A 288,358-nucleotide genomic window follows, 5' to 3' on the forward strand; every position below is an offset into this window, starting at 1 on the left:
GCCATGTTAAGAAACATTCTTATTTGAAGCCCTGGAACATTATATAAATATTTTAAACTGTTCAGGTAAGCGGCCTTTTAGCTTCTTAGTCTAAAGTTTTGTCAATTAAGAAAATAGCAATACATGCTGGGGAAACTGGAATAGTAAGCAGGACTTTAGAGTATTTTTATTATTATTTTATTGTTTTGTGTATTTAGATGTGAAGCTTAAAACTTGACCTTGAACCTTCTGATGATACCAATGTAAGGAGAAATTTCATTTGTTGTGAGAAACTGCATGTTAATATCAACATGCTCTGCCACCAGTGTGTGTGTGTCCCACTTGGGTGAGAGAAGGGCAAAGCTGATTATAAAATACCAGAGAGTCCATTCCTACCTGCTGTATCAGCTGCAGTTTTTAAACTGCCAAAGAGTTCTCTATCTCTTGCTCTTTATACCCTTGCCTTTCTTGAGAAAACACAAACTAAAGGAAAGAAAGACACCTGGGAGTCGAATGTGGTCACCAGTATCTTATTACTTCCGGTTAAACTAAATGAAGATTTAAAACACCCAGGTTGTATGATTCTGTTTATTGCTCTTTATGTGCTGTGTCACACACATGCTTATGGGAGGCAGCTAAAGGGCTTGAGTAAGGACAGTTCCAAGACATACCGGGATGTGGCAGAGTGCACTGACTTTTTTTCTCACTTGCCTGCAGACCATTCACGGGAGATTCCACCTGGTCCTCTTGACGTCACTTCCGGGACCGAGCCAATGGAAGGAGACCTTGGCGGCTACGGCCCTGTGATGTCACGTCCGGGCTCGCACCAATGACAGAAGACCTCCATGAGCCCGACCTCTTTGATTTCACTTCCTGTCTTCCCCTTTAAAAGCCTCCACCTTTTCCCTATTCCCTCAGTTCTGTATTGGACTTGGTTTTGAGCACAGTAGTGCTATCATTTAAAAGACGATTTGCAGTCAGGGTTAGGGTAGCTGCCCCAAACTTTGCTATGTCTCATTGTGAGTTTTGTGACAGCTGTTATTGCTTTTAATGCAAATACCGTATATACTTGCAGATAAGTTCACCGTATAATTTCTGGTATTTTATAATGTTAGTTGTATAAGTAAAATACTTAAAACTCATGCTATTGGTCCAAGAGATTATGATATGCTAAGGCCCACCTGAGAGAGTAACCACGGAGCACACTGCCTTCACGGTAATACCAGATCTATTCCGAAGCAATGTTTGCACTGATTTGTGTTTTTTGTATCTTACACCCTCATACGCCTTTATCGTAAGAGCATCCATTATCTACGATGGAGCATTCGATCAGAAGAAAATATGAAGGTGGTTTTAAATTAAACGTCGTTGAAGTAGAGAAAGAAATTAGTAACTGTGCTGCTTCAACAAAATTCGATGTGTCTGAGAAACTGATGCGAGATTGGAGGAGGCAAGAAAATGTTAAAAAAAATAATTTAAGTGTCACATTTTTGAATGGGCGTATAAGCTGGGGTATGATTTTATGTTTGATTTTTTTTGGGTTTCAAGACCCAACTTTTACGTGAGTATATATGGTACATATAATTTACAAGTAAAAGGTTAACTGTAAATGCCTTATTATTATTATTTAGTGTAGCTGAGTGCAGGACAGTCCATTCTTTGCCCTGCAGTAGTCACGTGAGAATGCCTGAGTGTCTGATAATTATTTATTTTTTAATTTTTTTTACATCTTATTGAATTTATTAAAATCAGCATTCCATACAAGCAAGTCAAGTTTTATTAAACTAGGTTATTAATTATTATTATTATTTAGTGTAGCTAAGTTCAGGAGAGTCCATTCCTTGTCCTGTTCTGGTCCCTTAAGGGCACATGAGAATGCTTGAGTGTAGTACTCTATTGGTTTGAAGTAAAAGACGGACTCACTGAGCAAGCAGCCTGCTAATTAGAGGCCCAAAGTGTTGAATATAGGGGTTACAATACAGATAGTGATACAGGTAAGAGGTTAAAGGCAACATATATAATTGATCTTGACATTTCTTCCCATCTCCCATTAAGAAAAGAACCTAAGTTGATACCTTTTGTCTTAAGTAATCTAAACACATGGTAAAATAAATATACTTCATGTTCACTTGTTCACCTACTTTTCTGATGCCAAGAAACTTGTCCATACTTTTATTATATCCCTGTTTGGCTGCTCTAACACCCCACTGGCATGTGCCCATTCTAATCTTTTATCACAGCTCCAGAGTCACAGATATGCAGCAGCAAGCATATGTCACCGACTCTGCTCTGCCATAACTGGCTCATTGTGTCTTATAGGATTAAATAAAAAATTCTGTAACTAATCTATAAAACTTAAAAATGACATGCTGTGGTCTATGGCTGGCCAGTTATCCCGGCCAATACCCCCAGACCGCCAGGTAGAGCCCTCCCTGCAGCGTCGAGGTGCCCCAAATACCAGCAGGGAGTTATGGACAATGTAGTTTTCATCCTCAGCCCTGCTGGATACCACAGGGGCTGCTAGATGGAGCTGCAGGGAGGAACAAAGATTATTTGCCCTACGCCCCAGAAGTACGTCCGAGTCACATGGACAGGAGGAATGATGTACAGTACTTCTGGGGTGAAGAAAAGGATTTTTTATCTGACCCGGAAGTGATACGGAATCATGGACTGGGGATTGGAAACATTTCCAGGTAAGGGAATATAAAAGGACTCTGGGAACTCCCAGACGACGAGCTAAGCTGGGTGGAAGGGTGGCAATGCATCTGGGAGTAGAGGATTGGTTTATTGATTATGTATTGGTTAATATTATGAGTATTGTGAAGAGGAGGGTGCTTTGTGCACTGCTTTGTATTAATAAAGTCTTGGACTTTTACCTTGTGTCTGACGTCTTGGACAAGGGTCCAGGGGAGCGATAGCGCCCCCTATCTGTCACACATGCATAGGATACCATGTCAGTAAACTCCTGTTACTCCTGCCCCCCCACTATGGTCCGCTGATGTTGGCAATTCTTATTGTGCTTCATCCTATAAGTGACAGAGTCTTCAGCTCTAATGTGCCAGTGCTTTTGAATGACCTCCCAAATTTTATTAGATCAGCTAACTCAATTTTTTAATAAATAACTTAAAACTGATTTGTTCAGGAATGCATTTAATTTACCCTTTAATTTCTGACCCTTCCTTCAGTTAACCTGCTCTGTCCAAAAGTTCAGAATGATATGTGATTGTATGCCAAATTATGTTATTTGTTCAGGGGTTTCTTGTAGTATTTTGTGTATTATTCTGGTTTATTGTAATTCAGATTCAGAGAGTTGTGTTTCCTGTATTTATCGTTATTTAGTATTTTATGCTAATATAAAGTTGTATCCAGTGTTGTGTATTTCATCTATTTTTCTTCCTACTGTTTATTTTGAATTTTTGCGAAGTGCTTTGACCAGGGGAAATATGCTATGTAAAGAAAGTGTATTATTATTATTATTGTTGTTCTGGTTTATGCAACATATTGTCTATAATGTATTAATATGTAATAATCATGTAATCTGTGTGGTTATATGGTACCCCTCTCCACTCATATGATGCTGTTGTATATGTGAGTAGTGCTCAATTGGTTGAAAGATTTAGGTATGGGTTTCAATATCAGAATTAAAGCAGACAATTTAGAAATATGAAAAAAATGTAATGAATGTGTCAGTCATTAAAAGACACCAAATTAAGCAACACCCCTCATCCTGTGTTGGTTCTTTGAGAATCTTGCTGTCTTGCAAAGAAGTTAACCAAGCACAGCAAGGGATTAGAATGCCATTAAATTGATTTTTAAACATTTTTAAGTTGATGCTCTCTGCTAAAATTGTTCATTTTCTACAGAATACCAGATGACACATTATAGAAAAATGACGAGTAGCAACAAGCAATGCCAGGACACTAGGACAAATATGAAGGAAATGCACCCTAGTCATAAAGAATCTTCGCTCTTGCTGAGTGGTAGTAGTAGGATGTATCAAATCAGATAGACTCTGTCTCTTGCTTTAATTTACTAATGGATATTGGAGGAAGAAGCACTGCTTACCTATTGTCACTAATGATGAGCCTACAATAGACATATGGAATTCCAAATATTCTTAAAAGCTTAAAATTAAGTTATGCATTACCCATGTACAGTGGGGAAGATTGTTAAGCTAATTGCTAGGTTTTTGCCAAATTGCATAGTGCCTGAAAAAGGTGTCACAGACTGAAATGTGGACCTTTTAGAAGCATATGGTACTGAATAATGGAAGATCTATATAAGAAAGAAAGAAAGATTTTTTTATTTTGAATTGAACTTTATTAATCAATACTTAACAAGTCATTTATATTAAGAAAAGTAAAGCAAACGAAGAAAAACCCAACTCACCCCAAAACAACAACACTTAATTCTGATGCTCAAGAAGATTCCAAGCTCTGAGCAAACTGCTGTAGAAAGGCAGAAGGGCAGAAGTTGACAGCTGAATATTCTATTGTTTATTAAAAAAAAGTGCCTTGTCAATATTTAGGTTTCCTACTTGTCGTAAAAAAACACAGGCAAGTGACCTCCAGGACAGGTCTGTCGGATAATATAACAGATTTTGCCAAGCTTGCAGCCGGAAAGCATTTCTTTGGCTGCAAATATCAACAAGTCCTTGTCCTCCTTCAGAAACAGGTAAATAGAACACACACTGTTTCAGCCAATGCCTTCAATTCAGGAGTTCTCTGTGAATACTAAATAAAAGTGCAGGAGGGGGTTCAAGACACATCAATTTATACCACATGGCTGAGGCTTCCTCTGTATGTGAGCTGCAGTAAAAGCCGTTTCCAACCCTTCAAGCAACTTTTCACATTGTCTAGCACTTCTTCCCAGGTCTTTTCCTCAAAAGCCACATCCCCAAGGTTAACACCAACATATTTCAGGCCTCCTTTCGTCTATTGGAGTCCTGAAGGCAATTTAGGTGGGATCTTACTCCATATCTACACTCGGGTCCCAATCTGGGATCCTGAGTTGGTTCGTTATATGGTGGGTGCAGCAATGCGCTGTATCAGCGTTTGCTCCTAACCTCTCTCTCTCTCTCTCTCTCTCTCACTCCATTCCCTCATCAATACTGCTGAGCTCTTCTTCCAATTTAACCTTGCTGACGCCACCGTCTGAAAGTTTTATAAAGCAGACACAACACCATCAACATCTGTTTGGCTGTCAATGAGCACCATGATGTCATCTGCATATGCAACTGTCTGAAATGGCAAGGGGCACTCCAGGAACAGATAAACCTCCCACTATTCTGTGATTGGAAAAGGATGTAGGGGTTAAAAAAACAGGAAGTAAAATGACGTTTAAAAGTATACAGCCTGTCCAGAGAAAGACAGAGCCACCCCTCACCTGTGCCCATGTATACTGTCTAATGCCCCCATTCATCGCCCTCCACATGTCCTGCAGCTTGTACTGTTCACACAGAAGGCACAGTGCCCAAGCAGACGACAGGTGAGGCTCCGGGTGAGGTTCCTGTCTAATTCATCATTTAATGTACAGAAAGAAAGATCACTGAGTCTGTCTGAGCTCTAACAAAAGATATATAGAATAGAACTCTACAAGTACCTACTCTAGCTCCCTGTCAACAAAGAAGGACAGAAGTTCTGAGGTAATATGATTAGACTCATTAATTATGGTGCTGCAGTGTGGCAATGTGTTGCCTGTTGATTAGTACGTGCAAGTTACAATTACATATCTCGACAAGGTAACACAGGAGCCCCATTGTTAGTAAACAATTAGGTAAAGAAAATGGCTTTGCTTTTGACTGAGAATGTTTGAAAACCAGATCTTCACCAAAGTTGGGAATTGTTTATAGTTTCCTTTGTTGACATGGTATTTCAAGAATTAAGCCTTGAATTTTGAATCAGTGTGTATTAAACCTGTGAAGATGTTCCTTCTCAATAATTATATTCTTTCTAATCAAAACAATTTATAATGTACTGTATACTTTGTTCCATCCAACTTCTATACCACATTCTGAATTCTTCCCTCATTCATCAGTATTGTGAAATAAAGTGACAGGGGAACTCATGCTTGTAAATTTCATGACTTTTTGATTTTCTGATCACCAGCACCATAATGTCATCATCGATTGTTTTAGAGATTTAACACTGTACTGGTCACTGATATGTCTTTATTTAAACAGATTGTTATTAAAACAGATGATTGACGTGTTAATGTTTTAATGTGTTCTGTTGTTTTTTTCTTTTGCATCATCTAGCAATAATAAAAAGATGTTAGTTTATTTAACTATTTTTATGAGTCATACTGTGTATTGAATTTTAAAAAGAGCTTATACAAAATTATCATTTTATCTTAAAAATGTGTTCTGCTGGGATAGGTTCAACTTTTATAAAGTTAACAGTAAATTAAGTGGGCTCAGAAAATAGATGGATGGTCAGCTTCCAAGACAAGCCTCATTTACCTGTATCTATGATATATATTATAATCAACATGAAAAAGACACCTGCTGTACAGATTATATACGGTGCCATGAACACTGCCATACAAAAAAAAAACCTAGTAAATATTTAAAACAAATCGGGTCAAAATACATACAATTGTATTGTAACACTATTTTATCATGTAATCAAACAGTAGTATGGGTCCTGATTTGGATTAATACCAGACTAGGCTTAATTTGTTGGGAGTCTAAAAGAGATTAATTTCACAGCACCCTGTACACGTGACAACAATGACCCTACACACCCTACAAAGCAATAACTGGAACTTCAAGAAAATACAGAATTATTGTGACTTTAATGTGTATTAAAATGTATTAAGATGTAAATATTTTTTCAGCAAATAATGCAAAAAACAAAACTATTGGGCCAGAAGCATTTGCTTGTGAAGAATATCATATGCATTCTTTTGTCTTAAAATATTTTCAACAGTGAAGTTGACCAAAAATTATTCAGACTGGCTGCAAAAACAAACCTAAATTGCATTTGTGTTGCTTCTTAACAGCTAAAGTTAGATTAAATAAAATGTATTAATCCCAAGGGGAAATTAAGATGCATATAGCAGCAGAAACATAAAAAACATAGATAGAGAGTCTCATGGAAAATAATACAATCAATTAATAGATAGATATATAAACAAACATACTGTATATTTTGCCGAAATAGCCAAGTGAACTTAAAGATTATCGGCATTTAGTTTGAGGTGTGGGAGGAAGCACTGAATTTCCTGATAGCAGCAGACAGAAACAACCCCCAGAAGCACTTCTTAGTACACCGCAGTGGAGTAAGCCTGTGGCTAAAAGTGCTCCAAGACAGCACCTCCTGATTTGGATGAAAGGCATTTTTCATGATGGCATCCAATTTTTGCCACCATTCAAGTTGAAAAATATGCAGACTTTATAGTTAAAATGAAGCTTGTTTGCGGACCACCTATGCTTGTAAATTTGTAATCTGTCACTACTTTTAGCTGCTTTCAAAATGCCCATTTTATTGCTAAAAAATGCTGCTGTCTCCTCATGCACAAGTGATTTCTCATGTGAAAACATAATTAGTATTTCAAGTGTCCTTGATGTAAACTGCGAAAACTATGCAAGTATCTAATTAATCATTAAACTCCTCATATACAATAAATAATTCACAATGTTCAGATAAAAGCTCACTCAACTTTGGGCTTGTCTGATAACTTTATAAAAAATGTGATACAACTGTAAATACAGTATTAGCATGTAAGAATACATTAATTTTCCTATTGACGAATGCCCCATCTAAAATTGGTTGTCTGTACTACTGAGATAAGCTCTAAATACAGCATTAAGTTGGTTCAGTATACAGACAGATGGTGAATTTGTACACATCTCCAAGAAAAGAGTTTTTAAAAGGTTAAAAAGGTCAAGTAATTACCTTTAGAATAAAGATGGTTGTGATGAAGCTTATTATTACATAATTTTAGGTTTGTTTGCACCTTCATGTTACGTTAGTCAGTTATGTTATAACAAGAATATTACTTAGTCATAACTGGTAACACAGTACAAAATTTTCCAGGTAGGTTGGGCATGCAGTGGGTGTCAAAAAGAAGGGGGTCAATACAATATAATACACAGAACAGAACAAAACCTCAAGAATATATGTCTGGGGACAACCTGCTAAAACATGTGAAGTGAAGAGCGGTGAAATTTGGTACTGCAAAGGCTATACTTACAGGGCTTCTTCCTAAAAACCCACCAACGATACTTCCAGTCCGTAAAGTTTAAATTGTCAGGATTTCAGGGAGAGAGCCAAAGAATCTGAACAAAAGACTTCATGCTGAGAGAAAATAAAAAGCTAAACTGATCAATTTGGGAGCTCAGGAGCACAAGGTAACTGAAACTTAATGAATAATTCTTATGTTGTAATGAGCGCCGCGACAGCGGAACCACACGGACACCCTCATATAGACTGATGCAGCTACTTGACTTAACTGAGACACATTTCTCTTGATATTACAGGTTTAGTATAAGACCAGTGATTATTTCATATTACCGTCATTTTACCATCATGTGAATAGGCCACATTGAACAGAGATGAATGACCAATCTACTGATGTTTTATAAGTGTTATGAAGACCAAAAGAAACCTTTGTTAAGGTCTGGTTACATCAGAGTAAATGAGTAATAGATGCATTTTTGCAGTACCTAAACTACTGTTTAGCATATCCTGCCTAGAGCTGCTGATTAACTGTACAGACTGCATCTATGTTGTTAGTCATTAGCACTAAAACATAAGTAACATGACAGTTATAATTTGATACTAACTCTCACCTATTCTGTTTCTCTTCTCGGTACTCAAAAGTGGCACTTGGTGCCATGGCCCACCTTCCAAGTTGTTGTGCCTGCTTATGGTAAAGTCATCCCTGATGGAGGATCGCTGGAATCATGGGAAAGAGAGGTCCTTTCATCGGATTGAAGTGTTGTTGATAGGTCATACTGCAGAGATAAATAAACACTTGACTGATGCTTTGTAAGTATTATGAAGATCCAAAGAAGTGCTTGCTACATAATAGTAAATGGGTAGTAATAAAAGCATTTTTGCAGTACCAGAACTTAAGTGTTACACAGTAACAATCTGAAGTATATTTGAATAGGCTGCATTAAATAAAATAAATAAATACAAATAAGAGAACAACTTGATTTTTCATATACATGAGAAATATAACTGTATGAAATTCAGTAACTGGTAAAAGGTAATCAAAACATGGCTATTCAGGCCATATTTTCTATTCATTATTCTGCTTATTTCTTAGTGGCAAAACTAAACTAAATTAAGTATGCACTCAAATATTTTGTGGCATTTGTACTGCATACCTTAATAATCATAATTATAACTTAATTAATTCTATACTGTACATTATATTAAACTGTGAGGCTCTCAGTTAAACTCCTAGCTCTGTTGACGCTCTAAATACAGTGTATATCTGAAAATCTAAATACAGGAACAAAACCACTGAATGAAGCACTTTGAAAAATTATGGGTCTGAGTGGCGTTAAAACATAAAATAATAAATTATGTGGAAAAAACTCATATTAGTAAATGATAAAAAAAGATGAAAGTGTTATTTTTGTACTTTTTATGCATGAATATGTGAAGGGTTCCAGGGTTTATTTTGATATTGGTCATGAATGGTCATTTGAAACTGAATTTTTATTTTACGAGCACAGTGTTGAAAAAATATTTAAAAAAGTTAATTCAGTTCTTTGTGCTACACACAGTACTAATGTTTTGTCTTAGTACAAAAATAACTTTATGAATGAAATTCATTTTAATAAAGTTTATATATACAATATATTGTACATGTGTAATGAACTGGAAAGGGGTGTTTTAGAGAAAAGGACATTTCTGTGTGCTGCTTTTAGGAAAAACATCCATCCATCCATTGTCTAACCCGCTGAATCCGAATACAGGGTCACGGGAGCCAACCCCAGCCAACACAGGGCACAAGGCAGGAACCAATCCTGGGCAGGGTGCCAACCCACCGCAGGACACACACAAACACCAAGCACACACTAGGGCCAATTTAGAATCGCCAATCCACCTAACCTGCATGTCTTTGGATTGTGGGAGGAAACCAGAGTGCCCGGAGGAAACCCACGCAGACACGGGGAGAACATGCAAACTCCACGCAGGGAGGTCCCGGGAAGCGAACCCGGGTCTCCTAACTGCGAGGCAGCAACGCTACCACTGCGCCACCGTGCCGCCCTAGGAAAAACATATGTTAATAAATACAAAGTAAATAAATCGTAAAAGCCAAGAGATGAGGGGGCAATAGGCACTCTTTGTTTGATACTGGGATGATAGGTGAAAAGGCAAATTTCCTGAATAATTGTTACATATTATTGTTGATGGCTGTCTACAGGACATAGATACGTAGCTGTCTTGCAAAATTGACACCTGCTTTTAAAATTAACAGGTTCTGGAGACATTGGTTTCTAATTATCATGCAATGCTATATGTACTTCTTGACAGCTGACAACAATGCTATTGTTTAATAAAAGATTGATATGTACATTGTTTAACTCATAATCATGTTGATCTAGGCCGAGACTGAAGTAGATATATACCTCTGAGTAAATCAGAATAATAAAAAAAAGTATGGTCAGAAACTCCAGACTGCTGCCTTCTTTTATGCTTTTGGCACCATATCGCTGTGGGTACCCCCTATAGCAACAGTGGCTTTAACTGGCCCAGGTTCCCCTAGGCCTGAGGCCAGTAACACATGCCTTTATTTAACTTTTGCATGAAATCCTTCTTATTAAAAAAATGGTTGGTGTAACTATTAATGCTAAACACTTCCATACTTATGTGTTTTGAATTATCTGTTATCTGTTTAAATTATTTTACCTGTCATTTCATGAACACCATGAAACTGTGATTGCAGAAAGCCTAATATATTTTAAAGAATAAATGAGAAGAAGGATAGAATGGTTATTTTTTCTTATTCATTAAGGGTATTATTGCCACCAGACAAAAAAATGAGTGGAAAAAAATGTGTGCAACCAATATGTCTTATGGAAAAAACCTGTGGGTGTTCAATGACTAACAGATCTTCCTTTTGTGGGGCCAAGCACAAAGCAAAAGTTCAGACTTCTGCAATCTGTCCAAGCATTCTGCTTTCACTTTGTTTACCAATAGTAATTTCCACTGGTTAAAGGCACTCAGTTTGGAAAATACACAGATACGTATGTGTTCTAAATCTCCCTTTTTGTAAAATGTTTTTCTGTGTGGAATTTAACTTAAAAAAAATCTAGCTTTCACGACAGTACATGGCAATATAATCCAAAGCAGCAAGATAAACTGTTCTATATGATTACTGAAATATGTGATGAAGCATAGGGAAGCAAACACGAAGTAGAGGGCACAGAACAAAATATGAAAAGGTATGTTTTCTGAACCTGCTTAGTCCAATGTAAGGTCACAGGAAACTTGAGCCACTGGTTGAGTAGGCAGCACAGCGCAAGGAGCACTCACACACACTGCCATAATAATTTACCCCAGTAGATACTGGGTACCTGAGAAAAGGGTATGACAAATTGACATAGACAGTAGCCAAATATAGCATATTCCAGTACAGTTTAGTTATTCTGGTGTATTGTGTCATTGTTATATTGAATAAACCTTAATGCAGTAGTGATATCAAGTAAAAGCAACACATAAACAAACTCTGCACCAAAGCACAGAAAGGAGAGCCATTACCAGTGTGACCAAGAGCTATGCTATGGTGGAGCTAGAATAGAGAATCCAAGCACTAGGAACATAGTCTCAAGATAGAATGGGCAGAATAATTTTGTGTAATATAAGCAGAGTGAGGCTTGAGAAGGTTGGTGGGCAGGAAGACAGCAAGCAGATGAATAGCCTACAGCAGCGTTTGTCAACCGTTTTGCCTTTACGGAACCCTTGAAATAATATTCATGTTCTAGGGAACTCCTACATAATATTTATATCATTATTAGTTTTTTTTTCATTTATAAATTTAAAGATCATAAGGAAAACATATATAATGTAACAATAATAAGTGCTATACTCAAATCGTTTATTTGCAATTTTTATAAAGAATAAGATAAATCAAAGTAAATTATAACGCATGCTTATTTGCTCGAACTATATTTAGAAACGCTAATTTTTAAGTTTGAATACTCAAACTGTTGTTCGAGTAATTTAAAAACACGGCCTAAATAAAAACGAACAAAAAAATACATTGCAAAACGGGGAGAGAGGGAAAACATATAAACATTTCATATTAATGAGTGAATACATACCTGCAAGCTAGAAAACACATAGGATTGATAAGAACTTACGGTTTCTTGCTTGCACTACTTTGCACTAACCAGCACCAGTTAACTCATAAGCGACACTAGCGCTAGTTGCTGTAAGATAAGTGAAGCACGGACAGCATTGCCGCGCATTCTAGTGGCTGTTAATACAACTAATGTGAAATCGAATTTATTGATTTTAGAGAAGGTTTATTATTTTTCTCCACTGTTCAACTTTATTTTTTTGCCACTGCTATTCATTACCATTTCTCACAGAACCCCTAGCGATGTCTCATGGAACCCTAAGGTTCCACAGAACCCCAGCTGAGAAAAGCTGAGAGAAGATAATATGAGGATGCTCATGGCTTTTAAGAGCTTGCTGGGTTTGAGAATGTTATCAGCATGACACAAAACCTCCAGGGAAGATAATGGGCCACACTGGGACCAGGAGAGGTCCTACATATACCAGTTTGAGAACAAAGGGGCTTCTATCAGAAGTGGGTTCTACAGAAGGTAAAGGGTGTGTGTGTGCGTGTCTGTGTGCGTGTGCCTGTACGTGTGTGTGTGCGTGTGTGTGTGTGTGAGAAAGAGAGAGAGAGAGATGCCCCCTGTACTTAATTAAGCCTATTTCCTCAGGATGGTAAAGGGCAAGTGGTTCAACACTCTCTCATTGTCTCATTAGAGAGACATAGACGTAGATCGAAAGAGACTGAGAGAGAGTACAAAGAGGAAAGACAAGAAGTTGAAAGACATCCTGGTCAGTAATGGGTATGTGGTTCCAGGAGTAAACTTACATGACAATGCTGTTGCATTTTTCACATAAATATTCTTATTAGGGCATGAATTATGTCTGAGAACTGTTTTTATCAATTTTAACTAACCAAACTAGCTTGACAGACGGAATGGTCTACATAAGTCCTGATGGCCACTATAAATCTCCGCTTTACCATTCAACATGTCCTGTGTTTACAAATGCTGAGATTTTTGAATACCCCTGAATGTGTAGTCATCCCCTACAGCGTAAGAATAAGCAATCTGAAGAAGAAAATACACAATCAGTTGCCTCCTGAGAAGGAATAAATATACCTGTTAGCATGGTATTCCATCCTGTCCCCCATGGGTTATATTGAACATGACTTCTGTCTGGACCACTCGCAACAATCAATTGTGTATCCATTACAACAGAATGAAAGGCGACAGAAAAAGAATCGCAGCATGTTTGCAGTCAGTGGACTGAACCACAACATTTAATGGGAAATTGTGTAGCACATATAACTTATTAACTGTGGTGAAGAAATGTACTTTAGAAAAGACAGCATGTGGAATTCTCACTTAAGGGCTCAAGGCAGGCAATCTTTGCATTAGCTTAGTGGCCTAATGCACCGGAGTAATGCAGGAGCAATAAGCAATGAATGAGGCTCGAGAATGACGAAGACCTGCTGTTATCTACAGCAGAATGAAACTGTGCAAGTGCTACATTTCAAACACCATAAACAGCCAGAATCTGAAAGGCCAGAAAAAAAAAATTGCATATAACCTGTAGAAAAATTTAAAAGATTTAATAAACCATGTAAAGAGATAAAGTTTAATTTTGCATAATTTTTTAGTATAACACAAAACAAAAGTTTACACACACTCTAGGTCCAAAGATTTATAATTAATAAATCAAAAATCAATAAACATGCAACTGAAAGCTCCCTGAAATATGTAAAGTGTTTAAAAATGGTAGTGTGATTTTCTTTCTTTTACATACTTCTTATATTTTAAGGAAATTATAAATGAGCTGTAGTACTAGGGTGCTGTACCATGTTAGCCATTGTGAATGTAGTGAGAAGTCAAGCAAAATTACACCTTTTATTGGCTAACTAAAAAGATTACAATATGCAAGCTTTCGAGGCAACTCAGGCCCCTTCTTTTTTAGTTAGCCAATAAAAGGTGTCATTTTACTTGAGTTCTCACTAAATGAGCTGTATGAAGGCAAAAACTCTTCTCAAAAAATGGAGCTGGATTCAGGTTTCATCAGTTTAACAGTTTCATTCAGTACACAAGCTAGGAGACAAAGCTCACCATTCAGTAGATGGCATTTGTCTAAACATTCCTCCTAAAAGAGCAATATTAAATCTCTGAGCTAAGTTTGCAAAAAAGAATACAATTGGTATATTGGTTAACACTTTTTCTAAAAGTAGAAAGAAGCATCAACTTGATTGTCCTGTATGTGTAGCTAAGCAGCATGTAAGCAAGCATTCAAGCAAGCCCATCATGCTTTGCATTGTACGTCCCATGTAACAGGCCCATGCTAATGAGAGCAGCAGTTAACAGTTTCTAAAAAAATCAGCTGCTTTTAAAGCCAACAGTATCTTAAGAGTTATTATTTTATCTTTACTATTTAACCTATCCACTTTATGAACCTGCTTTTTTTAAAAGATGCCCAAATCCCACACTGACATTCCCAATAGTGTGCTTGTCAACACTAAGATGATTTGGTAAGTAGTAGCAGCTTATTTTAAGGTGGTTGAATGTTACACTTTTACAATTTCCAAAATATTAATAAATAATCAGTATTCTGGAAGACAGGGTGGCATGATGACATGTAGCTGGGTCCAAATTTCAGCCCAGATTCTTTTTGTAATTTGCATATTCTACACTGGGACAATGACAACTAGAGCCAATTTTGAGCAGACCAGCCCATTGTAAGGCACAAACATTCATACTCCATTATCCTGAGTAACTTAGATTTAAAGGAAAGACAATATGGAGAACTTGTAGATTCGATGAGCCAAAAAAAAATTTCACAGGTGAGATAGTGAAATATGGGTAAGACTGCATAGTGGTACCAGCTTGGTTCATCAAATAGTTAATTACTGTTATGCAGCAAGCCTTTGATAAAAAAAATTTGGTTTGTGTTATGTAGCAATATGTGAGTAAATAAATCCACTCTACCCGGAATCAAGAATCTTTATTGCCATTTGCACTTTACAGTGCATTGGAAATCTTACGCGGTTTCTCTCAGTCAGAACAGCTGAGTAATTCTGCACATGATATAGACATACAGAATCCCATATACAGTATGCTGCCCCTATGTGCCCCACACTAAGTAAATAATCCATATACGATTACACAGACTGGAAGCCACTATTCTTGTCAAGCTTTACACATACCACAGCTACACAAATTATAAATAGATATAAACACCAATACAAGTTATGCAAAATAGGATCAGATTGCAAATATCATCTATGGAGAAATATATACCTAACTTTAAAGCCCCATCTTCAAGTGTTAAAAAATGTACATATGAACAAAAATAACAGTTTTAAGAGGAAGTGGTAATGAATGCAATGATTTAATGTTTTGGTCATGGTTGTCATAGTGGCAAAATAATTAGTGTAGTTGCATCACAGCTCCAAGACCCTGGTTCACTGAGTGCACATACAGTATCCTTCTGTGGACTGGCATTTCCTTCCACATCCAAAATGCATGTATATAATTTAAACTGGTTGGAAACTGTACATTTTCTAAGTGTGAATGTATGTTTGACTGTGCTCGGTGATAAACTGATGTCCCACTCAGTGCTAATTCCTGCCTTGTGCCTAGTGATGCTAGAATATGTTCTTGCTCCCTTTGAGCCTGTTATTAGGTTAGGGTAATTGATGAGAGATGTGTGCTTTGCTCCTCAAACTATTCTAACATAGAATGCCACCACTAATTATGCCTCTCCATAGTCCTGTCTGATTAAAGTAATACATCAGCTGCTCTGTGCCACTGTGTAATAGTTACTAAAGCACATATAAGATATTTTTTTTCAATTACACCTAGCTCAGCAGCATTAATGCAAATTCCCTGTAATAAAAACCTCATCACAAAATTCTCAGTTAAAGAAATGTTATCACCGTTTAAAGAAAACGTGTTCAATTAAAATATTCTCGTCATTTTAAAATGAGCTCTTTATCCATTAGTTTAACCTTAAGAGATAACAATACTTTTCATTCACAACATTCATGCTTTTATGACCAAAGCAGGCAATTTATTTTCCACATGTTCACTAATTATAATGCTAAAACATATCACAGTTGATCCTTTCAATAAAAAACAATGTAACAATAAAAATACATTGTTGTTCAGTCTGATGTAAATGAACAAAAACCAATTCTGATCTGTGACACATTGGTTGAGTAGAACACTCCTGAAAAAACAAATTTTACAGCATGGACAAGCTAACTGAACAAACATATTACAGATTTAGAAGAGCTTACTCTTACATGTGGAATGTATTTGAAATTTAAACACACTCATAACAGAGAGTGATGTAACCCTTGCTGGTGGAGTGTTAAACATGGGAGCAGAAAGGGCATTAGGCAGGTGAAAAGCAATTAGCAGCCTGTCAGTACTCCTTTTTTTTTTTTTTTTTGTTACAGAAAAAAAATGTTTTCATTTGGTTTTGCTTTTGTATTGTGGGGCTAATTACTAAAATATAACAATGGCAGGGCCCCCTGCAACCCTGTTCAGGAATTAGAGGGTTAGAAAATGACTGACTGATTGCCTGACTAATAATGTCACCATAATCAAATGTAGGTGATCACTGAGAGTGTGAACATATTGTACATATTCATGCTTTTTTATTGTATAACTAGACATTAAGCCTGTTACAGTAACGGGCGCTAGAACAGTAGTGCAGAAACATTAGTAGGAACAGTCTATATTAAATGGCAAGGGACCTTGTATGTGGCTGTAATATGCGTCACTGTATTGTGTGCCTGTAATTTTCTCTCTCAGTAATACTGGTTTGTATTTCCGTGAAATGTCTGTAATTTTGTCTGACAGTAATACAGTGGAACCTCAGTTCATGACCATAATTCGTTCCAAAACTCTGGTTGTAACCTGATTTGGTCGTGAACCGAAGTTATTTCCCCCATAGGATTGTATGTAAATACAATTAATCCGTTCCAGATCATATGAACTGTATGTAAATATATATCTTTTTTAAGTTTTTAAGCACAAACATAGTTAATTATACCATTGAATGCACAGCGTAATAGTAAACTAAATGTAAAAACATTGAATAACACTAAGAAAACCTTGAACAACAGAGAAAACTAACACTGCAAAATTAACATTTGAAAAATCCGTAATTTAATAAACAACCAAGAAAAGTAACATTGCAACAATGCACGCGCGCGCCTGTGTGTGTATGTCTCTCACGAGCGCCTGTGTGTGTGTGTCTGTCTCGCGTGCGCCTGTGTGTGTGTCTGTTTGTCTCGCGCATGCCTGTGTATGTGTCTGTCTGTCTGTCTCGCGCACGCCCGTGTGTGTATCTCGTGCGCGCGCCTGTGTGTGTGTGTGTATGTCTGTCTCGCACGCGCCTGTGTGTGTGTGTCTGTCTCAAGCGTGCCTGTGTGTCTGTCTTTGTGTGTGTGTCTGTCTCTCGCGCGCCTGTGTGGCCCCGCGTATGTGCACTTCACCAGAAGACACACACACTGACACCTGGACGCACACAGGGGTTTTATTAAAGAGGATGATGCCACCACAGTTAGCATTTCCATTGTGAAATTAAAAATTGTATAAGGGCATCATGAGAAAAAATATACACAACACTTTTAACCAAAACTCATCTTGATAATGACAAGATATATCCACATACACTGGAGTGGTTTTGTATTGTAACAGTCATGTCAGTCAGTCATTCTCCAACTCGCTATATCCTAACACAGGGTCACAAGGGGCTGCTGGAGCCAATCCCAGCCAGCACAACATTTGTTATTGAAAGATTTTCACTGTGAAACATGTAAATGTTGGTATTTTAACTTTGTTTTGAGGTCTTTTTGCAGACCTACATTTTTCTTTAAATACAAAATAATTAATCTCTGTTTTTTGCCTTTCGTCCACGGTACCCCTGAAAGCAGAAACTTTCAATGCACTCTCTAGTGCTGCCTACTTCTAAAAACACCGTCTCAGCATTGTAATGTGGATGGACAAAAACTTTTTAAAGACACAGTCTCTAATTGTGCTCTGATTTGTTCATGCTTGTTATGTAGCTCTTCCAGATTGGATTCCACTCATTACGACATCTCATTTCCTGACTGGTCACCCTTCACAGAAGAAAATCATATTCCCACATAGCGAACATGTTTTGTTGCTTAACTATATGCATCTAAATTGATTTTTGCACAGTTTTAATGCTGCATACATACTCAAATGGAAAATACAAGTAAAAACGCAAATAATTTAACAGTCGCTACTGTTTTGTGATAAATACCCTTCCCAGTGGCATCACCATCTCATCAACAATTTTTCTGCTGATGCAGTGTAGGAGAACGTCTAGACCATTTGCATATTCAGTCATTTTAATGTGAATGGAGATACTTTTGTAAATGATGTGAAGACGCTCATGTGGATGGAGATCAGTTTAGTTGAAAAATGCTGTCTTTACATGAAACTGTGTTATTATATACATAGCTTAAAAATACAATTGATTTACGACCAGTTTCTTCACTGATACATACAGCTATATAGAAGCAGTTTGGCAAGGTTTGTGGTTGAAGCCAACCTTAAAGAAATCTTGTCAGTTAAACATACGCATATGGATGTTATTATATAATTTTCCACGGTTTTAGATGCAATACCACTTCCAACCTCCAGAAACATGTATAGCATAACATTCTCAAATATACTTAGTCCAAATCCAGATTATTGGTAGGAGTTTATCCCTTCATCATCAGATGAAGGGGCAAGAATCAATCCTAGAAATGGCACCAGTCGATCCCAGGGCCAAAGTAAACAGATACTCTCAGATTCACACAGGGCTAATCGGCCTAATGCGCCTCAGAATACAAAAAGAAAAGCCTCTGCAGATATGGGGAGAATGTACAAACCAAATACAGACAATTTGGCAGGCATGAGGTTAGAAACCAGGATTCAGGATCTGGCAGAAGGACTAAACAATACACCAGTTCAGGTGAGGTGTTATATGTATGTTCAGATTGAGAGTTGGATTTTTAAGTGTAAAACTAATTGAAGACAGATATTCATCTGTCTACTCAGGTTTGTATTGTAAACATCTTCTTGATTTTTGTTTCAAATGGTATTTAAAGTTTAACTCAAAGCAATCTATACTGGCTAACACCTTGACTTTTTCTAGATGTTAGTGTTATTGTAGATCAAATCCATCACAGATTGAGGCCAATTAACAGTACAAAAAGACAAACAATTAAAATGGTTAGTAATATTGGCTACTTACTGTTCAAACAATTATTACAACATATTGCTAGGCTGTGTGTGACTAAAGAATTAGAATGATTGCATATTGAGAACTTAGAAGCTGAAGGCGGTGTTAATGAATAGCAATTTAATTCTTAATTTATTTGTCACATACATAGTTATACAGGACAACACACAGTAAAATGCATCTTTTCACATACCCCTTGGGGTCAGAGCGCAGGGTCAGTCATTGTACAGCCTTCCTGGAGCAATTGAAGGCTAAGGGCCTTGCTCAAGGGCACAGCAGAGTAGCATCTCTTTTGGCAGTGACGGTGATCCGAACTGGCAACCTTCGGGATGCCAGCGCAGATTCTTAGCCTTAGAGCCAACACGTTCATCCATGTTCAATCGCAAAGCCTTTGAGTTAGGCCTACGGAAAACAACTCTTAAAAATGTCAGAGAGAGACCATGAGACGCGCCACGTCTCACTTTCTTACTATTAATAACTGTTCCTCTGCTGGATGGACTAGGCCACTTGTCCAATGTTTTATGACTACAGAATGGATTGAGAAGAAGCCGACCAACAGGCCTAACAACACACACAAATGTGGCCATTCAGGTTATAACCAAGGCGAAGGTAAACATTACAGCTAGGATATAATGACATAGATTTGTTTTTAAGGTGAAGAGAAACATTTCGTTTGCTACAAGTCAAATGTTTTGCATACATAAATATTTAGAAATGTTAAAGAACTGGCCTACTCTTTGTTAGGTTTCTTTACAAGTCCACCAATAGCATATCTTATTTAAAGTAAATACCCACTCCTCTACTCTTCTAGAGGGTAAAGTAAGAAAAAGTCTTAATAAAAGGTAATCAGACAAATATACTGAAATATACAAAAGGTTAGCAAGGGTTTAGCATGTTGATTGATTAACATTTGCAGGACTCTAGACAATTTCTGGAATATATCTCATAAAGTAAACACATTTTATGCAAAAAAGGGAATGTTTTCACCCATTTTCCATGATAGAAAGATTTTGATCCAGTTAAGTGAAACTCGTGTAGGGTCTGTTTAGAATTGCCCATTAACTTTACACACACATCTTTGGGTATGTGGAAGGAAAATCAGCAAACTCAGAGAGAAATCCCACACAGGTTTAATGGTAATATGCAAACTGCACAAAGACAGGGCACCAGATAAACATGGTGACTCTCCCTAGCTCAAACAAATTATAGAAATATTAGATTTCTTATTATAACACAAAAAGTCTTAATATTTTATAAAATAGTTAATGCTTAATTGAATAATGGCATTGTGCTTTGTTATGTACTCAGTACTTGTTTTGGGGTAGGGTGCCCCAATATTTGTATCTTACTTGGTGTCCACCATTTTTTTTTTATTATTATTTATTTACTTCTTTTAATTTACTAGCTTCCTCTTCACTGGCTCATGCAATTTTCTACTTTAGTGAAAAAATGCCACATATGTTAACCTCCTTCCTCCCCATATTTCTTGTACCTAAAATAAGAAATGGCTTGCACATTTTGCATGCTTTCTTCCACCAGTTATATTATGTTCACTTGTGAATTTCACTCCTTTAAAGAAGAATGCTGATTTGCAATTTGTTCTACCAGAAAAAGAAAAAAAAAACACTCCATTGAAAGAAAAAGAGTTCAGGAAATGAAGTGCTGTCAGTTACTCAGATACAATGGTGCCTCTTCTAGATCTCTAATCCTTCTGATACTGAAGCCCCAGGCTACATTTTAGACGACCGAACCTTCAGGGATTTCCTTATTTCAGCCCCACTTGAATCAATAAGATTAAATAATTGAGAAGAATTAATTTAATGCCATTGGGACTCCTGCTACTCTGATCAGGTACAGAAGCACAATACTTTTTTTGCTGCTCTACTTTTATAATTCTCTTATAGTGTGATTTCAGTGGATTGTCCTTTTTTTCCAGCAGGGCTTCAGATATTTGGAATTCTTGTTTTTGTAAGTATGGTCCCATTTTTTCCAGCATTCAGATTCAACTTAGAATCCTACAAATTTAGCATTGTGCATTCTCATTTGAGCTGATTGTTCATGTGTTTGTATTCTGGGATCTCCATGTCTGCAAAAAAAAAGTCACACGGTTACACTTACATGTTTTTCAGACAATGTGGCATGTGTTTAATACATGAGAGAAGACTGCAACCCAGTTAGGAAATATATGGAAATTGAACATTTTTGAAAATCCAGATAAAAGGCATTCCAAGAATTAATTAAGAGCTATCAATTCAATGTTCTGTAGGTAAGGTAAAGTGACCTTGGAATGTAAGTTGAAGCCCCTGCCTGCTAACCGTCTGCCTATTGTTTGCATGTTCTTTCCTTGTCCCCATGGATTTTCTTCTGGTCCTCCAGTTTCTTCTTAAACCTGTTTTTGTTAAGTAATATATTGATTAAAAAAGTGGTCGCAGTTAGTGTTTTCTATATTAAGGTTGGTTTTGCAGTATAAGAGCCTGCAATGGAAAATGGTGTGTGTGTTTATGGATGCCAACTTTTATGATATGCGCCAAGCTGTATTCCAATTCATAGCTGTAAAAATAGTGGCACTCTTCCTTTACAGGGTTTCCTTAATGACCAAGTTTGCGATTTAGTGTACCTTGCAATGGACTGGTGTTTGACTGGAAACCCCTTTCATGTTTTAGTTAAACTGCTATGTAAGAAAATTTAGTATCTGTCCTTGGGTCTCTTGCTGTTTTAACATGAAAACTGGCTTTGTCAGTACAGATTAAAAAGTCCTTCTTTGTCTTTTAATAGAGCATCCAAATTTATGTAAATATTTTTTAAAACTTTTATATGTGTGAGGTAAATATATACAGTACATGCATGTAAATGTGGAGATATATAAAAATAATCAGTAAAAAAGTCATTAAAACCATAAATCAGAGTGACAGACTGATTACTGATTACTTTTACTGATTACTACAACTACCTCCTAATGAAATATCCCATATTCATGCAAGCAAAACCCTTAAAGTTATATTATTGAACTTTTTGAACTTTTCATCCCTTGAGGAAGAGATGTGGCTAATTATTTAAGGAAAATTGGCTTGTGGCACATACAGTGTACACCTGAATTACTCTGACATGTTTTTGTTTTTGGTATTTGATAACCAAAATACTGTATACAAATTGTTCACTATTAGAATCTTTTTCTGACAGGAGAAAAATTGCTGAAACAACAAATTTTCTTTACACAGTACTGCCAAGGATACTAAACTATGTTTATGATTAGTTGATTACTTCAAAGGAAATAGTTTGAATAGTAACAGATTTGTTATTGTTATTGTTGGAAGTGTTTTTTCTGCAACTATTCCTATTCAAAATTACTTATTTTTGTCATTTTTCAGCCTTTATATTTCTGTGATTTAGAAAAGCCAATTCTAGCTGAGGAAATGTATCGAATGTGTAATTTCAAAAATGGGAAACTCAAACAATACTGATAGTTCAGTGTCATCTTTGGAAGCAATCATGACAGTTCCATAAAAATCTTTATTTTTTCTTTTTTTTTAATTAGATTCATCAGGCTATGTTGGTAAGCCATATTGTTTTATTGCCCTCCAAATGTGGTGTCAAACTCTGAGATGACACATCGACTATTACACAATACTGCTTTTAACATTGGAGGATGTCCCAAGTCTTAAACCCCTACAGTGCACACACTAGGGGATGGAGAGATTGAGACATTTCACTCTCTCAGGTCCACATATTGTATTTTATTCCTTCCCTGTTCTTTTTCCTTCAGGTAAGGTTGGTCTTTAACCTCTGCTCTTCCCCTTCATCCTCCTTTCTGTGTTGCTACGTCCCTCTCTTCTAAATCCAAACTCGTATCCTCTTTTAAATTTGCTACTTATTACAGCTTCTCTCAAATCCCTCCCTGCTGTTTCAATTGGCTTTGTGATCTCCTAGCCAATCACAGGGCAAGACTTCCATTTCCCAAAACATAAAGGATTCTTCATAAATCCAGACAGCGCATGCAGTTTAAAATTGTACATTAACTAAACACTGTCCTTAAGGACAATTAATAGATCTATCCCGTGACTCCATTTGAATTTTTTGTTCATTCATTTCTAATGGAACTCTCACTGTTCTCAGACTTTTTCTGTGTGACATCTGTTTAGTCCTATACTACTGGAATCCTTTCTCCAGATCTTTCTCTCCATCTGCCACTGTCCCTTACACATAGATGGATAGATAGTACTTTACTTGTACCAGGAGGAAATTTAGCTTTAACAGATGCTTCTTTCTCTGTAATGTTGACTTCTGTGGCTGCAAAGTTGTTCTTAGTCTTTAGATTGAAACATCCTGAGATTCTTCCCTCACTTTTTCTGTTTTTCATTTTTTATCGAAGAGCTTAACAGGGCTTAAAGGGGATCTCTCATTGTCTGAGAACATGAATGAGGCTAACTTTCCTCCAATAAAGAACTAGATTTAAAATGATGTTGGTGTGTCTGACTAATGAGAGCCACAAAGTTCTTTCAGATTTTTTAGCCACATATCCATGGTCCTGTGGGATAAGTGCTCTCTTGGCGTCAACCCGACACAAACTGATACGTCAAAAAGATAACAAAAAGATTTTATTTTATTCTGCCGTGGGGCACGTCTTCCCTGTGTCCCACAGGCCCTACACAGTCCCCAAAACACACAAAATAAAAACACCAATAAAGTTTCTTCCAGCACTCCTCCCAGGCAGCTTTTTCGTCCTCCACCTGACTGTGGCGCGCCGAGTAGTGGTTGCAGGCTCCTTTTATAGCCCACCTGGAAGTGCTCCAGGTGATAATTAACCTAATTAAGGCTGCACTTCCGGGTGTGGCTGTATTACAGTCCACATGGGCTCAGGAAGCTGTGCAGCTACCCCTGGCGGTGGCCACGGAGCCCAACAGGGATGAGCTCCGGTGTTTCACAATTGTGGCCCCGATACAACACTTGGGGGCTGCCACCAAGTGTTCCGGGGGACGTAGTGTGCATCCCATGGCTATTACCCCTGATCTAGTGTCAAAGGGGTATCCTGGCCATCCACCACAGTCCAAATCTCTTATTTCACCTCATCCTAAAGGTGCAATATCACTGGATTGAAATCTAGGCTTTGTGCAGGCCATTAGAGTAAACTCAAGAAGAAAACTAATGAAAGAAGAGAAATAGCGGGCCGCTAAGGTGGAAAAAAGAAGAGCTGCTCAAGAAGCAGCAAGGGCTTCAGCCTCTGAGCAAATGAATGATAAACGTACAGAGAAAGGTGATGAAAACTGTGAATGCTCAAGTCAAGTGTATTCACTGCACGTTATTGTGTAGAGTGTGCAGTTACTGGTATGTGTATATATATATATACAGTATATATGTGTGTGTGTGTGTATGTATATATATATATATATACTCTTTGAACTAAGAAGCATTTTGTAAGAGTCTTTGTCACTGGAATGATTTTGTATATATATATATATATATATATATATATATATATATATATATATATATATATATATATATATATATATATATAAAAATCATTCCAGTGACAAAGACTCTTACAAAATGCTTCTTATTCAAAGAGTATATACATATATATACAGTATATATATATATATATACACACACATATATACTGTATATATATATATATATATATATATATATATATATATATATATACACGATACAATACAATTTATTTTTGTATAGCCCAAAATCACACAAGAAGTGCCGCAATGGGCTTTAACAGGCCCTGCCTCTTGACAGCCCCCCAGCCTCGACTCTCTAAGAAGACAAGGAAAAACTCCCAAAAAAAACCTTTGTTGGGAAAAAATGGAAGAAACCTTTGGAAAGGCAGTTCAAAGAGAGACCCCTTACCAGGTAGGTTGGGCATGTAATGGGTGTTAAAAAGAAGATGGTCAATGCAATACAATACACAGAGCAGAACCCAAGTAATCCTCAATACAGTATAAAAATAAAAATATTACAAGTACAGAGAAGAATTTAACAGTAGATGACACAACATAATATGATTTGGATTTGTTTAGATATGTTTATATATACGTATATAAGAAATCTTATACAGGGTAGCTGTAAAAGAAAATATAGAAAAGAAATATCAGCACTCTTCAAATAAAATGAAAAGGTTCCCTGGATTATTTTAAGTAAAAGAAGATAAGCACCATTACAATTTTAATTCATTTTTTAAGTACATCTTTGTATATAATTCCTGTTTTTATTTTTGTGCCTTTAATTTAAAATGTATTGTACATTATTTCACATTTAAGAGATATCTTATGTAACTCCATGAGCACTGAAGTTATATTGTTAGGCAATAGATACTGTTTGTTGATTTAACTGGATTTGTCAGTCAGATATGCAATGTCAACCAATGACAGTGCAGGTTATGCTTCATTTGTAATTTTGTTTAAAGCTGAGTATTTGTCTTCTTTGGTGCGTAATTGAAAATCTTGAAGCAACTAAGCCCGGCAATGCACCACTCGCATAGATAATCCAGCTGTGAGGCTGAAAATGAGAGAGACATAGAGAGCGAGAGAGAGGGAAGGGAGAGAGAGAGAGAGAGAGAGGGAGAGTGCAAGCGTTCAGTATGATAAGGAGACACAGCAGCTTTCATTGATAAACTGGAGGTATTTACAGATGGCTTATAAATATTGCCCCTAATACTACTCTCTGTTCACATGGAGGAAAATCAAAGCTGACACACTGGTAGGCAGGGCTGACTTTAGAGGCAAACCTGCAGGGAATCAGGAATGTACCTGGGTTACCAAATGATGTCAAAAGGAGCAAGTTTGTGCTGAACAGAATATATATGATTCAGTGATACTCTCTCCTCCTCCAGAAATTATTTTGAGATAGGAGTGCAGGGAACATGCAGAGAAAAGGCATGTAGAGAAGGCAACACTGACAACCACAGAGAAAACCAATAGTTACATAAATAATCAGAGTCAAGCCACAAAGAGTTTTATTTTTATTTTATTTACTTCTTTATTTTTGCTGGGGAGAAGGCTATAGTAGTGATGAAAATGGTCAACAGAGACATGAATGGATTTTCTTTAAAACGATGCTCAGCCTTTCAGTTTGTGAAAAGAAAGGTAAGTGCTATTTCTTCTTTTGATCCAATTTCACTTAGTAAGTTGACAAACAGCAAGATACTGGTGTGCATTGTTTGTAACTGTCTTGACTAAGGCAATGAGGTGGAGGGCAGAGGTCAGGGTTATGGCAATGATTATTACGTCTCTGTCATCTGCATCTTTAAAATAATGAGAATCTTTACATATGCCTGCCTATCAAGAAATTGTCAGGAAATTGATTGCCTTCTTATCTTAATCTGTGTGAAATAAGTATGATGAAAATACAGTATCTCCTGTCATGCTGAAAGTATAACTTAAATAAATTATTGGTTACTTCAGATTTAAAAGACTGGATGCCTTGTGAATAACAGATGGACTGAAATGTGTATGATTCTTAATGCCCACTACTGACTTCTTTGTTTGTATTTTATTACTGGATATTGGCAACAATGTTCTGGTCTTACAAGAAAAGTTGCCTTCATAAACATATCATTTTATACTATTTTATTTCATTGAATATGTCTGGTAAAATTTATATGGTTTTATAGTATGTAAATTTATAATGAAGCAATGATCGTTTTTTTTTTATTTTTATTACTTTGATAATTTCTATATTTTAGATACTGCATACCATACAGCAAATGTAAAAATATATGTAGCATTTTAATTACCACACTTTCTTTTAATACTGAAACATATATGATAACACTTCCTGCACTCTTTCTTATTAAGTCATTCACTCTTTGAGTCAGTACTTATACTGGCTTGTTTTAATATTATTCTGTGTCTGTAATTAATGTTTATCTATAAAGAAAAAGGAATTATAACAACTATTCAGACTTACATGTGAGTGGGTGTCTTACCTCTTCACAGAAATAATCTTCCATGTATATAACTGTTTACAAGTTTTCAGCATTGGTTCTTTTAATAAAAAATAATATTTAGAAAAAAACCTGTAAAACTTGTACAACACATTTGTAAAATGTTGCAAGAAAAAAGATTTTTGAGTAACTATTAAGATAATTCAACATTTTATCATTTCTGCCCTAAATTTCAGTGTTGATTACATTTTGCATAAAACTTAGTTTAAAAATACAGGTTTATATTGTTAGAGTGTTGACAAAAGTAAGAAATACTACAGTACACCACCGAGGTAACTTTTCTTGTTTTATACCACATAAACATTAATTTTATGATAATAAATTCTTAGTGTATTCTATAGGATGGCCAAAAAATGACTTCCATCTCAATATTTTAAAATGTGTTTCTAAATCATTGCTCAGTAACTAGCAGTGTGGATTTTCCATGTTCTCCCATTGTCTCTGTGTATCTCTTGTATCCTGAAGATGTTAGATTGAACAAGGGCAGTACAGTAGGAATGACTGCTGTTATGTGCATGTGGCTTACAATATACAGTCGTCTGGTCCGGGGTTGGTTCCTGCCTTTCATCTATCTATCTATCTATCTATCTATCTATCTATCTATCTATCTATCTATCTATCTATCTATCTATCTATCTATCTATCTATCTATCTATCTATCTATCTATCTGTTTAGAGAGCTTCTATAAAATGCCAAATTTCCCCCTGGGGACAAATAAATTTCTATCTATCTATCTATCTATCTATCTATCTATCTATCTATCTATCTATCTATCTATCAAATGTCTTTTATTTATTTAGAGCAAAAATTCATTTTAGTGTATTATGCTAATATTAAAAAACCTAATCTAATTCAATTTTCATGTATTATTATTATTATTATGCTTTTGTGTAATTTGCAATAAGGGGAGAAGATTTGTACATCTCACTCATTTATTCAGATCAGTGGTTGAATTTACTGGAAGTTATTTACAGAAACCTTAGCAGTCCAAATCAGTCCACAAGGGCATCTAATCCTGTGATACAGTAAATCTCTAAAGAAAATCATTTATTCATGGCAGATCAAATAAACAGCACAGGGTTACATTTTCAAATAACTTTCAAGCCAATACATAGATGCTTAAACATGATTGATTGGAATGTAACACTAAAATACTTAATCATGGCACATGGTTTTTAGTAGAAGTACCTGAAAAGTGATGTACTTAAAGATCATTGCTCTTTCAATTCATCAAGTCCCTTAAGTAGGTACAGTATGTCTACACTTTAGCGACTGACTTATGTCAGTTCCAAGTCGCTGTTTCAGCTTCATCTCACAAACTCTTGACTGAACTAAAATCAGAATTCTATCCACTGTCAGGCTCCTGGAGGCAGGACTTTATTAGCCTCTGGCATGCAATATAATCCTTCTGAAAGGGCAGATTTGTGATGAGTACACTTGCATTTAGTTAGATCAGATCAGATATCTCATGTCATTTTCACACTGCACTACTTCTTCAGGGGCCCATGTATTGTCACTGAAACAACCCCTTCTGTATACAACTTCCACCAACAGCATTACTGACCTCTGACTTTTGCTATATCTGGGTTCTTTCCTACTGTATATGTTATCTAGCACAAGATGTATTAACTTCTCTTGGTCTTTTTTGATAACATTTCTGACCACAAATTGCATGAATGTTTGGAGCTATTTGGTAGCAGCCCGTTCTTAAAACTGCCATGATACTTCAGCATTTCAAGGCTATAGGAGGGTGGTTGTTCTTAAAAATGACACTATGCTGCTCTGGTGACCACTATTATGTTACGTTCAAACTTACTTAATGCTGTAGTGTTTCCTTTTATATCTCAAAACTAAACACACATATACAACCAGTATGATCCCTGAATAACCATCTCTAGATATATAAAATCCAATGCTTGTCTGTCTGTATGTCTGTTCACGAGAGAACTACTTAATGGATTTAGATCAGGGTTTTCTCTATAATTTGCTTGAACATTCCAGTTGATTTTGTGACCTCTCTCATCTCACTAAGTATCATAGTTCACTTATGGTACCAATTTATTTGCACGAATCTAAAAGAGACACAGCAGGCCAAGGGTCCTCCTCACTCATGCGCCAGCCTTGGGCGTAACTTACATCCGCTTAAAAAGAACTGCTTAACAGATTTAGATCTGTTTTTTTCTAGAATTTGCTTGAACATTCCGGTTGATTTTGAGACTTCTCTCATCGCATTAAGAATCATAATTCGCTTGCAGGAGCGAAAATTCACGCTAATTCGAGACAGAGGCTGAACGAAGGGGGAAGCCTGATGTCAGGAGTGGAGAGTCGGTCTACCTCTGTGTTTGGGAGCGTACATTGCCTCCGTTTAGCTAGCAATACCTTTTTGTATATTGATTGGAAGTTTGTCCTGTTTCACTCCTACACGTTGTGGCAAGCGGCTGGGGGTGGTACCCAGCTGGGATGCCTGGAAGGACCGAAGGAGGGATTATGCCTCCTCCGGACTACAACAACAACATTTATTTATATAGCACATTTTCATACAAACAGTAGCTCAAAGTGCTTTACATATTAAAGAATAGAAAAATGAAAGACACAATTATAAAACAAAATAAATCAACATTAACATCGAATAAGAGTAAGGTTCAATGGCCAGGGGGGACAGAAAAAAAAAAACTCCAGATGGCTGGAGAAAAATAAAATCTGTAGGGATTCCAGACCATGAGACCGCCCAGTCCCCTCTGGGCATTCTACCTAACATAAATTAAACAGTCCTCTTTGGATTTAGGATTCTCACGGAAGGGCTTGATGATGATGATGGTCACGTAGACTTCTACCTTTTAATCCGTCCATCATTGTTAGAGCATCATGAAGCTTTGAGTAGGTGGTGGTGGCGCAGGCCGGAAAAAGAAACAGAAAAGAGAGTAGGGGTCAGTACCGATTTTAGAGCCACCATGAATAGTTATTTTGAGGAGATTGAACATATAGAGTATCAGGATTAAGTTAAATTACGATTAAAATGAAGGGGGCGACCACCCTGGTGGCTATGGGGCCACGGGAAAGGAGCATGGAAGCTCAACCCTATAGTGGCCCGTGGTCACCACCAGGGGGCTGCCAGGAGGCTGGAGAGCCCTGGTCCTCAGCACTTCCACCACACCCAGCACGTCCGGGTGAGGATAAAAGGTGCCACCTCCCTACATTCAGTCGGGTGGAAGAAGGACGAAGCCTGGAGGAGAGGAGAGGAGGCAGCAAAGGAAAGGCATTTTTGAGGAAGGCCAGAACTTTAGGGTGATTGGGTACAGGAGTACTGGGGTTGTGTGCACTTGTAAATATGGAAACTGTAAATAAACGTGTGTTGGTTGGTGAACCATCGGTGTCCACCTTTCTGTGTTCGGGCAGTTCCCCACAATGGCATCCCAGACTCTCTGCCTGATACAAGGCGGGGACCCATCTTTACAAATAATTTTGTGGGTAGTCCGGTGCAGCAGGTGAGCCCACACATGCACCATGGGAGTGTTATGCACACAACCTCGCAGGAGCGACTCACCCTACGGACCGCCACTGTTTTGCAGAAGGGCCATTCCCACCTGTTGCAGGAAGACAATAACAGGCGTAGCAGGAGTGCAGCGGGCTCCTACGAGCATGCCGTCACTGAGGACGCCTGGGACAGCATCGCGTCTACTAAGGCCATGCCGAGGAAATCGCCTTGGACAGACAGGACCCGGGAGGTAAGTTCCCTGCCCACTGGCGGTCGGCCCAGCAGGGCCAGACTTGAGTTTTCTATTGCAGGCAGGGACTGCCTGGATCCATGTCAATGGTGGACGCGTGCCAATCCGCGGGTCTTCGTCAGCACAGTGGCTGCAGGATGAGTTGTTGAAGACAAGTCGCTGCAGCTCGGACAGCCACAGCAGCAACAGAGCTGCCCGGAGGCTCGGCACCATACCAGGAGCATGGGAAGCAAGATGGCCGAGGACCGGAAATCCCTCCCCAAGGCAGGCAAGGGATTGGACGGTGTGTGTTGTGTGCCCGCCAATGATTGGTCAAAGGCGGGACTAACGAATGTCCATCCCTAGCTGGGGAAGGACCTGATTAGGCTGCGGAGGAGGCCCCACAAAACACAGTCAGCGGGTGTGGCTGAGCAACAGGTAAGTCCACTACTGGCTGATGGATTGTGCTTAGTGACGGCTCTGCGCGAGCTGGAAGAGTGCCTTCAGCCCACAGTGTCGCTTTTTCAGTTGAAACGTGCTCTCGGTAATGGATTAAATAGGCTGGAGGTGAAGGCGGCCGCGTGCGTGACGACACTGATACAGTGGGTGGATTGGAGCAACGCTGGAATCTTCGGCCGGAGTGGCGCAGCAGTGCGGGTAAGTAATAACGGCATCATAAAGTAATGGGGAGGCCCCAGCGAAAAGAACTACAACGAAAGTGATTGGATTCAAGTAGCAGGGACTCCGATAGTGGATGCAGTGGTGGTGACCAATCGCATGGTGAGGGGGGAGAGTGCGAGAGGGCAGGCAGGACACCAGCTAATGAGTGCCGTGGGTCCTACTGCCCAATGCCCTGAGCCAGCGTCGGTCTCACGTTGCTCTACAGGAACGCAGACGGCACGGGGTCTCTTCCTTTCCCATAGGGAGACCCAAACTGTCATGGCGTTCCAGAAAAAGAGGAGGACCCGGAGGAAGAGAGCTCATCCGATAAGGAAGGATGTGAGGCAGGCTGCTCACGTCTGAAGAAGGGCCACCCTTTGCAGAGGCAGAGGGAAACCCTGAAGTCGGCTGAGGTGACGGGGGTGTGAGTGGTCCCGTGTGATATTCCAACTCGGGGGGCACTGAGATTTCGGAAGGGGGGCCAAAGTGTCAAATGCCAGGGTGCCGGTCAAAGGGTGGAGCATTGCCTGTATTTGAGACAGAGAGACGCCGAGTGGCGGCGTCATGGCAACGTCTCCTCCGCCCCTTGTTCCAACTTATGTTTTGCAGGACCGGGCTCTGGACTGGAGTGTGTCGGCTCCGCACTGTGGGAGACCTGCCCTCGCGGGGCAAGTTGCTGCGCCCCTATGGGTCTCAGCTGGCAATGGGGCACTGTGGCAAGCGGCTGGGGGTGGTACCCAGCTGGGATGCCCGGAAGGACTGAAGGAGGGATTACGCCTCCTCCGGACCACGAGGGGGCGACTGCCCTGGTGGCTATGGGGACCACAATAAAAGGATCATGGAAGCTTAACCCTGTAGGAGCCAGTGGTCACCACCAGGGGGCACCCAGATGCCTGGAGAGCCCTGGTCCTCAGCACTTCTGCAACACCCGGAAGTGCTGGGGGGAAGAAGACCAGGGACACCCGGAGTGCTTCCGGGTGCACGGCCGGCACTTCCGCCAAACCAGGGAATATCAGTAGAAGCTCATTGGGAGGCACCTGGAGCACGTCCGGGTGAGGATAAGAGGGGCTGCCTCCCTCCATTCAGAAGCTAGAGTCGGGTGGAAGAAGGACGAAGCCTGGAGGAGAGGAGAGGACACGGAGAAGGAAAGGCATTGTTGAGGAAGGCCTGGACTTTAGGGTGGTTGGGTACGTGAGTACTGGGGTTGTGTGCACTTGTAAATATGGAAACTGTAAATAAACGTGTGTTGGTTGGTAAACCATCGGTGTCTGCCTGTCTGTGTCCGGGCTGTTCACCACAGAGGGCAGAGCTGCAGGGAACAGCTAGTATTAAATATGATGTGGTAACTGAATTAACTAGCTAGTTCTGGAAGAAGGACAGTTGTTCCTAATAAAGTTGCCATTCAGTGTTTGTATTCATTAATGACACATCTTTTACTATTGAATATCATCATCCTTCGCTGAAGTTTGTCATATGTGGCAATGCATACTTGAAGCAAGAGGATTGCACTCACTAGTGAAGCAAATGTGGCTTTCTGATGTACAGTAAAGAGGAACAAACATAGCATAACAATAAACATTAGAGGTTGACAGATGTAAGTGACCTGTTTATTTATGAAAGTTGCTATTCATTTTTGGCACTGTATGATAAAGAGGTGTATGCACAGGACATGAATTGCCAATTATAGTCAGTTTTACTGAGGTGTACCTTGAAAAGACATAGGAATGCCTTTTACTTTGGTCAAGTTATGGTGTACCAATTTCTTACTGGGGAAAAACTCAAAATTTGTTAGTTAGAGATCATGAGATGCCTTATGATGAATCAGGTGGCTCTCAAGCTAGGCAATTTGATAGGTTTATAAATGATGCCTAAAAAACTCAAGCGCTGTCTCATGGAGTGGGCACTTTGGATTTGAATCTCACATCTTTTTGTTGTCTGTGGGTAGTTTGCTTGTTCTCAATGTCTGCATTTGTCCTTCTCTAGGTTCTCTGGATTTTCCTGCCACATTCTCACCAACATGCATGTTAGGTTAACTGGTGATCCCAAACTGGTTATGTGTGAATTTGAACGTGGATGCATGTATAAGTGTGCCCTGTGATGGACTGGACATGGCTGGTTCCTGCCTTGCCCACACTACTGCTTAAAAAGTGCCTGCCCCCCACCCGACAATAAATTAGATTAAACAAATTTGAGAATATTATGCTATATTGTAAACAATTAAAAAAGTAACCAAATTACCACCATTCAGTAAAAAAGTGAAAATTAAACTATCCTTCATCACTATAACAGATAAATCAACTTATCAGTTAGCCACTTTTTCATTCATTAAATATTTGTATTTTCATTTAAAATGATAAGACATGTTGAAGCTGTCATTCTCACACCAACTAATCAATCCTGCTACGGTGGTCGTTCACTCAGCAAGACCTTGCAACCTTCCAGTTCTTTAGTGCTATAGAAAGAACAATGCTCTATAATACTTGACAAGTCGGAAGGACTGCAGATTAGGTCAAACAACTGCATAGAGAGGTGCCATGACAAAACAGATACAAAAAATATTTTTTAATAAAGTCCAAGGGATATAAACTAAAGAACAAACCAAAGGTCAGAACACAAGAAGGCAATCAGAGAACAGCACAGATTAAAGTATTAAAAAATAGAAAGAAAAGCGAAACGTCTAAAATGCTGAACATTAGAAAACAGATCACATGGCTTTCTGAAAGATTAGGAGGACAATGTTTGAGCTCTACCCAGACCTTTTTTATTTCATGTCTCATTTCCATCATATGAGTACAGGTTGAATGTCCTTGAATAAAAAAACACATTTAGGTGAGTGGAATCAAAGCTAAGCAGTGTTAAGGACAAATAAAGGTGACCAAGGATTATTGTGACTATAATAAAAAAGGTGATAATTAAAGGTGTAATTGTCAAGGTCAGTACAATAAGGCTTATAATATCATGGAAGCTAAACAAAACAGAGAAACCAGTAACCGAAGGGACAAGGTGAAAATTTAAGTAAAATACAGAAAAGAACTCTTAACTACATCATAAATCCTACCACTAGTGCATAATTGTTTGAATTTTAACTATCACTAAGAAAAATCAATAGTTTTAAATCCACTGAGGGATAAGGCAGTGTGTAATATTTACATTGTCACTTCGAACGATATCAACAGCATGATGATCATGGTCACATGATTAACTAACCAGGCATTGCTTAAACAAAAAAAAAAAACAAGATGGTAATGAAGATCAATCATAAATTCATCATGTGTCAAAACTCCAAAACAAACAAAAACACACATAAACCAGACTGCCATTTTGTAGGCTAATTGTATACTGTTGCTAGGTTGGCTGCCATCACTAGATGGCTAGAGGTTGTGACCTGTATTGTCAATTGATCAACATTATATACCACTTGGTTGTCCAAGATTGAGGATAACAAACAGTTTTGACTAGTGCTTCTGAGTCTTAAATATAAGGGAAAGACATTTTTTGCAACAGAAGTTTGGCTAGTGTTAGGGCTTTGGTACACAGCTAAGAACTTTTCATCAATTTAAAGGGTGTAAATTGGCAGTTCAAAATGCTTTTAGTTTTAATCTTGTAGTTTTGTTTCCATTCACAATTGTGTTTCTCCCAGCTATTGGTCCATAAAGAATGATTTTTTCACAACCATTTTTCTCCTGTGGCTTTAGAACATTTTGGTTCTCTTTTAGCTTTGCAAATAATGATGACAGTCAAGGTGTTTGAAGTCCTAAACCTGTGTTGGTGTTGAGATGATACTGGAGTGAGAGCTCTAAGCTGATACGTCTGTACAGCTTGGGACACTCTACCTGTGTTATGCAATTCTTGAAGAAAAGCCACATTAATGTGCATGATGGTGCCCCTTTATTAATCTCCATGTAGATAATATGTAACCTCATTTTTTAAAAATGTGCTATAGCCCACCACAGTTGTGTGAATGAGGGCTATAGAAATTTAATTGATTTTATTAATGTGCTGTGGATTTCCTGCATTATCCAGCTGCAGAAAAATGTAGGGGTGAACAAGCCCTAATACTAGCCTTATAGGCTAAATGAAGATTCTGTTATCTCTGCATGGCACATTGTTCATTTTTGTGTTCTTCATGAGGGCTGGTTAGTGCTAGATCTTACAAGGACACATTTATGCATCTTCAGATCTGGTTAATCCAATTCTGAGTCACAGGGACATGAAGTCTGTAATGGCAGCACTAGGTGCAAGGAATTAGATAGACCGGTAGATATTGTATTAATCCCAAAGGGAAATTCACATACTCCAGCAGCAACATACTGATAAAAAAAACAATATTAAATTAAAGAGTGATAAAAAAGCAGGTAAAAAAGACAATAACATTGTATAATGTTAACGTTTACTCCCCCGGGTGGTATTGAAGAGTCACATAGTGTGGGGAAGTGCCTAAATCCTTCACATGGCACACACCCCCACAATCATATGAGGGAAAATTTGAGTCACCAGTTAATTTAAAGTGCACCTTTTTGGGAATTTGAAAGGAAAAATCAACCAGATCTTTTACCAAACTAAAGAAAATGTACAGGCAACAATTAGATAATTGACTGAAGTAAAATGTCCTCACATTGAATCATATTGTATTCTTCTTCTTCCTCCTCTTCTTTCGGCTGCTCCTGTTAGGGGTTGCCACAGTGCATCATCTTCTTCCATATCTTTCTGTCCTCTGCATCTTGCTCTGTTACACCCATCACCTGCATATCCTCTCCCTGCACATCCATAAATCATCTCTTAGGTCTTCCTCTTTTCCTTTTGCCAGGCAGCTCCATCCTTAGTATCCTTTTCCCAGATTACATGACCAAACCATCACAATCTTGCCTCTCTGACTTTATCTCCCAACCATCTGACTTGAGCTGACCCTCTAATGTACTCATTTCTAATCCTGTCCATCCTCGTCACATACGCGGTGCAAATGTTATTGGATCATATTGTATGTATAGGCATTATGTACTGTAACCTTTTTTTAAATGACAGCATTAGATAATAATTACTTTCCTTGCTGTTGCAGAGGAAGATGTTTTTAACTGTGTGTAAAAGCGTATAGACTTAACGCAACAGTCTGACAAGTAGATGATAGATGAGTTTAAGCAGTGTGATGCGCTCAACCAGAAAACGTCATCAGCTATGGTATGTAATGAAACCTAACATGAAAGACAGTCAGCAAGAAAAAACAACAAAGGGCAAGATGAGTGTCTTTTTTATGAATGGTCCACTTTGTGCCATCAATTCATCTGTCAAGAGCAATCATGCATGATCACAACCTTGAAAAAAAGCACATGGCAGTGAACACTAATAATATGTGTAAGAGTTCTGACATGGCAAAAGAAGGACATATTTATTTAAAAAATACTATAGTCACAAGATTCTGTTTAAAATCCAGCTGTCTGCAAATGCTCTGATGATTTGTGACTCTTTGACACACAACACTGCTTCCCAAGTGAAGTCTCTCTTCTAGCATGCTAAAACAATTCAGGAGGCAAATCAATTAAGACACACTCATGGCCAGCGGTAATCTTTTTATTATTGAGGTTTTGTAGATTAACCACTGGGCTCAAATCTTTGCAGTGCCTTTACCAGGGTACTGAGTTCCTTTAATTTCTGTGCCACACTTAATGATCTCTATAACCTGAGCAGATGCCTTATGAGGCTTTTTTCTCACACAGATAGCGTAAAGTCATTAATTCGAAGTGAAATTAACAAAAGGCAGGATGTAATTTTCCTGCTTGGTTAATGTCCTAAAAAGCAGACATTCAGTGACTCTCTACAGTATGGTACAGACTCCTTCACTGCAGGCAGTGAAGCCATTGATCCCCAAAGTATACAAAAATGAAATGCATTTGATTAAATTGATATCAATCACAATGACTGAAGAGAACAGCGGTTACTAATAAAATATTCCTCTCAACCGTCAACTTTGCCTTTACGGCAGACGTGGCAGCAACTGTAGTTTATCCTGCATATACAGTAAGTACCAACTTTGATTGACTGCGTTCAGATTTGCAGTTGAACTCATCAGTGCGGCAGCTTGTCGGCTTAGCTTGTCAGCCCGTAAGCCCTTTAACAATATGGATTAAAAATACACTGTTGAACTAGTAGTGCTGCTTCCATGTGCATGTCAAACTAAATATAGAATGCATATAACTACTATATAGATACAATTAAATCATACTGCAGTATATTAGGGGTCAACAAATAAGTTACTGTTACCGATGGGTGCAGTCCCCGAAGCCAAGAGCTGACGTCAGTACCATCATCTAAATTAACTAATACTATTAAGAACACAGCTTCATTTGCACAAAAGCACAGTTTACTATATTTCCATACTAAATCAGTTGCATGAAATTTGATTTAGTGCAGCTGATAGAAAGAAAACACCATCAATACAAACGTGCAACATGAGGACAACTGTAATCATCATCTCCCGACAGCTGGCATCTAAACAATTAACAGAAGCATCCTTTGACATATTCCTATCATTATTACTGACGTCGCTAAAGGACAAGATGTTAAGTTTATATATCTCACAGCCTGTGGATAAGTACTAATATAAAATCTTATACACCATGACCTGATTGACATAAGACATTTACCAGACAGAGAGTGAATAGAGAGTATATGGAATGTAACGGTTTGGAAAAGCACTTAGGGAATTTATGTTTCAGTCAGGAAAAGTATATTTATGTTTCAGTCAGGAAAAGTATAGTAAAGTCACAGGGGATGTCAGGCTTGATGACTGCTGTTGCTGATCTCGTTGTCCGAGGATCTCATATTACATAACTAGGAATCACAGGAGAAGACAAATCAGACGAATCCGTGATGACTTTTCAGGATAGTTTTACATTTCCATAATATTGGAGGCTTGCTCCTTTTTCTGACAGTCAATAATGTAGATGACAGGACCAGTGCTGTACAAATGCTTCCTAGGATGATGAATTCAGACGCAATCTCTGTACTTTTTTTCTTTTTTCCCATTCCATTGTGGTACATAAAACCCAAGACATTACAGACAAGCCTCTTTTCTGTTTGTGTGGTCCAAAACACCTGCATTCCTTACTCCTAATTATATGCATTGTTCTTCTGGCTGAGCACTCATTGGTTCTCAGTTCTTGTACACAAATAAGCCAATCCCTACAACTTAAGACAAATTAAAACCTCTAATTGTACACCACGCTTATTTGATCGTGTCAGGGTGAGTTCAGACTCGTTACACTTAGTTGCTGGGTATGTCGAACTACATGAGTGACGGTTATAGGAGCATGCACTTCCTCTGACTTGCTAAGAAGCGTTGCATACCAATCCAGTTGCATCTTATATACAGCAGGGACTTTGCCATACCAAACTGTGATGGAGAAAATGTCAAAATACATATCTTCTTTAATGGTTTCAGAAAGTACAACTTCTAGTTAGGTTTCTTGATGTGCTGAAAATGGATATATCTTGTAATAATTTTCTTTATAAAAAAGGATTTTTCATTTATTTCACAAAAGTACAGAGTTGTAATTAGAATGGTAGTTTTATGTGGTGTAATGTCATGAGAAACAGGTGCAGTGCATTTTCTAAAATAACATTGTAAAGAATGGCAACCATGGGCTTTTGACCCAGCCTGGATGGTTCAAGGTCTCCTGTTAAGCCTGGTAGCCAAACCAATACTGGGGCAAGAATAAAGGTAGGATATTCTCTGCTTTAACCAAGTGATGGGCAGAAGGTACTAATGACGCAGCAGAAATAGTGAAGTCCTGGAAGGGCTCAGTTGAGGACCCCTGGTGTAAGGAGTAATTTGTGACAGACGAGTATCAGCAAGAGTGAAAGGGAAGGTCTACACTGGAGAAGAACAAGGAAAGATAAAATAAATGAACTATTTGCTCCCTCAAGACACAAGATGGCAGCATCCCTGACCTACAGTACCTGTACGGTCACTTGCAGGGCATGCTGGGATCTGTAGTCCAGCAGGGTGACCCTGTAGGATTCCATCGGTGCCACTAGGCGGTGCTGCAGTGAACTGTGAACCTTACATTGTGAGACTTCTGCATGACCGGGAAGTGATTCCAAAGGACCATGTCCTAACACCGGACGTACTCCCAGGTCCTAGATAAAAGGAGTCACTCCAGCTCAGACCAGTAAGTTGGAGTCGGGAGTTAGAAGATATCACTTTGTTGGAGGAATAGGAATAGAACAGAGAAGAAGAATTTTATTCTTATTGTTGTGGTGTCTGCGGTGGGCTGGCGCACTGCCCAGGGTTTGCACCCTGTGTTGGCTGGGATTGGCACCAGCAGACCACCGTGACCCTGTAGTTAGGATATAGCGGGTTGGATAATGGATGGACGGATGGATGTTGTAGTGTGTTGCGTGGGATAGTTCTACAAAAACCCATAATGGTACAGGAAACAATAAACACGATTATATTTGAACCCATGATTGTTATCATGTTAGTTGTGTCGAATTTTTGGTGTGCTGCTACACCCCTGCAGGTCACAATAGTAATATCAAATAACTAGATTTGTATCTGACATGCAGAAGTTTGTCAAATGTTGTTGTAGTTTGAAGAGTAAATAACTTGGCAAGAGGAACATTCCTTAAACTTACTAGATAATGTATGTAGCCAAAAGTGGTAAAGATAATCTATGAAATAATATCAATAAAATATTCAATACCTAGGTTTATAGCAACAATCAAATATAATGGTGTTACAATACAAAAACAGTTTATTTCTGTTTATTTTAACTATTACTGTCTGCATTATACAGTGTGACAGATAGAGGCTGTATCACTCCCTTTAACCCTTGTCCAATATGCCAGACACCAGATGAAAGTCCAAAAGTTGACTTTATTTAAATGCAACAGTGCACAAAGCACTCTCTCCTCCATTATACTCATACAATATACCAATAAAATCACAATAAACAATCCACCACTCCCAGACACGTTGCCCTCCTACCACCCAGCTCAGCTCGCCGTCTGGGAGCTCCCACAGTCTTTTTATACACCCTGACCCGGAAGTGTTCCCAATCCCCAGTACATGTGATTCTTTATCACTTCCGGGTCAGGCACAAGTCCTTTTCTTCACCCCGGAAGTACGTCACTTCTGTTGTCGCTCTTCCTATGACGCACTTCCAGGTTATAGGGCACAAATGATTCTTCGGTCCTCCCTGCAGCTCCCTCTTGCGGTCCCTGTGGTATCCAGCAGGGTCCTGTATAAAAACTACATAGTCCATGATTCCCTGCTGGTCTTCGGGGCACCTCCATACTGCAGGTAGGGCTCCATCTGGCGACCTGGGGGTATTGGTCGAGATGACAAGCCGGCCATATACCACAACGGAAAGATAACATTAGTCAGGGTTTGAATTATACTTTGTTTTTTAGAGGAACTAATCTCTAACCATTGAGAATGGAGCAAGGAAATCAAAGGTATAAGGAATATCTGAAAGAAACTGTGGTTTGCAGAGGTACAGCAAATTAGTGAATATTCCAAGTTGGCAGAATCTCCATTTACTTCATATCTGTGTAATCTCAAATAGTTTTTAATGTGAAATACTGCAAAGCTAATAAAGTCAGTAGACACAGTATACTGGATAGGCTCAGCTGGCAGGTTAATAACTCCTAAAATGCGAGAAATGCACAAATTCTGGAGAATGAGTGCTGGTGCAAGGTTAACAGTGTTAGATTGCTCAGTTTAATTTGTTTTGCAAAAGCAATATTATGTAAGGCTTTCTGCTTTGTTTCTGACTGTTGCTGTTCCTAGCTTTGTGTCATTTACTGGAAAAGAAGAAGGATAAAAGTGACTGTACAGGATGGTTGAGGTTTTTTTAATAATAGTTTTTGCCTTTCTAAGGCACCTTAGGCAAGGTCTTGAATAGATTGCAGCCATGTGCAGATGATATTCTATGCTACCTTCACCACCGTCTGTAGATTCAAGGACAATTTTTCTGGAGATCATAAGGTTATTCAACAGCCATTTATACTGTAGAAATGCATGATTGTTTTCCTTGTGTATATGCAGCATATTTTGCATTCAAAGTATGGTGATGTAGTTGTTATCTTTTTTGTCTGTTGTTGGTATTTTACTATTGTCATTAGTTTTTTGGAGATATGAAAGCATGTGCATATGACAATAAGCTTGAAATTTCTTTAAATGCATAAAGAAAAGAAACAGTAGTCGAATGTGACTTTGTGCTTTTTCACTGAACCAGAAACATATGACTAAGAATGACTTGCAATCTTGTGCACTTTAACCTGGAAATCTTTAACAAAAACGCATGCCCATTTGTAATTGGACCATTGCTACACTGGTTTGATTGCCAAAGCATGCAGGCATAACTGAAGTGGAAGTGTCACCTACACTAAAAATGTATGACAAAAAGTTTGTATTATACTTTAATTTTGACACCAATCTTTAGAAACTTTATTAAAGAGCAGCATGTTAGGCCAATGGGTATCACTGCCACCACATGGGTCCAGCTTCTTGCATTCTTATTCGACACGCAGGCATTGATTATGGGGTGGTCTGCACTGAGGCATGCAAGTATTGAAATTTTGCGTCATACATTTTAAATGCATATTTTCAATAGTGATCATTTATTAAATTGAATTATGGTGTGCATAAAATTACTTAGTTTGCCAGGTATAAGCACTTAACAGCTGGAAAAGAACTACAGGTGTTTAGAAATTGTATGTACTTTCTTATAAGTTTTTGCAGAGCAGTATCTCAACACAGAGTGTTTGTACTATTAAGAATGATTAATGTCCTAAATGGGCCCAGTGAGCTTTTTCCTGATCTATTCATTGAATTGTTTAAAGTGACGTTCTTTGCTGGGTGTTTCTGAAGATACTGTATGTTTGCAGTTGCTTGTCCCTCCTGCTTGTGCTTTGCTTTCCAGTTGTGCTGTTTTGTTTCAAATATGTTCTTTTAAATCTTATTAACTGCTTAATTGCTTATATAGATATGTAGCACTTTGTGAATAACTGTTTCTGGAAGTATCACATTTTTTACATTAATTGTGGCCTCATTTCTGTTTAATTATAGATTTCAAACACTAGTTAGATTTTATATTGTCAATATTCTCCATCGCATTTCACAATACAACAATAAGGCTATAGATGGATAGATAGATAGATACTTTATTAATCCCAAGGGGAAATTCACATACTTCAGCAGCAGCATACTGATAAAGATAAAGGCTATTTTGCAATGAAACTCTTAAAATGCTGTCTATATATTTATCATTACTAAATAGAATTGCTTCAGACATTGCTTCAGACATGGATATTAATGGAAGAATAGTAAAGATGGGAAGGTTTCAAATTTGTAAAAGTGAAGTGTTACTAGCATATTGTATTTAGTTGTTCAACAGATACTGTATGTATTTAAACAATAGTACTTTGGGGACCTTCAAAACTTAAGTTAATGTTATTTTGGAGAAATTATGTCAATAGATTCGACCATCTTTGTCAGGCTGAATGCCCTGATATTGTCAAAATGGTGCTAATGTTCTAATACTATCAATACAGAAATCTCTAAAGGATTGGAATACCAAGTAACTTACATGAATTGAGTACTGAATAGGTTAAAGATGCCTGAAATACTGTATATGATTATGATTACCATGCATAGAAGCAGTTGAGTAACATCTCAGACTTAAAATAATATAAATTGGTACCATATTTTTGAGCAAGTGGGGACCCAATCGGTGACTGGCTAATTGAAGCATTGTAATTAAGACTCCGAACATTTCCTTTCCATGGCTAACCAAGCAGGAACAGTTTCATTACTTCCTCCTCCCTTTCATCTTCTTAAAGCATATAATATTTGCGAGTCATTAATAAAACTCGAAATCAGCAGTACCTACTTAGGTCTCTGTTCAGGTCTCTGCAACCTTTCTTTTCCTTCTGCCTGAACAACCTCACAATAGTGTTTGCTTTAAACTGATATTCCTCAAAGCCCTAGTGTCAGGTTTATTTGAGGTTCCCTTTTCACATAATGACTATATGTATGCTTCCCTATAACAGCAAGATCAGTTGAACTGATGTCAGTCAACAAAATTCCACGGTCTTACCACCATGCTTTGTTTTTTTTTTTTTTTTTTTTTTTTTTTCTCAGTTCAGTACATACTTACATCTGTAAATATCTTACACCAAGTAAAAATAATGCTTTTTTTACAGACTCACAAATATGTAGTAAATGTTTGTGGCAGAAGTGCTGTTCACTCTACTTCTGCAGGAAAGAGGACACTTAATATAACTCTATAAAACAAAAAATAAGAATGATTTTTAGAAAGTATTTTGTGTCAGAAATGCATTGCTATCCTTTGTGAGTAGCTTTTCCAATCTCTTTGAATCTTTTAGCAATGATTTGCTTATTTAGATTGGGTAAAAATGTGATTATAATGGTGAGGCTTGAAAGAAAGATGCTAAAATCCGAACTCATGATATTAAAGTTACATACAGTATTAGACTGAGCTTAAAACAACATACCTTAAAATATTGTATGATTGAGTAGTTTATTTTTAATGTTTAAAATATTCTAACCATTCTAAACTCACACATGCACTGACTACATAGTCTAACCCCCCAACCCCTGGACTTCCTTCTGTCCATCAGCTGTGCAATATCCAATATCTAAATAGTACTGATAATAACTGTGTAATATCTGTATACTGTACAATATTATTACTCTCAGGGTCCAACATCCACTACTCACTGCACATGATCATCATTATTGTGCAATATTTAAATTATGTGCAATAACCCAATAGTGTAATAGTTATTATTGTTTCCATATATATAGTGTCGCAGAACTTTTTTGCAACTTTTTGCACCATTTGTTTATTTACTTGTTGTGTTCTACATATATGTCTGCACTGAAGGAGCTGCTTTTAATCTCATTGTACATGTGTATAGTGACAATAAAAAGGCATTCTATTCATTCTATTCTGTTTCTGAAAAAATAATGAGCTGGACTGAGGTGTTTTGGGTAATATAATGTTCATTGTTCATGTTCAGCTTATTGTTGACGTCGCCCGTTTAGGTCATTTTCATGTGGACAGGTGTTGCACAGTGGGACCTTCTCTATGCCTTTAGTTCCATTCTGGGTCTGTTTTTGGACTAGGCATAAGGATATACAGTACATGGTGTGAAAGAAACACTTTGAACCAGAAAAGTATTCCATATGATATATCAGCATGGTACAACATGTATACTATTTGAAGTAAAAGGCAAATTAAGATCCGGAGGCTTAACAGAGATGCCAGACATTCACAATCAAAAGCAAAATATCTTCACAGTGTGAGGCATTTCACAGCTAAAGTGATATACTGTGTAACACAGACGGATGGTACAAGACATTCATAGCTATTTAACCCTCCACCTCCACACTTCCATAACTACCATCATAATTTCCGTCACAGAGAATACTTGAGAAGTCTCACACATACTGCAACACTCTGAAACTTTAAAATACTTAAAAAAAAAAAGAATGAAAATGTGCAGATTTGACTCTGTTTATAAAGTAGAAGCTTCATGCTGTTTTCCTCTTCTCTAGCAGCCCCAGTTTACATAATTCCCTGCAGCTCGGTGTCCTGCATCCATGTCTAGAGTTACTGTAAATTTTGCAGCTTCTATGAGTCACAGAACACTATGTATTTCCAAAACAATCCTTTGGTGTGATGGTTGCTAGGGTCTTTTCAACAGTCTTTGAAGAAAAGTGCGCAGTGCTTGTCATACTGCTTGAGGAAAATGCAGCACAGTCAATAACAGAAGATGGAGAGCTTTTATGCATCATGTTTTTCATTTGATCAGAAACTGAGCAGCTTTTTGAATAAATTACAAAGTGGTCTTTTATTTAGCTAGCACACGGAAAATAAATGAACCTTTTCTTAGCTTTGCTACTTTTTTCAAGGCAGCAAAAATAAAATTATTCCAAAATGAATATCCTAATAGGTAACAGTTTGAAGATGTATTGTATTATGATCAAAGCACTTTTTTTAGAAATACTAATTTATCTCATGGAGAGTCTGATGGAATGTTGTGCTTGCAAATAATGAACTGTTTTTATATCATGAAACCTAGTGAAATATCATCATCAGAAGTTAGTCTGTCTTTACGAAGGGATGCCTCTAGGCTGTTACAAATTTTAAAGGAGTTAAATAATTCTATTTTCTGCCCGTAGGAGCACTAACACTGAAGAACTGTCATCATATAATCTTCTTTCGGCTGCTCTTATTATGGGTTGCCACAGCGGATCATCTTCTTCCATATCTTTCTGTCCTCTGCATCTTGTTCTTTTACACCCATCACCTACATGTCCTCTCTCACCACATCCATAAACCTTCGCTTAGGCCTTCCTCTTTTCCTCTTCCCTGGCAGCTCTATCCTTAACATCCTTCTCCCAATATACTCAACATCTGTCCGCTGCACATGTCCAGACCAACGCAATCTCATCTCTCTGACTTTGTCTCCCAATCATTCAACTGGAGCTGACCCTCTAATGTACTCATTTCTAGTCCTATCCATCCTCGTCACACCCAGTGCAATTCTTAACATTTTTAACTTTGCCACCTCCAGCTCTGTCTTCTGCTTTCTGGTCACTGCCACCGTCTCCAACCCATATAACATAGCTGGTCTCACTACCATCCTGTAGACCTTCCCTTTCACTCTTGCTGATACCTGTCTGTCACAAATTACTCCTGACACTCTTTTCCACCCATTCCACCCTCCCTGCCCTCTCTTTTTTTTCCTCTCTTCCATCATCATATAATAAATATTAAATAATTTTAAATTTCAAGGGTGCAAGGGCTGGAGCCTGTCCAAGTAGCATGAGGCATAAGGCAAGAACAACCTGTGAACGGAACATCATCAGTTCATCACCGGGCATATTCACCTAGACATTGACGACTATGCCAGTTTAGAGTCAGGCATTAAACTTACAGTGTTTGCGATATGGAAAAAAATCTGACAGAACCTTAGAGAAAGTCACATAAACATAGCGAGGATAGGCAGACTCCATAAAGGAAGTAACTGGATTTGAACCCGGCAATCTTGGAGCTATGAAGAAATGGAAGATAACCACTGTGCCATTATAATGGTCATGTTACACATTATAATTAATTTACAATATCTATCAGTACCATGAGTTGATATTTTTGAGATCAGAGTGCTGAGGTTGGCTGTGTTTCTGCTGTAGTCTCTACTATTAAACATATGGATAATTGATTTTAATAAAAAATAGTGGATGATTGTTTTTATTATACTACGATTTTACATTTAATTAAAGTTGATAATAGCTTTTACTTAATAAATAGTTTACATGAAAAGTCTATTGCAGTACTGTGCCCCTAGCAGGGTGAAATCTACCTGTTTGAGTATGGATGTTTACAGTGTACAAAGGTGTAGCCAAATAATTAGGTGAATAAGCACACAGACAGAATATAATTATCATGCTTTACACAACATACTGTTATTTAATTGAAAACAGCAATCTTCCTTTACTATAGACAGAATCACCTCTATAGCCCAACATATTATCTTTGAAAACCTTGATAGTCGTGACACTTGCTGCATTCCAGGACATTATTTTGTTCATTTTACAGTAGCTCTGCCTTCAAAACAATGTATTTCTAAAATGTAAGGGACTAGGACCTGTGACACTTCGTTTTGATATTTTAACAAGTAGACCACAGATGGCGAAGGCAAGCAAGAATATCTCAGACCAGCTGATTTTTAACACTGCAGCCCTAGACTATAAAACTCATTATTCAGTCATGGCTGTACAGCCAAATATAGTAACGCCTTGCACCATCAAATTAGCTATTGACATCACAGTGATTGGGCTTATAAGGAATGGTCATGATACTGTGCATATTACGGAAGGAAGGAAGTGGTAGATCTGACATTGTTGTATAAAGATAACATCCTGGCCTAAATTCAGAAAGACAAAGAAGACTCATTGTGAACTTCAGAAGACATAATCAGAACCATATCCTGGCCTTTTAAAAGAGCACCAGTGGAACCTGTTAGCTTTCTTTCAAATTCCCCAGATTAAAGATATCTGATAATTAGGATTGCATAAACAATGATGAGATCATACAGAAATGGCAACAAGTGCGCCTTCTCTTTCTGACACATTTCAGGAGACGCAGAATCAATAAGAGCATATTTTTGAAATTTTACTTCAATACACCATAGAAAACATCACCACACTATTTAAACATAACTAAGAAAGACAGGAACATTTGGCAGCAAGAATGGGAGCACAGAGTATAAGCTACGGCAGTAGACTTAAAGCCACAAGGCAGCAGGTTTAGTCTCAGCCTCTGTCACGTTTCTGTGAATCTGTGCAAGTCTCTCAATGTACTTATGCTCTATCTATAAAAACTATATATATATATATATATATATATATATATATATATATATATATATATATATATATATATATAATAGAGGCCTAGGATAAAGGTGTCTACTAAATACATAATAGCACATAAATCATAAGTGCCAACTTACTTTAGAGATAACAAAGGCTGCTTTAATTAGGCCTACAGAGTAAATCACTAAATTACAGACTTATTTTGAGGCCCACTGCCCCTTCCTCAGGGCACAGGCACTACTTTGACAACCATTTCTATAATCCTGGAAATGTATTTTTTTAAACATTTTTCAAAGATACACTAACTCTAATTTGCAGTAATTACACTCTTAAAAATAATGGTTCTTTACTGAGTTGTGTGGTTCTTTATAGAACCATTGCTTGACAAAGAACCATTTCACTATCAGAAGGGTCTTTTCATATGAAGTTGGATTTTTAGAAAAGTTCCCAATATGCAGAAAAAAAATCTCTAATGAATTATAGGCAACATAGCAGGACACTAGCAGATCAAGAAAACCCAAATTTACCCTGTGTGATCATCTGCAGTAAGAGTCCTTTAAAAATAATGACCCATAGGTATCTCATAACCACTCCATTCATGGTTATTTACTGTATGGAGCCTATTACAGACTTAAATAAATAAAGTTTTTTTTTCTGGATCCTTCATGTGGGCAAGTCTTTTGGGAAACCAGAAATGGTTCCCCTATGGCATCACTCTGAAGAACCATTCTGGCACCTTTATTTTTAACTCTTTGAGGGCAGATGTTGACTTTTCTCAAAATCAGAGGTAGAGGAAGGTAATCAGCTATAAACAGTGACAAAACTCACCATTGTGTTTTAGTTCGACTCTCTTTGCTAGAAGGAAAATTAGCTTTGTTGATTTGACTTTAATTCCCTGTGCATGTATGAGTAGCAAAGAGTAAACAACCTTTAAAATGGCACTGACATCTAACTAGAGACCAAAGTGTATACACAAAGTAAAATACTCCAAGGATGATGTTTTGCATATTATCGTTGAATCGGACTCTGACTTGTCAGACTCCGATTTTGATGCAAGTGATCTGGAAATGGAGATTGGAAGTGAAAGTGATGTACTATCATCAGTTTATCGTGGAGCTGAACACATTTGTGTAGCCAATGCGTCTAAAGCAAAGTTCACCTGGGAGGACTGCCACTTAATGATGACAAAAGGTTCAAACCAGATTGTGTCACACTCTGACTGCCACTGCTGCACAAAGATAGCCAGGCAGTAGGCCCGCTGGGCATTCCTGCTGGCCAACAAGCCCCACCCCTAAGCCCCCCACCACCATCGCACACAGCATTTGCTGCCAGAAATGTCAAACAGGCGCCAAAACAGGCCACAGCACAGAATGTATATTGATTTCTGTCTGAAACAATTGTTTTGTGTGCTTTTCACAGTTTTTTGGAAAAAATATTTAGCCCTCAAAGAGTTGAGTGTACTGTAATGTTACCCTCCAATGATTGTGATCTTGATTTGGTGGAAAGGCTTGTGAGGATAAATGATTCTTACAGCTACAGTATGTTTCCTGGAAATACAACTCATCTCATCTAATTTCATTCTCTAACTCTCTTAATCCTTTTCAAGGTCACACCATACAGTAGCATATCCCAGCAGCACGAGACTTTCCTTCAATTAGTCCAAATGTCCTTCACTTTTTTCTTGTTTTTTAAGATAAAAGAATATTAGAAAACACCATTTGATTTTCTTCTAAGCAAAGATTGCAAATGCTTCATGCCATCAGAGAATGATTATTACTGTCAGACAGGGCCGTTAAAAAAGAAAAAAAGTTCATTAGCATGTTGAAGTACTGCCAGAGTGACTGTTGTGTTGGCCAGCCATATTAAGGCATGTCCATGATAGCTTTGCTTGGCCTTTCTGAGGACATGAGTTTCTTATGTAAGCAGCAGTTGATCCAAATACATTTTTGGCAGCTTTGAAGTGTTCTTCATTCATTTATTTTTATGTCACAACAGCTCATCTCATCACACACCTCCCATTCAAGGCTACTTGCTCAAGCACTGGGAAGTGGATTGCTCTGTAGTGCTGTAGTAACAAGTGGGACTTTTCAGATTAACCACAGATGTTGCAGATATGTCCTGTTAACATTGACTAAAGTATGACAATGTTGTAGATTTTTTATACTGTGTAATCTCCAAAAAAAGGAAAGGTACTTCAAGTGCTACAGAAAGTGCGGCCATGGTCCTTGAGTGGTGACATTGTATATATTTTTAACATCGGTTTGTTCCAAACAATTACTTTGCAGGAATGTATTTCATTAGCTGCAAATTAATTTTAAACATGACATTCTGAAACCTCCTTACCCAAAATTTGTTACCAGACTTGTTGGGTTTGCCTTGCTTGCATTGAATGAATGGGCATCAACATTTCATTGGGAATCACTCATCAATGGTTATGTTCTGCTCTTTCTTATAATACATGATGTGGTTCTGCAGGAAGTGTACCAAGCATCTGATATAACAACAAAGCTGGTAGTTTATGAAGCACACAGCCAGCATCAAATTGAAGTTGGTAATGGCAAACACATTGTGGAACGAGCAAGGTGCATGTGAAGAGTACAGAGCTGGAAGGCAATTTGCTCACAATGTTTTCACAGACACAGCAGACCTGATAATGAATGCAAATGTCATACTAAACTGTCAACTTTCTTTACTTGCACTTCATGTCAAAGATAGGAAACTGGAAAAACCTATCAAATGTGGTACTTGGCATCGGATGAGACATCAATTAGGATTGTGTGTGTATGTGATTCAATACTTTACTCAAATGAAATGATTTTTGTTTTCTCAGATGTGTGTCAGCATCATCACATAGCCGATGGGTTACTCCCTCACCATAACACCAATCCTGCCCTAGGTCCCTATCACCACTAAAAATGACTCTGTCCTACATACACGTACAACATCCCAAATTATGATGGTTTTAAACATTTCCTTAATAAGTGTTTTTTTATTTAACAGAAAACCTAATTTAGCTTCAAGTATGAAATGTAGCAGACAAATGTAATTGAGTATCTAGTTAATGTATTAATCTCATGAATCAGAAACTATATCATATAGCATTTGCCAGTTATTGTAAAATAAACATTAACAAATTAGTATAAAACTCATCAAAGCATCTATATATATAGATTCACTAAGCTGCCGACAAGTAAGACTCCTATGGCGCACGCAGGGAGGAGCCACACCCACCAACTCCAAGACCATTGGATATGACGACAACTCGCAGAGCCACGCCCTCGAATTCGGACGCGACGACACGGAAAGAACAGTGTCATTTATATACGTCTGTCGTGGAGGCCTCATGTACTTCCGAGCTACCTTGACTGTTCATAGAAGCATGTTTCGCGCAGAGGTGAGTCGCCATATGCAGCGTGTGAAAGGGTATGCGAGGGCTTTCCCATGGAATCCTTAAAACAACCCTTTACAACTGAGGTTAAAACACAATGAAGTAAGCAGTCTTTAAAAACCGACTTTTCGGTTATGACGCATGACCTCGTGCACCATAGCAAACTGTTTTACATGCTACATACAGCAATTCGCATTCGCGACAAACATGGGTCTTCTTCACTCACGGACAATTATATGTTGCTCTCTCCAGAGTTCCATCTTTTCATTCACTTTCTGTTGTATCCTCAAACCCTCCCTTTTTAGACAACTGTATCTTTCCAGAAGTGTTCAACTATCAATAAATAATTATGTGGCGTTTGTTATGCTGCGGGTTCACTATTGTGTTGTATTTTGCTCTCTCCAGAGTTCCATCTTTTCATTCACTTACTGTTGTATTCTCACACCAACCCGTTTTAGACAACCGTGTCTTTCCAGAAGTGTTTAGCATTCAATACATAATTATGCATGAGATTGAGCGTGTGTCTAGGTGATTGTGTGTTGGTTCGTTCCGTGCATTGTTACAATGTTGCTTTTCTTGATGATTACCGATTTTTCAAATGTTAATTTTCTCCCTGTGCTTAAAAATCATTAAAAAACCTGGCCTGATTATGCGGCATATGGTACGCCGTGGGTTGGCTATTTGATAAATTTCAACAACTGACATTTTTTATTTTATTATTTCTTTCAATTCAATTTCAATAATGAATGGATATTAAACTTCAAGTAAGGTAATTATTCATTACATAATTGTACAGAAAACAACTAGTGAAATGGAAATTTGTTGTTTTGTTTTTGTTTAGGTCAGACGATGGATCCGAAACCCGAAAGTTAATGTGGAGAAGAGTCACAGCACAAATATGAAGTATTCCAATTCAACCAGTATGCTTCACAAGTCTCCCTTGGATCAGGAACTTCGATATAAGCAGTACCCTGCTTACAGCTGCGGTCATCTCAACTACACAAGAAATATGAGTCAGACTGAAACAGTCAGTGTCGTAGACAAAGGCAGCAACTGTAATGTAAGTGCAGCAACAGGTTCCACCTTGCAGGAGCTATTCGTCACGACTGTGAATTCTTGCTTCCCAATATAGGTTTAGATAGACCCCTTCTTATTTTGCCTATATGCCAGCCAAACTGTCATATATATGTGTGTATTCAGCAACTATACAAATTATTCACCCCCTTGAGAATTTTGACATTTTATGGTTATACATCATTGCATCACAGTGAATTTAATTTAGCTTGTTTGACATTGATCAACAGAAAAAGACACTTTAATGTCAAAGTGAAAACAGATCTCTGTATAATGGTCTAAATGAATTGAAAATATAAAACACAAAATAATTCATCACATAAGTAACATGACACACCTAAATCATCACTGACGTAGCCAATTGGTTAAATTAAGAATTAGTTAAATGGAGACCACATATCTGGGTTTTCATCTGCTTTTAGTATAAATGCCCCTGAATGTGGAAGGTGAGTCAGTACTGCGGCCTAAGAAGAAGACAAAACACAATCCAGGCAACTCTGCAAAAAGCTGATTTCAAAGCACATGTTAGGGGGAGGCCACAAGAAAATGTCAAAGTCACTGAATATCACTTGGAGTCCAGTTAAAATAATCATTAAGAAATGGAAAGGGTAGAGCAGAGCTGTAAATCTGCCTGAGTGATCATGCAAGATGAAGATGTCTAGTGAGGGAGGCCACCAACAGCCCTTGGTTAGAAGCTATAAGGGCTGTTACCTGGGTGCTTCACCAGTCGCAGCTTTATGGGAAAGTTGCAATGAAAAAAAATGGGCATGACATCTTGGCTAGACCTTGTCAGAAGGCACATGAGATGCTCTAAAATCAGTTGGAAGATGGTTTTATGGTCATATGAGACCAAAATTGAATTTTTGGCCATCAGAATGAACATGTTTGGTGTAAGTCTAACACTGCGCATTATCAAAACACATCATCCCCACTATGACATATGGTGGTGGCATCATTAGGCTCTGATAATGCTTCAGTGCAGCAGGTCCTGGCAGGCTTGTGAAAATAGAAGATAAAATGAATGTAAAATAATACAGAGAAATTCCTGAGGTTTGGAAGAACCTGCACCTTAAGAAAAGATGTGTTTTCTAGCAAGAAAATTAACCCCAAGCATCAAGGACATGACTTAAAAATAACAATGTTAATGCCCAGGAGTAGTCAAGTCAGAGTCCAGATCTCAATCAAATTAAGTATTTGTTAATAGCTTAAGCAGTTTTGGAAAGAAGAATGGGAAAAAAACTGCAGTGTCCAGATGTGCAAAGCTGACAGAGGCCTGTGCACACAGACTCAGAGCTGTCATGGCCACCAAAAGTGCATCTACTAAATACTAACTTGAAGGGGTGAATACTTATTCAATCAATCATTAGGTGCTATATATATATATATAACATTTTCAAATAGACCTTTTACTGGGCCTGAAAGTGAAGTCAGCTAGCTAGTGCTGAGACAGAGATAGACAGAGAAAGACAGACAGTAGTCCTTCTAAAGGGTTCCTTGTTCATCATTAATGAATCAGAGTGAATTAACTTGTGTGAAAAGTTGGTGTACAAATGCTATCTTTAAAGTTAAGTAACAGACAGTTGTTTTTCTTTTTGACTGCAAGTTTTGCTTGATCTACTGTATATCTTCCAGTACTTAAACAAAAGACTTTTAGAGTTGTGTTTTAAAATACATTAAATGAGTTAATTCTCTGATCAATTAGTTTCACCTCTCGGGAATTTAATGTTTACTTTGACTCGACCAGTAATAAAACCAAAGTTGTAATTTGAATAGGCAATGTAATTATTGTTTTAATGCCACTTATTCTATGCTTTTGTTTTGAAAGTCTGAAACTGAAATATATGTGAAGTTTTAAGTTAAAAAAACACAACCATAACTAGAATCTCTGAGTGAAATGCTAACTACCTAAAGTCAAAATGACAGCAATATAAGTGATTAGACCAATTTAGCAATGCAGCCAAAGGTAGGATAATAAGGAATACAGTGAAGGCCACCTGGGTAGCACTCTATTTAGCAACTGCATATAAATTACTATTTGATGTGCATTTGGAAAATGTACTGTGCCAGATGAACAGAGCAAATAATATGAGAAAAGGCTGCAAATTGAAAGCGAAACATTTTAGCCTTAGTTATTTTAAACAATTCAGTTAAATCTTCACTGAACAATGAAGATATTTAGAGATTTTACACCATTGGTGGTAATATGATCCTGACTGTGTGTGTTACTGTATATATACAGTAACTGCATCCTAATCTTTGAATTGTTTAAAATTGTGGTGCCCGCTGTATTTATGTTAAAATTCCAGTAAAACCTTTGAATGTGAATCCATGACAGGGAGTGAAAGAGTTTCAACCATCGAAACGTCCAATTTTTTAAGTCATTTTCTACATTAAGACTTTCACAATTACCTGGCCCCTATCCTGGCTGCAACTGGTGAAAGAAATAAGAAATATAAATAGACCATCACAGGCAAACTATGACACTCCTTAGAGCCATCACTGAAGTTCAATTAACTTTACAATAAACACAGAAGTATAAAAATAAACTATGATACATAAGTAGTAAGGATCGGAGTGATATTCAGGTTGCAGGCTTGTGTTATGTGCATGGAGAGGACAGGGCAGCTGGCATGAATAAATTATAGTAAGAGATTGCCATACTGGCACCCAACATTGGGGCTCTGTGCCATTTTCTATTAAGCAGGTGGAAGAATGGGGGTGAGTGCTTGGCGCATGGCCTGGGTAGCTGTGAAAGATATGACAATGTCACCAAACAAATACTGTAGAGCAAAAATAGACACCAGGTATAAAATAAGGTTAATTTAACTTAACTGCATTACTCCAAAGGGAAAGAATGAAAGGTAGCTGGAGCAAATAGGTAAAGAAAGGAATATACAGTATAACAGGTATTTCAACACCACAAGACATGATATTATATAAAATCAGAACATAGCATAATATACATGTTCAGGGTTTGATGGGTGATGTCTATCCTGGTGATGCAATAATTTTCAGAGGAACACTAAAGAACAAGAAGAAATTATATTATGATAAATTTATGCAGAGATATAATTGCCCTTTGATACAATTATTTGCAGACGCCTGATAAGATTAATACTGTTTTTGCCATTCCATTTACATCTTTTGTTTAAAACAGTGTAGCGAATAATGGCAGTAGACAAGTAATTAAAAATGTATAACATTTCTTGGGGAGCTCGGGGAGTGCAGATGAACAAGGCTTAAATTCAAGTGCGTCATTTACCTGATTGGTTATTCCGAGTCTTGTCAAACTGTGGTAATGCTGAAAAACATAATTACTAGCTAGACCCTAGCAACATTCAATGATGATTCCATGGGTTAAGAGGACATGTAAACACAAGAAAATATTTGGGGTCCTACATGGGAATACCCCAGATAAACACCGATGTTCTTTTTTGCAAGATGTGTTCATTCAGTCTGTTGATGAGATAGTGAGCATCTGCTGGTGTTTTATTCGCTATTGGTTGAAAGAGGTGTGTCAATGGGTGGAGCTTTGTCAGGGGTCATTATTATTCCTGACTGTGGAAAGAAAATGGGCTTATGATTTCCTTTGTAGCCATAAACTTAGTCTCCCAGTAAATTTGATCCCTTTTATGGCTGAAGAATGATTACAGGCTGGACACAAGGTTCAAGTGAGTCCATCAACAATTTTCAGCGGAGCAAAAAAAATTCTCTTTCAGCTGAACTGGCAAAAAATGTTTTATGTAGTAGTTTTATATTTTAGCTTTCCTCCATACCCTATGTCTTCCGCTTACTTTGTCATAAGTATAGTCTTAGTTCTGCTAAGGCTTATGGTCTGTGTGTACTTTCATAATTGACTAGCATAATCCCTTATGGTAAATGTTTATTTTTACTTTCAATACGAATGGTACAATAAATAAAATTTGTCAGAAAATAAGCAACACAGATGCTCCTAAGGAACTATGTTTGATTCTTGGTCTGACACAGTCTGAATGGAACCTGCATGCTATTGTTGTGTGCTTTTTTCTGAATATTTTACTTCCTCTCTACATGTCTAAAGTTATGCAGTTAGGTTCACTGACAAGTACTAATTTTACAAGTTTACATTACTGAGCCCCATTTGCAAATAGAATCCGGTATAGGAGTGATTTTAACAAATTAAAATTTAATGTTATGGTCAGTGTTAATCTATTAGATAATAAAACACTGAGATCTGTGTTTGTGTGTGTCCAGTCTCTCCAAGCAATTTAATTGGCTAGTTTGGTTTTGGTAAGTGTGAGACACAGAAGGAGGAGTAAAGACATAGGAGCCATGTTGAGAGTCACTTTCAAAGACAGGAAATATAAAAGCAGATATGAGGTGATTAAGGTGCCTCAAATGACAGAGTCTGAGAAGCAGGCTTTATAGGAACACACTTGAGAGAGGAAGTGCCAGGCCAGAATAGTTTGGACACACAAAGATACTGAAGGAAGATAGCTAATATTTTGAATTGTGCAGTCTTTTGGTGCAGAAACAATTGTTTGCAATTTAACATCAGCAAAACCAAGGAACTGGTTATTGACTTTTGTCGCACCAAAGAGCCTTTGTGTCCAGTCACTTTTCAGAGAGTGAATATAGAAGTGGTGCATTCCTACAAGTATTTGGGGATCACATCAATGACAGATTGTACTGGTCACAAACTAACTATTTAAAAGAAAGGGCAAATTGACTCTTTTTCTTATGACACTGCTTTCCTTTAATGTGGATAATGGAATCCTTCAGATCCTCAACAACTCTGTGATGGCCAGTTTGATTTTCTGTGCTGGACCAGTAACATCAATTCAAGAGAGGCCCACTGAATAAACAAACTAATTAAAAAGGCAGTTATGGGATGCCCTCTGAACCCCCTGGAGGTCGTAGCAAAGGAAAGAATTAAAACAAAACTGAGTGCCATTCTGAACAATGTTGCACATCCTCTCTCTGACACACTAACACTGAGTACTTTCAGCTAGCAAATCATTCATGAGCAGTGTGTCAAGAAACACTACTGGGGCTCCTTTATACCAACAGCAATATGTCTGCATAATGTCTTACTGTAATTGTGAATGCCATGTCAGAAATTTTCTTTCTTTTTATTTTTCTTTATATTTCCACTCCATTGTTGTGGGGCCCTGCAGCCAAAAAGTTTGACCTCCTATGGTAGTTTTATTAATCCTTGGAACCTTTACAGGTATGAATATCTTGAATTGTCATGTACATTACACTATATATACATGAATAAACTCTTTTAAGTAAGTAGAACCTTGGCCATTTATTACTTTATATGTAAGAATCCATTTTGAAGTCAGCCCTAAACTTATCTGGAAGCCAATGTGAAGGCTTGAGAACAGGAGTTATGTGCTAGTATTTCCTTTAGTTCAGGCAGTGATCCTAACAGTGAGCGTTTTGAAATACCTGAAATCAGCAAGCAGAATGATTTGAACAGCCTATGAATAAAATGTTATAGTAGTTAATACTATATACAGAGAACTACATTCTCTGCTGAATCAGTAATCAGAATCAGAATGGAAAGATAAAACCAAAAATGAGAGTCAAAGCCAAAACCTGGCACTATGGCCTACTTTGAAATAAAGCTAACTACACTAGAGAATTGTAAGACATTGTTCATGCACTAAGGGACAGCACATACTGAACCCACAGCTCTATTTATAGTGTCAATTTTTTTAATATTATTACAACTTAACGATTGCAGACACATGACGTATCCATAACAAGTCACACAAAGAATAAAAAACAGGATGGGACAAAATTTTCGGGAGAAGAATAAAACACTGTGAAAACAGTTTGAAACTTAAAGTAAGCCTTAGAAATGGGATACTGATAACAAACAACATGTTCCATATATCACACATCACACTCTGACAAGGGTTAATTGGGTATTGGTAATCAATCTATCCAGAACACCATGGAGGATATGAGCAGAAAACGCAAAGAGAAAAGGAAATAATGTGCAAACTCAATATGGCTAATGACCAGGTACAGGTTTCAGAACCATTATACTGAATATTTGGGGTGGCAGCTCTACTTACTGCACTGCTGTGCTAACAATACAAAAACAATGAATTGCAGTTATATAGACTTTTTTATCATTATACCATATTTAGCAGTTTAGCTCTATATTCCCACACAAATATTTACTCATTCTGTGCCAGTTGAGGGTTACCAGTTCAACCCTGCCATGGTTGCCAAGTCAGTTTCTACCTTTGACTTATGCAGTGTTTATATGTATATACTGTACAGTATATATATATTTTTTCTCTTAATTCCTGTATAGATGGCTATGATTTTCTCAAAATTACAGAGTAGGTCAATAGTGGGAACTGAGCCAGCAGCCTTCTGATTTAAAGTTCAGTACCCTACCTACAACAACACAAAACACTACCTAAATGCATTTTAACTATATAATGAAATTACATTGAAACATGGCATGTTAATAAAGCAAGAGTGTCTGCTATTCATGCTTGCCAAAGAGAGTTCTCTTGAATTCTGAAGTTTTTAAAATCTTAGTCAGCAATTCTGTTGTTTTCAGTCGCATGTCAAAATGAAAGGAAAAACACATTCTTCCAGAAGATACCAGTGACCCCTTGGAGTGCAAAAGAATGTGAACAGCATGCCAATATACAAATTGTACAAGTCTGAACAACGTGTTTGTTCTTCATTGTTTGAGCTTTAGATTGTTATTTGCCTCATGATAAATGCATGTTCTGTGATATTGTTACGCAAATTAAATAAATGTTAGATTTCCTATTGAACCGTAAAGGTATTTGAAAAAGTCAGTAGGCTTTAGCAGACACTATGAAACGAATAGAAATTTGTTAGAATTGATGATATTTGCACAAACCCAAACATATTATAACACTCTGAATTTTTTACACCAATAAACTATATCACTGATTTAATTAAAGCAGGAAGTGAAACACTGAAAAGATAATAAAGCAAGGCAAATAGACAAATTTTAAAATGTATTATGTTGGAAAATATTTGCTATGAAATTAAAGTACACTGAAGGACATGGAATCATTCTGAAAACAGCACAATGGGGAACTTTCCTGATTTATTAACATGCTCTAATGGAGCGTGTTAACATAGACATGTAGAGAAAAGGAAGAAAGAAGCTAGCAGACTGGAGACTGACATTTTAAATTAATCACTTCACTTTTTCAACAGCAATACAATTTTGCCTAGGATGCATGAAAATGTGCTTTTCATTTCGGACACTTAACCTGTAGAACATGCAGTCCCCTGGACGATCAGCCCTTCTGAACAGGAATACTCCCATATGTTTCTTTTCAGTGTAAACATTTGTAAAACAAATATTTTACATTCTGAAACATATATTTACCACAGTTAAATAGAAAGGAGCAATACTTTTGATAAAGCTAATGTGGTGTAGAGATTACATGTGCACCTACACATTTCGTAAACGCACATAAAAATAATTCTACTGAAGACAGGTCTACCTACAGGCAAAAACTAATCCTCAGCATCTCAGCTAGGAGGTTTACAGCTACTGTATTTCCACCTTAAGCACTGTTCCCTGTTCCAGCCTCCACGATTGGCCTGCCAATTTTTGGTTGTCTAATCACTAACATAAATTGAGTCTTTATTTAGGTTGCTACTATTATACCTTATTGGTGCAAACTTTAAAAATGTATTTCCTGAGTTAGCTTAGGTTTAGTCATGGAAATAGTAGTTTTATTGCACGAAGAACACCTGTTTTTCTCTATTATTTATAAATTCTGTATTTGGTTTATTCAAGTGCACCACCATTTTGTGAGCTCTGTTGCAAGAATGCTGTTTATAGTTGTCGGTGTGGGTGCGAATCCATGCACCTGTACATCCACTCCTTGAACAGTGACCAGATATAGAGGCTCTTTGATGTGGTGCAATTCAATAACCAGTTCCTTGGTTTTGCTGATGTTAAAAAAACAGAGAAACAAAATTCTCCACCTGGTTGAAATACTAACGTGAAACTTCAGTCATCACCTGTTATTTGAATAACAAACATCTAATAACTTACAAGCGAGTCTTTTTTAGTGTTTCTGATTACGAACCTTTGCTCACATTTTTGACTTCAGTTCCTGGGTAATGTACCAGTTTTGGTGTGAGTATACTTTTTGAGTTTTGGTTAAAACCCCACAATGAAAAAAACCTCAGTTTTCCCTTATTTCCAATGACATGACTCATTATCCCAAATTACAGAGAATGCTTTATTCAATTAAGGTCAGAGTAATATTTAATATAAGGTAGGAAGTAACCCTGAATGGGACACTGTTTAATTGTGGGGTTCACATATCCTCACATCTGCCCTCACTCATACCAGGCGACGTTTTGGATTGAATCCAATGGACATATATTTGAAAGAATCAGAACACCAAGGGTTAGAGCCACAAACAAATGAACATTCAACACAGACAGGGTTCTGGCTGTGATTAAATTCAAGCTTTAGGAACTATGTCCTAGTTACTATTACACTTTACAGTACTATTCAAGTTACAAGTACAAAAGTTGGCATTACTAGTAATGATGACAATAGATGAGAAGCTTCAACTATCAACCTTGGAGTTAAGGGTAGAGCGGGCTAACACACTGTCCCCTCAAAAAAAAAAACAAAAACTATGTTTTCCTGCTCAGCTCAAAGTTACTGAAAATTCAAATTCTCCTACTCCATCTCATAACATTAACTGTGTCCTGCACATGGAGCTTACTATATTATTACCTGACTCTTGATCCATAGCTAATGTCTTGAGTCCCCAGAATGCAATGTGTAATTATAAAAAGTCAGAGAAGTGGGTGCAATTTTAGAATTATGCTCTTCCTAACAAGTCCTACATCTACAGTATATTAATAAAAGGCAAAGCCCTCACTGATTCACTGACTCACTCATCACTAATTCTCCAACTTGCCGTGTAGGTAGAAGGCTGAAATTTGGCAGGCTCATTCCTTACAGCTTACTTACAAAAGTTAAGCAGGTTTCATTTCGAAATTCTACAAGTAACGGTCATAACAGTCGACAACGTCCACAATGTTGAACTTTCTTATTTATGGCCCCATCTTCATGAAATTTGGTAGGCGGCTTCCCTGCGCTAACCGAAACCAATGTACGTACTTATTTCGGTGGTATGATGCCACTGTCGGCCGGCATATTGAACTTTCCAACGTCACTAATTCTCCAACTTCCCGTGTAGGTAGAAGGCTGACCCCATCTTCACGAAATTTGTTATAGGCGGCTTCCCTGCACTAACTGAAACTGATGTACATACTTATTTCGGTGGCATGACGCCACTGTCGGCCGCCATATTGAAATTTCCAATGGTCTTTGTTACTTATGGGCCTATCTTCAAGAAATTTGGTACGCAAGTTCCCAACGCTAACTGAATCCTACTTACGTACATATATACATCCATAGCCTGCAGCTCAGTCACCATGTGAGGCGGCGTTGGGTCCCCCATCCCAACGCCTCCCATGTTGTTGGCTGCCTGCTTATATAAGGCCGCTCCGGTCTCTTCATTCCCTTCCTTGCTTCGCCACGGGATTCACGTCTCCCTGCTGATAACTGCAGCCTTTTTATTTAATCCATGGCTTCTCCACTGTTTTATTGTTCGTTTATTATGATTATAGTTATTGTGTAGGTATTTTAGACTTACTTTACATTGTTCAGGTACCCATTTCCTTTATCATTCCAACCGTACCCCCATTAACATGTCTATCGAGGTGATCACCATCGATCAAAGAACTGTCACTTACCGAGTGGTTTCCATGCCCGGAGATGGCACCTGCCTTTTCCATTCTCTTTGTTACATATTTCACGGCTATATCAAGCTCACTCTTGATATCCGGTGGATGCCGCTGAATTGTTCAGTTGTTGCTTTCAAGTGTACCGAAATGGCCAAATATTTTACACCTTTCGACAACCGCCAATGCCTCTTAAACATTTTAGATTCACAGGTGACAATTTCAGTAGTGGACACTTTAATGTTTATGAATGTTTAAACTCTTAAAAGCTGGAGGTGAAGTTGTCGATGAAACCGGTTGTATGCTTACAACACTTGACAGATGCCGAATGTCACTTCAACACAAGTTCTGCAAATACTGTCATAATTGAAACAAACCATGAAACTCAAACTGATTATGACAGCAGCAATTCAAGCTGTGAGATTTGAAACAAGATTACTGTTCACATGGCCAACTGTACGTTGCATGCTCAAGAGTAAGCTCAGCGCACAGCTTTGTCATATTACAACCGGAGGGCCAAACTGACAATGTGGTATACAAAGAGATCCTTAACAAATAATTATTGGTATATTTTCCCTCAGTTTAAAAAGGTTTAATTTTCTTCTTAATAAAAATTTTAAGGCAGTACTTCGCCACTGCGAAGGGCGGGTATTTTGCTAGTTCCTCATAAAATCAGTATGTCATTGACCTTTCAAAATTTCATTTGGTATTATTTTAAGGTCCAAGAGCAGTCATGTAATATTACAATTTGCTTTATTTATATATCTTTTAGTATTGTAAGAAGTCTTGTTCAAAACATTATGAAATATTCTGTAAGCTGACTTATTATTAAATTGCTTTTTTGCTTACTTTTAATAAGTCAGAATTTACCTAACAAATTTCTTAGGAAATCTGTATCATTTCATTTTAAATTGCTGCCTGTGCTGTTCTTCAGCACTTCCACTGCAGCCCGAAGAATACATTATTGCAAGTTTTCCTGAGTTATCATTCCCTTCATAAAAAATAAATCAACAAATCATCTACATATTTCATGTATAAGCTAAAATCAGAGACTGATAGAATGCAAGGCACCAAATGTGCTTTGCATTCCTTTCTCAGCTTACATCTCACCTCCCACTGCGGTATAAAGGTTACCTGGCAATCACAGAACGATTTATGGACATCTGCCAAATGACAGCATTCTTACAAAAGGCAAAAGGTTTCTGAGTCTAAGAATGTATGATGAAAGAGAATCTGCTTCGCTATTATGTTTATAGGAGGGCTATTCTCTGGACACCCCATTTTGTTACCATATCCATAAGATGTGCATGTTAGAATTATAGATACAGCTAAACTGGTCCTGAACATGTGGGTGCTGTGACTTAGGCTTCTCTCCTATGTAATGTACCTCAATAAAATGCAAGAATTTATTGCATTTATAAGTGTTCACTGTTTTTGTAAGTTTGGAATACTGAAGTGGAGCCTATTCTTTTTGTGATTATTATACTGTATTTAATTATTAGTTTTAATATGTGCATGTTGATTAGCACATGCAAGCAACAATTTCACTATATTCTGTACACGTGACAATTATGACCCTATAAACATATAATCAATGTTGGGGAACATTACTTTTAAAAGTAACTTAGTTCCATGACTCATTATTTACCAAACAAAAAGTACCAAATATGTCACATAGCTACTTATTATAAAATGTCACGCGTTAAAGTTGCGGTGTAACTTTTTCTTATTTTCTATGAAAAACTGCATATTTCATTGGGTAATATTTGTTATTAAACCCTAAACCCCTGAACATTCATGAAACTGACCAGAAACTCAGCCAAATGTGATCATTTTCTTATGTTTTATAAATACTACAGTGCCCTTGGGTGGAGACCTAATAGGGACACGCTCCTCAGATGGTATGGACCTGTCAGAGGGAGTGGAATTACCTGGAGAAGCCTACTATAAAAAGCAGCCCTCTGAGAAATTCATTAGCACTGACACAGGACTTTGCCAGCACTTCAATGATCTCACCTAAGAGCTAAAGCCCATTGGCTTTTTACCTTACACCCAATGCTGCTGCGATGATCACTGGCTCTCTGTGACCCTAAACGCGGGCAATTAAATGTATACATTTGCTCAGTTCTTTTCATTTGACTGCATGCAACACGCATGTTGAACCTTTTGCTCACTAACTGTCACCAGATGGCTGGAGTGCGCACATGTACAATGTTACTTCAACAGCGGCAGGCAACTGCTTTGCTCAAACAGGCACCGCTTCTGCATAATAACGTTGTAATTTTTTTTTTATTGGAGTGCTTCTGTATCTGACTATGATCTGACTACGCAACACCCATTACTTTTAATGCGTTACTACCTACACTGATAATAATGTACATTAGACTATATGCGAGGCATAATGAATCTGCCTAATCTGTACAAAGATCTCAATAATCATATATCTAGGGTGCATTTGATATGTAAGGTAAATTATTGGAGAATAATGAAACTGAGAGATGGCTCCTCTAAATTGGTGCAAATTTCAGACTGTAGGGAATCGTGATAAAGTTTTCAAAATGCATTACCTACACAGTTCCATTTTCACTTAGACTTCATAACAATACAATGTGATGTGTTATGTGAGAAGATGATAAATGAATATACTGAAGTGCACATTGTAAAGCTCTCAAAATAAAGAAATGGGAATATCAGAACCTTTCTACTTGAACTATATTATATACAATTCAAGACAAGATTTTGTGAGGATTGTATCTAGTAGTAGGGTGTTGTACCGTGTTAGCCATTATGGATGTAGTGAGAAGTTCATCAAGATGCCACCTTTTATTGTCTAACTAAAAAGATTACAATATTCAAGCTTTCGATGCAACTCAGGCCTGATTACATTTTGGCTGAAGAAGGGGCCTGAGTTGCCTTGAAAGGTTGCATATTGTAATCTTTCTAGTTAGCCAATAAAAGGCGTCATCTTGCTTAACTTCTCACTAAATAAGGGCTATAAAAACCTAAAGTTTATGTTCAATATTTAATGACACCAGTCAGCCCTGTTACTTTATCATACACAGGAGGAGGAGAGTGTAAAGGAAAAAGAATGTTCTTCTTTGACCATATTATTTACAAATTTAGCATAAATATCAGCTTTACGTGAATGTTTACATTTTTCTTAGAACAAAATAGAATGACGGATTATTCAGTTGTATTAATTTGCAATGAGTAGGTTTGTGATTATCATGTAAAAAAGCGAACGGGATTTGGTTTTGAAGGTCTACAGCTTGAGTTCCTCATATGCAATTTGTATTTGTAGTTTATCAATTACTTTAAAACTCTGTCAATGATATTCCTCTCAAACTGAATTACAGTCTATTGTATGTTGAAGTCAGGGAGCTTTTGCATAAGGTAAAAACACTAATAAATAAATTCACAAACACATCCCTACCAGAATCCATCACTTCATTATTTTAAAGCTTCAGTAGTTGCAAGTGAGCTGTAGTAATAATTTATACTTCTGCAGCTAGAAATAAAACTAGCTCACATCACTCAAAATTATAATAATTGAGGGTGTTTGAGACATAAAAGGTTTGTTACTAGATAGTATGACTGGAGATACAGGAAGTAGTGAGATTTCTTTTCAACTATTTTATGTTTACTGTTTAAATAAACAGAAATTGTGTAATTGGTTATGAATACTTTGTCTTTTTATCAATTACTGATATATATCGCAATGTCCTAAAAATATCAGAATGAGCCACACAGAGAAGCCAGCCATAAAAGCAGTCTGTGCTGAGCATGGAAGGGAGAGAGGAAGGCGTGGATAAGGAGCACTTATCTACAAGCACTTCAAAGGCACATCTGTGGTGTTAAAACCAGTTGGCCTGGTTGCATGGTCACCAGCAAGAATTGTGTAGGATCCAGGCATTGGATCAGCTCACAGTGTTCAGTAAAGAGTGGCAGGTGGTGTTGTGACTGACCCCAGGTGAGCATTGCGACACAGAACTGACAGCGTAAATATTCATGTAGTGACCATTTTTGTTTGTGCCTTCCACTGACATGTTGGATATTTCATATCACAGCAAAACAGTAAGTACAGTAATTAGCTGAGTATTTTCTAACAGCATACAGCTAATTTAATATATTTTAAATTTATTGCCACATATTGAAATTATTTTTGTGATGTACTCATGTTTAATAAATACATTTTTTAATTTAACATAATAAAGAAAAAGAAACAAAAACTGGAATTGCCGATAATGAATCATGGATTATTGGACAGTGTGAAAAATAAATGCATGTGTAAAACACTTTAAACAATAAGGTTGCCAAAGCTTGCAATAAATTAAATGAGCCACAAGGAAATGGACTTCAGTGTGGAGGAGAGATGAAGGAACTGATGAACAGAAATTTTTACCAATACCACACCCATGTACCAAGGGAGTGTTTTGAGCTCAGAGCAAGATCACGAAGCAAGGATGGGTTGTGAGACAGCACATATACTTGGAACACTTTTATTTAGTTATTGCAAAAATGCATCTATTACCCATTTATTATTATGTAACAAGACCTTAAGAAAGGCTACTTTGGGTCTTCTTAACACTTACAAAGCATCAGTAAAGTGTTTACTCATCTCTGTAATGTGACCTGCTAACAAAACTTCACTTTGAAGTTGTTTGAGGTGACTTAAGTGAGACACTTTTCTCTTCATATTGCATACTAGCCTTCCCCCGTGGCTCGTCCCGCATAGTTCCAGACAGTGAGGGGGGTCCCTGCTCGGCTCCCCACTCCTGATGTCACGCTTGCCCCTTCCCTCAGCTTGCAGCCTCTGTCTCGGATTGTCGCGAATATATCGCTCCTGCAAGTCAACTATGATTCTTAGCGCGATGTGAGAATTTGCAAAATAAACTGGAATGGTGAAGCAAATTACAGAAAAAAATCTGATCTAAATCTATTAAGTAGTTCTCTCGTGAAAAGTGGACAGACATACAGACAGACAGACATTGGATTTTCTACATTTAGTGATTTACTATAAGACCTGTGAATCCCTCAAGTTATTTTAACATCATGTCAATAGGCCACCCTGCACAGAGATGAATAACCTATCTACTGTTGTTTTATAAGTGTTATCAAAACCAAAAGAAGTCTTTGCTAAGGTCTTGCTACATGCAAGTGAGTAAATGAGTACGAACTGCTCTTCTTCTTCCAGCCTGAGAGTGTAGGAGGAATCCTACAAGGAGTAATGATGACACCTACGTTTTCTGGGAGTCTAGTCTCTTTCATCTCCAGATCCATACTGCAATGGCCAGAGTTTGGCATTTAATATCGGACTTGCAACTTCTAGAGGCACATCAGTCCACAGAGGTGTTAAAGAATCTAGCAATGGTTGGCTAAAACTGTTACTTTGTTTTCTTCTTTTTTTTTTCATTGTTTTATTAGCTTGCAGCTAATAAACAGGGATCTTGAGGAGACCCTGACACTTCACAGTGTCTTGTCTCATTTTCTCAACACCAGTTATATCTGAAATACAATAAGTTATGTGAAGTCCATCCTGATAAAATATAGGTATTGTAGAACTGGATGGTGTAATAACGTGATATGTGAATTTCCTCTAAAGAAACTTGTCACATTGGCCAGCTGCTCCATCAAGGTATGTAGTTTGGTCATTGCAGTATCATACAGTGGCATGTTAGGAGCAAATTTGGTGATATAATTTTAGCAACAGAATTAATGAAAGACAATGTCAAAAAAGATTGAATAGAAAATAATAATATTTTACAGTAGACAAGACAGAATAAAGGTACTGTTATAAGGTTTAAAACAGAATAGAGGTATTGACTGGCTTTATAAAAGAAAACAAAAGTCTTTTCTTAGTCAAAAGTTAAATGACAACTAAACCCCTAGCATAATTGGGTTCTGCCTTGTGTTGCCAGACAGCAAGATGTTTGGATTTCAAAGGAATAGCTATCCTCTTTCTTGCCAGCTGTTACAGTTGTATGGCACGCCTCAAAAACAATGAATCATGACTGCCTGCCTGCGAAGCTTCTCCTCTCCTCAGTCAGTCTGGTTAGATAAGATGTACTGTGGTTATTCTCTAAGAAGTATATTCCACATCTTCTTTCTCACATCACCTTTTCCAAAATGTGTGTATCTCTTTGTGTTTACCTTCCTTGTACAATCCCTGGAACTAATTTGCTTCTCATTTAACAGACCATTCTATTTCCCTCTCTGTTTCCAACTTGCCTAATATCATGTCTTAAATCCTTAGCTTATAGCAATTAAATACTTAACACTTTTAATGCTCATAATTTGTCTTAGGCAAAAAAGTTCTGATGACTAATAAACATCTGTCAACCAGACTGACCATAGTATTACACACCAAAGCTGAAATTGTGCAACGTTTTTTGAAAAGTTCACTCTAATTCTCAGTCTACAGGTTTTGTTAATTTATTGGTCTGTCAGTGAGAGTTCTTTTCACTTTTATTTATGGTTCACATATTCTAGAAATCTCTTCCACAATTCAAAAAGCAAAGAAACACTTGACATTTTTTTTTATCAGCCCCCTTTACTCTTGTTTTATCAACCACTTTATAGGTATCATGAGTACCATATGTAGAAGTTGCTAACATTTGTTTTCCTATAACTGTAACTCCTTGGAACAGCAATGTACAATCATTAGGACTAAACAGAATGTATGCAAGTGTAACATAACACCGATGAACAGGCACTACTAGATCATAAAAATAATTATAATAACCACACTAGCAGAGTGATTAGAGCAGCGGTTTCATGCATCCAAAACACAAAAACTGATGGCAAAGTTAAAAACAAAACTAAAATGGTCCTAACGTTACTGAAAAAACAATTAAAAAATAACCTAAGATGCCAGAAACATTGTTCTTCCACAGTACATAAGCAAGACCTGACAACAAAATGTGTCACATGACTGGCATGCCACATGACCAGCAACACGTATAGCATAAATAAACAATATGGCTGCAGCCAGAAAATGAGTATGACAAATAAGAATAATTTACACAAAATCAATTGAAATTACAAAAATATCATGTGACAAGCTAGAATATACCAAAATAGTAAGATCACAACAAATTCAAATGGAACTATTATTATAATCTAATATTGAGAATTCAAACTTTTAAAAAAAGCCAGGTTTCCATAGATTTACAATGATCAATAATTAATTCATAATAAAATTTAATCACTTTATGAAATATTCTAATTGAGAACCACATCAATGATGGGCCACTTAATTGTTTCTCATCAAGTAAATTTAACTTTTTCTAAATTTAATAATATGGAAAATCATTTTGCTATTATAACAGAGTAGGCAGGAAAGGCCTTCTTCAGATAAGAAGAAAAAGAAAGTGAGCTGGTAGTGCTGCAAGGGTTCCCATAATAAATAGCCCATTAGGCGTTAATACTCTATCCATTATTACCAAACATAGGACTGTTATGGGAATGAAATTAAAAGTAACCCTTTGATTTTAAGTAAGTAAATATTGTTGTCAAGGAAGGTTTAAACTTACGGTAAAACCAAATATGTGTTTCAATCCATCCCTCTGTTTTCAAATAATTTAATCATTTAAATTGGTATACAGGGGGTCCTCGGGTTATGACACAGTTCCGTTCCTACAACAGTGATGTAACCCGAATTTTGGTGTAAGTCGAAACACATTCTAGCCTAAGTCACTTACCTATCTTAGCACATTTGCAAAATCGTAATCTAGAACATAAAAACACAAAATCTAAGCCTGAGAAAAAAGAAAAGGACATAAATATACCGTACTGTACACTGTACTGTAGTAAAAGAAAAAATTAGTGTAAGAAAATGCTTACCTTTATTCCTTCTCATGTCTTCATTTTTTTAAGTTTTTATGGGAGTGAGTGTTGTAAACTCGAAACGTTGTATGTCGAGACGTTGTAACCCGAGGACCCCCTGTATTTTTCAGTATTTAGATGCTCAGATGTGCAATTAATGACAAGATATGCTAATCTATGTTGTACTGTGACCAATGGTTTTAGTACAGGCTATAATGTTCACTATGGCTACACTAGGAAAAAAGTAAATAATCAAAACCCAAATATATTTTTATATTTTGCATTAATTACATTAAATAAATATTATTAAATTAGTAATATTAGTCTAACACAGTGTTTAATTCTACAACCTTGCAGTCCCAGAGACTCAGATTTAGCCTCTAGTTGTTTAACTGCCTAGGTTATCTTTACGGTTTTTTTAATTCCGTGTTCAGGTGGACTTTCACTGGGTATTCGAGAGTTAATTGTGCACTTTAAACTGACCCGATAACACTGAGTGTTGGTGTGTGTTTGTGTGTGTGTGATATACTGACATCCTGTTGTAAGGTTTATTCCTGTCTTCAATCTGATAGCTGCCTGGACAGGTTATAGTATGTAATTACACAATGGCTAACCAAGGATCATGAATGAATAGTCACCGATATGTTTTTCAAAATCTAAAGGAATGCATGTTGGTTTAAATGGCAACTCTAAATTGAGAGTAAGTGTACACAGCCCCGAGAGACATAATTCCTCAGATCTGGTTGAAGATGCCCCATGAGCAAAGCTCTGCCTTTGCAGCCATGTAATGGCAACATACATCCAGAAATTTCATGAATGAATTATGTTAGGCTCTTCAGGAAATTTAGATCTATGTATAAATGTATAAGGCAATGACCTTTAAATTTTAAAACATAAGGTGCCTATGTCTGATTTAGTATATGACCCTGATCAAGACATCTGCCTGTGCTCAATTTGTAATATAATTGTAATATTTATAAATTTACTAGGTACACATAACATTATTCTTGACTTTGACCCATAATATTACATTCTTAGCTTTGTTGAAATCCATTCAGGGTCACTGCTCATCCCTACAGCACTTGGCACAGTGCAGTACCTTGACAAGGCATCAATCCATTGAGGTCCAGCAATTGTAACACAAATTTATGTAAACTGTGTGAGTCCTGATCTTGCTAAGTGCTTTGAGTGAGGGGAAAGCACTCTATCAATTAAGATATTCATTTTGTTGCACTTGAAATCCTACATTCAAATGGAGACTGCGTTGTTTTCACCATGTGTGTATGTGAAGTGGACTGTAATTCTATTCAGTTCAAATTGTGCCACAAAATGGTGGTGTTTTTCAACAGTGAGTTCAATGTGAGTTTCTAATGAAGATAGTATTTTGAGAGAGCAATATGGGTATCTCATATCTGAAACCTTAAACTTATAAAGAACTACACGTGGGCTTTTAAAATGTTTACTACAATAGTCTGACTACCACAGACTCTGAAACTGACAACACAGATTCAGTATCCTTGTCAGTAGTTCTTGCTGTTATTAGAAGCCCTCACCTAAGGAAAAGAAAGCATACTGCATGCATCCTAAAGAGCTGCTTACTTGACTGTTGAATCATTGTCCAACTTTGTAGAGGAGAATGTTCTTGTAGTTATTGGTAAGATACTCTTTGAATATTTAATTTCAGTTTCATTTGTAGGTGTGTTGTGTGCAGGTATCACCTTTTCTTTCCTGAGATAAGAAATACACATGACCTTGCTATTATTCTCCTTGGGTGTCCACTCCCACGAGACCTTAGTAAAGGATACACTGTGACATTAAGAGACACTGAGAAGTTTAGTTTACATAAGAAAGACTTGCACTTTCAGGTATAAGCCTAGCTAGATACAGGTTTTTCTAACTTACTATTGGGGTAGTTCATCTGTGTTGATCTGTCTGGTGGTTGTGTCAAGCTGCTTCCCATTCAAGGCATAAGGTCCCGTCTTAGTAGTCCAGTTCAGGATACAGTGTCTCGATGTAACTTTTGTGTATATAATTTTACCAAAGCCGCTTTACAAGGAGTGACTTTCCTAAAACTATATTTTGGAAGTGTGGTATGATGCTTCACAATTCAATCATCCCTGAAATCAAGGTCAAGATGCAAAGGTACACCATCTGTGTTTTATTTGTACATAGCTGGTTCATGCACACAGTTTAAATGGAAAACAGTTTAGCAAAATAACTGTCTGTATGGGCCTATCTTGTCTATTGTTTTTCAAAACAGTCTATTGTTCATCTATACAATGATCAATTCCAAATCTTTCATTTTCTCTTTTCCTCAAGTCACCCTTCAGTGTTCATTCTGAACTACTAAAAAAATCCACATTTGTTTACAACGTGGCAAATACCAGTTCATTGATGACTTGGCAATAGTAGGGTGTATTGATAAGAAGGATGAGGTAGAGGAAAGGAGTTGGGGGAGAACTTTGTTTCTTGGTGCAAAGAAGGTTACAAGTCCAAGAAGATTATGCTCAAGCTTTATAATGCACTGGTGAGGCCTCATCATGGAGTTCTGTGTGCAGTTTTGATCACCAGGCTACTAAAAGGACATAGCAGTGCTAGAAAGGGTGCGGAGAAGAGCAACTAGGCTGATTCCAGGGCTACAGGGGATGAATTATGAAGACAAATTAAAAGCTGAGTCTTTTCAGTTTAAGCAAAAACAAAGATTAAGAGTTGACACTGTTAAAGTGTTAAATTAAAAATTTATTTTAATTTATGTTAAAATTATAAAGGGAATTAGTACAGTGGATCGAGACTGTTATTTTAAAATGAGTTCATCAAGAACACGGGGACACCGTTGGAAACTTGTTAAGGGTAAATTTTGCACAAACATTAGGAACTTTTTCTTTACACAAAAAACGATAGACACTTGGAATAAGCTACCAAGTAGTGTGGTAGACAGTAAGACTTTGGCGACTTTCAAAACTAGACTTGATGTTGTTTTAGAAGAATAAAATGGATTGGACTGGTGAGCTTTGTTGGGATGAATGGCCTGTTCTCATCTAGATTGTTATAATGTTCAAAGAGAATTGCCTGAAACTTCACATAGCCGCACCAAAGATCCTCTTTGTCCAGTCACTATTCAGGGAGTAGATGTGGAGATGGTGCAATGCTATAAGTACCTGAATGGTTCACATCAATGACAGGGTGAGCTGGTCTCACAACACAGAGGATGTACTGTATATAAGAAAGGAAAGAGCAAACCCTTTTTTCTTAGATGACCGTGCTTGTTTAACTAGAGCAGTGACATCCATTACATGTTCTACAACTCTGTGATGGCCAGTGCGATTTTTTACACTTGGCCAGCAATACCACTTCAGAAGAGGCCTACTGAATCAACTAACTAATTAGAAACGCAGGCTGTGTTATGGGACACACACTCAACCCCCTGGAGGTAGTTGCAAAGAAGAGAATGAAAGCAAAACTGAGTGTCATGTGAGTGCACATCCTCTCTCTGACACATTTATGTTGAGTACCTTCAGCCAGAGTGTTTCAGCAGAAGTGTGTCAGGAAACACTACTAGGGCTCCTTTATGCCAACAACAATCCGTCTTAATAATGCCTTACTGTGACTGCTCATTTTATCTTTAGCCAAGTTAGATGTTTTCTTTCTTTTTAGTTTTCTATCATTTTAGTCATTCTGGAATGTATTTGAGAGGGGTTTGTTGTTTTGTATTATTTATTTATTTTTTGAACTTCTCTGAAAAGCCAAATCCCCTGCTGGGGACAAATAACGTTTTATCTGTCTATTCTAAAATAAGTCTGCTGGGCTCCTGCTTACATTTCTGTTTAACTGTTGGTGTTTAAATTAACGTTATGGAGTGTAATATAGTATCAAATATCTCTCTGCTCTAGGCAACGGTAAAGGAAAATTCAAAGGAAATCAAAATATTTTATTAAATGATATACAAAATGAGAAATGGATTGACTATTATGAACATGATATGAAGTGTTAAACCTGATTATTGCATGCTTTTTTACAAAATTATAACAATTCTTTAATAATTCTTTAAAAATATTCTAATAAGTGGAACAAAGTTCAATGTCCTTTTCATTGCAAATATTAATAAGGAATAGTTTTACTTAATAAATAATTTTAATACGGTTAGTTACTTCCTAAAATATCTATATTAATTCTTTGTAAACTGTGTTAGCTGCATGTTGTAGAAGAATGCACAACTGATTTTTTATCTTTGCTTTCACTTATGCAGTGTTGATAATTATTCTTCTGTATGTTTGTATCTATATATATAAAAATCTTTTCGCGTTTGAAATGGAAATGACGTATGACCACACAAAACTGAAATTACGTATGACCGCAGAACATATTATAATACAGGAACTAATCACTTTGTTTGTGGATGTCACTGTCGTGGAAAATCTCCTCCTGCTAAAAGGGGGGACCCCGTTTAAAAAAATTATTTTGTGGAGGCAGCCCGCACAGCAGACGAAGGCGCACTTCTACTGCGGCACGCATTCCTGGGCCAACGCCTCGAGAAACGCTCGCCGAGGACCACGCCTAACGGACATTCAGTATAATAGGGAAGAAGAAGGTCAAACTCGCCCTGAAGGTAGCGACGCCTCTACCCAGCGTCGTCTTCGTGGATGCACGGGTTGGCGGGGCAGCATAAGAGGCCACCCAGCAGCAACATGCTTAAGAAGATGGGTTCTGGGAGGTAGGTCTCGTGTATGACGGTGAGACATTTGGGGGGGCTTACCCTGCTTTTTATCAGGGGACTGCCCGAATCCGCGTCTGTGGCTGAAGCACGCTGACCCATGGAGTGATGGTGAGATGGTGACAGGAGACAAAGAGCAGCCACTGCTGACAGCAGAAGGGCTGCGGGGCGGAAGCTGCCCAGAAGACTATTCTCCGACCAAGTCTGTTCATAGGGTGGAGAGAGCATCAGAAGACCGGAAGTCCCTCCCAGAGACAAGCACAAGATTGGATGGAGTGTGTTGTGTACCCGCCGGTGAGTGGTCGAAGGCGGGACTAACGATTGTCAATCCTGGGACGGTCAAAGACCCAACAGAGCATGGGCATGAGCTCCATGGCTCCCAGCCGGCAGGTGAGTGTGAGAAAGACATGAATCCACCGCCGGCTGGCTTAAGTGACTTGTTGTTGGCTGTACAAGAGTTGGAGAAAGTCTTTCGTCCTGTACAGCCTCTTTTACAGGTTATGCGCGATTTGAAGAGCACAATCAAGACTCTGGAGGAGACTGCAGACATGCCCCTGAGAGCAGTACTCGGGTGGTTGAGGCGGCATGATGTGGGATTCTCCAGCCAGTCTGATGCCTGGGTACAGGTGAGTGATACCAGTACCGGACATAATAACGGAAACCCTAGCAAAAAGAACCAGGATGTAACGGAACAGATTCAAGTAGCAGGGATTCCGACAATAGATCAGGGGACGAGTACTGAGCATGCAGTCAGAGCAAAGACAGAGGGAAGGTGCCGGCTTGTATGTGTCGGCACCCAGACCACCCCATGCCAAGAAGCTGAGGCGGTCGTAATCCAATCGAGAGGAGTGCAAACAGCACAGGGTCCCTCTTTGTTTCATAAGGGGATCCAGGCTGTTGCAGCACCCCAGAGTAACGGGAGGCCCCGGAGAAAGGGGGGGTCTTCCGACAGGAGGAAACGTGACACAAAGAGTTTGCGTGTGGTGAGAGAGCCCTCTCCAGGGCGATGGAGAGCAGCCCCAAACCAGGCTGAGGAGATATAGGCACGGGCATTCCTGTCCTGTTTTCAGGTTCAGAGGGCACTGGAAAGACAGCAGGTTCGCCGGTGTTACAAGTGCCATGGAGCCGGTTATTTGTCGAGACGTTGTCAGTACACCCTGACTGAAGATGCCATTAGGCTGCATCGGGACGACGTCTCCGCACCTGTTGCTTCTTATTTTGCAGGACAGGACCATGGACGATGGTATGCCAGCACCCCGCCGTGACGGGCCGCTTTGCCTCACGGGCTTCAGCTGGTGAGGGGGCAGTGTCACAGATGAATGGAGACCCTGCCCAGCCAGGATGCCTGAACAGTCCCCGAGTTGGATGATACCTCACCTGGGCCACGAGAGGGCAGCCCGGGTCTGTTTGGGGGCCATGGGAATGGAGCTGGGACCTTCACCGCTACGGGAGGACATGGTCACCGCCAGGGGGCGCCCAGACAGTTAGGGAATCCTGGAAGTGACGTCAGGTGGAGCACCTGGGGCTCATCCGGGTCATGATAAAAGGGGCCGCCTCCCTCAAGTAAGGGAGCCAGAGTTGGGAGGAAGGAGACGAAGATTGTGAGGAGGGGAGAGGAGGTCAAGAGAGGAAGAGAAAGAAGAGGAGAACGAGAAAGGAAGAGAGTTGGTGGATGAAGGCATTGTGGTGCTGTAAGAAAAAAATAAAGAAGTGTGTTTTGGACATTCTGGTGTTGGTCTGTCTGTGTCTGGGGGTATGCTTTCCACAACTTTTTAAATGTTAATGTTTTACTGTTTAATAATTTATATACTACATTTTATTTTTTTCCCTTGCACTCAATGAGCGAAGCCACTGGGTAATCAGCTAGTATGAAATATAAATAAGATCCAGATAATAAAGAGGATGCATGCAGGACTCAAAAAATGATGCCACTGACTAGCAGTCGGACATACTTTGATTCGCGCTGTTCTGCAGCCATCACAAACTGAAACTACGATGACTGTTAGTGTGAAACATAATTGTGATTTTCTCCTCCACTAAATTAACTTTTTGATGTAATTGGATTTTTCTGGACCTTGAGGGCCATGTGGCTGACCCAACATTGAAACATGTTTTTCCTTAGGTTGTCTGCAAATACCTAGAAATTCTTTTATCAGTCAGTCATTGAGTCAATTGGGGACATGCAGCTCTACATATACAGTGTGTGATCTTGGCCCGGACACAGACAGGCGGACATGTTGTTTCAACCACCACACGTTTATTTACAACTATTTACAATAAATGAACTGGTCACACAGACCCCAGCCAATGGTCACTAAGACCCAGTTACGTGCACAAAACCCCCCAAATACTCAGTCCTGGCCACAATGGCTCTCTTTGGGCCGCCTCCACACCTCGTCTGTGCTTCGTCCTTCCTCCTCCCGACTCCAGCCCTGAATGAATGGAGACGGCCCCTTTTATACAGTTCCCGGATGAGCACCAGGTGTTCCCGGCATTCCTCCCTTGGCCACGCCCCAGTGTGGCGGAAGTGCCAGCTGTCCTCCCGGCAGCTCTCCGGGTGTCTCCCAAAGTCTTCCCCCCAGCACTTCCTGGTGTGGCGGAAGTGCTGGGGCAACAGGTCCCCAAGGCATTGGGGCGCCTCCTGGCGGTGACCACGGGCCCCTACAGGGTAGGGCTTCCATGCCCTCAACCCGTGGCCCCCAGAACAACCAGGAAGGCAGCCCCCACGTGATCCAGGGTGGGCTCACGTCGTCCCGGCCGGGTCGTTGCCCCTGGCATCCCTGACAAGTGGCTATAACTACTTTGTCGTTAAAGCAAAAAAAGAAAAAGCTAAGCAGTTTTAATTTCATCAGGCCTATATGATAAATAAAAATAAATGAATCGATGTTATCATTAAGTGAGCTTTATGTTATGATTCTTTATTTAGCAAAATGGAAAATTAATATGACTCAGAATGACAAGGCATGGGTGAGCTGCTGTTGTATTATTATTGAATCTTATCTGTAACCGTGGTTACATAATTACAGAGTTTTTTTGCATACTTTGCTACCATATATCAATATCTGCCCTGTTGCTGGGAAGCTGACGAAAGAGGCCAAATGTTAGTTGACTCTGTCTGCAGCACGCCTGTCCTCACTTGGAATGTGGGTCAGTTCATTTACAGCAAGGTCAGGCTCGGTTAATTATGCCGAGTTCATACATGTATTCTGAAAGATAATACACTGCCTTGTTTCTGTGTTGCTTTCCAGACCTGGTTGTTCCTCTCTTGACTTTCAAGTAACATAAGAATTCTTATTTATGTATATAAAGCCTATAATAAACTCCAGCTAGCTTACTTTCTAATTTCTCAATCATCATTCTTTCATTCTGTTTAGTTTAATGAAGTGGCAGCTGGGAAGGCAACATTAATTATCTATAATAGAAATGTTGTTATCTTGTGCTACATAGTGAAACAAGTAATTGGAAAAGCATTTATACCTATTTAAACATATTCTCTGTGTAGTAAGCCTGTTGCCTTAGCCCAAGATCACAGCCATATATTCATCTTCTTAATGTGCTTTCAAAGTCTCATTAAGGGAATTAAGTGCTCCAGTTCAGTTCTCAGTGTGGATGCCTTCTGCATTGAGCTGAAAAAGTTTGCCTCATGCTATTATTACTTTTCCTTCCTAGGTTCAAAGCTTTGCTTTGTGGTTGATTGGCAATGCTATATTTGTTCAGAATAGGACTCTCTCAGTATCACTGTCTACTGCTGCATCTTGATTTTGCTTCAACTCAAAAATCAAATAAAAAAATGGACCAACCAATTCAGACCTGGCACTGCTGGAAAGCTTTGTGATGTTGCATAAGAGAAAGCACGCACCGACGTGTATTATCTGTATAAGAGCCAATGTTCTTAGTTACGCCACACAGCAGAGCTCAGTCACAAGGTACATTGCTGCCCAACAACCATTCAATGGTTTCTATGCGTGTTGTAGCAATATTTCTGCTACAACATGACAGCCTGAACAATGAAGAGCTCCACTAGAGTATCAGCACCTTTGTTGTCTGCAAGTTTTTTACTCTGTACTAAAAAATTCTCTAAAATGCTCTAAAAAGCTCCTAATCACCAAATGCCAGATGCATAAGGTTACCATTGCTGAAACTGAAGAAAATTACACCACTTTAAATGAAGAATAATACTGTATATGCAAAAATGTGTATAATTTAAATTTTCATTGATATAAAGCTTTTACTGCATTAATGCAAGCTCAAAAGCAGAATAATCATTTTAAAAAAGTAAGAACAGAACAAATTCACAACAGACTCTTTCTAAACACTGTCATAATTTGAAAAAGCAGTACTGTCTACCATACTGGTTGGGAACTGTCTAGGGCAAATGTGAAATTTACATTCCACCAGCTTCCCTTTGTGCCACCTTGTCTTCGTGAACAACTCATTATATATTAACAGCTGGCATCTTCCGTATTAATTTTGTTCATAATTTTAATAAAGTGAGAAGTTCTGATTTTATCAATAATTTCATGTAGCTCATACCCAGTGGTAACTAGGTCAATGTAGTAGTTCATCTATGAACTTCCTTTATTGTTGATATGAAATTGAAAGAATATGAAATATAAAAAAAAGCAAGTGGTGTCATAGTCTGAAATTAAGAAGGGTTTGAATTATCCAATGGCATAACTCAATTAAAGGAAAGGATCACAGAACATACCGTGTATAATGGCCTGTGAAAAGTTTTAATGAAGTATTAATGGGACATCCAGCCAAACACAGATTTCCCATTCCAGATTTATCTAGTATTACCCCATTATTGATAACTTTAGATGTGAAGATATTTAAGATGCTGCTACTTGGCAATGTATTGCATACAATAAGTACATGAGAAGAAATACTTCCTAAAAGTAATTATTGTTTGGATTTGTTTTTGTGAAAAACACATTTTTGGATGACATCCACTCTAATGTTTCCTTTCTTTATATTAAATCCTTCTGTTATGTCACTTGTAACTCCCATTTGCTTAAGATCAATGATTCAGCTCCTTAAGTTTTTTCAAACAGTTCAGAACTTAAGTTAAATCAGCACCACATTACCCAACTTTTCCAGTAATTTTTAGTCATATCCTTAATTTACTTAGTCTTTGTGAATTACGGAGAGTTGCAGTATGCACCCATGACTACTAGTGATGTGACATCCCAGGTGACTCAGTCATTGTGGTCTGCAGGGGTGGGTTCTTGTGTGTGCAAAGGCTAGCAACAAATATAAACAGGTCAGGTCATCCTGGGGAGAATGCACTGATACAGTGTATTGCTGCACCCACCAGACGATGAAATACCTCGGGATTTCAGTTGGCAACATCCCAGGCCGACACAGGGTCCAGTCCCACCCCCCAGAAAACACACTCTATCTGCCGCAGCCAGGTGTTATGTGGGAGTCCCCTTGGCCTGGGGCAGCCACTCAGATCCTCAACAATGAGGATCTTGCAAACCAGATCACCCTTGGGGGCGTAGTTTCATAACTGATGCTCCGTCACAATGCAGGTAATGTGCCTTATTTGGGACTCTGTGAGCAACCACTCATTTGACACAAACTCAAACCAGCAGTACCTAAGTATTCTCCAAAGAGACACAGTACCAAAGGAGTCCAGTCTACATCTCAGGTCACTAGATAGTGTCCATATAGGAAAACAGGGAGCACCAGGACTCTAAAGACTTGGACCTTCCTCTTTTGGCAAAGATATCAGAAGTGTCACACACCCTTTTCCAGGAACCTTATTACCCCTCATGCTCTCCAAATCCATCAGCTCAATCAACTGAGTCAAGTGCTTTGCGAAAATTGACAAAGGCTGCAAAGAAACTCTGACAATGTTTGGACTTGTGCTCAGTGCCAGGATACGGTCAATGGTAGACTTCTTTGGCATATAGACTTGGATGCGGTCGATGGTAAACTTCATAAAAGCAGACTGCTCTGCTCGCTGGTAGGTAAGTAAATGATCATGCATCCAATTGAGGATGACCCTAGCAAGCACCTTACCCGGCTCCAAGAGCAGTGGTATCCACTTATAGCGCTTTTCCACTGCATAGTACGGCACAGCACAGTTCAGTACAGCTCACCTTGGTTCGGCTCAGTTCGGCTCGGTTTGCGTTTCGACTGCAGTTTAGTACCGCTTTAGAGTGGGCGGGATTATTCACGTGTCGTTATAGTTGCGCCGCCTCTACTGCCATGACATCATCGTAAACGCACCACAAACAAACACAACAATGGAGCCGTGTGCGCCCAAGAGCTTAGCGACCTCCTGAAAAACTTTTTCATTCCGCGTCGCCCCATCCAGCTTTCGCTGGATCCGCTCCTCGGCTACCAACGAGCAACGTCTGTACTTCCTCAATAGACCACGAAACAGCCATTTTTGGTTAAAACAAAATGGTGCGTCCAAACCTTCGCTGGCTGTGCTAAAAATCTAGCGGGTCTGTTGTGTCTCGTCGCAAGTTCAGTGACGCAGTAATGACGATTTTCTCCGGCCAACCAGTGACCAGCAGAGTTTACACATCACGTTTTGGTAACGGTTCGGCGCGCTTGGAACCTCGGCTGAGGTGGTACTAAAAAAAGGACCAGGTACCAGGTACTGTTCCCAGTGGAAAACCCCCCAAAAGTGAGCTGAACTGAACCGTGTCATGCAGTACTATGCAGTGGAAAAGTGCCTCTATAGTTATCGCAATCCAGGTAATCACCCTTTCTTTTCCAGATAGGTATGACAAGTCCCATTTTCCAGTCAGTTGGGATGATGCCAGTCTCGCAAATGGAAGCAAAGATTGCTTGCAATGCCAGGAAGACAGCTTAACCACTATCCTACAGAAGTTCACCCCATATATCACAGATCCCTGCAGCCTTCCCTACCCTCAGCTGGTTCACCACCTGTGCAATCTTAGTGAGATTGGGTGGTTCACAGCTAATTGGAGGATCAGCCTCAAGAACTGTGGACTCAGAGATGTCCAGTGTCCTAGCTGCTCAAAGTAGCCAGACCAGCAGGTCACAACTGCAACATCATCCATCCACCGTTCAATCACCCAAATCACTGTGACTCTCAGATGAACAGATTTGGATGAGCGTAATGCTTCGATTCTTCTGCAAGTAGGACGTTGGTCACTAGACCATAGATGGTGTGTCACTTGCTCACAGATTCCGCTAAGAAACACTTCCTTATCTGCTCTCAGAGCCTTGGTAGCCTTCTTTCTTAGTTCCTGGTACAGAACAGAATTGCCACCAAGCCATCCGCTGCATCTCCTCTCGATGATATCCAGGGTGCCCTGTGAGATGAAACATCTCCTTTTGGGAACACTGGGAACACCAACACAACCTTTAGCAATGTTCCGCATCGTGTCATAGAAGGTCTCCCTCATCACATTAAAGCAACAAATATTAACATCAGCTTGAAATACAATGTACACAATGTTGATGTAAGAAAAGAAGAAAAACAAGTTTTAAACTACACAAACAGAAGAGAAGTTTGTCTATCCAATATCTCATTTTGTCATACCACAACAGAATGGAAAAAAAGGCAAAGGACTGGCCAAGATTGCAGCTGAATTCACCATACATATTTGTTTAGCCACCAGTGCTGTCAGATGGCTTGTTAATTGGATGTCAAAATGTAGCAAGCTCAACAATACTTTTGAAATTTGAAACTGTGCTCAAAAGTCACGAGGCAGTCATGTCTTCCATCATCTCCTGCAATTCCTGGTGTAATCTGTCATCCTATAGTCAACGAAATGTAGCAACTACAGTCACTAAGTTTGACAAACTCTCCCATTCAAAGTGATGTAATGTGACACCAGTCTTAGCAATTTCTCTCTTGACTTTCTGAAGTGATGTTATATTCTCTTTTTATAATAGAAGGCTACAACTGCACACAGTATTTTATATGTACTACACAATTAAAGCATAATCTCCCTTGACTTGTACTCCATGCAGCACAGTGTGCCTTATAATCCATATATTCTATTAGTATTTTTAATTGTTTCTCAAAGAGATGAGCCCACTGGAAAAACTTCAAAGTTTGCAACAGTCCAGATCATTTGCAACATATTCATCCAGTTCACAGTTTCTTTTTGGTTCATCTATAATAGTTTTATAGTTTTGTGGGTATCTGCTAATCTAGTTTAGCATAATTTTCAAAATAAATGAAAATAGATTAGATAAATATTACAGAAATGAAACAAAATATCCAATTCCATGTACAGTGAGACCTAAATATAAGTGGCTGGGTGGACACAAGAAAGCATTAAGCATCAGAATGTCACTTTGACAGAATGAAAGTTAAAAAGAGAAAGCAATCTTAGTAATAGATAGGAATCTAGTGAGAGTGCTTGAACCTTAAGGTCAGCACTTGAACACGTATGTCAGAACACTGTATTTTTCCATTCCCATCATCAGACTGACAGAGCTATTAGATTGCAGATGTGTGAATATACAGCAGCGGTAGAAGACTTTTGCATAGCACATTTATTTGAGATGTAAGATCATACAAGGAAAGATACAGCACTCGTTAACCATAACCATTCAGGAGAATGGACATGCATCGCTTGCTTTGTGCCATTACATTTTTTCTTGATTATTACAAAATGCAATTGTGATGTTTTCCAATCAGTTGATGTCAGTCAGAACCACTGCAGAGCTACATCTTTGGAGATTTCATCAATGAAAACATCAGCAGAGTATTGACCTTCTTCAAAGAAACCAAGTTAAAAAAGCTCTGGCTGCCAAAAATACTTTAAGCCTGGAGGAAAACATGCAAATTTAATTAGCTATTCACACAGCGACTATTGCCTAATAACTTGGTCGCTAGTAATATTGAACTTCATGAGACAGATATAAATGTAAATGTTGTCCCATACTAGGCTCCTTGTGTTATGGATCAAGGTCAACAAAACCCATCCTGCGGTATTGATGGAAGCCACCCCTTATTCTCTTGCTCATATCACATGCAACTTCCTTACACAGAGACTCGTCATTAAATTTGCTTAATGCATTTCGGGGTTGTAAGAGGCTATAGTTTATAAAAGCAACATTATGTCAAGGATACCTATTTTTGTTATCTCCTGTTGTTTAATTTTTGTGCTATATTTGTTGTTGTTAGTGTTACTAATAATTTTTACTATTTTCCCGATGTTGTTTCTCAATGGGCACTGTCATTTTGGGAATTGCTTATCATGATTGCCACTCTAAAGTGACAGTGCACATTGAGAGACACATGAACTGATATTGTTTGGAATGTAATGCCATCATGTTGCTACTATAAAAATGTCAAATTCTCATTCGTGTTTCATTGCTGGTGCCTCCTTATTCCCTATTTTGTTTCCCTTTGCTCCTGTTTTTTGGTAACCAAAGAACAAGCCAAGATATGGAGCTTTGTATTATATTAGGGCCCTCTTGTACTACAGCAGTCAGGCTGGAGGAACCTAACTAAATTATAAAATATCTTCTTATCTTATATATATAATATAAAATATGTCTGCTTCTTCACCTAACTGGGGAATTTCCCGTGGCCCTTTCTCTTTCTTACCCAGAGTATGTCTTTAAAGATTTTCTTTGGATTCTTGACCATTACTAGTTATATTGTTTGGTTTATTGTTTCAGCTTTGATACACTTTGAGTGTGCTTACTCTGAGTTAAAAGAATATGTAATGATGTTTCTGGGGTATGGATTTGAATTTTTTGTTTAAGGTTTGGTTCTTGGGGTTTAATTTTGTTTGCTTTCTTGTTCTGTGTTTGTTTGTTCCTGTGTATAGTTATTTTTGGTTTCTATCTTTTCTTGTGGTTTTTAAAAAATTACCTGCTCTTGTTTTTGGCCTTCTTTATTTGATTAAGTCTCATTATTACTCTTAAGTTAGTGTTAAACAGATCAGGTTGGGGAGCATGCATTGGTACAGTGTGTTGCTTTACACACCACATGATGAAATAGCTCCCCAGTTGGCATCACACGGTCCAGTCCCACCCACCAGAAATGACCATGTATCTGCCTTAGCCAGGTGTTACGTGGGTGTCTACTTGGCCTGGTCCAGCAGTTTGGGTCTTCAACAATGAAAGGATCTGTGAGCCGCATCACCCATTAGGAATTGTGCCATATCTGACTCATTCAGACTCCATGAACAACCTCTCATTTGACACAAAGTTAAACCAGCATTGCCCAAGGATTCTCCAAAGAAACACACACTACCAAAGGAGTCCAGTCTTGGTCTCAGGTCACTGGATATCGTCCATGTCTCGCAACCATATAGAAAAACAGGAAGCACCAGGACCCTAAGGATCCTGACCTTTGACATTTTGCAAAGATATCAGGAGGGCCACACACCCCTTTCCAGTGACCTCATGACCCCCCATGCTCTCCCAATCCGTCTACTGACTTCATATAAAGAGTCACCAGAGACGTGAATGTCAATGCCGAGGTAAGTAAACCTCTCGACGAGGTCTACATTCACTTTACAAGCAGACACACTGCTGATGGCTGTGCCTAAGAGTTTCATTAAAGGCCTGGATCTTGGTTTTTATCCAGGACACTCACAAGTCCAGACACTCAGACTCCTTGCTCAGTCTCTCGAGAGCCCCGATCAGAACCTCCACTGACTCCATGAAGATCACAGCATTGTCGGCAAAGTATTAAATAAATCAAATTCATTTGTACTTAGTTTTTCCTGGTTTTGGAAAGGTAGTTTTGGGATAATACCACAACAACAGGTTGTAAGTTATTTATTTATCTATTATAGTATGGTATAGTTATTTACTTGTCTTGCACATATTTTTGCATAATTTGCACTGCAGTCCTGCAGAACGATATTTCATGCTGCTGTGTGCTGCACTGTATGACAATAAAACCGTGTTCAGAACTTTTGTTAATAAAGAAAGAACTCACAATAGACTAGGTTTAAATCAGATTAAAAAACTAACAAAGGGTTACTTTGGTTATGGCAAAATTCTGATTTTTTTTACTTAAATCTGGATAACATGCTTGTATAAGTGTTTGCTGTTGGACTGTTCTTTTGAATATCCCCTTAAAGAAAATGTCATTTCTCTGTTGCTCACTTTATTCTCCAGTATTTGTTTTCACTTTTCCAAAATTAACTTAATAAATTAGAGACAAATAATGAACCAAGCCTTGATGGGCTGCTAGCCCATTCCACAACATATTAACTTATACTGAGTGACATTAGAGCCACATATTCACCTTTAACAAGCATATGCAGGAGGGTGTGGACGGAAAAAAGAGAATAAATGAAAAAACAGCACACACATAGAAAGAACATGCAGTACTACACACACTCAGTGTCCAGACCTGGTATTTGAACCCAGTACTCTGGAGCCGTAGAACAACAGAGCTAAGCACTGTGTCTCCAAAAGACCTTTCACAGTTATGAGCAATTAATTTGTTTTTCAGCACAATCTTGTGATACAAGAGTGTTTGCACAAAACAGTTAACAGACAAATAGCATAAAGCAATTTACTGCCATACATAAAGGAAAAAAAGCATTTGCAAAAAAAAAAAATATATACTGTATACTAAAATATATATAGTTCCAATTCAGAAATATTTGCTGCAATCAAATTAAGTCTGTATCTTTGTGAAGTACATTTTTTCTTGTTTTTCATTTCATTTCATAGCAATTTACCTCTATAAATTTATAAAGCTGAAGCAATATTGTACCCAATAAAGTTAAGTAGGTTCTCCACATCAATGCATTGAAAAAGATAATTTGCTTTTACATTGTAAAACACAGCCTGTAGCAGCTTTGTAAAATAAACAATTTGACTAAAAATAACCAAAAAAGTCCTAAGGATGACCCTTAAAAGACTATTTCAAAATGTTGGACAATTGGCAGTGTGCATCTGTTTTATTGACTTTAATAACAAAATGCAAATTTGCAATCCACTCTGAGAATGCAGATACCCATGTTCCAAAAATGAACCTGATAGTTGTACATTTAGAACAGTTGGAAATCATTACAAATCAGCATTTTCTTCAAACTACTCTGTTATCATCATTGTTAATGGCACAATTCTAGCAAAAGTCTAGCGCAAGTACTTTAATGCCTGAATAATATATTTTATTGTATTTTTATGCAAGTATATATATTTAGGGGGACATTTGCCAAATTGTTCCTAATATGATGGTTACATTTCAGAGCATACACCACCTTTTGAGATAGACTTGCCAAAGCGTTTCCAGAAATAATGCTTACATTCGAGCCCCAAGAGGGTTAGTCAGTTGGTCTGAATCACACAATGAGCCAACAGCATGCGGAGTTATGGTTTCAATTGCAGCCTTTTGGCCACCTGACTGCACTGTCTGGAGCCAATATAAACCAGATGTGGAGCACAAAGCAGCATTCCTACCACCACAGCTAATTTAAACAAAGACTGAAAAATTACTAAAGCCGACGCTTCTTCGTAACAGTTACCATGATAAAATGGGCTCTTTAAGGCTTTTTCACTGTATGATTCATGTGCTTAGTACACTTTCTAATTATTAACTGAATTAAAATATTTTTTTCTTTACTATGTTTCTGCCTTGGAATATCTGAGTTTGATGCAAATCTCTTCTACAACAGTGATGATGGGAAGGGATTTTGTAACTTACTGATCCTTATATCACTTGTAATAAATCTGAATTAGGCATTGATTGACAATCAATTCATTCATTTCTGGAAATTTTATATGTGTTTCTTTCTGCTACTTATTAATTTTTCTGAGGGGAGAGTGGCATCACTGCAACGCTATATTTTAAAGTCTTCTTCCATAATCGCCACCATATTGTCATATTTTTAGACAGCCAAGGATATGTTGTTTATAAGGATTAAGTTCATTGAAACCACATACTTAGTCATTATCTTGACTTGTGATGTCCTCACTCAGCGACTTCACACAATATTATTTGTTTTCCCTGCGCCCAGTTCTTTCAAGAAAACATGTTAGTCTTAATCAGATGTCATATTACGCGGCTTCTAGTTAAGAGGTATTTCAGATTTGCAGCTTCTAATATCATCATTGGACCATGTCAATTTAAACAATGGAAAATCACATTTAGTGATTGCATGCTAAATGTTTAGAACAGTCATGCTCGTCTCTTTTTCTGACCACCAACAGCTGGTGCTGTAGGAAGGGTTAATAGGTGCATTCCCATTCTACATTAGTGCATACAAACTCAAGACATCAGAGAGACGAGTCAATCTTCTGTTTGTGAGGTTCAAAATACCTGAGTTCTTTATTCCTCTGCACTGCATTCTATGCATTACACTTCTGGATGAACATTCACTGGTTGTCCACTCCAAGCCCACAAAGCCCACCCCACGAATAAAGACAAATGCAGAATTACTTGATTTTAATGGAGTGAGTCTCAGACAAGTTGAATTTGCTAGGTATGTCCCATTAGGTGATCAGCTTAATGCCATCAATTGCCAAAGACATGATAAGATTATGGAAATGAAGGCTACAACTAAAAATCATTAAAGAGTTGTGTAATGTGACAGACCTTTTAGTTAGGTATAATTAACATTTTTTAGAATAGAATTTATTTTTGCTTAGCTTAGGTTATTGGCTACAATTCTGCTTCTTGCTCTTGTTTTGAATCACTCAGTTTGCTGTCCTTCTGGTTTATAAACTCTACAAATTAGTCCGTGCTTTATGGTGCTTGCTATGTCCCAATTTATCTTCTACTCTATAAAAATTGGCAATGAACATCTACATCTTCTTGGTGTTCATAGGATCTGTGTTGTTGGGGATCTTGTGTGGCTGGAAGGTTAAATCCCTGGCAAGACATTATTGGCACCCAAAGGCCGCTATCTTCATCATTATTAGTGCCATTCTGAGAAATCTGTCATTCAAAATTGTATGTGGTGTCACGCCGGCCATGTTTCATAACACTGGATCACAGCTCGCTTAGCAGCTACACTTTTTTTTTTTTGTCAAAGTTAAGATTCTCCAATGCCATTACCTTACTATTTGAGCTGAACTAAATATTGCTAGGTGTAGTGGTTTTGGGTATTTTGACTGCTTAACAATTCATTTTTCTCAGTTCGTTTTTTTAGTGAAACAATTGCTGCCTGCCTGACAGCTCTTTTGAATCTCCTTTTAGCAAAAAAAGATTAAAAAGAAAATGTTTTCTTTTTCATTTTGTCTTCCCCAAGGGTTTTCTACAGAGCATTATGTGTGAAAGGAAAGAAAATTCCACCAAAATGAAGTAGACGGTGTCATCATAATGAAAGAACCTAAACTTAATGTGTGGATAGATATGCTTTAATGGTCTCTGATGCTATAATTTTGCAAAGCTAATAGTGTTTCTGTTTATCTACTCTTGTCTATTTACAGGCAAAAAAATGGAAGACAACAAATAAGCACCATGCAGATAATAAACAAAATATTCCTGTAAGACAACATAATATGGAAGTGTGCTTGGCTTCACCCTGGTCAGGGAGACATGCTCTTTGTTTGGCTCAACCCATCCTGCTTGAATGCTGTGTCTGCAGCGCTCCAGTTATAACCTGCATGGCCCAGGACATCTGGGAGACAAGGAGCCGCACCCAGGTACAACAGCTAAGACTCTTATCGGCATCTTGGGGAGACAATTTCTTTAATAAAGCGAAGAAAACCCCACTTTTAATACTTATGCATTTTGTTTCCTTTATTGAAACATAAAGTAAGCTAATTGATTTGTTGGGAGTTGTAGCGTGATTCAGGGTGATGGTGGTTTCACTTATTTTAATCAGTATATGAAAGATTTGCTTGCATTAAAACGTGGTTTGGTGAAATGAGTAGCGTGGCTTCAGAAGAAGCAGACAAGTAAGATATCGGACATCTTCACTATGAGGACCGAATGGGCTTCACCTATTTAAATATGACATGCTCACATGCCAGCTGTTTAGACATTGGGGTACAAAATCTGGCAAATCATTTATGAGTTCTCCAGATAAAAATTTGGGAATGACTTGCAAGCTCTGCTTTATGCTACACATCCTCTTGGCTCGCTAAGCTGGACCAGCAAAATTGTAAAGGCACAAAAAATTATGTCTGATTTGGCGGTGTCTTGCTATAGAAAACAAGAGTCCCCCAGTCCGTGGTTACATAACATACAATCTGTTGAGTACAAGTTGAAATCCGATGTCTTTAGCCTTCTGAAAAAATCTGCTATGGCTTTTGTGATGTTTTACTGGAAGTGAACTCATTATAACTGTATGAGAGTAGACTTCAAAATTAGGCTGCTCCTCTAAATTCACGTGTCTATTTTCTGAAAGAGAACCCCTCAGCAGGCTGCCAAAGAAACCATTTTATGAAAGGACTATATCTCTAATTGATGTGTAAGCCAGTACATTTATTTCCATTACTTAACTGCCAGGAAAATCTACCAAAAACTCTCTAAATAACTTTGACATGCAAATCTTATTGTATCAGCAGATTTCAGCCCCACTCAGCACAAACTGCAGATTCAGTCTATTCTGTTTTGTCTATCCAAGGTTATTTCCTCAGTTGCATAACATTTTTAACTAATATGTTCCATTTTTCTAGATTTTATGCTTAACTACGCATTTGCCAATTTGAGCATGAACTGTTAAAAAGTTATTATGTAAAGAGTTTGTTTAGGATGTCTGAAAGAGTTAAAAATGTTTACATTATGTATTAATTAATTGAGCAGTATAGGAATGCCTTACTGAGGCAACATGATAGTTAATTAATGCTAAACATTTTTGCTTAACTTTTACTGTGTGGACACCAGACTAAGCTATATAGTGCATTACATAGAAATATTTTGTAACATTAGTGAGTTTTGTTTAATGGCTATTATATAATAAGCTACCGTGGCTGTCCGTTTGTCTGTCCAGGATTTTAAATCACCTTTAGCTCGCAAATCATTTGAACTATTGACCTGAAATTTGGTACACATATACTACATGACATCTACTATCCGCTTTTGGGGTGATGATTGACCTCCAATGTTATTCCTCTTTTTATTTTTAATTTAATTTTATTGTAGAATCAACTCTCGGCAGTGGCCAGCAGGCCGACCGTGTGGCACATGTGTACGGGCACCGTTCTCATCCCTACCACCTTCGCCAACATTTCCCCTACCTCTCCATATATTAAATCATTCTTGAGGCAGATTGAAGACTTAAGTGCCATCTTAAGTGAAAAATTAAAGAAAACATATTAAGTAAATGCAACACAAACATTGACTTAATCAGTTTTAACACAAATAGATGCCGACGAAAGAAGAGAAGAAGCAGGCCACTTGGGTGGAAAAAAAGAGCTGCTCAGGAAACAGCAATCGCATCAACCTCTGAGCAAACAAATGCTAAATGTACTGGGGAAGAGTATGAGAACTATGAATGCTCAAGTCAAGTATAGCGCCGTTACTGGTTAACTATGAAATTTGTTTTTGCAGCCACCAATATTTAATAAAGGTCAGTTCTGAGAAACACCATCATAAGTAATTTGAACAAAAAATGAATGAGCAAAGCACAGACATTTAATTAAGACCTCTACCTTTACTTAAAATGCAAGAGAGAAAATGTTGGTCATTAATCACAAATTGAATATTAGAATGTGTCAATGCTACATTTTTTGGCTGGCATTACAAAGCAATGGTTAGGTTTCTTGTTGGACAGCTCCACAGACCTGGAGTCAAATCACTGTGAGAAATGTACTTGCACTCCCCATGTCCACACTCGTCTCCTGGTAGATTAGTGACTGTGAATGGATTGAATGAGTAGGTCCTGCAATGGACTGGTTAATTCCCTTCAACATATAGAGGATTCATAAAGACACCTTCACTTACAGTTCATTTTATTGTGTTGCAGATTTCATTTTAAATTAATAACTGTGTCATCTTTGCCCTTAAATCTACACTCAGTAACCCATAATGACAAAGTGAAAGCATGTTTACAGAAATGTTTGCAAATTTGTTAAAAATTAAAAACAGGAACGTCTCATTCATATAAGCATTCAGATCCTTAATTCAGTCCCTTTGCCAACAATTACATCTTTGAGTCTTCTTGGATGGGCTTTACAAACCTGCATTTGGGCAGTTTATCCCTGTTTTTTGACAGATCCTCTCCAGCCCCATTTCATTGGATTTGGAAGCATCTGTACACTGCCATCTTCAGGTGCTTCCACAGATTAGATTAGATTAGATTAGATTAGATTAGATTAGATTAGATTAGATTAGATTTAGGCAGATGAGTAGCTTCAGTGACAGACTTTTATCACTGTCCTGCTCCACTGACAGACTAAAGAGATCGTTCCTCCCCCACACTATGCGACTCTTCAATTCCACCTGGGGGAGTAAATGCTAACATTAATTTTATTTAAATTTTTTTCATTTTTTTTTTTCATTTTTATTACTATTTAATTTAATATTGTTTCTTTGTATCAGTATACTGCTGCTGGATTATGTGAATTTCCCCTTGGGATTAATAAAGTATCTATCTATCTATCTATCTATCTATCTATCTATCTATCTATCTATCTATCTATCTATCTATCTAGATGTTCTATGGGGTTTAAGTCTGGGCTTTGGTTGGACCAATCGAGGACAGTCAAAGAGTTGTCTTAAAGCAACTCCAGCATTGTCTTGGCTGTATACTTTGAGTCATTGTTCTTTAGAGAGTTGAACTGTCTCCCCAGTCTGAGGTCACGTGTACTCTGGAGGAGGTATTCTTCAAGGACCTCTCTGCATTTGGTTGCAGTCATCCTTCCCTCAAATCTGGATGATCTTTCTGTCCCTAATGCTGAGTAGTACCCCATAGCATGATGCTGCCATTAACAGGATGGTATTATGCAGGTGATGAGTTGTGCCTGGTTTTTGACAGACATAGTGCTTGGAGTTCTGCTCAAATAGTTCATTTTTTGTGAGAGACCAGAGAATATTTTTCTTGGCTCCTTTAAATGCTGTTTGACAAACTCCAAGCAGATTATCATATGTGCCTGATTGATCAAGTGCTGCTGATATGGTCGTCTCCCTGGCAGGTTCTTCCATCCTAGCAAAGGACTTTTAAAGCTCTGTTAGAGTGACCATTCAGTTCTTGGTCATCTCCCTGACCAGGTCCCTTCTTGCCCATCTTTGCCATCCAGATTGACTGGATGGCTAACTCTAGAAAGAGTTTTGGTGGTCTCAGACTTCTTCCATTTCACAATTATTGATGCCATTGTGTTATTGGGAACACTTAAAGCTTTAGAAATAGTTTTATACCCTTGCCCTAATCTGTGTCTCACAACAATTTGATCATGGAGGTCTACAGAGAGTTCCTTGAAATTAATGGCTTAGTTTTTGTTCTGACATGCAGTATGAATTGTGGGACCTTATATACACAGATGTGTGCCTTTCTAAATACTGTCCGGTCAATTCAGTTTGCCACTGGTGGACTCCAATCAAGTTCTAGACACATCTCCAGGATAATTACAGCAAACAGGATGCACATTAGCACAATTAGGAGTTTCACAGCAAAGGGTCTAAGCAATGATATAAAGCAGAGATTTCATCTTTTGATTTTTAAGAAACTTTTCTGAAAACAAGTTTTTATGTGGTCACTATAGGTTAATAGGTGTAGATTAATGGGTAAAAATGACAAATATATCCATTTAAAATTTAGTCTGCAATAAAGTGTGCAGAACATGAAGAGGTCTAAATACATTCTGAATGCACTTTATGCCCGGACCTCTTACTTCTGAACTTTGTTTAGTTAACTCAGGCAGGCATTTTTTCATCCTACCTATAGTTTAAATTTGTCTCTTCCCTTGAATCACTTCTGTGATCAAGGAGACACTAAAAAGCCTTGAACCCACTAGAGCAGGGGTATCAAACTCCAGTCCTGGAGGGCTGCAGTGGCTGCAGGTTTTCATTCTAACCATCTTCTTCATTAGTGACCAGTTTTTGGAGCTAATTAACTTCTTACGCCTTAGTTTTAATTAACATGACTCAGGCTCTTTGGTTGTTTCTTTTTCCTTTATTAGCAGCCAAAAAATAATGAGACACAAAACAAGCTGCCACATGATCAGCTCACCTGTGCCCATCAAACAATATCTGAAAATAAAGAAAGGTGATGGTCTCAGTAAGGTTGATCTCTCAGTTCAAACTTTTGACGATGTTCTTAGAAAAAACAGAAAATCAACAATTTTGGAAATGTCTACTGTGGCAGAATGAGAGCAGCAACAAGCTGTGGAATTAAATAACGGTTTTAATTAAAAGCAAGAATTGGCTTCTCATGAAGAAACTGATTGGAGTGAAATTGGTTGGAGTTTGAAGCCTCAATTTAGTTGGTCATCTGTCATCTCATTTCACGTTTCATTTCTGTTTGGCTGTCATTTAATGAAGAAAAGAATCAATTCAGAGGACTGAATCCTTAAAAACAAGGCTATTAAAATGATGGGAGAAGAAGTTAATTAGCATTGAAACCTGGTCACTAACAGGAAAAAGGTTAAAATAAAAACCTACAGTCACTGGGGCCCTCCAGGCCTGGAGTTTGACACCCCTGCACGAGAGCATAATTTTGCTGTAGCTTCCCAACTTTCCTAAATCCCTTATATCAGATTATTCTGTTACAGGAAATGATTCTGAGCTGCCAGTCCTTCCCAGTACAAAGCAGGGAGAAAGTAATCTATTTTATCACCTAAACATTTTAGGCAAGTTGTCTGGCCTCTCCAATGTCTGCCCAATACACCCTCTCCTAGTGTGTAGCTCTTGACCACTGAGTGTAAATTATGAGATTACTGCTACCTGGAGTGAATCACCTTACCTGGCCTGATGCATGACCTCTTTTCTGACATTCATGCCAGTTAATGGGGATCTCTTTTACCAGTCCTGACCTTCCCCTCTCTTATTGTAAGTCTGTCAGGAACCTTTGGGGTACCATTTGCCAACAATAATAAACTCTGAAGTACACAACATAATTCTATTAAATATACAGCCATTCAAAACACACCTGATTTGCTTTAACAAAGGAATCATGTGAGTTAAAAAAGTTGCATTATTTTTTATTATGTTTCACAGATTTCTTATGGACTTTAAAGAAATGGTACAGTGTTGTCAGAAGCATGCTACTCCAGGCAACAAAATCAAAAAGCACTGTGTGCAAATTACTGCTCAGGGGAGAGATAACAGGAGAAATATTAACAGTACGTACAGGTGCAGTATCACCCGCATGAATAGGAGACAAGCTGACATAACTATCTGAGATTAATTACACAGCCTACTTAGGAGAGCCATTGTGAAAGCACCAGCCTTCCTAATGATGGAAGCTTTCTTCTGTTATAGAAATGCACTAAGCTCATACTGGTAGGAAATTTCAGGTTCTCCGCTGTGTTTTGAGTCCATTGACAGATAAAGTCATTTATCTTCCACTCTCCTAGATGCAACTTAGACAATGCTGGTTAAATACTAACTGCAAGTACATTCATACAGTAAAACAAAACATTTCTTGGAGAAAAATGAGAGTTGGATGAAAAGGAAAAACAGCTTGTCACTAACCTTCACTGGCTTTAGTGATAAATGCTTATTTTGACATGGCTTACTCTGTAGTTCACGTATCAGGAGATCCTGTAAAAAAGAGAAAATTGTGTAACTTGTCATTATCACCTGCCATAGAGAACAGCAAGCCATTTTGCCTGCTGTGATTTCTATTTGCTTGTCTGCTTGGTTGTTTCAGCACCTGTTTACTAAATGCAACCACAATTGCATTCCTGTTGTTATTCTTTTTTACCATTATTTTATTACAAGTTTGGCGTAATTAAGTTTTACATTGTTTTAAATTTAATATAGCAGTCCTAAACCTGCTGAATGAATGTTCAGTCGTTGGGAATTTAATACTTTAATTTATTGGTTATCACCATGACCATCACCATTGCATTTCTGTTCATTGAGTTTTGCTTATAACATTTTCTTTTTCTTTCTTTCTTTCTTTCTTTCTTTCTTTCTTTCTTTCTTTCTTTCTTTCTTTCTTTCAAGTACTGTTGTTCGTTCAACCCACAACTTAGCAATGAAGAACAGCACAATTTGTGGAAAAAAGCTTATTACTTTGGCTTTGTTACAGTTGTATTTTAGCTTTTACTGTATGTGGAAATCCATTAACAACCCAAAATTCAAAAAAGTAATGAAAATAACACATGGAAAGTATTTTTTTTCTTCGAATGAAGACCTTATGATTATTTAGTTTAGTCTGATGTTTATGCAGAGACCTGAAGATCAAGTAACTTAACTGCAGCAAAGTAAGATGCAGTCATTTTTGATGCTTACAACTAAGACCTTCAGAAATATAATGAATGTGGAAACTTTTAAAAAGGAGGCAAGTGCGACTAATTTGTGTGTAAAGGATAACATTAAGTACATTTATTATTTTGTCTATTTTCTTAAACTTTTTTTCCATTACACAAATTGGAGCCAGTTTTAGCAGCACTGGGCAGAAGGCAGAAGCCAAAAGTGGATTGGGACATCAGTCCATCACAGCACACATTCATGTACACTCTCATAAAAATCTAGTGTCTAGAGACATAATTAAGATTTCAAGGAGTATTTAAGATATTTAATCATACTGAAAAGAACAACTTATGAACTAAAGAGAAAATTGAAATTATATTACTTCAAAAACCGGGTGCAGGAATAACAGTTAAAAAAAGTCTGGGGTGCCAACAGGGTTGTCCCATTTATTGTCCAACAAAAGAACTAAATTCAATGCCCTTTGGTGTGCGTGTCCTACAAAGAAGGATTTAAACTAAAAAAAAAAAGTAGCTTGGCTGGTTAGCCAGTAACAACGTAATTTCGATAGCAGAGCTCTGTCCAGCGGGTTGCTCTTGCCAGAAATGACACCTTCTTCCAAGAAGCTCTGGCTTTTATAGAGGCTGAACTGGAAGGGGTGGGGTCAGTTGTCCTCACTTAGTGGATTCCCAACGCGGTGAGGAGAGAAGGAGATGACGCTGTTAGCAATAGCACCCACTCTCATACATCAAAAGAGCCTATAAGGAGGTTCTCTGACATGCATGCATGATGATGGTTTTAACCAGAAAACTGATAAACGATATAATATGATACAAACATTCCTTGAGTTCTAAAAGTATAGATAGCACAATTACTGGACTATGAAGGGGCAACCAACAGGGAAAAGCACAATAAATCAAAGACAGAGCCAGCTGTTTAAGTTTCAAAGTGCAGCTGAGTAGTAGCGTCCATGAAAAAACAATTAGTTGTTGGTAATTGAATACACCGTAACATTACAGAGTCAGATGTGAATGGTAAATCTGAGATACTTTTGAAAGTAATTCAATTGTACTTATTTAAGTTATCAATGTTCATTTGTCAACTCAAAGTAGGATAACTATACTATCCCATTTGTTTATGGATGCTTTGCTATAATTAAAGGCAACACTTTAAAACAGAGTCTTGCCATTACAGCTTCTGATGTCATCTTCTGAAATTTGTTTCTCTTAAGCAATAAACTTCTGCATTTGTAGGCTGAAAATAAACTCCTCTGAGTGCTGATTGGTGAGGTAGTCAGGTGATGCTGCAAAAATTAGTTTTAAATAGTGGGCGATGACCCATACTGTTTAGTGATGATCAAATGTATAAAAAGCAGTTGTTAATCACAGAATGAATATGAGAATAAAAAAATAGTCAAAAGTAGAGTCAAAAGTAGTGAAATCTCTAAGTATGTAACTCAAAGCCTTGTGAAGAACAAATAATGTAAGATAAGCCATGCAGAGACCTGTAGGTCAGAACAAGATCTTTGAACTGGATCACAGCATTTATGGGAAACCAATGATTTGTAATAATAGCATTGAAATGTGAAACATCTTTTAACAAAAAATAAATAAAAATTATGAAATCTCAAAGAATCAGACTGCAACAGAAAACATGAAACTTACTGTTATTATATCAGGGAGCCAATTTATAAAACTGAACAATTAACCGTTATTTCGTAACTTGAGATTTGCATCAAATATCTTGAAACTGAAAAATTCTATAATGTTGCAGCAAACATTTTTTGGAAAAAGTCTTAAATCTTACTGATGTCTCTTTACAAAATCTAATGATGATAAATAATAATAATTATATGCCATGTAATAATAAAAAAAATATTTTCTCCTGTCCATTCAATATGTTGACACACACAATGATCTGAACATACACCAAAATGACTAAAGAGAGTCAGAGTGAGGCATTACACAGATGTATTGCTGTTGGTGTAAAGGAGCCCCAGCAGTGTTTCTTGACACACATTTGCAGAATAATTTGTTCGCTGAAAGTCCTCAGTGTTAGTGTGTCAGAAAGAGGATGTGCAACATTGTTCATAATGGCAATCCATTATGTTTTAATTCTCTTCTTTGCTACTACCTGCAGGGAGTCCAGAGTGCAACACATAACTGAGCCTGCACTTTATATTTGCTTGATATTTCAGTAGGCCTTTCTTGAAGTGATGTTAAAAGCTTAGTACACCAAAGTGTAGACAATTATATTGCTATATAGAGTTGTAGAAGATGTGAAGGATGCATTTTCCACATTAAAGGAACACAGTTTCCAAAGGAAAAAGAGCCTGCTCTTCTCTTTCTTATATAGTTCCTCTGCGTTCAGAGACCAGTCCAACATGTCATTAATGTGGACCCCCCGGTACTTATAGGAGTGGACCACCTCTACATCTACTTCTTGAATAGTGACTAGACATGGCTCTTTGGTGCGGTGAAAGTCCATAACCAGTTCCTTGGTTTTGATGCAGGTAATTCTCTTTGCACCAAGAAACAAAGTTCTCCACCTGACACCTATACTCTGTCTTATCCCCTTTATCAATACACCCCATAAGTGGAGAATCATCTGAGAAGTTCTGCAAGTGACATGACCTCTTGCTCTGTTTATATTCTGAGGTGTACAGGGTGAAGAGAAAAGGAGACAGGACTGTTCCTTCTGGGGCTCCAATGCTGCTCACATTCATATCAGAAACACAGTCCCTGAGTCTCACATACTATGGTCTGCCTGACAGATAGTCTATTATCCAGGACACCATAGACTTATCCACCTTGCACATCTCTGAGTTTACCCCTTAACATGGATAGAGATAATTGGAATAAAAAATTACATTTTACATTGTGCACAAGTTGGTTTACAGTTGAACAGTTGGTGTTCTAGGGAGACACAAAAAATCTAAATTTGAAAACAGTGCAGAGGTTATTCTCCACATTTTATGAGATTCATTAAAAAATAAATGTCTTTTCTATACTTTCTAAAAAGCTAAAATGAACAGCTAAGTAAAATGCATTTTATTTAGTGTGTTAATCTGCCCAATCAATCCCATGTTAAAAGCCTATCAAGTTGCCATTATTCATTTTTTTCATCTTCCATTTCTGTATCAGTTCGCTAAAACCCGACAGTTGACAAAGTATTTGTATTTGCTAACAAGATAAACATTAGATAAATCTCTCATTATAACTGACTAATTTTGCATTAGTGCATAATAATCATTTTGCTATGCATGTTTGAGAGTTTTAGTACAACTTGTACACATTTAATCAATTAACTTGTTTCTGTCCATAGTTTCTTCAACAGAAACGCAATGCATTTAATCTGCTTTCTTAATTACCCATAAAGGCATGTTGGCTGCTTCTATAATTAACATTCCCTTTCCCAGCCACAGTGCCTTTCAGGCATTCCTTACATTTCCTGTGTCTTTGTGACTAAGTGTTTATGCTTATTTTTGACTCTAAATATTCAGTTCTTTCTAATTTATTTTCATTATTGTGCTCTTTGTAATGCACAAAAAACATTTTTTTACATTACACTGCTTGTAGGAATAAAAAAATGACAACATAAATAACCAGTATTGTTCTCTAAACGTGCATTTGATTTTGCCTTAATTGCGTTTGATCTGAAATGTACTGTATATAATATCTAAGTATTAAGCTTTTTTAGTAGGAATAAAAAAAGCAACACTATAGGTGCCATTATAGACTATCATCATGCTGATGATACATGTAGTTTGAGGTTTATTTCTGCATTGTGTCAGAGTCTGTCAGCATACTGTGCAAACTGAATTGGCTGCAGGTACTGCCTCATGTTGCCATTAGTGACAAAGACAATAGCAATATACAAAAATAGAAAAGAATCAGTCATGAAGGATAATTTTTCTTTAATTTTTTTAACAGTGTATATACTCACATTTAAATAAATAATATATAACACCACTATAACATGACCCTGTCACATCTGGACTACCTGAAATTCTCTACTGGCAGAAGTACCTTCAGTTGCTACCAAGCCACTGCAGATTCAAAATGCAATGACACATCTTGTGCTCAATCTGACCAAGACAGACACATGCCGCTCCTCTTTTCAGACCGCTACCCTGGGTTCCTGTATATGGAGACATTTGTGAGGTCCTATGCTCCTTCTTGCCCGCTCAGGCCTGCTAGTGAACAGTGTCTGGTGCTGCCACCTCACAGTCTAGACTCTTTCTATGTGTAGCTCTGAGCTGCTGGACCAAACTGCCCAACTTTGCCTCAATATTTTTAAGAACTCTCTTGTTGTGTGAATGTCGGTATAACTGATAACGGTTTGGATAGGTTCTTTTAACCAAGGAGAGATGAACTAGTCTTGTGTTCTGTTTGTTGTAAAGCTCTTCACTTCTGATTAGTTTTGTAACCTTCTCTTGTAACACAGTCCCTAAGACAAATGATTACCCAATTATGTTGACCTCTTTTGTAAGCTGCTTTGGAAAAAAGCTTCTGCTAAGTAAATACATGTAAATATAAATATAATGTACAGTAAATGTATAACAGCTGATAATGAGAAATATTTAAAAGTACTGAAGATGAAGATAGAAGTAGATATTACTACTTAACGGTTAACTCCATCTGATATCTAGAGTATGTTCTTTGTATAAAATAAATTAATTTGTTTTTGTTGTAGTAATGCCATCCTTTGCTTGACTGATACTAAAGTACTGTATCTTGATTTGATTGACCAGAGGCTTATGCATATGTGTGTCCTTTCATAGATTAACATTCCATCCAGGGCTGGTTTTTGTCCTGCACCTTATGCAGCCAGGTTAGGCTATGGCTTCCTATGACCCTATAATGGGAAAGGTGGCCTAAAAGGTGTATGGACACAAAGATGAGTAGAAAACATCAAGCATATTAGTCAACAGCAAAATAGCTGCATTCATCAAAAAATGGTGGCATTTGTGGCAGGAAACCAAACACAAAATGGTAATGCATTCTTGTAAACAAAAGGAGACTAAAAAAATCACAATCCTAAAATGATACTAAAAGTGCAAAACAATTGCAGAAGTCGATTCTGTATAGGATAAACACTTAGATTCATCACATGTGTGGCCACGTTTTATAACATGTGCTGTGAAATCATGGGGCATGTACCTAGCTGATGCAACATAATAACGTGAAACCATTAAAGCTCCGTTTGATATTTCCTTTCTTGGTGATTTTTGCAGGGGCTCTAGTTTCTTCTAATGGTGTGATGATATTCTTCTAGATAAATTTGTAAATTTAAATTGGCCTTGTACAACTGAGAGTTGATGATGTGTGTTTCTCGCGACACAGACTTACCCTTCTTAGTGTCTAAGACACCCAGTATATGACAACCGCCAGAACAAGGATGTTGTCCTTCTTGGAGAATTGACTATGATGCCACAGTGGAGTAATGTTGATTGCTTAAACAACAAGTGACAACTCATTGAGAGGTACTTCACAAACAGTACACGACCATTTCCCCTTAAATACAATTGTGATTCGCAATCCTATGCAACCCAAAGGAACTGTGCTCTAGGGTAACAATCTAAATGGTTCCATGAGGTCCAATGTGACCAATATAATGTCTAGTCAAGACCTGAATGATCTTACAATAATCATGACCCTGTAGTTGGGATATAATGGGTTGGATAATGGATGGATGGATGAGTTTGACAAATGTGAGAAGATAATTCAGTTTATCAAGTTTGTTTCGTTAGTAAATAGCTAAGTTGTCCCAACAACCAGATACTTTTTCAAAGTTACCAAGCTTTCCTGTTCACCACATGACTCTCACAACCCTCCTGGCAGACGCCTGCATGGTACAGACTTTTCAGTCCTGCTCCCGACTGCTTCCTTTTATGGTTTCAACCCACTCCCAGCCGGTTTGGACAAAATTCCATCCTTTGTCTGTCTGCTCCCACCCAATTCATCTTACACTCGATGTAGGGTTCCATTGTGCCCCCTACTGCATTCCTACTTTCTTCTTTAAAAGGCACTTGAATCATACACATAGCCTAAGAAGAGTCTTAAAATTGCAGAATCTGTAAGGAGGAAAAAAAAATCACATTTTTTTCCCTTCTTTTATATAATACTAGCTGTGTAGTATGCCTGTGTTGTAAAAAGCCCGGGGTCCTAGAAACTATTGAAATCATCAGAAAAAAATTGAAATGTAGAGATGTCAGGTAATTGAAAGGAACTACTCTGGGCATCTCTCTCCTAGGAGGATTCGTTTTACCAATGTACTCGCCTAGCTTCTGTATTGGCGGCTAAGCGTTTGCCTCTTTTTTCGGAGGTTTCGTTTTGACGCCGAGCTGACCTTGCTTGTGTATTCTTGGAGGTGGAGCCCTTACCCCGACTCCACCTCTCTCTTTTGGGCCGGGCAGACAGACAGACATACTTCCACACATAGACATTTATATATAAGAAAATCAAAGTTGGTATATTGACATTGTTTTCAAAAAATTGTAAATAAGCATATAGTTGAATAAACAAAGAATGACCCGATATTGTCTTTTCCCGACGATGTCCTCTTTATGAGACTGAAATAGAGGTATGGTTGAAATCAAAACAAATCTTCCAGGATTTTTGTCTCGATTGTTATTTAGACCATGTAAACAAATAGAGGACATAAAGATTTTTCGGAACCCTTTGTGACACGTATCTGTTTTGAAATTCCTGTCAGAGTAACTCATATGTGGCTCAAGGTGTGTTTGAAAATAAGCAGATTGACTCAGGTTACAGCAAGGAAAACTGGGCAGAGCTAGATTAATATTTAACACCAACTTATAAGTGGAAAATGTTTTTAAAAAAATGAAAGAAAAAACACATTTACAAACAAGTTAAGTAATAATAATGATAAAAATAAAAATAATAGTAGTACCCATGTTTTTGGCTGGGACATGACATCCAGGGAGCCAAATGTGTGATTAGGAGAGATGGCATGTGTGACTTAAAGTTCATGTTCACTATGAAGAACACATTAATTTTAAAATAATACATTTTTTGTGTTTTTCCTTTTTTGTTATTATGGAAGAGAAATACCAACTCTGCAAGTTATTAATTTTTTTAGTAAATAGCTGAATATAAAGTACAAAATTTAAAATGATTAAATTGATTAGAAAATTAATAAACATACATTGTATCTGAAGGCGTGTGTCCAGTTTTAATTGTATCCTTGCCCCAGAGTGTCCATCCATCCATCCATTTTCTAACCCGCTGAATCCGAATACAGGGTCACGGGGGTCTGCTGGAGCCAATCCCAGCCAACACAGGGCACAAGCCAATCCTGGGCAGGGTGCCAACCCACTGCAGGACACACACAAACACACCCACTAGGGCCAATTTAGAATCGCCAATCCACCTAACCTGCATGTCTTTGGATTGTCGGAGGAAACTGGAGCGCCGGAGGAAACCCACGCAGACACGGGAGAACATGCAAACTCCACGCAGGGAGGACCCGGGAAGCGAATCCGGGTCTCCTAACTGCGAGGCAGCAGCGCTACCACTGCGCCACCGTGCCGCCCCCCCAGAGTGTCTGAAAAATGAAATCTGTTCACCCTGTTATATACTTAGATGTACTTTTGCATATGTGTGGCTTAGACAAGCGTATAAATATGCGCAGTCAATATGAGAGTCAACCGCAGCACAGCAGAGCATGCCAATAAACTTGAATACATGAAGGTTAGGAAACAAAAATACAACGGTACTCTAACCAATAATCATATCGTGCTCATGCCCAGGCATATGCATCACAATAACTGCAATGATACATTTAAAAACTCAATTAAAAAAAAGAAATTAGACACCACCATATCGCTGATATGCCTATGCTATCTTTTCTTCTTTTCTGACTTTATGTAATGAAAAATTATGATAGTGAAACAACTAAATAGGATTTGTTTTTCAAGAATTCTCTCAGACATTCATCAGTGCTCTGACTGCCCGCTCGGCACTGCAGTAATAGAGTTGACTCGCCCGTGTCCACTCACTACCATTAAATTTTAGTCTTGTGCCTTGAATGAATTTCCCCATAATTTCCTTATACTATCCTCAGGTATGTGATTCACTATTTGAATAAATTCTTTTGGATCAATTTTATTGATCCCATGTTGTTTTGCTACTTGTTTCCTGCAGTTTATGCTTTATTTGACATTTATTTCCCAACTTTGTACTGCTTTACCAAAGACAAGAAATGTCAGCAATAGTGACAGCAAACAGGAAGAATAATAGCAATCAAAAAATTAAGGTTAAAAGGAAAAGCAGAAATCTCTATCTATCTATCTATCTATCTATCTATCTATCTATCTATCTATCTATCTATCTATCTATCTATCTATCTATCTATCTATCTATCTATCTATCTATCTATCTATCTATCCTGCTGGGAAAAAATGTTAGGTCACTGAAGAAAATTGGTAAACATTTTTAAAACTAGCTATCTGGGCAGTAGTGCTTATTTTCTCATGAAAAAACTGTTTGCCATTAAAATAAAGACAAATAAATATTGATACAATAACAAGTAAAAAGAACATTTTGAGTTTCCCCAAAACCTCTTGATATGTTGTGAACTGGCTAGATCAACACAAGTTTGGCTCCCCAGCCTGTCCTTGAGGTGTACCAGCCATTCCATTTTTGTTAAATCCCACTAACAGCACACATGATTCAGATTAATCTGATAGTCATTAACCTAAGCGGGCGTTTTAGTGGAGCAATTCAACAAGTAAATGAATCTACCATAAAACCGTAGTTTTGAATCATCGAGCTCATAGCAGATGGTCCATAGCACAGATAACCGTAGATCTTATCTTTGTCCAGTTGCTTTTTGCCTCTTTTGTTGTCATTGTTAGTTTTCCGCTCATCGCATACTGTCCACAATTCCCTAATAACATAGTCTGTATGTTTTGATTGGCTGTGTAGCGCCTTGCCCTACTTCTGTAAAGCTGACATACTGTATATTCAAGCATTGTTAGGATAAAGGTGTGCAATCCATTCCTAGCATAATATAAACTGCAACAATATAAGCAAAGTATAATGATGAACACATGAATAAGTTATGCAAATATAGACCTCCAGATAAAAACTAAACTAGGAAATAAATAAAATATTTAAATTATTAAAGGTCCAAATATGCAGGAAAATGTTGCAAGACTAGGTAACAACAATGTAATAGTGATCACAAAAAGGAGAATTGCTTTTGTCACAGAAGATAACATTTAATGTCCATCAATGGCAGATGAGCGTATGTGCTCTGATGAAGCCAATATATTCAGGGATCACTTAAATTAATGCATCTTTCCTTATTTAAGGTATATCAGGTCAAAGGTCAAAGACACAAAAGTAGCTGAAGTGGAAGTTGGATACTAAAAGTCAGAACGGCCAGTGTTTTGACAAACTTTAAATTTGGTTGACTTTTCTATTTGTATTTTTCAGTGTTAATTTCATAAAACAAGTTTCCAAGTCATATATAAATAAGGTATCTGCCAATTCATTCCCTTACAAGAGTTTCAACGTAGTAGTTATAATGCGTGAAACACTAAACCAGGCAACGGTTTCCACTTCATGTTGACCCCCACAGTCAACCTGACCCAGTTGGCCCTTTGTCTCTCTTATGAATTACGTTATGCCTACTAGGCCAGAAATTTTGGCACACCAGTATATAAAAGCACTTTGCTCTGGAATCTAAGACCACTATTCATTTACAACCATAACAGAATTCCATTGAGCTACCATGTAAACTTTAATAAAAATTGCTGGCTCAGAATGTCGTTGAAGAGAACTGAAATGAGCCTAAAACTCTGGTGTCTGCAAGTTTCTTTGAAACCCTCACTTTCAAATTAAGTGATTGGCAAATGACTAATACAGGAACATCAACTACTGAGAATCACTATTCTTCATAGAAACTGATTTTCCTAAAAATATGACTGTATATATGCTGTATAAGGAAATTGCACCAGTTTTCTGTTAAAAGGAAATGTGAAAGCCATGCCCTATCATTGAAACATTTCTTTTGCTAACACCTGATTTTTGCTTTCATAGTGTTTACTGTTGCAAGCAAACAGTTTCATCAGAGCTGTGCCTTGCAAGATAAATATGAAGGAAAAATAACATATACAAGACCATAAGTTCAAAAAAATTACAATTGTTTCAAAGAGACAAGAATGGATTTTCAGCTGGCAACCCTCCATTACACCAGGGGACACATATATTTTACAAGTTGAGTGCAAGCTCTGCTTCACACCTAAGTTATAGCTGTCTTTTTTATGAGGCGCCTGTAGAGGATTACACTAATTATACAGCAACTTTAAAAATGGCCCTTAGTAATATTTTTAACCCCTTGCAGCTGGTAACAATCTATAGTGATTTACCTCTGCTATTGTTACCTTAGGGCTCAAAGGTTATTTCTGACAGATAATTGTAAAAGTTTTACTTAATATATTTGCTGGAGGCCAACCTATCCTTGCAATCAGCAAATGGCTACTGGCCTTAAATGGCTGAAGAAATATATAAAGTGAAAGCCAGACCAATTGCCGTGTCAGATATATCAAAGCACATTAAACTTGAATCCCCCTTTCACGTGTCAGGTTGTTAAAGTATTTCCCACATCTTTTAAAATAGAGGTTATGGCAATGACTTCAAGTACCAGTTTTTTAGCATAGACAATATTTTTCACATTTGCCTTCTCGAGTAGTTTCACGAGCTAGACGTGATTTTCGAACAAGAATACACATCTGGGGACAAATTGCAAAGAATAGCGGCAAAATCTGGCGCTGAAAAGGCTCCGCCCACAGGATTTTTTCCTCAAACCCCACCCTCAATTTACTCCAGTCCATACACTTTAAAGGTTTGGTGTTGCAGTGTCCAATTTCTACTCAGGTGTTAGAAAAATGTTTTTAATAAAGAAAGAGAGTAAAAGAAACTGAACAAAAAATTGACCCTGGAAGAAAATATAAACCTAATATTGTTGTAATCAATATAGGGGTTTAATGATTAATTTGTATAGTGTAATGAGTGCCGCGACAGAAGAGACAAGCAAACACCACACACACGCATAGACCACTACAAGTACTTGGCCAATTAAAAAGAAGTGTTTCTGTCTGTTATGATATATTTCTGTCATTTTCACCATAGCATCACTATATGGCATAAAAACAGAAAAAAAGAGTTTAGATAAGTATTGTGGTCTATGTACAGTATATAACACATGTTAAAAGGCTGTGACTACATTCTGGCATTGTATGTTTTATGTTTTCATTTCCGATTAGACAGTAATGTAGTTGCTCACTTAGACATGCTATCAGAAGGTGGATGCTGTGCAGCCTCCTTCATGATTCTGCTGGCGTTGTGTCCATATTGTTAGGCAGATTTACTGATTTTTGTGTTTCAAGTACTGATATCTGTGTCTCCTATTACTCTTTGTTATTATTAACAGTAGTGCCTTGCAGCTCCTTTTGATGGGGTATGGCACATCATTTACTTTGAAAGCATAATTTGCAATTCATATTTCATAATTGTAGCTGCCAATTCTTTGAACCTTACATCCAACGCTATAGTCATAATTGTCAACAACAGCAACAATGGATTCTTCACTTTTACCCATAGTCCACTGATGTAGTCAAATGCCAAAGTATAATCTGATTTTACAGAAAGGAATTTCCCTTACAACAGGTTGTTTATTTTTTAACACATGTAGTGTGCTCTTCACAAATATGACACACATTTATATGTCTAATAGAGGAGTCAGAGAGAGGATGTATGGTGTTGTTCATAATGGCACTCAGTTTTGTTTTAGTACTCTACTTCCAAGGGGTCCAGAGGGTGTCCCATAACTGAGCTTGCCTATTTAATTAGTTTGTTGAGTCAGTGAAGTTACTGGCTCAAAACACTGCAGCTTAAACATTCTTTCAGGCCATCACAGAGTTGTAGAAGATATGAAGGATGTCACTTCTCACATTAAAGGAACGCAGTCTCCAAAGGAAAAAAAAGAGTCTGATCGGCCCATTCTTATATAGTTTCTTTGTGTTTTGAGGTACTGCGAGTCCAACCTGTCATTGAGGTGGACCTCCAAGTACTACATTCACTCCTGAATAGTGATCAGACATATAAGCTCTTTGGTCTGGTGAAAGACAACAACCAGTTTCTTGGATATGTTGATGTTAAGCTGCAGAGAATTCTTTTTCCACCAAGAAACAAAGCTTTCCAACTTTCCACCAAATGAAATAACCTGGTATTATACAGTATTTATAGTCTGTGGGGTAAAGAGTGAAGAGTAAAGGAGACAGGACTGTTCATTGTGGTGCTCTAGCATTACTCACATCCATATTAAAGCAACAGATTGATAGTTTATTACCCAGCACAATACATGCTCATCCACCTGTCTGTCTCTGAGCTTATCCCTTAACAGGGTTGGTTGATTGGTGTTGAAGGTACTGGAGCAGATAGATAATTGCATTCTTTTTTCCAATTCTTACCTTATAGGCAAACTGCAGAAGGTCAATGTGGTCTAACACCAGAGGACTCATATAGTGCAGGACCAGCCTCTCAAAGGTCTTCATGATGTGAGACGTAAGGGCCACTGGTCTGTAGTCACTAGGTGAAGAGGCGCCTGCCTTGTTTAGAACAGGAACAATGTAGGGCTTTTGCCACAGCAGTGGCACTTTCTGAAGCCTTAGGGACACACTGAACAGGAGACAGTGGATAGGACCAAAGTTAGTCAGCACAGGCCTTAAGAACTCAAAGACTGAATCCATCTGGTCCTACAGCTTTTGCTGGGTGTAGTTTCCTCACTTGGTCTTCAGTTATACCAACCTATACTGATACTAGGGGTCTTATTAGAAGACTTGTTGGCCATAGACAGTTTATAAGAAAAAGAAGCATACTTTCTGTCTGATCAGGTCAACAAGAGCAGCATTGTTCTATCCAGTTCCAAAATACTGCCCCTACTTTAACCACGACCTCATTAAGCATTGGATTGTTTTAGAAATCCAACACTCATTGAGCTATTTATTTGTTCCCACCCATTTCTTTTTTTTTTTTTTTTATTTATTAATTTTATTATAATCAATACATAGTAATCAAGTTTTTACAAAAAAAAGAATTATGTTAAGAACAGATCGATCCCCACCCTTGAGAGAGAGAGCAAGCCAAATGGTGTAAAATTTAAGGCTTGTAAAAAATACCTAAATCAACAAATTCTCTGTGCTTTATAAACTCATTTCAAAATATTACTGATTAGATCCTGCCATGTTTTGAAAAAGTCTGTACGGATCCTCTAACTGAGTATTTGATTTTTCCAATTTCAAATAGTATAACACATCGGTTTCCCATTGACTTAAAAGAGGAGAGTTTGGGTTCTTCCAGTTTATCAGAATAAGTCTGCGTGCCAACAGTGTAGTGAATGCAATCACAATTTGTTTGTCTTTCTCCACCTTAAGACCCTCTGGAAGAACCCCAAACACAGCTGTTAATGGGTTAGGAGGGATTGTGAGTCCAAGACTGTCTGAGAGGTAATTAAAAATTTTTGTCCAGAATAATGTTAATTTGGAGCAGGCCCAGAACATGTGACCCAGTGAGGCTGGGGCTTGGTTGCAACGTTCGCAGGTTGGATCATGCCCTGGAAACATTTTGAGAGTTTTAGTCGAGACAGATGTGCTCGATATATAATTTTGAGTTGTATAATTGTATGCTTTGCGCATATGGAGCTTGAGTGAATTCTCTGCATTGCTACTTTCCACTCCTTTTCTGATATATTAATTGAGAGGTCATTTTCCCAGTGTCCTCTTGGATCTTTGAAAGGAAGGGATTGTAAAAGGATTTTATATATTGTAGAGATGGAGTCTAACTCCTTGAAATTGAGCAATACTTTTTCCAGCGTGGATGAGGGTGCAAGATGAGGAAAATCTGGAAGGTTCTGTTTAACAAAGTTCCTGATTTGAAGATAGTGAAAGAAATTTGTAGCTGGAATGTTAAATTTGGACTGTAATTGTTCATAGGATGCAAAGACGTTGTCTATATAAAGATCTCTAACAAGTTAAGTCCAAATTTTTCCAGATATTAAAACTGCATATGTTTGTGAGGGTTGAAAGAGGTGGTTCTTTTGCAGGGTGCCACAGAAAGAAGCTTCTCCGTCTTAAAATGCTTTCTACATTGGTTCCAGATTCTAAGTGAGTGGAGCACAATTGGGTTATTAGTGTATTGCCGATAATGTGTGTTTATTGGAGCAGAGCAGGGAATACAAAGAAGTACTGCAGGATTTTACTTCTATTGCGGTCCATGCCTGTGTATGTTCTTCTATTTGTGTCCAGGTTCTTATCGCCTGTATATTTGCCGCCCAGTAATAAAACTGGAAGTTAGGTAGAGCCATGCCACCTTCTGCCTTTTGTCTTTGTAGGGTCGCTCTTTTGATGCGTGGATGTTTAGAATTCCAAATAAATGAGGTTATTGTTGAATCTAATTGCTTAAAGAACGATTTATTAATGTATATTGGTATGTTTTGAAATAAAAAAAGGAGCTTAGGAAGAATATTCATCTTAACAGTGTTAATTCTTCCAGCTAGTGTGAGATGAAGGGTTGACCATCTATGCAAGTCTTGTTTAATTTTTTCCATGCAGACGAATTTTGTTGATATAGAACTTTATGTTTACTTGTGATGTTTACCCCGAGGTATTTAAACTGTTCTGCAATGATAAAAGGAAGGGTGTCTAATCTAATATTATATGCTTGCGAATTCACCGGAAAGAGTACACTTTTATTCAGATTAATTCTGAGACCAGAGAGCTTTTGAAATTCTGTGAGTGCTGCTAAGACTGCAGGCAGAGAATTTTCTGGGTCCGATATATACAGTACCATGTCATCTGCATATAATGAGATTTTCTGTTCCAGTCCTTCTCTGCTAATCCCCTTTATCTGATCAGTATTTCGACAATGTATTGCCAGTGGTTCAATGGCAATTGCAAACAGCAGTGGTGACAAAGGGCATCCTTGTCTTGTGCCACGTTCTAGTTTAAAGTAGTCTGAGCAAATGTTATTGATGCAAACTGAAGCTTCTGGGTTAGTATACAGTAATTTAATCCATGCACAAATGTTCGGCCAAACCCAAACTTCTCCAAAATAGTAAAAAGGTATTTCCATTCAATCATGTCGAAAGCTTTTTCTGCATCCAATGATAATAATATTTCTGGGGTGTTTGATTTAGTTGGTGAGTATATTACATTAAACAGGCGTCGAAGATTTGAAGATAAGTGTCGGCCCCTAATAAATCCAGTTTGGTCTTGTGATATTACCGAGGGAGCAATGTTCCCACCCATTTCTAAGAAAATTTTCTCTATGGTTATCTCCAGACATACATATTATACTTCTGGCTCAGCAAGACTACTTCATGAGTATAGTCTAGTGGTGCTAGGCTGGGACTGCTTGGAGAATCAGTGAATGGTCCAACTCATCCAGTTCACTAATTCAATAACTTTTTATTCAGAATATAAAAATGCCATGGTTTATGGCTTCATTGACTTAGGCGAGACATGGAATGTGAATTCTTTGGAATGATTAAAAAGCCTCATCACCGTTTGCTACTTTGAGAAAGGTGAGGACATTCTATTATAAATATTAATACAGCATTAGTGCATCTAATTTGGCAAATACATTTACAAATATCTTCTACCTATCCATCCATTACTAAAGAACTGGATGCAGTATTATTGTTCTATACATACAATACAGTGCACACGTACATTTTCAGACACGCTCCATCTGATTCAATGCTACAGGAGCCAGATCTGTATCATTATCATCATCATTATTATTATTATTTTGTTATCATTACAACATAACATAATATGCTTAACTTTGATTAATATAATTTGTGTTGAGCTTACACAGTACCTTGAGAAACAATTTTTCACATTTTGTTGTCTCATATTTTAAATTTAGAAAAGATTTAGGAATTTAGCTAGAATGAAATAGAATTTAGGATATTTTATCTGTGGTCTACAAAAACTTTTTGCATCACATCAAATTAAACAGTTTATACAAAAGGAAAAAATTAGGTAAGTATTAATTGTTTTGTAACTGTGAGTCTAAATTTGCTCAAATAAATATCGTAACCCTGAAAAAATAAACAATCTGATGATGAAACTTGGGTGAATAACACGTTAGTGGATATATCTGTATAAATCTGTGATACTGAATCTAATATCCGGCCGGGACGCCCAGGAGGACCGGAGGAGGGCTTGTGCCTCCTCCAGTCCGCAAGGGGGCATCCCCCCTGGTTATGTTGGGGGCCTTGGGTAAAGGGCTTGGAAGCCCAGCCCTGTAAGGACCCGTGGCCACCGCCAGGCGGCGCCCTGGTGCCTGTAGAAGTCTGGAGTCCAGCACTTCCGCCACACCAGGAAGTGCTGGGGGGAAGAAGACAGGGGACACCCGGAGGGCTTCCGGGTGCGCAGCAGGCATTTCTGCCACACTGGGGCGTGTCTTCTGAGGAGTGCCGGGAAGCAGCTGGAGCCCATCCGGGTTCCTATTTAAGGGGCCGCCTCCCTCCAGTCATTGGCGGAAGTCAGGTGGAAGAGAGACGGAGCTGGAGAGAGGACTGGAGGCGGCCAGGAGAGAGAGGCATTTTGACTGTGAGGCCTGGACATTGGGGGAACGGTGCAAGAGGCACTGGGGAGTGCTCTGTAAATAATTGAAAATAAACGTGTGTTGGGTGAACTTACGATTTCCGCCTGTCTGTGTCCGGGTTCAAGTCCACAGTGTCTAAGGATTCCAGGCTCGGAGACTTGATGAAGATTCTTAGCAATGCAGAGATCTGAAAACAGAACAAAAATCAGGAAGGTTCTAAACTCATTTTAAAGGTGTTTATTAAGCCACAGAGCTCAGAGCAGACCATTATGCAGAAAGGCAAATGAACGTGAAACCACTGACACACTATCTAGAAGTAGCCATCACTCTTATTTTAGACAAGATGATCAATTTTTAGTGACGGTACTGCCAAACTACTTATGAATTTTCATTGTGGATTACATTGGAGACGATCTTGACGAAGTAACATGATATCCGGATGCATTTCAGCAGCAGAGACTAGCAATCCTGTCAAGACTGTCAGAAAAATTAATGGAGTATAACATTGAGAAACAATAAATAAATTACAAGCGGTACTCTCGTAGGACACAGAAAATGCAGAACAGGGTTTGTATGTGCAATAGGGCAGTTGTGCAAAGCATATTTTCCAAGAAATGCTGCAGGGGCTTAAAATAAAGTAAATAGATTTCCTTGAGTGGCCCTTATAAAGTATAGAATTTAAAATAATGTAAAGTTTTCTTCAACCAACTTAATGTAATTCAGGTTTGTAGGGGTGACAATCTCTACAGTATTAGGTGCAAGACAGCAACCAGCTATGGGCAGAGTGGAAGTCAATCACATAGGCCCACTCTCACACAGTTTAGATTCACCTTTTTGTAGATGTGGGGTAAAAACTACAGTATCTAAAGGAGACGTGGAGGATGCATAAACACCATACACACAAAAACTGGGAGCAGAATCTGAACTCATGATGCTTGATTGTTAAGACCGCAACCCCACTAAAAATCTGTGGCAAGATCTCAATGTTGCTCTACATCTAACTTGACATAGCAATTTTGCAAGAAATTAGCAAATATTCCTCAGTCAAGATGTAAAAAATTAATAGAAACCTATCCAAAAACTTTACTGGCTACTATGGAAGTCTGAGGAGGTTCAACAAAATACTGAACCAAAAGATTAATTCTTAACCAGTCATATTTAATTTCTTAATTTTCAATATTATTATTTATTTATTTTACACATTTCTTTATTTTTTGTGAGGGACTGTTTAAAGATTAATGTGCAATTCAAAAATAAAAATTTTCAATTTATTGCATTTAAATCATGGGGTGGTGGAACCATTAGATTTGAAAAAGAAAAATTCACTTGAGTGGCTCCCCTTTGAGTTGCGCAAATTTGCTTGGAGCTCACAGATGGCAATTCAGACTCTGGGCTCAAAGTGCAGAATATAGCTTTGTATAGCCGAAGACAGATTACACAACTTTTAGTCGGAGGGGATGTCAAACTTGAAAACAGCATTCCAGATCTCGTTGTCCTAAGATGTCAGATTACTTACTCTAATCAGAATTTGCAGGAAATGTCATATTACATATCTCCTTGATGACTTTCCAGCACAGTTTCACATTTTCTTAGTATTGCAAGCTCACCACTTATTCTGTCAAATAATAACGTGCTTCCTGACAGAGCCAGTGCTGTACAATTACGAGAGATGTTCAAAAAGTTTCTGCACTTTTATATTTTCATTGGAAACAGTGAATGTGGGAGGAGTAGTATTTTGGAATTAAAAAGTTGGTACGACGCTGGGAAAATTGCATCGCAAACGTAGGTGACTATGTAGAATGTGATGTAATTTGTTTTAGAAATTCTTAATAAATAGAGTTAAAAAAAAGTGCAGAAACTTTTTGATCATCCCTTGCACTTTCCAGGAACAGCAAGTTTAACTGCAATCTTTGTCCTTTTCTTTGTGTTTTTAGTCTGCTAAATTTGTTCCTTTTGCTCAGAGTTTTGCATATGTCAGCTCTTCCAAATGAAAATTCCCCTACATATGATGGACTGGCAAGGCATGGACTATAAAATTGGGTAGTGGCTGAAGTGGACAAAAAAGAACTGTCAGTACTCTCAATTGTATCTACATCCGCCTCCTACATATAGAATGTTCTAGAAACCATATCCATATAACCATATCTTCAGAAAATTGGCTGGGGGGTTGCCCTTGGTGGTCTGACAGTATGTGATATACAAATGAGTACCAGCCCACTTCCAGCATTTATCCATAGGTGAGGTTCTTAAGAGAATGTTAATGTAAAATATATTTTTTACAGTTTGTGGACTAAAAGTTAATGTTTTAATGAGAAAGCACAAGGTCCAAAGTTTACCCCCCTCAACAGTGACCAGCTGTGTGACTCTGAGTTGTTCACTTACCTTGCCTATCCTGCAAGCTCATGAAACAATTCACATTTTAAATCATGTACTCTGTTGTGGTGTTCACAATGTTAGGCACCATATAAAGTTTAGATTCTTGTTCAAATAAATCACCTATGTAGTATGTTTAAAATTATATGGTAATCAATATATTTAACTGGAGTGGCACAGAGATGCAGTGGTAGCATAGTTGTCTTGCAGTACAGAAACCAGGATTTACCTCCTGAGTCCTCCCTGTGCGGACTTTGTATGTTTACGCCATGTCTGTGTGGGTTTCCTCCTCCAATCAAAAGATATGTAGGTTAGGTGGTCTGAGCCCTGCCCAGGGATTGTTCCTGTGTATCTCGAAGAAATGATGGGCTATTTTCTAAAAACTATCTGTCAGAAAAGACTTCTATATGATACAGATAGCAGTCAAGCAAATGCCTGCAAAGCCCCCACTGAAGCACATTCTGCTCCCTCTCCCTCTGTTCTTCTTTTCTGGCAGTGTTCCTGCTACTCATATGTGCTGCTGAATTAGGTTTTCATTAATCAGCTTGTTTGGAGTGGGAGGAATGAGTGAGGGGCCTGCTCATTGGCTCCTGTCTCCAAGTGATCATGCTCTTCCACCAAATCACCTGTTGAATTACACTTCCTTTGCAAATGGATAGGTTTCGCAATAAACCTGAAATGGATAATCATGATATCTGCACACATGCCACATATTTCTGCTTAACTATGGTTTATTTTTACATTCTTTTACACTAACTTCCTTTTTCTGTCATGCTCTTATTAATGCCTGGTTTCCATTGGTGTCACTATTTTCCAGCTTGCATTATGAAGTGTTTTGCTTGGCCAGTTCGGAATAACTCAAATAGAGTTTAGCTAGAGAATATCTTTAAATATATGCAGATGAGTGTGCCAAAGGATTAAATTCCCCTTGGAAAGTGTTTGAACCAAATGGATTAGCTGCCAGGAATCTGATTTTGAAAATAACTTGTCCTTAGATACTGCATGAACATTTTTAACCGTCATGTTTAGTTACATGGAAATCAGGGGCCTATTGTGGAGGCAGGTCACGTAAGATAATAGCATGCAATCGAGGCTGCACCTATCCTTTTACAATATTCAGCTCTTTCATTTGGTATCTGCAAGGTTTTATCCTTGCCTTCCTGCTGCATCATCAGCATTAAATAAATCAACAGCTTGCATAATATTGTAAATTTCATTGACCTTCCTGGTAGAGTACATGATGATATCAGAGAAGTATTCATTGTGTCTTGTTATTATGGATGAATTAGTGTACTGCAAGCACTGCTGAAGAAGCCTGCCATATACCTAACACTCAGCACTTAATTAGAAACACCCTTTCACTGACCAAATCATACCAACAAAGTATATATATATATATATATAGTGGGGTACAGCCTGGACATAGACAGGTAGACATGTTGGTTCACCACACACGTTTATTGGCAATACTATTTACAGTGCACAACCCAGTGCTACAGCATCAATCACCCCTTAAAGTCCTGGCCGCACAACAATGCCTTGCTCAGTCCTCAGACCGCCTCCACTCCTCTCCTCCGAGCTCCGTCCACTTCCACCCGACTCTTGCCATTGACTGGAAGGAGGCGGCCCCTTTTATGCACGCCCAGATGGGCTCCAGGTGCTTCCTGAGGAGCTTCCGCCGACACACCCCCGTGTGGAGGAAGCACCAACTGTGTAGCTGGAAGTCCTCCGGGTGTTCTTGCTCCTCTTCCCCCCAGCACTTCATGGTGTGGCGGAAGTGCTGAGGTCCAGGGTACCCAAGGCACCGGGGCACCCCCTGGTTTTGACCACGGGCCCCTACAGGGTTGGGCTTCCAAGCCCCCAACCCGTGGCCCCCAAAGCAACCAGGGTGGCAGCCCCAACTTGTTTTACATTAAAAAAATGTTTGCTGAATTTAAATAACTAAATTAATAACATTTTCTATTGGACAACTTTCTATAGTAAAGACCATCAAATTCAATAGCATTAAATCAGGTTTACATGTAAAATCTAGGAAAATTCCACCCATTCCCCCACATCAAATTATTATTTTTTTAATTTTATATAGCACACTTCACAGAAAATATCTAAGAAAAATTTACAAACACTCAAGAATAAGACAAGAAATTAAAAAAAAACATGCTTACATTCCTTTTCTGACCCCACGTAATCCATTACAAGGTCACGGGAGGCCTGGAGCAGTGATATTTCAGTTTTGATATTTTCATTAGTTTTTATTTTATTTTATTAAATACATTTTTATTTTTATTTTGTTCTAGTTTTCAGTGGAGTCAACAATTTTTATTTAGTTCTGTGTTTAAAATGTTAGTTTCTATTTTATTTAGTTTTGGCCTTTTTACATAATATTAGTACAATTCTAGTTTTTTCTGTTGCAAGACCACAAATGCTGGCCTACACATATTTCAATGCAAGTTATGTTTCAGTCAACAAAATACACTCACAGTTCATAATATCATTGAACACAACTTGATTATCAATGATCAAACAGATTAAGTGGCCTAATGAATACAATCAGCAAGATCAAATGTTTCAACCTAAGAAACCGATCTGTGCAAGAACGTTGCTGTTAAGCTTTAAACAAGCATGTATTTCAAGAGATATGTTCATGCTGCAACAATGTCCACTGCACAGATAGACACATGGTGAAAATATTCACTCTACGAACAGCTGTGATGCAGGTGCACAGACAAGGTCCTCGGCCACTGCACCACCAGACTGTATGTTGATGATTTCTGCTGCCAGTACTGAAGTGCTAACATGGTGCCAGAGAAGTGCTGGACTTCCACTAAGTATTGATCCAGCTAGTCTTGCACTGAAACTCAGAGACTCTTTTCTTCTTCTTGCAGGCTAAATTTGTTTTTATTATCATCTGCACTATAATGAAAGTATTTCCACGCATTACTTTCTCGCGCTTTCTACCCGCAAACATCTGTGCAAAACTCGCCATTATCAGCCACAAGTGCTTACTGCTTCAACCCAATGGACCAAATTTACTCAACAAAACAACAGTCTTTTATGGAAGTTGCACCACGTGAATATAGTAAGCCCAAGGTACAAGATCACTGCTTAGTTAACAGCGCAACGTAACTGAGCGTTCAGGACTAGCTACAAACAACCCCTCTGCATGACTGAACCGGATTGAACAAAAATGCTTTTACTATTTTTCTTCATTTTTTACTCAATTTTTGTTCTTGTGTTAGTTTGTTTACATATCACTAATTTTTATTTTTATTTAGTTTTAGTTTCTCTGTTTGCCTTAAATTCAGTTCTTGTGCTTGTAAAATGAAAAAACAATATTATAGTTCTAGTTCTCGTTTTCGTTATGAAAATGTCACTGGCGACTGGTGTCCATCCCAGAAGTAAAGTCTATGAGACAGCAGCCTATGATGGACAGGATTCTGGCTATTAGTGCAGCACACTCTCAGAAAACCTTACAGCTCACCAATGCCTTTGTAATATGATAGAGAATTGGAGTAATCAGGTGAAATCCACACAGACATTGGGTAAACATACTGACTCAATAATGGCACTTTCCAAGCTAGGTAGACTAGTGTCACATCAACATCCTCACTTTGAACAGAAACAAAAGGAAAGAAATGATTCAGGACTTCAGGAGGGGACAACTAAAATAGTTATTAGTCTGCACTAATGGGGCAGTGGTGGTGAGAGTGGGCAGCTTCAAATTTTTCGGTTTACACATATCAGATAAACTAAGAGAGAGAGGTTGGGGGCATGTGCATAGTGTTGCCGCACCCACCACACAACGAACCACCCGGATTGAGACCCAAGTGTAGCAGTGCAACGGGTGATACCTCAGCACCACACTGGAACAATCCTACCACCAACCCCCAAGTTTTCCCTGTACATTGAAGGATTGAAGTAATATATTTTGATTTTATATATACTGCTCAAAAGAATTAAAGGAACACTTTTTAATCAGAGTATAGCATAAAGTAAATGAAACTTATGGGATATTAATCTAGTTAGTTAAGTAGCAGAGGGGGTTGTTAATCAGTTTCAGCTGCTGTGGTGTTAATGAAATTAACAACAGATGCACTAGAGGGGCAACAATGAGATGACCCCAAAACAGGAATGGTTTAACAGGTGGAGGCCACTGACATTTTTCCCTCCTCATCTTTTCTGACTGTTTCTTCACTAGTTTTGCATTTGGCTACAGTCAGTGTCACTACTGGTAGCATGAGGCGATACCTGGACCCTACAGATGTTGCACAGGTAGTCCAACTTCTCCAGGATGGCACATCAATACATGTCATTGCCAGAAGGTTTGCTGTGTCTCCCTGCACAGTCTCAAGGGCATGGAGGAGATTCTAGGAGACAAGCAGTTACTCTAGGAGAGCTGGAGAGGGCCATAGAAGGTCCATAACCCATCAGCAGGACCAGTATCTGCTCCTTTGGGCAAGGAGGAACAGGATGAGCACTGCCAGAGCCCTACAAAATGACCTCCAGCAGGCCACTGGTGTGAATGTCTCTGACCAAACAGCCAGAAAGACTTCATGAGGGTGACCCAAGGGCCCCATGTCCTCTAATGGGCCCTGAGCTCACTGCCCAGCAGCATGCAGCTCGATTGGCATTCGCCATAGAATACCAGAATTGGCAGATGCACCACTGGTGCCCTGTGATTTTTACAGATGAGAGCAGGTTCACCCTGAGCACGTGACAGAAGTGAAAGGGTCTGGAGAAGCCATGGAGAACATTATGCTGCCTGTAACATCATTCAGCATGAGCAGTTTGGTGGTGGGTTAATGATTGTCTGGGGAGGCATATCCATGGAGGGTCACACAGACCGCTACAGGCTTGACAAAGGCACCTTGGCTGCCATTAGGTATCAGGATGAAATCCTTGGACCCATTGTCAGACCCTATGCTGGTACAGTGGCTCCTGGTGCACGACAATTCCTGGCCTCATGTGGTGAGAGTATGCAGGCAGTTCCTGTAGGATGAAGGAATTGATACCATTGACTGGCCACCACACTTTCCTGACCTAAATCCAATAGAACATCTCTGGGACATCCAATGGGACATCCAATGTTTTGGTCCATCCAATGCCACCAGGTTGCACCTCAGACTGTCCAGGAGCTCAGTGATGCCCTGGTCCAGATCTGGGAGGAGATCCCCCACAACACCATCTGTCTGTGCCAGGTCGGGCGCTCTATAGCGCCTTTTACTATATATATGTATATATATATATAAAGTATATATATATATATATATATATATATATATATATATAGGGAGAGAGAGAGCTTGATTTAAAATACCTTTTAAATGAAGGGAAATATCCATACCAAGAGGAATGCTCGTGCTGCTCCCTCATGATTCCAAATCTCACAATGAGTAGGTAGTCACAGTGCACTCCCATCCCATTCATTAGAAGCATGCACCGATGTTGTCAGGCATGTATACAAGAACACAGGGGCCATACAAAGTGCTGTGTACAATTTTGAGTTGCTGCAATTAAATTTTGGTAAAATGGACTAGCCTGCCTCATAATTTTTTCACTCTGATTTTTGGGGTGTCTTTGAATTCAGGGCTCTGTAGGTTGATCATTTTCATTTCCATCAAACGATGTGTCCTTTCGTTCCTAACACATTACCCAGTCTATATCAGTATAGAATCCAGGAGGATTTCCTTTTCCCATTGAGATCTGATGTGTTTTCAAAGTGTTCCTTTAATTTTTTTGAGCAGTTTATTTTATTAACCCCTGAGAAGAAATTGTGTTTTTGCATGACATTTGGGTAAGCCATCCAATGTACATACCATGGAGTAATTCTCAGGTCAAGGTCCTTGCTCAAGGGCCTGAAGGAGTAGTATGTCTTCTGGCACTAACAGGATTTGAACCGGTGACCTTCTAGATACCATTGCAGTTATAGCCACTGAGACACCACTCCGCCTTCAATATGTGTATGTACTGTATACTGTATATATATATATACAGTGGTGTGAAAAACTATTTGCCCCCTTCCTGATTTCTTATTCTTTTGCATGTTTGTCACAGCTCAATACCTCCCCCGGGACGGCAGGTGGCAGCCTCCCTGGCCAGTGTTCGTTTCCCAGTCTCCCACGTGGCTCCATGGGACATGGAGTCCTCCACAGCCTGGTTGGGAAATGGGGTGGCTGCTAGGGTGTGCTGCCGAGAGCCAACAACCCGGTTGGACGAGTTATCAGCCCCACCCGGAGGTGCAATCAGGGCCAGCTGGTTAAGCACCTGGAACACTTCCGGGTGGGCTATAAAACGGGCCAGCTTCCCTTCATTCGGGGCCAGAATCGGGAGGAAGAGGACGAGGTTGCCTGGGAGGAGTGGTGGTGCCAGGAAGGGTTGTGTAAAGTCTGTTTTGTGCTTTTGGGACTGTGTTGGGCCTGTGGGACACGTGGAAGACGTGCCCCACGGCTGAAGAAAAGAAATAAAAAACCTATTTGTTTTACACGTGTCTCTGCATAAGTCTGTGCCAGGTCGGGCGCTCTATAGCGCCTTTTACTATATATATGTATATATATATATAAAGTATATATATATATATATATATATATATATATATATATATATATATATATATATATATATATATATATATATATATATATAGGGAGAGAGAGAGCTTGATTTAAAATACCTTTTAAATGAAGGGAAATATCCATACCAAGAGGAATGCTCATGCTGCTCCCTCATGATTCCAAATCTCACAATGAGTAGGTAGTCACAGTGCACTCCCATCACCCAGCATTGAGTCCAACATCCTTAGTGACTCAGTCCAGTGAGGCTGTGATGCACCTGGACAAAATCAAACAGGTTTGATGTTGTCTTATGTCGTAGAGGTGGGCTTGTGTGTGTGAGAACTGATAACTAACACAGGTTCACCTGGAACTACAATACATAAAATGCAGCAACTAGGAATAAGGAATGCAAGCGTTTTGGACCTTGCAGGGAGAAGAGAAGCTCATCCATCTGATGTCTCTTGTTTTACATACCAGGACAGTTCAGAAAAATTAAAAGAAAAAAAACTGGTCTAGTTCACAATGGTTTCTGCCTTGAAACCAATCTTGGTAAGCAAGCCTCCAGCCCCCTGTATTTTCTAGAATCTTATGTTATGTACAGTAAATGCTACAATGCTTTAAAAAATCATGGAGTAGGAATATAAAACAGAAAACACTTTATGGATTGAAGACAATCAGCTTCTTTTCACGAACACATTATTCATTAAAATGCTGCTCTAGCTTACTTGACAAACAACAATGGCATTTCTTGTGTTAGCTACTATAAAACCAAAAATGAACTCTAAATATGTCACTGGCTGAATCAACAATAAGGCATTCCATAAGAAGAACTTTTACAGTAAAGTGGCAAGAAAGAAGACTTTACAAAAAATACATAAATGACCACAAAGTATTTACAAACGTTTACCTAAGGAATGCTGCTGATGTTGATGATCTGCCTCCTCCCTGCTGTCATTTTATTTGGCTTACTATTTTGTCTTTGGCATGTCGGGTCAGAGTAGCATACAGAGGAGCTATGGTATACAGTTTCTAGAAAAATAATCAGTAATCTGTGTTTTTAAAAACCTGCACATACTTTCCATTTCCTGCTTTGAGGATCATCCGATAAATTGTTGCTGCTCAAAGATTCTGGGCAAATGTAGAATACTTTTGCAAACTCCCTTTGTCAGCTTCAAGCTTAATTGCTTCATAGACAAGGAAATGTTTAGTAACGCGATTAATTCTCTTGTGTCCGTGATGTACAGTGTTGCAAAACATTTTCACCCACATAACAGGAGGAGCTGGCTCACTTCAACAACTTGTCTTGTTATCTTTGACGGTTTCTTTACGTAAACTGACTGCTTACACAGTTAAAATATCAGAAGTATTATTCAGTACAAGATGGAACAGCAATTTGTTTTGTTACTTCAACATTTTATTAATATTACTTTTAAATACTGGCATTGGCCTCGACTATATGAAATATCCAGGATCTTCCATTGTATGAGTGGGTTTTTTCTCAGGTACGATTTCTTCTCATATCCCAAATACATAAAAGTTAGGTTGAGTGACAACATTAAGCGGGTATAACATATGTGTATATATGTTTGCCCTACAAAGGTTTGGGAACCTGTCCAGGATTGGTTGTGTTTTTCATTCTACTGGGATAAGCTCATAGATCTATGTTGAAATAAGGGGGTCCATAAAGTGAGTAAATCAATAGCAATTCTCGAGTATCAATAAAATCAAGCAGCTCAGTGGAAACACAACACTAAAATAATAGGAGCATAATTTCCAAGCTTATATTTGTAACTCAAGCTGACTCTTTGGCACAAATACAAGATGTAAAAAGAGAGAGCATTCCAGAACTCCAGGCTATATCAGTAACATATCAGCATTGTGAAGATCCACATGAATGTATACATAAACTCTATTTTTAGAAAGTCACTTCACATATTGGGCAAATTCCTAAGTACTGAAAAAAAGCAAATATTATACCACATAAAAGGGCAATTATAGGAATCATGGGAAAACTCAAGGAAGGTATTACAAAGAAAAAGACTGAGCCACACATGTCTATAGCAGGTGTATTAGCAGATAGTGAATATGGGTTCAGATGGGGAAGGTTATCTTTTACTATCTATCTATCTATCTATCTATCTATCTATCTATCTATCTATCTATCTATCTAATGCTAGAATTCTATTATGAAGCAACAAAAGTATATGATAACAGGGGTGCATATGATATTATTTATCTTGATTTTCAGAAGGCATTTTGTAAGGTGTCACATGAGAGGTTAGTGATCAAATTAATAGTGGGAGTTCAGGGTGTAGTGTGTAGATGAGTGTAAAATTGGCTATGATGCAAGGATCCTTATTAGAATTAAGTGAAGTTAAAAGTGTGTCCCTCAGGGGTGACTGCTGGGACATCTGCTATTTTTAACCTATATAAATGATCTGGATAGGACTATAAATAACAAGATGGTTAAGTTTGCAGATGTGGCCAAGTTAGGTGGAATGGCAGATAATGCTGACTCAGCTGCATCATTACAGAGGGATTTGAACAGTCTACAGGCTTGAGCAGATTAATGGTAGATAAGATTTAATGTAAGTATATGCAAGGTATTACATGTAAAAAGTAAAAATATTAGGTTTGAATACATGATGGGAGGTCTGAAATTTGAAAGAACCCCTTACGAGAAGGATCTGGGAGTCAATGTGGACTCATCACTATTTACATCCAGACAGTATTCAGAAGCTATTAAGAAGGCAAACAGAATGTTAGGTTATATAACGCAATGTGTAGAGGACAAGTCAAAAGAGGTTATGCTTATCCATTATGAAGCACTAGTGAAATCCTGTCTGGAATACTATATATACTTTTCCTCTCTAGTTTTTCGAAAAAGATATAGCAGCACAAGAGAAAGTCCAGAGAAGCTGGACTAGGCTGACTCCAAGACAGAGTGGAATCAGTTATAAGAAAGGATTAAAAGAGTTGAACCTTTTCAGTTTAAGCAAATGGAGATTAAGAAGTGACGTGACTGAAATCTTTAAAGTTATGAAAGGAAATAGTATAGTGGATGCAGACTGTTACTTTACATTTAGTTCAGCTGTGAATTTGTTGAAACTTTCACATCTAGCACAGGACATATGAACTATGTATTCATGGTTAAAAGGAATGTGCTAAAAGATTAAACTTTCAGGGGCCATTATTATAGGGGAATCCCTGATCTGCTCTTAATATAAAATGACACTTCATTCAAGAAACCAATGAGGCCAGTAAGTTAAAAGTGAATTTGGGACAAGGCTCACTGAAGGAAAGGTACAGGATAAAATCTGAGGTACATGACAATTCAGGTCTACATCAAAACTGTAATCAGTGTCATTCATTTAAAAAATATGCATCCATATGGAGTTTGTATGTTCAAGAATGAAAAATTGCTCGGTATAAACAGGTCAAATTTAGATAGATAGATAGATAGATAGATAGATAGATAGATAGATAGATAGATAGATAGATAGATAGATAGATAGATAGATAGATAGATAGATAGATAGATAGATAGATAGATAGATAGATAGAATTTTTATTTGTGGTGTTTGCTTTGCCTTGAGTTTAGAGAAATCACTGAACCTCCCTTAGGTTGCAATGTAGGGTCTTTGGATCAGGTGCAAAGGTAACAGAGACCAAATCTTAGTGTATTTTTCCCCCCATGTTTTTTGTACAACACAAACGTTTTGACCACACACAAAACAATGTATTCTCTATTAAGAAACACCCCACTGTTTTGTAGGTCCTATATATCCTGTGTTGTAATCAGCCCAGACACAGACAGATATCAAGACACCCAAGTCCAAAAACACACAGTTTTATTTCTCCTTTCAAGCAAATTGCACAATTCACCAACAATAAGCTCAGTCCCGTCTTTCTTTCTCTCTCTTCTCTGCCGCCTTCACTCCTCCACTTGCAAGCTCTGTCCTGCACCCGACTCTGGCTTCCTGAATGGAGTGAGATGGCCCCTTTTATGTTGCACCCGGATATACTCCAGGTGCTCCCTGATGATCTTCTTGCAGCACTTTCTCGTGTGCCGGAAGTGCTGCAGTTCAGGGCTCCGGGATCTTCCAGGTGCCCCCTGGTAGCAGCCATGGGCCCCAACCAGGTTTGAGCTTCCCAGCTCAAATCCCGTGGCCCCGGGAAGGTATTGTCTCTCTCATTCAACTTTTCACAATAATGTCAATCATTTGTCAATCTCTATAGTAACTGATTGCTTGGTGTTCAGTGCACTGTTTCTATATAAACTATAACACAATCAAGAAATATTTACATATGATATAAAAAAAAAAATTAAAATGTATAAGTACTAGTTATGAAGTTTATATAACAATGAAACAATATGACATAACACTGAATGACTGAATACTTACCTAACTGTAGCCATTTCTGAATTGTTTGGGTGTTCTTATGTAGAAAGTCTTATTGCCTTTAATCAGCACATAATATTGGCGTAGTATCGTCTTTACAACCTGAGCAATCAGGATTCCAGAACTTTCTGGATGACTGCCAGTGGAAGCAGATATAGCTCTTGTTCCATTTGCTCACCTGCTCCCATTAGGGGTTGCCACAGCGGATCATCTTCTTCCATATCTTTCTGTCCTCTGCATCTTCTACACCCATCACCTGCATGTCCTCTCCCACAATATTCATAAACCTTCTTCTAGGCTTTCCTCTTTTCCTCTTGCCTGGCATCTCTATCCTTAGCATCCTTCTCCCAATATGCCCAGCATCTCTCCTCTGCACATGTCTGAACTAACGCAATCTCGCCTCTCTAACTTTGTCTCCCAACCATCCAAGTTGAGCTGATCCTCTAATGTCCTCATCTCTAATCCTACCCATCCTCATCACACCCAGTGCAAATCTTAGCATCTTAAACTCTGCTACCTCCAAGTCTGTCTCCTGCTTTCTGGTCAGTGCCACCATCTCCAACTAATTGCTGATATGATGTATTGATGGACGCAGAATCTTATTTATCCTTGATCATACATTGGAACATGTAAGGGCGTAAAAAGTTTAGCAAATGAAACACTTCAGTCCATCCAGATTATTTGGTTAATATACAGTATGTTAAATGATCCCAATATCTCATCCTGATGTTTTTAAACATTGTCTACCTTCTGGCTTCATCTGCATGACTACGTAGTTCCACTTCTACTCCATCGATGTATTAAAGTGGGATGTGTTTCATTTTTAATTGAAGGGATTCTGATGGATCAGCTTTGTCACAGCTTTTTAGAATTCTGAAGAAATCACATAGGCAACTTGGTTCGAGACTAAGTTTTGATAGCCTTATACTGTCCGAGTAGGGCAAGTCTACTGGTCTTGGTCTGTTTTCTCTTCCTGTATTGATACTAAGACTACTATTTCTTTTTCATAGAACTACTGGTAATGCTCCAGATTTGGTCATACTAAAGGTTCTTTGTCTAGAATCACTTGATTTATATTCAGTAATTAAGTTGCCTTATTAATTGTTTATGTGCTCTCCCTGGATGATTATTAGTTGCGTCAAGGTAAACCCTCCGGCCTTTCAGAGTCTGGTTCCTGTTCCATTTTCTCCTTTGCACTTTTGCTTGTTTGTCTGCTTTTCTAGGTGTTTGTCCTTTTTTGAAGGTGGCCCAGGTCTTTTTAAAATGCACTAGCTGCTGCTTCTTCAGTGGTTCAAGTTTACTAACATTATGAAAATGTACGTCATCAATATGATTTTGACATAGTGACAGTATAACACACATACCTGATGGTCTCTGCTGATGATGAGGACTGGCAGAAAGGAAGGAGGCCTCCAGGCCGCTAGCTGGGAGCACATAATCACTAGCCAATAACAGTGTGACCGTGTTGCCAATGCTTAGTTTTTTGAAGCATTTTAGTATTTCTGTTAGTGTTGCACTTTTGAAGTTGCTTTCTTATTTTTATGTTATTTCTCAACTCCTTCTGTAGGGAATGAGGTACAACTTTGCTTTACCTGTAAGCGTCCATGCTGGTAACAGTGCCTTATAAAATAAAGATAAAAAGCTAATACAAGGCAATTCAGTAAAACGTTCAGTTACTACTCTCCTGTAACTCCATGTTTGTGCAATGAAGCCTGAAAGCAGGTCACTTTTTAGCACTAACAATTGAATGTTATTACAATATTACAATTTAAAATGAAAGTCTTAAAAATCTTCTTTTATTTTGATAGTCTGGAAATGTATGTCACAGATATCATATTTCTAAAGATAACATTTCAGAATGACCTAGATTTGTTGCCAAATACCTTGGCAGGCTTTGAAACCAGTTGAGTTAGTGGCCTTTGTTCATGTCAGCTATAAAATACTTTATTTAATGCTTTACATTACATTTTGGCACATCTTTACAATGCTGGCTCTGCCCGTGTGGTGTGACAGATACCTTTAGTACCTGCAGCACATTCCATGCAGACTTTGCACGCAGATGAACCAAGATGCAGCACAGCTAGTCACAGCATTAAGGAAGAGCTGAGGAAAAATATTTATGCTCCTCATTCAGCTTACAAAAGGAGCAAAGGACACGATGATGTGCAGGCATTTACTGACTTGTAACCCTCACGCTTCAGTTCAATGGTCAAATAACAAGAAGAATAAAGGTGTTATGTTGAATTCTTCTAAAAATTAACAGAACAATGGAGTAGTATTTGTTTACTTTCTGTTCTGTCAATGAGAAAAGGGACCAGAATGCTTACCATTGATAAAGTCATTGAAAATGACAAGACTTTGAAAGCAAAGAAACTAAATCTGTCAAAAAAATTGAAATCGGGAAAAGCAACGAAGCTCAATAATGCTTTAAATGAATCAAATGAACTTCCTAAGGTTCCCGAGATTTTAAACAAACTCAAAAATGGATTTTCTCATGAACAAGTGGCCTTCTTTTTTTTTTTTTTTAAAGTTCATACAATATGTAAATGTGATGCTCATTCTTATGCCGATGTCACATGTCAATGCCAGCTCAAACATTTCTAGCAATGACTGCTGAATCCTTAGTAAAATGAGTAAAATGAGTCACAATATTTGAACGTGGCCAAACAAAACTCAATAATGTATGAAATGACTCAAGGTCAAATTCCTGAATTTCTTTACATTTCACCCTAGTAAGAATGCTATAGTGAAGGAGTAAGCGTCTGTTTTTGCAAAGTGAGAACAATGTAAAAATGTGGAGCTCATATACTATGTTTGAACTGGACAGACAAAAAGTGCTTTCTGGAATGGAAGAGATGAACAGACATGTTTAAGAAAAGTAGTCAAGTGGAATCCAGAGTCTGTTACACTAACATCTGAGATTGTTACCAAAGCCAAAATGCTAGCCAAACTTGGAAGTGAAGACAAAACTAAAATACTTAAGCAAGAACATTTCCTTAGGTATATTGTATATTTGCTTGTGCTTAGTCTCTCACGAGTCTTACCAAATTCTTTACCCAGTTGCCAAAATGCCAGCAAATCACAAAACTTGCATATCATGTGTCTAGCAACCCATGCTGAATTGCAGAGAAAAAAAAAAACATCAAATGGTGGCAAGCAGGAAATCTAGAAAATAAAATGAAAAGACAGATAACACAAAAATGGAGACACAAAAACATTAACACCATTAACATTTAAAAACTTATTAAAGTAGCGCAAATAGGGTTCTAATGAATTCACACCAATATAAGAGTGCATGCTAATTTACATACTGATACATAGACAAACATCCTTAGCAAATAATGTGATAAAACAAGAAAATAGCAGTCATAAAGAGATACAATTCAAAACTTTAAAATGTGAATCAAACTAAAAAATTGTTTTGAATAACTGATAATCTAAAACAATGGTCTCAAGCTCTGGTCCTGGAGGGCTGCAGTGACTACAGGTTTTCATTCTAACCCTTTTCTTAATTACTGACCAATTTTTGCTCCTAATTAACTTCTTTTCCTTTCATTTTAGTTGACTTGTTTTTTAAGATTTGTTCCTTCAATTGCTTCATTTCTTTCCTTAAATGGCACCCAAACAGAAAGAAAATGTGAAGTGAGTGAGCCAACAGCAGACCAACTAAGTCAGGGCCTCAAACTCCTACCAATTTCATTCCAACCCGTTGCTTAATTAGGAGCTGATTCTTGTTGTTAATTAAACCCATTCTTCAATTATATGGCTTGTTGCTGCTCTCATTGTTCAATAACATACATTTCCAAAATTGCTAATTTTCTCTTTTCTAAGAGCACTGTTAAAATCTTTTGGGGATCTGAGCAGATCAGGATTCCTCAGACCTTCACCTTTCTTTATTTTCAGATATTGTATGATGGACACCGTTTGCTGATCATGTTTTGGTTAATTTTACTGTATGTCTCATTATTGTCTGGCTGCTAATTAAGGAAAAACAAATAAGGGGCATGAGTCTTCAAGAGCAAGTCAATTTAAATTAATTCAAAAGAAGTTCATTAGCAGCAAAACAGGTCACTAAATAAGAAAAGGGTTAGAATGAAAACCTGCAGCCACTGCAGCCCTCCAGGACCGAAGTTTGAGACCACTGATCGAAAATCAAATATATAAATATAAAATATAATATAAATACAATCGCAGTAAAACAATATTAAAGTTTATCTAAAACCTGACAAATGTATAAATTAGGAAAATTCCACAGCTATTCCATTGTACAGGTCATACCAGATTGTTTATTCAATGTTTTTTGTGTTTGGCCTTGGAGTCTCACCTGTGGCGCAAACTTTAAATCACATCTGTTTTTGAAAACTTTTTCATATCATCTGCAAATTTCCTTGTAATTTGTATCATTTGGAAGAAACATGCCACATTATATCTCAGATATAAAATTCCTCAAAGGTCATCTTACAAGGAGTATGCATGAAATCCCAATGACCTCATCAGCTGAACTGACTTTTCTAATCTTTTTAGCATACCTATAAAGACTCCAGGATACTGTTAAGCACTATTTTCACAACTGTAAGATCATTCAAAGTTGTCTTCCTACAACTCCAGAGCCCTGTGTCACCTACTTCATTAACTCTTTATTGATACCTTTTCTGTAAAGGTTCTTCAATCTTCGAATTGAAATCCAAACTGAACATTCCTCATGTCTCTGTGACACTGAAAAGACCTTCACTTACTCCTTTGACTCTACTGCTTGCTATCTTTACTGTTTCCAGATCTAATCTTTACATATACATATAATAGTTCCATCTTTTTACAACGCAGTATTACTTAATGAATAGAATACTGTACTATAGAAATCAGAGCTGTGGAGTGAAACAGGACTCCTGTGAAGTGTGCAGGAACCACATTTTTATCCCCAGGAGCAGCTCATGGTAAAGTAGTCAGGTATACAAAACAATACTCTTTACAAGAGCACAACGGTTTCAGGGACCCCATTTCCTCACACAACCGTCATCTTAAATAGAGCAGTGACATATTGGTAGAAACAGAACTTAATAAAAATGTATAAGCACAGCTACTTGAATACATACAGTAATTAATTGGAAGGCATGACAACAAATAACATCACAAACCATGTTTAGAATAACCATTTATATCTAATGTAATTAAAAACTCTCATAAGTGACTGTTCATTGTATTGTAAAACAAATTGATTTGTTCCATTCATCCATCCATCCATCCATCCAGCATTTATATTTTTCTGTGTCATATGATGATGTGTCATATTTACTGTATATAGTTGCAAAATCTGATGCTACCACTTAAATGATAAAATGTGTAGCTTTTGTGTTTAACATTAGTTATAAAAAGTGTTATTCTTGATAAATAACTAACTATAGAAGCCATAACATTTTGAATTTTTGTTTTTGTTCATAAATGAACATGTTACTGCATAGCAAATGTATGTTTACTCTAAAAAGCTTACTGTAGATGTTGCAATATGATTTATTTTATATTGTTTCATTACTTGCAGTGATAATGACATTTGCTGTATAATTCATCCATCCAATATCCAACCCGCTATATCCTAACTACAGGGTCACAGGGGTCTGCTGGAGCCAGTCCCAGCCAACACAGGGTGCAAGGCAAGAAACAAACCCCGGGCAGGGTGCCAGCCCACTGCAGGGCACAAACACACACACACACACAAACACTACTTAAAAAATACACCTTTTTATATTCATTTAAATATTATTAATTAACATTTATAAAATAGAATTTAATTTAAATTACAGTGCCTATAAAATGTGTTCACTCCCCCCAGAGGTTCTCATATTTTATTGTTATTGTTGAATCACAGCGGACTCTTTAATGTCAAAGTGAAAGCAGATCTCTACAACGTGATCAAAATTAATTAAAAATTTAAAAATACAAAATAATTGATCACTTTGACATTAACTTGTCTTTTTTTGATGATCAGTGTGTCAAAAAAGCCAAATTATATACACTGTAATTTAATGTCCTATAACAATAAAATGTGAAAAGCTCTAAGGATGTGAATACTTTTTATTGGCACTGACAATGTTATTAAAATAGGCAGCAGGATGGCACAAATGTCTCACACCTCCAGGATGCTGTCCATTCATTATCTCTGTACAGTCTCTTTATGCCCTCTTTTTGCCCTTGTCTCCAAGGGGTCTTTTTTGAGTTCTCCCATTTCTACACACATCTCAAAAATTTCTTGAAGATGGGCCCATAAGTAACAAAGACCGTTGGAAAGTTAAATATGGCAGCCGACAGTAGTGTCATACCACTGAAATAAGTACATACATTGGTTTCGGTTAGCGCAGGGAAGCCACCTACCAAATTTTGTGAAGATGGGGCCATAAATAAGAAAGTTCAACATGGTGGACATCGTCGACCGTTATGACCGTTACGTGTAGAATTAGCGATGTTGGAAAGTTCAATATGGCGGCCGACAGTGGTGTCATACCACCGAAATAAGTATGTACATCGGTTTTGGTTAGCGCAGGGAAGCCGCCTACCAAATTTCGTGAAGATGGGGCCATAAATAAGAAAGTTCAACATGGTGGACTTTGTCGACCGGTATGACCGTTACGTGTAGAATTTCGAAATGAAACCTGCTTAACTTTTGTAAGTAAGCTGTAAGGAATAAGCCTGCCAAATTTCAGCCTTCTACCTACATGGGAAGTTGGAGAATTAGTGATGAGTGAGCCTGTCAGTCAGTCAGTCAGTCAGTCAGTGAGGGCTTTGCCTTTTATTAGTATAGATTAGAAGAAAATACTAACCTAATCCATCTTGTATTATATTTATGCAGGATATTCCTCCCAGGAAAATATAGCCAGTCCATTAACCACAGTTCAAGTACAAACTTGAAATTATCCCTGCATTATGATTAAACTAGAATGATATTTTGAAGTCCTCTAATAGACTGGTCAGACCCCCGTGACCCTGTGTTCGGATTCAGTGGGTTGGAAAATGGATGGATGGATAATGGACTGGTGCTCAGCCCATGGTTGGTTCTTGTCTTCTTCTTCATACTGTCAGGATAGGCTAGATCCCCCTTCCAACTCTTAATCTGATTAAAAAAAGAATTTTACATTATATTCTTCTGTTTTCCATGTGACTATTGCACATTTCTCTTTCAGCTTTGGTTGGTCTCTCTTGAAGAATCTCACAATATACCAGCATGCTGTTGGTAGTTTGATTCAAAGCAGGAGTGCCTACAGTATGACTTTTGCATGTTCTTCATATGCTTCCACAGGTCTCCTCCTTGAAATCAGGTTTGTTCTTGCAGTTCAATGACATAAATCCAGACTGGCTAGTAACTAACTTCTAGAGCACACCCGTGTGCTGGTTTGTGCACAATCATAGATAAGTACATGTGTTGATGCCACAGTAGTATATGAAGTCACAAAAAGGGTAAAGCCCCCATCACACTATGTGACCTTTAGAGTAATTTTGACTCATAATCTTAGTAAGTTGTGGACAGCTGCAGTGGGTGCCTGGGAGTTTACTTTCATGCAGTATGATATGCCCAGATACTTAGTCATAATGTCTTTTAACTTACTATAGCAAAATCAATCCTGCAAATCATAGAAGAAGGTTCCGGGTGTATAATGACCACAAAAACAGAATAACTCAATCAAATCGACTAGAAGAAGAAGACTAGAGATGAACAATTGCAGCCTCTGCATTTGAAGGAAAATGAGTGTTTTAAACAAAGAAGCAGATTATGGAGCTTTGGAATCAGCACAAATACTATCTTTCCCTATTTCATTTTTGCCATGCCAGTACAGAAAGGAAAAATAAAGATGCTACACACTGAATGACTGCCAGAATATGTTCACCTCACAACATTTAAATGGGACAATAGGAAAATTGAAACTATACAGCAAAGTCATGAGAGAATCATGTCAACCATCATCCTCTGTAACTTCTAGACATGTAATCTGGCATTCTTAAAGCCACAACCTCTAACAACTGTAATTGTTAAATGTGATGTGTTCAAAGTCATGTAGTGTGACACCGGCCTAACAAGATGGAGGAATGTTTCACTAAATTATTGGAAACACCCAATTTTGGACTGGTGTATTTCAATTTGTTCCAGAAGATCAATTTCTTTTTATTCAGTTTTCGCAATTCATTTTTCTTTTTTCTTTTTATTTTTTATTTCAATTTACCCTTACTGCCAGATCTTTACGGTTAGGCTTCTTAAGGGCAGTAGTGCTGCCAAAAAGAAAGACAAACAAGAGCTGCTGCCAATACAGTGGGTTCTCAAGACCGCCTTTGTAGACTGGTTTATTCCATTTCCCTTCCATCGTTTTTAATTGCTTGTGAGGGAACAGCTGCATGCTGGTTTGCGAAGAAAGATTAGTAAAATATGAAGTGTACCCTGATTTAATTAAAATAGGTGGCTGAAACGAACAAAAAGTCAGTATAAATGTGTGTTGTGTATTTTGAGGCAATGAGCTACTAGATATGAAAGCTTTCTTCTCTTTCAAATGTTTTCTGTTGACATTTGCAATCAATGAGTAGTAGTAGTATTAAGATAACCCTTCTGTTCATTTTCAGGCCAGATTTTTCTTCCTTAGGGTCAGGGATGAAGAGGGTTCACTTATAGACAGTCACACATAACACAAAGCCAATTGCTGTTGGAAAATAAAACTAAAAATATATTATCTGAGCTGTTAAAACTCTGAGAAAATATGTAGGAACTTGGATACAACAAGCTTGGCTCAGACATTCAAAGTTGTGCCACGTACTGTGCCACAATGCCATTGTTATGAATAAAACAGAACATCTTTCTATAGAGAAATGGATGGACGCAGGGTGGTGCACGCTTAATTTGTTAAAATAGTAAAATTGTCATTGATAAACCTAGGAAAAAGCAGAAAAATAAAAATGGCATTATATCGGTGCAGCCTGTGACCTAAGATGTAAAAATATATCAGTTATATATACAAATATATCCATCCATTATCCAACCCGCTATATCCTAACTACAGGGTCACAGGGGTCTACTGGAGCCAATCCCAGCCAACACAGGGCACAAGGCAGGAAACAAACCCCGGGCAGGGTACCAGCCCACCGCAGGGCACACACACACACACCAAGCACACACTAGGGACAATTTAGAATCGCCAATGCACCTAACCTGCATGTCTTTGGACTGTGGGAGGAAACCCACACAGATACGGGGAGAACATGCAAACTCCACGCAGGGAGGACCCGGGAAGCAAACCCGGGTCTCTTAACTGCGAGGGGGCAGCGCTATCCACTGCACCACTGTGCTGCCCAATGTACAAATATAATACTATCAAAATAATACAGATGGGGAATGTGTTTATTACCTAGGGTGGTCTTCTACCTTGAACACATTGCTTTTACAATAGGCTTTGTAACCACTGCATAGGTTTTGCTGGCAGTCAGTACATGAATCTTCTTTCTTATGGATAGCATATTTCACAGCAAACATCTTGACAAATCTCTAAAGCAAAGAAAACAAAATGTAATTTAAAGCATCAGTAATTACATGATTAATAAAACCTAAAAAATAATCAAGTAACACTGTATAGCCTGAAAATGCCATAGAGTATTTATGCAATTTGTGCAGCTTTTTGAATTTGATAGCAGTGCAGTCTGTTAAGAAGCATACTACATATTTAAAGTTAAATGAATCAGGTCAGAATATTAAGCGGTCAATTGAACACATGCAATGACAAGTCTATTAATCCACCACTCTTTATCTTATATAGTGCCCTTCACAGAGTACTCCCATACGCATTTAGGAATGAATAGACCCCCTATATAGTCATCATCAGTACTAAAGACTAAAGACTGCCGTTCTTTCTTATATGCTGTAAGTGCCTTGTGCACGGGAAAGGCGCTATAGAAATACAATGTATTATTATTATTAAATCAGACATTTTCTAATTAATTAAAAAGGGGGAAGCAAATGTAAAATGCAACAAAAAAAACAAAAAAGATTTAAGCAGAGAGCTCTGTAGAGTAGAATCCAGTAGCTGAATAAGCGTTAATAGAGGGCAACATAGTAATCTCAAGGTCAGCATTAAAACTACAGTGAAAAGATCTAACGTCTATTAAAGGCCTATGCAGAGCAGGAAAGATGAAGGGCATTCCTGTAAGTTTTATATTCTTGCATCCTGTACCTTCCAGAAAATACACTCTCTTTTCAAGTAACACTTTGGAAAAGGAACTACCTAGGCACATCAATTAGTAGCTTACTGCTGTCTAATAAAATCTTAACAAATGCTTTAGGTCTTAATATAAAGCATCAATGACAACACATTAGCAAGCAGAAATTGTAGTGCTTGGATTAGTTACTCATTTACTGACAGTTAGCTAGTCCTTAAACCTCCTGTTAACCCAATGTCACATTCTGCAACTTTTTATCGTGGGGCATGTCAGACTTGACCCAGTGATGTCATATTCATGGAATGGCTTCAATATAAGTTGTTATTTAGAAGATGTGACCAGAGGTGTTTTTCAGAGGAGCCATACCCTTATGTGTGCAGACTTCTCAAACTAACTTACCTATCTAATAATACTTGCCTCTCTTTTGGTAATAACTAAAAGCTTAAACACCATTTGTGGCACAGATAATCAGTAATAACCCTGGAATGCTGATCTCAGTTTGCATCAGGTAATTGTGATACCCTCTGACGTTAACATCATCGATATCATAAAAAGTACAGCAAAACAGATTTAAATGCTAACTAAATGTTAGAGCTTCATAAATACCCACTGTGCAAAATGACATGTGTAAGCTGAAAGAGCAATATCTGAAATTTAGAATTGAGGTGAAAAAGGACAAGCCACGATAACAAGGAAAGAACACACTGACTACAAGCATTGCACAATTTGAACCCAAGACTAACCACTGTGTGTCTAGGTGTTTGCTGTACAGTATGAGTCCTGCAAAGAAGTATTAAAATTATTCTCTAAATACCTGTTCTTTCCACACCTGGTAACGGCATCATACTTCTGGCTTCTTTTCCAAAATGCATAAAGAGAACATGTAAGTCTTCTTTTGGGGCTTTTTTCAAATGTAACACCATCAGGAAGTCCTGCACAGTAGTCAGTTAAGCTCAAGATGCCACTCAGCCTCATTTTGATCAATGCAGTATCTTGTGTTCAGTGTATTCCCGATACTGATCTGCTTTTATTTTTCTTTTAATTACTGTGGCTACCTTTAAGGGAGTAAACAGCATTGAACTTTTCAAACCACTTTTGTCATCAATTTCTCAGACTTCAGAAAGCAATATTTTTCTAGATATGAAATTACATTGACAAGGGAAAATTGGAAAAAACTGCTTAAGAAGACAAATATGTGGGCTGTTATAAACATTTTAATAATAAATTACAGAGGGAAGCTTATTGCTTATTTTGCAAAACATATGTGACCCACTGGCCATCAATGCAGAAACACCACTAGACATACAGTAAGCATCTGCTTTTGGTATAACTTTTCAACATATGTGTGAATCTGTTTTGCCTAATACTCGCCTTTTGTGTAGAACAGAGACTTGATTACAGTTGCCATCTGAGGAAGTGTATTTCAATGCTGCTTTCCAAACAAATGTAACGGTCACCTTCAGACATCACATCTTGCCAGGATACTGTCATGCTTTCAGTTTCTGAAAAGAATACATGTTACTATTGTAATGAATGATGCACTCGTTTAAAGAGGTGACATTTTAGTATGAACAATGGTATAGACAGCCACCTCAAAAGTGGCATCACTCTAGGCACATCACCCTGTCTTTTGTAGACCTGTCTCCCCAAGCATGAGTGTAATGCAACACCTCTAAGTGACAATACACAACCCAACCTTTACAAAAGATTGGAAATGCAAAAGAAAGAAGTAGGAATGACAAGACGATACCCAACTGCAAATTATACACGAAGAGGCTGGTGTGAAATGCCAGTTCAAGGTCTGCAGTGCCAGGAGAGCACAAAGGAAGGTCCAGCCCACCATTGCTACAATTATAGACCTGAGCTCAGTATTTCAATTAATTTCTTGTTGTTTAGTTTCCATGTTAATCTTCAAATTGTACATTGTCGTTTAAAATAAATTACACCCTTGCCTATCATACCATGACTCCATCCTACTTCCTGAGCTCATTTTAAGGTAAAAATAATAATAACAATAACACATACAGAAGTAATCAAACTCAGGTAAAAATAAGACCCGGGGCTTTTTGAGGACTGAAGAAGTTTACATTTCTATTGTTGAATGGTTTACGTGCCAAAGGATACCAGATGAAGCATCTTCATTTCTTTGAATAGTGAAACTCACAGTTCATAAACACAAGAGATAAATTAATAAATAGAAAGATGTTGGAGGAGAACAGTGCAATATCTATACCAGGCCAGTGTAAAATGGTAACCTAAAATGAGGACACAAGGCACTGAGGTTCCTTTTATGTGCTATTTGGACTTTTTCTTTTCTTGGCTCCAGTCATATTTGCCTTAATTCACACATACTCTTATGATTTGCTGAATATTTTTAATTCATTGGCTTTTTAGTTGACCTGTAGTTATTTATCAAGTAGCCACTGACAGAGATGGAGAGTATATGAAGAAAGTAGCATAAACACACACACATAAGATAATATGGCAATCAGTTCCAAGAGTAGAAAGGGAAGATATGCCATTTGAACACTGATAATGGATTACAGAAAAGTTTAAGCATTGTTCAAACAAAGTTAATAGTTGACTGTTTCGGTATTTTCTTCCATCACAGTTCAAGCTGATTTTAGAACACATTACTAAAAGATCCCTTGATAAAGATCAAGAGGAAGAGCACAGAAATCACAGATGAATGTTTGCAGTTGTCCAAGCAGATTAATCTGAAAGGATCAAAAGCACGGATACAGCTTAGAATTTCAATCAACTTGAAATGCAAGCACTCATTAGTTCTTTATTGTTTATTGCTCTGTTCACAGTGCACACTTTGGGCAGCACCACCAAGCAAAACAAGCACTGAATATGCAGCCCACCAGAAGGAAATTGACTGTAATTTGGAAATTGACTGTAATTATTTTTATTGAAAATTAAATTTTTAAGAGGAAAAAATGTCAAACTACAGGCAGATCTTGGCTTGCCAAAGACCACAAAGAGAACCAGAGAACTGTAGTTTGTTGATTCAGGCACAGCTGCTTAGTCACAAAAACCATAATACCTGCCGATCATAGCAAATCACAAACAGCAATGGAAGATTTAGACAAACCGTACTGTTATGTGTTACTGATTAAGAATAAAAACTTTGCAATCCAGAAGAGAAGAGGTGAGAATTTAGTCTAACCTTTAAATTTACAAAGGCTAAACAAATAACACGGCACTTCTCAAATAAATCTATATTGAAAACACCTGCAGAACCAAGTTCCAGATCAACGATTTCCACTTCAGTTCAATGTTTCCCTTGCAGCTGCTGTTTTTTCCAACCCATTTCATACGTTCTAAATATCAAATGAAAATATTACACATATGTGAACAATAGGGTGTCAGGATTGGAACGTACACTCCTTGCAAAATGCTGATTTGTAAGCACATTAGTCACAAAACTTTTGGCCAGACAACACACAGAAAATGTAAGAAATAAGCTGACTTTTACTGTTTTAGTTAATTTGCTGCAGTGTCTGCCATAGCAAAAGATTTTATAACACAAAAAAGATTACAACGCAGTATAACAAGCAGAGATGAAAGAATATTCCTGCAAGTGCTGTAGCTCTGAAGTGAAATATGGAATAATAAAGAAACTTTCATAGAAATTTGCTAATAGTAAGAGCTGACAGAGAAAGTATGAGAATTTTTGCAGTAAGCACAAAAAAAAATGCCGTGAAATAAAAGGATACTGGTATAGCAAAATGTAATAGTTCAATGTAATTATTGTGATTGATGATTCCATATAAAAATGCCTAGGAGAAAATTAACTTAACATTTGTATGATAATAACTAAAATACTTTGTACAATTTTGTTCTTGACAATTTATCATAAGAAGAATAAAACAATGATAAAAGAAGTTGAAATACTTAATCCAGGGCTAAGGATATAATTAATGTACCAAATCAGAAGGAATTGAATGTTTTAAACCAAGCAAACTGAGACAAAGAATAAGTACTGATATTCACATTTATGAAGGGAAGATGCAAAGCTAACAGCAACTCCTTACTGGGGGAGACAAACTAAAGATTTTTTTTTTACTTTGAATTATAAACATAGCATGGATGAAAGTTGCATCTCTGAAGCTTGACTTTAAACAGATATTCTGTTGGCAAACAGATGGTGAGTAAGAATTAAGACGTTATGTAAGGCTGACTCTCTTTTCATTGAGTGTGTTGACATGCGCTTTAATAATATGGGTCCTCATGCATACGCACAGAAATGTTGCGTAAGAACGTTTCCACATTCAAATCACGATGTATAAAACCTAAACTTGCTGTAAAGCCACGCACATTTCCAAGGTACCTCATACCCTGTCGTACGCAAGTTCTGCGCTCGGTTTTACAGACTGGTGGCACCCAGCGTCAAAGCAGTGCTACTGTTCCTGTGTGGTTACCCTTTCTTTTTAGATCAACATCCCTGACGCGGCTTTATAAACAAACTGAAATTAACCTCATATTGTTTATTAGTTTAATGCATCTGATTGTAATTAACTAGTAACAATATAATGGTCCACGGAAGGGTCAAACTATTCTAAATACGATAGCTGCTTTAGTGTTGTTACTCTCATTGCACCTTCTTCTTCTTTCAGCTGCTCCTGTTAGGGTTTGCCACAGCAGATCATCTTTTTCCATATTACTCTCACTGCACCACTCAATGAGTATTTTATTGAAGTAAAAATAGCTGTGTTATTATTATCTCATTAGAACTGGATGTTAAGCAAGACACACCCATACCAATATGCCGCTCCTTTGGAGGGCTCCGTTGCACAGCCAAGCAGAAAAGAGTATGCTGCATGTAATCCAGTAACAGAAACATTTTAATAGTGTCAGTTAAATATGTTTAACCAGTGTAATCAGGTGACCAGTGGTAGTCAGTGTTCATATTGCAAATCAATGGTGGCGCAGGTCTTTTGGTGATATATAAAGGGGATGAATGTTATTTACTTCACAGCACATAAAGAACTAAAGGTATCTATAAAATACAAAAAAAAAAATCGCAGGCTTCATGCTTGTTTTTGGATTCACATTGGCTGCTGATGATGACTTTTAACTTGTTTTGGTGCAGTTTAATAACGTAGGAGTATTTTGCCAAAGGGGAGCTCCAGAAGCATACCTGCCCATATAAATGAGGATTTTTAAGAAATTAGGATTCTGCCCAAACCATGTTACTCACCTTATCTGGGCTTTGTGTGTGCATGTAAATGTACTGATTCTCAAAGGCATTCCCAATATTTTCTTCCTTTTTTCTTCTATGGTCATATTTTCATACAAAATTGCAGGAGGTATATACATTTTCCGTCCTTTTTTGAATACATATAGTACCCAACATTCAGACATGACACCAGTAGAAACATAGAATTTGTCTTGTCGTCAATTAGAAATACTGATCAGCAGCCCTGCTTTTTACTTAATACAGTAGTCTAAACTCATTGCACTCTTACCATTATGTCTTCACGACATCAACGTTTAAACCAACAGATTCAGAAAATGTCTCCAAGCAGTACACGGTTTTAATAACTAAAACCACCCCATTTAAAACATTGGTGTATTATTATACTGTACATTTTTCACTGGATGCTACAATGTGACATATATAGTATTGTACAAAATAACACATGGCACTGTATATTTCACTATACATATATATTATACATACACTATACATATACCTTTTTAATTATTTTTGGGTGCATTTAAATATAATGCAAAAAGCACCTTCTGCGATTGCTTATGTGACAGACATGAAATAACTTGGCTTCCAGTGGACTACTAATATTGAAATATGACATTTGAGATATTACTAATACAGCATGCTGTACAAAGTTTTAAAATTTCAAAGTCACCAACTAAAAAGCATTGTTAAATTTGTGAACTCATCTATCTTAATAACAAAATCATTCAATGCAACTTCAATTACAAATCAGTTTACTGTTTTAAAATTAATTTGATGCAGCTTATAAATACAGTAAATACTGTAACTGTATAATGAAATATATTTAGTAAAATTTAAACATTTTAAAACAACAAATGGTGTAATTTGACAAATCAAAAACACTACAGATGTGTATACTAAAATTAACTATTAAAATAAACTGTCATATGCCTACTTGTTTTAAATATGGGGCAATAAATGAGTAACCAAAGCTACACTTGAGGATGTATTTAGAAGTAAAAAGAACAAAGGTGTTTCTTTAGAAAATACTGTTATCCATATATTAGTCAAATTTTTATATGTTAAAAATATGTTCATACTGGCCATGTACTGTGTATTTCCAACTTTCTCATCTTTTGACTTTTAACCCATTAGTTTTTTTGTCTAATAATCTGTTCCCATTCACTGTGATTCTGTAATGGTTTTATACATTGGGAAGAATTGTGAACTGATCAGTAAGATGCTAGTCCTTTAATTGCAGCACTGCCGTTTATATTTGTTTCTGAAATACTCTGTGACTATTAATAAATTGATTAACTTGCATGTACTTTAATAGCACTGTAAATGTGCTCTAAAAAGGGGTTGAACATGAACAGCAGTATAGTATAAACTGACATGATGTCATTAAAGAGTGAAGGTAAGATGTTGTTCTTATGTTCCTCTAGAATTAAAAGCTTGTATTGCTTTATCCTACAATTAACACTCAAGTGAAATTTGATCTGCATTGTCTAAACTGTGTTAAATATCCACTAACAGACATAGCTGATTTTAGTGGTTTGCTTTTGACATTATAAAGGAATTTGGAATGGTCCTCTATAAATAAAATTCATTATTATTATTATTATTATTATTATTATTATTATTATTATATTTAAAAAGTTTTCCATCATGTCCACAATATTCAGCCTTGACCACTCCCCTCCTACTCCTACTGCACACGTCCTCTCTCTGTATCACCGTGTGACAATCATAGGGCTAACTTGCCCTTCAACGCAGTTGGTTATAATGGCAAGGCAGAAAAGCTATCTATTCAAGAGTGTTGAATTTTAGATTGAGATAGAAAAACAGAAGCAAGAGCTGATAATGAAGGTCGAAAAGAAGAAAATGAACAAAAAAGAACTGCATATAATAAAAATGAAGAACAAAGAGAATTGACCAATAAACAAAAAAGAGAAAAAAATCCTGAATCACATGAGAACAGAAATGCAAAAAAACAACATTTAGAGAATAAGTTAGAGGATAAAGTCATCCATAATATTGTTTTTGACAAGGTGTTAATGTAATGTCATTTTTATTTACTTTTAATACATTTTAGTTTTTTACTTCTACTTTTTACTATGTTTTATTATTCATGGTTACAGTATTTAAAATAGACAGTTGTAGTGAAATACTGAAGTAACTGATTTTTCTATGCCCCGCTTTTAATACAATCGCTTTCTCTAATTATTGCCTCAATTAATGTGTCTATAATTGAAAATAAATATGCCTATAGTTACCAAGGTTGGACAGATCACCTTTTTATGCAACAGATCAATGCTTGTTGGCTTTGTCAGCTTTCTTCTTTGAGACACACCCTTCTGATTTCTGATGATGCCATGTTTAGGATTTATTGTAAAGTTGGACAGTTTAACATCTGTGGCAGAGCGACGGGCATTAAGCAAACTCCTGTCAATCATGAATAATCCACTGCATCCACTGAACAGTGTCATCTCCAGGCAGAGGAGTAGCTTCAGTGACAGACTTTTGTCACTGTCCTGCTCCACTGACAGACTGAGGAGATCGTTCCTTCCCCACACTATGCGACTCTTCAATTCCACCCGGGGGAGTAAATGCTAACATTAATTTTATTTGAACTTTTTTTATTTTTATTACTATTTAATTTAATATTGTTTCTTTGTATCAGTATACTGCTGCTGGATTATGTGAATTTCCCCTTGGGATTAATAAAGTATCTATCTATCTATCTATCTATTGGTTGTCATCTATGTGAATTTTGCATTTTGTTCGTGTTTCTGCTTTTACTGGGTTTACTTTGGGTGCTGTGGTTTTCCTTCTTCATTATTCAGGTTAGATATCTGGTGTGTGTATGTGTGTGTGTGTGTGTGTGTGTGTGTGCATGTGTGTGAATGGGCCCTACAATAGGCTAGTATCCTGTTCAGGGATGACTTCTGTATTTTACCTGGATGTGATGGGACTGGCTTCTCATTATGACCATTTACCGCTTTAAACATGCTTAGGTAAAGATTTTCTGGAGAAAGCAGACTTAAACAATAGTCAGTCCTAGACAGGATACTAGCCTATTGAGTAAAATCTTGCATTCATTTTCATACTGTGCCATTTTAACAACCATCCATTTGGTGCAACTTATATTCTCCCATACCTACTCACAGAGCCTCAGAAAAGAGTGTAAAGCAGCCCTGAAGAGAATACCAGTTCATTCCAGGGCATGTGCTAGCACTCATCCTCCCGCTAGGTGAATTGATTTGCACCCATCAACCTAACAGCCTTTATTCTAATGTTAGAATTAAAAAAAAGAGTCCCAAGTGGAAATCCATTGAAATACTAGGAGAACAGACAAATTCTAAAAAGAAGACACCATAAGCAAGAGGCGAGTTGATTTCCAAGTAGTATGAAGTAAAGATGTTCTCTGCTTTTCCATGCCAGACGCTACTTACTTTGGTTTCTTGTTAATTATAAGTATAATGTTTGGAGTCCCCTTATGTATTGGAGGCTCTAGTAGGCTGAGAATGGCTGCTTATCCAATTAAAAAAATGTCACAGCAATGTAGTTGTGCTATTACTAATGAATAGGCAACAGCCCAAGTAACATTTGAGTAAAACTGGTAAGAGACTTTGGGGTATGTTAACATTTTCCAAGCTTCAAAAACCCATAATTATAATTAAGTCCAAAGCAATCTGTATGAAAAATAGACACTACACTTAAATGTCTTTTAAGACTGTCCAAAATTATGTTTAATCAGTATTGTGCAAAGGCTGATATTTGTACACATATTTTGTTATCTTTGAATTGTTTGCTTTAAATTACAGTAAGAAAAAGCTTGTACTTGTCACTGAAGCGCAACTCTTATTGACATATAGTAGGTAGAAATTTAAAAAGTAAGAAAAGCTGCTAAAAGTCCCCTTGTCTGTGTTTGATGTATTTACTGCTGCACTTTCATTTTTATCATGCTGCTTAAATCCAACATTTGGAGTGTATTTGATCATCAATTTGTGGCTGACAAGCTCAGTCCTCAAAAGAATTAAAAAGGATTGTTCTATTTATACACACTGAGGTACGTTAACATTTAAAAAGACTTAACTAATCCATTTCACACCTCTTTTTTGACTGATCAATACATAGGGATATTATTTATCTTCTCACCTTTACCCGAATAGGAAAAAGTGAATAAAACAACTGAATGGAAGGATTATGTAACATCTGAGTGGGTGACTAGTCAGTCTTTCTTCAAAGAGCTAATCTCTACCAGTCAACTTCCTCTTTTACATCTCTGTGGACTGCCTTCATACTCCTCAAATGAACTTTAGCTTCAGGCAGAACTGGCGTCTGTCTCAGAGTGGGTGTATATCCCCTATTTTGTGTCTCTTACAAATCTCTGTTGCCTTTCTGGCTCCTCTGGTATGCACTGCTATAAGAGTTTATCCTCTAATCTCTGTTCCAATGACACAAAAGTACTCAGACTCAGTGCTCACAATACTTATAATGTCAATTGCCAGCACTTGCTGTAAAATGAGCATCTCTTGTTATCACTTCGCCATTGAAATGAACAAGAAAACAAGAGAATAAATGAAAAAAGTAAAGAACAAGAGAAAACAATGGATACAACAAAAATTTTTAATACAATATTTTTTTACAAAAACATTACTTGAATCAGGCCATTCAGTTCATCGTAGCTTATTGTTTTCCAGTCATCTAATATGTATAAATAATGGATATTTAAGATCAGAAGGGACTTACAGTGCAGCTTAAAATGTGATACTTTAAGTTTATCTATGTATCTATAATTCTACTATATTAGCTATCTATTAATAAAGTCTACATAAACTGTAAATATTCAGTAATTACCTGATCAACTACTGTGCAAATGGGTATTATTACCATGTCGAGTAATTATACAGGGAAATACTTACACATCTCTTATTCTCATTGCATACATGATCGTGCACTGTACCTATTGTATACTGTTCTCATAACTTACCTTTCCCTACAGGATTATGAGAGGTTGTTAGAAAATACTTTGCAAAAAAGTCCCAATATTTTTATTGCTTGTTCTGTTGGTGTCAATTTTTACGAAAGTCAGAGGCTTTGGGCAAACTTTTAATAAGGACATTATGTGCAAAGTTACAGTTAAATATGGCAACATGATACACTCACTTGATTTTTACATGGTCATGGAACACCAGACCTCTCCCGTCATCACTAGAAGCAAGGCAGGAATCAGCCCTGGAAAGGGCACCACTTCATAGAAAGCGGCACTCATGCACAGATCCATTTGGCCAATTTATAGATAGATAGATAGATAGATAGATAGATAGATAGATAGATAGATAGATAGATAGATAGATAGATAGATAGATAGATAGATAGATAGATAGATAGATACTTTATTAATCCCAAAGGGAAATTCACATAATCCAGCAGCAGTATACTGATACAAAAAACAATATTAAATTAAAGAGTAATAAAAAAATATATATGTTATATTTGCCAAATAACCTAATCAGTGCTATTAATATGATGGCTCCACAAAAATAGCCCACAAAACAGGTCTCACTCCATGGTAAGACTGGTGCCAGGCCAATGGGAGGCTATAAGCCATACAAGGCCTCAGAATGGAAGTTAGGCTTTTATATTCAAAAGAAATAGTGAGTATCAAAAGCTTAAAGTATATTTCTTCTTGGGGAGAACTTTAAAAACTACAGCTGGAGATACAGACAACTGAAGATTTAATAACAAAAAATGTAAAATAAAAGAAAATGCTTAACAAGGAAAAAGGAGGAAAAATGAATTGCCTAAAAAGCAATCCTCCAAATTCAAATTCCAATATGTTTAACCAAAAATAAGAATCCTTAAAACAGTAGCAAAACATCATAAAAACCAGTAGATCTAAAAAAGCAATACTCAAAAGGAGAACTCACCAAGCACATTCAAAGAATGACAAGAGACTATATTTCCCATAAGCCTTTACAGGGTTGGGAGCAGTCCCTCAATGATGATGGAGAGGTGGCCTTGCCTCTTAGAGAACCACCTACAAAATACAGGGAACATCAGACAACAAATAATAAACAAAACAGACAGAAAATACTTAATTAAACAAATAATAAAAAAAAACATGACAATCATTAACATAAATGATTGCAATTAATGGATCTAAAACAAACAAAATGACATTTAAACATAAGCCGGACAGGAACCCAGGCTAACACACAACTCACTGAACATAAATACTGAACATGTTACAGTACATGTCTTCAGGTTTTCATTTCCATTGCACTTACAGTTCCAGGGGAGAAGTTACTGAAATGCATTTCAATATTTTTCAAAATGGTTGATCCAAGATGAATGGTGTGTGAGCCATTGGGTTCTCCTTTTGAAATGTTATTAAATGTGTCCTTTACTGCATACATAAGTTATTTAAGATAATGTAAGTTTTAATTTTTTGAAGTCATTTAAAGATTTGTCACATAAACCCTACTACTTGTTGAAACAAAACACATATCAAGAATTTTTAAAAACTGATATATATACCAACAATCATTATTTCTAAATGTGGCAACAAAAAGAAATAAGTAAAATAATAAAAAATGAACAAAGACAGTAAATGCTACAATAGGTTTCTTGGCATGCAAAAAGGTGCCAGGCAGCAAAAGTCATTAGGGGACAGAGACAATGTCCTGCTAAGCTTTATGGGAGATAGCAAAGCATGTACTAGAAATGGCCAGTGTAGTATGAAGATAGAGTATGTGTACAATATATAATGAATGTCACGGTAGGCCAATAGAAAAGTGAGGGAAGAGTAAGACTTGAAAGGAAATAGTTAATTATCCCCGGACACTAAGGATGTTGACCCTCTACTTAGAAAGAAAGAGATTGGAACTGAGAAGTGGGACTAAGCTGTTTTTCTTTTCTTTTTTTTTTTTTTTGAAGTGTAGACTGGAAGGATGATAAAGTAGTAATCTCATGTACTTAAAGTGGCAGTGCATAGTACCGGAATGGAAGTAGTGAGCAACTAAGAGATTCAGCTTTTTGGGGGAAACTGAAAAGTCAGGGTGCTGGGGCACCAGATACTGTTAGATTCTTGCCTGTTGTTTTTGTAGTCCCTAGAGTTTGTTCCGGAGCTTGGCCAGAAGAGACACTAGGAAGAGGTTTAAAGCTGTTTCATGGCTTGATGCTTTTTGGATCTGAACTGCAGGGAGTGAGATGAGGAAGATACTTGGATTGTGGGAAAGACAGAGAAATAAGAACTGGGGCACATTGGAAATGGGACGCTCACCCCAGTGGCCACATAAAAGTTCAAGAGATGTGTAATCAGACCCAGAACTGCAGCAGAGTTTTGCTTACATTCTGTTTACATCACACTTTTCCTTCTTTGTCTGTTATTATGATTTTGGCCTCCTTGTTATCATCATTCAGTGTGATTTGGATCGCCATGAGGGCACCACTTCCTATTGCAGTGCTTAGGATCTATATTGTTTAGTCAGTGCTGCATTCACTTGGCTATGACTAGTAGAGTACAACTGAATATGCAATTCAGCTTAATTTTTGACATTGCATAACAATCTCAGAACCACTGAATTGTGTGCAAGGGAGCAACCCATGGTTAACCATTAAGAAAAATAAGCAGGAGCTTGAAGCACCAAGAGTAGTGGGGCACCACAGAGTTTTTTCCCCTAGCTATCATGCCCTTAACTCTTTTACGGGCAAGCTCGGCTTTACATGAATCTTTTGTAATTGTTCTGTCATGTTCAACTTTAATATGCTTTGTTAAAAAACATTTTATTGGGCACGGTAAGTGACACAAGTTTAAAAATCTGGTTTGAAGATGTTCACATGTGTTTCCTTCTCATTGTGTTAGAGTTATACTTCCATTGAGTGTAAACACAGCTGGCTGGGTCTGGCTAACATTAATCTCATGTAAAGGAGCCTTAAGTTCTTAATTTTATTATTTGCTTTCCTGTTTTTTCACACAAATAGGGTGAGTTTTTAATCTCTTATTTTAATTTAGTACTTATTGAGTCTTAATGTGTTGTCAGTTAAGCAATGGAAAGGTTAAGGGTCACTGTTGTAAAGTTGTGCTTAGGGCATCATTTGACATTAATCCAGTCCTGAATGGTGCACCGGTCCATGCATAGTCCACTAACGTGTTCATACGGGGTGCATCTTGAATTTCCAAACAACCTAACATCCATGTTTTTAGAGCTGTGCAAAGGAAGCAAGTATGTGGGAAAAAAACCATGTACACATGGCACAGACTTATAATCAGAAATAATTACAAGATTTCTTGAATGAAAATAGTAATATAAATCTGTCAGTTATAGTTTACAAGAAGATATCTCTATCAAAGCAATCTTTTAGAATTTTCTGAACACGCAAACAGAGTAGTAAACAAAAACAAATCATATGACATAATTTACTCGAGACTTTTAAAAAGAAAAATTATAGAGGTAGAAACCAATTGACATTAAAGGTAACAAGATACTGGATTCATGAGAGGGCAACATTAACCACTGTAATCGTGCACAGTGTCAGTTCAGATCAATTCAGTGTTAATTATGATTATCCCACTTTACTGTAATCAAAAGTATTAATTGCAGGAATGATGTTTGACGGATCCTAAGCAGCATGGTATTTAGTGTTTTTTTTTCCCTTCAACAGGCAATGGACCTTTTCTATCCAATGTACATGCCGAGAGAGAGATCATACTGCTGTGCCGAGGAGCCAGGTAACAGCCTTTTCCCATAATGTAATTATGGGCTTAGTGATTATCTTTGTGATTTTCTGAATAATTATGTGCTCATCTTGTGGGTTTACTGTTTCATAATTCTCACCATGTTCTTAATTGTTAGATGCCTAAGCCCTCTTCCTGGGAAACACACTCTTCTCATATTCCTGAGAGAGGTTTCATATTTGTTTTTTGCACCCTCTGGTAATATGAACTGCCATCATGTTAGCCACTAATTCCATGTGTTTATTCGTCAGACTTGTTTGCAATAGGAAACTTCTAGAGGATGTTAAAGTTTGTTTTTCAACAAACTCTTCAGAAGGAAAACATTTTTAAAGTGCTCTACACTGAAGTTAACTGGACGTCCACATTTTCTAACTGCTCCCAAAATTGAAATGGGAAGACTGGGATTTTTTTTTTACGCCTACTTTATTTAGCACCATGAATATTGTTGAAATCAGCATGACTCAAATCAAAATGTCTATTTTTTAGATAGCTATAAACAGCTGTAGTCAATGATAGCAACAATAGAAAGAAAAAACAGTACATTGAATTTCATTTTGAAAAGTGTAAATCTGTAAATGTAAATGGCATATTGTTATACTTAGGAAACAAGTACTTTATGCAGTATCCTTCCGTATAAAAGCGGTCGGGATTGTCCTTCTGTCCCGTGAGTGCTACGCAGGCGCGGAGTTTCCCACACGCCCCGAACATTTTGCAATGCACGATGGGATTTGTAGTTTCGTTTTTCCAGGTAAAAGATGATTTTCTACTCCAGACTGGGCGATATCTTCTTCTTTTTTCTTACTATAGAAAAGTGGTTGGGATTGTCCTTCCGTCCCGTGAGTGGAAAGCGTAGCGGTATTCCGCTTATCACAGACTTACTACTTGCAGCTTGCGGTACAAAGCGACATGATGTGAGTAGAGTTCTGGTGCTCCCATCGTTCCCTTGCTTTTGTGCGCGATGCGCTGGAAAAATAGACAAAATTATGTCTCCTGAAATAATTAATGTTGATGGAGTACAAATGCCTCACCGCATAGTAAATATCAGGGGGGTTCAAAAGGGCGACCTCAATATAGAAAAAAAAGTTTAAATTTCATCACAAAAATAACAGAAACTATGAGTATTAAAGTAATACCGCTCAAATGCAATATAACCAAATTAATGAGTTTGTATAAAATATAAAATTGATCTACATATTGAATTGCCTTAAGAAGTGGTCAACTTAAAAGTCGGTCGCCTTAAAAGGCGGGTCAGCCTAGTTCTAAACTACAAACTGTAAAAAATAATTATGATTAAGATCATAGAGTATGTTCAATTTAATAATCATAAAGAAAATGAAATCTCAATTTACTATAGTGGGAAAGGACAATTTTTAACAGTGTAGTACAATAAAAAAGCAGGTTTTTTTTATAATCTCAATCAGGCTGTGTAAGGTCCAAAGTGTCCCAATCAACCAACTCCTCATTGTATATGTACAGTATATTACTGAATATTTGCTCCTATGTGGTAATTTACATTTTGACTACTTAATCTGACCTATGTATAGTAGGTATAACAGTGTTAATTCCACCCAAAAAAAATCAAAAAACCCTTAGCAGATGTACAAGTTAATATTATAAACAATTACTGTTTTTTGGTATAAAGAAATATATAATAAAGATGCCAACATGTAAAGTTTGTTCCCTGTTCTAATTGTATTTTCATTTGTTTGCATTCTGGATGATTCCCCTACTTTTCATTCACAGGAATAAAAATGTAAAAGGGGATGTTTTATATTCTGACTCCTTTCTGAAAGACTACTCAGTTGCTCTTTTACCAACCAATAGGAGGTGGTTTCACTCGGCTGAACATATCATTCATTAATTCTCTATTCCTGCTTTGCCCCAGCCATGAGGTGATGAGCCTATTCAAGAAGCATCCGGTTCAAGGACTTAAACTTAAACCATGTTGAGATTCTTTTTTGTTTTGTTATTTATGTATTTATGGAGATAGAATACATTTTCCCTTGAACTTTGATATCTTCTTTGAGCTTTAAAGTACAGACATTTTGCTTCACTTTTGATTTGTTTTTGGAATCAATGAATTTTATTGTTATGCTTGTCTTACTTTGTGTCACCCTTTTGTTTTTCCAAATGTGCCACATTTACTTATTTGGCTGATTCCTTCATCCAAGGCGACTTACAATATTTATGATACAATTGGTTATATTCATTTGGCTTTCCATCCATCCATTTTCCAACCCGCTGAATCCGAACACAGGGTCACGGGGATCTGCTGGAGCCAATCCCTGCCAACACAGGGCGGGAGGCAGGAACCAATCCTGGGCAGGGCATCAACCCAACATAGGGCACACACACACACCCACACTCCAAGCACACACAAGGGACAATTTAGAATCGCCAATCCACCCAACCTGCATGTCTTTCGACTGTGGGAGGAAACCGGAGCACCTGGAGGAAACCCACGCAGACACAGGGAGAATATGCAAACTCCACGCTGGGAGGACCGGGAAGTGAACCACTGCGCCACCGTGCTGCCCCATTTTGTTTTCCAATTGGAACAAGTAACATGCCCATGGTCACAGTGTCAGTAGCCAGATTTGAACCCACAACCTTAGGGTGTGAAGTCCAAAGCCTTAACCACATTGCCTGCCACCACACTGCTACAGCAATGGCTGTCATGAACTTTGATGCTGTTGCTAACATTCCACTTCCCAGAAATTACAATTTGTGATGATGCTATTTAAGCCAGTGTGGCTTGGAGATTTATCTGTGTTTGTTTATAAATTCTAAATCCCTTTCAGGAGTGGTTTTTAAAAGACATGTGGATCTTATTATTTTCAAATGAGACTCAGAACTGGTCTATTGGAATTCTAATGCAGTGAAAAAAAATGACAAAATTGTGAAACCTCACAAGTAAATTATTCTTTATACTGACCAGAAAGCAGGAGACAGAGCTGGAGGTAGCAGAATTAAAAATGCTAAAATTTGCACTGGGTGTGACGAGGATTAGAAATGAGTACATTAGAGGGTCAGCTCAGGTTGGACATTTGGGAGACAAAGTCAGAGAGGCGAGATTGTGTTGGTTTGGTCATGTGCACAGGAGAGATGCTAAGTGTATTGGGAAAAGGATGTTAAAGATCGAGCTGCCAGGCAAAAGGAAAAGAGGAAGGCCTAAGAGAAGGTTTATGGATGTGGTGACAGAAGGACATGCAGGTGCTGGGTGTGACAGAGCAAGATGTGGAGGACAGGAAGATATGGAAAAAGATGATCCGCTGTGGTGACCCCTAACGGAAGCAGCCAAAAGAAGAAGAAGAATTCAATGATGCTAGCCACTATGATCATAAACAGGAGAAATACTGACTCTTAGAAATTGCAAGATTAATTTTTACTATTAAACTGATGGCAAATATGATTTCAATGTCCAAGGAGTGTCTTTGTAAATAGAAGAATTCCTGCTTATAATGTAACCTAATAAATCAATCAAGATTTGTGTTCAGGCTAAAGGCAGATGCAGTTTCTCTTCAGTGTTTATTCATTGCCAGTGTGTAAAGCACTGTTTTACAGTGAAAACACTTCTTAATACCATGGGTAGACTCCGAAAGATTTTATCAAGTGTTTTTTTTTTGCAGTCTGTCCAATATATCCCAGAAATTGGCAGCTCTCAAAAAGTAAAGAGCATTTAATAGTCGGTAATGGATCAGAAACCCCAGTCGCTGAACTATGCATGCACCTTTTATATTCTTATGGAACAGCATCATTAATAATTATTATGTATAGCATTCATAACTGGAACCAAACTGGGAAGGCACCCAATGCATGGGTGGCCCAAAGGAATCAATGTGACCATGCAATGGAGAAATACTTCATACTCTCCTACTTTTACATATAATTTTTAAAAGAAGAACAGCAGAATTTGCAAAGCATTCTAAAGTGGATGCTGTTGAAGAAGATATGAGTCAATTTTACAAGAAGTGATGGTAATTAAACTAAAGAATCTGATGGTGATAAGTGGATAGAAAATGCTATTAATCCAGCCAGTTAGGCATATTAAAAACAGACTAGTCAATCTAAATCTGAACAGGTTTAAGCTTGAATCGAACAGGCCAAGTAGGCCCAGAGCACATCTACTGAAACATTTCCATGAAGGATGCTAGTGCATAGGTTTTCTAGAATTATCAGAACAACTACAACTGGAGTTACAACATTATGGACTTTTAAACAAGTTAATGTCCACAAGGCATCTGGTCCAGAAAGAATTTTAGCATGTGTTCTAAAACTCTGTAGCAAACAACTAGCTGATGTCTACAGTGACATCCTTAATATTTCTCTGAGAGAATCTGAGGCTCCTGTCTACTTCAAAAGAACACACGAGTAAGTTATCCCTGTGTCTTAGAAAACAAAATTGGACTGTCTGAATGACAACACACTGGTGACACTCGCTTCGGTTAGAATAAAGAACTTTGAGAGACCTGGACTGAGACAAATTAGACAGAATACTGAGATAGTCATGATCACCTCCACTTTGCATATCATCTCAGACGATCCCATATTCCTTGTAGTTCATATCATCCTGGCATTTCTGGATAATACAAACTCCTACAACAGTCCTGTTTATAGACTTTAATTCAGCATTTAACACTATTGTATAAGCAAAGCTGACCACCAATCCCATCAATTCAGGATTTAGAGTCAACCTCAGCATTGATTTTGGACTTCATTACCAACAGGTCTTGGAATTTGCAGATTGGCAACATCACCTCCTCCATTCTGACTCTTGACACTGGTAATCTACAGGGAAGTTTGCTGAGCCTCTGTGTACTCATTTATCACCATTGACTGTCAGGTCAGTCACAGCTCCAAATCCATCATTAAATTTGCTGATGACACCCCAGTTATCAGCCAGACCACCAACAATGATGAGATGGCTTAGAGATAAGAGGTCTACTTGCTAAATTAATTGGCGCCATAACAACAATCTGATTCTTAATGCCAACAAAACCAAGGAGCTGGTCATAGACTTCAGGAAGCAGAACACAGACCACAATTCCATCTGCAGTGAAAAAGATGCGGTCAATATAACAAAATAAAATAGTGAGCAAGTTAAAATTTCTTACACTGAACATAACTGAGGAAATGAAGTGGGCACAACATATTTTGGCTTTTGTAAACATGGCATACCAGCATTTCTGCTTTCTTAGATGTCTGAAGACAGCTTGCATTTCTACATCTTTTCTCACCAACCTACAGGTGCACAATGCATGAGTGCAGAGTCCATCCTTACTGGCTACATCACATTCTCATACGGCACTTGCTCAGCTCAGGAACATAAAGCACCATAGAGGGTGGTGATGACAGCACACAATTTTTTTATTCTTTGGGTGTCTTGTTGGTATTGTTTTATTGTGAACTTCCTGAGGAGACATGCAAGTAACAATTTTAAATATTTTAGAGTACACACAACAATAAAGTTGATTTGACTTAACTTCATACACAGATCAGAAAGAAGTGGGCTGCTTTATGCAAACTTCTCACTTGTGGAGCATTCTTAGTTGATATATATAATTTTCAGTTTGCAAACTTAACAGTATCTCTATTAAAAGCATATTTTTATGAAATCCTACCCACAGAGTCGCCAAGGTACATTTAATCTGACAACAATCTGAAATTCCAAAAAATTACATTTGTCATTTGCATTTTGTGAGCAGTTACATATATCATCCTTAACTGTGTGTACCAATGCTTTATAATGTGGCTATGCACAGCTAGCACAGAAACAAATGCCAGCATCTACGCTCTGAGTTGCCAGCATGGCTTGAGTTTAAAATGGTTTAACAGCATTCATTATTATTTGGAATATTGCAAAATTAAATTTTAAAAATGATTTATTGATGTAATCATTTTAATAAAAAGGTAAAAATTCCTCTTAATTAAAAAGCTTAACTATGAACTTGAAGAAGGACTGGATGCCATTAACTTTCTGCTCATTCAGATCTGAAGCTGTGCTCAATATCTCCAATTCTGTTGAAATTAGGTCTCATTAATTTTATGCTATTAACTGTGTACAGTACTCCACTAATTCATAATTTGAGTTACTTGAAGGTACAGGCTCTAGTCTGAAGATGGTCAAATTTCTTTTAAGGTAATTATTCAAAAAGACTAAAAGTTCAGTTTTGGTACGTTCACCAACTGTGTAAATGAACACTGCAACTTTTTTCAATAGTCAAGCAAATGGAGCACTAAGTGAAAATGTGCAGGATGTTCCATTTCCTGATAAACAGGATTATTTATTTATTCATTGAAATACCTAAAAGGAACTAGCTAAGCGAATTAGCATTTGAAAAAATGTGAAATGCCAGTGCATTTCAGAAGAACCTTGTGCTCATAGGATGACCAGCACAAGATGAGTTTTGTTCACAGACACCGGGTTAGTTGCGCAGTTAGGAAGGAGGACTCCTGAATGAAATGTTTTCTGTAAAAGGACATGCAATGTATCAGAAACCTTAATCCCAAAAACATGTCCACTTTTAACCCAAAACTGAAAGGATATTACTTTAGCAAAGTATATGCTTATTAGATCTGCTGGATTAGCTGCTCCTGCTGAGAAATGTCTATTTGAACTAAAAGTGTGGTAATCACCATGATTAACTGTTTCTAGTCCTTTCTTATTTCTTTTTTCTCTGTGTCGTGTTGTGACACTTGGTGCTATCTCGATATTAACCAGAAAAGAAGATGATTAAATGGCTGATAAGCTTTCACATCAGACTATCGCACACAGCATCAGACTATCATATAATTACAACACAGTTACAGAAAGGACACTAACATGTGTCCTAAGTCAGCCAGAATTTATATTTATATTAATATTATCATGGACCCTGTGAGGTTTATTTCTCAAGAATACCTGTGAACTTAAGTTTTAGGTTTCTTCTCTTAAGCTGAGTGGTGGCCTTGAGGCTATGGATCTGCACTGGTTCAAATCCCATAAATGCCAGAAGTGACTCTATTCTGTTGGGTCCTTGAGCAAGGCCCTTAACCTTCAAATGCTCCGTCCTGGGTATGATGCTAATCTGCATCCAGCCCTGCATGTAGGCCCTCCAACCTGCAGGGAAAAACCTGGGGGTTGGTGACAGAATTGGCACTCCAGCCACCATAAAAAACTTCACACTCTTCCATTCTATCTGAACTAGTGTGGTGCTGAGGTGTCACCCGTTACTTGGCTGCACTCAGGTCCTGAGGCAGTTTGTCATGTGGTGGGTGCCCCAACGCACTGTATCAGTGCATTCTCTTAACCTCTCTCTCTCAAGATGCCAGCTGAGACTATATCTTCTGTTTACTCAATTTCTAATTTCTTGTTTGTTTAAATTGACATGTCCTACATTTCTTACTGGGAAAGTTGAGACAAAAATGTAGATCCTTTCAATTGGCAGGGACTCCTATCATGAACATCATTTGCTTCCTTTATGCTACCTTATACTCTGAGGTTTCCATTTGGTTTATTTGATTTTGAAATATAGTTATAGTTTTAATTTTGTTTTTTGATTTGGGCCATTATATAGCCACCTTTCTTACAGTACTATTGTTGGTTCCCATTGGTAGGACTGTCCCGGAGTGGGTGTGTCCTTAGAAGTTGTGGCCTGTTGATCATGATGAATCAAAGGTCATCCAGGCGTATGCTCCTCTACCTGACTACTCAAATTAGAAAACCCTTCAAATCTTTTTGAAAAGTGTCTTTTGTTTTGTTTCTCTGTTTTCTGAAACCTCTGCACTCCCTCTGATTTTGATTCTGTCCTGGGATTCTTGGCTTAAGTTACCGATAGGTTTTCTTCTGAGTCTGACGCTCACTACATTTTTTTGACTACGTCCTTATATTCCAGTTGCACTCCAAAGTTTTGTGCCTGAATAACAGAAATACATAATGAGTTCTTATGCATGTTAATAACATAGGTTTCTTTGACGCACATAATCCAATTCAGATTCCAATTGGGAACAAATCAGGAACCCATCCACAGCAGGGCCCATTCATACACACACACCCACAAAGGGCCAACTTAGAACTAATATTTAACCTAGTCAGCACATTTTTAGGGATGTGGGATGAAACCCTGCTGGAAAAAACGTTACAATTTTATATGAACAATGACTGGATGCATGATTCAAGTGCAGGATACTTCATCTGTGAAGTGACAGCACACGCCACTGCACTACCATGCCACCATTATACCTGTCAATGTATACTTGCCATAACAACAGTGACATAAAATTTGATTTAGTGATGCTCATACTAATAAAATATCTATACAACAAAACAGTTTAACAACAGCAGCCCATAAACAATCGTTTCAATGCGAATGCACTTGAAAATTTATCAATTTAGTATAGCAGCTTGAGATTTCAATTTTATACCATAAGTACCATTACTCAGTGAAGAAAGTTCTACTAGAAAAAGTGAAAATAAAATAAGTCAATGATTGCTTCTCAAAATTGGGAAATTGTTGAATAAAACTGAGCCAAACAGCAAATTAGTATGTTCCTTCAAAACCACGATCTTAGTGGAACTTGATCACTACACACTCCTTGAATTATGATCCCTTGTGGGCCTTTACAGTCTGAGTAGACCCTGAATGAACTTTGCATGTTGTTTTTGTACTTTTTTCTTGCTAGTTTGTACACAATCAGTTCGGCGAACATCTGCTGCACCCGTCAGAACCTTATAGACATCGGTGTCCAGTACCAGACATCTGTTTCGAGTGTTTTTCATCACACACACAACATCCCAGACAACATAACGAGACCAACGGGCTCTCCGTGGATTGTTGTCAGGTCTAGGAGACGGTGCAGACAGAGGAGGGAAAGGAAGCAGAAGCAGGGATGCAGATCCGGCATTATGCTAAGGCTAAAGAAACAACCATACAAGCCACCTCTACTGAGCCTGTATCTCACCAATGCCAGATCCCTGGTGCATAAAATGGATAACTTGGAATTACAACTCCCTGGAAATTGCTATGTTCGTGATTGGCTTCATCCGGGGATACCCAATGCTAGCATGCAGCTAGCAGGTTGCACTCTGCTCCGCTGGGACAGGACAAAGGAATCCAGCAAGAGCAGGGGAGGAGGGCTCTGTATTTACGTGCATGAGAACTGGTGCAACAATGTGACAATTATAGAAAAACACTGTTCCCCTGAACTCAAGTACATGTCTGTAAGATGCCAGCCTTTTTTCTCTACCAAATGAGAGCTAACAGTAATGATTGTCATGGCTGTGTACATTCCACCTGACGCCAATGTAAACACGACGCTCTCTCTCCTGCTGAATACCATTAACGAACAGCAGCGAGCCCACCCTGACTGTGCTCATATAATTGCAGAAGACTTTAACAAGGTGAACTTGAAGACTGTGCTCCTGAAATTTTATCAACATGTTAAGTGTCCTACTAGAGGGGAGAACACTCTGGACCATGTTTACTCCAACATCAAGCACGCGTACAAAGCTATACCCCTCCCCAAACTCGGACAGTCCGACCATCTTTCTCTCCTGCTCTCCCCAGCCTACACCCCCCTCAGACGCAGTGCATGGCCCACCATAAAGACTGTTTCAACCTGACCTGAAAATGCATTCTCCAAACTACAGGACTGCTTTGAACAGACAGACTGGGACATATTTGAACACGAAGAGCTGGAAACATTCACAGGAACGGTACTGGACTATATCAGGTTCTGCATTGGAAATGTGACTGTGGACAAAAATATTCGGGTTTTCCTAAACCACAAACCCTGGATGAACAGCCAGGTCCATACACTCCTCAGAGACTGCGATGCTGCCTTCAGGTCAGGTGACAGAACTCTGTACAGGGCTGCCCGAGCCGCTCTGAAAAGTGGCCAGCTGAGACTAGACACAGATGGAGTGCCTGGTAGGGTGCTCAGAGCGTGTGCCACCAGTTCACCTTTATCTTCACCAAAATCTTCAACCTCTCCCTAGCAGTCATTCCGTTCTTCCTAAAATCAGCCACAATCATTCCAGTGCCGAAGAAGTCTCCCATCACCAGCCTAAATGATCATCGCCCTGTGGCCCTCACTCCGGTAATCGTGAAGTGATTTGAGAGACTGGTTCTCCAGCACATCAAAGACTATCTCCCCCAAGACTTCGATCCCTACCAATTCGCATATTGCGTGAACAGATCCACAGAAGACGCCATCGCCGTAGCTCTCCACTCTGTGCTGAGCCATCTAGAGCAGCAGCAGAGGTACGTCCGGATGCTCTCTGTGGATTACAGCTCTGCTTTTATTACAATCATTCCTGACATTCTCATCACCAAACTGGTCACTCTTGGCCTTCACCCTCTCACATGTGTCTGGATAAAAGACTTTCTTACCAACCGGCTCCAGACACCACCACTCCTCCATTCGCACACTGAACACCGGTACCCCACAAGGCTATGTGCTGAGCCCCCTTCTGTACTGTTTCTACACCCACAACTGCAGTCCAGCCCACAACAGCAACCTAATCGTCAAGTTTGCTGATGACACCATAGTGGTCGGACTCATGTCAAAGGGAGACAAGGCAGCTTACAGAAGTCCTGAAGTTGGCAGCCTGGTGTTCAAAGAACAAACTGGCTCTGAACACTAGGAAAACCAAGGAGATCATTGTCGACTTCAGGAGACACAGCACCGACTTAGCCCCCCTTTGCATCAATGGCGAGTGTGTGGAGAGGGTCCATACCTTCCGGTTTCTCTGCATCCTTATCTCCGCTGACATCTCCTGGACAGACAACATCACAGCAGTCATCAAGAAGGCTCAGCAGTGGTTACACTTCCTGAGGGTCCTCAGAAAGTACAACCTGGACTCCAACCTGCTACTGACCTTCTACCGCTTGTCCATCGAGAGCCTGCTGACATACTGTATCACAGTATGGTACGGCAGCTGCACAATGGCAGACAGGGAGATTCTTCAGAGAGTAGGAAAGGCAGCACAGAAGATCATCGGCTGCCCTCTCCCCTCCCTGTTGGACATTTACACCTTCCACTGCCTCAGCAGAGCAAAAAACATCATCAAGGACAGGTCCCACCTACAGGTGTATAACAACAAGAACAAACAGACTCAAGAACAGTTTTTTCCCAAAAGCCATAACCATTCTATACTCACATATGCACTGACAACACAGTCTAACCCCCAAACCCTGGACTTCCTTCTATCCATCAACTGTGCAATATCCAATATCTAAATGGTACTGATAAAAACTGTGCAATATCTGTATACTGTACAATATCATTACTCTCAGGGTACAACATCCGCTACTCATTGCACATGATCATCATTATTGTGCAATATTTAAATTATGTGCAATAACCCAATAGTGCAATAGTTATTTATTCTTTCCAGCATTTAAATAATGTGTAATAACCCAATAGTGAAATAGTTATTATTCTTTCCATCTGTATATAGCGTTGCAGAACTTTTTTGCAACTTCTTTGCAACTCTTTGCAACTTTTGCACCATTTGTTTATTTACTTGTTGTGTTCTACATACTGTATATGTCTGCACTGAAGGAGCTGCTATTAATCTCATTGTACATGTTGTGGAGCCGACCCGGACACAGACAGGCGGACATGTTGTTTTTCACCACCACACGTATTAATTATAAACAATATTTACAATAATGGTCACTCAGACCTAGTCCAAAATCAGTGCACAAACCTCAAACACAGTCCTGGCCACAAATGCCTTCTTCTCGGGCCGCCTCCACTCTCCTTTCTTGCCTTGTCCTTCTTCCACCCAACTCTAGCCCTGAATGAAGGGAGATGGCCCCTTTTATATTCTCCCGGATGAGCTCCAGGTGATTCCCGACACTCCTTCATTGGCCACGCCCCAGGGTGGCGGAAGTGCCGGATGTTCTCCCGGCAGCTCTCCGGGCGCCCTTTTAATTCTGTAGTGCTGAGGTAACAGGTCCCCGAGGCATTGGGGCGCCTCCTGGCGGTGACCACGGGCCCCTACAGCGTGGGGCTTCCATGCCCTCCACCCGTGGCCCCCAAAGCAACCAGGAAGGCAGCCCCCACGTGATCCAGGGTGGGCGTAGACCCACATCCGGTCCCTCACGGCATCCCGGCCAGGTCGTTGCCCCTGGCATCCCTGACAATGTGTATAGTTACAATAAAAGGCATTCTATTCTATTCTATTCTATTCTATTCTGCAGCACATACAAGGGAGAATGGTGAATCCAAGCTGCTTTATTCTGTGACAATATCAGTACCAGAAAGCATGTCAGGCTTTCATTGTCAGGATGTAAATCATGTTGACTGGCAGTCTTTTTATTAGGTAGTCTTTTCTGTGTTGTCAAATTACTGCTTTATGGTTGATAAGTTGAAAGTACAAAAGTGCAGGGTGCTTAAAGAGCTGGATACAAGAACTTTGTAGAACTTTTGGAGTCAGAGAGCAGTGTACACTGGATAGTTAAAGTGTACAATGCAAAATAATATTACATTTCCAAAACATTTCTCCTGATAGCTGTAGTTACCCACCTGTTCTAACCACTATCACTGCCCTGACAGGTTGCTATGAAATAACAGTCTGTTAAATATACAAAATGATAAATAGTAGGTGTAACTTGCACAGTAGAAAGGCAAAGTATTCAGAACCAGTTTGAATAGCCATGAAAATTAAAGACTGGTTATGGTAGAATAAGGTCAAGAGTGCATATCACTGTTGATATTTATAATTTTAGGGCTTCAGATCCTATAACCTATTAAAGTTGGGATGGTATGGAAAAAAGCAGTGACACTTAAATTTACTTTGACTTTTATCAACTTCATTTCATTTGTTACTCATATACATCCATTCCTGCATTTCATGCCTGCAACACATTCCAAAAAATGTTGGAATGGGGCAAATTAGGGCTGGTAATGAGGTAAAATAATTAAATAATGATGTGATTTCAAACAGTTGATGCCATAAGGTGATTGTAATCACGATTTGTATTCACGAAAGGCTTTAGGAGCAAAGATGGGCAAAAGATCTCCAGTTTGGCAACAAATGTGTGAGAAAATTATTGAAATGTTTAAAACCAATGTTCCACATAGAAAGATAGGAAGGCATTTGTATATTTCTCTCTATATAGTGCATAAAACCACAATAAGATCTGGAGGAATTTCAGTGTATAAAGGACAAGGGCACAAGCCTAAGCTGAACACCTGTGATCTCCAATTCCTCAGAAAGCACTGCATCAAGAATCATCACTTATCAATAGCTGACATAACCACATGGGCGAGGGATTACTTTGGCAAACCTTTGTCAAGCACTACAATATGGAGTTACATTCACTAATGCCACTTAAAACTTTACTGTGGAAAAAAAAGAAGCCTTATGTTAACCTATCCAGAAGCGGATTTGACTTCTCTAGGCTCAAAGGCACCTGAGATAAACCATCACACAGTGGAAATGTGTATTGTGGTCAGAAGAATCAGAATTCCAGATCTTTTTTGGAAGAAATAGACACAGTGTGCTCTAGACCAAAGTGAAAAAGGACCATCCTGACTGTTGTAGGATTGTGCCAGTGACCTTGGTAAAAGTAATTTGTATTTCTGTGATGCCAGCAGTAATGCAGAAACATACATTGAGATTTTACAGCAACATGTACTGCCTTCATGATGCCATTTTTTCCAGGGATGTGCATGCATTTTTGAACAAGACATTGCAAAATCATAATTTTGCACACATTGCAAGTCATAGCTGTGGAAGAACAGGGCACGGGTTCTGGACTGGCCAGCCTGCAGTCCTGACCTGTCCCAAATAGAAAATGAGTGGAGAATTTTGAAGCAAAAAATACAATAATGACAACCCCGTAATGTTTTACACCTTAAGATGTGTTTGCAGGAACAATGGAACAAAACGACACCTGAAACGCTTCATCGCTTGGTATCCTCATTGCCAAAACATATTTTAAGTGTTGTGAAAAGGAATGGAGTCATTACAAAGTAGTGAATGCTTTACTGTCCCAACATTTTTTGGAATGTGTTGCAGGCCTGAAATTCAGGAATGGATGAAATGAAGTTGACCAGACAAAACATAAAATATTTTGGGTTCATACTGTCTGCAACGAAGAATCACTGCATTTTTTTTTCTTTTGCATTTTCCATACCATCCCAACCTTTTCTGATTTGGGGTTGTAAATAAGTGAAGGCTCACAAATTGATCTGCATCTTGGTTTAAATTGTTTCAAAAAAATCTGTAGCCAAAAACACTTATAAAAGTGTCTTTGGCTACAGATTTAAGATTCTACAACTGAATTTCTATACACAGTAAATAAGCTTTTATATTCATAGAACTCTGTTTTGTTAAATAGAAAAAAATGAAGCTTGTTTGCTTTGAACTGGTACAGCCCTTACTTCTGCCCACTCCTTGCTCCTGTTAACTACTATCCTTTGTTGGCCTTGCAGGACTTTAGCCTCTTAAATGGCAATTGTTTATTCTGTCTCTCTTTCCCTCTTTCTCTGTCTTTTTCTTGCATGAGCCATCCACCCAGGCGCCATTCATTCCATATACAATATATGTTCTTTGTATTGTTTTTTGTGTATGATCAAAGTTTTATTGAAGTTAAAGGAAATTAAAACAACAGCCATAAAAAATCCATATAAGTAAAAAATTAACAATTAAGGTAAGTAGTAAAACAACCCTTTCCCACCCAAAAGACGTCACAGTCATTATCAGGTCAAAAGTCATTTGTGCCAGACCAGAAGAAGAGGCACAACAGACACAGCAAGACCAAAAGTAAAACAGAGACACAGTAAAAGAGACATATTAGAAGACTGATTGCTGGCCAACAATCTACCAATCAAACACACACTGGAGATTGCACCTTTCCAGTATTGGATCCAGATGATCCATTGATGCAAACCACTGAAAGTTCTCCCTGTTATTGTTCATACCAATTTTAATAGTAATAGGGACAATGTAAAATGGAGAGTGAATAATTGATAAAACACACCATATCAAAATGAGAAATATAAGCAACAGGTCTGTCATTTATTATTTTCTTAAAGAAACACTGAGGATAATCCTTAATTTAAACTCCACTCTTTATTTAATAAACTAAATTTATGCATATACCACAACAAGACTGAAACTCTCCGCAACTGCTTACTCGTGCACTATATGATATGCAAAACATGTGCAGCTCATGTGGTAGAAGGCTGGCCAAGAGTTACTGAAAGGTATTGTGTAAAAACAATTTGCTGCTTCTTTATGTGTCACTATAATCCATTTTCTTTCCCACTCAGTCTGAAGTAGAGAAGCAGATAGCGTAAGTATTCCTGGAAATACTAGGCACATGACAATGATCTCAGCTTCCAGGTTTGACAAACTTTAAACAAACCAGGTCCTATCAAGTTACATGTTAAGTTCATTTTCAAGGTGATGGACAGTAGATATTCATATAGAATGCATACTGAGACATTTAAACAGGTATTTACTCTTTTACATTAATTGTTTCGCTTTGTACAAAGAGATAATGAGTTTCTTATCTAAGCATCTATATTTAAACACCTAACCTTGGATACAACTCCAGCTGTGCAATAATTCAAAGCATAAAAGTCACTCTTAGCTGACATTTAGTGTTCCCAGGTTGGGATTTTTGAGCAGCCGTGCTATAGCAAATGTGTTACTGCTAATTTGGTGCTAGTCCATTACCCCCGGAGTAACCTCCCTAGTCTGTAACTTTAGATGTAATATCTCCTGTCACTCTACAGCTGGTATGCTTTTAGCCCTCTGACCCTGTCTTCTGACTACCTTGCTTCATACATTGGTGGCATTTTGCTGCTGAATATATTTTATGTGACAAGTTTACTTTATCCAGTGTTGCAGTCTGGCGTGTTAAAGCTATGAATTTAAATTTAAATTGAGATTTATTTATCTGGCTTAATGGAATGATAGCATTCAAGGATTGTTTTCAAATAAGGATAAAAGTTTACAAAACTAGTACAGATGAATGCATCTTGAGACATAAAAAGAAAGGTTAACAAGCCTATGTTTAGGGAATGTATTCTTTTCTTTTCCTTTTATTTGATCTGCTAGACGAGTGTGGGTAGAATGTTGGCACAGAGGGGTAGCACAATCATCTCATCTCATGGATCCAACATCCAAGGGTGAAACCCTGTGTTTGTCCATGTGGAGTGTACATGTCTTCTCTGCATCTGCTGTTTGGCCCTATTTGAGTGTGAGTCTCAGCTCAAATAAGAGTGGGCCCTGTGAGGAATGGCACCTTCTCACAGACTGTTTCCTTCTGATTCCAGGGTCGCTGCAACCATAAATTGGATTAACAGCATGATAATGTAGTGTAGAGTATAAAGGGTAGAGCTTAAGAAGGTAAATAAAACTCAGTAAGCCTTCTACCTTGCTTAGATTCAACTGATCTCCAATAAAACTAAATATCAATTCTGTCAACTTGCATGTTGGTTCACCCTAAAATGGCTTCCATAATGAAACTCATCATCCCCAATTTTTGTCCATGCTGTCTTTTAGTAATCTTTGGCACATTTATCCATTTCCAAGGTTGAGCTTGTAAGGGAGAACCATTTATACTCCATCCTTGAGTCATTTCTGGCCTTATGTCACCAAACACTGCCTCTTGGTTACATATTGTTCCTTTGATCAACAACCTTCTCATTGCTTGTTCCTAGTAAGGTTTCCAATATTCATTTTCAAGGCTTCTTTATGCCAAACCCATAATACTATCTACTGTCAAGCTTAGGTAACAAAGTTGCACAGGAGAGAGTGATCTCAGGATGGCTGCAACTCAGTTGTCTAAATGTTCGAAGCCCAGTGCGAGGAGCATGTTGCGCGGCAAGTCAGCAGTCTGCAGATGATTCCGCAAAGAGAAGTTGTAAGAGTGTGTTTGTTTCTTATTGAAAAACTGTTTAAAAGGGTGTTTCTGAAGGGTGGCCATGACTCCCAGCAGCAGTGGTCATAACCTCACCCTCAGCTTTGTTCACTCCTTTGTGAACTAAACGATCTATAAAACCGGGCTGGGCCAGGCGAGAGAGGACATTGGCATTGACGTGCGCAGAGTCGTGACAATGATGGACAATATAATTAAATTGCTGCAAGCTCAAGAACCACTGCATAAGACAAGAGTTTGTATCCTTCTGTCTGTACATCCATTGAAGGGGAGCGTGGTCGGTCACCAAGGTAAACTTACGCCCCCACAAATAATAATGGAGCGCTTCCACAGCCCATTTGATTGCCAAACACTCCTTCTCAATAGTCGAGTAATTACACTCCCTGGGAAGCAGTTTCCTAATCAAAAATGTGATGGAGTGCTCCTCAGCATCGAAAACCTGAGACAGGACAGCTTCTAAACTGAACATACTAGCGTCCATCTGCAGGAGGAACTCCTGAGAGAAGTCGGGGTTTCACAAAAACAGTTACAATGACAAAGCAGACTTCAAATCACTGAAGGACAATCACAATTATCCGACCAGACAACGCAGCGGTTCTTCCTATCCCTCGTAAGATCAATAAGAGGAGCAGCTCTATTCGCAAAATTTGGGATGAATCTCCTATAATAACCGGTAAGTCCAAGGGAGGCATGAACCTGTTTCTGAGTTTCCGAACAGCAGGGGAAAGCAAACACCTCATCCACCTTCTTTAACTGAGGCCTAACCAAACCCCTGCCTGGGTTCGGAGGAAGGGGAACATACTGAGGATCCATCTGTGCAACACCACACCTCTGGTACGACGTGTCAAGCTTGGGTCACAAAGTTACACAGGAAAGTGCGACCTCAGGATGGCCACGGCTCGGCCTCTTAAATGTTTGAAGCCCCATGTGAGGAGCACATTGTGTGGCACACCAGTAAGCCTGCAGGTGTTTCCACAAAGAGGAGGTATAATAGTGTGTTTGTTTCCCATTGAAAAACTGTTTAAGATGGGGTTTCTGAAGGGTGGCCGTGTTCCCCAGCAGCAGCGGTCACACTACGTTTACACCTGTTATATTCATAATTGTTCATAGTTTATAGTTGAATATAATTGGACTTCCAATCTATACTTCCATTGTTACCCATATAGACCCATTTAAAAGTTTTCCACTCAAAATCAGTGGTTATCCAAACATACAAACTTTGAACTGCAAAGTTGAAAGTTTAGACCTTGATTCAGACTACTGTGTAGCCATAAGCAACTCACACAATCTGCCAGTGTTACTTTTGCAAAAATAAATGTGCATGTTATGGTGGTCCTTAAATACATATTGCAGAAAACAGTAAGAAACAGTGTACACAAAATAGTGAGGGTTAGCAGCATTATGTGGTGGCACTTATAAAATAAAAAATAGGCCACCAAATTAGTGTGCAAGGAAAGAAGAATATTTTAATGAAAAAAACTTCGAGATTTTAAGTTTTCAAAGGTAGCTTAAAACAGCCCAAATCTTTATTGTACCCATCTCCTTAAGAAGAACACTACAGTTTCCTTCTTACAACAACAAAGATATGTATTGTAACTGTGAGATTTTGTGCTAGGCTCTCAGTTAGAAAGTTGTCAGAAGGCCATTAGTGTGGTAGTGAAAGTGTTATTTAGCAAAAGGGCTGATTCACCATTTGGCTATCAATTTATACATACACATATATATAGGATAAAAGATTAAAAGTTATCTTCCTGCTGAAAAAGAAAGAATGTTTCAGCTGCATAGCCTTCGTCAGGTGTGCAGCTGAAAAAGAAAGAGCTGGTAATATACATAAAATGGGATGGAGGGAACAAAGCCACTACAGTAGAAAGGAGAAAAGGTTAGAGTAGGTGAGATTTCATTAAACAAGATGAAGTAAGAGATTAAAAGGATAGTCAGTCATTAAGAGCTAAAGAAAGATGTGATCCCACATTGAGAATTAGTTTAATTTGTTTTGTTTTGCCTTGAAATGTGTCTTTAATGCCCTATATAAGAACATAAACAGAGACATCACAGTGACTATGATCAAGAGATGTTGATATTGTAATATTAATAGATATTGTAAGGTCTTTGGTTTTAACTACTCAAGGTGCTCCCTGAAACGGTCTGCAAGTCATCTCCCTGTTTCACCAACATTATGTAATCGTTGGATGTCTCCTACCTGAAATGCCATAAATAAGATTTTTAGACTGGCAAGAGATATTTGAATTTCCTTAAAGAAATAAACATGAGATCTTTGTATCCATATGCTTAATTAAGCAAATATAAGAAATAGGTGCTAATGATCTTAATGACAATGTGTAGATTGAACTAAAATGATTAACTGAAATGGAAACAGCTGCGTAGAGAAAATAAAACTGGGCAAGGGATAACCGTATTAAAAAGGTGCGATTGTGTTTGATGTGGTGCTTCAACCTGTAAATCTTAAACTATGACAAAATCCTGCATCGTCAAGGTCTCTCCCAAGCAGAAACTTTGTGGAAAACAGGAGTTTAAAGATGTGCTGTTTAAGTTATTCTGCAGAAGCACAAACAAACAGGCAATGTTAAGGACTGGAACTGCAGTGCCCAGCCAAGGATACCAAGTGCAGCAAACTAGAAACAAATTAAGTTTACTTGCCTTTGAAATTGATAAAGACCAGCACCGCTAACTGTGCAAAACTGGCAGAAACCACTGGGGCACTGGTACATTCATCTACCATATGGAGAAGTTTTATCAGAAGTGGTCTTCATGGAAGAGTTGTGACCAAAAAGCCATTTCTCCATTATGGAAAAAAGGCAAGCAACTTATCTAAGGATGAAAACACAAAAACTGGATTGTAGGAAAATGACAGCAGTTGCTTTGGACTAACCACTCAAAATTTGAAAGTTGTGGCCCTAAAAGAAGGCAGATTGTCCACCAAATAGTTGGAGGACAGTACATGGATGTTTTTCTGCAGGAAACACTGAAGCACAGTAGGGGTTACATGTATGTTTGAGGATGCATTTCTACAAGTTGGGTTGGTGATTTGATAAAAATTGATGCCGCCTTTTGTGTTGAGAAATACAGAGAGATTCTTATCTATCATTCAATACCATCTGCGAGGTGTCTAATTAGTTCTCATCTTATTCTCTCACATGGTAATGATCCCAACACATCACTGAAATCACAAAAAACTATCTGCAGTAAGAAAAGGAACAGAGAACCCTGCAACAGATGATATGCCCCCCACAGAGCCCTGATCGGAACATCATCAAGGAAGTGTGGGATTACTTGCAGAAACAGAAGCAAGTAAATCAGCCAGACTCTGCAAGGGAACTGTGATGAATTATCCGAGAGGCTTGGAACAACCTACCACAAGAGTACCTTGTGAAACTGCCTGCAAGTTTATTTAAGGGAATTGCTGCCGTTTTTAAAGCAAAAAGTGTTCACATCTAATATTTATTTAAGTTTTTTTTTTCTGTTTACTGCATTTTCCAGAAAGTTTATTGATTTAGAAAAATTAATCATAGCAATGATTTAATAGGAGTTCCTGATAGGAATTTTTTTCACAAGTGCTAATGAATTTTGTACTATACAGTACACACACACACACATATATATATATATATATATATATACTGTATATATATATATATATATATACTGTATATATATTATAATAAAAAAATCTTGGAACGAGACTTTTTGGAATGAAGTCCCGCGAGATGGAGACTTTTAAGATGAGATTCTTTCAAGTCATGCCCTACTTACAATCATTTTCAAACAAGACCACGGTCATCTAACCTCAGTCGTATGAATGCTTTTGCCAGACACACTTCCAGTACTCTCAGCTCTTAGTCGTGTGAACGCTTTTGGCAGACACACTTCCTGCACTCTCGGCTCTTATAAATGTTATCATGACAATAATTTTATATGTTCTAGATGACACGTAAATGACCAAGTGAAGAAGAAAAAGCATGAACAAACATTTCAAAAAGTCGGTTTATTTATTAGAGAGAAAGAAATGATATTCACTCACGGGCAGTTATACGTTGCATTGTCACGATGTAAGCTCAAACAGGGAATCAAAATTCAATGCGATCTTGAAGAAAAGTTAATTCCAAATATTGTTTTTACTGATGTTTTAAATTAAAAGTGAAAATAATGCATATGTAACAATTCCCATGAAAATAACAATCTCTTTAAATTGTATATCCGGTTAACCAAACCCAGGGGTGGGCAAGCGAAGCCCAGTAGTGTATGTATATATATATATATATATATATATATATATATATATATATATATATATATATATAGTGGAAGATGGCCGGCCGTTTATCCTGGCCAATACCCCCAAGCCGCCAGGTGGAGCCCTCCTTGCAGCATGGAGGTCCCCAGAAGACCAGCAGGGCATCATGCACAATGGAGTTTTTATGCACAGCCCTGCTGGATGCCATGGGGGCCACTAGGGGACGTTGTAGGGAGAAGTAATGGATATTTTCCCTATGCCCCGGAAGCACACATGGACAAGAGGAATGACGTGCTTCTGGGGGGAAGAAAAGAACTTGTACCTGACCCGGAAGTGATTGAGAGTCACATGGACTGGGGATGGAGAACACTTCCGGGTCAGGAGATATAAAAGGACTGCGGGAGATCCCAGACGGCAAGCTGAGCTGGGTGGAAGGGTGGCAACGCGTCTGGGAGCTAGAGGATTGGTTTATTGTTAGTGATTATTGTTAATTTATGAGTATAGTGGTGGAGAGTGTGCTTTGTACACTATGGCATAAAAATAAAGTCAATTTGAGGACTTTTACCTGGTGTTTGGAGTCATGGACAGGGTTTCAAGGGAGCGAGAGTGCCCCCTATCTACCACAATATATATATATATATATATATATATATATATATATATATATATATAACTGTGGCGACTGCTTTAGGACTACAAGGGAAGCTCCACTTCCTCTACTATGTCAGAAAATAAATGCTCATATATGCACAGTCATATGTATATTGGTTTTAATAAAAGTGCGCTAGAACACGTTCAACTTCATGGCTAGCTCGTTTAGAATCAGGTATTTATTGTAGATTGTTTGATGCGATTTTCTTCTCATGCATTTCCGTGCAGCACAGCGCGTTAAACCCTCCTGAAGCCCAGCTTCACTGGAGCTCTATGGGCAAGCACAGAGGAGCTTTTTTTACTGCAGAAAAGCTGGACAGTAATTGGATAAATGCACCAAAATCGTCACTTCCAGGGAAACTCAGCTTCTCTGGGAGTGAATGGAGCAGTGGGCGGGCCAGGACGCTGGGCTGCTGCATGATGATTGGAGGAGCTTTTAAAGGGCGGAACCCTTTTTTTTGATTGACAACATGTCTTAAATATACTGTACATCAGTACAATAGAGATTCGAGTTCAGTCCCATGTGGATTTGCAGGTGAAGTCGTACGATCAACTGCTGCACTCTGTATTGTTTGCTGGTGATATAAACCATTTTTGTTTGTACAAATCATTCTTTAAATAATAAAAAAAAAAACATATTATAGCGTTCTTGACTTTGCTCCTTGTTTCAGCATTGTAAAGTTAGTTCGTTCATATAATTAAAGTAGCTCGTGGAAGGGGAAACTAGCCAGCTAGCAAGCTGTTTATAATGGCAGAAGGTGTTAATATTGTTGACCTGCTTTTTGCAAAAGTCTTCCTTATGAGGATAGACTTAGAATTAAACGGCAGGGCAGACCAACGCCCAAGATTGATCTGGTACAAAAATCAGGAAAAAATAACAGGTCTTTTCAGCTCTCCTGGTATGACAATGTGAACTGGCTGACTGGAAGTGCTGTGACAAAGAAAATGTACTGTTGGCCATGCCTCTTGACGAAACCTTTTCAGGGAATGGGATGTGTTTGGTCAAACGTGGGTTTTGGGGATCTGGGTAACTTGGACAGGGCAAAGAACATGTGAGTTCATGTGCAAGGTTAAGTTGTCTGGGCAGGGTCAGGGTTGAACATGCAATCAATGAAGGTCTTCGCATTCAGGTGGCAAAACATAATGAAACAGTAAAAAAAAAAAAAAAAGCAAGGCCTTCCTAAACTGTCTAATTGATGTGACTTCCTTGTTTGGCCATCAGGAGCTGGCATTCAGGGGGCATGATAAGAGCAGTGAATCAGCAAATAAGGGGAATTACAGGGAATTTACAGAAACATTAGCTAAATATGACTCTGTCTTGGCCACACAATTTTCAGTCATCAGCTGTGTTTTCTGGTATGTCCCACTCAATCCAAAATGACTTGATCTCTGCTCTCGCGGCCTCTGTTTCTGATCATATAAAAGGTGAAATTCAGACTGCTCCTTTTTTTTGCATGGCAGGTGGATGAAGCAACTGACATATCTTGCCATGCCCAACTGTCTGTCATTGTTAGATACTGTATGTGGATAGTGCAGGTAAAATTCAAGAGTGCATAATTGGATTTTTGGATGTGTCAGGGGGTCGAGAAGGTCAGTCTGTGTTTGAAGTTTTAAACGAGAACATGCAGGGCTACAGTTTTAGAGAAAAACTTGTGCCACAAACCTATGACGCGGCTGCTGTCTTTCCTTCATCTCTCAATGGCCTACAGGCCAAAGTTAAAGTAATAGCCCCTAGTGCAGTGTTTGTGCATTGCTATACACACAGACTGAATCTGGTGTTGTCCCAGGGTGCTAAATGCTTGCCTGAGTCAAGAATATTTTTTGCATCTCTCTCTGGGTTCACCACATTTTTTTCAAAGTCCACAAAAAGGATGTCTTTTCTTGAGTCTGCTCTTCAAGATTACCCAGAAATGCTCCTACTCGATGGAATTTCACATCACGGACAGTGAGCACTGTGGCAAACAATTATGATGGCCTCCTGCAGTCTTTTGACAAGATTACCCAGGATGAGAGCATGGATGATGACAAATCAGATGCTACCAAAGGCTTCATAATGCAACTGGAGGATTTTGAGTTTGTGTTCATGTTGTACACATATGAACAAATATTCTCTGAGACAGATGTTGTCTTTGATATTGTCCAGCAAAGGGCTATGGATGTTCTTTACTGCAATAAAAGAATTGGGTCTCTCCTTGCTTTTGTCAAGGAGAAGAGGTCAGAGGAGGCTTATCAAGCAGTTTATGTAAAAGCAGCAAATCTCACATCAGACCCTCGAGATGGACCTATTAGAAAGTGCCGTCTGTCACAATTACAGGATCCCCAGGACCGCTACAGAAATTTGTACACAGCCATCCTAGACAATCTCATGAAGCAGATTTCTCAGCGTTTTTCAAATTTGGAAAGCATGAGCTTCTTAGAATTAGTCAATCCAGAAAAATTTGATGAAATAAGACAAGTGTTTCCAGAGGAGGTATTTGAAAGTGTGCTGAAAAGTTATGGACATTTCTTTGACTCAGGGAGATTGAGATCTGAACTTCAAGTACTATATTCAGATTATGACTTACAGGGCAGCAGGGGTAAACTGTGTGATTTCTTGGTGTTTCTTAAAGACATGGAGTTGGATAGTGCAATGCCTCAGCTATACAAGCTGTTGTCGTTAGTGGCAACAATTGGCACTACATCAGCAGGTGTAGAGAGGAGCTTCTTCTGTTTAAAACAGGTCAAGTCATACACCTGCAACACGATGGGCCAAGATCGTTTCAGCAACCTTGCTCTCCTGGCCATTGAGAGGAAACTGGTTAAGTCCCTGGAAAAGATGGCCAATTGGTACGACAGGGTCACAGACCATTTTCTGCAAAAGGAACGGAGGGCAGAATTTACGTACAAACAACATAATGAATTTTATGATGAAGGCCTAATATGAGCTTCCCCGTTTCAAAAGCTAGCAGCCGCCACTGATATATAAATATATATATATACATATCATAGCAAAACACCAGTTCCTTAAAACAGGCGTACAATGATGTCTGTCTGTTTTGATCACAGTTTGTCTTCCTGCCTTTGGTCATTGGACATCCTACCCCTTATAACCCTATTTCTTTGTGGTTCTTGTTACCTTTGTTCATCTGACAGTCATGGCGGATGACATTATGCTTGGGCAAGGATGCTGGACGCCAGAGATTTTGTCATTTTATACAGTATATTTATATAAAAATATACATATAAATATATATATATTAGGGGCACCACAGAGCCCTAAACCACAGACACAGTAAAGTTTTGGGATAAAATAAAAGATATGTATTTATCCAACACATTGTCACAATAATCACCCCTTAAAGATTAGTTAAATTAACAATAAATCAAATTAGTTCTTCCTCCTTTCTTTCTCCCATTCAGTGTTCTTTTCAAGACAGATCTGGCAATGTTTCAGGTGTCACGCCATGTTTTTTTTTTCCAGAAGCACTTCTGGGTAATATATAAAGTAGGGAGGTCCTGCCTCGACAGTGCCCTCTGTTGGCACCCAGGGACCCTGACAGGGATGTACTTCCAGACTCCGCTGCGGGTGTCTAAACTGGGTTTTCACAAGAGGACCACAGCCACCTATTGTACAGGGGGTGGAATTGTTCCCAACTTCTGGTTTCCGCTGGTCCAAGCACTATTTTCTTCCAGCTGGGCATGAAATTGTTTCTTTGTTCACCCAGACAACTTGTCAGTCTTTCAGTTTTGGCTTCCCATCTGGGTTAGAAACCATCCTTCTTCCCGGCTGGGATGCATATTCTCCTTCTACATATGTATATTTGTGTGTATATCTTTATATTATTGCTTTCCTTTTAATCTTAAGTATCTAGGAGAAGAAACCAGCCCTTGATTGGATGCCAGTTCATCACTTTGCTCCAATAGACTGTGCCAATTAAATTCATACATGTTTTTTGGAGTAAAGAAGAAAACTGGAGTATGAAAAGAAACCCACATGACCACAACACAAATGTGCAAACTCTACATAGACAATGATCAGATCAGTTCCCTGAAGTGCTGTCTCTAGTAACAGAAAATGAAATCAGACCTTACCAGCAGTACAAATAATTGTGTGGAAACAGAAATATGTCAACAAACTGGGTTGCTTAGCAAATATCCTTGGCTTATTCTGATGGAAAGCTGGCCTGACAGATTTGTCATCTCTAGAATACAAATTCAGGGAAAAAATGAGTATTGAAGTCCAAACTGAAAAATATCCAAACATTTGCTAAATTGTCTATTCCATTCAGTGTTGTGGTGAGTGATAAATGAGTCAATTACATACAAATTCAGCAATGAATAATAATAAAAATAACTATGTGAATCTCTTAGAAAGTTAATTTAAAAGGTTTTTTATTTAAATAAATAGCAACAATGTGTAATAACAGAGATAAAAGCATTTTATTTTACAGTTTTAGGTGTTTGTCTCACCAAGAGAAGTGTTAACTCACCACACCTTATCCCATTTTAAATACAGCAATCCGATTGTGTATCAGTGACAACAGCCTTTTTCACACCTTTGTCACTTGTTTCCTTTCTAACGCCTGACATGGTTTACTGGAATATAATAGAAGCACACTAATCTGAGGAAAAAGGCATCTCTGCAAATACATCAACATTTGGGTTGAACTTAGCACAATCAAATCTCAATGGGAGGCTCTAAAAGGAAAAAAAAATCAGTCTTCTACATCAGAAAAAAATATTGTATAAAGTTAGTCCTTTAGCCAATCTATAAACTTAATTTTTCAAATGTACAACCAGGATTTATTTTATATTAGACTGCTTGGCATAATGTGTGGGTTTAATATGTAAAATATTCTTGAACCCCTACAATTGCCCTTATTTATTTATTTATTTATTAGGTAGATGGATAGAGAAAGGATTTGTAATTTTAATACCTGCTTGTGAAAATGGCCCCTGAAGATTTAAAAATGCTTTGTAAATTTGTGACCCTGCTCAATATCAATAGTAATTTTTGAATAAACATCAGGGCTCTGCCATTCACTGGCCCACCTGGGGAGTGATGCTCCAGACTTTACAATCAAGTAGAGATGTCAGTGACAACCAATTCTCATTTGTTATCTAAGGCTCTTTGCTAACATGGGGTTCACACATAAGAAATCATCAGGTGGCACCTTTCTTGTGTGTTCCTGCAGATCAGTCAAATGTGCAGCCCCCGAAGGGGCATACCATATCAGGATGTTAATGTGAATCTCAGATGGCATAGCTTAAGGTTGGTAGCCAGAGGGCAATTACATTTGCTTGACATGTTAAAGTAGAACTTGGGATCAAGAGTGCAATGTGCACAGGAGCCACTAAAAAGGCAGTGCTGAGCTGGTGGCTTTGGTCCTTTTTAGGGTCTATCTGTCAGGATGCTCTGTGAGTTAAATCCATCATGATGCTTTTTGAGGAATTCTTTCATGCTTTATGACTTTGAAAATGAACTGCATAAATCTGTTCTGTGTTTTGTTGTTTGCAACTTGATAATGTCTTGCTGCATTTCACGTTATACAGTATGTCACAGCAAGGATGCTTTCTTGTTGCAGGGCTCTGCTGCACAAACATGAATTGATAACATACTGAACGTAGCCTACTTCAGAGCCAAGCTTTGCAAAAAAAACTTTAGGAAATACTCTTCATGTTTTGAATTTCCGGTTTCTGGCTAACCACAATAGACTGATTTCTGGTTTGCTCTTTAAATGAAAGTTCACTTGATCTTTTCATTCTTACTTGTCTCAGACTAACATTTATTTTTTAGAATTTTTAGAAGATGTAACACCATCAAGTTTTAGACTTGCTTAATCCAGTTCAATGTTGAGGTGAGAAGAAGGCAGTGCATATTTCAGAAGAATTATCCTTATCTCCGTATATGGATGGTGGGTGACACATTACATATCACATAAATCTTGCATGATAAAACTAATGCATTACAAACTATATTCCAACAGATGGCACACCACAAACATTAATAGCCACGCTAATGTACCATCTATTATAATGAAAAATGCATTGCATTTTAATATTATATGTATTACAAAATATTGCAAACTTTAATGCTCAATACACCCAACAGAAAGTAACTTTTAGAAGGAAAGAAATTGGTTTATTTATGTTGTTTTTTTCCTATATCTATTTATGGCTGACAGATGACACTAGATTTTACTAATTAACAGTAAAATAAAAAAGCAGTAAAAAAAGCAGTAGCAGTTGATAGACATATTTGTTTTTTCAATGTAGTTTTTCCATTATTACGATATAGTTTTAGTATGTCAGTTTCTGCTATTATATGGAGGTAGCATGGTGGTGCACTGGTAGTGCTGCACAAGTTTTCTCCAGGTACACCAGTTTCCTCCCACAGTCCAAAGAAATGCAAGTTACATGGATTGCCAATGCTTATAGTGTGTGTGTGTACCCTGTGGTGCACTAGTAATCTGTGCAGAGACTGTTCCTGCCCTGTGCCCTATGATTGCTAGGCTCCAGATCCCCATCAACCCTGCTCAGGTTAGGGCAGGTTGTGAAAATGAATTCTACAGCACCTATATTAGAATTTAAAAGGCAGTGAGCCACATGTATGGACTGTTCTAGCCAATGTTCAAAACTCATGTAAAAGTGAATTTAGGATCAGGTTAAATACACACCCTTGAGGGTCTGGAGTAAGGAGGAAAGTTATGCCAAAAAGATCCCTTGGACATCTTTTGAAAAGTGTAGGGTGTTTCCTGATGTCCTGGCTAAAGTTGCTCACCATGGCCTAGTCATTCTGGCCCCTAATCATCCCCTGTCCCTTATTGGCTAACCACTGGGACATCTTCCAGGTGGATGCTCCACATTGGTGGAGGTTGAAGTAGTTCCCCATATTCTATGTAAAACACTTTGAGTAGGTTAGAAAAGTAGTATATACATCAACAACAACAACATTTATTTATATAGCACATTTTCATACAAACAGTAGCTCAAAGTGCTTTACACAATAAAGAATAGAAAAATAAAAGACACAATAAGAAAAACAAAATAAATCAACAATAATTAACATCGAAATAAGAGTAAGGTCCAATGGCCAGGGGAGACAGAAAAAACAAAAAAAAAAACTCCAGACGGCTGGTGAAAAAAATAAAATCTGTAGGGATTCCAGACCATGAGACCGCCCAGTCCCCTCTGGGCATGTAAGTAATTAATTAATTTATATTATTATTATTATTATTATTAAGGTTATACTGGCAAGAGAAACACTACCAGGGATTTGGAGGTAGAAGGAGAATACTATGATAGAGTAAGAAACCACATACTTTGCTATAGGAAGGCAAGATCAAGAGAGCTGATACCCAGGCTAAATCAATGCGTTAAGATTGCCTGTATATTTTAGAAACTTTTATTTTTGGTGTATTATTATGTTTATTCCTTCTCTTCTTTAGCATATAGATATCATTACCTCATGGTCTTTTTTAACAGGGATCCTGACACTCAGACAGCATTTTAAAAACTATTATAAGCCCTATGTACAATTAAATATGTTACTTACTTTCAATAACTTCTTGAATAAAATTATAACAATAGTAAAAGAAACATTTTTAAAACACATTAAGAAGTAACTCAAAGAAGATCAGAAAAACAAGAGCTACTGCAAGAAGAGTACCTACCGTGAATGACAACAATGTAAAATCAAAATTCATACTCCATCACAACCTTCCCCAGTATACTCATTTTAAATCCAGAAGCCTGGAACAAGTCAGAGAACATGCAGAAGTGACTGTGCTGAATTTGTCTTTTAGATTCAATGCAAACAGACCATACACGCAGACATTTTAAAGGCTTATTTATAACATCAGTAAATCTTTACCTTACAGCACATTTCAAAATGAATGCCATCCCAGAGCACTTAACATGAGCAATACAACAACAGAGGTTGTGTATATTTCACTTCTGTCAGAAGAGAAGAAGGTGACTTATTCAAGGTCATGAAACTAGCAGGAAGGCAAGCTTCATTTTAAGCAGTGCCTTCAATAATGAAAAAGATCTGAAAGCATTTTACATAAGCACTGCCACAATATATGTGGTGTTGATTTTTTATTTAATTTCAGTAGACTACAAAAAAAAATCTTACAGGAAAAATATAGCCACCCACTATACATTTTTCATGCAAAGAATTGTTTCCAGTATGGTAGTACGGAAGTGCTACCTTCTTATTTCAGTTTGTAGCAAAAAAAAAAAGGCCTTTGTATACAAAATCTGCAGTACGGAATCAATAAATAGCTTTCAATGACTGTTTCTTTGCCACTTTGCACAACTTGCATGTGGGCTTATCAATAAATATATTCATATTAAAAGGAACCCCTCAAAGTTTTCTTATTGGTTAACCACAGTCTGATGAAGTGCAACAGATGCTATGTGCTTCTTGGAATATTTGCTGAGAGTTTTTACCTTTAGAATTTTTACTTGTTTCATCAAACAGAAAACTGCCAGTCTTTACCTTTATCAAATATTAAATCAAATGAGTAACACCATTAAAATGCAATGATTATCATAAAATTCACAGTACAGGTTTGGCAGCCATGCTACCTAAATTCCTTCTAAGCTGCAGACATACTTTCAAGAGGTATCCTGTTCTTTTTTTGTACCTTATATTAAAAACAAAAATAACAGTTAAAATGCAACAAAACCAGGAAAAAAAACAAGTCTAGCTAACAGCTGTGAAGCACTCATGACTCTTATAATTCATCTTATTGCTCTTAATAGACTTTCATTCATAAACTAAACTGTAAAAAGATCAAAATTCACATTTTTGTTGTCAATAAACTACATAAATAAAACAGCATTTGCATGCAAGAGGTTAACTAATATCTTTGATAATGTACAAAAAACCAAATAATATAGTATATGAGAATCACGTGGTTGTCTAACAAAGGTCTCACGTTCTATTAAAATGTATCCTTTTCACTGGCAAATCTTCAGCTTTCCAAAAAGCATTTTAAACAAGGACAGACGAAAAAAAAATGATACACGACTTGTTCTTTGACGTGGGAAGTAATTATGGTAGGCTGCTGAATAGATACAATAGAAATAAATATGATTTCTGCAGGCTTAAAAGAGAGATCTCACATAAAGAAATAATAAGGCAGCGTTCAAAGACAAAAGTCAAGGTAGAATAATGTCACCTGAAAGGAAATTTGCAAATGGGATGTGAGAGAAAATTAATTCACAATGATTAGCTAATCAGATCCAGAGAAAGAGACAGCATTGCTTCCTTTATATGCTGTATTTTAAATAATATGCTTCATTGTTGTAAAAAATAAATCTATTTTAGTAAATACGTAAAACATCTTCAGCGTTTTCTCATCTACTTTTCAGACTGCTTATCTAATCATGGACGTCCTTAGGTTTCAAGGCATTAACCAGCCTTTGATGACCTTCATATCCAACTGTTAACCAAAAATGGATGGCTCTGGTGATTTAAAGTAGAAAATCGTCAAAGCAGAATATTCATGGACAGTGAGAAGAAACGGCAGTCACTAGAATAAACACAGATAGAACATGCTAAAACCATACAGAAGGCTATCCAAACAAAACCAGTGAGCCTCCAAGGCAGCACAAATATGTAAAAATAAAAGTGACAATAATCTTTCAACTAGAGGTCATTTTCATAGATCAACAAGATTCATGAGAATACCAATGTGGCAAAAATGAATGAAAAAAAGGATATTAAGCTCAACCCCAATGGTTAACCAAGAATTCCATGAAATTCTGGAATTGCACTCCTCTTGGGAGGTTTTGTTATAGTCTGTGAAAACAAACAATAACTATGATACCAAGATAATGGTATTTGGGCTTCTGCAGCATTACCTGGCTCCTTCATTTTATATGAGCCACCATGAGCAGCTTTGGGAGGACAACTGCAGCAGTTTTATAGTGCCTCGAGGACTGATTCCCTGGAAGACCTGGAAATACATTTGGGCTGGTGTCAAAAGTGACATTCTGGTCATGAGCCATTTGAACTTGGAGTATTTGCTATCAACAACTTGCCTTTTTGGTGGGAAAAGTGGCTATAGTGGTTTTGGAGGAAGGAGAGACAGGTGAAAGAGTATCAGAGAGCATTTTCTGTGGGAACGCAGACTAACCACTCCACATGGCTAGACAAAAACACTACTGCTTAGACAGTCCAAACATTATCTAGTTTTGTTATTTTTCTCATATAATACCTAAACCCACGTGTTTTAATAAACCACCTTTCTTCCTTTATGTGGGCATCCATTGGTTGTTTGAGTAATCAATAGCATGTTTACAGGTTTGGGGGGAGCTATAGTGCACCTGGCATGGCACACTTTTTATGCAAGCACTGGTAAATATATATATTTTTTTTTATTCTTTACTTCCCCTTATACAATTTCTCATATCAGGAATTTGTTAGTTTTCGCATACCCATTGGGGTCAGAACGCAGGGTTAGCCCCTGGAACAATTGAAGGTTCAGGGCCTTGCTCAATGGCCCAGCAGAGTAGGATCTCTTTTGGCAGTGATGGGGATTCGAACCAGCAACCTTAGGGATACCAACCCAGATTCTTAGCCTCAGAGCTACCACTCTGGCCTATGTATACATTTGTAAGATGTTCTGACACACAAGTCTAACCCAACAGAATATTCTTTTGCAAATTATAAAACTAGGCCAGAAAGCAGGCAGTGAGCATGGAAAGAAATTTTTCCAGTTTTAAATTTTTGGAAGTGACTTGTAGAATGGAATGATTTAAATCTATAAAAATATGGAAAGCAGGGTCAAACTAATAAATTTAATTTTGGTTTCTGGAGCAGACAAAAATGAATTCCTTTTTAAAAACATCCAAGTTACAATTAGTGCACCAAATCTGCTTTTATAGACTAATGATAACCCTTTTGCATTTACAAAAGATACGTAGAAAGATAGTCCACAAGTGGAAATTAATTTTGGTCCAGTCAGTTGAAATTCAACAGCATAGAGCACATGTGCTTAGACTTGCTATCAGTTAGTTATTCAGTACCTAAGACCATGTAAAATGTAAAAAGGGATAAACCTTAATGTTTTAAAAGCTTGCAAAAAATGTTACCAGCTTTTTAATAATTTAGGCCCTAAAACATTAACACACTATAACACTAAAGCACTCTTGTTTAAATTCCTGAAAAGGTAAAGAGGAAGCAAAATAAAGATAAAAATGACATTAATTACAGTAATATCTTTGCCTATCAAATACAGAAGATCCACACTAAGTAAGCTTGCTATGGCAGTGCTAAACCAATATAAACTACAGTATATGCAGCCTAGTACTTTTATTTAGTCTAAAATCCTAGGGGATGTTCCATAATACATTCTAAGTAAGCTGTATTTTTCTCTTGTAATATAGTATTTTCAGCTATAGCTAATGATCCTGGATGACCTATCAAGTAACTATTTGGGGAGTGTGCAAAGGTGAAATAGTGTTTTGTGCCATCTTTCAATATCCTTTGTTCTTGTGTAAATGCTAATTGGTTACTGTTTCCCACAATCTAACTAGCTGGAAGAGAGCAGTAAAACAAATAAGAGGTAACCAGACTAAACCAGATCAGACAGCCCTTGAATTGACCACTTTGGAAAGAATGATCAGTTTAAGGCACAGGTATGATTTGGTTTTAATGCTTGTTTTTTAGTCACTTTTATCTGGTAATAGATAGATAGATAGATAGATAGATAGATAGATAGATAGATAGATAGATAGATAGATAGATAGATAGATAGATAGATAGATAGATAGATAGATAGATAGATAGATAGATAGATAGATAGATAGATAGCACTTTATTTGTCCCTAAATCCTAATTATTACATTATGACAGACAACTAACAAATCCCTTTCAAACACCATAAGTCAGTCATATTAGGTTAATACAGAGATACTGGATAATCTAACTTGCACATTTTTGGGATGTGGGGGACATGTAGCAAACCTAGGTCTCCGGAGCTTAGAAGAAATAAATATTAATAACCATTCCACTGTGGTGCCTTATGCACAAAAATATAAACACCCTTATAATATATAGCACCATTTATACTAAGCACTATCTTAAGGCAGTTTGTACATACAAAGGCAAACCAGTCTTCTTAATGTATGCTTTTTCTTATGATTTTAACAAAGGCGGGTTGAGTGACTTGCTCTGAATCAAGCAGTGGGTCAGAAGCCAGAATGAAATCAGTAACATTGTGGTTTAAAGTCCAAAGCTTTAGTCATTAGTTACAGAGCAACACTCTTTGTGGCTTAGTGGCTAAGGAGTTACACTACAAACCCTTATGTTACAGTTTTAATTCTCATTGTTTAACAAATGTGTAACTGCGAATAAGTAATTTCCTTCCATGTTCACATAATGTAATTACAGTATTTATCTTATATTGTACATGTAATGCACCATAGGATGCTATTTTTATGCAACATACTAATATAACAATGTGAAAATAAAAAAAATACTTTTGAATATATGTTGTAAATACAGTGCCTATAAAAGTATTCACCTAACCACAACATGAAATTATTGATTAGTATTTACACCCTTCAAATTAGTATTTAGTAGATACACCTTTGGCAGCCATGTGACCCTCGAATCTCATTAAACCATATAATCTTCTTCCAGCTGATTTCAGAGTCTCCCATGTGCCTTTTGGCAAACTCAAGCCAAGATGATGTGTGTGTTTTTTCTCTTTGTCATTCTCCCATAAAGCTGCAAATGGTGAAGCACGCACACAACAGTTGTTGTATGCAGAGTCTGTCCAGTCTTTCCACTGTAGCTTGTATGTCCTTCAGAGTTTTCACAGATCTCTTGGTGGCCTCCCTCACTTGTCTTCTTCTTGAACAATCACTCAGTTTTTGCAGACGGCCTACTTTTGGCAGATTTAAAGCTGTGTCATGCTCTGTTCATTTCTTAACAACTGATTTAACTGGACTTCAATGGATATTCAGTGACCTGGATACAGTAACTTCTTGTATCCATCCCCTGACTTGTGTTTTGCAATTACTTCTTCACAGAGTTGCTTGGAATGTTCTTTATCTTTATTGTTTATCTTTATTGTTTAGGATAGGCCACCATACTGACTCACCAAAACTTGTCACATTCAACCACAGCACATTTACAGTATACTGCAATCAACTTAATCCCCTTGACTACAGACAAGTAATCTCCATTTAACTAATTCTGTGACTTTTGCAATCAATTGGCTACACTTGTGGTGTTACATTAAAGGGATTGAATACTTTACATGATAAATTATTTTGTGTTTTATATTTGTAATTAATTTAGACCACTTTGCAGAGAACTAAGCCAAATTAACTCTAGTGTGATTCAATGTTGTAAACCCATATCAATTTATTTTGTATTTATTATCATTCTTGCCTAATTTACCTTGTTTTTCTTTTCTTGTATGTATATCTTTGATACTTTGTAAAGCACTTTGAGCTACAAAATGTGCATGAAAATGTGCAGAAAAAATGTTATTATTGTGTAAAAATAAAAAAATTTTATAGGCACTATATGAGTTTAGAAAAAATGTAAATTCCCAGATCACAAATATCTGGGTAATTATTTTTGCAGCGTGTATCCTATAGCTTTCAAAGAAAAAATGATGTTAAGTATGAGAGAAAAGGCATGAAAACAAAACCTATCTGAAGTACTTGTTGAGGACCACACAGGGAGGAATGGGTGGGAATTGAATTTGGGGAGATCAAAATCAGCTCCTGATCAAATAATCTATCCAATCTATCTTGCCTTGTCATTAAGAATTAAACTAAGATAAATAATAATTTAACTTTTGATTCAGTGGTTCCGATATTAATTAATCAAGTTATTTCCCAGTTTCTATGTTATGGTTTCAATAGAGAACAATTAAAACTGGTTTGCCATTTATTCTTGGCACATATTAAACTTAATAAAAATATTCTAAATAACATGGTCTCTGGTGAAAGTACAACGTTCAGGCACTTAAACAATTTTTATGCTCTATTAAAGTATAATGGAACGGGTTCTGGCAATGATTAATGGGTACACAAGAGCAGCAAGAACCTTTGTAATTTTTAGTCAGTTCAAAGCCGTGAGAGTAATGCTTTTGTGGCCATCAGCACTTGACTGAAACTTAATATGTCTAATCATAGATTGTGTTGCAAACAGTATTCTGAGATTTTTCTGGTAAGGAAAATACAGTAGAAGTTTTGAGGTAGGTTGTTACAGGTATACTCACTAGTCATTGAACCAGAGAGTGGTGATTAGCAGATACAAGTAAGAATTTCACTGTACACATGACGATAATAAACCCATACCTTATACATTTTTATTGGAAAGTAGCAAGCATGTCATATTTTCATGATAATCATCATGATTTGCATTCTGGTTCTGGTTCTGGTTATTTACACCATAATACACTACTGAACATTTTAGGGGTTTTAAAACTGATCATTTAGTGTTATTTACCCTGGTGTCTACTCTGCTTAAGGTTAATTGATATTATTTTGATAAAATTAAGGAAGCAGAAAAGGTGAGTTAACTGGAATATAATAACAGAGAATTGAGCACAAGGGTGAAACATTAATATTTTAAAATATATTATAAATTTAAATCTTACACTATTTTCATTTTCTGAAGGCAGAATAGGAGAAGAAAAAACAAAAACCTGCAGGCATTGGGGTCCTCCAGGATTGAACTTAGAACGTTCTGCTTGGGAATTCTCCACTTTTTGTTTTTACCAAACTATAAGACAAGATATGTTATCTCAACATGCTATCCTATAGGCCTTTATTATCTTTCAAAAAACTAGCAAAAATGACCAGAATATGCAGTAAAACAAGCGGATTTATTACAACTGAGATATAGATCAAGGTACTATCATCTACTTACACTGAACTTTACAGTCATAACTCAACAATAGGTTTGTACATCTGCGGATTACAACAGGAGGACAAAAAGAAATGTATCTCTGTGTAACAATACTACCAATTCAGTTCACTTAGGAATGCATTTGATTTATAAGGTGTTTTTCCCATACACCCATCGTTAAAACCTGTTTTCCTTTATACTTGTTAGCTAAATTTATCTGGAGCTGCACAAGTGATAAGTGAGTTCCCAGTCCTGGTGGCATCAGTTTTATGTTATGAACTGACGCACAATCACAATCAGAGATACACCAGACAATGTTATCTTAACCTTTATCGCTCACACTGCAAATGTTCCATTTTCAGTTAAAAGGGTTGTTAATAATACAAGCCAAAAATGATCAGCTAAGGTGTACTGATAATTATGTCAACATACAGTACAGGCTGCTGAGATACTGATCTTTTGTGGAAGTCTTTAAATAAAAAAAATACTGCAATTTTATTCCCTGTGTATCAGCATTTAAATATATTAGTGCAGTCCTGGATCAACTCAGATATGGGGAACTTTGCAAGGCATTTTTGTATGTTTTACCAATGCAGGTGAGAAAGAAACCTTAAAATGCATGACGTGGGTTTTCACAGAAATGGGGTTGAAAATTATCACTAATGATTGTAGTGAGAAGTTAAGCAAAATGACACGTTTTATAGGCTGACTAAAAAAATTAAAAAGATTACAATATGCAAGTTTTCGAGGCAACTCAGGCCCCTTCTTCAGGCAAGATGTAAAACAGAGTTCCCTGTGTTTATAGAGACACCAGGACAGATACATTTTACATTTAAGATGAAAAAGGGGCCTGAGTTGCCTCGACAGCTTGCAGAAAAGGTGTCATTTTGCATGACTTCTCACTACATTCATAATGGCTAAAACGGTACAACAACCTAATATCACTGATGATAGTAAATTATCTAAATAAATACACAAAGACAATGAATACTTGAAACCCTGTAACAATTTTGATGTTAAATGCAATCTTGCCAGCGGTTGCCCCTATTCCTGCTTGATGCTGTTGCATACCCATCCATATATTTATCCATTTTCTTAATTTCCTTAGTCTAGTTCAGATTCACAGAGAGCAGGGGTCTGTTGCAGTAGCATCAAGAACATGGCAAAATCCCACAACTTGTAACACAATATAACATTTTCAAATCTGCTTATTCCATTTCTGAGTCATGAAAGGTGAGACCCTACCTTGACAGCATTAGGCACAAGGCAGGAATCAAAACAAGCATTTCTCTCTTTGCGCACACCCACACTGGGACATTTTTGAGTTATCAATTAACCTAATATGTACTTCTTTGGAATATGGCTGGAAAGGCAGTGGACCTGGTAGAAAACTCACACAAACAGAGGGAAATGTGAAAAGTCCACACAGTGAGTGATCAGGCACAAGATTTGAACCCAGGATGTAGGATCACTGAAGCAAAAGCCAAAATGCACACACTTCCTCAAACAAAGCCACTGATGTTCAGATGCATTCTGAAGAAATTCTTTACAGTGCAACATGGGATTGCATGGGACTGCTTAGACTTTCTCCACCTCTGCTCTTCTTCTAGCTTTCCACATCTGCAATGACTTCATCAATTATAAAGCAACTTTTTTCATTTTTTGGGTTCTAGTTTTCGTGTCGTGCAACACAGATTAAATTGTGCTATTACTTTGTACTTTTACTAAATATTCACTTACATTTGTTGTTTGAATGAAGGTGTCTTTAAAATTAAGAATAACAATATTTTATCTGTCTTGAAAGGTCCTTATCATTTAGTGCAGGTACTTTGCCCATTTTCATATCATATCAATAAAGTGCATCATTTCTGCCATGTTCACATCTCAGACTGATGACACTGAAAGTGATTCAATTTCCCTCTTAGATTTAATTCTGGATAATTGCTTTTATGACAGTCCTGTGAAAGTGGGTGTGCATGTACTTGATGACTGACTTGTATGCCACCCAGGGCTGCTTTCTGTATCGCTATGGCAGTCATACATAAGGTGTGGCTCCTTATGGCCAACATAAATCATTAAATCATTATGGCCACAGCCACCATTCAGTGGGTAGATACAGTGCATCCCGGAAAGTATTCACAGCGCTTCACTTTTTCCACATTTTGTTATGTTACAGCCTTATTCCAAAATGGATTAAATTAATTTTTTCCTCAGAATTCAACACACAACACCCCATAATGACGTGAAAAAAGTTTACCTGAGATTTTTGCAAATTAATTAAAAAAAAAAAAATTGAGACAGCACATGTACATAAGTATTCACAGCCTTTGCCATGAAGCTCAAAATTTCCCGTGATCATCCTTGAGATGTTTCTGCAGCTTAATTGGAGTCCACCTGTGGTAAATTCAGTTGATTGGACATGATTTGTAAAGGCACAAACCGGTTTATATAAGGTCCCACTGTTGATAGTTCATGTCAGAGCACAAACCAAGCATGAAGTCAAAGGAATTGTCTGTAGACCTCCGAGACAGGATTGGCTTGAGGTACAAATCTTGGGATGGTTACAGAAAAATTTCTGTTGCTTTGAAGGTCACAATGAGCACAGTGGCCTCCATCATCCGTAAGTGGAAGAAGTTCGAAACCACCAGGACTCTTCCCAGAGCTGGCCAGCCATCTAAACTAAGCGATTGGGGGGGAAGGGCCTTAGTCAGGGAGGTGACCAAGAACCCGATGGTCACTCTGTCAGAGCTCCAGAGGTCCTCTGTGGAAAAAGGAGAACCTTCCAGAAGGACAACCATCTCTGCAGCAATCCACCAATCAGGCCTGTATGGTAGAGTGGCCAGACGGAAGCCACTCCTTAGTAAAAGGCACATGGCAGCCCGCCTGGAGTTTGCCAAAAGGCACCTGAAGGACTCTGAAACCATGAGAAACAAAATTCTCTGGTCTGATGAGACAAAGATTGAACTCTTTGGTGTAAATGCCAGGCGTCACGTTTGGAGGAAACCAGGCACTGATCATCACCAGGCCAATACCATCCCTACAGTGAAGCATGGTGGTGGCAGCAACATGCTGTGGGGATGTTTTTCAGCGACAGGAACTGAGAGACTAGTCAAGATAAAGGGAAAAATGACTGCAGCAATGTACAGAGACATCCTGGATGAAAACCTGCTCCAGAGCGCTCTTGACCTCAGACCGGGGCGACGGTTCATCTTTCAGCAGGACAACGACCCTAAGCACACAGCCAAGATATCAAAGGAGTGGCTTCAGGACAACTCTGTGAATGTTCTTGAGTGGCCCAGCCAGAGCCCAGGCTTGAATCCGATTGAACATCTCTGGAGAGATCTTAAAATGGCTGTGCACCAACGCTTCCCATTCAACCTGATGGAGCTTGAGAGATACTGCAAAGAGGAATGGGCGAAACTGGCCAAGGATAGGTGTGCCAAGCTTGTGGCATCATATTCAAAAAGACTTGAGGCTGTAATTGCTGCCAAAGGTGCATCGACAAAGTATTGAGCAAAGGCTGTGAATACTTATGTACATGTGATTTCTCAGTTTTTTAATTTTTATTAAATTTGCAAAAACCTCAAGTAAACTTTTTTCACATTGTCATTATGGGGTGTTGTGTGTAGAAGTCTGAGGAAAAAAATGAATTTAATCCATTTTGGAATAAGGCTATAACATAACAAAATGTGGAAAAAAAGATGCGCTGTGAATACTTTCCGGATGCACTGTATCTGTATTAGTGTTTTACTTTCCAAGACTTAGTCTTACCAACGTTTACTACACTGACTTCATTAGTGAGTTGTCCTCAGTATCCCCTTTATTGGGCTTTCCCAGTTTTATTCTGTCTCAACAGGGTGTCCTATTAGCCTGATTTGCAAATCTATTTAGCACCAAGAACTGAACAGCTCTGTTGCTTCCAAGTTGGGTGTTCCTACCTGATACTCTTGGGGTGTGGCTGCAGACTATGGAGGACCTTACAGTAACAGTCAATCTTCAGGGCATTGTCTTATTGTGATTTCTGTATTATTGTCCTGGGTGGTTCCCACGTGATTTAATAGCAGAAGAGAAGAAGACAGGCTAATAGCCCTGTCTGTGGCAAATCCTACGTCCCTACAGGGACCGGAAAACACATGTATGTATGTAAACGTTCTGGGACCAATGTGTTACATGTACTTTTGCGTTCAGAACAGGTTGAAGAAATTAGTAGTAAACTGTACAGATTTTATATCTCAAGTAGATGCTTGTTTAATGGATAACAGATGCACATATGTGGAATTGACAGTTGTTTGTCTTTTAGTTTTCCATTAATTTTAAAGGTCCCAAAGACATCATAGATTTTTAGATGAACCAATGACAAAACAAACCATATTAAGTGTATTAAGCTGGTACATTGTAATGGAATAAAATGAAGAAGAGTCCCAAGGGGTAAAAACCTTTCAAATTAACTTATGCTAAATTAGTGTGAGTGTAACACACTAAAATATCAGTAACGCTTCAGTTATTAACAGCTTGCATATTATAAAACATAATATGATCCATTTTAAACTGCAATAAAACAAAGAAAATGACTAATGTATTTTAAAAATCTGACTATTTTAATAATTATTTATTATAGTTAATAACATAGTTAATAAAATGTTTATATACTGTTAATGCTTTTTATAGAGGATGTTTAAATTGGTGTGACCAAATATGAAATGTAAAAGGTCAACAATACAAAAAGAAAAATATAAAAAAATGCCAAAAGATATCCACACTGTTATATTTTCATATAAAAACTTTTAAACAAGAACAATCTCTCTATATACTTCCATTTTCACATTGTATCACTGTCTACACTAAAATGACCAAAAACACATATGACATAGATGTTCACCTATACTGTGCATGTGGGCACTGGCAAAAAAAAATCCTTGAAGTGGCAGTAACGCGGTCAGCCACAGGATTTATAGCAAAACTGTACTAAAAGGAAAATTATATGGCTTTTACGCATGTATGTAACATTCAAACTGTACAAAGTACAATTTAGATGCATACATGTAAGGAACATAATAAGTGCTATGGAAGGCAGCTTTTCAATGTCCGCTATGTTGGAATTTTTTTTTTTCTGTGTAGGGTATTCAAACAGAGAATGAGATACTGTGATATGCAGGATCCAAGGGGAAAGGCTACTTAATAAGCACAAACAAATCAGAGTGCGTTTAGAGAATGAGATTTTGAAAGTCTGTTTTCACCTGTCCATATTGCAATGCTGAACTAGCATTTTCAGAAGTATACAGCTCTGGAAAGTATATTCAAAAGTGTTCATGTTAGGGGGTTAAAACTGAGGGGGTAGTGTGGACGAAAAGCAAAAAGTGAGACTAATGTCTGCATTTTTAAACAAAAAACTTAGTAGTGTGGACATAGCCTTAGCCTATGGCTCCTTAAATCCTGAAATGAAATCGTTGTGAGATTCCATGGACTCACGAATACAACCAAATGGATTAAATAGATTAGATAAAGAGAGTAATGGATGGATGGATGGATATTTAATCAACTATTTGTGCATGCATTTATTTATTTGGAACACTTGAAGGAAGAAGACGTTAAAACATAAAATAAGTGTAGCTTAAACCAAACTAAGGCTTTGGTTTGTATAAGACAGAAATCATAATTCATAGCAAGAATATTTTGGCAGCTGCAGACCAACACATACGATGTGAAAAATGCTTTGTATAGTAAATCACACATTTTTCAAACTCTTAAAGAATTTGTTTCAACTCTTAACTGTTTATTTCATTCATGATCAACCCAATTTCACTTCATTCAAAGGATTCTTTTCTACCTGCGTTGCATACCCTTGAAGTGACTGGACCAGTGCACAACTGGTTAATTATTTCTATATATGCTACAGCTGCTAATCTTTTGTTAATGCTGAAACAGGAACCGTTGGAACGAGAATCATAAGACAATTGTGGATGCACGTCTGTAGGCATTTGCTGAACTATGAAGACAGTGTAATGTTCTGCATAGATAGATTAACAAGAAAGTATCCTCTGTGTATTGCTACTTCCTTACAAACACAGTCTTCACTGTATCTGCGTAGACAGGAACTGCATGCATAATTTCATTAAGCTGTATTTAAAAAACAGCCATGCCTTCTGTGTCAAGTGATTTCAGTACATTTATATGAGTAAACCTTTTAATGATAGTCACAGCAAAGCTGAGGTTGCCACAACCCTTTATTCTGGGTTGCAGCCATGGTGAGGTGTTTTTTTTTTTTTTTTGCTTTCTTAAGAAAAACTGACTTTACTTGCAAAAACAAAGTTGAAGAAAACTCAATAGCCTGACTCTCTCTGTTTCTTCTTGAAGCAGCACAGCAGTGCTTAAAGTATTGATCAGTCGGGAACATGAATGCAAATGACACTGAAGAAATATATAAAATTAGGTGCTAATGGCGTGCATCTAATTAGCATGAACACATAGTTGCATATTTTATAACAAGGACTCTCCCACTTTTAAGCACAAATTGCCATTCCCAGTTAGTACTGTTTGTAGAACAAAATGCTAAATTTACTTATGTGTAAAAATTCTTAAGGCCCTGTATCACCCACACCCAATCCTTGTCAACCCAAATCATCTTCCTATGCTACTGACTACTTATGCAGACTAACATTTACTAGATTTTTTTTCAAATTAACTTCCAAAAGTACACAAATAAACAAAAAGGTAATAAGTTATAATGTACCACTTGTGCACTGATACAATACATTGTTAGGGTGCTTTAATATTGAGTTTGCTTCTTTTCCCATTGTCCAGAAACATACTGTTGGATTCAATAGCACTGCTGAAATGGTCTGTGTATGCCCAGCTATGTATTGTGCCACATACAGAACTGATGCTGTCCATGGCAACTGAGAAAGAATTCACCTACCACCACCCTAAATCATCAAAAGTATGTCACACAACACAAATAAATCTCATCCATTCAAAAGATCATATTAAGATTAATTGGTAGCACAGTCACTAGCATTGCTCTTTACTAAGACATGGATTTGATTCAAAACCCACTCATTTTCTCATTTTTCCTGATTATTTATTGACCTCCCTTGCTGCAACAGAGTGCATGTTAGGTTAAACTGGCCAAACAAAGTGTGAGTGTGTTCTTTGTTTAGCATTCTGAACTGGCATCCCACCATCTTACACTTGATGGTACTGGTAAAGTTATTCCCTCAAGCTGACTTTATAAATGGACAAAGCAGACTCAGAAAATGAGAGAACAGGACAGACAAATAAAAATTGAGGTGCATGGTAGCACTGCTTCCTCATGGTTCTAGCAGCCTGGGGTTTATTTCCTAACTCTATCACTTTCTTTAGAGTCTGCAAAATCTCTTTGTCTATACCTTATTTTTATTTTTCCATGACCCCTAATAAATGCATTTTAGCTTAATGAGTGTCCATATTTGTACAAACGTACCACTTGTTGCACTAGTGTCACATCTAGGATGGTTTCTGCTTTGCACCTGATGCTGCCAGGACAGGCTCTTCTGTATGAGAAAAGACACGATTGAGTTAGTCTTAATTTTATATTGTACAAAAGATTCCTACAGTGAATAGTTGGGTGGGCATCACTGTTTGTTTTGTCAAACAAGACAGAAAATGACCTTGACAGGTTGTTGTGTGAAACAAACAATAGTAATGTCTTACTGAGCAACTGTTTTAATACTCCTCCACCCACACTACTAACACAAGTAAATAAAACAACCCTTTATCTTCTTTTAGTGTAAACTGTTAATGGGAGGAATCTACAGGTAATCTAATTTATTTTTCTTTAAAAACACAGATATTTGTTTTTGCCACTACTCTAGCAATTTCAACCCACAAAAATGAATTCTTCTAAAAACCCTCTCTATAGCCTGACACTTTAAAAAGCACCAGTGTGGCCTTTCAGTACGAATCGCCAAAAAGCAGGACTTCTGGAAAAGCTGATAAAAGCTCTGGCTAGTTTGTGCTTATTAGATGACCCTTCCTTGATTGGATCTGCACATTACAAAGTCTCACTCATTGATTGGTCACCCTTCACGGAGGAAAAACCTATTCTAACACAGTGGGGAGAAAAGATTTGCTATCCATGGCACGTTTTGTATTGCCTACCTGTAAGTATCTAAATTAAGCTTTGTTCAATTTTTTAGAAATCGTGGTCAAGTGACTATTCACACTGCATGACAGAGTCATCGGTCATATATGTTCTGAAACTGCACAAGTACATTCGATCCAATTGACATGCCATGACGTGGGTGCTGAGACTATATACTGTATGTATAATGTACACTCATTACAGTTGATGCACAATGTACTTCGGGAAATTTGATGGCGACATAATGAGACTGCTCACACTACAAGTCAGCCAAATTAAAGTTGTGACATGACAGAAATTCTTCTGATTGTGTGACGGCCAATCAGGATAACAGCCACTCTCAAACTGCATGTGAAATGGCCGCCGATGAAGCTGAAAATTGGACCAACTCAGGAAATCAGTCAGTAGCTGCAAATTGGGCTTAAAGTCATGCCAAATTTGCACAGTGTACATCCAGTTTTAGACATCTAAACTGTGCACATATCCAGTTTAGGTGGGCAATTACATCATATGCACTTTTGGTCATTTTAGTATGGATGAAAATGCTTTCATAAATGATATGAAAATGCTAGTACGGGCGGAGACTGTTTTCATTTAAAAACAGTTTCTCAATGTAGTGTGAATGCAGCCTAAGGTTTTAGTGATACATTTTTAAAGTATTGTTTTAAGGTTAAAAAAAAAGTACATAGGTGTTTTCATATTGTGAATTATTAATCCTGATTGGACACATCATATGTTGAACACATAAACAGCTTTCCTCATCTTACTTCAGATGTCAACACATATAATATGTGAATTACTTATTATTTTCATATTGCTCTAGTGTACCTTTCAGCAAATTCCCATTACTAATATATGCATTTTATTTAATCAATTACAACACTGTCTGCCTTTAGTTATTTAAAAGCCTCATTGCAAATAGACCCATATCTGTTCCTGAAAAAACTATTATCAGAAACATTGACATTAGTGTTTTTTAATGATTTATACCATAATGGCTTTAGCACATTTTCTGGTTTTTGCACATTCTAAAACATAGTTCAGCTGAAACCATCTGAAACAAATTAAAAGCATATGGGGTGAACTCAGGCTATAGGCTTCATCTTTTTCCTTTGGAGGTCTGGGATTCTAATCTCTCTCTCTTCATATAAATGGCAAAATAAGGTCACACATTCCACAAGCCAAATATGCAGGGTTAAAGCTATTTATGTTATCACTCATATCTACCTTTGCTCGCTTCACGTCATGTCCTTGAGGTCTGTTTCTCAGTGTTTCGATTAAAAGAGCTGACAGGAGAGACCTTAGTTAAAGCACCAGCACATCACTGAAAACTTAATTCATTCATGCGGTAGCTTTGCCTTCTTAAGAATCACATAGGGAATAATGAACTTCACACTGAAAAACATAAAAACAGGTTTCAATTGTTTAGAATTCTGCAGAAGGGAAATTAACTTCTAGCAACTTTTTTCCTTTTTACACCAAGATGCATTCTAACTTTTACACCTTCATGTTCAAGGTTAAAAAATGAAACTTTGATTATGCAGTCTGTGTATACTGCCTTTTTAATGATGAATGCTCTTGTATGATGTTAAAATAATAGTTATAGTGTATTTCTTTACAAATATGCATTTTATATAAATTAGGTGTTACATCTGGAAGTCAGCACTGTGGTGCAGCTGGATATAGAACTTCCCAGCCAGAGCACTGAGTAGATTTTCCCTAAGTATTCCAGTTTCCTCTCGTATCCCAGAGGGAAGTGTGTTACATTAAATTGCTCCAGTATGAGTAAGTGTGTATATGTGATGGTGCCCAGCGATGGTTCCTGTCTGTGTCCAACACTTCTAAGAGTGCCTCTGCTTCCCCAAAACACTGTAATTAAAGAAATGATTTAGGAAAATTGTATCTTAGAGTCCTATCACACCTGTTAACTCAATACTGGTTTTCTTTACTTATAAGGTATTTATGGAATTTGGGATAATTCCATAATTTCTATGCTTTTTTTTCTTTTATATCTTGCACTTACTCTAAATACATGCTATATTTTTGTTTTGTTATTGTTTATTATGTTGTGGTGATATCATATATTACATATTTTGCTATCTGTTTTTATATTACTATAGGTACATCTATGACTGTAATGCCAATAGAAATTCCTAGCAACTGTTTTACTTGGCAATAAAGATTCATTCATTTCAAAGTGTCAATGAGTGTCACTCACTCAATTTATTGATTACTCCAGAGGTGAAATCATGTCATATCTAGGATTCGTTTCACAATTGTACCTGATGTTGCATGGACTGGCTCTCATTTGGTCAGACACTGTAACTGGGAAAAGGAGGCTTACAAACTAGATAAATGAATAGACAAATATTGAGTGGCAGTTTAATATATAGTGCTGCATATTATTTTAGTGTGTGTATGGGTTTCACCAGGTATTCCACTTTCCACTGATACTGTATTTCTCTTATGTTAAATTAGTCCCCTCAATTGTCCAAGTGTGAATACATGTGTAAATGCACCTTTTTTTGGACTAGCATGAACTCTGGGATTGGTTCTGTGAAATCCTGCTAGGGTAGACTTTGGCTTCCTGTATCCCTGTACTAAAGATGAGGAATTAATCAACTTTTGAGGAAAGTACGTAATTCGTAAACATCCGCTTTAATAAACAGTGTCAGTGTGTCTGCCCAGTTGTTATGTCCCTGTCATTACAACAGACGGTGCACCACAAACAGCTGGAGTAATAAAATGCACTGCATTTTTCATTTCAACAGGTGGCAGCTCACAAACATTAACACTGCTCTTGTGAATCCCATCCCAAATGGCATACAAAAGAGACATATGCAATGCATCACAAACATTTGTAGTATTGCATTGTACAGTATTATTACAAATGATTTTGATGTGTTATATTTTGGAATGACACATGTAAAGAAATTATTACTACATGCATTACAAAACATATTCCAATAGACGGTGCAATGCAAATATTAATAATGTTGTCTCCGTTGACTACTTAGATTTCAACTTGTCCTAAATGGGTTGCACAGCTGGTAAATGTGATTAAAGTATAAAGAAATCAAATAAAGATCATAAAATACCTTGCAAGTGATGATTTTTTCTACAATAACAGAGAAAGAACTATAACAGGATGAATAACAGATGCAAATAAATACAAATATTTTAGATTATTTTTCACATTATGGAAGCCCAGCCATTTCATTTTTTTCTGTTCTGTTACTTTCATAAAACTTGATTTATATTTTCCACTCCTATCCTGAGGCTGCTCTCATCTGACTTCTGTGGAGTTAAAGAAAAAAATTATATATATATATATATATATATATATATATATATATATATATATATATATATACACTGTATGTGGGGCATTTGTTGGTAAAGAAAGATTCACTAATCTTGACTTTGCCGATGATGCAGTGATCTTCGCAGAGTCAATGGAGGCTCTGATCGGGTCTCTCGAGAGACTGAGCAAGGAATCTGAGTGTCTGGGCTCCAGGCCTTTAATGACCTCTTAGGCACAGCCATCAGCAATGTGTCTGTCTGCGGAGAGAGTGTCGACCTAGTCGAGAGGTTTACTTACCTCTGCAGTGACATTCATGTCTCTGGTAACTCTTCTTATTAAGTCAGTAAATGGATTGGGAGAGCATGGGGGTCATGAAATCGCTGGAAAGTAGTGTGTGGTGCTCCTGATAGCTATGCAAAAAGATGAAGGTCAAAGTCTTTAGAGTCCTGGTGCCAAGGGGCCGACCACATAACACCTGGCAGCTGCAGATAGAGGGTCATTTCTGGAGGGTGGGACTGGACTACGCATCTGCCTGGGGAGTTGGCAACCAGGATCCCGAGCTGTTTTGTGTGTGGTGGGTACGGCAACATGCTGTACCAGTGCATGTTCCCCAACCTGACCTGACCTGAGAGAGGATTTGACTTAAGTTCAGATTTATTAGAAAATGTGTGTATAGGCCCCATTGAGTTTATTTAGATTTTTATTATAATGCTTTGGTGTGGTGATTTGGATAATAAATAAGATATCTGGTCATTATTTTTGCGACTGCTGAAAGAAATTATTGGAAGAAAACAAACACACTTGGGGATTAATTTAAGAGTCACGAGACAAACCAGACAAATAATAAAGGACACTCTAATGATTTGAATTCTGCTTGGGAGACATCATTTGATGTGCCAAGTTTTTTTGTTTTTGCAATTGTGAATACTCAAAATGCACAATAGGAATAGAAGCACAGAGAAAGTTGCCTAAGAATTAACACAGGATAGACATGAACATCAAGAGTATTATTCAAATATATGATTATTGAGTGAAACACAAAAGTCTTCATTGACAATGGAAAACAATAAGCAGCACTAAATTATACACTGCTAGGACACACTGGAAATATAAAATTAATTCTAAATATAAGATTACATTATAGAAGAGCTGATCAGAAGAGTGGTCTAAGAAAGATAGGGTAAAAATATTAGTTGGACACTTTTCTAAACATATTGGTTTTAATTCACCTTTTAAAGGAGAAGTAGAATTAGCAGATCTAAGAATTACTTTGGCAATTCCAAAGTCATAATCATAACTTACTAAACAGTATAAAGTATTCATTGAGTAAAGAGAAATGTTTTTAGCATAAAATATGTAACGTGCATCTGACATGCAACCTGGGTGTTGCATTGTTTACATCTTCTAGAGATTTTCTGAGCATCTTTCCTATGCTCAAAACATGTTTTATGTTCCAAAAATACAATGGAATTGGCTTTGAGGCACCCAGAGCTCTCAACCCCACTTTTTTGAGCTTCCCTCTGTGCTCACTCAATGTCCAGAGAGAGAGAGTGAGTGGTTATAGATGTTTATGTTTTTCACAAAGAAAAAAGTTACAATTATGCTACATATTCTGAGTCTACAATAAGCATGTTTACAGAAAGACATTCTAAACCACGAAAAAACATTAGCAGTGAACCATATGTCTAGATTATTGTGTGATTACGCATGCATTAAAAAATAAAAATACTGCATTTCAGTTTTATAAAGAATGCTTTAAAGTATGTAAATAACAAGGTGGAACTAAAAATTCCTGACAAGCCTTTGGTGGGATATGTGACAATTTTAGTGGAACCTTATCCATATCAGTTGTAGATCCATTGTAGGCACTGTTGTACAAATTTTGGTGCAAAAAAAATAAAACTTATGGTGACTGCTGATGCAAACAGAGTCCATAGCCACTGATGTCAGCATATTACTTACTATGATGGGAGATGAACCTGTAGCACTGACCTTTGTAGTTTTAAGCTACTGTGTTTGCCTAGGAATTTACTAAGCATACAATATACATACAAGGCTATGTGAAAAATGTCCCATGATAAAATGGCATGCTGTGCGAAGTGAGATCTTGCACTACTCCATTAGTCACTCAAATAGTTCTAATTTTCCCAGAAGCAAAATGAGAATACATAATTTCAAAAATTAATGGACTTTCAGATGAACCAATTGATGTGTTAATTCATTTGTTTAAAGTACTTTAGTGCAGTCCTCTGCTGTTTTTCTGCTCTAATTACTCATTAATACTTTACAGTAAACAAACTGAAATGTAACTCTTTACCTCGTTACATAAAGGTGTCGTCTACAATTGAACTGTTCAAAACAAGATTAAAGACTCATTTCTATTCACTTGCATTCCGTGACCTCCAGTAATACTGATGGTTTCCTCATTGTGATTATATAACATTACTTCTATTTATTATGTATTTTATTTATGTTCATATATTTTATTTCTATTTATGTTATTTGTTGTTTTCTTTTATTCTATTATTGTACAGCACTTTGGCCCCAGTATTCATATATTGTTTTAAATGTGCTATATAAATAAATTGACATTGTAACTGTACTTCCATTTCTCACACCTGCTCTGTTCAATTTAGGGTTGCAAGCTGCCAAGGTAATAAAGAACCCAATTCACACACACACCCATACAAACACACACACACCACCGCGCCTGGCCAGTTTAAAGTCGCCATTTAACCTAATTACACACCTGTGGAATGTGGGAGGAAAACTACAGTACTTGGAAAAAATGCCTTCAGGGATGACAATAACAAGCATTTTATATCGAGGGAAAAGGCCATTCTTCCTTTTTTGTTGTTTTTAAAGATCTACTCTTGCTGTTGGCTCTTCTCTCTTTCTCACAGGAATTGGTTGAATTCTGTTTTGTTAAGTTAGACTTGCTTGTATGTAGTGTTATCATGTGTTAGATTTAATTGTATGGCATTTTTTTTCTACAAATAAAAAAAGAAAAATTAAAATAACATGAAAACCCATACAGTTGGTAAAAACTGGGTTCTGGATTTAATCCCACCTAGTTATGTTATTTAGTTTATTCAGATTTATAGCTTGTTATGTTATGAATATTCAGAAAACAAAAATAAGAAAATGTAGGAGGCGTTACTCCTACTCCAGGCTACATTGCAAAGTTGCAATGTGTTACTTTCTAAAAGTGTGCTGCGTGGTACCATAAAGAAGTTCCTGAGGTGGACACGCTATAGAAGCCCTTTTCTAAAAACCTTATTTTATATTTGATTTTAAAAATGAAAACATATTCTGTTGTTTTGTTGTTGTCTTTTTCAGGCACTGTTTGTTTGACTAATATGTATGCTGTGATTCTGCATATGTAACAGCCTCTCACTGAGTAGTATGTAGCTAATATGAAGAATGTAGCATTTTATAGCTTATGAGCAATTTTGTTACTTCTGCTCTACTCATTTAGGCATCTTTATTTACATTTAGGGTATCTGATTAGTGGCTAAATGGTCTATATAACTCACTCAGTAATTTCTTGCATGAGTTTCTTTGTGGCTCTCAGTGACTTCTGTATAAAGGAGTGCTTCATGCTTTTCCTTCTTGCATGTTTGCCCTCATTGAGAGATCTAGTGTGGTAAATTTGGAATTACTGTCTGTTCCAAAGCACAAATTGTTGCTTAGAACCAGTGCTTTTTAAAGGATTGGGCAAAAGTAACTGAATGAGACAGAGCTTTACTTCAGGCTTATTAATACATGATGCTTTTAACTCCTGAAAGTTTGAGAAACCTGGTTCATGGGGAGTCTTTGCAAACTGATTGTATTGTGTTTTAGTAACAAACACTATGATTAGTAAGTGTAATTACCTTACCTAAGAAAAATCTCAGAACATATTTGTTTTTATCAGACCAACAGAGTAAGGACATTTAAATCAATACATATTGGAATAAATTGAAATAAATGCAACCACATAAGTAACACAGTATAGTGATTATTACTGCTGTCTCACAGTGATATGGGACATTCAGATCTGCTGTCTGTGTGGACTGTGTGTGCATATTCTACCTGTGACTGTCTGTACCCTCCATGTGTTTTCTGTCTGTATTTTATTAGTCTTACTGATAACTATAAATTAGTCCCTTGTGGATATGCATGTGTCTGCCATGTAATGGATCGTTGCCCCATACAATTCTGGTTCCTGTCTTGTGCCCAAGGCTGCTAAGATGGGCTATGGAACATACAGCCATGAATTGGACAAAATGGGTACAAACAATGAACGGCTGATCCTACAATATCTGTCTTATGTAACCTGTGTATGAACATTTCACTGCAGTCTTTCAGAAAAACACACAAAACAGATTTAAAAGAACAATCAAAACTAAAAAAAATATTTTAAAGTAAATAAGTCATAAAAATGAATAACATATTTTAACATCTCAGGAAAAAGGTCATGTAACCATAGTTCTGAAGTGGCTAACAAACAGGTGGCTTACAGTGTCAGCTAAGTAATTTTTATATACATATTCAAACAACTTACATACCTGTGGGCTTTTCATGGACCAGTTCTTCTGAAACTTTGGTTAACTCTGCTACCTTAGAGTGCCAGGGGTGTGGGTTTGATTCTAGATCCAGTCACTGTCTGTGTGGAGTTTGGGTGATCTTCCCTGGCGTCTCATAGTTCAAGGTTCAAGGTTCAACCTTGAACCTTGGTCTGATAGTGTCTTTCTTCTCCTATTTTGGTTACATTCAATATTCCAAAGATTTCCGTGTTAGGATAACTGGAGAGTCTTAATTAGGCTGGCATAATTACATTTGCTTGAATGTTCATTTCAATGGACTGTCAATTCAAGGCTAATATCTGTCTTGTGTCCAATACTGAAAAGATAGGAAAAGCAGGTTCACAAAACTCGAGTAATGGATGATATTTCAGGTGAGTGTACACATTAAAGATTTTAATACAAGCATGCTTTAGAGTTCTTAATCGTGTATTTACATTTCCCTACAAAAAGCTTGATCCCGTTAACATTTCACAGCATCATTGCAGAATCCTAATATTATATGCAAGGTAATAAATTATTTTCAAATTATGTTAGAACCAACTAAGGTTAAGGTATCCATTCATTTATTTTCTGAACAAGTGTATGCCATTACAGTGCAACAGGCTGCTAAAGGCAGGCTTTAAATAAAATAAATAACATCATGGAATATACAGTATTATTTTAAATTATCAGTAAATGCATATTATTTTTATGTGTTATGTATGTGTATGGGAAAATTGGCAGCACAGTGGCTGCAAACTGAGTCTGAATCCCAGCCTAGACATTGTGTAAGTGGATTTTCACATAAACAACAAACTAGACTGGTCTGACAACATAGTGGTGCAATACAAGAAGGGCCATCATGAAAAATGCCTTTCATCCCCTCTAGGAGGCGCTCTCTTGGAGCACTTTAGCCACAGGCTCATTCTACCACGGTGCCTCTGGGGGTCTTGTTTGCCAACTGCTATCAGGCAATTTAATGTCTCCTCCCGATGTACTCTTTCGGTTTATTTTGGAATATCTGCAAAACATATACATTTAACTAACTTTTTAATAATTAAATAGTTGATTGGCTGTGTTATTTGTCCTGTGAGTTTGTATCCTTGTTTTTATGTTTCTGCTGCTGTATGCATCTGAACCTCTCCATGGGATTAACACAATTTATCTAATCTAATTTACATGTTCTCTATGCGTTCATATAGATTTTCATCACAAATAAATCCAGGTTAGAGTGACTGGTGAATCTCTGTATTAGTGTATGTAAGTGTAGCATTTGACATATTAGCTTCCTGTTCAAGCTTCATTCCTGCTTTGCACCTGAAACTGTAAGGATAGGCTCTTGCTCTCCATAACCCTAAAACCAACTAAGCCGGTTTGGGAAACAGATGTATATGTCAGTGCTCTACTTCCATTATCATTGACAAAGGTATGGCTGAATGTTTCATGCACATGGCTTTACCAGTATTTACTAAATATTGGAATGTCCATAAGGATTTTATAGCTACACCAGCTCTTTCTGTACGGCTGACTTTACCTTGAATGGTTTATGCAGTATGTATTTACGTGTTCAAACATTTCCTAACAGCTGCATGTATTACACAAAATTTGCTTAGAAACGGGACTGATGATTTCACAAAAGCCGGATTTGCACAACTGCTAGGTTATTACGAAGATGCAATTGGCAAATCAAAGCGTCAGAACTCTTTACAGTTTAAACAAAGTTAGCAAGAGACAGACTTCTTGCTTCCTTTAAGGAAACTTTGTTCTTTTGAATCTCAGTCTGGAGAGCGCCTTCTCCCCGCCCTAAGGTATCCGGTAGTAAGAGAAAGGGCACAAGAAAGGTCTGTGATTACGTAAAGCTCGATTCCTTAAAAGGATCTTAACTGAAGAAGAAGGAGCCTGTCTGTCTGCTGCCGCTCAGGTGAAAGATTTTCTGGCTCCGGCACTGCCACACGTTCCTGTGAGTTCATTTTCCATTAACTTCTTGCCGCTCTATCCGGCTCGGGGTAACGACCACGGGGCTTACGGGGCTGAGCTCGCACACCCTGCCCTGTGCCCTGGAGATCAAGGTCAGGAGATGTGCATCCCCGGCGCCCGAACGCCATCCAGCCTTGAGATAATGGTTCTAAGTCGTGGGGCGAAGCACAATTTAGATAATGCAGCAGCAGAGTTCACTCTTATCTCCTGTATGCAAATAGGGGATAATCTCGGGGCTTTTCATTTAAATATAGTAGCAGTGCAAGCAAAGGCAAAAAAAAAAAACTTTACGGGAAACTATAAATCCGTCATCCATTGTGGAAATAAAATACGAACCAAAGACACATAATCTCGACAAAACGGCATTAAGAGGTTAGTTTTATCTAACAATCACCGTCCGAGTTTGAGTGTGTCGAGAGGGACGGGATTTCAGTGACTAAACTGATTCACTGGGTGGCAAATGAAGCCGTCAAGTACTGCTGTCATAAATCCCCCACCACACCATTACCTCCCCTCTGTATCGCTGCCGACGCGCTCTATGGAAAGTTTTTAGCTGAAGAAAAGGCGCTCCAGTTCGTTTGAGCATACTTTGCTCTTTCTTCCCTTTCACAAGTTAAGAAGTTGACTGCAGGCGTTAATTCTGTTATGCCACGTCGCCAAATTATATGTTTTAAGGCGATGTTTTGGTGAATAAATAAATATTTTCCAACTATCCCTTTGCAGTGTCTGCTTAAATGGATTTTATACTGGTGTACTTTTACTATTTTCTCAAGTGGTACATAATAACCGCAATAAACCCAGAGCAGCAGGTTTCTCAGCAACTTCTGAATTAGATCTAATTGGTAATTAATCATGTGTAACAGAACAAAAAACATGAATGTTCCCGAATTCGCTTATCCCACTAGTGAGTCGAGCCGGTGCCACTGGCACTAATCATGAGCCAAACCTCGGATATGACTTCTTAAAACCGCCTATTAAGTCAAACTAACCTGCACTTTTTTTTAACTCACCGGACCAAACACATTGTATATTGTAGAACTTAACCATTTAAACGTTTTCGTTATAGCAAAACATTTTATACATAATGGACATGGGGGATGGGTGTACTATGGCACTTAATAAGCACTTCATGTTGATACTTCTGAGGGTTTTAATCTGTTTTGTACAACATCTAAGATACAACTTAGTGTGATTTTAGCAGTAGGTGAAAAGGGAGCTTAATATTACTTTGTGTGACAAAATGTTCGTGAAAGCGATTAACATGGTTTCGACAACAACCCCATTAAAGGCCATTGTTGTGTAAAATAATTAATTTCTGATCAGCCGATCACAAGATAAGAGCGGGAGAAACGCTGGTTTGGATAGTTTCAGTAGATTTAAATGTCAGAGTAGGTCGGGGGCGAAGAAACTTGTTTTTCTTGGACTGGATACGATCGAAATGGTTTCAGGTAGGTATAATGATAGGGAATAACAATTTTGAAGTGAGTCGTTATGATTTTGAAGCGGAGTGTTCTCTTGACTCAGTACCTGTTGAATAATTCGCCAAACGCCCCTTAGCGGTTATCTCTGTTAAATGCAGTTATTTACAATAGGTGCGCTTTAGAATGAGGTTCATCGACACAGGTAGTCATTTGCAATTAAAGCTACATACTTTTCACATTTGTTAAGCAGTCAAATCAGTCGTTTATGCTACCCACGTACAGCATCCTTAAACTTCAAAGTAACCTAAACTGTCTGCGATGACTTCCTTAAATTCTGTATCTCCTATATATTTATACTCTTTCGCCAATAGTTTCGAAGTATATCCCAGCTCATGCCCCGGGTGACATCTTGATCTGACCCCTGCCACCAGTTCAAGTTGTTTAGTTTCACAAACGCAAACTCAAAATGAGTTGAATGGCCGGAGGACGTGGTGAATGTATTATCTACTTTGTAATCTATATTTAATAACGACTTACACGCGCCAGGAATTTATCCACAAATAATATAAATGATCCATGATTCTACTTATTTGCATATCATATATACTGTAATAATTAGTGAGATCACCTGCACTAAATTGTAATTTGCACAGCATTTACATAAAATTAACCTTTTTCGAATTGCATATGATTAGTAATGAAATAATATTAAGTACACTGTTGATTGATTTTAAGGTAAATACGGAACGATTGAAATCTATCAAAATGATTGTAAAATTAAAATTCTGGATAAATGGCAATGCCTACATTAAATTTTCAGTACAAACCCACTGAAAGTGGTGGTCATATTAATCAATTATTAAATTATATTTTGCACAGTAGAAAAGTGAAATTGTTTATATATGATAGTGCTTACAAGGATGCACCAACACAGTAATATTTATTACTATTTGTATCCTTTTATTAGTTCTTTACCTGTCTTGCACCTGTCCTGTGTTTATGTATAGGTTGTGGGCTTGATTGTATGGCAATTGCCACTGTATGCTGAAATAATATATATGAATGGTATAACAATAAAGCCAATGTGGTGTTTTGTAATATCTGTCATTCTAGCACACACTAAGCGAGCAAGACGAACAGAACCGCTCCACTTGAGTTTGCAGTGCCAGTTTTCACTTTTTACGTTTTTTAGATCTGTACACGCATTTCTTGAGTGGATTGGCGGCACTTATCAGTATTTAGTCCTATATGCAGGACCATTAAGGCGAATTAGGTAATTAGGGTGCAGACCATAAGGGGCGGAACGACCCAGCCGCACGGGTTTGCTGCCAAACAGTCGGTTGGCGCACTAATAAGCTTGGCATATGGCGCAAAATAACCTAGCACCGCAATTATCAATATGGCCAGGATAACCTCTGTACCATCGACCTATATTATAATAAGCTGGTTTGGAGAACAGTATGAGCTAGAATCATTTGCGTGAGAGGAATGGTTTGGCACCCGTCCAATGTACAGTAGGTTCTGGACTTGCGCTGGATGCCAACGTCAGAGATTCCGCCCCTGACAATCCTGCATTGAAATCTATCCATTTGAAAAACAAACGATATAATGAATGATTTTCATCCATCAGTGTGCGTGTGCCTAGTCTGTGATGGGCTGCTTTTCAAGTCAAAGTTGGTTTCTGTATTATGATCACTCCTGTATTCAAAGGCTCATATTCGCTGCAACTCTTAACTTGGGAAAAACGTAGTTCACGAAATAGATGGATATCTAATCGTGGAAGTGCTTATTTTTTCCACTGTTTTGTAAACAGCTTTGGACTGTAAATAAGCCATATAACAAACATTATAAGGAAACAGATGACGTAGTGTATTATGCTGGAGGAGGGCTGGTGGTAGAGAATGCATAAGTTAAACAAACCGCCCTGTGGGCGCATCAGACTTTCACTTTGCCTGCCTAACAAAGTGTTTATAAAAAAAACCTTCTCTGCCAAACTGCCTGGCACAGTTCTATTCGTCACCCGATGACTGTTCACCACCAGTCCTTGCAAAGTTATTGTTTAAACGAACAAACACCCTTTTCTACTCCACGAACAAATTGTTCGTTATTCTATCCATCCCCCTTTGCGTTCCTCTCCGCGCAGGACCTCCGGCTCTCGGTGCAGTTTAAAGATAAGCCAATGCACACATTCCCTGCTCGGAAACCGGTGAGGATTATGGCAAGGTGGGTTCCTACTAATCTTGAAGTGTTTTTTTTTTTTTTTTAAGGTCGAGTTACAGTAAAAGATGTCATCAGTAAACATGTGTACAGATTGTTCTAATATGTTGGTTTAATTTAGGAAGTTTATCCACTTGTTTCTGGGCCTGTTTGTTTTATGGTGATTAAGAGACGGTACCTGAAGGTGCTTTTTATAAAACACAGTGCTCTCAGTTCTGTTAACTGTTGCGGATCTTCATGTCTCTGGTTAAAACGGACGGTACTCTGGTTTACCACGTCATGTCCCAGGGGTGTGAAGACTGCAGTCGATGAATAATCGATTCACTCGTTTTGTTTCTTTCCGAGGCGCTATCTTGAAGTTTCACTTAATACAATCGAGTGCAATACATTAGGGTGGGAGCTTCATTTGGTGCTGTAGGTTCAGCCCAGTTCTACGATGTTGCATTAAATCCGGTCTGGGCTACCATCTGCCAGCAGTTTGCGTGATCTTTCCGTGGAAACGTGCATCTTTCTACTAGGTCTGTGGTATTTTTCCCGTTGGTGTTAAAACATTTCGTCTTTAAATTTGATATGAACGGGTGCATTTGCGACCCTGTACTTCCTACCTTACACCCAACTGCTCGCCACTGCAAGTTTCGCCCTCCACCCCGCCGCGATTTCAAATAAAATCCACAGGTGCTAAAGTTCTAACACGTTCACCAAGATAATCGTGGAAAAGCGTAAAATTAAGACTGTCTTTTTGGATATATACCGGACTTGGCCCTTCGCTGACAAACTGCACTCAAAAAGGGGACGACAGCTCCTTTTGATAACCGAGTTAAAAAAAAAAGTTAGGTTTAGATAAAATTGACAGACTTTTCGGGAAACATCTACTTCAGTCACACCCCTATAACGCGTCGCTTCAATGTTAGAAACTACATAAAACAGTTTAATCCACTGTACACAAATAAACAATCTTAATAGTGATCAACTTTTCAAACTTTTATATGCAACGTAACACAAGAACAGCAGGCAGGGCAGATTTTGCCGGCTGAGGCCTACTAATTTACACGCACGTTTTTGATGCAACACACCTCGACATGCGCTAAACGGATGGCAACCCCGTCAGATGGTGTTGTGTTTGGTTTTCTCGGGCTTTGAAATCCGTACACAAAGTCATTCTTTGGCCGTCTGGCCGCTGTTATTTTTAAGATTGCTGCGGTTCGCTGTGTCCGCTAGGCCTGCAGCCACCCGTCATCAGCCAATATGACGCCTCAGGGGAGGGGCTGAGCACTTTGACGACGTTTTGGGGGCCCGACCGACTTAAGGCGGTCTGATCCGCCCTAGGAAGTTCTTTTTGTACTAGGACTCTCCTCCCACCCCCCCTTCTCAAATTACTATATATACCAAGTTAGAAATTTCTACATCCAGTTGCCTCAGTTTCTTTCAGTACTTAAGGGTCTTGGTGAGGGGGGAGATAACTTGCAGCCAACACAACGATGACAATCAAAGCCGACTCCACCAGACCAGCGTTAACTTACTCCAAAATGAGGGGTATAGTCGCGATTCTTATTGGTAAGTGCACGAATGCAAGGGCTTTAATACCGAAAGGTTTTTTGTTTTGGACTGCATTCAGGTTGAAGTAATGTAATGCAAAATCGTTTCGAACGATTACAGTGTGATTTATTTTAAGGAAACTATAATTAGAAACTTTATTTTTGCAGAGTAGAACTTTTTTTTTTGTAAATCGTTGTCACCGTAGTTAACAGTATGGGTGGTTTAAATAACGACGTATTGATGTGTATTTTTTCGTGCATTTTCAGCCTTCATGAAGCAAAGAAGAATGGGATTGAATGACTTCATTCAAAAGCTGGCCACTAACTCATACGCCTGCAAACAGTAAGTGTACATGTTGGGGTGGAGGGCACAAAAGTTTTAATTTTAGCTGAACATCCTAGCTACATTGCAATAAACTCCCAGTAAACTCAAATAGAAATTAAGGAAAAATGTACGAGGCTATCTGCACTACTTTGAACTTGTCAGGCACTCTTAAGTTTTGTTGTGAGTGGAATGAAGAAAGGTAACGTCTCACTATTAGTCTGGGCATTTCGTAATGAATTCGGTGCACTATTTTTTTTTTTTTCTTAGATTATCCGATGCATTTATAGATTAATGATCTAGGTATTTAATGGATAAATATATGGATTATGTGCATTGATAGTGCCAGATAAGTGCACTGATGGAACATTACTTGTACAAAAATAGTTGCAGGAGATATAGGAAAATAATTAATGTCTGTGGATGATAATCAATGGATCCACCACATAGCTGCAAGTGGGTAACACCAATGCATCAGGCACAAGGCAGTTACCAACTCTGGATGGGCTGTTGCAAGCACGCTTGTCCACACACCCATACTTGCTGCCACTTAAAGAAAATGTACATCAGTGAGTTATGGATGGAATGTGTTGCACCAAAGCAAAATATTGTGAATTACACACATAATGTAGTTGGCTTGGATGTCTAAAACCATAAGGCAGCAGAGGTAACCACTGTAATTTCTGTTAATTCACATTTCTTCTTTTGTACTATTTTTGAACAAGTCAGTTGTGAGTCCATATTGCCATACCAAGTCTGTATAACTATGCTGGAAACAAATGTTTCTCATATTAAAAACTAGTTTAATCTCCCTAATTGCAATTTACTTAGTAAAGGTCATGAAACGCAATGTATTGAAATTAAGTGGACAAACAGGTCAGCTTGACAAAATGTGTCTGCTTAGTTGTCCACTTTAAAGAGAGGTTGGTTTTCCCAACTCATAATCAAATTGTTCCTCCTTTTTTTTTTTCCCTTTTTAGCCCCGAGGTTCATTCTATTCTCAACATGAACCCACCACCAGAACCTGAACTTATGAATGCAAACCCGTCACCTCCAGTAAGTTTAATTGACTAGATCATCTCCCTTTTAAATGGATACGATACTGGGGTGTTTTTTTTTTTTTTTTTGGTATTTATTTTTTGCTTATTTGTACATTTGTTTATTTTTAGCCAAGCCCATCCCAACAGATCAACTTGGGACCATCCTCCAACCCCCATGCCAAGCCATCAGACTTCAATTTCTTAAAAGTCATAGGGAAAGGAAGCTTTGGAAAAGTATTGCTTGCACTACATAAGAATGATGAAAAGTTCTATGCTGTTAAAGTCCTCCAGAAAAAGGCAATCTTGAAGAAAAAAGAGGTAACAGTCCATTACTCTTAAGTAAAACTGTCTGCCACCAAATTCTGATAGACAATGCAAAATGATGAACATGTAGTTCCTGCAATTTTTCTTACTGTCTTTCTTGGCGTCTTCCAGGAGAAACACATCATGTCCGAAAGGAATGTCCTTTTAAAGAATGTGAAACACCCTTTCCTGGTTGGGCTCCACTATTCCTTCCAGACGGCAGACAAGCTCTACTTTGTCTTGGACTATATTAATGGTGGAGAGGTAAGAAACAACAGAACACAAAGGGGAAATCCTGTCATGGTTGGCTATAGAGTTATGGACATAACCCTGCTTCAAAAGGAAGCTAATGACAGGATATGCCTTTTTTCCTGAAGTGGGAGATATTTAAACTAGAATTAGCATCTCCACATTGATTTGCTAGATTCAAATGGTTTGTGGTCTGGAAGGCCATTTCCTACAATTGTCCAAGCAGCCTGCTATGATAACGTTAATTAATTATGCTGTTATCCAGCTCTTGCCATGGCATGTAAATGTTGGCATTTTCTGTCATCCCTTTCAGCTGTTTTATCACCTCCAAAGAGAACGGTGCTTCCTGGAGCCCAGAGCTCGCTTTTATGCTGCTGAGATTGCTAGTGCACTTGGCTACCTGCATTCTTTGAACATTGTTTACAGGTGAGGAAATTCAATATGTTCTCAAGTCCATAACTCGTGTGTTGGAAATTTTATTCTTGTAGACCTCATAATAAATATTGTGAGTTTAAATTGTAATAATGACTGAGCCTGCAATTTTTTTTTTTTTCTTTCTAGGGACTTGAAGCCTGAAAACATTCTGCTTGACTCCCAAGGACACATTGTGCTTACTGATTTTGGACTGTGCAAGGAAAATATAGAACCCAATGGCACTACTTCAACGTTCTGTGGCACCCCAGAGGTAAATATAATAATTTTAATAATATAATAATTAATACTTTAGTACTGTTCTCAATTTAAAAAAAAAAAAAATTACTTTTGGTCCATGATGTACCAGGTGTCTGAAGATGTAGATTCTCCTGGAATTTTTATATTCTGGATTCCAAGTTTAAATTGGTTGTTGAGACTTTTTGTAGTGTTTTCTGAATGTTGACCAATAATTAATAGCCAAAGCACCATACTGTCTATGGTATTTTGATGGCATAAATCAGGCCTTAATTTTTATCTAAAAATACATAAGGGGTTAATTTTTGTTTTTGAGAAAACCATATCTTGGTATAGATTTTCATGTATTTTAATGGTTGAACTCCCTTTGAGTTTGTAGTTAATTTGTTGAGTAGCGTAGGCACTGCAGTTTTTAATTTATTTCTTTTTAAATGCAGTATTTAGCTCCTGAGGTTTTGCACAAACAACCATATGACCGAACAGTGGATTGGTGGTGCCTCGGCGCAGTGTTGTACGAGATGCTATATGGACTGGTAAGCCCTAGAAATATTGTTCTTTTTACTTATGTCAAATGTTGCATGTTTGTACAATATACTTTAGATTGAAGTTAGAAACTTGTTGCTTTTTTGCTTCATTGATTTCTTTTTCTGTTCTGCTTTATAGCCTCCCTTCTATAGCCGAAATACAGCTGAAATGTATGATAACATTCTTAACAAACCACTACAACTGAAACCAAACATCTCAAATTCTGCCCGACATCTTCTAGAAGGTCTTTTGCAAAAGGATCGGACAAAGCGATTAGGAGCCAAAGATGACTTTGTACGTATTTTGTTAGAATATTTAGCCTTTTTTTTTTTTTTTTTTAAAACCTGTGACACGCAATAAAATTTGCATTTTTTTTTTTTAATATTGTATTTTTTAGTATTTCTTCGTTTAACATGTCTGTAAAACCTTGGTTGTTTTAATGAGCTAAAATATATTAACATTTCAACAGCCCAAATTTTTATAGTTATATTTTGCTTAGTATGAAGGATGTTGAAATAAATGTACCTGAAAATGTAAAAGCCGTATTTGTGAAAATGTTTAGTTTACATTTTTGCCAGGGGATTTAGTTTGGTTTTTTTGTTGCTATGCTACTTTAATAGCACAACACTATTGCTAATACATTTTGTAAAAGTGAATCAGTTGTTTAGAAAATGTTTTCTTCAGGTAATGCTGATCCATTCAAAATACCACTGATACAAATGAATGTTAATTTTTACATTTTTGTTTTTTAGATGGAAATTAAAGTCCACATATTCTTTTCTCCAATTAACTGGGATGATCTGAATGCCAAAAAACTTACTCCTCCTTTTAATCCAAATGTAGTAAGTACTATTTGTTTTTACACAGCTGAAAAGAGGGTAGCATTGTTGAGCAGATCATGTTGTCTACACAATTTGTATAGCCTTAGTTGATTCCAAGATTAAGCATCTATATGTGCAGTTTTTCTCTTTCATCAAGGCTGGTTGGGGGTCTTTGACTCTAAGTCTTCCAAGTAGGTGGTGTACTGTATCATACAGACAGGTATAATGGAACATTGCATCATCCGGGGCTGTTGGCGTAACAAATCTTCAGCTCCCTCAAGACTCCCTGACTAGAAAAAGGTGTCTATAAACAAGCTATTAATGTAAAATTATTTTAGGGCGGGCACAGCCAAACTCAAAGACCTTTTCTTGTCAGACAGAGAGAGACTGACTTATTTGACAATGATGGTGTCATGCAGTTCATACCAATAGGTGTTGTGCATTTTGAATTGCAAATTCTGTTTCAATTCTTGTTAATGGTCTTCTGTTTTTTTTTGTTTTGCTGTTTAGACTGGTCCAAATGACTTGAGGCACTTTGACCCAGAGTTCACAGATGAGCCTGTTCCTGGTTCAATTGGACGATCTCCAGACAGCACCTTGGCTACAGCCAGTATCAAAGAGGCAGCTGAAGCTTTTCTTGGATTCTCTTATGCGCCCTCTGTGGACTCCTTCTTGTAATTGTAGCTAACAAAGTAAATATTTCAGAATCCATCTCCCTTCATGGAAGCTCAAGTTGGAAGTGGACGTTTTGCACTTTTTTTTTGTCCCTTCGGCAGCTTTTGCAGCCTTTTAACATGTTATGAGGTTGGTTGTATTTCTGACAACAAAATACATCAAATCTTCCTTGAAGAGCACGTGTCTATTCATTTTCAAGCTTGATTCTGGAATGACTGGTGCTACCTCCTTGTTATCTGAATGGCTGAATATCCACCTACCAGAGGAGAAGACTTGAGGATTTTTTTTTTTATGTGTTTAAGAATTTTGTTCCATGTGCCTTTGTTAATTTTGAACACCTGAGGAGGACTTCAGTCAAGCAAGGATTTTTTGGTTTGAGTCATTGTGTTGGACTGCTATACATGAGCGAACTGAGTGGATTAATTGTGGAATCGTTGTCTCTTCAGTCTTCTATTGCTTACATGATTTTCTTAGGCTGACACTACAACGTGGGGCATTGGATACTTCTTCCACATTTGGAAGATGAAAAACAATTTAAATGTTTCATTTTTTTTTTTTACTAAGGAATAAAATGGTTATAAATCTACAAACTGCTTGTGGAGTACTGCTGCTATAAATGTGTGTGTGTGTGTATAATATAATATAATATAATATATTATATAATTATAATATATAATTATATAATATATAGTATTCTTGGACCAAAAATGTATACATTTTTAAAATGCCCCATAAGCAGAGTCAGACTTTTACATTCGTGTAAATTTGTCTTGTGAAAATGACATTAAACCTCATTTTTACACTTTACATTCCATCATATTGTAAGTTTGAACTGTACATAGGAGTTGTTTTACTGTCTAACTTGTATTTAAAATAAAACGTATAACAAACTGCAAGAATTGTTTCAATGTTACATATTTTCATGTCTTTTTTCCCTTTTGTTAAATGTGTTTTTTGTGTTCTGTGACAATGTTGGCTTGCAGTAAATGTGAATGCTTTTTAAGCAGACTCTTGAACTTTTTTCTTTTTCTTCATCCAATGAGTTGTCCAACATATACACTATAGCAAGTAATTTTTCATTTTACTATTACCTGCTACTTGTGCCTGTATACATTAATGCCATTCTAGTATAGTAATGGTATTTGTAGATTAGATTTCACAAATCCAATTATTCCATTTTTTTCCCCCTCAGATGTTTTGTGAAGACTTCAGTGGCAGCTTATCAAAGTTAAATGACAAGTTTGAAAGTTACAGGCTGGAACATTTTTCTTTGAGATCACTATAGGGTGGTCCAGATATAATTTATGCAATAACTTATTAAGTTTATTATATAGAAAATCACCCGAAAAATCCCGGACCATAGAGGTGTGTGAACTGATATGAATAGTCATCGCGCCGAACTGGAATCGTCCCTGCAAAGATCAAAGTCATCCAGACGATCTGGATCTGCATAATTAGATCTGGACCACCCTGTATATCTGTTTAAATCTGCACAAGTACTAGCAATGACCTAAAACTTACTTTTTTCTATGTTTGTCCAGTCTCGCCATTCAGTAGTATATGTTCTTCACCATATAGACTTTGGTCTGTATTTTCTTCTAATGTGCCAGGCCATGTTGCATAAATGACAACAATAATGCTTCAGTCTCCACCTCTCGTTCAGTGTGTGATCCTGAGCCTGCAACTGCTCAAATTGTGGAAATCTATGTACTGTAAACTATGTGGGCATGGTGCTCACAGTGTAGCCACGTTTGCAATGCTTGATAATGTCTGTCTCTTTCTATCACAGGTTGTATGTGTGTGTGTGTGTGTGTGTGTGTATATATATATATATATATATATATATAATTACACTGAGCTATAGTTCCTGAACTCATTATACACAGTTGAACTTCTGTGATGGCTTTGAGATTTCTAGTAGGTGACATTTCTCTCCAAATCAAGGGTTCTGCACTCAGCTTGCACTTCTTAAGTGTCCATTTTGAGTTAACTGGTTGCTTTAATTACAAAGTTTTCAAACATCTAAGAGCTACTGAACTCTTAATATAGTTTAAGGACCTGTTACGGAAGGCAATTACAATTATTTCCTTGCACTTTATTTTGATTACAGTACCATAGAAATGTAATAACTAAGAAAATAAGATACATTTCTATCTAATAAAGCCTTGTATCTATTTATGTTTATAAATACATTTATATTAATATTGATGTTATGGCAAATACCTTATGGAAACTCAAACAATCTTTGGAGGGAAAAAAAATCCAAGACGAGCAGCAGTGTAAAATATGGGGTATTTTTGTTGTTATTGTTAAAATTTTAAAGGCTTTTAAGGGTAAGAAGTATTTCACTCTCAACTCTTCAACTATATTATCTAAAATATGTGGCAAATGTGCTGTAGCTTAAACCATGTTGTTGTATATAGAAATAGTAATATATTGTAAGGTTATGTAAGTATAAAGTTTAAGAGTTAGAATAATTTATCTTGAGAGTGTCCAGTGCCTATAACATGCTAGCCATACTAAGGTAAATGCCATGGGAATATACCTGTAGTACACAAGTGTTCAAGAATGAGAATTGAAAAATATAATTTGAAAATTCTTCATATTTATCTTTTCAAATGAGAACAAAGAAAGAGCAAGTCACATTTACCTTATTCCATGTTCACCTTTCCATTCTAGGACATTGCTGGTCATTCTATTGGTTCCAGGCCTTGGAGGCTGAAATGAATGAACAGATGCAGGATTCAAACCTAGGACACTGGATTTACGCTGCTGTAATGCTAACTACTGTGTTTATTGTTGTGTTATTTATTAAATAATATAATTATAACAGCCAATTACAGATTCCATCGATTACCAAGCTAGGCCAGAACCAAGCCTGGTAGTTTTAGATGTGAGGTTATTTCCCCATCTCTGGACACCGTTCCAGTCTATTGCAGGGTCACTCACAGCTACACTTTTAATTTGATTGTGAAATAAAATGAGGGTGATAGTTATTCGTCTTAATATACACGTTATTTTTTATTGTTAATAATCAAGTTCTCAACAGAGCTTTAATTCCTATTAGTGAACCATGCTACTCTTCCTCCAGTGCATAAATAGAATTTTTCCATGTCAAATTTGTCATTCTGTAGCTTATTGAGTACCGTGATGGTTGCATGGCCTCTGGAGCAGACTGTAAAGTGTGTTACACCCCATCAGGCAGGCAGTGTGGGGTAGCAGATAAGGCTTTGGACTTGTGGGTTTAAATCCTGCTACTGACAATGTGTAACTTCACCTGTCTGTCCTCCAACTAGAATAGCCAAAGAAATGTAACCACCTGTATCTCTGATGTTGTAAGTTGCCTTGGATAAAGACATCAGCCAGATAAGTAAGTATATTTGCCTTCCCCGGCAGTTCATAGCACATCATAAAGCACTAGAAATTTGTTAGAAATGTGACAAAGGAGAAGACTACTGGATGGGGAGCAGCAATGACTCCAAAGGAACTGTACAGGAAAAAATGGAACTTACAAGAAATTTTTTGAATGACAGACCATCAAGTTTGTTTGGTTACTTGTTAAATCAGTGCTTTTTCAGATGTCCAAATGCCCTATTCAAGGGTTGGACCATCCATGTAGACCAAATAGGCAATTATGTGGAGGACCACCATGGCAGGAAAACTATCGGCCAAACTGGTCACTTTAAACTATCAAGTGACTCATTAGGAACTTGTTGGCTGAGCATGTCATCCTATCAAGCTCTCCTGTAATCTTGTTGAATGGTCAAGGAATATGTCAATCCCAGCTGAGGTCATCTACCACTGACTCTAAAACACAGGCGCCAATTCTAATGAGTGGGCTGAGACATAGTCAATCAATTTGACAGCTTGGCGCAACACATTAGAATCACCCAGTCTGCCAGTAAATATAAGAAACTAGAGTTGTAAATGAGCAGCCAAAAACATAACCTTAGGTGAATGCAGTTTCCTAAAGCTAAAACTGACGTAAAAAATAAATAAATAAAGCAAGAACACCCCTGATGTACAATGACAGGATGGTCCTAATCGGCAGGCTACAACTTCCATGGAGCATATACTGGCACAGAAAATTTAACACAGAAGATGCAGTTTAGGTACAATTTCGCTCAAATGTTAAAAAGGTTAGGCAAAGAACCATTGACACATTGTAGTATGAAGGGGAATAGTAAATTAGACTTTCAGATCTCTACTTGATGTTATTTTGGACAATCTTGCTGAACAGGATTGGTGGATTTGTCAGAACTGAATGGTCATCACAAGTTCTAATGTAGTTCCGGTGCTCATAGCTTAATTAATATAATAATATTTATTAATTTAATTCTGCTATTTTAGATATTTAAGCCTGGTTTGTGCTGAAACATTATCCCTAGACATCCAATTTCACATGCATGAAAGAAAGAGATTTGAATTGGTGCAGGGTGTTTCTGTTGGACTGCCATTAAAGTATCAGAAATCTTTCAGAGTCCACTCTATCCTATTACACTTGTGTTGAGTGTTTAACGTTGAAGTGCCAAAACAATACACTATTTACTCCTTATGTTCTGTTGCCTATTGGCTGTGATGATATTGCTATTTCAAAGGGGCAGCAAAACTGGTTGCATCAGGAGCTCCAAGGTCTGTGTTTCACCTACGTAATTTGGCAAATTCCTATGACCCTTTTTAAGATGCTGTGCTCCTCAGTTTCCACCTTAAAAGAGCTTCTCCTTAATTTCCATGGCTGTGTTCGCGTACAGGATTCACATTTTCCTTTTGCCAGATCAAAGGTATGATAATTTTGAAGATATGGACGAATTCCCAGATGCAGCTTTCTATGTTTATGACTAAATAAGTCTAATTTCCTTAGCTTGTGAGAGTAGGACATGCCCTATAATCCAGAAATGCAATGCAGGAAAATCCCTGAAGGATGAGAAGGCTCCATCAAATAAAGTAACCTTTGCTGTTTATACATAGTGAGGTTACATTTTTCAGCAAACATTTTTTTCATTGAGATGGAATTTACATTTCAATTTATTTATCTGGCAGACACTTCTACAAGTGGGAGTCAAACTGAAGTTAAAAAATGGGATTTATGAGAAAATGGAATGAACCTTAACAAAATTGATAATGCCATTTCTCAATGTAGTCTCCACCCTTCTTAATGCACTTGCGCCACCTGCCTGGAAGTGCCTGGACTCCAACAGAATAAAAGGTTTTGTCTTGTCCAGGAAGGTGGCACAAGTGCACTGAGAAGGGTGGAGACTAGATTGAGAAATGACATTATGAGTTTGGTTAAGGTTCATTCCATTTTTTGATCAATCCCATTTTCTAACTTTAGCTTGACTCCCCCTCGTATTACTCACTTTCATGTGAGGAGAATCAATTTTAGCATGCAAACTTTAAGCAACCAACCTCAGAATGGCTGCATAGCTCAGTTCCCTTTAGATGTCCAGACACAATTGTACCTTTGCTGGTGGAATAAGAAATCAGAAATGCTATAGAATCATTATGTACCATTGTAAGTGCCACAATAGTAAATTAATGCATGCTCTGCACAATTCACATCTATCTATCTATCTATCTATCTATCTATCTATCTATCTATCTATCTATCTAGTGCCTTTAATATCTATCTATCTGTCTAGTGCCTTTCATATCTATCTATCTAGTGCCTTTCATATCTATCTATCTGTCTATCTACAGTGCATCCGGAAAGTATTCACAGTGCATCATTTTTTCCACATTTTGTTATGTTACAGCCTTATTCCAAAATGGATTAAATTCTTTTTTTTCCTCATAATTCTACACACAACACCCCATAATGACAATGTGAAAAAAGTTTACTTGAGGTTTTTGCAAATTTATTAAAAATAAAAAAACTGAGAAATAACATGTTCATACGTATTCACAGCCTTTGCTCAATACTTTGTCGATGCACCTTTGGCAGCAATTACAGCCTCAAGTCTTTTTGAATATGATGCCACAAGCTTGGCACACCTATCCTTGGCCAGTTTCACCCATTCCTCTTTGCAGCACCTCTCAAGCTCCATCAGGTTGGATGGGAAGCGTCGGTGCACAGTCATTTTAAGATCTCTCCAGAGAGGTTCAATCGGATTCAAGTCTGGGCTCTGGCTGGGCCACTCAAGGACATTCACAGAGTTGTCCTGAAGCCACTCCTTTGATATCTTAGCTGTGTGCTTAGGGTCGTTGTCCTGCTGAAAGATGAACCGTCGCCCCAGTCTGAAGTCAAGAGCGCTCTGGAGCAGGTTTTCACCCAGGATGTCTCTGTACATTGCTGCAGTCATCTTTCCCTTTATCCTGACTAGTCTCCCAGTTCCTGCCACTGAAAAACATCCCCACAGCAAGATGCTGCCACCACCATGCTTCACTGTAGGGATGGTATTGGCCTGGTGATGAGCGGTGCCTGGTTTCCTCCAAACATGATGCCTGGCATTCACACCAAAGAGTTCAATCTTTGTCTCATCAAGCCAGAGAATTTTGTTTCTTATGGTCTGAGAGTCCTTCAGGTGCCTTTTGGCAAACTCCAGGCGGGCTGCCATGTGCCTTTTACTAAGGAGTGGCCTCCGTCTGGCCACTCTACCATACAGGCCTGATTGGCGGATTGCTGCAGAGATGGTTGTCCTTCTGGAAGGTTCTCCTCTCTCCACAGAGGACCTCTGGAGCTCTGACAGAGTGACCATTGGGTTCTTGGTCACCTCCCTGACTAAGGCCCTTCTCCCCGATCGCTTAGCTTAGATGGCTGGCCAGCTCTAGGAAGAGTACTGGTGGTTTCGAACTTCTTCCACTTACGGATGATGGAGGCCACTGTGCTCATTGGGACCTTCAAAGCAGCAGAAATTTTTCTGTAACCTTCCCCAGATTTGTGCCTCGAGACAATCCTGTCTCAGAGGTCTACAGACAATTCCTTTGACTTCATGCTTGGTTTGTGTTCTGACATGAACTGTCAACTGTGGGGCCTTATATACTGTAGACAGGTGTGTGCCTTTCCAAATCATGTCCAATCAACTGAATTTACCACAGGTGGACTCCAATTAAGCTGCAGAAACATCTCAAGGATGATCAAGGGAAACAGGATTGACCTGAGCTCAATTTTGAGCTTCATGGCAAAGGCTGTGAATACTTATGTACATGTGATTTCTCAATTTTTTTATTTTTAATAAATTTGCAAAAATCTCAAGTAAACATTTTTCATGTTGTCATTATGGGGTGTTGTGTGTAGAATTCTGAGGAAAAAAATGACTTTAATCCATTTTGGAGTAAGGCTGTAACATAAGAAAATGTGGAAAAAGTGATGCACTATGAATACTTTCCAGATGCACTCTATCTATCTATCTATCTATCTATCTATCTATCTATCTATCTATCTATCTATCTATCTATCTATCTATCTATCTATCTATCACAACACCATGTAGTCCAATGGGCAGCCAAAGAATCTTTCCCCACAGACATTTCCTGTGCATTGAGAATAAGCTTGCTTTCTTCTTAAGTGTTAAAAACAGTAAAACTATACATAAATACAGAGAAATGCCTAACAATTCTTTAAAGTGGGTTTTGAATAGAAAATAATTCTTTAAAGAGAGTATTACATAGAAATCAATATAGTTAGTGCAGTAAATGTCTTTTTCTCATCTTCTAGGCCTAAGGTGTTGTGCTCTAAAAAGCGTTACCTAGTACAAAAGCACCATCTAGTGGTAACATATTTTGCTGTGTTAAGTTTCATGGTTTCCATTGGTTTATGTTTCATGTTTTCATTCCAGGTTTCAACTAGTTTATTGTCTGTAAGATTTAAGCAATGTTATGAGATAGTGGACTTTCATATGGCTGAAAGATACTGGTAGTCAATTAATCACTTGAAGTTAAAGTTAATGAAAAGTAGGCATTTCAGTTGTAATAAAGAGGAAAAAGACATTACATTTATAGCGCTTTTGGTGCAGCATCCTCTTGGATGATGTGACGGCAGGTTATTTTTGTGCCAGCATGCTTAGCAAACATTAGTTTTTAGGTGGTAAATGGGTGAGAGAGATTAATCCAATTAGCGATGTGGGATGATTAGGGGGTTAAAATGCCCAGGCCATGGTGAGCAATTTAGCTTAGGCATCAGGAAACCTCCTCCTCTTTACGAAAGGATGCCCTGAGATTTTTTATGACCACAGAGCGCCAGCTTTACATCTCATTTGAAGGACAATTCCATTTTTACTGTGCATTGTCCTTGTCACCGCACTGGGGCATTGTGATCTACACACAGACCACAAGGTAAGTGTCCCCTGTTGGCTTCAGCAAAACATCTTCCAACATTAACCCAAGCTTTTCCTAGAAGGTCTTCAATCCAAGGGCCGGCCAGATGTTAACATGGTTAGTTTCAGGCGGATTATCTGTCCTGAAGTGCATAATATAATATAATATAATATAATATAATATAATATAATATAATATAATATAATATAATATAATATAATATAATATAATATAAATCTATATATACAGGGTGGTCCAGATCTAATTATGCAGATCCAGATCATCTGAATGACTTTGATTTATGCGGGGACGATTCCAGTTCGGCGCAAAGACGATTCTTCATGTCGTCAGTTCACACACTTCTCAATGGTCTGAGATTTTTCAGGTGATATGTAATAAACTTAATAAGTTATAGCATAATGAAAATTGCATAATGAGATCCACCCTATATATAAAAGTCAATGTATATATATATACAGTGGGATGCAAAAGTTTGGGCAACCTTGTTAATAGTCATTATTTTCCTGTATAAATCGTTGGTTTTTACAATAAAAAATGTCAGTTAAATCTATCATATAGGAGACACATACAGTGAAATTTGAGAAGTGAAATGAAGTTTATTGGATTTACAGAAAGTGTGCAATAATTGTTCAAACAAAATCAGGCAGGTGCATAAATTTGGGCACCGTTGTCATTTTATTGATTCCAAAACTTTTAGAACTAATTATTGGAACTCAAATTGGCTTGGTAAGCTCAGTGACCCCTGACCTACATACACAGGTGAATCCTATAATGAGAAAGAGTATTTAAGGGGGTCAATTGTAAGTTTCCCTCCTCCTTTAATTTTCTCTGAAGAGTAGCAACATGGGGGTCACAAAACAACTCTCAAATGACCTGAAGACAAAGATTGTTCACCATCATGGTTTAGGAAAAGGTTACAGAAAGCTGTCCCAGAGATTTAAGCTGTCTGTTTCCACAGTTAGGAACATATTGAGGAAATGGAAGACCACAGGCTCAGTTCAAGTTAAGGCTCGAAGTGGCAGACCAAGAAAGATTTCGGATAGACAGAAGCGACGAATGGTGAGAACAGTCAGAGTCAACCCACAGACCAGCACCAAAGACCTACAACATCATCTTGCAGCAGATGGAGTCACTGCGCATCGTTCAACCATTCGGTGCACTTTACACAAGGAGATACTGTATGCGAGAGTGATGCAGAGGAAGCCTTTTCTCCGCCCACAGCACAAACAGAGCCGCTTGAGGTATGCTCAAGCACATTTGGACAAGCCAGCTTCATTTTGGAATAAGGTGCTGTGGACTGATTAAACTAAAATTGAGTTATTTGGGCATAACAAGGGGCGTTATGCATGGAGGAAAAAGAACACAGCATTCCAAGAAAAACACCTGCTACCTACAGTAAAATATGGTGGTGGTTCCATCATGCGGTGGGGCTGTGTGGCCAGTGCAGGGACTGGGAATCTTGTCAAAGTTGAGGGACGCATGGATTCCACTCAGTATCAGCAGATTCTGGAGACCAATGTCCAATAATCAGTGACAAAGCTGAAGCTGCGCCGGGGCTGGATCTTTTAACAAGACAACGACCCGAAACACTGCTCAAAATCCACTAAGGCATTCATGCAGAGGAACAAGTACAACGTTCTGGAATGGCCATCTCAGTCCCCAGACCTGAATATAATTGAAAATCTGTGGTGTGAGTTAAAGAGAGCTGTCCATGCTCGGAAGCCATCAAACCTGAATGAACTAGAGATGTTTTGTAAAGAGGAATGGTCCAAAATATCTTCAACCACAATCCAGACTCTCATTGGAACCTACAGGAAGCGTTTAGAGGCTGTAATTTCTGCAAAAGGCGGATCTACTAAATATTGATTTCATTTCTATTTTGTGGTGACCAAATTTATGCACCTGCCTGATTTTGTTTGAACAATTATTGCACACTTTCTGTAAATCCAATAAACTTCATTTCACTTCTTAAATATCACTGTGTGTGTCTCCTATATGATATATTTAACTGACATTTTTTATCGTAACAACCAGTGATTTATACAGGAAAATAATGACTATTAACAAGGTTGCCCAAACTTTTGCATCCCACTGTATGTTCCAACATCATTTCCGAATGACTGGAGCGATTTTCATGAAACTTGGTACATATATTCTTCATTCGTCAACAAAAAATACTGTAGGGTGAAATATCAACCCTAACCCACCCCCTTCTGGGTAGAGTGGGGGGTGATCTTACGGTCTTGTATGCAAGTTATCATTCAGTTGACACTCGGAACGACCACCAGAGGGCGAACTGGAGGTGACTGCCAGCATTCTTTATGACTGAGCGCCACCGCGCCTCTGTTGCTTTTCAAATAAAATAGAGTTCTACGCGTGCAAATGTGTGTGTCTGTCCGGCCCGGAAGTGAGACATAGAGTCGGGGTGAGGGCTCCAGCTGCGAGGATATGCAAGCGAGGCCACCACACCGGCAAAAAGAAACCTCCTAAGAAAGACAGTCGCTTAGCTGCTAATGCACAAACAATCCTCATAGAAGAGACATGCACAGAGTAGTTCTGACGATTTCAATACTTTCTCCGATCCCGTGCTTGCTTACACAGTTAGTATATAGAAGGCAACTGTCAGCATTCTTTATTTTTGAGCACCACCACACCCCAGTTGCTTTTAAAATTAAATAGAGTTGGCTGGGTTCCAAGCGTCAACTGGATGATAACATACATACAAGACCGCAAGACAAACACATCAGTGAGTCTTCATTGTTTGTTAATTTATTTTTATTTTTAAAGTTGTTTTTTTTTTTAATTATATTTTTCCCAAATAATTAAAAAAAACAACTTTATTTTCCTCCTGGGTATTTCAGCTAGTATAATATAATATAATATAATAAAATATAGTCCCTTTTTTCCAAATAGTGCATACTTAAAGCACATACCTACACTCATATTGGGCCATTCCAGAGCTGCCAACTAACTGAACATCCACATCCCAATGCCCAAGCAGTCATGGTAAAAGCATGCATACTTTTTACAGACAGTACCTGAGATTAGACCTAAACCCAGGACTCTGGCACAGAGAGACAGCTGTGCTATCCAGCGTTTCCCCTTTCCATTCCATTCTTTGATGGCACAATGTTTAGAATTCTCTTCTCTTTGTCTCACCATCCTGGATTTGATTCTTATGCTGGGTCACTGCCTAACTTTTCCATCCAAATACCACAAAGATCTGAAGATAAAGATAATATGGACAACTCTAATCTGGCCCGTGTGTGAGTGTCTTAAGATGGGATGGCATTCGGTGCTGCTCTCTGGGATCCCCTCCAAAACTGAACTGCAATTACTGTATAGTGCATGGTATTTATATCTGAAACGAGAACTATCAAGATGCCCATTACTTTGGCCAAGCGTGTCATCTTATCTGTTAGCCCAGTAGGTCATGTATGACACACTGTTTGTTACTTTTTCCACAGACAACACCTTTCTTTAAATTGTTTTACATAGCTCCTTTATCTTTGTCCAATTATTATTTTCCCATTTTTGGGAAACACTTAATACTTCTAATAGTATATTTGTTTAAATTTGCATGTTCAGTTGAATATGCTTTTCTCCACAACTAGTCCACAGAGAAGACTATATCTCTTGCACTTCATACTATTCACAGATTCCAGAATAATCATGCTGGGGTCCTCTTTTTACAGTAGATTACATCTCTATATTTAATATTGTTGTAACCGACCACCAGGTACTTAGACATGGCAGACCTGGGAGTTACTGCCATCCTCTGCTGTTGGATTTTGAGCCTCCTAATTGGTATACCACAACACAAGAGAATTGGCAGCATCACCTCCTCCTCTTTGCTGATGCTCAAGACAGCCACTTCACAGGATTATGTGGTGAGGCCACTACTCTGCTCTTTGTTCACCTTTGTGAGGCAAGATGCAGCTCCACCATTAACACTGATGAGATGTCTAAAAGAGAAAAGGCCTTCAGACCCACTCAGTAGCATCAGGACCAAGTTCTTACCAGTACAACCAAGGAGCTGGTCATAGACATCAGGAAGCAGAGGGTAGACAACACTTTCTTCGACAGAATGTTGGAGCAGATGCTGTGGAAAGGGTGCACAGCTTTTGATTTCTCACAGTTACCACCAGTGATGAACTAAAGTGGCTGTCATTAAGAAGGCTCAGGAGTGCCTCAGATGTCTTTATCTGTGGGGTCTTCTTCTTGTACTGTACAGGTGCACAGTGGAATTTGTTTTCACTGCCTACATTATATCTGGTTATGGCATCTGTTTAGCTCAGGAATGCAGAGCCCTACATAATATGGAAAAGTCAACTCATTGTTACAGGCAAACTGCTGCCTTCTGTTCAGCACACACATGATGTCATGCCTTTAGAAAGGCAAATGGTTTTACTCCAACATTCAAATCTGGGCAGGTATAACTTATTATTAAACACCTCAGCCATCCTGCACAGTTACTATACACTTTCTTTTCAGGACCATGAGCATTCACTCCAATAGATTAATCTGTAGGTTTTATACTCTGGTCGTTGGACTACTCAACAGTCACACATACAGACTACTACTACTACTACGTGAATAATCGTTGCTTATATTAAACTGAATGATGCTGTATTTTAGTATGGTGTTGTGTTTACTAATATGATACAGATATACTGTAGAAAAAGATGATTTGCTGTGGCAACCCGTAACGGTAGAAGCCGAAAGAAGAAGCTGAATTTACTAAATTCTGTTTGTAACTAACCTATTGGAGATGCACAAAAGCATATACACAACAATAAAACTGAACATTAACTTAAAGTTGATGACCTGGGCAAATGCTAAAGAGTTGGGTGTACTGTAGCGTAACCTTGGTAGGAGATGCAAGGAGCAAATGCTGCCATTCTTTATGTCATTTTTGTTATTTATGCCCATCATTCTTCTGCCCTGGTTACTGTGTTCATTTTGTACCTTCTCTTCATGCCCATGCTCCTACCTTTATCTCATGTTTGTGAAAAGGCAACTCTATATTAGCTGTATAGAAGCATGCAAAAGTCTGGGCGTCCTTGATTAAAATGTTTGTTACTGTGAATAGTTAAGGGAGCAGAAGACGAAGTGATCACCAAAAGGCATAATGTTAAAGATGACACATTTCTTTTCAGCATTGTATGCCGCATTAGTGTATCGTTTTTGTTTTGTACAATTGTACAGCGCAAAAAGGAAAGGAGCACCACAGAAATGTTTAGGTACCCCAACATATTTGAGATCCCAGATAATTTGTACCACAGTGTCAGACCTTAATTAGTTCAGTAGTGCTACGTCTTGTTCACAGTCATTGTTAGGAAACCCCATGACTCCTCAAACCCGTCCCAACAATCAGCAGCCATGGGCTCCTCTAAGCAGCTGTCTAGCACTCTGAAAAGTAAAAAAAAAATGATGCTCACAAAACAGGAGAAGGTTACAAGAAGATACTAAGCAGTTTTCAGGTAGCTGTTTCCTCAGTTCGAAATGTTCAGAAATGGCAATTCACAGGAACGGTGGAAGTCAAGTTGAGGTCTGCAAGACCAAGAAAACTTTCTGAAAGATCTACTTGGATTGCTAGAAAGGTAAAAAAACTCCATCTGACTGCAAAAGACCTTTAGGAAGATTTAGCAGACTCTGGAGTGATGGTCCACTGTGCTACTGTGCAGCGAGACCTGAACAAATATGACCTTCATGGTAGAGTCAACAAAAGAAAACCTCTCCTAAGTGTTAGCCATAAAATTCAGTGCCTGAAGCCTGCAAATGAACATCTAAACATGCCTGATGCATTATGGAAACAAGTCCTGTGGACTGATGAAGTCAAAATAGAATTTTTCACAATGTGCAAAAGTATGCCTGGAGAAAAAAAAGGGTGCTGAATTCCGGGAAAAGAACACCACTCCAACTATTATGCACAGTGGTGAATCGATCATGCTTTGGGCTTGTGTGGCAGCCAGTGGCATAGGGAACATGTTATTGGTAGAAGGAAGAATTGATTCAAATGAACAACAGCAAATTCTGGAAGCAAATTTCACACCATCTGTAAAAAGGTTAAAAACTGGATGGGTCCTACAACAAGATGATAATCCAAAACACTCTAACAAACTCTATAATTAAATACCTCAAGAGGCACAAGCAGACGGTTTTGCCATGGCCCCCAACCTAAACATCATTGAAAAATCTATAAAGACAATAATATGCGATATAAGACATTGAATGGATCAACGAACTATAGACAGATCATCTATGACAAGAAAACAATCCAAAACAAACTTCAAAATTTACTATGAAGAACCTCAAAAATCACAAGATTAAGGTTTTGTAATGGCATCTGAGGTTGCCAGAAATGAGCATCATTAAAAATCTTTGGGTAAATCTCAAAACGTGTTGTGCACATAATGTAGCCTAACCTTTTCAAATACCACACATTTCTTTTTCTTTTTTTTTACATTTTTTCAGTTCATCAAATAAACTGTGAATCTACATTTACATTTTCATAAAATGTCTTAGCTTGTTTGCTGTTAAAGTTGTTTTTTTTTTACTTCAAATGTCATCAAAATAAGTAATTTGGCTTAGGGTATCCAAACCTTCACGTGGGACTCTAGACAGATAGATTGATAGACAGATACATTTTTATTCGTCCCCAAGCTGATACACATGATAAACACAGACCACTGCAGTGGAATGGGTCAGTAACTAAAGGTGGTCCAGGATGCGCTGTGGAAATGGAGAGGAGGACACATGCTACTGGAGAAATTATTGATACTCAATATAAAAAAAAAGTGTACAGTACTCCACTTGTGTAACACTAAGTGATTTTAAAGTATTAACAATAAGGAAGCAATGACTGATCACTGAAGTGTGAAGATGCTAAGGGAGATGGAACTAAAAGATCTTCAAGACAATATAGCACTTCAAAATAAGTGGCAGGCAGATACAAGAGTGAGCTCTACTATGTTTAAATTAAACCCCTTAGCTGGCTAAACATTTTCAAAAAGTGACATGCAATGGTGAAGTCTAAACTAATTTTTAATCACCAGGGGCCTCATGTACAAACAGTGAGTATGCACAGAAATGTTGAACGTTTCCACGTTCCACGTTCAAATCGCAATGTATAAAACCTAAACTCGGCGTAAAGCCACGCACTTTTCCACGGTACCTCATGCCTTGTCGTACGCAAGTTCTCCGCTCGGTTTTGCAGACTGGCGGCACCCAGCGTCAAAGCAGTGCTACTGTTCCTGTGTAGTTATCCTTTATTTTCCTGACGCGGCTTTATAAATACACTGTAATTAACTGCGTATTGTTTATTAGCTTAATGCATCTGATTGTAATTAACCAGTAACAATATAATGGTCCATGGAATGGTCAAACTACTGTAAATACCATAGCTGCTTTAGCATTGTTACTCTCACTGCACTTTCTTTTTCTTCTTTCAGCTGCTCCCGTTAGGGGTTGCCACAGCAGATCATCTTTTTCCATATTACTCTCACTGCACCACTCAGAGCAGCTGATCAGAAAGAGAATTATCGGTATACAGCATCAATCTCATGCTGCCTCAGCCATGCTTCCTATTTGAACTGCTTCTCACATGGCAAACGCTTCAAACCTTTCCTGTACAGACCTCGTAGTTCAGAAACAGTTTCACCCCAAGAACTCAATCAGTCCATCAACTGCTCCTTGTAGAACTGGTAGTACTTATTAGTACAGTTACCTCACTGTAAACTTGCAGTATAGTTATATTATTGCACAACCTGAGCCAGTTTTATAAAAAGAGTGTATTTACATATGATGACGATATTTTTAAGATGAAATGCAGCAAAATGTTTATTATATTATACAGATAAAACTTTAACTTCATTTAAATAATCTATATTGTTAATAATTAAAGGACACTGTGTTGCTACACTAACAAGGATCTGGCGCTCTGCTCACAATTGTTCCTGCCTCGCACGGTATGCTTCACTGGGACTGGCATGAAGGATAGAATAATTAAACATGTACTACAAAGATATTTCAATGTTCCTTAAAAGTTTTGAAGAATCGGCGTTATAAGCTTACAGATGGCTTAACGTCCATTAAAGAGCTGATTGTGTGGCGATCGGTTACTTGGAGAAAGAAAAGGAAGGACAGGAATTGGAGGAAAGTACGTTTGAAAGAGACAATACTGCAGGGGCGGCCTTACGCACGTGCAAACTGTGCACCTGCACAGGGCCCACACCAATATATATTGAATATAAAACAGAAAGAAAATAACAACACAGCTAAAAGCAGCGGGAAATTTCGGCAAAAGTTAAATGCTTGTGTCATGAGCACGAGGCAGCTATGCAGTGTCCGCAACAGACATGGCCATCCGCTGTGCATAAGATACCATATTGACATTAGCGGGCGAAGGGGCCACTGATTCTTTCTCTGCCCAGGGCCGCCACAAGAAAAAGAGCCGCCCCGGAGTACTGCTGTAATAAATTATTTCATCGAAGGTTGCGCACAATCACTGTGTTTAATAAGGTGCTTTAACTCCCATCATCATGAAAATGATAGCACGTATACATCTCAGTATTTTAGTTATTCAGAGAGCTATAATATCATGAAGTTAATGGATTCTGTGTCCTGTCGGAGGTAGAAAAAGCCGGTTTAAGAAGCACTAGTGATTCAAACACATAGAGCACATAGAAGAACACATACAAAACAAAACATTTAACGTGCTACTTTACTTATGAAGTGATTTGAGAAACTAGGTAATTAAATGATTTTAAGATAAAGTTTATGATGTTCTACTTTAATGGCAAAATAAACTATGTGATTAAAGTGGAAATTTCGAGACTGAAGTTGACATTTCGTGCTTTTTCCCACTGTGAGCCTTTTTTTTTTTTCTATGTACCCTAATAAGCTTTCATATGACACTCAGACAGTGGGCTATAACTCGCCTTTTCACGGCGACTTTGATATCTGACAACTTCTTTTTTTATTTCGCGCACTGTGCGCCTTTGTGAACTTGAGCTTTCGAGTTTCTCTGACACGCTATGTCACTCGATCAGCTTCCTTTTGTTGATTATACCACTGTTTAAACCAACAAATAGTAAGTTTTTCCTTGCCTCCACTTGGTATTCACTGAAATTCTTTCATTTTCTCTCTTGCTTTTTTTCATTGTCTTTTCACAGAACATTGAGCTTAAGGCCTATTTATATTGATTTGCATATCCAAAGAGGCGTAATTCAGGGAGGAGTTGGGGCGGGACAGCAGGCGCGTGCACCAGCATTACTTTTCACGCTGAAGGGGATTTATGTAGCGGAAGTTGGCGAATGCAGATTCCTGCATCTGGATTTTTCTGTGCGTAAGCACATTTCTTTTGTGCTTGTGTCATGTTATAGTGTAAGTTCTACGCATGGCGTTATGCATGAGGCCCCAGACCTGGTCAAAGCTGCACCTCTCACAAATCATCAAGAATCATAAGGGCAGGGGTTTTAGACCTACAGGTTACTGTAGACCATTGCCTTAAAATGCATTTGTAATTTCTGGAGACAGCTCATCTGAAATACAGCATGTGAGAGTGCAGCAGCCAAATGATTACCTTGGACTTGATCTATTATCCAACCTGCTATATCCTAACTACAGGGTCATGGGGGTCTGCTGGAGCCAATCCCAGCCAACTCAGGGCGCAAGGCAGGAAACAAACCCCGGGAAGGGTACCAGCCCACCGCAGGGCAATCAGAGTATTTAGCTGTAGTCAAATGTATTGAGGCAGAAAAACTGTGAGATACAGGGAGTAAGTACTAGCACTGGAAATTTCAAAGAGTTCTTTCATAATTTAAATATGAGCTGCTCTGATGAGAACACAGTTAAAAAGAGATGTCAACAGAAACGAATGAATTGAGGGGCTTAAGAATACATATAGAGTCTAGATTATATTATAGAGTCAAGTCTGAAAAAACGTTAATTGTTAGACTTGAGACCAACGAGCCGTACTAAATAGCATAACATATAAGTGTAACATTCTCATCATAAGGATTATTCTCCAACCCACACTACTTTAATTACTCTGTTGAGAAAACATCACATTGGTGTACTGTGTTAAGAAAGCCCACCATAATGTATCCTTCTGGCAGATATTTCACAGACCATGCTTTAGAGAAATATGTATGTTACATCTATAACTTTTTTTTTGTAAAACATATATACTGGTTTTAATTTAAGAAATATTTTGCTGATAAGTTACAGCTGAATAACTCACTTTTTTAGTCTTAATAAATTGTGTATATATGTATTTGATATGCATAGCTCAAAGTTAGAAAATACTCTCAAACTCCTTTTCATTATCCTTTATTTAATGTACAAAATACAAAAGACAATTGTACAGTTAAAGTCCCCCCCCCCTTTGACATTGTAAACAAGCTGCAAAATATTTCCTAATGTCTATTAATATGAAAAGAATGACTTTTTAAGTACTAGTTATGTGTGTGTATATTTACACACACATGCTGTACATACAGTATTTAATATTGTGTATTATATACAACACACACAAATGATTAGCATACCCTTTTCACATTCCAACAACTTACATAATATTGTAGCGCAACTCATCAAAATGAAGTATCCATTACTTTTTGTCATTTGTTAAAATGTGACAATACATTTTAAAATATAAATATCTGCATTTATATCAGCTGAGGCATTCACTTTTAAACACTGTTACTTCACTCAATAAACCTTTCATGTATATTTACAAGGAACATAGTGGGCAGCATTTTTAATTTTTGCCTTTTATTTTTTTTACAATTCCAATAGAACTCTTAATCAATGAAAATCACAACTTATTAGCATGAATTTTTAATTACCTGTTTTAAAAAAAAAAAAAAAAAAAAACAAACAATTTGAGGGCTGTCAGGTCTCTCAATCTAACACTCAGCTTCAAAGGGTTTATAAAGTGTTCTCATATGAGCTCTGACATGCATCCATTCACAAAGGGCAGGAACCAGTCACAGATTGGGAAGAGTTGGTAATTAACCAAACTATCATCATCCAATTTAGAATCACAAGGTGCCTGCGCACAAACTGATGACAACTGCTGCAAAATATGAAGTAGCTGCCTGAAGCACAGATTAATGAAGGGATTGCTTCAACAGTGCCTAACTTTAGCCTTGCTATTCAGAAAATGATCATTTCTTTGGAATTTTTCGAAGAAACTAAAGCAAGCCTTTAAACGGTATGCAAACTCCATACAGAACACCAGCGAGGTGACAAAACTACTTGGTACACTATAGTTTCCCCCAAATCTTAGCATACAAAAAAAGAAAAAGCCAGCCACATATCTTATGCATAGGTTGCAACTCACAGAAACATTTCAAAAATGTATTATTATTAATATTGATGGTAAAGTGTTGATCCACATTATTTTCTTTATTAGCACACTTTCCTTTCTTCTTCTTCTGTGTGCTAGCAGCCCGTGAGAAGAAAAGTTAAACACTGCTACAAAAAGATCACAAGCACTGCCACCATTTCATAAGTAATTACAGTTGAAACCATTTTAATGTTTAATCAAGCACATACTGCAACAAAAAGCTTCTGCTGGAAAAGAGAGAAAAACAACAACAACAAAAAAAAAAAACAGACTCTGGGGTCATAAAGAAGAACACTGGGATATGCTGCAAGATTTACTGTCTTATATCTGATTAAAAACAAATTCTAAAAGTTTTTCTTCTTTGGCCTTCACGAAATAAAATCCAGAGCTCGTCTCCAATAAAATACACAAATGAAGGAAGGATATAAAAAACGAGAGCTACTTTTACATGTAGTGCATACTGGGCAGCTTGTTTGAAAACAAACACTACGCTGCACGTTCCTTAAAAGCAGCAATATTATATCATGTAAACAGTAAAAGGAAAAAAAAAAGTATTACTGCCTCGAACATGTGCAAAGAGATAATCCCAAGTCCTCTTTAATTATCCTGTTCTTCTTTTTTTAATTCCAGCAGTAACACAAAAGGTGCTTCGGTTTAAAAAAAAAATTGTTTCCTTATCTTGCCGTCTTCCTGGATTCAAACACAAGAGGATAGATCTGTTCAACAGCAGTTGCCACAAACTGTACACTTGGTGCTGTCAAATTTAAGGGAAAAAATAACAATTAATATGTAACTTTGACGTTATACTCTTCTAGCATCATTTCTACTGCAAATGACACAACAGTCATTCACTACAAATACTTATTCTTTATGCAGAGAGAAAAAAAAAACCAAAGGAAAATGATTGGAAATGCAAAATATCAAAAGTTGGGGAAAAAACTGACACTATTGAATGACTAGGGAAGAATACTAGTAGCATACAACATTAACAACCACTATACAATTTCATAAACAGGAGACAAATGATAAAAATGATTTTATTATCTAAAATAAAGTGTACCTGTAGTTATTTAGCCCCATCCCAAAACACATACAGCTAAAGATTAAAAACAATTACTCAATAATTATTTTAAATTATTTTTCTGAATGAGTTTGAGTCTATTTTAGCTTTGTGAGCTACTTTTACTCTTTTTGCATTCGCCATGCATCCTTCAGAGCCTCTTTGTCACAAGATTTTAATACTTTCTTTTTCTCATTCAGGAGACTTTTTAGCTACACAGTAATCCAGGGCTTGCTATTTGGAAAGTAACTCACTGTCTTGTCACATAGTCGACACAAAAGTTAATATAGTCTGTGATGGAGTGGCTGAGTCCGTCAATATCACCCCCATTGTTGACTCGCATCATTTCTCAGTCTGTTATTTGGAATTTTGATACAACGAAGGTATGGCGAGGTAAGGCATAGATTGGATGTCACTATCCCAATAAACAATAGTGCAATGTAGTAGAGCATTTTAGAATATGCACTATGAAAACAACAAGAACCCACATGTATTAAGATGTAACAAGTACCCAGTCAGCTAAAGAAACTTGTGCATTTAGTCCTTCTCAATACTATTTCATGTATTTTAGCAAAATTTAAAAAAAAAAATGTTCCTAGAACTGCATGCTTGTGACAATGTGGAAAAAATGGTACAATGGTTGGGTTTATCCATCTTTTCTAAGGCTTTAACACTCTCCACCCCAGACGTACTACTTATCAGAGGGCATTACTGGACAGTTTTAAAACATGCAGTACTAGTTACTATTAGCCACAGACTACACAATGCTATTTGCATTTTTCTCCAAATTCTGTTTTTCCCTAGTCCTACATTTGCTGAAGCTGCTTCTCAATTGTGCATTCTAGGTAAGATATGGTTCAGCAAAAAGACTATTTCTGCAATGCAATAAATGCAATAGGATTTATCATTCATAAAAGCAAAATATGTCTAAGTACTTAAAAAAGGGAAAAATAGATCACATAATAACATGGCAAAGTAGGTTATAAGTTCAGTTCTTTCAGATAACTATGTACAAATAATAATGCTAGGCAAAAGGAAATAAGTGATGCAGGCACTCAAAATGTTTTAAATTTAATGACACAATATCATAAAACTTGAATACTTTTTGTAAAAATATATTGGACAATATTGGAAATCTGCAGACATGAATCGACACACAGTAAAGTCAATGCCACATTACTCAACCCTAGGTTGGAAGGGTTGTCAGATTTCATGACTGCAGCTGCTACTCTCATCACCAGATCATGTGATATTACACAATTAAAAATCACTGAGCCGGTCAATCTATGATGACATCCCAGCATAGTTACACATTTCCAAGTACTGCAAGAGCGCCCTTTTTTCTAATAGTCAATAACCGGATTCTTGATGGAACTTGTTCCACATGAATGTTTATAGGTAAAGCAAGTTTAGCTGAAATCTTTGCCATTGAGTGTTCCTTATTCCATGTCACTACATTACATGTACTGATTGTCAGCTCTAGCATGCACAAAACCTACCACAACAACTTGCTTGATTTTGTCAGAGTGAGTCACAAACTTGTTGGACTGAGTTGCTGGCTATGTCACTCTATGTAAGTGGTAGTCATAGGAGCATGCCACAACTGCCCCTGGCTCTCTAAGATTATGTAAATGAAGTCTATAACTGGAAATCTTTGAAAAGTCATGTAATGTGACGTGGCTTTAACTTTCTCCACTTTGAAATTAAATATTTTGCCTCACTGGCTAAAAGTGTTTTGCTCTGTTTTATTTATTATAACTTAATGAACAGACTGTCTAAAAAAACTTTAACTCACTACTTTTTTTAAGGCCAACCTCTTTTTTTCCCTCAGACTTTATAATTGTTACTGCTTGGTTATTGCTTGTCCAAGAAATGTCAACTATGTCTTTAGTTTTTCTGTCTAGTTCAGGGCTCTGGAAAAAACAAAAGCTTTTTTACAGTTTCTCTTGTATTTTTTGTTGGAGACCTTATATTACATTTTCAGTCTTTTAAATAACTATTTCTTGTTGAAACTTTCTAATCTACAAGTGGAACCAAAATACTTCAGAAGACATAATAATTTTTATTTGTTCTCTTCAGCTTAAAAGGCACAACTTCTCCAACAGTAGCAGTTCTGTAATTATATTATCCTTCAATTATTCTGGCTGCCCTGCATTTTATTCCCTTCAGTGTAAGGTTTCTTACGGCACACAGCACAATATGCCTCTAACACAACAACCTCCTAAACAGCCACTGATGCAAAAACAAGTGACATGATATAGTTTGGCATAGGCTGCTGTGCATGAAGAAGAAACAGACATAGACCCAGATCTCCCTAGTAATGCAGTTGCACAAGGAATGCGACCACAGCATTCCACATCTGGTGCTAATGCTGAAGCCAAAAGCAAGGTCAGGGGTGAAGATTCTTTGCATCCTGACTGCTAAACAAAATCATGATCTAATTGTCATTTAAGTCTGCAATCCCTGTATAAAGATTTAATTCGAGAGGACTGTATGAAAGACTATATGGTAAGTGTTGAAGATTTGAGGAAATGGTAATTAAGCAAAGGATGGACATGAAACAAACACATGAAAAATTGACAAAGGTTTTGAATTACACTAAGCAGAAAGTGAATGATGAACCGAAATTGTTGGGTGAGCACTATGAACAAATGTTAAAAAAGAGAGAGGGAAAAATAAAATTAATATATTTGGAGCTGAGCTCTAAGACATGATACACATATTAAAATAGCTAAAACAAATGAAGACCACTACTGATGAAACAATGACTGCCTTGCAAAACTATTCAGAATGAATACATATTTTTTGGAAAAAAAGCAAGAAAAAAATCAATACAGTGGTACCTCGGTATACGTCTGCTTTGGAATAAGTCCAACTTGGTATACGTCCTGTTTGGACACAAAAATTTTTGCTTGGTATACGACCTTGGTTTGGAATACGACTCGCGTGCTAACCTTGTTTACCTCTCTCGAGACAAAGCCACAACTGCCCACGAGCATTAGAGCGCCAGTTGCTAGCATTCAGTGAACAACCCGTGCTATAACTCTCTGTGAACTTTCATGTGTGTGATTTAGCGGGTCCACAGCTCCTGTCAAAGTCCAGCTTTAAAATAAAAAATCACCGCGCTCGCAGCTTGGTGAGGGGCCGCGGTGGTTATGTGGCTGAAGGTTGTCAGGGCAATTAGCAATGTGTGCGTTTCTCACCAAAGTGCACTTGTGAGGGACCGTCCACATTTATGCTTGTTCCTGGGGCTGCTTATCTTGATAGGGGAGGAAAAAGAAAGAACGGATGGGAGGTTGAGTGAGTGAGAGAGAGAGAGAGAGCGAGCGAGCAAGTGAAGTAGCTGAAGTAGGCAGAGTTAACGTCAGCTGCAAGTAGGGCGAATCGGCCGCCAGGTAAAAAGGCATTTAAAGAATGCTTCCTGCTCTATTTTAACTCCGTTGTTTTTAAGAAGACTTTTTTCTATTGTTTTTAACCTCCACGTTTCACTTCTGATTTTATGGATTACTAGCAGAATACCCGCGCTTCGCAGCGGAGAAGTAGTGTGTTAAAGAAGTTATGAAAAAGAAAAGCAAACATTTTAAAAATAACGTAAGATGATTGTTAATGTAATTGTTTTGTCATTGATATGAGTGTTGTTGTCATATCTATCTATTTATATTATATATATATATATATATATATATATATACAGTAATCCTCCTCGATCGGGGGGTTGCGTTCCAGACCCCCCGCGATAGGTGAAAATCCGAAGTAGAAACCATATGTTTGTGTGGTTATTTTTATATATTTTAAGCCCTTAGAAACTCTCCCACCCTGTTAACATTATTAGAGCCCTCTAGACATGAAATAACACCCTTTAGTCAAACGTTTAAACTGTGCTCCATGACAAGACAGAGATGACAGTTCTTTCTCACAATTAAAAGAAAGCAAACATATCTTATCTTCAAAGGAGCCGTCATAAAGGAGCGCGTCAGAGCAGAGAATGTCAGAGAGAGCGCAAAAAGAAAAGCAAACAATCAAAAAATCAATACATGCTTTTAAGTATAGAGAAGCACCGCGATAAAGCGGCATTTTGTAGAGGAGCGTCCGTGTCGTCTGTGCAAACAGCCCCTCTGCTCACACCCCCTCCGTCAGGCAGAGAGAGCGAGAAAGATAGAGAGAAGCAAACAAGCACAGCGCGGGAAGCATATCTTATAGCATTGAGGAGTTTTAGTTAATATGTAATACATGCTCTGATTGGGTAGCTTCTAAGCCATCCGCCAATAACGTCCCTTGTATGAAATCAACTGGGCAATCAAACTTAGGAAGCATGTAACCTAAATTAAAAGACCCATTGTCCATGAAAGCGCGAACCAGCTAAAAATCTGTGATATATGTTTAGATGAGCTTACATTTAAAATCCAGATAGAGTGAAACCCTGAAAGTCAAAGCGATATAGCGAGGATCACTGTATATATATATATATATATATATATATATAGCAAAATACCTGCGATTGGCAGCGAGAAGTAAAAAGAAAAGGAAACATTTTAATAATAACGTAACATGATTGACAATGTAATTGTGTTGTCATTGTCACAAGTGTTGCTGGCATATATACATATATATAAATATATATACACACACACACACACACACAGACACATATATAAACATATATATATATATATATATATATATATATACACATCTATATACATATATATATATATATATATATCTATACATATATACACATACTGTATATATACACACACACATATATACATACTGTATATACAACATATACATATCTACATATATACTGTATATACACATATATATATAAATCTACATATATATATCTACATATATATATATAGGTGGGACTCGATTAAAAAATTAATCCAATTAATTAGAGGCTGTGTAAGAATTAATCTTGATTAATCGTATGTAATCGACACGAAATTTGCCCCAAATCGCAAATGTTTTTTTTTTAATTTAAAACGGTTTTAGTGGGCTTACAGAATCAAATAATAGACATGGACATGAATATTGTAAACTGAAGCTGTTTTAATTTCTGAAAAAAGCTTTAAACTGCATTTGAATTCAAAACAGAAACAAAAATATCATCCCTGGTTAAAATTGGGCAGACTTAAAAATAAAGTGGTAGTTTAAGTACTTTAAGTACATTTTCAGAATAGTATTGTCTTTAAATAATAATAACCAAAATTTCAACATAAAGTGCAGTTTTTCTTCTTAAAAAATAAGTCAGAAACATAAAAGGTAATTTGACCAGCTTACTCTTTAAACTCTGAGTAACATTAGCCAAAATTATTTTGTACATTAGGCTAAAACAGTGTGATCATTGAACATTTTGTAATTAGATGTATTTAGAATTACTAACGGTCACGGAAGTCCAATGATCCCCAGTAAGAGCCACAAAGTCCGCTTTCTGTAATGCATCTAATTTTGCTTGCTTTTCAGTGTGCACAAAACCATGCTTTTATCAAGGCTTCGCGGGTAGTCGAAATGATCAGTCGAGGAACGCGCTTTATTCCGACTCTAACATTTTTGTAGCTGTGATGTGTGCATCAGTGTAATGGATGTACCAGGAAATCATGCATTGACAAAAGTTCCCGCTTGCTTGGAATTGAAAGTGTGATTAAATGCGCTATTTTTAACGCTGCTATGGAGTACATGCATCAAGCTTCTCAGCTGTGCTTGTGCTAAGAAAGGGAAAATTTTAAAAATAACGTAACATGATTCTGCTAACCTAATATTTTTTCATACGCCCCAAACCAAGGAGATGCTAAGGTAAAATGAATCGGTAGCGCGCACATAGTCAGTACATCCCTCTCGAATCAACCTCAATGTCGGCGTTAGAGGCTTAAGACTCTACAATTAGCCACAGCGTGTGGCTTGTCTATGCTAAAGTATGTATTGTAGATCGGGTATATATATACATTTATATATATATATACCCGTATCGCAGTGGAGAAGTAGAAGTTATGAAAAGAAAAGGGAACATTTTAAAAATAACGTAACATGATTGTCAATATACAGTAATTGTTTTGTGAGTGTTATTGAATGTTGCTGTCATCAAGGATTTGATTATCATTATTTCTTTCAATCAGGCTCGTATTTGTAGGATGTGTTCAAGTTACATTCCGTGTTTGTCAATCGCTGTAAAGATAAGAGGTTTCATTCATCGATTAGTTCCTTACTGCATCAATAAACAGCTCGCCTTCCTTTTATCTGTGATGTGACAAACTGCATGCACGGGTTTTTTTACACTGTCTTCCTTTAGCAGGACATTCACTTTTTCCACCGTGTGCTTTGTTTCCGCAGTAGCTGCACTTATGAATATGATTGTATGTATAAGACGCCATATTTTTTGCTGCCTTCTCAATTGTGTAATTCGGTTTTGTTCAGCACTCTTTGGAACTGTTGCTTTTGTCTGTGCACTGCCAGTTCACGGAGCCGCTTGGTGTTCTTGCATCAAGGTTCCCAGCTGTACTGGTGCCATCTCGTAATGTCAGCTAAGACCCGCACTTAAAAGTTTCTCTCGCAGTTTCAATGAGTTTGTGCCAAACACCACCCTGACCATCTCATCTTCCTCTGCATAAGCACAGTCCTTCACCCGTGAACATTTACCGCAGTGTTTGTATTGGATTGCCGCTGATGGACGGCCTTATATGGGCAGGCACTAAATTACAAACGCTAGTGGCAGCCTGTCTATGAACTTAATTTAATATAAACTTACGGTTCACGCCGTGCTTTGTTTCCGCAGTAGCTGTACTTATGAATATGCTTGTATGCATCATTTGCTTCATAATGTTTTTCTGCCTTCTCAATTGTGAAATGGCGCTTTGTGCTCATCGCTGTTTGGAGTTCTTCCTTGTTCTCTACGTACTTACGTAGGAGGCGTGATGATGTCACACTAAACTCCCCCCACGCCATCTCCAACTCAAGACTCCATTACATTATATGGGGAAAAATAGCTTCCAGTTATGACCCTTATGCGTAGAATTTCGAAATGAAACCTGCCCAACTTTTGTAAGTAAGCTGTAAGGAATAAGCCTGCCAAATTTCAGCCTTCTACCTACACGGAAGTTGGAGAATTAGTGATGAGTGAGTGAGTGAGTGAGTGAGTGAGTGAGTGAGTGAGTGAGTGAGTGAGTGAGGGCTTTGCCTTTTATTAGTATAGATTTATCGGTGTAGGGTTCAAGGGCTCCCCGGCAGCAGATGGGAGCATACAGCAAACCTGCATCGGTACAACGTGATTTTGTGTTTTTTTCATGTAAATATGAATTGATTGTTGAAAAGTATGAAGGTGGCATGCGTATCCGGGACATGGCTGTTGCATACCGTTTGCCGAGAACAACGGTATCTACAATTGTGAAAAACAAAGATGTTATTAAAAAGTAAAGTGAGTTAAAATTTTCATTTATTTCATCTAATTGCTTTTGTATTTAGGTATTTTAGTATTAAGCCGTGTTTAAATTATTTTATACAACCCCATCAATGTATAATATGCCAAGAGCAATAGGATTTTTTTTTTTTTCATGGGAACGGATTAATCATTTTCCCATTATTTCTTATGGGAAAAATTTGTTTGGTATACATCCTGTTTGGTATAAGTCAAAGGGTCTGGAACGAATTAAGGACGTATACCGAGGTTCCACTGTATTTGAATTCTTTTAAATCATGCTTGGATGGAATATGAAAATTCTCTGGGTCATTTTCCATGTCAAATCAACCAGTTTTTCAAAAAGTCTCAACAATTTCTGAAAAAATAGCAGGAGTACCCATGTTATCCAGGAGACACCCTTTGATATAATATCACTTTCCAAGAGGCAGACAATTTTGTGAAGGGAGAGGGATGTAAAATTTGACAACACCTTTATTTTTTCATCAGTTTCACAAGACCATATCTGAAGAACTAAACTACCTAGCAGGCTCAAATTTTGCATACTGGTACCTTCATAGGTATAGTACACAAACAAAAACAAAATCAAAATGTTTGGCCCAAATGACACCATTCAATAAAAGCAGACCTTCAAAAATGGAAAATAAATATTTTGCGTCTTTGGCTTTGCCATATTTAGGCTTTCAGAAAACATACATGTAACTGATACAGCCTATTGAAATTTTTTACATTTTTAGATACATACACAAGACTTTTCAAAAGGTTATAAACACACAAGAGACTGCATCAGGGTTTGACCAGCACTACTATCAAATGTGAAAAAAACACTTGGGTCTAATTTTCAGACCAGCTTAATGAACTGTGGGAATGTCCACTTTAAATTATGTCCATTTTTAAAATGATTCCTTCCTGTATCCTACATGATCCATTGTTTCTCAAAAAAAAAAAACAAGTCTTACTTTTTTTATATCAATCTAGTATAAACAGTGGTTAAATTCACCATCTGTCAGTCATGATAATCATCAAATTCTTTATCACTAACTTGGTATTAACAGGATTAACAGAAAAAAGTAAATCACCAAAGGCACATTAAGCACAACATATGAACAACAGCTTCTTGATTTGTCATTAAATACAACACAAGTTATAATGTTAACATCTAGGTATTGCGGCAGCACGAATGTGACCCATTTAATTTCTGTTTCAATCGAAGTGCCGAGTGTAGGGCATCTTTGTCTTAACGATCAAGATGGTACTGCCTCCCACTGCCCGCTGTAGGTGCAATAAGCAGTGCAATGACACACTGTAAAGGTACCCAACAAATATCACCCCTAGGTGGCCAATGGAAAGACTGTACAGGATAGTTTGGATGCATGAAACATGAGGATGTCCTATTCCACTTAACTCTTGTCACGAATCACACCAATCCAACATTTTTCTTCATAAATACACCCAACATAGCCTCCAATAGGACATTGGTCTAATGTAAGGGATGCAGCCGATCCATCAGGAGTGTGATCATGAGACGTCAGGATCTCAGCTGCTGCTTCTGTGGTAAATATTCGGCCAGTCGATTGACTGTATTCACCAGACACCTGACTGACTTTGAGTCTGCCATCTTCTCTAGGGATGTAACACTGGTATTCTCGAGTATCAGGTACTCTTTTGGCCATGGAGAATCGTATTCTCTCTTCAGCAACACGAGATAGGATACTGTCATTTGATATGAAAAAAGTTTTGACATTTTTGATATCTTACTAATTAAAAACAATGATTACAATTATTGTCACATGGTGCAATCAGCCTATGTTTAGGATGGAAAGATTTGAATAAGAAAAGTAAGGTTTGTGTTTTGAGAAATAAAGGACAATGTAGAATAAATGAAAAATATATTTTTTTTAATTATCTGTACTTTTCCCACATGCAATTAGGGTGCTCTCAAAATGAAATTTAAAATGATTTTTTGGATTTAAGAGGTCTGCTGTTCAAACTGTGATACTGATACTTTTATGTTTATTGGTTTTTCAGAATGCCTATATAATTATCTGAGAAAGGAAAAAAATCAAAAGTCTGTGTAAATTCTGAGGCCTAAACATAACTAAGCCAAAAACTCTAACGAAAACTTATTTCATAGGGCTGCTTTCACCACGCGGAGTCATATGGACCAAATGTTTTAATTTCATCACATTCTATACTAGTTATTGTATCAGCATGCAAAGTCTGAGCCTACTCTTTGGTTTAATTCTTAAGCTAAGAGGCCATATAAAATCAACACCCACGACCTCCAAGGTAAACTGGCTGTATTTTGGAAAGTATTGATCTTGCATCAAAAAAAAAATTACAGAATATCTCCTGAATAACATGGCTACACCTGGTAATTTTTTCAGAATTTTTTTTTGAGTCTGAAGTGCATGGGTCATTGGCTGATTGATACTGAATACTGCTTATCTGGTAAAATACTGATGGCAGTTTTTATTGTAAAAACTGACAAACATTGGGGTAAAAGATAATGCATTAGATCTCACCGGAAACAAGGGAGAGATTTTATTGGACATTTGAACGGCAACCACTAAAAAGAGGGAAATTAATAATGCTATTAAGCAGTGTCTGTACATAGCAGACATCTACTGTGGTATGGCCTCATCGTTTCAATAAGACTGAGGTCATCTCACCTGAGAATGTTAATGAACACTCAAAACATCTTCTTTATAGTACATTTAAAACTGGAATTGAGTCTACTCAAAGGCTAGAATAAAGTATACTAGCCAACCCACGACGTACCATATGCCACATAATCAGGCCGGTTTCTTAATGATTTTTAAGCACAGGGAGAAAATTAACATTTGAAAAATCGGTAATGTAATAAATCAGCAAGAAAAGCAACATTGTAACAATGCACGGAACGAACCAACACACAATCGTCCATGACTGAAAACTGGCGGACCGCCATCGCGCCTTCTCCTCCCAGACGGAGGGATGGGGTGGATGGCGCTGAGGCACGGAGGGTGGAACGGAAGGAGAGGAGAAGGATGTCCATTCCGTTCCCTCCGTCATGGTAGTCTGCTGATTTCTCGTTCAGTATGCACTGCCTGCTCATGTGCCCACCTCCAACTCGTCACTTGAGTTGTTGTCGTCTTTGCACAGTCCAGATGCACCTGTGACTCACGTAGACTTTTCCTTGCTCTGTGCGGTTTTGGCTGCTGTTCTATATATAATCCACCAAGACACCCGATCACGGTAGTAGCGAGGAGGGAGGGGGGTGTGTACAAATGCTAAACACTTCTGGAAAGACACGGTTGTCTAAAACGGGTTGGTGTGAGAATTCAACAGTAAGTGAATGAAAAGATGGAACTCTGGAGAGAGCAAAATACAACACAATAGTGAACCTGCGGCATAACAAACGGCGCATAATTATTTACTGATGGTTGAACACTTCTGGAAAGACACAGTTGTCTAAAAAGGGAGGGTTTGAGGATACAACAGAAAGTGAATGAAAAGATGGAACTCTGGAGAGAGCAACATATAATTGTCCGTGAGTGAAGACTGGTTTTGGCAGATACAGGCATATCTTTTTGAAAGTTTGTCCTTGTGCCTTATTAATTGTCATTGCAAATGGCAATCGAACAGGAAATTGTCTTCGGGTAAAAGTAAAAGGCAAATTTGAATCTGCCGGGGTCAGGGATATGCCATGTTACGAAGTTTAAAAAGCAACAGTTTCGTCAATGACATTTTTCCAAAAAACTCCGAATGACAGAAACAAACAGTTACCTGAAGTAAGAATTTCTATAACATTGAAGGAAGTGTTGTTTCCATGAAATACATTTGAAGCGGTAGCCATGGAGGGCAAAAGAATAGTCAACGTGGCTCACAGCTGGATTCAGACCGCAAAACAGACCAATGCGAGTAAGTATGTGTTTGATGAGCTGTTTGAGTTGGCGGGCAGTGGTCTGAGGTGCGTTCCTGAGCACGTGGGAGGAGGGGTAGAGTTTCTGGGTGGAGCTTCGTTGTTCCTTTCGCATGGTTTTTAAATGGTGGACGCGGTCGGGTGTTGAAACCGAAAAGAATAATGAAAAGTCAACGTGGCTCAGACGTGCATGTGGACTCCAAGCACAGATGAAAGGGACTAACTGGGCAGTCGGTAAGTTTTTGCGTTCGGGTACATGGGCAGGCCGTGTGAATGCCTAGAGAGCGAGGGTAGACGCAGGCAGGTGAAAAAGGAGTGTTGGTGGGCAGGGAAACGTCTTCCGTGTTCCCGCAGGAGCATCTAAGAAGATGCATGATTGTTGCAGATGCAAATTGCTGTATGTAGCGTGTAAAACAGTTTGCTATGGTGCATGCGGTCGTGCGTTGTAACCGAAAACTCGGTTTTTTAAAGACTGCTTACTTCATTGTGTTTTAACCTCAGTTGTGAAGGATTGTTTTAAGGATCCCATGGGATACCCCTCGCAAACCATTTTACACGCTGCATATGGCGATTCACCTCCGCGAGAAACATGCCTGTATGAACAGTCAACGTGGCTCGGAGGTGCATGTGGCCTCCACAACAGATGAATATAAATGACGCAGTTTTTTCTGTGTCATCGTGTCCGAGTTGGTGGGCGTGGCTCTGCGAGTTGTCGTTGTATCCAATGGTCTTGGAGTTGGTGGGCGTGGCTCCTTCCTGCGTGTGCCATAGGTGTCTTACTTGTTGGTGGCTTAGTGAATCCACGCCCCTTCCGGCATGCTTTCCATGTGTATCTTGCCAGGTGTCTTACTTTTAGGCAGCTTAGTGAATCCACGCCCCTTCCGGCATGCTTTCCATGGGTGTCTTGCCTTAGTGAATTATATATATAGATGTATGAATATGGTGTATGAATATTAGTTGAATGAAGTGAGTTGTCTTCATCAAAAGGTTTTACACTGGGTCTTCGTCTGGGATCAGATAAGAAAACCAAGGCAACTCATATCAGTCTGGCAATAAACATATCTATTGAAGTCAGTAAGCAACAGTCAATCGATGCACGGTCTGGTTACAACATATGAGAGCAAGTTCTATCTTAAACCAGTGCTTCAACCATTCAATAAGTGTTCTGCAGCAAAAATTGTGTAAAAATGGACTCACAAAATATATCAAAAGCAAAACTCTACAGCATCTCAATCACACATAAAATGACCCTGCAGAAAATGAACTCTTGGCCAATCCCTCTCTGATGTACACCCAGTTCCACACAACTTAGAAATGACAAGACGAAGAAAATCAAGCAAACAGCAGTTGCACAGCTGGTATATTTTTAAGCCGGGGGAAAAAAAACACAACTTGGCCACAGATGTGCCAAAAAGGAAAGGAAGCTGAATAGGAGTATAAAGAGAAAAAACTTAAGAAAGCTTTTTGAAGAAGACATCCTATTTGATGTTTCTCAACAAAGACCCTTACAAAGACCCACTTCACAGGTGAAATATCCATGAAGCAAGCTTCACTTGACTAAGGAATACTATGTAAAAATCTCTCTGCATTACAGCAAGCAGTGCCCCTTCTATGAGAGTTTTCAGAACAGGCATGAGCACTGAAACTTGCCACAGGGCAAGCTTCAAGCCAGAAACAGTCTTTCATTGGCGTTTCACATTTCTGTAACATCACCACATACATTTTTTTATCTAACATTGTTCTACATTGTCATTTAATTGTTACTTAGACTGCAAAAGAAAAGCACACATATCTCTTTCAACACCTACAGTACATAAAGAAGAAATGAGGAATAATTTAAATGGATTGGATTTCATTCTGGCAAACATATTTTTGGATTTTTACAACAGGCAAGACAAAAGTTGCATTGATTAAACCACTTGACAAGGATCTTTAATAGATTATGTAGGGTATTTTACAATAATTATAAAAATGTTTTCTATATATTCTATTTAACCTATATCACAATAATTAGTTTAATGTGATGCTGGAAAAAAAGCTAAAAAAAAGCTTTACATATAAATACAAAATACTGTTTCTCAAGTCAACAAATCCAAAATACAATCAATGCTTTCTGTATCAGTTTTTAAGGAATCTGGTGTTAGCAGCATTGATACAGCTGTGCTTATAATTAGGCTAAAAGCTTGATGCAATTCAGTTTATAAAACTGTGCTAAAAGCACAGCAATTAGGTTTCTCTGCTTTTTAAAAAGTACAAAATCAAAATGAAAGCATATATCAAGTGAAAAGGTTTGACTCTAGCGCAGCAACAACAGCATCTCACTCCCTTTAAAATTAGTTGATTCAACTAATTCTCAGTAACTTGGCTATTTTCAAGTGTCCACCCCTTTACTTGTACTTTTCAATCACCTTTTTACAAAGCTTCCTAGAGTGTTATTTTGTCTTCATTTTGTAGGTAAGGCCACAATACCAACTCACTACAAGCTGGAGCTTCGAGATGTAGGTGCATCTACGAGGGGGGACCCAAAAATAACCGGAATTTTGTTGTTGTTAGATTGGTGCTTGTAGTATGTGGTTGGGCGATGTAACTAGGGCTAGGGCGATCTAGTTACACTCCTCTCAAGTCAGTCTGCCAAGTGCTATCTGGAAGGTTGTGCTTGTGTTCAGTGAATTTTGTAAAAGTAGTTTTGTGCAAGCGTCATTTTTTTACGATGACCGATTATCGTGAGCAACGTGCTGCAGTGAAATTTTGTTTTCTTCTTGAAAAAAGTGTTGTAGAAACTATTGTTATTGAAACGGTATGACAACCCTGAACCACCAACCCTATTTACCGGATTTAGCTCCGTGTGATTTCTTTTTGTTCCCTCGGATGAAAAAAGACTTGAAAGGAAGGCGTTTTGCTGACGTCGAAGAGGTAAAACAAGAAACGACCAGAGCATTAATGGGCATTACTTCAGACGAATTTAAAAAATGTTTCGAACAATGGAACAAACGGTTAGATAAGTGTATTTCCGCCAATGGAGAGTAATTTGAAGGAGACTAATTGTAGGTTGTACAGAAAATTAAACACGTTTTAAAAATATTTTCGGTTATTTTTGGGTCCCCCCTCGTATACTACAATCAAATATAACCCCACGAGTACAGAAAGGTGATATCCATGTTATTATGTGACTTACTAGACCAACTGGCTGTACTAGTGACAATTTAGGTGTATCATGTAAAAAGAATGACTACTTTTGTGATCGACTATTTTGCATTTTATATTTGTAATTAGTTTAGGTTATGTAGAGATCAATTTTTACTCTGACATTAAAGAGTCTTCTTCTGATGATCAGCGTCAAAAAATATAAAAATTAACGCACTGTGACAAACTGTTGTTTTAATAAGACAATGTGAAAACTTGTCGGCATCTTAGTGAATCCACGCCCCTTCCGGCGTGCTTTCCATGGGTGTCTTGCCTTAGTGAATTATATATATAGATGTACGTGTTCTTTGTGCTTTTATGATGCTCATTCAGCTGTTGTGTTCATCATTCATTTTTATAGAATACAGCACTTGATTAATGTATATGTTTACACTTTTTTATACTATGCTTACAACATTTCCCATGATATTTAAAACATTAAATGTGTTTATCTTCTGGTTGTATTTGTTTGCAGTTCTTTGGTTGACCCTAATTTGGCTTTTGAGTAAAATATTTGCTCCATTAATGTCAATTAATCTGCTAGACTGCCAACAGTGGCAATAACATCTTTTTTTGAACCATCTCTTCAAGTTAGTGATGATTACCATGTTAGCATTGCTGCCATTTATTTAATTTCAATTCTTTGGTCATCAATGCTTTATTTATCAAAGCATTATTGTTAAATTTTGGTTATTTCAAGTAGTACTATGGGGCTCTGCCCCTGCTTGCTTCGCTCACCCACCCCTGTGTTTGGTTTACTGGATATACAATTTAAAGAGATTGTTATTTTCATGGGAATTGTTACATATGCATTATTTTCACTTTTACTTTAAAAACTTTTGTAAAAACAATACTTGTCCTTTATTTCTGGCCCTGGGTGTGGTTACATCTCTTTCTCGCAGGACGTATAACGCTACTTGCGTTGTGTTGGGGGGTCGGCTGAATGCACACTTTGGAGCTGCCGTAGTATCAGCTGCTGTCTTTCTGCTGCTGGCAAGCTGCCTGTTCTGCTTGTCGCATGTTGTTGTTTTAAGAGCTGGGGGCACATGATGCGTGTCTGCCAAAAGCAATCCAACAACTGCTAGGTTAGATGTTCGTGGACTTTTTTTAAATGATGGCTCACTGCCTTGTCTTGTGTGACGTCGTAAAAACAATACTTGTCCTTTATTTCCGGCCCTAGGCGTAGATAAATCTCTTTTTCGCAGGACGTATAATGCTGCTCGCGTTGTGAAGAGGAGGGGTTAGGGTGGCTGAACGCATGCAAGGAGAAGTGGTCGGATCATCTGCTGCGAGCTGCGTGTTTTGCTTTTTGTTTGTCATTGTTTTAAGAGCTGAGAGCAAGTTAAAGTGTCTCTCATGGGAATTCAAATTATCTTCTGAGAAGATCATGTCTCGTCTCCCTAGTCTGCCTCCCCTAGATTTTTTTTTTTTATAATAAAGAGATATTTTGTATGTAGTATATTCTTCTTTTACATGCCTGACAGGTGCTCTTGTCAGAAAACAGTAGTTCACTAATCAGAACGGCTTAGAAATGTTCTTACATTGGAAGTACTCATATTCAAATAATAAAATAAGATTAGATACTAACCTGTTACTGTGATGCTGCCAGTTGAAAAGACTTGTAGGGTTGCTTTGAGATTTTTAATTCGGTAAGATGCGGCTGGGTGCAATTCTGGCTCATAACTAAAAAATCAAATTTTAAAATGAATGTCTTTTTCCAGGCAGATAATGTTAATAGGAACAATGCCCAATGGTAAAGACTAGTACATACCTGGCAAGAGGTCTGTTGCTTTTTGTGAACTCAGGAAGTCTGATCTCAAATGGCATCGTGCATACAGCTAATACATTAACCACCTTAAAATCAGTAAATTTCACCTTTTGGAAAAAAATAAGAGTATATGTACATCTCTGGCACTGAAATATGCATACTGATTTGTACTAATGAACATATTTACAATTGTAGCTTTACTTTTTATACATTAAGTTACCAACACAGTTGTACCACACAATTGTAAACAACAACTGCAAATGCAAAGTTTTGTCTCCTGAAAAGGACAATCAATGTATTATTCTTATTTGGAACATATTTCTTCACACATAATTATATTAATGATAAAAGGACTTACCTTAAAGCCTAGTTTTTGCAGACTACGAGCTAGTCTTCGAGCACCAAGTTTAGCTTCTTCTTCACTGTATTAAAAAAAGAAATAGTAATTTAGGTTATTTAAAATGAGCAATACAGAACATTAAAACAGACATCCATGGGTTTTATGAACCAGTACACATCTGTGCGAAGGAACATGCTATTCTAGGAGAAATGTGTGAAACTGTGGAAATACATCAGAACCTTCTATGTCAAGGTACACTCCCAAAAACTCCACACAAAGTCATACTGGGTATTAAGAAATGGGAAACCCATCAGTAATTTTTTTTTTTGTGCTTTGTATAATTTTTGGGGGGCTTCTAAGATTTCTACATTTTGGAAACAATTTTAGAGTTTTGTTTTTATATACAATTTGAATTTTATTTTTGGAAGGAAATCTGGCCTGGTTGCTAGGGACCTCCTCCTTGACTTGCATCATAAAGACTGAATTACAGTGCAACACAGAAGCCTACACTAAAACATAGTAACTCATTGCCGAAACAAATACGCAAACATTATATTGGCATCATTCTTTGGATTATTGAAGTCAAAATTCATTTTCATTAGTCTAACAAATAAAATTTGAACAAAATAATGAAAACAGTTTTCATTTAGGAGCAATTACAGGAGTTAAGGTAAGCCCAGGTCAAAGGCTAATTCTGGATTAGTGCACAGGCATATTCAATAATAAAGTCTAATCATGTATGTGAGGTAACAGAAAACAACACAACTAAGACTGTTTTACAGGAATTGTGAAATGATGGTTTAATCTCAAGTTGGCAAATTTCACAACAAAGGCAGCCTTAAAGTTGGAACATAAAGATGTGGGAAAGACTTGGTAACTTAAAGCTTAATTAACATTTGAAGTTTGAATATGACAAATTAAACTTTTCTATTCAGTAAGTTGCATTACATAGCAAATCTCTCTTTCACATGCTAAAACAAACAAACACCCTAACAACAAATGTCACAAACTTAAGATTAAATGATCTTCAGACAAACTTGGTCTGAAAAGTGTTACAAGAACAACTTTAAAGAGTTTGAAAAAAATGACAATATACTGAATTATCATGCTATTTACTAATTTATATGGTACTAATAAAATGTAATAATTGATACCTATCCACTAGCAAGAATATCTACCTAATATAAAATATTTAGTTTAGTATAGAATAGGTACTCCACTCCACAAAGCTTAAAATTTTTCAAGCAAACATGTTGCAAATCTTGTAACATCAGAATACCAACATTTAACGTAAGTGTAAGTACATAAGTATTAATACAGGTTTGCATGGCCCCATAAAGTGATAGTTTTCAAGGGTGTGGCACTAATGAAGATAAGGAATCACACTGCATGACAGTTGCAGTCAAAATATAGAACCTTTTTATTGAAAAAAGTTTGCAAACAACAAACAAAAATTTTGACAACATATTTTCAACCATCCAAAGAGGTATTTAAACAGTAAAATATCCAGAGGTGCTTGTCAAAAGTTGCATTGCACTAAACAAGTCTTAGAAAAGGAATAAATATTTTTTGTAAACCAACTACACTTTCAGTTAATGTTAACAATCTCTTGTCCACTGACATGTTAAAGTGGCTTTTTAAACAATTTTACCATCATTAAACTGCATAATATTTAAACTAACAAATAATAACAATAAATAATAGTGCAACTTCCAGTAATAATACTATTACTTCAAGACTTCAAAAGCCCAGGTGCATTACACAGTATTCACCAAATAAAAATAAAATAAAATAAAACAAGTGAAACTTGTATAATAACTTATATAATAAAACTTATATAATAAAACTGCAACTTGCATTTATAATGCTATTTGTGGTATAGCTCTACAGAAGCGTTTTAGGGCCACAGTGAAGACAAAAAAAATATGTACACAGGAAAGAAAAAAAAAACATATGTCGAGAATTAAGTCGACATATTGACTTTATTCTCGCCGTTTATGTCGAGATTAAAGTCGACATTTCCACTTTATTCTCAGTTTATTTTGTCATTAAAGTAGAATGTTGTAAACTAAACTTCATCCTAAAATCAATGTTTAATTCACTAGATTTTCTCAAACCCCGTCATAAGTTAATGTAGCACATTAAATGCTTTGTGTTAAGTGTTCCTCAACCCAGTTAATAATCGCTACACGCTTCTTAAACTGACTTCCTCCGCACTAAGAGGAGGCGCAGGCAGGGATCGCCACACAGAATACATTCACTTCATGATACTCCTGCTCTCTGAAAATTCAGAATGCTAAGATAAATACCTGATATCATTTTCAGGATGAAATGCATTAAAGCAGTTATTAAACATGCACGGTTGTGTGGCGGTAGTGGTGCTCCCTCGCAGTAAGGGGTCCCCAGGTGTATGTTCAGTGTAAACATTATGGCAGGTGTGACAAGGTTTAAAAAAAAAAATGGATGTATGAATGTGTATCACACAGGTTTAACTTAAATACTGTGTAAATGTTGGGTTCGTGATCTAGTGGTCGGAGACACAAACACAGAATTCAATGGATGTTCATCTGAGCCACCTTTCTTTATTTTATGTGTACTGTCTCTGACGTACTAAACCCCCAGTTCCTATCCTTCCTTTTTCTTTGTCCACATAACCAATCACCATATGATAAATGTCTTTGTGAAATTAAAACTAGTTATAAACTTGGACCACGAAGTGGTCAGAACTTTAAAACATGTATAATGAAGATTTTTTTTTTTAATTATGTCATCCATTCAGGGTTGCGCCCAACCAAGCAAAGCATTGTGTGCGAGGCAGGAGCAAATCCTGAATGGGGCGCCAGCACATCACAGGGTGAATACGAGCAACACATACACTAGCAGGGTTAATATAGCATAACAAAACCCCACATCCTACAAGACTTTGAAAGGAAACTAAAGCACGCCGAGTAAACCCACCAGAAAAATATGCAAATTCTAAGCAGGAAGCACCTGGAACCCCTTTGCTGCGAGGCAGCAGTGCAACCGCCACGCCACCATGCCCACACATGATTAATACATGATATAATTTTCGTGGTGAAATGCATTAAAGCAAGTACTTAGCATTCTAAATGTTCAGGGAGCAGGAATATCATGAAATTAATGTATTCTGTGTGCTGCCTGCGCCTCCTCTTTGTGCAAGAGGAAGTCAGTTTAAGAGGCTTGTAGTGATTAACATGGCTTTGGGAACATTTAACACAAAGCATTTAATGTACTACATAACTTACGACGGGGTTTGAGAAAATCTAGTAAAATTAAATATTCATTTTAAGATGAAGTTTAGTTTACGATGTTCTACTTTAATGACAAATGTCGAGAATAAAGTCAACATGACGACTTTATTCTCGTCATAAACGTCAAGATTAAAGTGTAAATGTCGAGAATAAAGTCAACATGTCGTCACACTATTACACAGTACCCAGGTACATTACACAGCATTGAAAAAAATAAAACAAGCACAACTTGTCTTGCAGTATTATCCAGTAGTATAGAAACAGTATTCACAGATTTTAACTCTTTTAGGGCGGATGTCAACTTTTGTCGACAGGAGGGGTTGAGAGCGAATGTCGACTAAAGTCAACATCCAGGGACAGAGGGCGATAATCAGCTGTTAATGGCGACAAATGTCACTGTCACGTCACAGGCATTCCCTCTGTGCTTGGAGGAATACTAGACTCGTTGACTCAGCAACTAATCCTAGCGTGAGCGTAATGTAAACAATGGCAAGATGGCATCCACATGTGATGAGGGAGCGAAGCAAGTGCAGAAAAGAAAACACTTGGCAGACAATGTTTTGCATATTATCGCGGAGTCGGACTCTGATTTTTCAGAATCGGATTTTATTAAAAAAAGTGATCAGGAGATCGAGCAAGAGAGTGAGAAGCCGGCATCAGCTGATCAAACACCAGCCGATGCCACGCCAGCGGATCTGCTGCCAGTTGAGCGCTTCGCGCAGCCGATGCATCTACGGCAAGGTTCGCGTGGGATAAATACACAGACATTGATCCGTTGAGAGCCGATCTGGCTGCTGGACTTCACAAGACGGAATGGCTTGCTGTTGGACACGACAGATCACCAGCTGCTGTACTTCAGGCTGCTCTCTCCTGATGTTGCTTTTCAGCTACCATCAGACGAGATAAACAGGTAGGCAGAGAAATTTTTTGAATCACGGGCTGCGTTTGCATCGCATTCTCATTTTTCAAAGTGTAAACCCACAACAAAAGACGAGATGAAGCGTGCCGTGCTATTACAAATAGAGATGGGACAGAACTGGTAATATAACTTCAGGGAGCATTGGTCCAAACGTGCTTTGTCCCCTGGTGGCTTTGGACAGGTTATGCAGCATGGTGATATGTACGTGCTGCTGCAAAGTTTTATTCACTTCTGTAATAAACAGAAGCAAATCCCATGGGGTGAGCCAGGCTATAATGCCATGCATAAAGTTTATAAAGTTTCAGAAGATGAAAACAAGTGACAATACGGTTTTCATGCGGGTAGAAAACTTGGTGGCAGTGGAATGGCACAATGGCAAAAGGGTGACTTGTCTCTCTACAGTACACACTAACAATATATGTGAGAAAGTGCAGCAACGGACAATTGAAAAGTAGGCACCAAAACAACACGTATTGTAAGCAGTGCAATGTGGCAATGAATGAAATTGGCTGCTTTGAGCGAGATCAGACTTTGCAGGACTTTGCTGTGTAAAATTTATGTGATATGTATGTGAAATCAGAGTATGCAGACTCATACAACATGCAAGACAGTAATATTTGTCAAAAGTAAATATTTTTTGTTGATTTCATATGTTACACAATTGCTTTGTGTTCTTTTTTAAAAAATGTTAGTTTTTGGAAAAATATTTAGCCCTGGGAGATAAGAAACAAAAAAAAAAATTGCCCTAAAAGAGTTAACATAATGGTCCACATCTGACCTTTTAAATCCAAAGTATCTCCAGACAACAGACGTGACTCCTTTTTCCAGCAAAAGTTCTTCTGTGTCATCAAGTTCAACTTTATCATCTGCTACAGCTTCAGTTTCGTACTGTTCTCTGTCCATTTTCACCACGTAATACCTCCACTACCGCATGTACTCTGTTGCGTGCCTGTTTAGCGGTGTAGCAGTGAAAAAGAGCCCCCGTGCAACACCTCCACTAAAGCATGTACTCCGTGGTATGTGTTTAGCGTTGTAGTAGTGAAAAAGGTCTTTCTTAAACAGTTTCCCGCTGCACCACAATCTGAACGTTGTTTATGCAATTTAACCCGGTGTTGCGGTATAAGAAAAATCAATATCATAACAAAAATAAACGGTTTTTGGTATGAACCGGTATACCGCCCAGAACTAGATCCTAGTCTCGGGGGGGCCAAACAAGATTTTCAAACAAGAATACGCAAATGGGGACAACCTGTTAAAAATTACCAACACTACTTTGAGTGCCACCAGCATGAGACATTGGATTGGTGCACAAGTGTGACACCCAGTGAGCCATCTAATTGTTCCCAGCCAGTTTTTAAGCAAAATTCAATCACGGTTATCTCCACATGTATAGATTATATGCCCCGCTTCAGAAAAATTATGCCATTAATTGCCGAACCCACCCCACGACAAACCACCTCAGGATCCCAAATTAGGACATGAACACAGCCGTTAAATGGGTGACACTTCAGCACTACACTAGTTTGAATGGAGAGGAATAATATGAGGTTTTTTTTTACAGTAGCTGGAGTGCTAGTCCTTCCACCAACCCCATAAGATTACCCTGCAATTTGGATGGTCTTGTTGCAATTTAACGTCATATCCAGGATGGAGCAATTGCAGGTTAAGGGCCTTGCTCAATGGCCCAATGGAGTGGAATCTTTTCTGGCATTTACGGGGACTAAATATGATTTATGTTTTTTTTTATATATTTATAATGGACTATTTTTATTTTTTAATACGTGGAGCAGTACAATTCTATGCAAGGAAAATTGTACTATATAATGGACTAAAAATTAATTTAAGTTCTAACTCAAAAACAAGACAAATTTCAGCCATCAAAAAGTGAAAAACAATGCAGGTTTCCATGCCTGTCCAAGAAAACTGCAAAAACTACTGTGTATGAATTCCTCAAGAAATGTTCAGTATCCATTTACAAAACCTGCCTGCCGTAATTTTATTAGTTTTGCTATATCAGTTAAAGCAAAGAGTTTAGTAACATGACTAAGACATACATGTAACTGAAACAAGTTTAAAAAAGATTATTACTTGTTAACATGATAAACGGGATAAATTGAAGTACAGGTGAAACTTTCAAGACTGTAATAAAGGCTGGAGCCTATCTCATCTAGCCTAGGGCACAATACAAAAACAAACACTGGAGAGGGTTCTACTTCATTGCAGATGAGAACACTCGCCCCAACAAACACAAGCTTAGGGCCAATTTAGCACCACCAATGCACTTAACCTGCATGTCTTTGGACTGGAAGAATCCCACACAAACAAGGAGAGAACATGCAAACAGTGAGGACTTGAGACACAATCCCCGGCTTCTTTAATGTGAAGTAGCAGCACTACCTCATTCAAAAATGTTTTATTTTACATTTACTTACTGTACAAGACAAACAGCAGGAATATAAGACAGTCAATGGAGCAGGAAACAAATATGTAAATGAAACTCAGTGACCAAATCGTGAATTCTATAAAAAGCAAACAGGTTTATGGCAACATTCACCTTTTAAAAGTATTCAAAATGTATTCTTACCTTGTTGCACCAGTACAAATAACTTTCCCTGATGACCATATTGATGCAGTTATTCTTGGTTTCCTTAGTTTCATCAGAACCTTCTGCTTAAATATAAAATAAACACAGAAATATGACAACCAAAAACTATAGTACATTATGTTCTAATTAAGATATACAATATAAAGGACTCACAAAGATGTACAACTTTTATGTACATTCACTCACACAAGAGGGAAGTATCCATCCATCCATTTTCCAACCCGCTGAATCCGAACACAGGGTCACGGGGGTCTGCTGGAGCCAATCCCAGCCAATACAGGCCACAAGGCAGGAACCAATCCCGGGCAGGGTGCCAACCCACCACAGGACACACACAAACACACCCACACACCAAGCACACACTAGGGCCAATTTTTAGAATCGCCAATCCACCTAACCTGCATGTTTTTGGACTGGGAGGAAACCGGAGCACCCGGAGGAAACCCACGCGAACCCGGGACTCCTAACTGCGAGGCAGCAGCGCTACCACTACGCCACCGTGCCGCCCAAGAGGGAAGTAAAATGTTAAAAATACCACAACAACAGCACTCAGAGTAATTCCATAAGTAAACAAATTGAAATCATTTTTGTTTCTGCTTCTCAAACATAAATAGTACAAATTCTTTAGTGATACAATGATGCATGATCTTAATTTTATGTTAATTTATAAAGCACTTTAAAACAACAGGACTTGAACCCAAGGTGCTGTACAATCCATATACTAGGTAACACAGAATTGAGTACAAGGTCGTTCTCCTCACCAATCAGTGCATCTGTGGACATGCCCCCCTTTACTTACAGGAACTCCTTACCCCTCATACCTCCTCACGTACTCTCCGCTCTGTACACACTAACACTCTCTAAGTCCCTAGAACCAAGCTTCGCAGTATGGGTGATAGGGCTTTTTCATCTGTGGCACCAAGACTGTGGAACGCCCTCCCTGACTACCCGAGAGCCCCACAGTCAACTAATGTTTTTAAATGGAATCTAAAAACTCATCTTTTTAGATAGATATTTTGTTAAAGTATAAATAGATTTTCTTGTTTTATTATTTTTATTTTTACTCTGTAGCACTCTGAGATTTTTAAACTATGAAGTGCAATATAAATAACATTTATTATTATTATGCCCTCAGAAACTGACATGACGCATGCACAAGTTACAGTACCAGTAAAATAATTGGGGAAGACGCAGTGTATCTAAGTTGGAACGGGATGTCAGGGTCTTTTGTTTTCTATCAACATGTAACAGCAGACCGCTTTGCAGATCCTACAGGATTAATGTGCGTGCTTCGATGTTTGATGAATGGTTCGATCTGGTGAAGCAATCATCAAACAATTAAATGCTGACCTGCAAATGTATTTGTGGTGCTTTTCTTTTCACAGTGTCGCATATTCCACATCACAATGACACGATTCATTTTAAAGGTCTCACATACCATCTTCGCATCAGAATGTACGAAAGAGTATTTGAGTTGCAGAGAAAAAAAATTAGGAAGTATTTGAGTTGCAGAGAAAAAAAAATAGGAACATAGTGAGCAAAAAAAGGTCTATTTCATGATAAAAGTAGAAATTTCGGCTTTGATTTCTAAATTTCCACTTTAACCTCATAGTTTATTTTGTCATCAAAGTAGAACATCATAAACATCATCTTAAAACCGACCCAGTTGTTAATTGCTACGTGCTTCAGGGGCTTCCCCCTGCACTGACAACAGCAGCAGGCAGCAACTGTAACAAAAAAATACATTAAATTTATTATATTCCAGCTGTCTGCACATTTAGAAACCTTGGATTTATACTTGATTTCACTTTGATGATGAAATGTATTAACGCATGTATGTTACATTTTACAGATAATTCATTAACTCATTTAAATAGATAATACTGTTAATAATTACACATGTGGGAGAGGTAAAGTAGCACAGCGGAAGCACTGCTGCCTCGCAGGGAGTCACATCCCTGGTGTTCCCTACCTGGAGTCTGCATGTTTTCCTAGTGGCTTATCACAGTGTGCTCCGGTTTCCTTCGAAGGATATGCAGGATTGGGGAATTGGTGATGCTAAAATGACGCTAGTGTATGTGTGTGCTTGTATTCTCCTTGTGATGAGCTGATGCCCTGTCCAGGGATTGTTTCTGCCTCTTGTCCAGTGCTTGCTGGAATGAGCGTGTCCTTGGATTGACGGATGTAATCATTAAATATCCATCCTTTTCAGAGATATTGGGGCAAGGTGTCCTGGGAATGTACATCACAGCGAAGCCGAAAATTGTTTTCTCACCGTGATGATATCTCGCACTGCCATCTGGTGGAATCTTCCAGATTTACTTAAAGCACACATGCAAGTATAAACAGAACACAGCTTGTGTAGCAGTAGTGTCTGCAGGAGCGCTCATCACATTGCCTGAAGTATAAAACCAGCCTTAGACAGTATTACCTCTAAGGTGCAGGACAGAGCCGGCAGCATGAATATGCAAGCAGGGGTATATGCAGATGAGAAACTGTGATATATTGGGGCACTGGTAACAGAACTTGCGATAAGCCCAACCCAAGCCCTCCAAGGATGTTACAATACATATCCATATTCCTCCTTTTGCAAATCTCTCTCTGAAAACAAAGTTTCTTGTAATGAACTGAAGTCCCGGAATTCATCTACTTTGTTAACTGTATTAGAGTATTTCATTATTCTTTTGGAGCTATAAGGCTCAAGATAAAGTGAAAAGACATTTGAGTAACACATAAAACATTTCATATGAACTACAACATGTGAATGCACAATTGCATTTTACTTGCTGTCTGCGGATCCAGCTCTCCCTTCAACATGAAAATACTTGCAAACAGCAATTTTCACAATAAGTAATTTCTTTCACAATTCTGTTAAATCTATAAATGAAACCAACTCCAAAACTTGACACAACATGTGGTACAGGAATCACAGCAGAAATGCTAACATTTGTGGTGAGACCTCTGTCAAAATACAAGTCATATCAAATTTGGCAATGTTGATATGATTTCAGCTTTAACTTACATTAAATTGAAACTTGGAATAAATGGCAATATATCACAGAATCAATCTATTGCTCAATTAACATACTGTAAAACAAATTACACTGTGGGTCCCTAGAAACCAAACATTGATAACTATTAGACAAAAAAAGATGTCTTCTTGGGAATAAAAGTTTTATCTTTGAAATAGCTTGTTTGTTGTTTTATCAAGGTATAACAAAACTAAATCAAATGTTGTTATATCAAGTCAAGAATATAGGTTCCATCGTTATCACCTTGAATGTGAGAAATTTTAGGGATATAGTGCTGTTGATGGAGATACAAACTGAGTTATTAAACACAATGTATAGTTACTGTATACTGGCTGCATACTGTAATATTAACTACATTATTTTTAATTGTTTGTCATGGGAGTTACAATAGTTTTAGGACATAAACACACAGATTTAATAAAAGCACTGTAGTTGGCACACAGTCTAAAACAAACATGAACTGCTAAACTAACAAACCAGCATCTACCCAAAATCACATTATGAATGATATATCACAAAAGAGAAGGTTAGCAGCATCCAGCATACTTACTTTTAACATAAGATTCTTAATTAATAATTCAAATCTTAATAATTTTAAAATCTAGCACATATATTAAATGAAAATATCTTCCAATACCGCTGGCTTGAAGCATAACACTAATACAAAACTTGGATCTTATAGAAAGAGCATGAAGGGGCCAATGTAATGTATTATTCTTTCTAAGAAAGACTGAGAAAAACTACACTGAATGGGCTTTGACGTTAAACAATAATCTTCATTTTTAAAGTTATAAACCTACTAAACTTACGAGGAGGATGATATATCATGAATTTGATTCATAGTCTTATTATCATAAAATCAGCAATAAATTAGATACTTATCAGACAATTTGATTTATTTTAAGGCTAAAACAGTTGATTCCAATCACTGGCCATTTCAATGGACAATAATTAGTACACAGACTTCAACCTTTAATGCATTAAAATTGACACCCTGAAGACAAATATGAACAAGGTTCACTTAAAAATGTTATGTTAACACATGTCATGGAGAAAATATGTTAACACATGTCATGGAGAAAATAGAAAGAAAAAAAACTTTTCCACTTGATCCTGCAGGGCCCTACAATTGGATTCAAGGAAGCATTTATATTTGTATAATTTTCACAACTTTAGATTACTATCGTTAATAGTACAGTGGAACCTCGGTTCACGAACATCTCGGTACACGTACAACTCGGTTTACGACCAAAAAGTTCACCAAACTTTTGCCTCGGTTCACGACCACACACTCGGTATATGAACAAGCCAGTTTCTCTTTCGGTTTGTACATGTTCAGCCTCTCCCTGTGCATTTCCTGTGCAGTGAGCAAGAGAAAGAGAGAGAGGGAGAGAGAGCGAGAGAGCATGACACACAGAAACATACACACACAGGCAGCGCGCACACACGCGCACACACACACAGGCAGCGCACACACGCGCACACACACACAGGCAGCGCGAGAGAGGTGCGGAGCACACACACACACACACACACACACACACACACACACACACACACACAGGCAGCGCCAGGGAGAGCAGCACGTGAGAGATTGCGACAGACACACACACACACAAACAGAGGCAGCCCGAGATGCAGACACACAGGCAGCGCGAGAGAGAGCTGGATGCATTAAGGTAGGAAGGCAGTTAAAGAATGCACTGGGCTTGATTTTGTTTTCACTTCTGTTTCCAGCGATCTGTTCATAGTGTGCACTGTTGCAATGTTATTGTTTTTGGTGGTTTATTAAATTACGGATTTTTTCAAATGTTCATTTTTTTCCCTGTGATTAAAACTAATTTAAAAAGGGCTTTTAGCCGGCGGTTGGTAGCGATATAGCGCAAACTATTGCAGTGTTAGTTTTCTCTGTTGTTCAAGGTTTTCTCAGTGTTATTCAATGTTTTTACATTTAGTTTACTATCATGCAGTGCATTCTATGGTTTAATTAACTATATTTGTGCTTAAAAACTTCAAAAATATATATATTTACATACAGTTCGTATGGTCTGGAACGGATTAATTGTATTTACATACAATCCTATGGGGGAAATTGCTTCGGTTCACGATCAAATTGGTTTACGACCAGAGTTTTGGAACGAATTATGGTCGTGAACAGAGGTCCTACTGTATATATCATTTACAAAAAGGAAACAACCTGAAATACTAGTAACAACATTTACAAATTAGAACCAAAAACTAAAATGCTTACCCCAACATCTCTCTTGTAGATAACATTTGTTCCTTCAAGTGCAATTTTTCTTAAATTTAAATGGCACCTTGTTCTAAAAACACACACAACATTCGTAATGATGATATCCAGGGCAACATCATTGTCAGATTCCATGAGAAATGATGATTATTTCTCTTCAAGCATACATGCTAGAGTGACAGTTTCCTTTAAAAAAAAAAAAAATGTTTACAATAGATCAGTAAAACGAAAACAGTTAAGATACAGTATCAAAAAGCTCACCACTTTTACCAGGCTAGGAGGTGGCATCTACCTGTACATTCCTTTCAACTGGGAAACCCATGTGACCCTAAAGAAGGTACACAAAGCAGATAAACTGCTTCACTCAGGAGACTCTGATAAAGGAAAATTGTTCTTGGGATAATAAACACCACTTTACTAAAAGGACAAGTTGAAGCATTAGCTGAAAGTTGAAAAAATATCAGCTAGTAATTATTAGGACTAGCCTGTACATAAAGAATTAACCTAGACACCCACCTTCTCTCCTGGCAACAGTTTCTCTCTTACTACTTAGTAGTGTGGACAGGGTCTATGTTGTTTTTTTAAAAACACAGACATTAGTTCCCGTTTCCACCTTTTGTATACACACACATGCAGTTTCAACCTACAAAATCGAATGGCTTTGCAAGCGCTCAAGAATTGAATATTTTAGAAAACTCCATTGTGCAGTCTCTGTGTTGACTGGCAAAAATGAAGATTTCTGAAAATGGTGACCCCAATCAGCCTCTGGTAGGGGAATGCTTATTACATGGATCTTCTCCGATTGGATCCTGCTTATTACATTTCACTCTCTGACAGGTCACAGAAGAAACACATATTCCAAAATAACAGGTACTGAAGAATTGTTTTCCAGATCGTTTGTTATACTGCATTTAAGTTGTGTTTTGTACAGTGTGAATGCCGCTCTCATGTGCAAAAGGCAAAGAGTTTAACAGTTGCTGTAGCTCTGTGATAAATACCTTGGACGTTGGCATTACCATTGTAGAGAAACATTCAAAGCCTTGTGAAAATCACATTATAAATAAGTCAGTTGCTAGCCTCTTATTAATGTTTATTATTTATACTTGATCCAATTAGTAAGAAGGGGCTCTTTCTGCAGCAAAATTAATAACTAATGAAGTGGATGGAGTTACAAATAAACAGAGCTGACCATATTGGTTTTTTTTTTAAAGTGTTGCTTTAACATTTGCGGTGTAACACTGTCAAATAACACTATCTTTAAATGAAAATGTAGTAGTGTGGACATATCCTTAGTTTTCGCACATTAAAAACTCAAAGCCTGCGCCGGGGCACTTACAAGCACCAGGCTGGACACATGGATTTAGAGTTTGCATACATACACAAGGCTATCAAATTAGATTTTTAAGGAAAAATGCTAAAAGGAAAGCTTTGGCATCTCTGCTTTTGGCTTTGATACGTTAATCAAGCAGAGTATTCCGCTTTTGACAATAGCTGCAGTGTTCAAAGTGCCTACTGACTGTGTAGTTCTATAGTGAGACTACTGTTCACTGGTGGAAATGGCCAAGATAAAGAGAAATAACTGTTAAGGGATTTCTGTGGTAGTTGTGAATTGTTTATAATAAACATCATACTAAAACAAAGTTTCTCAAACATTATATATATATATATATATATATATATATATATATATATATATATATTTGGATATGAAATATTCTATAGACAAACCAGATGACTGAGATACTAGGTTGGGACACCTAATGGCAGACCATATAGGTTTTTTTTTTTTTTACAAGTCTAATTAAATATGGTGCTAAGCTGTGAACTGAGCGCTACCTGATGGAAAGTTGGACCAAATAGCCTGAGCACTGAAAAAACAAACCTTGGGGACTAACAAGATTACTGAAGTACTCTTAGGAATGTCTAGTGGATACCTCTGTTCATTAAGAATTCAACTCACAACTCTAAAAGACTTTCACTCACATCTTCAAGAGAATTGTAACGTATGAAGCTACAAGGACAGGCAGACAGACAAATGGAAGTGGGGCCTATGAAACAACAGTAGCACCAACAAATAAAAAAATAAAAGTGACCTTCTCTACAATGTTAGCAGCGGTCTCTATAATTTTGACTGTGTGGTCCTAGAGTGCCAAGAAGCAAAGGCACAGGGTGTTGCAAAAGTTTGCCTAGGGTATGTAGAATGATTCTAAGAGCTTCTGGCAAATACTGGTAAACACATGGGAAAATTGGAATATTATCTGAAGAAGACATAAACATTTTCTGGTGCTCCTAAAGAAATCTGTATACATCTTAGTAAAAGAAGCATCCCATCTGTGACTAAGTTTAGTGTTGTAAATGTTATGTGGGTGGAAAAGAACAGGCTGAAAATTCTGTTGTTTCCTAATTAACATTTTTTTTCCAATACTGTTATGTAAGGCAGGTACTATACCTGCTGTTCTTTTCTATGCACACCAACAGTCATCTTGACAAGTACAATTTTGCTACAGGGTAAAGCAAAGAGAAAGTTTACCCCACAGTTAACATTGCCTTAGTTTAGGACAATACCCTGTATAATTGAGAATCATTTTCTTAGCAGCTCATCTAATTTAGCCACCAACTCTGACCTAAGTTAGACACTCATGAATTATGCACAAATTATATACTTTTTCTTCCCTTTGAAGTACAGTATTAAGCACTGCATCTACATTTTCTTTTTAAAGTCAGATGATGCCTTTTTATTATTTTTAACCAGTTTTCTGATTGACAGACAATAAAATCCATGAAAAATGAGCATTAATATAGTTTAAGCCAAAAGATTTTTTTCATTTTTTTTCTTTTAGAATCTTCTGACTTATTTTAAAAATAGCAGTAATTATTATTTCCTCCTTTCATTGCAGTCCAGTAGCACCATGTTTAGCATTGCTGCCTCATAGCCCCAGGGTACTGGGTTTGTGCTTGTGTACAATCCACTAATTCTATCCATGATTGAGCCAGTATTAATCCACATTAGTTCCTGACCAATAAAGATTTTTTTAGACAGATAATGATATGAGGGCAGCAAAGATAACCGATTACCAATACATGTTGTACCAATATTTCTGATGTGTTTAAGTGAAATGTTTTCCTAGTAAAAATCTGAAAGAAGAGAAAAAGTTAAGTGTATGACATTTTCACATGAACATGTTTTAATTTAACTTTAAACAGGTAAAGGTTTAATGAGCCCCAAGTACAGAGACATCTGAAGTTTGTCACTCTCTCAAATGCATACGGTAGGTGCTGTAAGCTTGCTGCTTATCAGATAACAATATAGTTCATGTTGCCTTAAAATATGAAGAGTAAACTTCACTGATTAAAAAGTTATGTTATGCACCGTTATGTGTTGAGTATATGAAGTAACATATTTTAAGGAATTAATAAATGAATAAGTAGTGTTCATGCATATATATATATATATCCTGAGTTGTGCATTAATGAAATTAAGTGAATTCAAATGTATTTATCTGCATATACAGTAACTGCATATATTATTATACAATTAGGAGTGTACATGTCATAGAATTTTACAACTTCTTTATATTTTTATTTTTTGTCTTTTAAAAACTTTACCAGCTTTTTACACATATTCTGATGGCTGAAAGTAAAGATAACTGCCCGATATTCTACTGGAACATTTAAATTTGCATATCATCCAGACTCCCATAAGCTAAGAATGAATGAAAACAAGATGAGTGACCATGGCAAAATAAGTGCGTTTTAACATAAGCAAAGTAAGGGCACCAACCACAAGTAATGATATTGGAAAATTTTATTGACATTTAAAATGATAATTATCTTGAATAACAAGCTGTTTGGAAGCCAACAGATCTTGCTTTTGCTCATGAGCAAAGCCACATTACTGGATTCTTCAAGATATTTTTCTCATTATAGCTCTGTGTAAAATTAAATATACATGCTGTGTAAAGACATATAACAAGAAAATGTCTTTGATGCACACGGATAAATGACTATTTGTCCAAGTAGTGAATTGGGGAAGCTTATTTGCATATGAAGTAAAATTTGCTCAAGAACCAGAGTAAAACGTGCAGACTCTTTGCAAGTAACATTTTAGGAGAAAGAACTGCCAGTTCAAAAAATGTGCTATTGAGTTGAAGTCAAATACAGCAGGTTGACATGCATTTATTGAACAAATAAATTGTCTTATCAAGCAATCACTGCAATATGGATTCAAGTCTGTATGTCTCAGAAACCAAACCTCTGCTGACAAATATCAGACTGAATAACGACCTGCACTACACATCACTTTGAAAACAAAACAAACTCTGGAATTGTGGTGAACGCTCATCTGTGAACCCTCACAGTGAAAGTGCTCTATAAAGCAATCGCTGAGGCATACAGAGGCAAACGTATAACCATTTGAAAGATAAACCTATGTTGTTTTGCATTGGGTAAATGACAGAGCTTTGAAACAAAGACAATATTAGTTACAGAGTGAAAACCTTGTGTACAGTAAGAGTAAGCTGAGAAGCAGCCACTTCAGCAGTTGAGGAAATGTAGACAAACACAGATTATAGAATTTTAACATGAAAATTGTGAACTTCAACTATAACAGTAAGTAAATGAATGATTTTATGCATCCTCTGTAAAATTTTGCCTTTGAATGTGGATGAAGATCAGCACATGGAATTGTTTAGCATGTACATTGTTAAGACACAATTTGTTTACCAGCACTATGCATGTCAGTCAAGGGGAGTGGCTTTTCTAACAAAGGAAGTTTACACTAGAAAAATAACACTACAAACATGCTTTGTGCCAGAAATTTTCAATATCATAATATCCATGCCAACTCAACCAATACTTATTCTGATTCACATATAATATGAATATTATCAGTGATGCCCTAATCCAAAGAAGTGCAGTTTTCACACATAACCTAAAGATGAACGTGGCATTTCTAGGGTGGCATAGTGAAAGCATCTTCAGGTATGCACTAAGTGCTCCCAGTATTTGACTGGCACGTGATCCTGGTTTGGCTCCCTGACCATCACAAACATTACCATTCATCTATGCTTCATATGTTCAGTGCTGCTGGGGTAAGCTTTGGCTCCCCTGTGATCCTGAATCAAAGAAGAAAGAAAGGGCATTAATGTGCTGTTTTTACTACAAATTGAATTTTCTTAGATTCTTCAGATTGTGAAACTGACTCTAAACTAGCTGAATGTATCAAACACAATTCATTCTTAATTCTTCACTATTTCAAAGGACGGCATAAGAATTGTTGTTAAAGTCATAAATTTAGTAAGGGCTACGGAAGCATTTCTAAAGACCAGGGGCCTCATGTATAAACGGTGCGTACGCACAGAACAGAAACAGAAATGTTGCGTAAGAACTTTTCCACGTTCAAACCACGATGTATAAAACCTACACTTGGCGTAAAGCCACGCACTTTTCCACGGTACCTCATGCCTTGTCGTACGCAAGTTCTCCGCTCGGTTTTGCAGACTGGCGGCACCCAGCGTCAAAGCAATGGTACTGTTCCTGTGTGGTTACTCATTATTTTCCTGACGCAGCTTTATAAATACACTGAAACTAACCGCATATCGTTTATTAGTGAAATGCATCTGATTGTAATTAACTTGTAACAATATAATGGTCCAGGGAACAGCCATAGTATTCCAAATACCATAACTGCTTTAGTATTGTTACTCTCACTTGTCCTTCTTCTTTCAGCTCCTCCCGTTAGGAGTTGCCACAGCGGATCATCTTTTTCCATATTACTCTCACTGCACCACTCGGAGTATTTATATGACTGTATGAGTGTGAATCACAGCAGCAGCTGATCGGAAAGAGAATTATCGGTATACAGTTTCATGGACACGCTGTCTCAGCCACTGCAAAACATTTTAAAGCCTTTCCTGTACAGACCTCGCGGTTCAGAAGCAGTTTCATCCCAAGAACTTTAAATGCACTCAATCAATTGCACCTTATAGAACTGTTTGTACTTATAAGTACAATCACCCCACTGTAAACTTGCACTATAGTTATAATATCGCACAACCTGAGCCACTTTATAAAGCTTGTATTTATCATTTTTAAGGTGAAATGCAGCAAAATATGTTTATTAAATTATACAGATAAAACTTTAACTTCATTTAAATAATCTATATTCTTCACTGGGAGTGTCGTTAAGGATAGAATAATTAAATATGTACTACGAAGATATTTCAATGTTCCTTAACATTTTGAAGAATCGGCGCTAATCTTACAGATGGCTTAACTTCTATTACAGAACTGATTGTGTGGCGATCGGTTACTTGGGGAAAGAAAAGCACTGACTGCAGTGATGGCTACGCCAATATATATTGAATATAACACAGAAAGAGAAAATAACACAGCTAAAAATGAAGCGACAAATTTCGGCAAAAGTTAAATGCTTGTGTCTTGAGCGCGAGGCGGCTATGCAGTGTCGCAACGGACGTGGCCATCCACCGTGCATAAGCTACCTTACTGACATTGGCGGGCGAAGGAGCCACCGATTCTTCTTCTGCCCAGTGCCACCACAAGACTAGAGCCGCCCCCGAGTACTGCTGCAATAAATTATTTCTTTGAAGTGAAACACGTTTAATAACGTGCTTTAACTCCGATCATCAAGAAAATGATATCACGTATACATTACAGTATTTTAGTTATTCAGAGAGCTGTAATATCACGAATGTAATGGATTCTGTGTCCAGCTGGAGGAAGAGAGCCGGTTTAAGAAGTAAGTAGTGATTCACACACAGGCACATAGAAGATCAAATACAAAACAAAGCATTTAACGTGCTACTTTAATTACGATGTGATTTGAGAAACTGGTTAATTAAACGATTTTAAGATGAAGTTTATGATGTTCTACTTTAATGACAAACTAAACTACGTGATTAAAGTGAAAATGTCGAGATTGAAGTTGACATTTCGTGCTTTTTCCCTACTGTGTGCCTTTTTTTCTCTGTACCCTAATAAGCTTTCATATGACAGACAGTGGGCTACAACTCGGCTTTTCACGGCGACTTTGATATGTGACTTCTTTTTTATTTCTGGCACTGTGCGATTTTGTGAATGTGAGCTTTCAAGTTTCTCCAACAGGCTATGTCACTCGATCAACTTCCTTTTGTTGGATTATACCACGGTTTATTTGAACAAATAGTATGTTTTTCCTTTGCCTCCACTTGGTATTCGCAGAAATTCTTATATTTTCCCCTGTGCTTTTCCCATTGTCTTTTCACAGAAGGCTGAGTTTATGGGCGATTTATATTCATTTGCATATTCAAAGAGGCGTAATTCTGGGAGGAGTTGGGGCGTTACATAAAGCGCATGCACAAGCGTTAAGTTTTCACGGTGATCGGGATTTATGTAGCGGAAGAACGTGGAAGTTGGAGTACGCACAGATTCCTGCATCTGGATTTTTCTGTGCGTAAGCACATTTCGGCTTTTGTGCTTACGCCATGTTATTGTGCGAGTTCTATGCACGGCGTTATACATGAGGCCCCAGGGGTGTCATTTATAAAACTTTGTGTGGATTTGAGCATGAAAGTATGTGCCTGCGAAAAAAACAGGAAAATGTGTAAAATATATATATATATATATATATATATATATATATATATATATATATATATCCTGCCATATGAACATTTATACTCAATTTACTTTATTTATAAATCACAACTTCCTTGTAAATGTGCATAAGTGAACATGCCGCAAACATCGCACTGAAACATCCATAGATGGAGCATGCTAATAAACCTCATACATATGCAACAATGATGTTCCACAACTTCATTGGCTGGTAGAGCAGCCTCCCACCTGACTCACCGAGACTCTGCAACCTGCACTGAAGATTATCTGGTTGTGCAACTAAGATTGCAAGATCATGCATGTCATTATACCGCCTGTCTTCTGTGTTCTCGGGGTCAGGGAAAGGCGTAGGTGCCAGAGTCTGAGTGGGTAGCCACTATTAACTGGCAGATGTAATGACAGGATTACTGTTACACGGAATAATATAGACCATGTAAAAAAACAAACAGATTAATTTAATTATGTTATCAGTAAGCCAACCACCACATATGGTACCATCACATTTGCCAGTTACTTTGCCTCAAAATAAAGGAAACAGTGGTTGACACAGGCCACTAAGACATGATGTTTGTTGGTCTCAATCTTGCATCCCAGATCACTTGTGCATTAATGGAATGTCACTGCTCAGAGTTAACAAAAGCAGCTCCATTCTCACTAGGTGCCCTTATTGGAATATGAGTGCAGTAAATTGCTCTGATTACATTAGAAAGAATCAGACATTGCCACAACGTGCATTTTAATGTTGGCAACAATGTGTTATGTATGTGCACCCATGTCATACAAAAACTAGATGGAGCACATCACCGGTCAGCTAATGATTTCCAGCACTTGTGGGCATGATGGAGGGAAGCTTGCCTAAGACATTCCTGACCTATAAGTCAGCTCTCAGAGAAGTGAAAACAGGTAGCCAATATAAACTGATTAAAAACTAACAAAGTTCTTAAGTGCAAATATCCAGCATTGGCACTCTTAAAATTAAACTAAAATACATTCTGTACATCAAATTCATCATTTTTGAGGTTGTAATATGTGTGTCATGTCAATGCACACTACATTTATCTGTTCTGGCTGCATTTTCTTCCTTGATCAAGGGTGTCGCCATTTTCCAGTTTCTCCAAAATGTTGCATACACGTGGATCACCGTTGCCATACATATAGGTATGTTCCCCTGACAAGTTTTCTTTGATAAATGCGGTTGTTTGCATGGGAAGTTGCATACGCATATTTCAAGCATTTTGTTGTGTGTATGCAAGCTTTATAAATGAGGCATACAGTCTTCAAGAGTTAAGTGAGGCAAAAGAAATTTCAATCTTTCATTAATCTCCCCATGAGCGAAGATTCCTACCAAAGAAACAAAATGACTGAGATGTGCTGTGCTTATGGAGGTGAAAAAGAATCCTATTGATAAACCTAAGAACCTGCAGTAACTCTTTGCAATTGACGAAGCCTGTGTTTATAGAACAAAAAGGATGGTGACCACATAGGAACTGCTATGCAAACAAAATATTGCTGTCTGAAATTTGCTGAAACTCACTTAGATTTCATAATTGTGGACAGATATTCTGCTGATGGACAAGAGACAAGATTTCACCACTTTAGTATACAGTGGTATGTTTTAATTAAACAAATAACTACATTTCATTCTCAAAACCAAGGAAGCATTATGGTGTGGGACTGTAACAGTCCAAGTAGCTAGCATGACAAATAAGACCACATCAACTATAGGAGAACTAGCTGTGCTATCTATATAAGATGGGTTGAAATCAAAGTAATCAATGCAGTGCACCATGCAATGCAATGCATGGCTCTGCTATATGCCATTTGGGATGTGTAAAAGCTATTTTAATGTTTGTGATTCACAAAGTTTTGGAAGGACTGAGGCACTGTAACAGGACAGACACTTAATCTTTTATTAAGGTGGATATCAAGACACTATCTGTAGCCTAGATCTTAAAATAGTTTTGATTATGTAACATGACAATGGCCCCAGACGAAAAACTATATCAAAAAAGTAGTTTATACTAAACAAATTCTACATTTTAGAATGATCAAGGTAACAGTTTTACCCACTGCTGAATTTCTGTGGCATGACCAGAAGCAAGTCATTAATGGAAGAAATCCCTGTAATACAAACAAACTGTATTTAGGCCAAAACAAATCTATTGAGTATCAGGTTGAACAAACGTCTCTGCACAGATGGCGTGATGAGAAGAACAAATCGCTGTGTCACGTTGGTGGGGTGTGAGCAGGTACTCTATAGCCCTACCAAATTAATCCTGTAAAATGGAAAGGCGAGGAAAAAGTATCTCATGATATGAAACTCTTTACCTGGGCTATCCCGACCCCCTTACAGCGGTATTTTCTCTTTCACTGTATGACCTCCAAAGATAAAAACAGGAGTTTCGAATATCACGACCACAGATGGGTTAGATCGATAGGCTCTCCAACCGCCAGTCCTTTGTTCTCTAAGCAAGCTGCTGCTTTAAAAATTCCACATCGATATAACGTTCAACTGCATCCAAAACAAAATACAACAGTAGACGTCAGCAAATCCTAGTGCATAAAGATGTATCGTGTGGTAAGCTTTGATCTAATGTATTTTTCGTTTAAAGGATTTTACTCACACGAAATAAACTGAATTATTGGCGATTTAATCATATAAAACCCTCAAATTTGAATCAAATGCACAAAATTAGCACACGCATAAATACTGCTAAACAGAAGCAGGTGCATTAGAGACATAACATTACTTTTAAAATATATGTAATCTTCAATCAGCCATTTTAGACTAAAAGGCAAGATAATATATTGGAAAAAAACGATTTCAAAATAGATTTGTAATAATGGGCAAAAGCATGCACATGGACCGTGTAAGAGGTACCCTCTTATAAAACATAAACGCATACAGGTCCAACTGCCTTTCTTTGCGTCTTTTGACAGATACTGACAAACGCAGCACAACCCCCAGCACACCAGAATATCATTGCTTGTATGACAGAATAAAAAGTATTCTTACCGCGGTTCCTTTATAAAAACAAACAAACACAAACGACTCTCTCGAACATGGGCGGATATCCAAATTATGCCTTGCCACCTATGAAGCGAAAATGGTTACACACAGTTGACTGGGCGCATTTCCATGACGAGCTCAACTACGCTTCAAACAAAGAGGTCAAAGAGGAAGACGAAAAACCCCTGCCGTGGTGAGGAAAGAGCGACAGGGTCAACAAAACAGCGAGAGCGAGAAAGAGCGTGTCGCAGCACTGCCTACGAAGAGAGGGGCGCGAACAGCGCCACGCTTTGGTATAGGAGGTATTTTATATACACTATGTGAAAAGAAAAATACTTCTGAAGGATTTTATATTGAGAATACTGTATGTTTAGTCAGTCAGTCATATATGCATAAAATAATGTACATATGAGAAAGAAGAAAAATATTTAATGCAGTTTTAATGTATTTTAATTTGTACTGCAGTCAAATAAACAAACAAATCCCAGATTCCAAATGTAATCAATGATGGATAGGAAATTCTTTGGATGTGTTCTTTTGCTTTTTGCATTTTTATATGAATTTATCTTTTAAGTATGTGTACTTAATACAATTGAATTCTGCCTAGCACATGTTCCATTGACTAGTGACAGATGAGCATTTCCACCGTGCATGTCTTCCATTAACCAGTGACAGTAGTACAAACACCAACAACAGACAATAATACAAAATCCTATATAAAATAATAACTGAAATCACCCAAAATATAAAAGAAGCACTTATCAGGTTCTCTCATTCACTTGATAATAAGAGAAACCTGAAGACCCCTCTATAAAAATTGTTCCTGAGCCTAGAGCACCCTGTAGATTGCAAAAGTGTTTCATTTAATTTTTCTTCCTTCTCTAGGCTTCATGCAATATTTTCCCAAGATGTTTAATGGTACAAATATCAAAGCTTTGCATATTGTTTGTGAATAATTGGATATTAACTCAATGAATATCTTCTTTCTCACTGTAAACCTTCACTCTTAGTAGACATAGCAATTGAAATTTCTCACATTCGTAAACTAAATGTACACATACATTTATGTGTGTGTATGTTTTCAGTTATGTGGTAAAACTAATGTGTAATGTCTTTTGATCTCACATAGAACTTCTACTTTTTATAGTGTCATTGTTAAAACATGTAATCACTGTCATTTTAGCATTTGAAAATGAGCAAAGATGTAAGAAAGAAAATTAAGATGTGCGGCAATCTTGTGCCTTTTCAAGGTATGGCATCCTACTGTGTTACTGTCAGCTGATGTGGTGACTTGTGATGACATCTTAACTTAGGGGACTGGCTCACTTTTCTGTTAGTATCATTTGTAAGCCATAAACTTTCTTTATTTTTTGAGGAGGCTAATAGTTTTCTTGACATTCCTATATCACAGTAAACAATGTAAAAATATTTGCTGTTTTTCACATATAATTTTGAAAATAAGTACTGTTGACAATAATAAAAAAAGATTAAAAAATTAAAACTTACAGTATGTCTAACACACACGACAAACACCTCCACACAAGCGCATATATATATATATATATATATATATATATATACAGTGGAACCTCTAGATACGATCACCTCTGTATACGAGAAATTCAAGATAAGAGGAAAGTATGAGCGAAAAATACAAGCATTGGCTCGCATAACGAGCCATGAGCCAGGCTGTGGTTATGCGTGACGCGTTTCCCAATCCCCCTCGACTCGGGGATTCACCCAAGCTGACGCTGTCAGCCCGTCAGCTCACTCAGTGTTCCTTGTTCTCCCGTAGCGTGAGGATCTACGCGTTTGTGTGCTTGTGATTTCATTGTTTCGCTGTAGCAGTTCGCCGTATAAGCGTATCCAAAAATATTGCGGACATGCAGACGGAGAATAGGAGACGATTGCCCTCAAGAGGAGTACTAGGGTGTTGTACCGTGTTAGCCATTATGAATGTAGAAAAGCCAAGCAAAATGACACCTTTTATTGGCTAACTAAAAAGATTACAATATGCAAGCTTTGATTACATCTTGCCTGAAGTAGGGGCCTGCTGCCTCGAAAGCTTGCATATTGTAATCTTTTTAGTTAGCCAATAAAAGGTGTCATTTTGCTTGGCTTTTCTCTAACGTCAAGAGGAGAGAGAGAAAGGTGCGTGAGCGAGCGTGCAAGGGAGATAAGGAGAGAGAGAGAGAGAGGCGCGCGAGCAAGCAAACAAAACAGATAAGAAGAGGGAGACGCACACGAGAGAGAAGAATCATCAGCTCAGTTATGATCACATGACGCTCAGCAGACAAAGTGTATCCACACTTATTTATCAGTGTTATTTGTTAGGAAAATTGATTTTTATGTTGATATTTTTGGGGGTATGGAACGGATTAACTGGATTTCCATTATTTTCAATGGGGAAGTTTTGTTCTAGATACAAGAAATTCGCTATACAAGCTCAGTGCTGGAGCAATTAAACTCGTATCTAGAGGTTCCACTGTATATATATATATATATATATACACATTATATATATATACACATTATATATATATATATATATATATATATATATAGTGGAGACCAGCCCAGACACAGACAGGTTAAATTCACCCAACACAAATTTATTTTCCATTATGTACAGTGCACAACCCCCAAAAGTCCCCAAAGTCCTGGCCACAATGCCTTTACTTCAGACCGCCTCCTTCTGTCTTCTCCAGCTCTAGTACACTCCACTCCCGACTCTCGCCCTGAATGAAGGGAGGCGTCCCCTTTTATAATCACCCGGTTATAAACACCCAGGTGTTTCCCGGCAATCTTCCACCAACACCCCCAGTGTGGCGGAAGTGCCGGCTGCATCCCCGGAAGCACTCCGGGTGTCCCTGCTCTTTTTCCCCCCAGCATTTCCGGGTGTGGTGGAAGTGCTGAGGTCCAGGGTCTCCAAGGCACTGGGGCGCCCCCTGGCAGTGACCACAGGCCCCTACAGGGTTGAGCTTCAAAGATCTGTCCCGTGGTCCCTATAGCAACCAGGGTGGCCGCCCCCACATGGTCTGAGGTGGGCGCATGCACTCTTCCGGTCCTTCAAAGCGTCCCGGCCAGGTCATCACCCCAGACATCTGCCACAATATATATATATATATATATATATATATATATATATATATATATATATATATATATATATATATATTTATTTCTGTATGTGTGTTTGGAAGTAAAGGTCTGTAATATGGTTTGAATATTAGTAGCTAGTAATCCACTAGCTACTAGGAAGAAAATGAATTACTCATTTTAATATAATTTTTTATTCATAAGCTTTTGACAATTACCAGGTGTCATCATCAGAGGAAAATGATTAGACATACAAGAATAAAAGGCAATATATAACAAATGAGGGTTTGGGGGTGCAAGGTGGGGGTGGATCGATGAGGTGGGGTTTGGAGGGTGTTATTTATAAAGTCTTTTTTATTATTTAGGTGTCCTTCTTTTTAAGCCTGCATATGCTGGTTTCATGTCCAAATGTCTGTTAACGACGTTTTCATTTGAGAGCCATGATTCAGCCAGCTCTGTGGCACTTTTAGTATTAGCCTTGTCCCAGTTAAACATGTGTGTGTGTACCATTAAACTATGCAATGTTTACTTAAACATAATTTAATTTAAAAACAGTAAATCTGGAATAATGTCAAGGATTAACATAAACAAATACTGACACCCATTTACATTATAATTGAGAGATGGTCAGTGGAGGGGAGGAATAGTAAAACTTACATTAACACATTTTTGAAAAAGAGAAATTAAATTACCAGGAGTCCACTTACAAAGTCACTCTCAAAGTCAAACAAAGTCATAGTTTTGATGATCATGGTCAACTATCCACTTTTAAAAAGTTTCATATATGCTGAAAAGTATAACAGAAAGCAGACTGAATTCAGCTGAATCTCAGGATACTGAAGATCTCAGATGTCTAGCAGGAGAACCAAGTGCCACAGCAGGACACAGAGAAGAGGAAAAGAACAGTTCAAAATGGCTGGCAAGCTTTTATTTACATGTAAATAGCTAATAAATCGAGGTAATCAACGGCTCTAGTCAGGATATGCTAGACTAAACTAATAGCCCTTGTTTGAAATGAAATGCTGTGAGAAACTGGACATCTCTTAAACAAGCATCAATCATCATTCCATAGCTTTGAGGTTTTTAAGTAAAGCCTAGCTTTCCACAGTAGTTTTATTGATTATAGAACCCTTAGAATACCATGATCATAAGCTTACTGTATTATTCAGTACATATGCATCACTCAGTTTTATTAAGTAAGTCATTTAAAGTTTTATATTTACAAGAAGGATTCAGAAATCAGACCTAAACTTAGCTACCAGTGAAAGACTTAAAACGGGACCTAAGAAGTTGTTATTCCTAATTCTAACATTGATTCTTGCAGTAGTATTTTGAATTGAGTGAAAGCTACAACTAGAATTATCTGAAGAGCCTGTGAAAAATGCATTGCAGTAGTCAGTTCTGCTAGAATGTAATGTGTTGATCAACACCACTGTCTTCATTTTCTTACATTTTTTAAATGGAAAAAGGCAGGTTTTGTAATACGTGGGATATAAAACTGTTTAGGCCTAAGGAAATAAAAAATTTCAGGAAACTGTATCTGTCTGTTGTCTGTATTTTCAATTAATGGAATTAATATTTTTCTGTATTATTAGACAAGTATTTATGGCTCATTCATTCTTTTAAATTGTTGATACAATTATCGAAGGACACAATAGCAAAAATGGCATTTGGACTAAAGAATAGAAACAGCTGAGTATTAACTTCATATATGTAGTGAGAAGTCAAGCAAAATGACACCTTTTATTGGCTAGCTAAAATGATTACAATATGCAAGCTTTCAAGGCAACTCAGGCCACTTCTTCAGGCAAGATGTGGAGTTGCCTCGAAAGCTTGCACATTGTAATCTTTTTAGTTAGCCAATAAAAGGTGTCATTTTGCTTGACTTCTTACTACATTCATAATGGCTAACACGGTACAACACCCTAGTACTACTGTATGCATGTTGTGACGGACAGCCGGGTCCCATGCCCGGCCGGGACGCCCCTGCTGCATATGCTCCGGGGGAGCCACCATGGACAGCTCAATACCTCCGCCGGGACGCTTGATGGCACCGTTGTTCATTTCCCAGTCTCCCATGTGGCTCCATGGGACATGGAGTCCTCCACAGCCTGGTTGGGAGATGGGGTGGCCGCTAAGGGGTGTTGCCGAGAGCCAACAACCCAGATGGACGAGTTATCAGCCCCACCCAGAGGTGCAATCAGGACCAGCTGGTCAAGCACCTGGAACACTTCCGGGTGGGCTATAAAACGGGCCGGCCTCCCTTTATTCGAGGCCAGAATCGGGAGGAAGAGGACGAGGTTGCCTGGGAGGAGTGGTGGTGCCAGGAAGGGTTGTTTGAGCTCTGTATAAAGTGCTTTGGGACTGTGTTGGGCCTGTGGGACACAGGAAGACGTGCGCCCATGGGCGAAGAAAAATAAAAAGCCTATTTGTTTTACACGTGTATCTGCGTAAATCTGTGCCGGGTCGGGCGCTATATAGCGCCTTTTACAATGTATAAAGAGATACATTTTCTCCTAGTGTTAACATGTTAAATGAAAAGAATAATAGCATCATTACTAAGCCCTGATTGATTTTGTATCTAACACATATAATTATCTAACAGAACATAATGAGTGAGTTCTGCCTCCGCGTTTCTCTAAAGGCTGAAATTGATTTTATAAGTATGAACTAAACAATACAAAGACAGTGTCTGGGAGCCCAAACCTGATGCTATGGTCTGCCAAGTATGCTCACTACAATGACTATGCTGAAGAGCTCATTAAATAGATACTTCTTTGATTAGTTGCAAATTTTGTTTGGTACTAAGGGAATGTATACAAAATTTACTGTCTTTACCATCTAAAAGTTATATTAAAAATCTGGTGCCATATGTTGTTTTTACAGAAATTTCTGAAAAAAGTTAAATAGGAAGGTTAGAAAACTACAGTGTGTTTTCTGAAGTTGCATGTGTTTTTGGACATGTAAGCCAGTGCTGAGACACTGAATGCCAGAAAGATCAAATGAAATCTGCTGGCATAAATTTCAGTTGGCTAACCTGTGCCTACATTGCTTCATTATATCCAGTATGAGACAGCTATGCATACCACTCCTCACACATAATCAGAATAAAAGACAAACTTTCATTCCAACCAGCCACGCGTTTTCTTCATTTTTTTTGTTTTGTTGTCCAGGCTTTCAGTGCAAACATAGCAATGATCTAGATACATTTTGATTTAAATATATCTGTATAATAAAATCCAGTGGGCAAATAATAAATGCGCTGCATTTTTTGTTGATTGCCTAGTGGCGAACCTTAGATTGCATTAGAGATATTTTTTACATTATTATTTATCCCTTATACAGAACACAGAGTTGCAACTGTAAGTTAGGACTATGCCTGTGTGAACCCGACAAGAGTTTCTTTCCACAACAATATCTTCAGTATCACAATAAATGCAGTGACGTTTTGCCCAAAAATGTCAAGAATACAGCTAGAGAATGCAACTCAAAATGTAACTCAGGAAAGTATTTGGTACTGGTTATGCCACCTACAAACCCATTCAATAGAGAGAGTAAAATTATAAATGAACTCCCAATAAATATTGAAAAAGGAAATGGAAAGCAAACACTACCAGTGCCTCCTTTCACCTGTTTAATTGATATCACTTGCATTTAGCTTGTTACAGTGTGATCCTGTGGTGCTGCCTTGCTGCAAAATGTTACTTATGAACTCTCAAATAATATTTATTGTGAATCAAGAATAATTTGTATTGTAATCACACATTGGCCATCCTCAAGAAAATCCAGTGCCCTTTCTGAAATTTGTCCTGGTGCCAACCTGGCTTTGCTGATGTGTTATGTATATATTATTATATGTGTTGTAATTTTCACAATCATTGCTAGTAAGTGCAGATATAGAAATAGTCCTGTTTGCAGTGTACTTTTGTTTTAATAACTTAATAAAATGAATGCACTTCAAATCTGGATACTTCAAAGGTGCATGGCTTCAAAGGTTTTCAAATTAAATAGAATCTTGAACTCTATTTGAGCCCCAAGTAGAAATACATGGCATTGAAATTTCTCTTAGCACTTCAGTATATAGAAGATGGTTGACTCATAACTAGTAAAAGCTGACATATAATTTTTAAATCATTTTCTTTTGACAGATTTCTTTGGGAGAAATTTTCTATTGTCTGTGGGTGGAGAACCCACCAAAATGTGTCTGACCTTCTATTTCATTTTTAAAATAAATAATAATAGCTTTACTTGTTCATACAGAAAGTTAAAAATTAAAATAAAATGCTGACTTTTTATCTGAAATGTTTGAACACATTTCCCAGCATACTTTTTATGAGCTCAAAAGCATGTACAAAAAGCAACAACATGTATAGAGCTCGTCAGTGAAGCAGACAAATACTGTGGAAGGTGTACAGTATTTATAGCAGTATGATAATGAACTGCATTTTAGGAGCACCATTTCAATCTGTCCATAAAGCCAGTCTGAGAAAAATAAAAGCAAGTCTTCATTAATCTTATGCAGTAGGGTAAATTATTTTAATATGTTTGAAGTATTTCCCAGCCAAGTCTGTGTGGTGTCTGTCCAATACCCCATAAAATATATGAGGTGTTTTCTCCAGGTACTGCATTTTTCCTCCCACATCTCAACAGTGAACATGGAAGGCTGCCTTGTAGTCTTTGTGGCTTGGATAGAATCTGATCTGTCCCATGCAATATTAATCTGGATTAATTAAATTAAACAATGGATGTATAGCTGTTCTTCAAAATAAAAAAAAGATTTAGTGATTTATTGTATTCTTTCTTTCTTTCTGTAAACAAGTGGATGGTTTTACCACAAGAAGATTTACGTGGAGCAAATTGCAAAGCCATCACATCAGCATGCTCCCTATAGTAACTTTGCACCTTGTTTCCATCTCTTTCTTTATACCTGTGATTTTTTTCAAAACATAATTCAGGATGGCAGATGAAGCACTTCATGTTAAATACCTTTTCAGTACTTAGTAAGAATATGAATGAGTTCCTTGTTTGCAAATAGGAATCAGAGAAAATAGCATTGTAATATCTGAAAAAACAAGCTGCAAACGTTTCCTGCCAACAGGTGGCAGGCAATAACCAAGATTGGTAAAAGGCTCTTAAAAAGAATGGCCACTTTAGGTATCCACCATTCCACAGTGAAAAACTTATGAAAATGCATGCATTTTCTGAAAAATTTATTTTTTATATTATTTTTCCAATTGCTGACCCCAATTTAATCTAATCTAGTCTAATTAAGATATTATTGTGAAGAAAAATTATATTTAAAAAATTTCATGACACAAAGTTCATCAAGACTACAAAACACTTATTTTAACTAACACAGAAAAAATGATTTAATGAATTAGAAAAGAAAATATTCCATCCATCTTCTAACCCGCTGAATCCGAATACAGGGTCACGGGGGTCTGCTGGAGCCAATCCCAGCCAACACAGGGCACAAGGCAGGAACCAATCCTGGGCAGGGTGCCAACCCACCGCAGGACACACAGAAACACCAAGCACAAACTAGGGCCAATTTAGAATCGCCAATCCACCTAACCTGCATGTCTTTGGATTGTGGGAGGAAACCCACGCAGACACGGGGAGAACATGCAAACTCCACGCAGGGAGGACCCGGGAAGCGAACCCGGGTCTCCTAACTGCGAGGCAGCAGCGCTACCACTGCGCCACCGTGCCGCCCAAAAGAAAATATTTTAACTGAAAAATGTTTGTTTAAATGAGATATATTTTAGTTATGTTTATTATTTTAGATATGATGCTTTAATAATGTATTTATCTATTTTTATCATTTGTATTGTAATCTAAAAAGAAACTGTGAGGTACCCTAAAATTACATTGATCTTCTCACTATTTGTTTCATATAGCACCCTTAATAGTGATCATTACTGTTAAACAGTCTACATTGTAACACAAGAAGAACAACATTATTAGCCAATAAAAATACATTGCAAACCAAAACAATGTCTGCTTACAGATCATTATGCATATCCTATGCTGCAGGACATTTACAGCTTTAATTAAAAGTACATCTCCTAAAAAATACTTCACTGTGAGAGATAACTCAGAATGATTTATGCCATTTTTATGAGTCTGTTGATCTGAGTGTTCTTTCCACATGCATGCCTACAAATTAATAATAATGTACCTTTAATCTCAAAACTTTATGGTGATATCCCATGAGTTATGATTTGCAAAAGATATATCCTTAAACTACATCACCGTCTAGACGTTTCACTTTGTATGCATTTGCAGAAATCCTACAAAACTTTATATTCAGGGACTGGGGAGGTGGTAAATGTCTGGAGGAGACAAGGTTTTCTACTGTGAAACATAAAAAAAACATTAATAGTTATGGTTCTTTTTATTAAGTTTTTCATGTAACAAGGTTACTTTCAGTCCTGACATGGCTGTTGCTACAATGTTTTGGCTAATCTAAGACATTTAAGCAAAAAATGTGCAACACTGTTAGGCCAAGGTTCTAAGAAAATCTTAAAAATCAGGTAAGTATATCAAGCAGTATGTCCAAGCTACTTAGGGAGGTAAACTATTATTTAAATGCAGCTTTAGTGTGAAAAGGAACTCTTAATAGTTGCTTTCAGATAGCAGAGATAATGTTCTGGCTGTAATGAGGTGACATTCCCTTCAAAGAATAAAGGCATCAAAAGAATAAGGTTATTTTGTTTTTATTCAAAAAAGAAGAAAAGGAGAAAGCCTGTTACGCAATTTTCTTATGTGCAGTCCTTGCAGACTGCTTTCATCCTTACACTTTGGAGTGATTTTTTTCCTGAATACTTCTCACTGACATACTTTCACAAAAACACTGCTTTTTGAAAAAAAATCTTACATATGTAAGGTCACACGCTGACCCTATCTTAACAAATTACTTTCACTCTATAAATTATATCAAAGACACCTACTGGCCACTATCAACAGTGACAATACAGGAGACAATTTTATGAATGTGTCTATGATGTTCTTGCTGGCACCTTTCATAAAAAATTGGAAGGTATAGAAAATTTATCCAAGTGCAATTTTTATATTTTAGAAAATTCACTTTTGATAATATTAATATCTAAAATAAAATATTCCTATACAAAAATGTAAAATTACAGAACATATATGGTGGCAGAAAGAAATCATAAAAGCAACTAATAAAACATACCATAGCTATAATAAATGAATAATGGCATTAAACCATGAAATAATGCACTTCAAGTCAGCAATATGGAAGCACACAATAAATGCAAATAAAGCTGGTGGACATCAGTAAGGTGACATGTTGGAAAGTAATGCAGCAGTCATAATGTGCATAAACGAAGGCAGAGTTTACCGATATTCTGGGATTATAGCCAAAAGCCTGCTCCAGTAATATCGACAATTTTATAAATGTAATATAAATATGTTCCTTTTATTTTACTTTACTTTAAAAATGACTTTCAGACAATGAGGATTTTTAAATGAGTCAGCATTATTACGATATCTGGTCTGGATGGAATTTCAGGACATATTTGAAAAACGTACAATTATCAGTCTGCGGTCGGCTGGCGCCCTGCCTGGGTTTGTTCCTGCCTTGCGTTCTGTGCTGACTGAGATTGGCTCCAGCAGACCCCCGTGACCCTGTGTTAGGATATACAGTGGAACCTCGGTTCACGACCATAATTTGTTCCAAAACTCTGGTCGTAACCAGATTTAGTCGTGACCCGAAGTAATTTCCCCGATAGGATTGTATGTAAATATAATTAATCTGTTCCAGACTGTACGAACTGTATGTAAATATATATTTTTTTTAAGATTTTTAAGCACAAATATAGTTAATCATACCATAGAATGCACAGATTATAGTAAACTAAATGTAAAAACATTGAATAACACTGAGAAAACCTTGAACAACAGAGAAAACTAACTTTCCAAGAGTTTGCGCTATAGCCTTACGAACCGCTCGCTGTAAACACTTTTTTTAATGAGTTTTAAGCACTGGGAAAAAAATTAACATTTGAAAATCCGTAATTTAATAAACCACCAAGAAAGTAACATTGCAACAAATCACGCTATGAACCGCTCGCTAAAAACACTTTTTTTAATGAGTTTTAAACACAGGGAAAAAAATGAACATTTGAAAAATCTGCAACTTAATAAACCACCAGGAAAACTAACCTTGCATGAGTCAACTTCTGGCATGAAGGAAGTGAAGAGGAAAAGGGTGGAGAGGAGGTTACAGTTTTGAGGGAGAGTCCGGCTCCGCGAGGGAGGAATGTTCTCCTTCAGATGTTTTCTCTGTTGGGTTTCTGGTGTTTTTAGCTGTTTAGCTGGTGGATCAGACTTCGCGAAATAGCGGTCTAATGTGACTTGCCTTTTCCTACACATTAAAATTTTTCGGAAATGCGAGATGACATTGTCGTTCATCATGTTTATCACTCTGTTCATAACCGCTTTATCAGATTGGTTCTTCTCGAAAAAATCCTGGCACTCGTTCCATTTTTCCATGATGGCTTTTATCGCATCACTTTTTATAACCGCCCTTTCCTCCTCTTCCCCTTGAGGACTGCTGCTCGGTGAGCAACCTAAGCTGCTCCTGCTGGAGTTCAGCAAGTTCCTTCGTCGTCAGTTCCTCCTTGTGATCCGGACCAGCTCCTCGATGTCCTCATTGTTCACTTCAAGACCCATGCTCTTGCCCATGGACACAATCTCATCCACAACAGGAGGCTCAAAGCTTTCTAAAACCTGTTCAGGAATGCATTCAGGCCAAAGTTTCTTCCAGGCCGAGGTCAAGGTCCGTTGTATGACATCTTCCCAGGCTTTATCAATGAGGCTGATGCAATGAACGATATTAAAATGGTTCTTCCAGAACTCTTTACTCTTTTAGGGTCAAAGACGTCTCCTCGGTCACATTGAAACACCTGGTGAATAGTCCTTTGGTGTACAGCTTCTTAAAATTTGAAATAATCTGCTGGTCCATGGGCTGCAGAAAAGGAGTTGTGTTGGGAGGGAGGAACACAACCTTAATAAAGTCGTACTCTTTGACCATATCATCAACCAAATTTTGAGGGTGTGCTGGTGCATTGTCCATCAGAAGAAGGCATTTTTTAGGCAGGTTATTCTCTTCGAGATATCGCTGCATAGCAGGAGCGAAAACCTCATGCAGCCATTCCAAAAACAACGTCCTTGTGACCCAACCCTTTGTGTTTGCCCTCCACATCACGGGCAGTCTGACTTTGTTTACATTGTGTTGCTTGAAAGCACGACGGTTCTCAAATTAGTAAATGAGTAGCGGCTTGATTTTTACGTCGCCACTAGCGTTAGCACGCAGCAAAACAGTTAACCTGTCCTTCATTGGTTTATGGCCAGGCATAGCCTTCTCTTCCTGGGTAATGTAGGTCCTCTTCGGCATCCTCTTCCAGAACAATCCGGTCTCATTGCAGCTGAAGACTTGTTGCGGGATGTAGCCTTGTCCTCCACTGATTTAGTGAAATTTATCACAAATTCTTTTGCAGCTTCAGTGTTGAAACTAGCAGCCTCTCCATGCCTTACCACACTATGAATGCCACTTCTCTTGCGAAATTTTTTCAAACTATCCTCTACTGGCTTAAAATTCCTCACTTTCGCTGCTTGTAGAAGGACAGTCTTGCAGCAAATCGCCATGAATCTTCCTGGCTTTCTCACATAACATTGCCTCGCTTGCGCTGTCCCCTTCAAGTTGCTTCTCATTCAGCCACACTAGCAACAGTTTTTCCACGTCTTCCAGTACTTGAGGCCTCTGCACTGCAAAATGAGCTGCTTTAATGGCCTCTTTCTGCTTTAGAATAGTCAAAATCATAGATTTTGACTTCTTGTACTTGGCTGCAAGATCAGTAACACGAACGCCACGCTCATACTTTTCAATAATTTGTTTCTTTACTTTGATTTCAGTTTTCTTCAAACCTTTCTTCTCAAAACTCTTCACTTGCTTAGAAGCCATGGTTAATTGCAAAAGCACACGAAATACTGTAGAGCACAAAGAGTTCACAGCAAAAGCACGCACATCTGACTGAGAACAATGCACAGGGAGAGGCTTAACACGTGCTTAAATACAGTAATCGGCGCGTACGAACCGGAAGGGAAACGAAAAAGTGAAAAGCATGCAAGCACGCATGTCTAACCGAGAACAATGCAACACATGAGGAAATCATCGGAGCACATAAACCGAAAGGGAAATTGGCTTGTTTGTATACCAAGTGTGTGGTCGTGAACAGATTCAAAAGTTTAGTGAACTTTTTGGTCGTAAGCCGATTTGTATGTATTCAGAGACGTTCGTGAACCGAGGTTCCACTGTAGTGTGTTGGAAAATGACTGACTGACTGACAATTACCAGTGACCTGGGGCCTCATGCATAACGCTGTGCATAGAATTCACACTATAACATTGCGTATGGACAAAAACGGAAATGTGCGTACGCACAAAAAAATCCAGATGCATAAATCTGTGCATTTGCCAACTTCCATGTTCTTTTGTTCCATAAATCCCGGTCAGCATGAAAAGTAACGCACGTGCCTGCTGCCACTCCCCAACTCCTCCCAGAATTAC

General features: G+C 37.7%; 2 protein-coding genes and 1 long non-coding RNA gene across 10 annotated transcripts; 1 reads left to right on the plus strand and 2 right to left on the minus strand.

Moving 5' to 3' along the window:
- The first annotated feature begins 26,089 nt into the window (after positions 1–26,089).
- On the plus strand, positions 26,090–215,669 carry sgk1 (serum/glucocorticoid regulated kinase 1). Of its 4 annotated transcripts, XM_039747727.1 has the most exons (14): positions 26,090–26,578; positions 52,441–52,659; positions 89,332–89,547; positions 150,213–150,279; positions 210,325–210,400; positions 211,360–211,435; positions 211,549–211,737; positions 211,855–211,986; positions 212,285–212,397; positions 212,533–212,656; positions 213,078–213,173; positions 213,304–213,459; positions 213,918–214,007; positions 214,497–215,669. In XM_039747727.1, exons 1-14 carry the CDS (start codon positions 26,504–26,506, stop codon positions 214,662–214,664), a joined length of 1,797 nt encoding a protein of 598 aa, XP_039603661.1. In that variant the 5' UTR covers positions 26,090–26,503; the 3' UTR covers positions 214,665–215,669. The 4 variants fall into 4 exon arrangements, with proteins under 4 accessions (XP_039603661.1, XP_039603663.1, XP_039603664.1 ...); XM_039747729.1 differs by lacking the exons at positions 26,090–26,578; positions 52,441–52,659; positions 89,332–89,547; positions 150,213–150,279 and adding an exon at positions 204,762–204,867; XM_039747730.1 differs by lacking the exons at positions 26,090–26,578; positions 52,441–52,659; positions 89,332–89,547; positions 150,213–150,279 and adding an exon at positions 208,312–208,528.
- Positions 137,731–209,768, minus strand: LOC120525445. 2 transcript variants are annotated; one of them, XR_005632956.1, is made up of 6 exons: positions 209,596–209,768; positions 202,911–203,244; positions 196,284–196,451; positions 194,397–194,466; positions 147,476–147,585; positions 137,731–137,856 (listed from the first exon to the last, which is right to left on the minus strand). It is a non-coding gene; the product is annotated as an uncharacterized LOC120525445 (long non-coding RNA). The 2 variants fall into 2 exon arrangements; XR_005632957.1 differs by lacking the exons at positions 137,731–137,856; positions 147,476–147,585 and adding an exon at positions 179,238–179,802.
- A 17,585-nt stretch (positions 215,670–233,254) lies between the features above and the next one.
- tbpl1 (TBP-like 1) lies at positions 233,255–274,907 on the minus strand. 4 transcript variants are annotated; one of them, XM_039747733.1, is made up of 8 exons: positions 274,670–274,906; positions 273,982–274,165; positions 264,040–264,225; positions 258,736–258,821; positions 251,979–252,042; positions 251,624–251,727; positions 251,441–251,535; positions 233,255–235,045 (listed from the first exon to the last, which is right to left on the minus strand). In XM_039747733.1, exons 3-8 carry the CDS (start codon positions 264,172–264,174, stop codon positions 234,966–234,968), a joined length of 564 nt encoding a protein of 187 aa, XP_039603667.1. In that variant the 5' UTR covers positions 264,175–264,225; positions 273,982–274,165; positions 274,670–274,906; the 3' UTR covers positions 233,255–234,965. The 4 variants fall into 4 exon arrangements, with proteins under 4 accessions (XP_039603667.1, XP_039603665.1, XP_039603668.1 ...); XM_039747731.1 differs by lacking the exon at positions 273,982–274,165; XM_039747734.1 differs by lacking the exon at positions 273,982–274,165 and having other exon boundaries at positions 258,736–258,818; positions 274,670–274,905.
- Positions 274,908–288,358: the final 13,451 nt, after the last annotated feature.

This window comes from Polypterus senegalus, chromosome 3 (genome assembly GCF_016835505.1).
Source record: "Polypterus senegalus isolate Bchr_013 chromosome 3, ASM1683550v1, whole genome shotgun sequence".
Classification (NCBI taxonomy): Eukaryota; Metazoa; Chordata; class Cladistia; order Polypteriformes; family Polypteridae; genus Polypterus; species Polypterus senegalus.

Bases quoted from the DNA above. Each gene is read 5' to 3' on its own strand.
- tbpl1 (XM_039747731.1), bottom strand. From the start codon at position 264,174: ATGGAATCTGACAATGATGTTGCCCTGGATATCATCATTACGAATGTT. The intron at 258,822-264,039 runs GTAAGCATTTTA...TTTATATTTAAG, and splicing joins TCTACAAGAGAGATGTTGGG to CAGAAGGTTCTGATGAAACT. The intron at 251,728-251,978 runs GTAAGTCCTTTT...TTTTTCCAAAAG, and splicing joins TGCAAAAACTAGGCTTTAAG to GTGAAATTTACTGATTTTAA.
- sgk1 (XM_039747727.1), top strand. From the start codon at position 26,504: ATGAAAATGGTCAACAGAGACATGAATGGATTTTCTTTAAAACGATGC. The intron at 213,460-213,917 runs GTACGTATTTTG...TTTGTTTTTTAG, and splicing joins TAGGAGCCAAAGATGACTTT to ATGGAAATTAAAGTCCACAT. The intron at 214,008-214,496 runs GTAAGTACTATT...TTTGCTGTTTAG, and splicing joins CTCCTTTTAATCCAAATGTA to ACTGGTCCAAATGACTTGAG.